Source organism: Taudactylus pleione, unplaced genomic scaffold (genome assembly GCF_031769625.1).
Source record: "Taudactylus pleione unplaced genomic scaffold, aTauple2 ptg000066l, whole genome shotgun sequence".
In the NCBI taxonomy this organism is placed as follows: Eukaryota; Metazoa; Chordata; class Amphibia; order Anura; family Myobatrachidae; genus Taudactylus; species Taudactylus pleione.
Genome location: NW_028284468.1, coordinates 25,434,501 through 25,722,858, shown reverse-complemented (window position 1 = coordinate 25,722,858; position 288,358 = coordinate 25,434,501).

The window sequence follows — 288,358 nt, the reverse complement described above, 5'->3', positions numbered from 1 at the left end:
AAATAATAGGACACCCAGGTGGTGCATGCAGGGATTTGTGAATTTTGGGAAGGTGATAATAAATGGGAGTGACCAGGTGCAGAGGATACAAAAAATTGAACTGATCTTTGGATATGATCTTATTGTCCAATGCAGACCCAAGAAGACTTTTGAGCTTAAGTTGATATGATATAGTAGGGTCAAATGAAAGTTTCTGATAGAAAGTCTGATCAAGTAACTGTCTATTAGCTTCTATAAGGTAGTCCGAAGTGTCTTGAACGACTACCCCACCCCCCTTGTGAGCCATTTTGATCGTGATGGAAGGTTCATTTTTCATGTGCTTTAGGGCTAGCCGTTCTTGTAAAGTAAGGTTAAAGGAGCATGGATGTGGTTTCTCATCACATAATACTTTAAATTGTTCCAATGTGGTATAATAGAAGATTTCAATCGCACTAGTCTTATGATGTATATACAATATACCACATTGGAACAATTTAAAGTATTATGACCCTTCCATCACGATCAAAATGACTGACAAGGGGGGTTGGGTAGTCATTCAAGACACTTCAGACTACCTTATAGAAGCTAATAGACAGTTACATGATCAGACTTTCTATCAGAAACTTTCATTTGACCCTACTATATCATATCAACTTAAGCTCAAAAGTCTTCTTGGGTCTGCATTGGACAATAAGATCATATCCAAAGATCAGTTCAATTTTTTGTATCCTCTGCACCCGGTCACTCCCATTTATTATCACCTTCCCAAAATTCACAAATCCCTGCATGCACCACCTGGGCGTCCTATTATTTCTTTGGATTGGGGGTCTCAAGTCTAATTTATCCTTTTATATTGATCATTTCTTGCAACCACACGCTACTGCCCTCAGGTCGCACATCCGTGACACTACACATTTTATTCAAATGGTTGAAGGTAAAATATGGAAACCTAACTACCTATTTGTCACCTGCGAAGCACAAGCTTTGTACACTCACATTCCACATATTAAGGGTGTAGAAGCCGTGGAATGGTATTTGAGTCAGGATGGTGCGATTCTGGAAGGGCAGCGCAATTTTATTCTCTCATCAATTCTTTTTATTTTCCAGCACAATTATTTTTTATTTTATCACTGTCACTTTTTACAAACACTCGGCACGGCGATGGGGACCAGGTTTGCACCGAGTTTTGCCAACCTCTACATGGGCCGTCTCGAAGATGAGCGCATTTGGGGTGGCAAATTCGCTGCGAATCTGGTCCTCTTCTGCCGATATATAGATGACCTATTTTTTATTTGGGAGGGTGATGAATCTTCTGTTTTAAGGTTTCTTAAATATTTGAACACTAACACTTATGGACTCACTTTTACTCACTCCTATCACCAGTATCACATTAATTTTTTGGACATCTCTTTGGATATTTTAGATGATCATGTCAATGTTTCTAATTATAGAAAGTCTGTCGATGTTTGTAGCTTTATACCATATTCTACCAATCACAAAAGAAAATGGCTGAATAATGTCCCTAAAAGCCAGTTATATCGTATTCGTAGAAACTGCACATCTATTAATAAGTTTAAGGAACAAGCCCTGGTGCTGATCAAAGACTTCTCTGAGAAAGATTATCCCTCACAAATTTTAGATGAGGCACTTCATACATCTACAACATTAGATAGGGCTACACTTTTTGATATCAATTCTTCATACAAAAATAGACACACTAAAAAATTAAAAGAACATAAAGAAGGGGAACCTATGTTCATCTCTAGATATAATCTATCTGCGAATAAAATCTCTGGAATTATGAGAAATAATTATAAACTGTTGTTGACTGATTCTGTCTTGAAAACACACTTAGGCCCTAGACCTCGGTTAGTTTTTAAGAAAGCCAAAAACCTTGGCAATATTTTGGCTCCTAGTCTCTTTAAATCTGATATGAAAGATTCTAATAGTTTCTCTCAGAGAACCTTGAGTGGCCTTAAGATTACAGGTTGCTATAAGTGTAACCATAATAAATGTATAACGTGTACACATATTTTGAACAAAACTAAATCTGTGTTCTCACATGTAGCTCAAAAACTATTTACTATAAATTCTATTATTAATTGTACTTCGCAAAATGTAATTTATATGTTATCATGTCCATGCGATTTGCTCTACATCGGCCGCACGATACGCTCATTAAAACAGCGTTTTCTGGAACATAGATGCAATATTGTGAATAAATGAATTAAGCATAGTGTCTCTAGGCACTTTTTGGAATATCACAATAGTGATATTAATGGTCTGACAGTGGTCGGTGTAGAGCAGATACCACATATGACCAGAGGAGGTAATAGATTCAGGATTTTATGTAAACAAGAAGCAGCCTGGATCTTGAAAATGCAGACACTTAGCCCCAAGGGCCTTAATGAAAATATTGATTTAAAATGTATCTGATTTTGGCTTAGGGATGGTTCTTTGTGCTTGGTTCATAGCCCGTCAGTCATATGGCCCTGCTTTATATAGTGCCTCCAGTAGTTTGTTGATGGACATTGGACACAGATTTCATATATTCCATTGCACTATTTATTCAATTTTCCTTCCCTTTCTCTTCTTGTTCTAATATTAGTGTATTTAGCCTTTTGGTGCAATTCCTTAGCTTTTGGTACTGATGATATTAAATATCTTATAGGATTAGCATGATTAATAACCTGATTATGTCGACTAATATTGTATTTGCAATTAACGGTTTATTATATATTATGTATATTTCTATGTGCCCCGTAGGAATAGCCTGCTCTGTACATATTTGTACATGCTGTATCAATACCATCAATGTTATGCTACAGCTATGAGTCTGTTGCTGTTTTTAGGTTTTATGATGATGTTTTCATGACAACACCCTGATGTGTTTTGATATAATATCTATAAATAATACAAAGCATATTTATTAACTGTAACACGCCAAATTATTTTATGCAAAAAACCCTTATTGTTTGTTTAATTATTAGCTTTTAATATTGACTATATATAGTGTTGTTGTAATACCAGTACATACTGCTATTCATCTAGTATCTCTGCATACATTTTTTGAATTGTGATTTACTAGGTAATGAAATTCTAACATACACCTATTAGTCATTTGATGCCTGACAGGTGTTGATCCACAGGTGGTCCATTAATGAAAATGGGTATATATTAGCCGCCCATGTTACAATCATTCATTCTTCCTTTTAGTTGAAGCTGCTACATGCAGTGAAACGCGTTAAGGATTACAGAGACCACTTTCCTCTATCCAACTGCTCCAGTACCACACCATTTCATAATTTTTTTAGCCAGCGGCTTGACACAGTCCAGATTTCTCTCCACCTTGAGTCCTGTTTGAGCCATCACAGGACTGGAATACCAGCTGTGGCCGAGCCCTGTGAGCAATCCACATGCTGTTTACATCTCTCTGGAGAGAGTCACAGACCACTGGGAGTCCGGTCGTCCACCATTGGAGAGAGTTGTCTCACTACTGAGCCTGGCTACATCCCGCCGGTGACCACACGCCGCTGTGCCTTGGACCATCTAGTCCACAGCTCCAGTGCTCCTGTGTGTGCATCTGCACTGCCATCTAGCCCCCAGCACTTCCAGCCGTGAACCAGCCTGTCTCCACTCCAGGCTGCTATCGCATCCAGCTCTGGACTTAACCTACATCACGTCCGAGGGTTGAGCATTAGCCACTAATGCTGCAGTCTATTTACCACTCTGACTTACTCACAGCTACACTTTTAGGGTACCCTATTTTTATTTTTGATTTTTATGGCTGTTTACCAGTATTAACACCCATTCACTTCTGGAAGCCTATCCCCTCCTTATATGGACCTTCACACAGCCATACCCATTTTTTGTTATCATTATTGCAGTTGCTACAGGTTATTTCTTTTTTATTTACACATTCATATATTATCGCAGAGACACTGTTTTACTTGTACATGTTTTAATATTATATTTTTCCTTGCTGTATCAGTATTATTGCCATTGAATTCTTGCATCTTATAAAATGATTTATGATTACATTGTTTCAATGTTGTAGTGTGTTTCTAGCGCCATTCCACCTACACAATTTTTGCAGTTCTTTGGCATTTTTTTGGTGCCAATTGGGAGTGCTGGCTTACTCCCAGGTAGAGGGCAGCTTTATACACATTTGTTATTCATTATCATAATTACTGATATACACCCCTTTGTGGTGCTTGTTTTTTTATGTATTCATGAGAGGAAGGCACCTGCTTTGTTGGATGAGGAGTGCTGCTAGAGTGGTTCGTTTATATATATATATATATATATATATATATATATATATTATGTCTATTATTATTGTTAGTTATTATGGTGAGTGTAGAGCCCCGTGATTTCTATTTAATGTGGTCACACACCATGTTGCACCCCAAAACTAGGAATGGTGAGTGCCGTGGATTAGTGCTTTTTGTTTATTATGATTAATTTTTATAATTAATCATTTTTGTGATCACATTTTCTCATGCACCCTTTTAGCTAGTTATCTAACTTGTGTCAGCTGTTTTCCTAGGTGCTTTTCAACAGGTGTGCTTGGTAACTGTCTCACATTTAAAAGCAAAGTTGCTGTGAGCTTTATACCTTCATAGCATACCCTGAGTTTAACACTAATGTGATGGCTATGCCCATGTTATAATTCCAAGCAATAGAGTAGGGACTTGCAGTAAAGTGGGGTCCCGTGATGGGAGCTGCAAGCTTAAATCCATTGATCAATTTATGAACCAAAACCCCACTGTTTATTATGTCTATTATTATTGTTAGTTATTATGGTGAGTGCAGAGCCCCTGTGATTTATATATATATATATATATATATATATATATATTATGAGCATACATTTATGTGAATGAGTAGCTCTACCATTTTGTGGGTGACAGCAATCTCATACTGAGAGAGTGCTGAATCTGCAGATAACCACATGGTGTCATGGCATACCATATCTCTATTGCATTTGAAACACGTCCATTAAGATGTAAGCCTTAATGATTGTAATTTCTTTGCTTTTTGAATCTTGAGTGGCAGAAATTCAATAGGTATTGTGAGATTTCAAATCATGTCTAAGAAGCTTTAATGGGACATGTGAAACCATAAGGTTCTTTGTCTATATAATTTCATTGCTTTTTTAAAATTTATTAACTATCAGGGTTTGGACGAGCAAACTGGGTCACCTGCAGGGGTGAAGGACAACAAAATGATGGTGGAAGAGGGGCAGAGTGAGAGATGGCTATGGGGGTGGGCTGTAGGTGTGTAGGATAGCGGCAACAGCTAGGCAGTGCACAGGGGCATCAGTGGGTGACAGAGGGATCACTGGTACAGGGCATGCACCTGAGAAAATAAAATCCATAAGTCACAGATGAACGGATGCATCAATGAGATCCATGTATGCACCTACAGTATGCTAAAAATTGAATGTGTAAAATCGAAAAAATGGTGCCCCACCAAAGCACAACCAGCCCCGGTCTTTTGACGGCCAATCCTGGTTGTGAAAATACAGGGGACAAAAAGGAAAGGTGTCCCCTGTATCACAACCAGCACCTATCCTCAGCAACCCTGGACAATGGGTGCTGGGTTGATTGTGAGAAGTAACCTCCCCATCCCCATAAAGCACAACCAGCCCCTGGCTTTTCATGGCCAGTCCTGGTTGTGCTTAAATACAGGGGACAATTGATATAGGGGTCCCCTGTAAAGCCCAACCAGCACTGGGGAAGTCAGAACCTGCCCTGGTTGCCAAAATATTGGGGACAAATGATGTAGGAGTCCCCATACATTGCGCAACCAGCACTGGGCTCTGATCTGATCCTGGTTCTGGGAATATAGTGGGAAATGAGTAGGATCCCCCAGTATTATCCAGAACCAGAACAATACTTTTTCTAGTGGGGGCTAATATCACAGCCAGGGGAGGCATTTCACCGGGCTCCCCAGCTGAAGCATTAACCCTGACCGCTAGCCAGCTTAAGCTGGGAATCCCTGGGGAGTTGGGGACCCCATCCCAATAAAGGGGTCCCTCTCTACAGAGCACCCCAACCCTATGCTGATAGCCCAGGGCTATACCTGGCTCCACTGGGCAGTGGTTGCTGGGTTGATTTATGTATAATGTAATGTTATTTTCCTTTGCAGTTGAACTACAGTTCTCAGCAAGCCTCACCTACATTTTGGTACTTGGAGAACCAGTATGAAGGGCATTAGGGCCCACTGGCACCTGTAGTCCACCTCTAAAATAAAATATAAAAAAGCCACAACACATTTTAATATTTTAATATTTCATTCTACAGGTCTTCATCTGGGGGATGGCAGCCTTAAAGCTCTTTCACATGGCCGCCGCCACCCCAGGTCTTCAGTGTTTTTGCCTGGCGGGTGCCAGCCCACAAGGGCTTCAGTGTCTTCGCCTGGCACTTGCCAATCCACCAGAGCTTCGGCGTCTTCACCAAGTGGGCAGCAGCCTGTGTCAGCTCTTTTTCATGTCTGCTGGCCACCAGGACTTCCGGCGTCTTCGTCTGGTAAGCACCAACTTGACAGGGCTTTGGCATCTTTGCCTGGTTGGCACCAACCCACCAGGGCTTTGCTATCTTCGTCTAGTGGGTGTCAGCTCTTTTTCATGTCCGCTGCCCATTAGGACTTCCGGCATCTTTGCCTGGTGGGAGCCAACCCGCCAGGGCTTCGGCATCTTCACCTAGTGGGCGGCAGCCTATGTCAGCTCTTTTTCATGACCACTGCCCACTAGGACTTCCAGCATCTTTGCCTGGCAGGTGCACCCCTTCCAGGGCTTCAGCATCTTGACCTAGTGGGTGCTGCCTGTGTCAGCTCTTTTTCTTGTCCACCACCAACTAGGATTTCTGGCATCTTCGCCTGGTGGGCACCAACCCGCACCAACCCACCAGGGCTGCAGCATCTTCACTTAGTGGGCATCAGCCTGTCAGCTCTTTTTCATGGCTGCCACCCACTAGGACTTCTGGTATCTTTGCCTCGTAGCTGCCAACCTGCCAGTGCTTTGGCATTTTCACCTAGTGGGCAGCAGCCTGTGTCAGCTCTTTTCATGGCTGCCGCTCACTAGGACTTCTGACATCTTTGTCTGGATGGCACCAAACCGCCAGTGCTTTGGCATCTTCACCTAGTGGGTGGGAGCCTGTGTCAGCTCTTTTTCAAGGCCACCGCCCACTAGGACTTCCAGCATCTTTGCCTGGTGTGTGCCAACCCACCAGGGCTTCAACATCTTTGCCTATAGGGCAGCAGCATGTGTCTGCTCTTTTTCATGGCCACTGCCAACTATCACTTCTGGCGTCTTCGCCTGGCAGGCGTCAACCTGCCAGGACTTCGGCATCTCCACCTAGTGGGTGGCAGCCTGTGTCAGCTCTGTTTCATGGCCGCTGCTCACTATGACTTCCAAAGTTTTCACCTGGCAGGCGCCAACCAGCCAGGACTTTCACATCTTCCACTAGTAGGCAGCAGCCTGTGTCAGCTTTTTTGTGGCTGCCACCTACTAGGACTTCCGGAATCTTCCTTCTTCAGGAGCTCTTGTTTGCTCTCTCCTGGCCGTCGGACTGCTATATCACCTCCTCGCACTGGATTGATGACATTGCAAGCCATGATTGGCTCTCGGTGGCCATCTTTGAATTTAAAAAATGGCGCTGAGTTGCTATTTTTGAAATGTGCTCTGCTGCCAAACTCTGCTGAATGGCAGGCAAGGACTGGATCCTCTCAAATTCAAGCCTGCAGCCAATGCATGCACTGCTGCTGGTTCCCCCACCACTGCTGGATTCCGCTGATGCCCACACCACTGCCGCTCACATCTGCACCACCGCTGACTCCCATGCTGCCACCGCTGATGTCTGCACCACCTCCGGGTCTACGCCATTGCAAATGCCCACTGCCATTTCCGGTTGCTCCATCACTGAGCCTGCTAAAGTCAGCCATCTTGGTGCACCCAGGTGAAGCCACAGTGAGTACAACTGCTGGAGGCTCCTACTGAGGCTGCGCAATGAACTGAAACTTCCTATCTCTATAATGGCGCATTCTTGAGGTAATAGTTTAAAAACTGTAACTTTCTCAATTACGTGAACCCCAAAAGGCCCTATCCTGGTATAATAGCTACATAATAAAACAAACCCCAAGTTGAGTTATGCCTTCCCAAAAATCCCCCATAGAGAACAGCAGAAAAGTTTTCCTAACTGAGTCAGTAAAAGCCAACAGTTGGAATTTTAGATTACTCCCAAATCCTAATTTTTTATAATTTTGCCCTGAAATTTAGCATGCCGCACCGAGTGACAGTTCTACCCTCCCGTACCAAATTTCAGCCAAGTATCTCCAATAGCTTTTGAGGTGTAGCCCCTTCAACACCATGCCCCCATCCCTCCGGAATTCTCTATGGAGATTTTTTTGTCTATTCAGCCTTAATATAAGGGCACGACTGTGCCCTTATAATATATATATATATATATATATATATTTATCAAAAGTCTGCCGGCACTCCAATAATAGCAATAATTTCCTCCTTTGCCCCATGCATAAATGAACATCGTAACCAAAGAAAAACTGGCACTCAGAGGTAATTAAACATGAATTATATTGCAGGTCGATGTTTCAAGGCCGCTGTCCCGTCATCAGGACCCCATCAGGTCATAAACACTGTGTATTCATGTACTGTGACTCTTCTGGCAATACCTCACTATGTGTCCATAAGACACAAGTACTGTGACTCCACAGTGATTGGTGATTAGTAAATACAATACTAGTAAATAGTTTTTATACAACTTGAGTGTTTTCATTAATATAGATCACGACAACCAACCTAGAGAAGATCAGAAGAAGCAAGCAAATGCTAGCACAGCAGCAGCTGCAACCTTTCATGATGAAGATACTAGTCCTTCACTATCATCTAAAGCTGATGCTCAAGGGTGTAGAGGCTTTAAAAAATCATGGTATCTGAAATAAAAAAATCAAGATTGTACAGGGGTAAAGACAAAATCACCTCTAAAGGTTAGTGCAGAAAAACTAAAAATTGGCAACATACCATTCACCACATGCAGTGGCAAGGAAAGGCTTAGGCCTTGGCCTTTATTTCTGAGTTGTGGTTCTGCAACTGTCAGTGAGGCATCTTTTGCCTCTCATGACAATGAAAGACCTTTTTCACTCAGACCTTAGAAGAAGTGTAAAAAAAATGAAAAACTCTAAGGCAGAAGATCAAACTGTACATTCAAAAATCCCTAAGAAGAGTCTAAGTGTGTCCACAAGTGCTATATGTGAGCCTGACCTTTCAGAGAACCCACCTTCCACAATTTCTGCTCCATCTGCATTTGTGGGGATGAGCAGCATAAGCATTGCTGATGAAATAGAAATTGAGGATGCCACCGTGTAATTGTAAGAGGATGAGGGGTATATTTGTGCAGCTGATGCTGGCACTAATGAAAATATTGAGGATGTGGATGTTGTTTGTGTAAATCAGGTACCAGTGGAAGCAGCTCTTGGCCATTATAATAAGAAGGCCATTGTCATGCCAGGACATAAGACTAGCAAATACACTTCTTATGTGTGGAATTATTTTTACCCAAATCCTGACAACATTTGTAAAGCCATCTGTAGCCATTGTGGAACCAAAGTAAGTAGAGGTAGGGACATTAAGCATCTAGGAACCTCCATGCTATTACTACATCTGCAGCAAGCCTATGAGAAGTATTTGATAACATCAGAAACTGGTTCTAAAAAATAACAACAAGCAGTCCATCATCAGCTAGCTCCCTTCTCTCTACTAGATCCCAGCACCTGCAAACTCAGCCACCAACACCTTCATCCTCAATATCCTCAGTAATGATCAGAGGTGTCCAGCATCCACTTTGTTATTTCTAGGTGACTCCTCCCCTTTCCAGGACTCCTCAGAAGAATTAGTCAGTGCTAAGCCTGCTGCTGGGGGTGGATCTTCATCCCAGAAGTGGACCAAGAAGACTACTAGTAGTAGTTTAACAAAATAATTGACTGTTAGACAATCCTTTGCAAGGGGAAACAAGTATGACAGCTCTCACCCAGTCACACAGCAGATCACTGACGCCATGGTGGCTATGCTAGTATTAGATCTGCATCCAATAGCCGCAATTAATGCAATGTGTTTTACACAGTTAATTGAGGTCCTGTGTCCCCGATACCAAATTCCATCTCAGTTTCATTTTACCCAAAAATCCATTCCTTGGCTATACCAAGATGTAAAAACCTTCTTAATTATTGACCTACCAATGCCATTTTACCCACTGTCCACTTAACCACAGATTTGTGAACAAGTAGTACTGGGCAAATGAAAGAATATATGACTGTGACAGCCCACCGGGTGGGTGAATCACCTTCAGCAGCATCAGAAGCAGTATCTAACAAACAATGGCCCGGATTCAGACCCACTCGCGAGCGGCTGTCCGCTCGCAAGTGGGTCAATGGTCTGCACTGAGCATGCGCACGACGGCGGGAGCTCCGTCGTGCGCATGCACCAGACGCGATGAGCGAAGGACTTTCCTTCGCTCATTGAGTCTGATCAAAGGGGGCGTGCTGTCGATGTTGATTGACAGCACGCCCCCTTTGGTGGGCTTGCCGGGGGCGTGCCTCCCTGATGGGGGCGTTCCCAAGGGAACGCCTACTGTCAGAAGCCGGCCCACTGACATCACTAGTGATGTCAGTGGGAGTGATTTTGGCTCTGATAGAGCCAAAATCACTCCGGGCCTTGCGGTTGAAAACCTCAGCCGCAGGCTCCAGCTCGCAGTGACGACCATCGTGGCCATCAAACTGCACGCTCGTATAGGCTGTGGGTGGTGACCCAAAGCTATACGAGCGTCCAGGAGGACACTCCATAATTATGGAGGGGGCCCTCATTCAGAGCGTGCGCTCTGCTCAGAGCATACGGCTCTGAATGAGGGCCAATGTCAGCTCTTTCAGAGACAGACTACTATGTGTGTCACCAGATTCAATAAGAGGCATACCGCTGACAACCTCTAAAAAACTAAGAGATGTCATAGAAACATGGCTTACACTACTTGGACTCTTCTCAGGATTTGTGATTTCTGATAACACCACAAATATTGTGAAAGCATTACAACTGGGTGAATTTCAACACATCCCCTATTTTGCTCATGCATAAACTTATTGGTGCATATTTTTTTAAATGACAGGGGCATGCAGGAGATGCTTTCTGTGGCTCAAAATATTTTGGGACATTTTTGACATTCAGCAACAGCATGCAGGAGATTGCAGTACCTGCAAGAACAGTTTAATTTGCCCTGCCATCAACTGAAGCAAGAGGTGGTAACAAGATGGAACTCAGTGGCAAACACAGGAATTTGAAAGAGGGGTTTCCGTACCAAAAAAGAATCTAGCCACAATAAATATTTAATAAATATTTTATATATATATATATATATATATATACACTTGGATGATGGACAGTCAGTTCGGCATTACACACACACTGACATGACACACTCTAACACAGACACCTGGACAGACACTCACAAACACTACACACAGACACACGCACCAACACAGACACACTGATATACACACACCTCTTTCACACAAAAACATAAGCGCAGGCAAACAAGTACAGTATCAGTTGTTAATGTACACCCCCACTGGCAGTAATCCCCCGCACTGGCAGTAATCCCCCGCACTGGCAGTAACCCCCTGCCGGCAGCCCCTCGCCCACTGGGCACTCCCCACATAAGTTCACCTGCGGATGAAGGTACAGGAGAAAGTGCTGGGAATACAGTCACCCGGTGGCAGCGCAGCCTGGCCCTCTTGCAATGCCCCATCAAAACTTCCTGGGAGGAGCTGCGTGCTGCTGCAGCAGCTCCCCCTACAGTCAGCCAGCTGAGCCAGCCCAGCTCCAGCCAGACTAAGAGCAAGCACAGTTGCCTAAAATCCGGCTGCTCCTTCTTTTAATAATAAAAAAAAAAGTTGTGTAGCTGCTCGGCGATGGAGCGGCGGCTAGGCGGGGCTTCCAGGTACTCAGAAACCCCCCCTGCGTGCGCGTATGGAACTCCACCCATTATATGATTCAGCGGATGGAGGAACAGCAAAAATCCATCCATAACTATACCACAAGCCATGACATTGGGAGAGTAGGGGGATTAAACCTTAGCCCAACACAGTGGAGTGTACTTTCTGTGCAAGGTGCTCAAACCATTTAAAGTAGCCACATGTGAAGTGAGTGCTGGCACTTCTATCTTGAGTAAGGTGTTTCCCCTAATTAGGCTTTTGGAAAATCAGCTGGAAAAATTGAAGGAGGAGATTAAACAAAGTGAATCCGCAAAGTACTCCAGACTTGTAGATAAAGTCTTTTATTTGCTTCGCCAGGATCCACGGGTGTCCAATATCTTGAAATCTGATCACTACATTTTAGCAACTATACTTGATCCTAGGTTTAAGTAATATGTTGTGTCTTTCTTTCCAACTGACCCAGATCTTAAAATATGCAAAGAGCTCTTGGTGAGCAGCAAATTGGCAGCTTAAGTGACACATGACACTAAAATGTCTCTCATTCAGTTTCTTCAGAAGCAGTCAGAAAAAAATTCAGCTTTACCAAATGACCCAGTGGTGATGCAGATAATTCAACCCAACATTTTGACATCTGGTTGTGTCTAAAAGAATTGCCCAACATTAGTGACACCTCTACCATAACTTCATCTGATACAATCACCATCCAAATAATGGTGGATAATTATTTTCATGACACCATACAAATAGACATGTCACAGAGGGCCTGATTCAGAGCCAGACGCTATTTGCGCTCACTCGTTCAGAAAAAGGGGCCGGGTATTTAAATAGAGCGCTCGCTCTTTGCGGTCAGTTGACGCCTCTATGTCTGAACGAGCGAACGAAACATGCGCTCGCTATTTTTTTAAAAACGCCCCCTGGCCGCTCGCATCCTATGTCATCTCCGCTATTTATTAGATTAATCGAGTACATCGAAAGGCATATGAACTGCTCGCAGTGCTTGTGGTTGGAATTTCCTACCACAATCATGCGAGCAGTTCAGGCTAAAAGACAACCAAGTGACATGGTCGATGACGCTGCTTTGTTGATTATGCACACCCTTAAAATGCCCGTTTTGACCATTTGGTACGCCTGCGTTCAGATCTCCACTCCCCGTTTTCAAGCACCTTCCCCTGTTACCACTCACAAATGCCTTATACTGTCACTCAAATTAGCAGGCATTTGCTATTTTGCGAGCACACAATTTCCGACCACAATGACTGGTTCGCGCATGCGTATTACAACCCATACGCATGCGCAGTTGTACGAACATCGCTCGGAGCGAACGAGCGGCCACTTAAGAGCGGCTCTGAATCAGGCCAGAGTCCCTTTGAGTACCGGAAGGACAAAAAGGCTATTTGTAAAAACTGGCTTTGCATCACTTAAGCTGCCCACCCTCCAGTGTATACTCGGAGAGGGTTTTAGGCACAACCAGGAACCTTGTAAGTGAACAGCATAGTAGGCTACTTCCTCAAAATGAGGAAAAAAAGATGTTCATCAAAATGAACTTGAAATTCCATGAGGAAGATCTTTCCCGGCAATTACATCACAGTACAGAGATTTCAGTAATGATGGATTCCAGCAGGGATGAATTAATACAGTGTGAGGATGATGTACATACAGTACTGCTGAGTTTGGGGATGGCAATGATGGTGACATCTTGCCACTTTAGAGTTGTTTCCTTAAGCCTGTTGTTTTGTGGGGGCCCAAACAAACCAAGCACTTTAGCAACAAAAGTGGCAGTCCCTGTTGCTGAAGTGCCTGGTTTATTAAAGTGTGCATGTCCATTATAATATCCAATATAAGGGTGGGTGGGAGGGTCCATGGGCAATTAGATCTTGCACTACCTTTCATTTCTGTCACTGCTGTCACAATGTGTCATAGATGTGTTTTAAACTGCAGTGTCTGAACCACTGCTATGTCGCTTAATAGCCAGCCAGCTCACCGCAGCCTTTGGCCAATAATGGTGAAAACAATATTGTGAACTGTGAGGTGATCTAAATTCACTGTAATTGACTGTAAATTAATGTTATTTAGGTTAATAATACCCTAGGAACCAAAAAATCCCAAAATATGTGATTTTAGCTTTTTTTCTAAATTTTTGTAAAAAATCCAAATCCAAACCCAGTCACGGTGGTTTGGAAAATCCAAATCCAAAACCGGATGATGAATCAGAGCCAAATCCAAATCCAGCAAAATGTTATGGTGCACATCTCTAGTCCTAACCCTAAATGCACAAATAGTAGTGTATAGTATGCACTTATAATGATCCTGTTCACACACTGACATGTGATAATTACACTGTGAATATTTTAGGAGTTATCTGTCAAGATAGCTTTCTAGCTTCTATATTAACTCTCAATACCAATAAAAAGAAATACTGTTCAGCACTGTAGCAAAGAAATAACATGACAAGATGTGCTAAAATATTGCAAGACAAGCATACAGTAGTATGTTATGTACAGTACATGCCTCTAGGCATAGGCTCCTGGGCTGTTGTCTCCTCTCCTCTGCTCTCCTGGTTATTGTGGTACCTGTGTTGTTCTGTGTAAAAAATACACAATATACTATTAGTGGGAATTAACACTATAGGATAAATGTAATAAGGTGTGGAGTTCTGACTTCAGCAAGTCCTGTGCGAGACTACCAGATGCTTTAAAGTAGCAGTAATTTAACAGGGAAAAACAACCTGGTTTTGCCTGTTAAATAACTGCTACTTTAAAACATCAGGTAGTAGTGAATGGGTTTTCTGAAGTCAGAACTGTGCATGCTCTGCACATACTCTATAGTTTGCAAAAACATGTGGTGCTGCTGATGCACTAAGTAACTAAAAAAATATTTGTTGAGCCCAGCAATTATTTAACCATCCCTGCGTAATTTAGCCTAGGCTGACAGTGAAAAAAAGGGGGTAAAATGGCATGGTGTCCCTGTATTTTTCACAACCTGCACTAGGCTAAAGAAGTCAGGGCTGGTGACACTATGGCAGGCAGAACTTAAGCATGTGTTCCTTCTTCTTGAATGTCAACTAGCCCTAGACTGCACAGCCTAGGGCTGAACTCACTTGGGAAGTGGGCCCCCCCAAAAAAAATTGGGTCCTCACCTATCACCTATCACCTCCTACCCATACACTTATCCTCCTGTTCCCATTATTTTTACCCAGAATTGTCACTGCTGATGATAAAAGGAAATTGACATCTCTACATTTTACAGCTGAGGACTCATTTATGAGACATTTTTTAATTTCCATTTTTCCTACATATATCTTGTATTTGATTGATAGCTACTCACGTGGTACACACCAATTGTGACTATCAATTTTTTACTGCATAATTACAGTATTGTGCTACATTGTGGACATGATTTATATTCATTCAATTAATACCCTGTATCCAATTAGCACAGTTTAGGTCTGAATCATGTCTGCATAATATAGCAACACAATTAAGGTTGAGCTCAATCTGCCAAATTTGCCTTGGATTGCTTTGATTACTGTTCATATACAGAGGGGGACAAACCTCTGAGATTTAGAGCTCACCACACATGACCTTGCTGCGCAAGTGTTATTATATATTATTTATAAATGTGTTACATATATACAGTAGAGAAGTGCATTAGGTTGCAACATTTTATCTGTGAGCAATAGATGCATACTGAACTTCATTAAATTGTCACAAAACAGTGTTAAATAAATTAAATGAATCAACAAGCATTAACTGACGGCCACAATCCTTGCATGCAGGACATTGTTCTGAATGTCCAAGTTACGGTCACATCAGTGCAATTTTCTACCTACTGTAATCCAGGATTGCCCTTCAACATACGCGCACGCAGGGGGGGTTTCGGAGTACCCAGAAACCCCCACGGCGGACCAAATTTTTTTTTAGAGACGGAGACAGCACTATCTCCATCTCTGCACTGATTGCGGCCGCGACAGAGCTGCCGCGGATCTGCAGACCAAGTATACAGCTGCAGCGTTGCAGGGCAGGTAGCGTGTCTCTGTCATCCCTGCTGTGCTGTGATTGGCTGGCTGTGAGGGGACGTGTTGGTGTAGCGGCAGTAGGAGGTGGGGCAGCCGCTTGTCTCCCGGTGTACACCGTCATGCTGTGAGGTGGTCAGGTTCCGTGAAGGCCGTTCTGGTGCAGCTGCTCTGGGTCTAGCTCAAGTCCCATGTATTCACGAGGAGATCGCCGGGAAGGAGCTGCTACGCATGCCGAGCAGCAGCAACTCCACTCACATGGGCCTCCAGCGGTGACGCACCTCTCTCCTCAGCCCTTGGTAACTATACTGATGTTTATGTGTGTGTATGTATGCTATGCATAAGTATGCATGTGTGTGTGTTTATATGCTGTGTGTATGTATGAATGTAGGTATCTTGTGTGTAACCATACTTGTGTGTGTATGTATGCATGTATGCTGTGTGTAAGAATGCTTATGTGAGCGTGGCTGTGTGTACGCTGTGCATGAGTATGCTAAGTTGCGTGTGTATTAATGCTGTGTATATATATATATATATATATATATATATATATGGAAACCCCCCCTTAAAAATCCTGCGTTTGCCACTGCCTTCAATGAGGGATCACTTCACAACAGTGGTCACTATAAATGCAAATTAGGTTTTAACACCCACAACTCTGCAGATGCGGTTTCAGGTTTTATCCTCCGAACAGCAAGATACCACAGCTTGCAGTTTGGGACTGAAGACAGCATGTGCTGTGAGGTGGTTTAATAAAGCACACATAACTGAACTTTGACAAATTTAAACCTTAGAGTTCACCTGATACAAATGCTAGTGATACATCTTGATATGCATGCAAATGAACACACATATGTGCCCTTATACTGTACATTGTGGTTTCAGTCTTGACAAATAGTGCAAATCTTGGTGCGCTGGGTCCCAGGCAACCTGGCTGCACAAAATGTCTTTCTCACTCAAAATAATGGTCTTATTCGCACAAATAAAAAAAACTGGGAGCAATAAAAAACTACATTGCTAGACTACTCTGATCAGTGTAACTGTGTCCGTATCTGTGTAAAAAGGGCTCCGATTCAAATGGTTTGGGCGTTTTCTAATGCCAAGTTCTGTTGTGCTTATTCTTCCACTTTGTATGTGTGTAAAACTAATTCCTGTGTGGTTAATAGCGCAGCATAGTGTCTCTAGTACACTGTGATTGGACTTTTGCTGTGTCTGCCATGTACATAAGATGTAAAATTTAAATAAAAGTATATTACGCTTCTCCCCTTGAAGCATCTTAATCACATGGAAAGTCTTGCACCATATGGCGTGTAGATGCTAGGTGTATGAGGACATGCAAATTGATCCAGCTCTGTATGACCCCTTTATGAATATATGATTTGTAGTGCAATCCATATTCCATATAGGTACAAAGAAACAGTGTTCATAGGTCCTTAATCTGCAATCAATGATGCAATTTTTCAAACTTTCTCTAATACAAGCTAAAGCATTTATTCAGCAATTTATATTAAAAGTTAACTAAATAAACATTTAAAATAAAGATATAATTAAATTAAGAAATAAAACATGTTTTAATTAACATGTGATGTAGTGTCTATAATTAAAAGAAACCAAATAACCATTACAATTGTTTTTATTTCTTGGTACTGCCATTAAAATAAATACACAACCATTTTGTGAACTTTATACTCGCTTTTATTTGAAAGTGGATTGTTTAATCTATCTTAAATATATTGTAGTTTCATTACTGCTTCCCTTATTTTAGTACTGCAAATAAATTCAAAGTGTGCATCTGCTTTTAAATAAAGATCAACATTCTGCAGAATAAAAATGGTTTATCATCATCAAAACAATTTGTGAATACTTTCATTTTGTCCCTAGTAAGGTCATTGCAACAAAAAAGTCAACAGCTGGCTAGAGCAGTAACAGCCAGGTCTACTTTTTATGGATTTAATTTGGTGTGTTACCAAATCTGCTTTGGCACAGATCATTGTAACTATACTGTTGATGAGACAGCCTTCTGTCACATTGCATTCACATGCCTTGGCATCATTTCTAAAGCATGTGGTGTGTGATTTCCCTAGTAGCACAACTAGAATCATGTCATTTTAAAACAAACAAACAAACTTTATAGTAGCTGTTATGGCACAATTCTGTCGACTAGCCATTCAACATTTCAATTCCACGAGAAACACTTACAATCATTTTAGTTCTGGTAATTCATTTTATGGTGGTTTATTAAAAATGTCACTACAGTATTTGCAAATATTTGCTCCATACTAAACAAAAAAGTGAGTAGCAACAAAATGTTAACAAATTTTAAAAAGTACTGTGGCATCAAAATAATTTTTTTATGATGATTATTATTATTATTATTATTATTGTTAATAATAATAATAATAATAATAATAATAATAATAATAATAATAATAATATTATTTAGTAGTAGTATGTGAATGATCCGTTACTTTATAATATAGTAGCACTGATAGAAAAAATTCAGTTTAGAAAAGAATGTATATACTGTATTGCTTGTATATAGATTTCTGATGTATATTTTTTATTTAGTATCTAGGAATTTAATAGGGTTTTATAATTAAATGATCACTTAAGTGGATGGACCAGTTATAACTGCAGCTTTCTTTCAGATGTATTGATTAAATGCACCCATACTTAATATAATATACAGTATGTACAAGAAATTGCCCATGAGCTTTAGTTCCTCAAATAGAATAACCAATGTAAGCTGGGCCAGTTGTTATTAAAATGCTACAATTACTACCCTTTAATTTCTAAAGGCAGGTATCCACTACCCAATTAAACAGAGGGATTGATCGTTCAATCGCTTGTTAATCGGGCACAACCGGGCAGCTTAATGTCAAAAATTACCAGTGATGGGCGCTCCCTCTGGTCGTTTATGACATCTGCCATTGCCCAAATATGCTGGTCAATCTGCCGATAAAGACAGATTGGCCATGTTCAGGGATGAGGGATTGAACGATTACGATATTGTAATCATGCAGTCATTTCACAGTCTGTGCTGTGTCTACACTGAACGATCATTGGTTCAGTGTAGGCATCCTGAACTGAATGACTGATCATTCAGTGTAATCACGGCACAGACTGTGAAACAACTGCATGATTACAATGTCATTATCGTTCAATAATGTCACAGCCTGCTACTGGATACATACCTTTTGTGTAATGCCTCCTTACCAAACAATTATATCACCTGCTCATATTTCAAGGGCATAGAAAACTGCTAGATATGCCCTATTCAAGCCACATCTGCCCCCTCTTTAAGTAAATATCCAACTTGCTGCATGCAACTCAACATTGCTCCAGCTCTGGGATGTTGGATAGATCCCTCTAGCACTCCAATCCTCCTTCCAAAAGGATTCAGCTGGGCTCCAAGAACTTTCATGTACTTCCCGCAACCAAACTCAGAAAGCATTCAGGCAGTCACATCAGGGCTGTAATGATGATTGGGCCTATTACATAAACCATGTGGAAACTACTAATTTTACAAATGATTTTGTGACTGTAGAACAAATATTGTGTCTAAACAGTGTCAAATGTTTAAGTAAAGGAACTCATGAACTGAATTGTTTCCACTCTTATTTATCATTTATATCCCAGTTTGTGACTGTATCTGGCTTCAACTCTAATGACCAAGTGTTTACCTTAGATTTAGGAGCATGTGAAGCCATAAAAGTAAATTTTACCTGTTTCAATGCAGGATGGGAATTCAAATGTGCAAATAGACTTGCGGTATATTTACTAAAGTATGGGGTTTTTGAAGTGGAGATGTTGCCCATAGCAAACAATCAGATTCAACTTAAAATTTATCTATAACCTTCTAGAAGATAATAGCTAGAATCTGATTGATTGCTTTGGGCAAATCTCCACTTCTAAAAAGCCACACTTTAGTAAATATGCTTCCTAGAGTGACAGGGGCACATTCTAGCTTGAGTGTAAGGGGGATTTATCAAACCTTCTAAAGTGAACAAGATCATATGTTGTAGCAACCAGTCAGATTATAGCTATCATTTATCTAGCACACTCTATAAAATGAAGCTATATATCCACTTGTCCTGTTAAGAAGATTTGATAAATCTACTCCTAAATCACAGTGTAGAAATAGAGCTGCTTAGTATTTTGTACTACAGTACAAGCAAAAATATACTTCCCTTTTCATACAGTATATGCCATTAATATAGATAAAGTCTATTTGACCTTGAAAGTATATTACAATCTGTACAATATCTCAAGTATTTCTATAACATTTTAGGTAGAAGCTGATTGGTTAAAATGGGTAACTTCTGCATTGGTCAACTTCTCAACTCTTTCCACTGTTTGATTCATCAACCGTTGAGTCTGGATCCGAGTGTATATATGAAAAGGTTTGTATGGAGGAGTCAATAATATCCAGGTTTGGGGCATTAGAAGAGTATTAGATGATGTATACTGTCTTACTTGAAGAAACATAAAGAACTGATGTTTAGAAAGACCATTCTTTTTCTTTAAATATTGGAAAGGGCAACAACTTTTATTTACAATACTTTTTGCCCATTTTGCAATCTAGAGAGATTGATACCTTATTAATAAATATGAAAACTACAAATTTTGCCACAAAATCGGACAGAACTTTTAAAGTGTAACATATTTCTAGGAGATTTGAGTGTCATAAACATGTTCAATACAAAAATTTCGGCAATGAAAAGGTCAATAATGATTTGGTTGACACCAGAAGGTGGACATGGAAGGTCGGCAGCACAGAAGGTCGACAGGTACAAAAGGTTGACAGGTTCAAAATGCCAACATGGAAATGGGCAACACATTTTTTTTATATTTAGGGTTAGGCACTTACCGGAAGGTTAGGATTAGGCACTTAGAGGAACATTAGTGTTAGACACCAGGAGGGAGGATTAAGGTTAGGCAGCAAGGGGAGAGTTAGGGTGAAGATTAGGGTTAAAAAACTAAAGACACATGCCAACTATTATTCTGTCATCATTATTTCAATCAAGCTTTTGACCCTCTAGAGTTTTTGTATTTGTTTATATTCATCCATGTCAATCTTTTTGGTGTCGGTTTTTTGTCCCTGATGACCTTTTGTCCCTGTGGACCAATTAACTGTCTATCATGTGAGGTCTATCTTTTTCATATAGATCTTTTATATCAAACCCAATGAAACATCAAGCATAATGTGAAATAATACAAAGCACACAGCTACAGATTCTTATTTTCCATACTCATAGGAAATGTTGCTGTAATTGTTGCTACTAAAGAGTGACAGTTGAACTCTGTGGGTCAATCAACATAACTTCAATAGTATTGCAGCAGAATTTCGTAATAACTATGTACTGTACTTGATGTTATGATATTCATCATTACTACCATGTAAATTCCAAGTGTCTGTACACATTTTTAACAATTTGTGAAGGCACTCTTTTTTTTAATGCTTTTAAGTGTGTTTTGAACAGTTTTTTAATGGTTAACAAATGCAATATTTTTTCTTTTATTATTGTTTTAAATGTCCTACACATAGGACTTTTTCAGCAAAGTAATATTTTATGTTATTTTAAATCTTCCCTTTACCATTTAACAACTGTATCATATACAAATGTATATATTTGAAGAACTGTAAAATCTTGTGTACTACCATGAGCCTAGTTTTGCAGGTTTGTATAGTACCTTTTTATATTTATAAACCAAGTGTGTAAATAGTTGTTGAAAATGTTATATTGTATCCTGTGATAAAATGTACACATGCACAGAATGTTATTGGATAAATGCAACCCTTTAATTTCATTAATTAATGTTTAGATGATGGAGGTGAAATTTCAATTGTCTGGGACTGTGCACTAAGTGAAGGACAAATCATCTTACCATATGCTTAGTAAAGTACTGTACAGTACTATTTACACAACTGTATGCTACAGTATGTTCTAAGTATGTTCTAAGTAAAATTCTGTATGTACTGAAACATTATTGTATCATCCTCTGTGGATTGCTCAATAGAGCATAATTGATGATACAATATGCTCTTTCCCTAAATTTAGATTTGCAGTATTGGATTTGGAGGTGATTGTGGGGTTGATGGTTTGGGGGATTGGGCCATCATTTGATACAAAGGTTTATACAAATATACAGAGAAATGGAGTTGCAATTTAACAGAAACTATGTATTATACAGTGCAAATCCCATTGTATACAATTATACTGTAACATAGAGACTTGAGTCTACTCTATAAAAAAATACAGTTTGGTGTAATATTTATTTGTGCAAACAAACATATCTGTTGCTGACATAAATACAAATAATCATTGGTCAAATGTTTACCACTTGAGAATTGTTCAATCAAATACAGATCATTTACTGATGAAGTGCATAATTGTGAACGGGAATGAAAGATTTCAGCAATTATCAAACCTTCATTTTCAGAAGTATTCAACAATCCCCAAAAGAGACTTATGCCTTGATGAGATATATATGAATTGAATGAACACATCTGCTTGGAAACTAATGAAAACTAGAGATGTAAAGGGTATTCACTAAGCATTAGCTATGTTATGCAAAAAAAAATATTTGTTTCAACCATAGAATATTAGATATGTTTTTGTGCCATTAACTGATACAGTAAAGAGGAATGGGTATGTAATGCTTGCTGTAGAGATGCCTCCTGTCAAAATATTGACAGCGGCATCCTGATGGTTGGTATTCCAACAGGGGCCCTTTCCTATCTAACCCTCTTTTCTTGTGGCCTAAACCTAACCCTCCCCACCCCGCACCCTGACCTTCCCCTTTAGTGTCTAACCCTAACCCCCCCTTCATGCCTAAACCTAACCCTACCCTTAACACCTAACTCTCCCAGTGGTGCCAAACCCTAACCATCCCCTCTAGGGGTGCCTAACCCTAACCAACCCTCCCCAAAACTTAACCCTAACCCTGCTATGCTCCCTAAACCTAACCCTTCCCCCCGCGGCTAATGGTAAGGGCCCATGTCTAACCTCGTTCGGGCTGGCGTCCTTTGGCATTCTGGCATCAGGACTAAGATAGGTGTCTGTATTTCAATGATATCTTAACTCGCTTGTTAGGATCTCACTGTCGGTATTGCGGCCGCCGGTCTCATAACTACTTCCCAGTAAAGAATATATGTAGATATCAAGTAAGCAAAAAATATGTTTCCCAGAAATGTTGTAAATATGTAAAGCTATGTTTGGAATTGTATTATTCTCTAAAGAAGTGGTCTCCAACCTGTAGCTCCTGAGCTACTGGTAGCTCGCAGTCTTAATTTTGGAAGCTCACCTAGCTGCAGTACTGCTGAGTCAATTAGGTGGAAGAGACCTCTGAAGTGTGCTCCCCCGTGGTGTCGACGCCATGGGTGGAGCAACAGCAAAGCACGTCAGGTGATTGCGGCAGCTACTACAGCAATCACCTGATGTGTTTTCCCTATGGTTCCACCCACAGCATCTACGCTATGGCGGAGTAGGTTTCTCCCGCCCGCCCTGCCTTCCTCTACTGCACGTACCTCCTTGGAACCAGTAATTAACAGTGAAATGTGCATGTGCTTAAATTTTATTTACAAACTGCAACAATATCACTGTAATTAAGTGCATTGTTATTTTCTATGACACATTTTTTTCATTTTCATTAAATGACCTTCAATTGTTCGGTTATTAGCCAGATTTTATTTTTCTATAATTTTAGTAGCTCTTCAGGAGGTTTCATTTTTCATTTTTGTTTTAAAATGCAAAGTCACTAAGGGCCTGAATCAGAGATGAACAGTAATGCTGCTGCTGCGAATTTGTATGCAGTGGCTGTGCATAGCAGTGGCCCAATGGTGGCTTTAGAATTACATACATAGATGTAACATAGGATACACCCTATAGTTAGTTATAGGATAAACCTGTAGTTACCCAGAATGGATGCTGGAGCCAGTTTTACTGTGTAAGCGATCGGAATCACGGTCTGTGACATGCCCCCAAGACAGTTATGAAGTGCCTGCATTTTCATCATAACTCCCCCATTATGTCCCCCAAATGTTCCCTGACTTTCAATCACTCTCCATCTAAATCCTCACTAGACACATGCACAGTGTGACTAACCTGGGTAAGCATTGCATCCATCTCTAAATCAGGCCCTTAGTACAACAGTAAGTGCTAGGTGTTTTCTTGGGTTGGGAGGATTTCTTAGTCGAAATTTAGACATTCAAAACATAGACACCATAATGTTGACAGGTACAGTACAATTGTAGTTAAACAGATGATAATTTGGCGCCAATTATAAAACCACTTATAGGTAGAAATAGGAGGTAAAAAGATAAAAAGGTACTTTAAAACAGAGGTTATTATTCAATAATAACCCTAATTTAACTCTCCTACTAACAAAAGGATTGTGCCAGTTGAGGTCTGGCACAGATAAAAAATGTGTTATTTAATAGATTTGGTATAAAGTGCCTTAAAGTGCAAAAATGCCTTACAAGAAATAAATTAATAAATAATGATAAAATATACAAATATATAAATCATATATTTTATCATTATTTATTAATTTTATTCTTGCAAACCACTTTTGCACTTTTAGGCACTCTATACCAGATCTATTGATTAGATACAGTACAATATTTAGGAGTCTACATTCTAATTTGCCATGGACACCGGAGCAATTCATCATTGTTCTGGCACGGAGACAGCTGATCCGAAAATCAGCTGTCCCTGCGAGCGACTTCACTGTTCCTTTCAGGGGCAGTGAATCTTTTCAGTGCTCCTTTTGGAGCAGTGCTGCTAGTGCGCATGCATGACCTACTGGTCACGTATGCATACAGGAGCCCTGACAGGAGGGATCCCTCTTCGCAACCTGGACTTTCTTCTAATAGGGAAGGAGTGAGTTGTGACACACAATTGGGAGCTCCCGCAATCAAGCTCCAAAAACATTGTATTTTCAGAGCTTGATGTATTCTGTCCCCATACTAGTGTATGGCCACAGTGAGCCATTCCACGAGAGGAAGGTAAGTAAGAGATATCTGTTATATCTCCTGCTTTACCCTCTTAATGGATGACCCGATTATTTAATTTTTACATTTTCAGCTGCAAATGTTAATTTTCACCTGCTTTTGTAAAAATGAAGTGATGATGAAGAGGCCCCTTAGACATCCAAAATGTTGACATGGACTATATGTCAACATTCAACAGTGAAAATGTCAAAAGGTGCATAATTTAGACAATGACATCATTTAGGCCTTCAATAAATAGAGGGTTAAAATGTTGACAGGGTCAAAATGTTGACAGTTGAAGTGTAGACACAGTTAAAATGTAGATATTTAAATGATATACATATAAAGTAATAAGGTTGGCAACCAAAATATAAACACAGTCATAATGTTGACAGTCTGATTTTAATAAGCATAATGCTATGATTCTAACTTAGAAAATGTGCCACTTAGGGTTGCTGCAACAAAACAAAATATAGTGACTTTCATTATTAACAGACATTCGTTAAAATACATAGAATGGCATTTATAGACATAGGGCCTGATTCAGAGACGGACGCAAGTGGACGTTAGCTTGTTCGGCGTACGAGCGAGAAACTGTAAATTCAAGCGCTCGCTCGTAAGTTCGCTCGTAGCTAATCTTCCGCCCCAAAGTCTGCCAACCCCTCCTCTAGCTAGCGAACGATCAAAATAGCGACCGTCCATCTCCAAATTTGGTTGCAGGGAACGCTCGCACAAGTCCAAACCTGAAGTGGGCCTGTCATTTATCGTTTGCTTGCTATTTCATTCTGCCCACATACTGGAATCGATTCCTAGCAATCAGTATATTAATTAGCTTAATTGTTAATAACATCTTTGCAATCCGTTTTTTTCTTTCAATGTCAATAAACTTTATTATTGTTCGTGTGTGTCATTCCTTTCGCTGAATACGTTCGTTTATACCAAGGGGATGGTTTTTCAAAATTCAAAGTTGTTTTGAATGCTACTATTGTTTTGCAGAAGTTTATATGCAGATTTTTCATCTTTATAAATAATATTTAAATTAGCTAACGCATGTCACTGCCTCAAGCCTATAATAAATCACATTATATTTGTGAGGGTGTAGGTCACATGTCTCCTAAAATAACCAATACAATGCGTTCTGTTATATTTCAAAGTACATTAGCCAATCAAATTTTTTCTGGGCCCTTTATTAAAAGTGTTTTTTTGCACACAAATCATTGCCATCATGAGAGCGCAACCTTTACAAGACGCGAACTCCTGGTCCTCACAGAAGTGATGGACCGGAGGATCACTATTCTGCAGCCCCCATCACAAACCAACGCAAGCGGCTCGCCTATGCGGAGGTGATGTGCCGCCTGCAATTGTTGGGCTACCGCCGCAATATTGGTCAGCTGGAAAGGCGGTGGTCGGATCTCCACCGCTGGTCCCCCTACCTTTTGGGCAATTTGCATGCGGAAATACGCGACAGTAAGTTTTTTTTTTCAATTTAAGCCTCCCTGCGTGTGCATGTTTTCCATCTATCCCTGTTTGTTTGTTTTGGACAACCCTGTTTGTTTTTTTAAGTCATTTAAAATTTTGGAGTGTGTAAATTGATAATGAAACCCTAATAAAAAAAAAAAACATTTTTTATCTATCATTTAGGGGCTGAGCGCAGAGTCTGACGTCGACGAATCCAACGTCGTCACTCTCGTCCCCTATCCCCCACTCCAACACAATCCTCCTCTCCCCAACCTTCACCAAATTCCCCCTCCACCTCAGACCGCCCAGTGCCTGAGGCCCATCCCTGTTCGATTATTCCCATCCCTCCCAATTCACCCACCCCTCCACCCCCTCTCTTCTCATCACCCCCCCTCCCCCCCTTTCTTTTCCTCCCCTTCCACCCAGAGTCAAATCACCCCTCCTACCTCGGACCATCACTGGCCCACCTCGGAGGAGGACGATGTGTTGCCTACAGGACCAGGCAGCAATCTGACTGGTATGTTTGCCTTTTTTTTTACCTTTTTTTCCCCTTTTTTGGGTGATGTTATACTTTTGCCTGTGCATTTCCTATTTGGAAAGTATTTGTAATGTTTTGGATATATATCTTGGCCAAACAATGTAGAGGATGTTTTTCCCTTACACATATCACACATGTCCAAACACTCATACTTGTGTCTATCTATTTTACGGGAGCAACAAATGTATTGTTTTTGCCTACTTCGCCTTTTTTTGAATTTTTTAAATGTTTAATTTTTCAAGTTAGTATTTATCTAATCTTTGTGTTTGCCATTTTTTTTGCTTAAATAAAAAATGTAGATATTTGGTTAAACTAGAGTCTGATTTGTAAGTTGTTTGGTAACATATAAATTAAGGAGTCAGTTTAGTTATCCTTTTTTTGTTTTTAAAACACAGAGGACCAGAGGCATTGGCAAGAAATGCTGGATGGTTTACAAAGCTTGAGGTCACATCTTGTCGGCATGCTTGTGGTCGTTGATCACTTGGTGGTGGTCCTGCGGCATAAAATTTTTTTTTTTTACACACTTAAAATGTTTGGAAAAATAAAATATGTTTGGATTTCTTAAAGTCTCATTCCTTGTCTGTAAATATTAGATTCTTTAACCTTACATATTGGAGCATGTTTTTTTAAGTCATGTAAATGTGTTTGTAGAAAGCTCAAGTAAGTATGTAAACTGGCACATTAAACACCTAAAAATACCAATAGGTTGTCGAATTACCAGAGATTATTTTTATTTTGTGGTGGGTAATGTAAATATTCTCTAAAATCTGTTTAGGCCTAGATTAGAAAACATACAGATTCACCATAATACCTTTGGTGTTTGTTTTTAGCCACAAAGCATGCTAAAATACTTTACAATTTAACACATTACAGGATTAGCAATTAAGCAAGTTTGCCTTTTTTGGACCAGGTTTCACTTGCTTGTAATTTACCAAGGAAAAGTCTTTAAAAGGTTATCCAAAAATTTAATCCACACAAACAAAATAAACATAGTGAATTTTGACAAGCAATTAACACCTGCCGCATACATGCAGAATGCTCTTCTGCATCACTTGTTCAATGTCGTTAATAAAAAACCTGCTGCGGCTATTTAAATACCCGACTTTCAATTAAAGGCTAAAACGGGGGTAAAACTGTAGGGGGGTCTTCCAATTAATTAAATGAAAACTTCGTAACTTTACGCAAATCCAACTTCGGAGTTTCCCGTTTTCGTGAATTTTATATTGAATACGGGGATAAGCAGGAGCGCGCACCAGACTTAACAGCAAAAAAACTCCACTATGAAACGTTAACTTCGACAGTGAAGTTAACGTTTCATATTGAATACCCCTCTTAGAGGGGTATTCAATATGAAAGGTTAACTTCCCTGGCGAAGTTAACGTTTCATAGCGGAGATTTTTACATCGTAAAGGTATGGTGCGCGCTCCCGCTTATCCCCGTATTCAATATAAAATTGACGTAAAAGGGAAACTCCGAAGTTGGATTTGCGTAAAGTTACGAAGTTTTCATTGAAATAATTGTAAGACCCCCCTAAAGTTGTAAAAACATGGGGGAAGACTGTGGGTACCCCCGTTTTAGCCTTTAATTGAAAGTCGGGTATTTAAATAGCCGCAGCAGGTTTTTTTTTAATGACATTGAACAAGTGATGCAGAAGAGCACTTAGGATAGTTGTTAAAATATTTTAAGTGGTGCCATCAAATTTGGGGTACATGAAAATGGGTACTAGCATATTTTGGTGTCCCTAAAGAAGGTTTTTTAAAATTCAGCATTTGTGCACCTGCCGCTATAATTCTTTCTTCTAAACACGTACCACATACATGCAGAATAGCCCTGAACATATTTGGCTATTGTTTAACAATTTGTTCCTTTTTTTTTTGTAACCCCAAATTTACAAATAATTTATCGGGGTGTCCATATTTTTCAAAAACACTTTTTTAAACACAGTTCTTTTTAAAATGACATTCTCTAGGGTGCAGGCTATTTTTTTTACGCCTGCACCCCTAAAACCCAAATCTGCCCTTTTTTGGAAAAACTATTCAATGGTGAAAACTTATCCACGTTTTTTAACTTCGACTATTCCAAAATGCGATACGTTTATGATATTGAATACGGGGGAAAAGTAAATTCAGTGATATTAACGCACAAATGTTAAAAAGTGCTATATTAACGCAAAAACATACTTATCGCACCCATATTGAATACCCCTGCTAGTGGTAAAACATGACTTTAAATTTGTTACACCAAAAAAACATTAGTACGCTAAATAGTTCACATTTTTGACTGGTTAAGAAGGAATCATTAGTATGCTGAATAGTTCGCATTTAAAATTCAAAACAACTCTAACTATATTTCCCTAAAGAGTACGCTATATTTCGTGATAAGACATGATTGTTTAAATTAAAATTAAAACATTACTTGGCAAAACATATGCGAAGACCAACACATCAAAATTGTAATTTCATGAACCAAAAAAAACTTACCGCAAAGTGACAAATAAGTCACAGTCCAAAAACTTCAATGGGGCAATGCCAAAATAACTATAAAAAATAAACAAACAAAAAATAAGTACTAACATTTGGTTAGTAGATCCATTGTTTTTAAAGGAGTTTTTAAAAACACTTACTCAAAAAATAAACAAAAAAGAAAATAACCAAAAAAAAAAGCGAACGGAAATTTCAAAACTTAGAAAAACAAAAACAATAACCAACTCCAACAAACCGCCTCAAACCACTAATCACGCCAACAATCCACTCCTCCAAACTAAACCTCCAACATTCATCACCCGCCACCTCGACTCGAGTAGCAACAAGCCATAAATAGTCTTTATTTTCCCGGTCAAATTAAGGACGGATCATAGGAGCGCACAATCAATGATGGACGAATAATGAGGACATATGTATAAATACGTCACTGAAATTCACATACGGTCTGCTGTAGTTCAAGTTGAGGAGATCATAATGGCTACAGAACAGCAAAACAATGGCCAAGAGGCGCCCGGTAAGTATTTGTCTCTTTTATATTAAAGGATTATTTATAACAAGAATTTTGCGAACGTTTGACATCAAAATTTAAACAATGTTTTTAACAAAAGGAGTGGAGGATGCCATGTCAGAGGCTGCTGGGCCTAGTCAGCCGAAAAAATAGACCAAAAAAAAAAGGCAGCCACAATTCACAAGAAAGGAGATGGAGGTTTTGGTCCAAATGTGTGTTGATAACTGGCCACAGGCAGAAAGGAATATGGGTGCAAGCCAGAAGTGGAAAATGTGTGTATGTATATATAGATAGATAGATAGATATATATGTGTGTTCGATATATATATATACATATATGATCTATATATATGTAATCGATAGATATCACAGAGCCTCTGTTTAGGGATATCAACCAACCATCGATGGTCTGCAAACATCGATGGTCTGACTGAAAACAAGTGTTTTGCCATTGCTGGAGGTCATCAATGTTGCACCACCGTTGGTAGCCATCAATCGATGTTTAGGAAACATCGACAATTGTGGTCTACACAGATCTTGCCAAATCGCTAAACAATTGATGGCTTCTAACGATGGTTGAACCATCAATGGTACAGCTGTCAATGGCCATCACTACAGTATAACATAAAAATTGCTATTTTTATGGTATACTGGGTTTTAAAAAAAAAATTTTTTTTCAAATAAAATAGTGATGGATAAGTTTAAAATTATGTTCTTGACCTAATTCAATCATAAAAGAATCCGACAATTTTGGAGCGGTTTTTGGAAAAAGGATTCGTCGTTTAAGTGGTTAAATTACTATCAAATAAGTATTGCACTTAGAAGGTGCCAGTAACAATATATTTAACTGCACATTAAGGCCCTGATTCAGAGCCGCTCGTAAGCGGCTGCTCGTTCGTTCTGACCGATGTTCGCACATCTGCGCATGCGTACGGATTTTAATACACATGCGCGAACCAGTCAGTGCGGCCGAAAATTGTTTGTTCGCTATATAGCGAATGCCTGCTATTTTGAGTGACAGAAGGAGGCGTATGTGGGCGGTAAAAGGGGAAGGTGCTTGAAAACGTGGGTGTGGAATTCGAACGCAGGCGTGCTTAAAGGTCAAAACGGGCGTTTTAAGGGAGTGCATAATTAATACAACATCGTCATTGACCACGTCACTTCGTTTTTTTTTATTCAGAACTGCTCGCAAAATAGCGGTTGAAAAAACCAGCCACAAGAATAGCAAGCAGTTCATACGCTGTTCGATGTACTCGATTAATCTAAAAAAGAGCGGACATGACGTGTGGTGCGAGCGGCAAGGGGGCGTATTTTTCAAAATTACAACCGCAAGTTCTGCTCGCTCATTCAGACTTAGAGGCGTGAACAGACCGCAATTAGCGAACGGTTCATTTGAATAGCCACCCCTTGTTTTAGAACGAACGACCGCAAATAGCGAGCGGCTCTGAATGAGGGCCTAAATACCCTGCATTCAAAATATAGGCATGTTGACATTTCGCATGTCAACATTTTGACTTTTTTTTTTGAAAAATAGACATTGACAATATAAGCATTTCTATTTTTGACCAAAGAAAAATACAGACAGTAAATATAGACAGGTATACATACTTTCCTTGTTATTTATTTAGCGCAACTACAGTAAGCAGTGTATTAGTGCTACCATTTGTTATGGAAGAATAATGGTATGCAATTAAGTCTTCTTAAGATTTATTATGCACAACGGTACAGAGCAAACAAAATCAGATATGCAAGCTAATTGTTATACAGGTCATCAGCCTCATACAGATGTGTCCTCATAAACTATTGCTGCAGTCACACGAAACACTGCATCTCTGCATGCCAGGTAACCTTTTTCCTAATTATTTGGGCCAAAAATGTGTCTTAATTACAATGAAATGCACCAGAAGACTGCACTGATTAATTTGATATGCAACACTTGTATATCTGTCAGGGCCGAAACTAGGATTTTTGTCACCAGGGGCAAGACAGTAATTTGGCGCCCCCCATGTAATTCCCCCTGCAGTAGTGCCCATATTGTAATGCCCCCATAGTAATGCCCATATGTTAATACCCCCATAGTAATGCCCCTGTAGTGCCCACCATACAGTAATGCCCCTGTAGTGCCCATGCTCCCATATTAATGCCCCTGTAGTGCCCATGCTTTCATAGTAATGCCCCTGTAGAGCCCATGCTCTCATAGTAATGCCCCTGTATTGCCCATGCCCCATAGTAATATCCCTGTAGTGCCCTTACAGTAATGCCCCTGTAGTGCTCATGCCCCCACAGTAATGCCCCTGTGGTAATGCCCCTGTAGTGCCCATGCCCCAATAGTAATGCCCCTGTAGTGCTCATGCCCCATTAGTAATGCCCCTTATTGCCTATGCCCCCATAGTAATGCCCCTGTGGTAATGCCCCTGCCCCCATAATAATGCCCCTGTAGTGCAGCTTATTAAAAAAAAAAATACTTACCTTGAACCCCGCTCCTGCATCCAGCGTCGCGTCCGGTCCGCCGGCTGCTCCTTGGAACTATGGGGGAGATGTCATGACATCTCCCCCATAGTGCCCGTGGGGAGAGCCGGAAGCTGGAGTCCGGGAGAGAACTCCAGCCTCCGGCTCCGGCTACACCGCGTCGCTGCAGAGAAGGAGCCGGGCGCCCGCTAGTAATAAATATTACCAGCGGACGTCCGGCTTGGAGCCTCTCTGCAGCGCCGGGCTGGAGGTCACTGGCACCAGGTACAGCGGCTCACCCGGTGCACGTGCACCTCCAGCCCCCCCCTAGTTGCGGCCCTGTATCTGTGTACGACTGAGTATGTATATGTACACTGTATATGAAGTGCTATAATGCAGCGGGTGTAGCATTTTCCAGACAAAATTCCATTGTGCTTTGTTTACAGATTCATGCGCACACAGATATAATACAAGTGTTGCAAATTAAATTAATCAGTGCAGTTTCTTGGTGCATCTCAGTTGCATCACATTGTGACTAAGGAAATTAATACTCCATTGACTAAAGATGGAAATACTTTTGAAACACATCAGCTATACACAGAAACTTACCAAAAATCATATTTGCAAAATTGTCAGATTTTGTGTAAAACTTGGGTCAAAAATAGACCACCTCTTGGACAGCATGTTTCTCATGTGTAACCACTTTAGATCATTCTGCACACTATTATGATGCCTATAAAATGGGACAAACTAGCTGATTACATCATGGCTGAATTCATGAGCATGGCTTTGATGCAGGATGCTGTGGGATTTTTAAGACTCTACCACCAGTCTGATAGGACCCATGAGCAAAAAACTGAGCAAGGTCAGCATGTTTTGCAGGTTCCATGGAAGCTGCTCAGGCCTCGTTTTTTTAGAAGGCATCTGAACCTGAATGCATTGGTCTATGCTGAGGTCATAGAAATGTCCCAGCTCAATTGTACCAACTTACTCCATCTGCATGACCTTGTCAAACTTGATCTAGACCCTGAGACAGCACACTCACACTCTCTATCAGGCCTGCATAAACTCCTGGCTGTGTTGCACTTTCTGGCTTAGGGGATTTTTAGTCTATTACTGGTAGTCATTGGGATCTCACAGTCCACCTTCTCAAGGAACCTAAAGCAGGTTTTGGCTGCATTCCAGCCTTTGATTGGTGCCTATATCTGCTTCCCCAGCCAGGAGTCACAGTGGCATTCAGGGTAGCCTCTTATTGTATTGCAGGCATTTGGCATGTCCTGGGTGCGATTTTACACAAATTGGGCAGAGACCACTTAGGGTGCGTGCACATATATATTTGATTAGGCATCACCAACACTCTACTACTGTGTATGTGGATTGTGATGCAAACATGAAAGCAATGAGTGTTGTGGTGGGTTACCCTGGTGCATGTCATGACTTATTTATCCCCAGTCAGCCCTTCATGATAAATTTGGGGCCGCACAAATGCCAGAGGTTTGGCTACTGGGTGAGTTATGATTTTACCTACCCTTTAATGTTAGCACACATTTATGTTTACTAATTACTAATGTATGTTTTTACTCTGTTTGTATTTATGGGACTCTGGGTACAGCTGTTTCACCTGGCTACTTAATCCATTGTTGCTTTCAAAATCCCCTGCTAAGCACCATTATAAAGATGCACATAAGGCCACTACACCAGGGACAGAAAGATTTTTGAGCTAATGAAAACTAGATTTCGCTGTCTGAACAGTTCTGGTGGTATTTTTTGTATTCTCCATCTAAAATTTTGGACATTGTGCTCAGCTGCTGTTTATTGCATAATCTGTGTTTGCAACAACCTCATGCACAGTCAGCAGGCAGAGGATTTTGATGTTTCTGGTGACAACATGACATCAGACAGTGGGAGGCAGGTAAGGCAGAACCTCCATAGAGCAACATTTCACCAGAACGTATATGGCTTACAGTAAACCCTTATTGAATTTGTTAACATTTAATCAGTTATTTGTTTAACCCTCTGTGGACATTTACAGACACTCACAATGTTATCATTTGCCTTAAAATGTTTGTCAATTTTATACATTAAAAATGTTCATATCATAACTTACAAAGATTTTCAAAGAAAATAAAAAAATGTCAAAGTATTTTACTGAAAGTGTTTGGTAAGGCACAAAGTACTCAATTTGAGCATTGCTCAAGCAAAAAAGAACATTTCTCACATTGCATATATCAGGGGTAGCCAACCCTGGTCCTCGAGCGCTACCAACAATGCATGTTGTCTAGGTCTCAATACACAGAATCATAGGTGAAATAATTGGCTGCACCTGTGGATCATTTCAAATGTGTTAGTGAGTAATGACTACACCTATGCACCAACTAGATGGTCTGGAAAACACGAACTTTTAGTAGCTCTCTAGGACTGAGGTTGGCTACCCTTGGCACATACTGTATGAAATGCAAAACATTTGGCTTTTCAGATTTTGTAATAAAAAATTTTTTTTTTGAGTTGTAAATTTATTCATTTTATTTATAGCCTACACCAAATGATTCGAGATGGCTGGCATTGTGATCCACGCACATTTCTGCTGCGCAGTGAGTGCCTTTCTGGACTACCCAGAGGTGTGGTTTGTGGGGTGTTGCCCCCAGAAGTGCAAGATCCTGGCTCAGGGAGTTGGGATATAATTTGGGTGCCTAATTGGGATATTGTTTGATTTAAATCCCTTGTAGCAGCATTTTTTTATTCTAGTAGGCAAATTAGGGTGTGCTGGTTAGTTGTGTTGTAACTTTTGATTGTCTTCCATTATCCTCAGCAATTAATCTTGGAACCTATTATGATCAGCCCTCATAAGGTCAAGTGTGTTAGCCATCTGGGTAACCTGACTTGTCAAGTTGCTGACATTGTGGTTAACCCGCTGGGAACTTTTTGTTTCTGTTGCAATCTGCTGCATCTATCTACTTAAACATTCCAGCTGTTGTGTCTGGTATTGGGATGATGTTACCCAAAACTGCTCCTCACGATTTGATGCTGGTTCTGAGCTATCACTAAATTGCGAGGCAGATGGGGTAGCCATCATTGGTGTCATCAGGTGTAGGTTCCAAATTTGAGGTGTATGTAACTTCCTCAATAGAAGACTCCACCATGACTGCAGGTTGCGTGTCATCTTGGGTGTCCTCTTGGGAAACTAAGGTAGAGAATTGGTTAAGTATAATGAAATTAATTATTCTATTCTATTTATTTATTTATAAATAATTATAAATAAACAAATTTAGGCAAGTACATTACTACTTTTAAGTCACTCATAGTTTTATTATTTTCACACCACTCTTAAGCTATAACTAAATAATAAATAAAGACGCGACAACTGTATAAATAGCAAAAAGAGGTCACAGCCAAATTTATTAATAACAGATTAGAATTAGAATCAGAATTAAGCATGGTGGCGAAAAAAGCAGTGCTCACTCGGTCTACAGCCCATATAAGTATTATTTACCAAAAAATGGGGTGGAGTATCCACCCCTTGCACAAACCATCCTGGGTAGTACCACCTCCCCTTAACTAGCACACTGCTGGTCACTCCTTAGGATGATGACCTAGTCCTCTCATAAAGTAATGACCAACTCGCCTTTCTTAAAGGGGAAATGCTAGCCAAGATCTGTTGCGCTAAATTGAGCCGCCGATGAGCACTGCTTTCCGCCACACGAACGTGGAATCTGATGACGTTACATCACCAAGACCCCGAAGACGCCTCTAAATTACGCCAAGCACGACAAAATGGCTGCGACAAATAACTCTAAACCCTCGTCTGTCAGGTGAACCCCATCTGGCCTATACAAATGCTCTTCCTCATAACGAATACGTGAATGCCTCACCACAATCCCATTCAAACCAACTATAAACCTGGACACTGCCGCATTCAACTTTCTCCTGATCCGATCTATAGCAGACCCAGTGTGCATACCACACCAAAACCTCCGCAGGATGACCTCAGACCAACATGGCTTAACTTGTGGCCAATGTTCAGCAATCACCTTCATATCCCTCTTAATGGCAATTATTAACTCCACTCCTTTACTGGTACCCAGATCATTACCACCTAAATGTACCACTAAACAATCCTGAACACCCCATTTATTCTCTGATTGCCACAGAAGTTCCAGTAGACCATTCCACTTAAAACCTCTAAACCCGATCCAGTGGATTCCGAAAGGACCTGACCTGACACAAGGGTGTCTACTCACCCAGAAAACAAGAGTGTCCTACAATCCACACCCGACAATCTCTTCCCAAAAAACTGTAAATGTGAAGTTTATAACAAAGCATTAGTAATGAAAATCAATTAATATGATTAACCAAGGCATGGAAAACTGAGTTATTTCGGTGACCCAGATGGGGGTGAATGATGCCAAACCTCTTTTTACTTTTGAGGGCAAAGGTGAAAAGAACTCCAAATCCCCCCTAGCGGCGGGTGACATAAGGCCCTGGGTTTCCCAAAGACAAAACAAGAAGGGAGCACCACTACTTTTGCAGCTTATCGCTTCTTAGATAACTTTTAAATGCAGAAGATTTCCACCTTCCTAAGCATTTTATCGACTCAGCAGAATATAGCCTGACTCTGCCAGACATGTTGCTGCTCCTATTCTGAATGAATGAGTGCCATACAGCTCAACTGGCAAGACCAGAGCCACAATCATTTAAAAACACTTGTGAACTGAAACTTAGATAGCGGGGAAAGATCTACATGCACTAACCATTGCACCCCTCCCTTGGGCCTGCGTTGGTTGCAACTACCAGCCAATGCCTCCGGGCATATGCACGGCTCCAGATACGATGGGACAGAGGTCCAACACCCCCTTCCTAACTGATCTGTCTTTGATCTCTGTATCTTAATAAGAAGCAAATCTGGTTTAACTATCACATTAACCAACATAATACCTGTGGTAATGGATTTCTTATCAATCACTGTTAACTCCCCAACCCTTAATGCCCCATAAAATGCTAATGTAAAAGCCAAACTAAACAAACTGGCCTCAAAATCGTCTTTTCCTATACCCGATACAGCCACTACTAAGTCTTTTAGCATCCCCGTGTCAATAGGCTTACGGGAATCACTCAGTTCAACTGTTCCTTTGTCCATCCCTTCAGTGCTTTAGAAATGACAAAAGACCTGGTAGGGTCCACCAAACCATTTTAACGAGCAAAATAGGAAATTCCTGCCAAAGCGCCCGACATGGATGACTTTGAACGGCCGCTCTCATGCCAACGCAAGACGAACTCTAACATCAAATCCTGAATTATTTTACCCTGTTCTTTGCCAGCAATGAAGGCCTTCCATTCGCTCCAAGCCGCTGAATAGGATCTCAAAGTATCAGGAGCCAGTGCCTTTAAAGCAAGTCCTATAATGCCGGCCTTATGATCTGCCAAACACAATCAGGACAAGAAAAACCATGAACAGCCGCAGAAGGTGCAAGCGCTCTATATCTCTCCCATTGAAAACGAGATAATGCGTCTGCAATCCCATTCTCAACTCCAGGAACATGCTTAGCTGTAAAATCAATATTCATAGACAAAGAAAAAACAAATACTTATGAAACCTTATCCCTTGCTGGCAAACTGACCTTTGATTATTGATGACCTGTACTACCCCCAGGTTATCGCACCAAAATATGAATCTTATGATTACTAAGCATTAGAGCCAAAATCTCAACCGCTACCACAATGGGAAAAAGTTCCAGCAGAAGTAAATTGCCAGTCAAACCTTCAACGCGCCACGATTCTGGCCAAGCTTCCGCGCACCATTCTCCCTCAAAGAACGCTCCAAAGCTCATAGATCCTGATGCATCTGTATACAGCTGCAAATCATTAGCCACTGGCGGTGGCACCCAAATTCATACCCCATTAAATTCACGTAAAAAAAATTTAACCATACCTTGAAGTCATCTTTCATTTCTTCAGACAGGCGAATCATGTAATGGGGCTTTTTAACACCTGCTGAAGCTCGCTCTAATCTCCTGCAAAAAAACCTTGCCCATTGGGATGACTCTACAAGCGAAGTTAAGTAAACCTAGCAAAGACTGCAGCTGCTTCAAAGAAACTTTTTTAGCTGAAACCAAACTGAACAATAAATCACTAAGTTTCTGCACTTTATCACATGGTAATCTGCAAAGGCCCAAATCAGTATCGACTTCAATACCTAGATAAGACAATCTGGTAATTGGCCCTTCCATCTTTTCTGAGTGATGGGGCTCCCAACACCAAGAAAAAAGCCTGTACCGAAAAAAGAAGTTCACTGCACACATCACTCTTACTTGGCCCTATTAATAAAAAAATTGTCTAAGTAATGTGCGACACCTGACTGACCTGTACCCACCTGAATACACCACTGTAAAAAGGAGCTAAAACACTCAAAAAAGGAGCATGAAATAGAACAGCCCATAGGTAGACATTTGTCTACATAGTAAGAACTGCCCACTTTAAAACCAATATAACAAAAAGAATCAGGATGCAGGGGAAGCAACCTAAAGGCAGACTCAATATCTATCTTGGCTAACAAAGCCCCCTTTCCCAAACCCCTGCACTATACTAAGGGCATCCTCGAATTATTGGTAAGTGACACTGCAATCCGCTGGATCTAAAGCGTCATTCACCGAACCACCCTCTGGGTAAGACAGGTGCTGAATTAACCTGAATTTCCAAGGCTCCTTTTTTGGTACCACACCCAAGAGGTGAAATACAAAGGTTATCTAATGGAGTTGAGGTAAAAGAACCACACATCCAACCCAAACTAACCTCTAAATTAATTTTCTCTGCTATCACCTCTTTTGGCCACTACTAAAACCGGTTTTACTAATGGCAGCCAAAATCCTTCCTTAAAACCTTAAAATAAAAATTCTGCCCCCTCCTTAAGAGGATAACGGTTTACCCAATGCTCTAAAACTTTGTCCTTAATCGGGGACGCAACTTTACTTAGAGTTAGGGCGCTGGTCTCCTTTTCCCCCTGCGTGACCCCCAAGATGACTGCATTCCTTTGATGGGTGATTCCCCCACAGAGAATGCAGATGTGTCTATAATGGCAGCTTGTCCCTCTAGTGCATTGCCAGTTGTTAAATGCATAACACTTCCCTCTATCTGCTGTGCTGAAACCTGGTCACACCACAAAGGGCTGTTTACGCCCCACAGGCACTTCGATACTAGGCCGAGTATGCTGCGTGACCTCCAACCACACTTCAATGTCCTTAAAACCAAAATTAAATTTTTTTTTGACCATCTTGCTTTTTTCTAAAAAGCTCATCATATTGCCTCCATACATTAACCCTAGCAGAAACATACATACCCTGCACCAGATGTAAATATTTTAATATATTTAAGCACTCAGCTGGCTGGGTTTCTATGTAACAGGCTGCAGAAACATAAATACCAGAAAGCCAATTCTGGTAACTCCTCCTAGCCTCCTCTGCTGCTGGACCACCAGACTTAGCTAAGTCCAATGCTTTTTTAGCGTCATGCATTATTGAAAACATGTCTACATAATGACCTTTTCTTATCCGCTTCCTAACCTTAAACCTAACCCCCTCTCAAAATCACTGTATTGGAGCAATGGACCGCATCCCCCAATGCATCCGGAGCAGAGCTGGCCACGCTACCTGCTCTTTTAGGGCCCTTGCCCTTTAACTGCTGCACGAAATACTTCATCAGCTTGCGTGGTTTTTCTGTGGAGCTAGAAGAATTAGAAGACTCCTCCGATCACGACAATGGAGCACTAACATTAGGCATAATGTTTTTCTCACCTGCTCCTGATGTGGAAGGAACCACCGACTCGATCGCAGATGAAGAGGCCTGTCCCTCATTGCACGGTGTGCCCACCGCACTTTGACATGTTGATGATTGATCCTCGGCGACCATAGAAGTGGATACAGAGGCAGCCGCCACCGACTGAAGAGAAGGAATCTGCAAACTCAAAATATCAGTATTAGGGCCAACAACATCTAGTATGCTGGCAGCAACTACTGGCACTGACACAATCTGCAGCGATGGGGTAGCAGGGGGCTGCGCTGGTGCCACCTGCCCGGGAATGGGGGGTAAAGCTGGTGGAGGAGCAAGCGGAAGGGGGCTTGCAACGTCTATTGCTGGCTTGCCTGCTGGTCATGCATATATTGCACCTGCTGTGCATACACATTAAGCAGCATAGGTGCCGTGACATATCGTAGCGGAAATTGCCCGGCTCCTTGGACAAAGGGAGGGGGGCAAAACTGCAGAAAAGGCCCTGAAAATTGTGATTGCATTGACTGATGCTATAAACCCTGGTTAAAATAAGGGGACCAATAGAAGCCCTGTGCAGGCATTCCACCCTGCACAAAATTTAATGCCTGCATCCCACCTTGAGTATTTGCTACAGTTGATGGAGAGGGGAACATAGGAGGGACAAAACTAGAAAATTGAGCCCCTCCAGATGGGGCAAGCAACCTGTGCAAAGAGTCCCCCTTGATGAAGCATTACGACTACCCATCTGCCTGACTAAATGGCCCCTGGGGGAGGAGTGCACACTGTTTAATGGAGATGGCATGCAGCCCCCGGCACTTAGACCCGTGGGGGGGAATCTGAAGAGGTTAAAACCCCTTCATTAACTAAAATGGTGCCCTTGACTTGGTGGGCGGGGCTTGCTGGCGGGGCTAATTTCCTGACCACTCTGGTGCTATCCTGGGAGGCCTGCGAGTGGGGGGCGCCTGTAACACCCACCGATCCCCCTTGCCAGCCATGCCTGCAGGCTGGAAGGAGAAGGGGACAGCGGGGGATGCCTGGAGCTCTGCGCAGCTGTTGCGGCAGTGACGGCTGACAGGGAGCGGGGTCCGGCACTTGCTGAATCTAGGTGCGCGCCGTGTGTGACAGGTGATGCAGCGGCGACCGTTAGAGGTCTCGCTGCTTCAACTAAGCGGCAGGGAGGGGGGAGCACTGCGGTGTGGCCGGGGCAAGGTGAGTGCAATGGAAATAAAACAAGGGACTGATAGCCAAAAATGGGAGGGGGGAGGGAGGTGAGGAAGGTGGGGGAGGTAATGAGAAAAGAGGGTTTAAAATTGAAAAGGCTGACAGGAAAAAAGAGGGAAATGTGAAGTAAATTAAGAAGGGCAAGTTATAAGTATCTTAGAAAAGAAATTAGAAAAGTATATCAGCAGACACAGGGTACTTATCAGACTGGAATCTGGGATCACAATCTGGAAAGAGGTATCTAAACCCCTCCTCCAGCCTTTAAATAGTAATGCTAAACCCAGCCTAAATGGAGCAGCTAATAGGATGGCTATTTTGATTGACAACCATAAACACCAAACATAACCTGTCAACATCAAACCAGCTCTAACTAGTTTTGTTCAAATAAAAAACAGTGTGCTTATATCCTCTCAAGCTTATACAAGCATTTGAGTATTTTTAAAGCTGTAGAAGGACTATACAAGTGTCATTGTAGGCCACAATAAATGGCATTTTTGCATTAATATTCAGTTATGGGTTAGGATACCTAATTTGTGTGCCTTATTGTTGCACAACATTGGCCTAATACAGCAAACCTTTCTTTAATATTTTCTGAGTCTAAGTAAAGTAACAAAATCAAATTTACATTTTAAGCCACTACTGTATGTTGCCCTAGTATGTCTGGCTATATGCTTTAAAATATATTTTAATATTATTTTTTGTTAGGTTTCCAGACATACTTTGTACCAAAGAAATTACTACAGTACAAACTTTGTCTATAAAGTGTACAGTATGTGCTGCAATTCCAACAGACTCACCCAGAAGAAGCAGAGAATGTAATGGCTGCTCCTCTGTTTCCGGCATCATGGGGCTTTGGGGCCTGGATGGTGCCAGTGTTTGTGGACATTGGGGTGCAGGACTGTAGATGGTGCAGAAGAAAGGCCTTTAACAAACATGTTTACACATATTTGTTTACACTAAAAATGTGTAGTTCCTCCATCAAAAAATTACATATGTCACTACTTACCTGGTCTCTCCCCATCAGCTACATGTTGTTGTTGATGTGTAGGCCTATGGCTGTCTTCTTTTGTACTGTAAACAGAATATTGATATGTCTAATAATGGCAAAAAATGCATGAGAACATGTTTGAATCTGGCTTTAAAACTGAAGTAAAGCAAATGAAATGAAAGACCATTGAGAATTGCATGCAAGATGTCCTCGATGGCCTGTCTTTCAAGGTTTAAATTTTAAACACAATGATGTGTATGCATTTATTTTGAATATGTGGAAAAATAATTTATGACCTGTATTGATACAGATATTGAGGGATTTAGACAATGATGTTACATATTTTATTATATTGAATGAAGTTTATGCAGATAGATGGTCATTTGTGTTAGGTACCAGTACCACATTACATTTTTTATGTAAAATAAGGAGTAGGGGAAAGACATTTTGCATCACAAAATTAGATTATGAAGTGCAGTCAGTTTGCATGATATGCAGACATTTTTAATGAATGTAAAGTCTAACATTCTTAAACAGTGCCTCTTCAGCTGTTGTGGAACAAGTACCAGCATGCTTTTCAACAATTATTTATGGTTATTAGGTATTATTCTTAATGATTACACTGTGTCTGGAACCATTTCACTATACTACACAATGCATATGAATAATTGTAAATTTGTGCTTAATGTTTGCTCCAAAAAAAATGGTATGCAACAGGACACTTGCCAAAATTTCTACATACACACATGCATGTTGCTAAAATGAAACAATGTAAAGTAATTAGTCCTAAAAAAAATTACTGGAACTTAACTGATGGTTTATCATGCAGGCCACAAAGAAAAGATAATTTTGAGCAAGTATACAATTTATCTTACATTTAGGATAGACCACTTATAATTTACAGTTTGGAACAATTCTTTAAACTGGCAACCCCTACTTGCAGAGATGCATGTTATTGGTACAATGCACATATCATTTCACAAATGTTAAATTTTTGAAAAAAACAATTGTGGTTGAAGTTTTAAAACAAAGGTCGTAAACAAAACACACAGTATCAGATTTAAAGCAGATTAAAATAAAAGGATACATTACCAGGCCACATAGGCTCATCAGTGTCCTGCACATGCCGATGCACAACCTCAGATGGGATTAATACTTTCATCGGCTCCACATAGTCAAGGAAAATGGCAATATAGGGGAGCCTTCACCTGTTCCAGCTGCTGACTTTGCATCCTTCCCCATCTTTGCCTTAACCCAGCATTTTATATTGGACAGCCGCTTCTTGCTTATATACACTGTCCAGTGCACAGGTCCATCAGCATTGATGGACTCCACTACCTTCTTCAATATGGTGTTTATGCACCTAGTGGTTACACATGCAGTCTCACGTCCGAACAGCTTCCGGTGGTAGTTCATGACCACAGTGACAAGGGACATATTTTCTGTAAAAGAAAACTTCACATTGCAGCCTATCCTGGTCCTGGTGCTGGGCCTGTCCTGCACTTCACTTTCTGCCACAGAGGAGTGCAGGTTCTGGGCTGCCACCTCCTCCACCTCACTGTCTTCTGCCCTTGACATTCTACACTAAACAAATAACACTTAAAAATAAAGACAGATAAACAGACTCCTACACTACCACCACACACACTACCCATACACCACAGACACACACAAATAATGACAACAGAGTGAAATAAAAACAAATACAAAAAAAATATAGACTTTTAACTAACAGCACAACAAGAGACAAGACACATTGTAGACACAATACCGCACTCAGAAATCACAATTACCACTACTCACCAGCACAAATCTAATAACCACTGACCTTTCCTGGGATGTAGTTTAAAAGCTGGTGGATGGGATCCCGGCTGCCAATATACCAGTGCTAGAATCCCTGCCACCAGCAAAATGCCATTGCCAGTTTTCTGAATGAGATCAGGATAGCGGCACCGGCATCCCTTCCACCGGAATCCCTACGTATGCCAGGTAAGTATCACTGTCCCTGGAGATAGGGGCTTAGGTTTAGGCACATCCAGGGGTAGTTTAGAATTAGGCACCCCCTGGGTAGGGTTATGGTTAGGCTACGTGGAGGGGGGTTAGGGTTAGGCACCCTCGGGGGGAAGTTAGGTTTAGGCACTTGGAGGAAGAGGTTAGGGTTAGACACCACTAAGGGAAGGTTAGGGAAGTAGGGGGGTGGGTTAGTGTACTTTCTGCCCCTGTCCGGATCTTCAGTCATCGGGATGCCACTGTCAGGATTTGAACTGGCAGCTATTGAGCTGCCAGTATTTCAAACCAAACCCCCTCTCCCTACTTCTCTCACTAAACCCATGAGGTTTGGATGGTTTGGGGCATTTTTATATGGCTCAGGCATTTCACTCCCACTCTGACACTTACTGTACTACCAATCAAAAACATGGCACAGAGTGGCATTACAGTAGTAGACAGGATGGCAGTTTAATAAACTATACGACCCCTAGGAAGTTTAAAAACCAAGAATGTTTTCCTTAACTAGGTCAGAGGCCGACGGAGTTGGAATAAGTTTATGGACTGAAGAAAGGGAAAGGATGGAAAGATTGATTTTGTTTTGAATTTATTTATTTTAATGTTTTTATTCTCAAAAAAATTATGAGGGAAGAACAATCTGAGATCAAGTTCTTCAGTTCCTAAAAGACATCTTTGATCTGGAGGAGGTTTTTTATTTTAAATACATCTAATAGAAATGAGGTGGCCTTGCTTGTGAAGGTGCTGCTAGAACATACTGTAAACAGACTATTGCTATGTACTCAGGGAGGTTGTTAGGGATAATGGGACCAAGACTTGCTGTTTATATCAGAGGAAAGCAGCTTGTAGTTCTCTGACTGAACTAGAACTCCCAGCATCTGTGATGTTTGCTCGGCCTATTGGAAGTTATTTGTCAACAATAGGTGGCATGCTTCAGGTTACCTCAGCCTGCTTTACGCTCTGTGTGTACCATGTAAATATGTATGTATGTGACCAATATACATAACTCATTTTTGTATTAAACATATTTGCACTTTATTGCACACATCCTGGCAGGAAGATATTCTGTTTTGGTGTTCATATTTACCCATTCAATCTAGTTGGTGGTTCAGAATTTTTTTTTAAATGAAAGGGGCATACAGGAGATGCTGTCTGTGGCCATTACAATTTCTGGACATTCATAAACTATAAAATTAAAAATGTCAGGCAGCAATGCCCCAAGCAGCACATAATGCAAAGAAAAGAGGTGCAAGATGGAATTGTCCTTGGGCCCTCCCACTCACTCTTATGTTGTATATCTGAAATAGGACATTCACAGTTTAACAAGCCAATCATTTCAGCGACAGGGACTGCCACTTGTGGCTGAAATGATTGGTTTGTTTGGGCCCCCACAAAACAAGCTGCCAATGTGCAGTGGACATTGGTGGCAATGATCCCATACACAAACTGGCTTTACAACATAGGTAAGATCAGATGTCATCATCGTGTACTGTACATCCTCTTCTTCACAAAATATTAATTCATCCCTGCTGGAATCCACCTTTACAGGCGCCTCTATTTTTTTTACCTAAATGCTTGTAACGGTCTTCCTTTTGGAATTTGTAATTCACTTTGATGAGCATCATCTTTTCCACATTTTGGGGAAGTAACTTCCTACACCGATCACTGGCAAGGTTCCCGGCTGCGCTGAAAACTCTTTTAGAGTACACACTGGAGGGTGGGCAACTTAAGTAAAGCAAAGCCAGTTTGTATAAGGGACGTCAAATTGCCTCTTTTTCCTGCAAGTAGTGAAATGGACTGTCTGACATGCCTATTTGGATGCTATCCATAAAATAATCATCCACCATTCTCTGAATGGTGACTGTATCAGACAAAGTCACGATAGACATGTCACTAATTGTAGGCAGTTCTTTCAGACCCAACCAGATGTCATTAGGTTTTGCTGATGGAAAATTTAGTTCTTTTCTGGCAGCCGCAGAAACTGAAGGAGGAGATGCTGCCGTGTCACGTGCCGCTTGAGTAGACAATTTTTTGTACAAACAGCTCTTTGCATCACTTCAGATTTGTGTCCATTGGAAAGAAAGACAAAACATATGACTTAAACATAGGATCAAGTAAGGTCGCCAAAATATAGTGATCAAGAGATTGATGACCCTTGAATCCTTGTGAAGCAAATTAAGGGCGTGATCTACAAGTCCGACATACTTAGCATAATTATTCTATTACAGCTCCCCCTTCAGTTTCTACAGCTGCTTTTGCAAAAGTCTGATTAGGGGAATGACCTGACTCAAGTTAGCAGTGTCTGAACTAACTTCACATGTGGCAAGTTAAAAGGGTTTGAGAACATTGCCCAACACAGAAATTATTCTCCACTGTGCTTGACTAAGGTGCATTCCCGCTCCTTTCCCTATGTTATAGGCCATTATGTAGCCTTGGATGGCCTTTTGCTGCTCCTCCATCTGCTGAAACATACAGAAGGTAGAATCCCACCTAGTTACTACCTCTTGCTGCAGCTGATGGTAGGGAAAATTCAAAAGTACTTGCTGGTGCAGCAATTTTTGACACGCAGTTGCTGAATGTCGAAAATATCCTGAAATCTTTCAGGCCACCAAGAGCATCTCCAGTATGCCCCTGTCATTTAAAAAAAAAATGTTGGACCACCAAATTAATTGTGTAAGCAAAACATGAGACATGTGCGAATTCTCCCAAATGTAATGCTCGCACAATATTGGTGGCATTGTCAGAAATCTCAAATCCCGAGGAGAGTCCAAGCATGGTAAGCCATTTTGCAATGATTTCCCTGAGTTTTTCTAAGATGTTCTCAGCAGTATGCCTCTTAGTGAAACCGGTGATACATAGAGTAGCCTGCCTCTGAATGAGCTGGCATTTGTTAGATGCTGCTGCTGCTGTTTGCACTGTTGGAGGCAATACACCAACCCAGTGCGCTGTCAGTCATGTAATCTTTAGTTTGCCCTTTTCCACTTGTCCACATATTTATGTTTAAGTGGACAGTGTGTACAACAGCATTTTGAAGGACACTAATAAGGTTTTTTTAATGTCCTTGTACAGACTGGGAATTGCTGTTCTAATTAAGTGGATTCTAGCATGGACATGGTAGTGGGGACACAGGTCCTCTATTAACTGTATGAAACCCACTGCACTAGTGGTATATGCTGGATGCACATCTACTACCAGCATAGATGTTATGGTATCAGTAATCCGCTGTGCAACTGGGTGACTGCTGTCATACTTGTTCCCCCTTGCAAAGGATTGTTTGACATTCAATTGTTTTGTTAAACTACTAAAAGTAGTCTTCTTCCTGGTCCCCTTTTGGGATGAAGATCCACTCATAGCAGCAGCAGCAGCAACAGGCATAGCACTCAAGGATCCTTCTAAGAAATCACGGATAGTGGAGGAGACAGTCATGCTTATGAAATTGGATGCAGCAGGACTACTTCCGATCATGACTGAGTATGTTGATGATGCATGTGTTGGTGGTGGAGATTGCAGGTGCTTGGATCTAACTGAGAGAAGGGAGCAGCTAGGTGACGCTGGACTGATTGTTAAATTTTTAGCCAAAATTTCAGAATTTTGCAAGAACTTTGGAATTTGATGAATGCGCTGCAAGTGATGTAACAGGAAGAATGTTGCTAGATGATTAAGGTCCTTACCTTTACTCACACTTGCTTGGCAAACATTACAGATGGCTTGACAACTGTTGCCGGATTTTGGTGGAAATAATTCCACACATGAGAAGTGGATTTTTTTTGTCTTTTGCCCCGGCATGACTATGGGCTTTTTCATACCATGGACAACAACTGTTGCCTGATTTACACAAACAACATCCTCTGTATCAACATTCTAATCATCCTTGTTTGTGCCAACTACAGAAATGTCCCCCTCATCCTACTGGTGCAATTCCACAGAAGCATCCTTGATTAGTACATCAGCTTATTGACTTGTGCTGCTCATCCCCACATTTGCAGAAGGCACACAAATGATGGAAGGAGTATCCTCTTCAAGTACAGTATTATAAAGGTCAGGATTGCACATGGCAACTGCGAACGCACTTGGACTCTCTTTGGGGATATGTGACTATTCTGAGCACACAGTTGGTTCATGTGCATTAGCAATTTCATTTTTTTGACACTTCTACAGGGAGAAGGGCTTACACCATCATAAGATGCAAAACCACCAGTCATAAATACAGACCAATACCTAATCCTTTCCTTGCCATTTCATGTAGTAAATGGCATATAGTCATTCTTTTGTTTCTCTGCAGCTAACTTAGCTTTTTTTCTTTAACACTGTCAAACATTGCTTGTTTGATTTTAAATGATCTGATTTAAGCCCTTGGGCATCAGCCTTCACAGATGACGTTGACAGCCTTACATCATCGTCATGACTGCTGGCATCAGCTGCAAGACTGGTATGTTGTTCCTGCTCTCCTCTCATTTGATCATCCTCCATATCAACAAACTTACACTGCAGTATGACCGGCAGTGTTACCAAACAATACTTTTTTTTACAATGGGGAAGAGCACCCGGAATGAGGAAGCAGCCACTTGATGAACAACACAGACAGCACCCCTTCTTTATGGACAACAAAGCACCCCTGCTGAGTGCAGACAGACCACCTGCAGATTCACAAATACATGGATAAGTAACGGTGGTCTGGCCTGCAGTGTCACCAAACTATAACAGCACAGCTAAGATGCTAACACACACAAAAAAAACAATGCACTTTTATTTTTTTTTACACTGGGGAAGAGTACTCTTGAATGAGGCATCAGCCCCTTGATGAACAACACAGACAGCACCCCTTCTTTATGGACAACAAAGCACCCCTGCCTAGTGCAGAAAACCACCTGCAGTGCAGAGTTACAAATATATGGACAATAAACTGTGGTCTGATTGGAAGTGACACTAAACTATAATAGCACAGCTAAATTGCTAACGCACAAAAAAATGCCTTTATTTTTTTTTTACATTGGGGAAGAGCACCCCTGATTGACAGAGCACCCCCCCTGGACAACACAGCACCTCATTATGGACTGCATCCCTAGCCCCTTTATTGATAGGACAAGTGACACTGCAGCTGCAGCACCCACTGAAGCCCCCCTTTATATACTGCAGCCCCAGTCCCTTTATGGACATTACAGTAGCAGTCTTCAGCCCTGGACCCTGATAGGACAAGTTGGACAACACACTGACACAGAAAGAGACAGCAACATGTCTGTTCAGTTCACCATCCACACCTAGAGTGAAATGGCAGTGATCACCGGGAACTTTATAGAATCCAAAACCTGTGAGAATCCGACAGTGGGAGGATGTTTTGCCTCATTTTGAGATCCGAGTCAGGCGGGAAAACCGGAGCCGGTCTTGGATTCGACTTGGAATTGCAATCTTCGGGTGGGTCCTGTTCTCTGAGAACAGTACCTGCTCATCTCTATAGAAAACACCTATGTTCAATTAATCCCATCCATGTTGAAACTGGGATAAACATGTGTCTAACACAATTCTTAGTAAATTTCCCCCTAAGACTTATTTTTGGGCCAAAAAAAATTCTTCACACAGGCAGAGTCACAATTAACCTTGCTGCTCACTCCCCACAGGCACTTCACGCCACATGGCATACTGAGGATAGGTGTATGAGGACACATCTTTACAGAAGATTTGTTTAACATTTTTGCTAATCAAAGTTTCTAATATACACCCCTAATGACAAATTCTCAATCTCATAAGTGTGACTAAAATATCAAAAATATAATTTAAGTGCTTCTAAAAGTTTCCAACCTCAAACTATCATATTTCTATGATTCTCCAACAGCTGATGTTTATTTCCAAATATATTTCTACAAGGCAATCAAAAACAAAACATTTCTGCAAACTTAAGATTCAGTTTAAAGCTATGCAAAAATACAAAGGAATTATATTCTGCATCATTCAGCTTCCATTTTGTTTTGAGATATCCATATTATTTCTACCTCTGCTGATTCTTATCATCTTATTACACAAATGTAAATGTTCTTATCTGAATTCCTAAGGAGGTTTAGGATAGCATACAACAAATAAAAGGTAGATGCATGGAGGACTAGAGTACAAGCTGATACTCACTGCATCAGATGGTGGTATCCCTAGTTTTTATTAGAGATGAGCGGGTTCATTTTAATAGGAAACTGAACCTGTCCGAACTTACCTTTAGCGAGCAGATCAGAGCTGCTGCTCAGATCTCGGTGCCATTTTCAGATTCTAAAAGGAAGCACATCAGCTTCCCAATATCAGATCTTGCGTGACTTGGATCTGATATAAGTCCCTCCAGTGGTTATTCAGCATCAATTGTCTCAGGACCACCATAGGGGAAGGAGGTTAAGCTAGTAATTTAGCAGGAGTAGACCTAGCAGTGTGGAGAGAGAAAGACAGACACAGAGACAGCTCAGGACAGGTTCAGTGACACTGTCTTTGATGGGCAGTGCCACACACATGTCTCTTATGTAATACTGGCTGAACTAGTTTTTTTGATTGGCAGACAGGAAATCCTTTTTTTTTTTTACAATGCAGGAACATCATTTATTAATATTATTAATAGTAATAATAATTTCATGTGTGTGGTTTAAAAAAGTATTTTTTTTGTTAAAAAAAACTTCAGGCTGTGATACTGTGCCTGTGATATATAACCATAATTGTCAGCTGGTCACTATCTATGCAGTGTGTTGCATTCGGTGGGTAGTTTATTTTTAATTATTTTTAAATAATTATAAAAACTCTTCAGACCATGATACTGTGCCTGTGATATATAATGGTCAGTATTTCAAGGGCCACCTCCTTATACTATCTGCGCCGTGTCATAGTTGGTGGGCAGTTTGTTGCAGTCAATGGGCAGTTTTTTGTTAAAAATATATATTTTTTGTTAAAAAACATCAGGATGTGATACTGTGGCTGTGATATATAACAGTTAGTAATGACTAGTAGGTCAAGTACCACTGCCTTATACTATCTGCGCAGGGTGTCGCAGATAGTGAGCAATTTTTTTTGTAAAAAAAATATTTTTTGTTATAAAACTCCAGGCCATGATACTGTGTCTGTGAAATATAACAGTAAATAATGGTTAGTAGGTCAGGAGCCACCTCCTTATACTATCTGTGCAGTGTCCTAGTCGGTGGGCAGTTTTGTTTTTTTTGTTAAAAAATACTTCAGGCTGTGACACTGTCTGTGATATATAACAGTCAGTAGATCAGGGGCCAATGCCTTATACTATCTGCACAGTGTGTCTCAGTCCATTTGTTTGTTTGTTGAAAAAAAAATATTGGCCTGTGATACTGTGTCTGTAATATATAACAGTAAGAAATGTTCAGTAGATCAAGGCAGTGGCGTAAGTTCATGCCAGGTGCCCAGAGGCAAAACTAATGGTGGAATCCCCCCTTCCCCTGTAGGCTCCAGCTTGCTTCAGACCTAGCCATGTGTCTCTAGCTCCAGCCAGCCCCCAGTGTCTCTCCAGCCAGCTCAGATCTTTGTTTCCTGCCAGCCCCCCTCTGTCTATTTAGCCAGCCCCCGCATCCCTCCAGTTCTACTTACCTTCTCCTGGGGTTTCTGGCTACATCTTCTTGATCCTCTACATGCTGCACCTCCTCTGACTGCTGTGATGCATATCTAAAGGAATCGCCCGCATTTGGTTCAATAAAGTTTTTTTGTTTATTACAACTCGCAATAAACAAAAAACTTTATTGCACTGCCATCAAATGCCGATGGTTGTGCCTGACCCCACAAATAGATACACCTATAACCACTGGCAGCAGTAATAGATTGATTTATCTGTATGCCCCTGATGCCTGGTGCCCTCCTGACAGCTGGATCCACTGCCTCCAGGAGTTCTGACACTAGTCATTGCTGTGAGGCATAATGCTAACCATTACAACAGCCATACTGCTACTGTATATTTTATTATGAATAAACTTAAATTAACAAAAAAAAATTAAACCCATGCATTAGACAATGGGGTTAATGCTATTAGCCACGATGATCTCGCTGGCGCAAGTCATTGTTTCAATGGCCGCACTTTACAGCAGCCTGGATTCGTTGAATTCGGGCTCAGAATGGGCAGTGAAGGGTGTGAGGTGTTGGTTCATTGCCAGCGTTTAACGCCGTTGCAACGGCAACTCGCACCCTTCACACATAATAGGATTGACCCCAATGAATAGTTTCTGTTAATCATAACCTACAATTAAATTAAAAAACGTACATCTTTGCCTCTGGGAAGTAGTGCTTAGGTGTCAACAGATTGCAGTGTTTATAAAAAAAAATATTTTGGTAGTACTGCAGGTGTATCTAATCTATATAAAGATAGTATTACACAACCATGCTCTTTAAATATATGACTCTGTCACGATAAATGTCAAGAGCATGATAGTGTAAAGATAGTATAATGTATTTATGATAGATCATATATATATATATATATATATATATATATATATATATATATATACTGGAGGTGTATCTACTCTATCTTTTAAACATTAATACACTATCTGGATCTTTACATTTATCATAACAGAGTGATATACTGTACTTTGCTCTTTAAATATATCACACTGTCTTCAAAGGTGACCAAGGAGATGGAATATGTAATGCCAACCCCAAGGCACCCCTCCCCCCAGAACCTACCCCCCTACTTCCCATCCTCCATGAGTCTTTCTTTACTAGAATATTTTGCTGTTCTTTTAGTCACTGCTTCCACTTATAGACTGCTCTTCCGATTCCCATCCACTTCAGTGTCCCTCTCCACATAGTGACAGCTGTCCTCCTCTCTGCATGCATGCCTGGCCACCACCACACTGTCTCCAGTCCTGTCTTCTCTTGTCAGGACTCAGGCTCAGTCAGAGTCATGGTCGGATGTCACATGACATCCGTGACTAGAGCCCAGAGGAGGAGCGCCGCTGCTGCTCAGCGCTCTGCTCAGCAGCTCGGCCTCCTTTGTTACAGGCAGCTGCAGCAGTAGGAAGGACAGTGATAGAAAGGGGGGCAATGGAGTAGGTTCGCCCTTCAGGATTGGAGCCCGGTGGCAACTGACTCCATTGTCTCTGGCAGTTCCGCCACTGGATTAAGGGACATTTTCTTCTGCACAGTTTGTTGCAGTCAGTGGGCAGTTTGTTTTTTTTTGTTAATTTTTTTTTTTTTTATTTCAAGAGAAACTTCAGGACATGATACTGTGTCTGTGATATATAACAGTCAGTAATAGTCAGTAGGTCAAGGGCAATACACTATCTGCGCAGTGTATTGCAGTTGGAGTACAGGTTTTTTTTGTTAAAAAAAAGTTATACTGTGTCTGTGATATGTAACAGTCAGTAGTAGGTCAAGGGCCACCTCCTTCCACTATCTGTGCAGTGTGTCGCAGTTGGTGGGCAGTTTGTTTTTTTTGTTAAATTTGTTTTTGTTAAAAAAACTTCAGGATATGATAATGTGTCTATGATACTATCTGCACAATGTGTCGCAGTCGATGGGCAGTTATTTTGCTAAAGGAAATAATTTTTTTTTGCTAAAAAACTTCAGGCCGTGATAGTGTCTGTGATATAGAACAGTCAGTAACATTATCTTACTACTTACACAGCCACTGTTGTGTCCCTCCAGTCCTGCCGACTGGCCCGCTGGCAATCCATATCACTGATGTACCTTAATACTTCGGCAGCTAAATCAATATTCCCCACTACAGGACCTTCTACCATACAGGTCTCACCACTTACATGTGTCTTCAGCAGCTTGTGCACTGGTAGACCAGGGATCCATCACTGTCTACTATTGGCTATCCATCTCATGTGCAGCTATGGTGAGAAAACGCTAAACTATTATACATTTGAGAATCACTTAAACCTAAATCTGCTGTTTCACTCTCCTCCTCATAATATTAAGAGATGATTATTATTAACATTCATATAAATGGGACTATAAGTGGATTGGCAATTATTCACCATTAGAAATGATTGTATAATTCATACAGTAGCTTTTTTATTGTTTATTTAGTGATCTCGATCAGCTATGTATGTGATACTAATGTATGCTATAGAACATTAGATTGAGTTTTATTGTTTCTATTTCATGCTTCTATTACCACAGATTGTTACATTGCATTCCAGGGAGCAACTATGTTTTATAAAGCATTAAACAAATACTTGATATATTTATTTTCTGACTATGGGCCTGATTCAGCATGGATTGCAACTGCAACAGTGTACGCAGACAGACTATATTAATTCATCCCAGCTGGAATCCACCATTACAGCCTCAGATGCCTCTATAATTTCTGGATGTAATTGTTGTTAAAGGCCATCCTCGTGCAATTTGTAGTTCATTTTGATGAACATCATCTTTTCCACATTTTGAGGAAGTAACCTCCTACACAGATCGCTGACAAGGTTCCCGGATGTTCTGAAAACCCTTTCTGAGTAAACACTGGAAGGTGGGCAGCTCAAGGAAAGCAAAGCCAGTTTTTGCAACGGCCTCCAAATTGCCTTTTATTCCTGCCAGTAGTGAAACGTACTGTCTGCATTCCTATTTTGAAGGTATTATTAAAGTTAGAGATGTGCGCTGACCCCCATGTTTTGGTTTTGGATCTGGATCTCCCCTGGTTTTGGATCTGGATTGGGTTTGCCAAAACCTCACCTACGTGTTTTTGTTTTCGGGTTTTGATTTTGGATCTGGATTTTTTCTTAAAAAATAAAAAAATAGCTAAAATCACATAAAATTTGCCTTTTTTGTTCCTAAGTATTAATAATCTCAATAACATTTATTTCCACTCATTTCCAGTCAATTTTAACTACCTCACAGCTCACGATATTGATTTTTCATATAGTTAAAGGGCAAAAAGGTTGCATGCAGCTTGCTGGTTTAAAACTGATTGATATAATTATTAATAGAGTTGAGGACTGTGCAAATATGATAATTGGGATACCCTTGAGTATTGAAGAATTGATAGTTGATAGTTGGTGCAGCCACTGGCTGTAAAATTGATAATAAATAAATTAAAATACAATTCATTGGTTCAGCCCCAGGCTAAATAATTAATAATAAAAATAAATTCAATGGTGCAGCCCCTGGCTGTAAAATTGATAATAAATGATTTAAAACAACTCATTGGTGCAGCCCTGGGCTGAATAATTATTAATAAAAAAATTCATTGCTACAGCCCCTGGCTGTAAAATTGATAATAAATTAATTAATTAAACAATTCATTGGGTACAGCCCCTGGCTGAATAATTAATAAAAATAAATTCATTGGTGCAGCCCCTGGCTGTAAAATTGATAATAAATTAATTTAAAAACAAATCATTGGTTCCAAAACCAACCATAACATTATTTTAAAATGTGAGGCAGCAATGCCTCAACCAGCACATAATGGAAAGGAAAAAGGTTTAAGATGGAATAGTCCTTTAGCCCTCCCACCTACCATTATGTTGTATATGAAACAGGACATTCACAGTTTAACAAACCAATCATTTCAGTGAAAGGACTGATAATTGTGGCTGAAATGATTGGTTTTTCAGGACCCCCATAAAACAAGTTGCCACTGTGCATTGGACATGGAAAATGGTCCCATACACAATCTGGAATCCATAATAGGCACCTCTGTAATTTTTTGATGTAATTGTTGGTAGAGGTCTTCCTCATGGAATTTGTAATTCGTTTTAATGAACATCGTATTTTCCACATTTTTAGGAAGTAACCTCCTACGCTGATCACTGACAAGGTTGCCAGCTGCACTGAAAACTCTTTCAGAGTACACACTGGAGGTTGGGCAACTTAAGTAATGCAAAGCCAGTTTGTGTATGGAACTCCAGATTGCCTCTTTTTCCTGCCAGTACTGAAAGGGACTGTCTGCCTATTAGGATGTTATCTCTGAAATAGTCCTCCACCATTCTGTGAATGGAGACCATATCACACATAGTCACGGTAGAAGACATGTCACTAGTAAGCAGTTCTCTCAGGCCTAACCAGATGTCATTTTTTGGTGAACGATCTGCATGACCAGCAGTTATTCTGTAAGGAAAATTGAGTTTCTTCCTGGCAGCTGCAGAAACTGAAGGAGGAGATGATGGCATTTCATGTGTGCCTGCAGCTTACAATTTTTTTACCAACAGCTCTTTGCATAGTTTCACATTTTGGTCTGTTGGAAAACAGCTCACAAGGTAGGACTTAAACCTAGGATCCAGAAAGGTCGGCAAAATATAATTTTCAGATTTCAATAGATTGCCAACTCTTGGATCCTGGTGAAGTGAATCAAGGGCTTGATCCACCAGTCTGACATACCTTTCGCAATCGCTCCATTTCAATTCCTACTTCAGTTTTTCCAGCTGTTTTTGCAAAAGTTTGAGGGGAATGACCTGATTCAAGCTGGTAGTGTCTGAACTAACTTCACATGTGGCAAGTTCAAAGGGTTTGAGAACCTTGCACACCATGGAAATTATTCTTCACTGCGCTTGAGTAAGGTGCATTCCCCCTCCACGGCCTATGTCATAGGCCATTGTATAGCCCTGGATGGCCTTTTGCTGTTCCTCCATCTGCTGAAGCATATAGAGGGTAGAATTCCACTGAGTTACTACCTCTTGCTTCAGCTGATGGCAGGGCAAATTTAATAGTACCTGCTGGTCATGCAATCTTTGACAAGCATTTGCTGAATGTCAAAAATGTCTGGATATTTTGTGGGCCACCGAGAGCATCTCCTGCATGCCCATGTCATTTTTCTAAAACTGTTGCACCACCAAATTAATTGTGTGAGAAAAACATGGGATGTGTTGGAATTCAGCCACATGTAATGCTCTCACAATATTGGTGGCATTGTCCAAAATCACAAATCCGGAAGAGAGTCCAAGTGGGTAAGCCATTTAGCAATGATTTCCCTGAGTATTTCTAAGAGGTTCTTTGTGGTATGCCTCTTAGTGAAACCAGTTATACAAAGCTGCCTCTGTATCAGCTGTCTTTTAGTAGATGATGCTGCTGCTGTTGTAGGCAATACACCTACCCAGTCAGTCATGTAATCCTTAGTTCCCTGTCCCACTTGTTCACATATCAGTGGTCAAGTGGACAGTGGGTACAATGGCATTTCTGAGGACATTAATAAGGTCTTTTTTTAATGTCGTTGTACAGACTTGGAATTGCTGTTCTAACGAAATGGAATCTAGAAGGGATCTGGTAGCGAGGACACAGGACCTCAATTAACTGTTGAAAACCCACTGCAGTAATGGCAAATACTGAACAGACATCTAATACTAGCATAGCTGTTATGGCATCAGTAATCCGCTGTGCAACTGGGTGATTGCTGTCATACTTGATTGCCCTTGCAAATGATTGTTTGACAGTTAATTGTTGTTTGGAGGATACACTACAAGTAGTCTCCCTCCTGGTCCCCTTCTGGGATGAAGATCCACTCACAGCAACAGCAGCAGCAACAGGAATAGTCATCAATGATCCTTCTGAGGAATCACAGATAAGAGAGGAGTCAATCATGCTTTGAATAACAACATTGGATGCAGCAGGACTACTCCCGATGACAATTGAGGATGTTGATGATGCAGGTGTTGGTGGAGATCGAAGGCACTTGGATCCCACAGAGAAGGAGCAGGTAGGTGACACTGGAGTTGTTACATTTTGAGTTTACACTTTAATATTTGATGAATGCGATCAAAGTGATGTAATAAGGAGGAGGTTCCTAGGTGGTTTAGGTCCCTCCCTCTACTCACTCTTGCTTGGCAATGGTTACATATGGCTTGACAACTGTTGTCCAGATTGAGGTAGAAATAATTTAACATGTGAGAAGTGGATTTTTTTTCTTTTGCCCCAGCATGACAACAATGGGCTTTGTCTTTTTCAATCCATGGGCAACAGCTGTTGACTTACTTACACAAAGGACATCCTTCGAATCAACATCCTCATCATCCATAGCGCCTTCAACTACAAAATATCCTCCTCCTCCATGTGCAACTCCACAGAAGCATCCTCTATGACTGTCTGCAAGATGTTGACTGCCCTTCCCCACATTTACAGAGGGCACACAAATGTTGGAACTTGGAGGATCCACCAGTACACTAGTATTTAGGTCTGGCTCACACATGGCAACCGCGGACACACTTGCACTCTCCTCGGGGATTTGTGATTTCGATCTCTCAGGGCACACAGTTGTTTTTTCTGGAGCTGTCTTACTCTTCATAACTTTCAATTTTTTAATGGTACCACCACCACTACTACTCTAAGAAGATGGGTTATCAGAACCTGCAGTCAACATAAATTAAAGCAAAGGCCTTATCCTTTTCTTGCCACTTCGTGTAGTGAATGGCATATTGCCAATTTTTTCTTTATCTAAAGGCAACTTACTTTTCGATTTTTTTTTCTTTTTTTTTTTCTTTACTACAGTTAAAGTAGCTTTACCATATCCCTGGTGTGACTTAAGTCCTAGGGCATGCGCCTTAATAGAGGACAAGGAAGTTGACAGCCTTGCATTATCCTGATGACTGCTGGTGGCAGCTACAACATGTGGTTCTTGGCCTTGCTCTCCTGTCATGTGACAGCCCCCATATTTTCTGTGGTCTTGAAGCAGTGTCACAAGCACCAATAGTGTAGCCAAGGTGCAGTTACAAAATTCACACACGTGCAGTCGTGCACACATAGAAAAAAAATAGACAAAATGCACTAATTTTTTTTTCAGGTCCAGAACTTGGGACCAGAGCACAGATTGATAATGACTGGAGTCATGCAGCACTAGATTGTGTTGCTGTATCTTGTGTGGCTAAGCCTAACATGCACACACACAGAAAAAAAATGAAAAAACAATATATTTTTTTTTCGGGTCCAGAACTTGGGCCCAGATGGATGCAGCAGACAGCACAGCACCAGCCCAGATGGATCAGCACCAGCCCAGATGGATGCAGCAGACAGCACAGCATTAGCCCAGATGGATCAGCACCAGCCCAGATGGACGCAGCAGACAGCACAGCATTAGCCCAGATGGATCAGCAACAGCACCAGCCCAGATCAGCACAGCAGTGACAGCACCAGATGGATCAGCAGTGCACCAGCCCTGGAGACAGCAGACAGCACAGCACCAGCACACGTAAGTAGTACAACCAGCACAGGTAAGTAGTAGTACCTCTCCCAGGCCTACACTACCCACCTTCCCTTTCAGTCTCCACAGCAAGAGTGAAATGGCAGTTGCCATGGGGTCCCATAATATCCATAGAGATGAAAGCTCGCAAACTGCGAGATTTAGTCTCTATGGTTTTGCCTCAGTTTGAGATCTGAGGCCAGCGGGGGAACCGAATGCACGTTCGGTTCTCGCCCCGGATATCAAAATTCGGGTGGGTTCAGATCTCTGAGATCTGAAACTGCTCATTTCTAATTAAAATAGTCCTCATCCATTCTTTGAATGGTGACTGTATCAAATTGAGTCACGGTAAAAGTCTCATTAATTGTAGGCAATTCTTTTAGACCCAACCAGATGTCAAAACTTGTTTGTGTTGACTCATCTGCATCACCAGTGGGTCTTTTTTGGGAAAGTTTAGCTCTTTTCCTGGCAGCTGCTCTTCAGATCTGTGTCTGCTGGGAAGAAAGACCCAACGTATGACTTAAACCTAGGATCCAGCATGGTCGTCAAAATGTATTGCCCCGATTGGAAGATCCTGACAACCCTTGGACCCTAGAAAAGTGAATAAAAGATTTGATCTAAAAGTCCAAAAAACTTAGAGGAATCACTTAGTTTCAGCTCCACCATCAGTTTCTCAAGCTGCTTTTTCAACAGTCTAATTAGGGGAATTACCTGAATCAAGCTGGTAGTGTCTGAATACACTTCATAGGTTTCAGCACTTTGCACAACACAGAAAGTATTTTCCACAGAGCTTGAGTAAGGTACATCCCCCCCTCCTCTTCCTATGTCATAGTTTGTTGTGTAGCTTTGAAAGGCTTTTTTGCTGTTACTCCATCTGCTGAAGCATATAAAAGGTGGAATTCCATCTTGTAACTAACTCTTGTTTCAGCTGGTGACAGGGCAAATTCAACATTTCTTGCAGGTGCTGCAATCTTCTACATGCACCTTCTGAATGGTGAAACTGTCCAGAAATTTTGCAGGACACAGAGAGCATCTCCTACATGGCCCTGTTAATTTTTTTTTTTAATTCACCACCAAGTTGATTGTGTGAGAACAACATGTGATGTGTTGGAATTGCCCTGCTGTTATGCTCTCACAATATTATGGCATTGCCAGAAATCAGAGAGTTCAATTGGGGTAAGCCATTTTGCAATGACTTCTCTTATTTTTTTCTAAGAGGTTATTAGTGAAACCGGTGATCAACAGAGTAGCCTGCCTTTGAATGAGCTGATGTTTATTAGATGCTGCTATTGGTGGCACTAAAGGCAATACACCCACCCAGTGGGCTGTTAAAGTCATGTAATCTTGCATTTGTTCTATTCTACTTGTCCACATATCTGTGGTTAAGTGGACAGTGGGTACAATAGCATTTTGGAGGACACTAATTAAGTTTCTTTTAAAGTCCCTGTACAGGCTAGGAATTGCTTTTCTAGTGAAGTGGAACCTAGATGGGATTTGGTAATGGGGACATAGGACCTCAATTAGCTGTCTAAATCAACTGCACTAATGGCGGATATCAGATGCACATCTAATACCAGCATTAATGTTATGGCATCAATGATCCTTTGTGCAACTGGGTGACTGCTGTCATAATTGCTCCCCCTTGCAAAGGATTGTTTAGCAGTCAATTGTTGTTTTGCACTATGACTACTTGTCTTCCTGGTCCCCTTCTTGGATGAAGATCAACTCCCAGGAGCAGCATTAGTAGCACTCAAGGATTTTTCTGAGGAATCCAGGTTAGGGGAGGACTGAGTTATCCTTATCAAATTGGATGCAGGACTATTTTCGATCATGATTGAGGATATTGTTGATGAAGGTGTTGGTGGTGAAAATGCCAGGTGCTTGGATCTAGCCGATAAAAGGGAGCTAGCTGATGCTGGAATGCTTGTTACTTTTTTTGCAAAGTTTCTGAATTTTGCAAACACTTGTGAAGGATGTGATGTAAATGACGTAACAGGGAGGCGTTTCCTAAATTTTTAGGGTCCCTAAATTTTCTTACTCTGGCATGACAACAGGTACAGTTGGCTTGACAGCTTGTTGACTTGTGCTGCTCATTCCCACATTTTCTGAGGACGCACAAGTGGTGGAAGCAGTCTTTTCTTTAAGTACAGTTTTGGAAAGGTCAGGCTCACTCATGGCACCTGCCAACACACTTAGACTATCCTCAGGGTTTTGTGACATTTCTGAGCGCACAGTTGGTTACTGTGCCTTAAAATATTTCATTTTTTTTAAACATCTACAGGGAGAAGGGCTTACATCATCATAAAAGGCAGAACCACAGTCATAAATAAAGCCTTTCCTAGCCACTTTGTACGGTGAAAGGCATTTTGCCAATTTAATATCTTTCTGCAGCTAACTTTCCATTTGCTGTTTTTTTCTTTACCTCTGGAAAAGATTGGTTTGTCTTTACTTAAGCCCTGTATTGCTTGGGCATCGGCTTTAGTAGATGATGCAGACAGACTAGTATCATCATGACTGGTGGCACTAACAGCAGCTACAGCACTAGTATGTAGTTCCTTCTCTCCTCTCAACTGATCGTTCTCCATATCAACAAACACGAATGAAGTTGGGTACAGCACACACATCAATTTGTACCAATTTTAAATATTACTCTACAGTATCAATGACCTAAAGTATCACATTATTTTTTATGAATAACACACTGTGCCACCACATACAGTGTCACAAGATTTATGAATAAGAAAACAATAACACAATGCCACTTACAGTGATGAAAGCTACATTACGCATGTTATTTAGCACTTTGTTGTGGTCTCTTAGTCATTGTGTAGACTAATCATTTATTCATGATTGAGGAAAGAAGTGAAAAGTTGAATATTACACTGCACTACCACTTACAGAGTCACAAAAAAAATTATGAGTAAAACACTGTGCTACTTCTTCAGTGTCACAATATTTTTTATGAATAAGAAAATAATAACATACTGCACTACCACTTACAGTGTCACAATATTTTTTATGAGTAAAACACTACACTACCACTTAGTATCACAATATTTTTTATGAGTAAAACACTACACTACCACTTAGTGTCACAATATTTTTTATGAATAAGAAAAGAATAACACACTGTGTTACCACTTAGTGACACAATATTTTTTATGAATAAGAATAACACACTGCACTATGACTTAGTGTCACAATATGTGGATGATGTTTGGTCGGTAGTGTCAATGAACAATATTTTTTTTTCCGCTGGGGAACAGCACTCCTGGATGAGGCAGTAGCCCATTGATTGACAGGACAACAGTGACACAGCAGTACACCTTTTTGTATTGATTACTGAAGCCCCCTTTATGTATTGCATTTTCAGCCCCATTATGGACAACACAGCAGCCTTATCCCCTGACAGGATAACAGTGACACAGAAGTACATGCTGTACACTCTCCACAGCCAGAATGAAAATGATGCTGATCACCGGGACCTTTATTGAATCCAAAACCCGCGAGAATCCGACAGCAGGTTAATGAATTTTTGCCTCATTATCGGATCTGAGTATGGCGGGAAAACCCGAGCTGGACTTGTATCTCGGGTCGTATTGTGAAGTTCGGGACGGTGCAGTTGTTGGAGAACTGGACCCGTTTCTCTCTAATAAAAATGCTTAATAAGAATTCATGATATACTAAACGACTTAACCGAGTATTATAAAAAACATTTAATTTCAAAATCTTTATTTACACCATGTAGGATGAGGGTGTTGAAGGAATATATAAAATTAATTTCTGTTTTAGCTAATAAGGGAATAACATTATTGAACCTGTTGTTATCTTTAACATGTTACAAATTGTAAAGATAATGCATGTGTTTCCATTCTCTTATAAATATTCCTTTAGTGTTCCCCTACACGTTTGGAGGTACCTACTTGTTTGTCCAATGTAGAATTTACCACATGTACATTCGATGACATATATAATATGTCATGTGATAAAATACACAATGTTATGTTTCTTCTCATCAGGGCTGCCACCAGAAATTGTAGTGCCCGGTACTAATAAAATTGGCAGGCTCCCCCTGAGTGGGAGCAAAGGGCAGGGAAGGTTGTCTGGACTCAGGGGGGTGGGTGGGCACACAGTGAAAGGATAGCAACATTAGAAGGACCTATGTACTTAGCAGATTTCAGCTGGTCCAGAGAGAGCAGGGGCCCAGGTGGCAGCGCTGCAGCCGTTCAGTTATGCACTGGCAGCCAGCACATCAAATATGGCACTGACCGCGAGCCAAGCACAACTCATGGACTGGCAGCCAATCAGTAGCGGCCACTCCTGATTGGCCGTCGGTCTGCAAGATGTGATGCGCTCGCAGCTGGTGCCATTTTTGAAGTATGGCACTGTGTATCCCTGGGTGCAAGTGCATATCTGGCTTTGCACCATTGCCAGGCCCCTGCTCTCTCTGAGCCCAGGACTATGGGCCCGGCATTCCCTCCCTGATGTCGGTCCAGATTCTCATTAATAGTCACATCCTCTATTTTATTACTTGAGCCCCCAATACTTCCACACCCTAAACACATACCGCAGTGAAAAAAAACCTATGGATTTATAGTGGTAATTTTAGGTAGTGGTGGTAGGGCCCTTTTCGCTAATTTATTAGATGGATTAGGTACCATTCTGTATGTACTTTTAGGTTTGTTATGGATAATGGCCCTGATCAGAGATGGACACTAATGTGATCGCAGCTGCATTTTCATACGCAATGCAGCTGTGAAAATATGCTAACTACTACAAAGATCACCTGAGCATATAGACGCCCAATGCTGCCTTCTTACCTGCGTGCGATGATGCATACCTGTGTAAATATCAGTACCATCGATGCACACTGATGGCCATCTTGCCCTTGCTGCATGACTGACCAGCCACAGACTCAGCAGTTTTCCTCTCATGCAGAGAAATCTCATGCTGCGTATGTACTCACAGTGGCTAAGTTATGCACACCCATGTAACAGAATATAAATAGACAGGCATGCCTGCATTATTCTGACCACATCCCTGTCACCAACCCCAAAGGCTGACTACCTGTTAATCATCATGTGATGTATTCCAATTACCGTCTGTAATCGCAATACGATCACTGCGCACTTGCAGTGTGGCTTATACACATGCGCAATAGTATACAATCACTCAATCAGTGTACATAATTGCCATTGCGTTCATCTCTGAATCAGGCCCATTATCTCCTATGATTGGATCCTGTTTGAGAATATACCAAATGTTTATTGAGACTTTTCTCCAGTAGTTTAGAATGATAAAAGTCCACTTAAAGTTATCAATTTTATTTTTCTCTTTTTTTGTTTTCTTCCTTATTACTTCTTTTCTATCACATTCTGACACTACTTTTATACCTATATTGTTTTAGTTACATCATAGTCATAAGACAAAAATGAATCTTTCAAGATATTGGTCTTCTCTTAAAAAAAAGGTGAGTTTCGTGCATTTTTTTAAACAGTTTGAATTGGCTGCTAATAGGAATGAGTGCTCACTGGTTAGTTTAGTGGTTCTCAAACTTTTTTGAATCACGCTGCCCTAGAGCAGGGGTCTTCAACCTTTTGCCCTCTAGCTGCTGTGGAACTACAGATCCCAGGATGCCCTGCCACAGTTTTAGCATGCTGTTATATCAAAACAGTGGCAAGGCATGCTGGGATGTGTAGTTCCACAGCAGCTGGAGGGCCAAAGGTTGAAGACCCCTGCTCTAGAGTTTGAGTAATTTTTTCATAGCACCCCAAGGCCAAAAAATTTACTGAAAATTTCACCAAAAAGATTATTAAATTAAGCAAATTGTTCTTATCCAGTTATGTGATGGTGACAGGGTGGCAATTCTGTTTGTCCACATATTGTATGATAGGCAAAACCAGTGCTGATGATTGCAACTCACATTGAACATAAATTTGATTTGTTTCTGGACAATCCAAGGTGCCCCTACAAGTGTCCCTTGACACCAAATTTGGGAACCAATGGGTTAGTGGACTGATTATTACTCTATATTTACCTCTTTCTTTTAGAGGATAATTTTGTTTGCTACCCCTACTGCATGTATGATACCATTTGTGGTAGGTAAAGTAATTTTGTCTGTAAAGAAGTAATCTTTCAGCCCCCATATCAATAAGCGATAAATGTATAGAATACCCATTTGTCAAATCAATAGTTGGTTCTTTAGGATCACAAAATCTTACTGCCATAGTGTTAATGGAGACTGCTTCATCCCATCATTGAAGCTCCTTAATTTCTTCAGTGTCATTTTTGGAAGTGAGCCATCTAGGTTTATTTGGGCATTTATATTCCCTAGCAAAGTGTCCCTTTCCCTGACAATTGAAACAAATAATTTATGATTTATCAAATCTTGGGCAGCAGATATCAGCATTTGTGTTTTTCTGTTGACCAGCCATATCACAAGTGAATTGAGTTGCTTTAAACTGTAGGTTCATGAGTTTAGTTTCTGATTGTAATTTGTTTGTTGCAAGAAGAAGGGTAATGATAAAATGATGAAATGATAAAATAAGGGTGCTCCCTAAAGTATATGGTTAGAAGCAAGAAGAAGGATAAAGAAGAAGACTCCTTAACGAGGCACAACCCAAATTACAAAGATATATATATATATATATATATATATATATATATATATATTGAATGGTAAAACATAACTTTTAATCCGTACTAAATAAAAGTAGAAGAATCCCTATGTACTGACTTATAATAAAAGTAATAAGTAATTAATTAAATAAGTGATCAAAAAGACGATCATAACCCAAAAAAACACAAATACAAAAATACAGACTTATACATGAGCTAATATACATTTAGTCTCAGACAGTGTTGTAGCATACACCAGTGCGCACTGGGGCCCTCCCATCTCACGAGCCGATGAACGTTTCGCCAAAGTAGGCTTTGTCAAGAAAGCTTGCTAAATATAATAAATGTAGTATGTCATAAATACAATATATGTAGTATGTCATATTCAAGTTATATATGTGTTAGTCTTATTTTTGCTTTTTCTTTTCACACATGAAGTGTTATCCTTCATGATCACATTTTTTGATGTATTATTCATGTGCTGTCAAACTTGTGATATTGTCTTTATTGTACAGCATTTTTGGTGTCTACTTGTCTCAGCTACATTGTGATTTATTAATTAAATTTTTTATGTGCTCAAACATAAATCATATATGTGTATGACACTTATAAACAGGATACCATATTTATGTACTAGTAATCTTGTGATATTGCCCCTACTGTACTAAGTTATCAATGTTTATCTATTTTAGATACACTGGCATCTCTTAGTTGTCTTGTGTTTAAAATGTATACTAACAGGGCGGTTCATACCGTTTTCTCTACTTGTAGAATCATTGGACTCTACATATATATGTGCAATTATTAGAGTGGGATATAACTTTAATTAGCAATATATACACCATATCTGTAGTGTCCTTGAGAATTATCTGCTTAGATCCATCAGATATTAAAAACGGTGGGCACTACATTAATATATTTGTGTATTTTGATGTTAGTACAAAGGTGTATACTACAACACTGTCTGAGACTAAACATATATTAGCTCATGTATAAGTTTGTATTTCTGTATTTGTGTACTGTTGTGCTATGATCGTCTTTCTGATCACTTAATTAATTAATTATTACTTTTTCATAAACCAGTACATAGCAGGGATTCTTCTACTTTTATTCAGTATGGATTAAAAGTTATGTTTTACCATTGATTATATATATATATATATATATATATATGTATATAAAATGTCTTTCTCTGTGAATTTCTAATTTGGGGTGTGCCTCGTTAAGGAGTCTTTTTTTTTCTTTACCCTTCTTCTTGCATCTAAAAATATACTTTAAGGAACACCCTCATTTTATAATTTCATCATTTCATTATTTTTTCTTCTAGTAACAATCTCTATTAACATATACTGTATAATACTTAATTCTGTCCTACACTCACTCCTGTGAAATTGTTTACCCATCCCACCTTTCCCCCTTCACCCTGTAATTTGTTTGTTACCAAATTATCATAATGATGTACTGCAAAAATTGCTAGATTCTCTGGGCCTTTTGTATGCCAGATGGGATAATTAATAATCAACCAGGATTTTATATTAGGTTTCAGACCTTTTAACAAAAGCACTGGACATCTTTCGAATGTGAATTTTTACTTCAAATATCTCCATAATTTATTACCTTCATACTAACTTAACACAGTTTTCCCTAACTGATTATGTGGGTCCCTGTAATCATCATAATTTTTCTACAGTTAGGCTAAATGTAAATGGTTTCACTACCTATTTCCTTTCTTCATCTGAAGCTGGTCTATCCATATCGTTTGGTGGGTAAAAACATTGAAATTCCCATTCTACCTCTACAATAAGTGTTTAATACTCTTCAGATGTTAGTAAACCTTAAACAATTGCACCATGTTAGTACAGTATATGTAGGTAATGCTCTATTCAGGCATTTTAGATCAGTTTTCCCTTCCTCTGAACTTTTCCGACATCTGTGCACTCAGGGCCTGATTCAGACCCACTCGCAAGTGCTATGCGCTCGCAAGCGAGTCAATGGATGGGCAGTGCACACATGCTATGTGTGCCCTGCGCATGTGCAAGACCCGGAGCAACCGAGAAATCACTCGCTCCAGGGCTCGCAACAAAATGGGGTGGCTTTCGATGTTGATCGACAGCTCGCCCCATTTTGTAGGCAGGGGGGTGGCTGGCCAAACAGAGGCGTTCCCAAAGGAACACCTGCCATTTGAGGGCTCTTTTCTTAAAACTGGCCTCCTGGTCGCTCGCATAGCTGTGGGTGACCAGCCACAGCTTTTGCGAGCGGCCAGGTGATGGTTGTGATGGTTGCAACCATTGGGCTTGTCATGAGACCCTTGTGGTAGGGTCTCATTCCCACAAGCCCCAGTGAGCTTCCTGCTCTAAAAGAGCAGGAAGCTCAACTACTGACATCACGAGTGATGTCAGTAGGGCCGCCCTCAAATGGCAGGTGTTCCTTCGGGATTGCCTCTGTTTGGCCAGCCACCCCCCCTCCCCACCTAAAAATGGGGAGAGCTATCGTTCAACATCGACAGCCACCCCATTTTGTTGTGTGCCCCAGAGCGAGCGATTTCTCGCTAGCTCCGGGGCTCATGCGTGCGCACTGCCCGACCATTGACCCGCTTACGAGCGCATAGTGCTTGTGAGTGGGTCTGAATCAGGCCCTCAGTACATATCTGGTTTAATTCTGGTCTGGTTCAAGGGACATGGATTGACCATAACTTGCCTTCATCAAAAATTAGCACCCTCAGGGAAGCTTGAAAAAATGATTGTTGCTGCACTTTTTTAATTCATGTACTGCCAGTTGTTGTGATTTTGTCTGTGTGTATCTTAGCAATTTGTTCCCATTTTAGTATTGCTCTTCTCTTTTTACTGTTATTTTTTCCCTAGGTTTTCTTTCATTAGCTAATGTCAGTATTGCTGGAAGAATAGTTTCCAATGACTCCAGACTCTCTGCGTCTATTGTCTTAACAGGCATTGCCTATGCTACAAATGCAGGAGGGGTAACACAACTAGATGCTACTAGCCATGAGGTATATGCCTTCCACTAATCCGACTTCTTCCCTATATTATTTCTTAATCCTTTCCATTTATTTTTCTGAAAAGTTCCTATCAATGGTATATCAGGATATTTTGATTGCCAACTCTGATACATCACACTTGCTTGACTGCCATGCAGGATCTCTTAATTTAGAAATTCTTTATTGCTAAGAATTTTACTTGTCCCATTTTAAAGGCTTATCTTTATTTTACAGTCCAGCTTTCAGTAATCAATACAATGATAATAAGATCTTTCTCCTGTTAAAGAAAAATTACTCCCCCCTTGTTGAAAACTTTATAACCCCATCAGCTTAAAAGGCCTTTCACAAACACTTGTGTTCCATGCTTTACTAAACTTCTCCTTACAGTGCATAAGGAGATTTGTCACAGTAGGAGGTTTTCCTGACACTATCTAGCATATGGGAGTTTAGCCATCAAGGCCCTCCCAAACAAACACACACAAACCTTCCATTTGTGTATTTGAGTGAGTGGGCCTTGATGGTGGCTAAATATCCCAAAAGATGTAAACTTTAACATTAAAAAAATTCACTTTTTTTCAAACTATCAATAATAATAGAAGTTAAGGTAAATTGGTTCCATACTCACAATATTTAAGAAGACTTCAAAAAGAACAAGCCAACAATGACACACAAAAGCAAATGACCAGTAACAGAGCACATGGGGCAGAGTAAGAAAAATAATCTCTTACCTTATGGCCACAGTTGTTCCAAGTACCCCAACTCTAAGTCTTTCTTCCTTCTTTGTGTGTTAATGGTGTGTAGATCTCGGTGGGACCTCCATAAAAATGTTTTGAAAAACTAACAGTACATATTGAAGCCTTATTAAGATTTATTATGCATATCCATATACATTAGAGCAAACAAAATCAGATAGGCAAGCTAACTGTCATACAGGTCATCAGCCTTATATAGCAGTTGTTTAAAATATATACTAATCAAAGTTTATAATATACACTCCTAATGGCAATTTCCTAATCTCATGATTATGACTAAAATATCAATATTCTCAAAGTGCTAAATTTCTCTTTTTCTTCTAAAAGTTCCCAACCACAAACTGTCATATGCCTATGATTCATAGCTGGTGTTTGTTTACAAAGATATTTATACAAGGCAATAAAAAATAAAACATTTGTGCAAACATAGGTTTTAGTGTTAAAGATTCATATCCAATTTTATTCTGGATTATTCATCTTCCATTTTGTATTCAATTATCCATATTATTAACTTGAAATTTATTTAGCATTACTGCGAAGGGGGTTAACAGCTGTGGCAATTAATGTATGCTGCTATGGATACATGCTAGCATTCCCTGAAACAGTTTTAGGCCACAGCTACTAATGTATGCTGTTGTGAAACTACACATGCCAGCATACCCTGTATAGTTTCAGCAGGCCTTAATGGCAAATCTGAGGCCAGACATGCTGACCTGTGTGGTTCCACAGCAGCTCTAAGTGGGACACTATTTGTTGGAATCATAACAATATGCTAATTGCAATCAGATTGATGCAATTATAACAGTTTTATTGCAATTAGAATATGAAGGTAGGCATCATCTGAGTTGCTTACTGCAATCAGTGTGACATGACTGGCTCATTGTTTACTGGTGTCCATTAGTTATTATTTTAACTATTTTGACATTATAACTGTCAATATTGTATCTGTTAACATTTTGGCTGTCAACGTTTATTTTTTTTCAATGTCTGCATTTTTACTGACATCCTTATAACTCTGTTGACCTTATGTCCATGTTGACCATGTCAACATTATGCCCATCAACACTTCGATGTCAAAATTTTCATTGACTAAGTTTTAATTGTCTAAATTTTGACTATATCCCCTTTTTCTCTATGTTCTTGTCTCTGTGCAAACCTCATGACTTTAAATAAAAATCTGGTTATAGACTTCTTGCTTGTCATTTGACTATTTCTCTTCCTCCTCATTTGCTGAACTGCCCTACACTTATCATTGCATGATAAGGGTAATTAAGATAATTTGCCCTTGCTATGTACAGTACAAGGTCTTTTGGTTGTCTGGCAATGACTGGTTGTGCTCTCAAAACTTCTAGACAGTTGAGCATCACTTCTATATCATTGTATATTTATGGGTGATACTGCCTGCTGCCATGTCCCTGCATAGGCAAATGCAGGGGGGTTTCCATCTGCCTGGAAACCCCCCTCCCCAGCCCACACTATGACCACAATAGAAATAGTAATATAATAGATTGTTACTAGTGCTGAATGTTCTTCTCAGTATCACAAATGAAATAATTAGCACCACCTGTGGATCTTTTAACATGTATCAGCCAGTAATAAATAACCTGTGCAACAAATAGAAGATATGGAAAACATGCACTGTTAGAGATGCACTGCTATAGAGCCCAATATGTACATATACAGTATGTCCAGGGCAGTGCTAGGTTATTCTGCTGCTCCCTCAGACTCCTGGAGTTGCTCCCATGCTCTGGAATGGTGCTCACATCTAAAATAAATATTTTCAGCTCAGGCAGGATGGCCTACTGGTGCATCTAATGCATTACTGTGACCACAAGTCCTGTATATGCTGGAATTAATATAGACAATACACTTTGTATGATGCTTATGAAAGCTGGTTAAGTACTAATTCTGCCCTCTTCATTGACAGGCCACACTCGCTCTAAAATTAAGCATTTGGAAACCCCCCTCTGGAAATCCAGCATTTGCCACTGCCCTGGGTTTCTCTGCCACTGAAGTTCTACCTTAGAAAACTCATTTATACTGTACTACAGATCTGTCCTCATACATCACTGTTGCAGTCACGCTTAGCAGCCCATCTAACATCACATTGTAAGATGCATATTTAGCAAAAAAGACACAAAAAGACGATGGCCCATATTCAATTTGAAGCGGCATCTTCACCTCTGACAGCGAAATCTCATTTTTGCCTACATCGCCAGTTTGGAGGCAAAAGCTTTTCGTGCACGTACCCGCTTTATCCCCAAATTCAATTTGAAAGTAAGCAAAATCAGGAACCGGCGAAACTTGGATTGGCAAAAAAAAATGGGAATTTTCGGGAAATAATTGTAGGACCCTCCTAAAGATGTCCAGACCACAGGGATCACTATGGGTACCCCCATTTTTGCCTGCAAAAGAAAGTCAAGTTTTAAATAGTCGCGGCAGGTGTTTTTTTTCCCGATATTAAAGTGATGCAGAAGAGCATTTAGCTTTTTTTTTTAAAAGTGGCCCCATCAAATTTGGGGTACATGAAAATGAGTACTAGCATATTTTTAAGTCCCAAAATGCATTTTTTTTTAATTCTGCAAAAATGCACCTGCCAGGGCTATTTGAAACCCCGACTTATTTCAGGAGATAAAAATGGGGGTACCCATAGTGATCCCATATGTCTGCACATCTTTAGGGGGATCCCTGTAATATTTCCTAAAAATTCCCATTGTGTTTTACCTGTAAAAAAACATGTTAAAAGTAAAAAAAAAAAAAAAAATTACATAGGATCTACCCAGTCCTGGTTTTAAATATAGGTGGAAAAAAAGATGTGGGGATACCCCTATATTTAAGACCAGCACCACATCCAACCGACTAGGGTGTAATACCACAGCCCGGAGACCTAATCACCAGGGCTCCAGGTCCAAAGCATTAGCACCCCAAGTCGGTCAGTGCAAGTCGCTGATCTTGGGGGTGTCGGGGACCCCCCAAAGAAAGGTCCCCCACCCTCCCAAGCACCACAGGCTTATGCTGAAGCCTGGGGCTCTTCCCCATACCCCTGGAGCAGTGGGTATGGGGGTAATGGGGGGGCCAAATAATGTAAAACTATTGTATTTTACAGTTGAACTACAAGTGCCAGCATGCCTGCCATTTTACACTTGTGGAACAACATGTGCCAGTAGACATGTGGCACCTATAACTTCACTGTAAAATAAATAGTTAAATAAAGACAAAACACACACACTGTGATTAGTATAACTTTATTACACACACCTACCCATTCACACATACTTACATATACCAGATGTTTCTGTCCCCTTGTCCAGTAGAATTTCCTTAATGACTGGCCCTGCAAACAAAAAAAACATACTCACCTATATCCTGGTGCTGGTCTCCGCAGTAATCCATGAACTTGGCAAAACAAAAAAAAAGTTCACGATCCATGTACCCAGGATCTGTATGTGTGTTGCCACACATACAGATCCCTCCTGAATGTGCTAAACTCACATTTTCTAAACTCTCACAATATTACATCTGACCCATAATGCTGGGTAGGCATGAGGATAATACACACCATAGTTCTGGATTATTAACAGTTGCAGTTTGATTAGTGTAATTTTAATGTTGGATGATTGCAACATGGTGGGTTATATTTTGAGAAAGGAGTGGATTAAATATATAGTTTTTATAGCATGGCTTAGAGGTAGGCAAAAGGATCCCTATGGGGAGGTGGTTAGCATAGTTTATATATGCAGTGTATGGATGATCTTGATTTTTTTTTCACATGCAGTAAGACGTTGCCCATCCATCCCTACCTTGTTGGCAGCTGATTGGTGTGTTGAGTTTGACTGGTCTAGTTTGTTCCTATATGGGTGGAAAATTATGTATGTCAGTGGATACATGTGGTGCAGGTGTCACAACCCAAGAGGGTGTCTTAGCGAGTGGTATTGGTACTGGTGCTAAATCTAGCTGTGGCATGTGTTAACTTATCAGTGCAGCTAAGGGATGTATGCTTTTGTTGCCATCTTTTACTCTTTAGCCCTTTTTCCAATTTAGTTTAGGGATGAGCGGGTTCAGATATCCAAAATCCAAACTCCCCTGCGCCCCCCCCCATGATCTGAGCCAGGATCCGAGTCAGGCTTTTGTTTTCCCTCATGACTATGATCTGAAATCGAGGCAAAATGTCATCATCTCACCATCGGATTCTCATAGGTTTTGGATTCTATAAAAGATCCCGCGATCACCACCATTTTTCATTCTGGCTGTGGAGTGTGCACAGGGAGGGAGCTGGGATTTGTGTCTTGGTTGCTGCTGACTGACGCTGACCATAGGGGCATGCTGACCATAGGGGCTGGCTGGCTACTGTTGTCCAGTGCTGTGCTGCTGTCTGTCAAGGGCTGCTGTGTAGTGTGCACAGGGAGGCAGCTGGGATTTTTTGGTTGCTGCTAATGCTGACCATAAGGGCTGGCTTCTGTAGTCCAGTGATGTGCTGCTGTCTGTTAAAGGCTGCTGCCCCAACAAAAAAAACTCACCTCTCAATGTCATTGGCATAGCTGTCATTGTCACTTTCATTAAACAAAGCACCTGTCGCTGTCATCGGTGTAGCTGTCGCTGTCATCGGTGTAGCTGTCGCTGTCACAAAAAAACATCTGTTGCTGTCATCAGTATAGCTGTCACTGTCACGATCATTGGTGTAGATGTCACTGCCATCAGCACTGCTGTCACCATCACTGTCATCAGCGTAGCTGTCGCTGTCACTGTCATAAATAAAACACCTGTCACTGTCATCGGTGTAGCTGTCGCTGTCACTTTTGTTGAAGCCGGATGATTGGCTGAGACCTAAATTGTAAAGATAATACATGCACAATGCCATTTTGCGAATGGCCACACAACGCTGTTTTGTGAATGGCTACACAGCGTTATTTTGCTTTCCCCACACAGTATTAGTAATACAGCGCTATGTTGTTATTTAGCGTCATGCGTTTCCTACACAATAGAACACTGTTAAAAGTCCTCATTATATAAATACATACCTGTACTTAAACATATAATATGAACAACCCTGCAAAGCGCGTACCATGGTGTACTTCACAAACACGTAGACGCACAACGCATACTAGCGTCTTTTCTTAATATCCCTACACTTATACATTGCACACTTACACAGAAAAGTTCCCTAGCATGAAGGTTAATACCCAAGGTTTTATTCATTATTAAATATGTTATGAAGTGACTGTATTTGAGATCTAAGGTTTAGTACATGATAAGCAGACAGTGTTTGGTGCTATTCTAAACCACTGTTTATTTGCAGATCTCCAGTTCCATCGGCAAAGAGATCGCAACATGCGTCTGCAAATTATGAATCACAGAAAGTTAGGCATTGAAATGTACTCTGTAATGTAATGTTTGCTAGCCAGTTTAGACTTGTTCTTCGGTGGGAAACACAAAGAGCCGTTGGAGGGCTGAACCCATACTGTACAAACTGGCCTATAGACTGCATCATTACAGAAGAACCAAGAGGAAGAACTAATGGGATTATGCCAACTCGTTCTATTGTATTGCTTATCTCTTTAAGGGTATATATGCAAGTGTTCTATATCTGGTAGTTAGTCATCCCTTTCTTTCTGTTGGCGGAGGTTTCATAGTTGATGCCAGGAAACCTGTATCTAGAGCACATGTGTATGTATCGACTGTACCTTATGATTGTATCATCTGTTTGCGCTAATTGTATTTAGATCAAGGTGTGTAACTATATGCTTTTATGTGAATAATATCTTTTTGTGCTTTGGAACCACAATCAAAGTCTGGAAAGCAATTATTTCTTGTGCGACTTACAATGCTAAATAGCGACAATTTGGGTATAGAGATCACTAGGTATTCATGCTGTCATAAAAAAAGCTGTCACTGTCATCGGTGTAGCTGTCTCTATCATCGGCATAGCTGTCACTGTCATAAATAAAACACCTGTCACTGTAATGATACTGGATCAGAACCTCTATATACCCCTGCCTATACCTTCTAATATCCTACCTATAAACCTCTAAGAATGATGCTAATTTGCATACGCAGTCATACAGTAAATAAAGACTTAAGACTTGGAATCTGTGGTTCCAAAGCACAAGTATTATTCAGGTAAACGTACAGTCGGTTACACGCTATTGATCCAGACACAATTCGGCGCAAAGGAATTATACAGACCCAAGTACAGTAGACATACACAGCGCGTCCGGACCAGATGTTAGGCATCAGCAAGAAACCCCTCGTCTATCAGCATGAAGACTAACAACCCAGCGTTTGAACACACATTTTTATACCCCCCAGGAATAGACAAAACAATAGAGACATTTGTTGCTGAAGTCATTGGTTCCCAAGGGGGATACATCTGTTACAGAGCATTTAACTGGCTGATTTAAATAGACACAACCCAGCCTCCAACAACTGAGGGTCCCTAGATTCCCGCCACATGCAACATCCTAACAGTTGTTCATATTATATACATTTTGTTGCTTGAAGTCTCTGCGGTCCATAAGTCGAGAATGCATGATGCGATCTCCCCACTGATAATACCGGAATACTGTGGAAAGAGTACGCATCAGTACAAAACCAAACATGGCTTACTTATGTATAAAACCTTAGTTACCAAACAATCTTTATTTCATAGCATTTATACTAACTGAGCAAACTTAAATCTTATACCTTAAAGCTTATTAAACCTTTTATGTGAATATGTAATGTGTAAGTATGCGGGGTGTGATGTAAAGATGCTAGTTAACTTGGGGCAGATGCGTGCGCATGAAGCTAATAAAAGTGTTTTCATACAAGGTCTTATGCATTCGCTAATATGCAATTAGTTACCAACGCAATTGTGCGTATTAATGTGTGTATGAGAAATGGTGCACTTAAATCTCACTTACTAAGTGAACACCTAGCAGTGTGGAATGCTGAGCCTTATTGTTCAACATGCCCCCCTCTCTCAGCAGCCCCCACCTTTCCCAGGCTCATAAGAAAAGTCCTTTGTTCTCCCAGACTCTTGTGTGAATGCAAATGTGATACCCCCAGCTGTGAAGCTGGGGCTATTCTGTCTGAGTGTGGGACTAAAACCTCTTTAGGATTCAGACAAATTCAATTGTGTAGATCAATGACCGGGTTATATTACATTTGCCACAACTATACTTGTCTGCATACAGGGATTCCCAATTTGTATGTAAAACACTCACAGTATTCTGGTGTATTGTCTATTCTTTTTACTTTTCTCAGGAGGCTGTTCTTCCAGTTGCCCTTGGTAGATGATCAAAAACATTGCCATCTGTACTTAGCTTGTGAGTTGTAACATAAAACGGCGCTGGTTGCAAAATGGCATCTTGTAGATTCTTGTTTCTAAAATGGAGTCTAGCTGCCATTCGCAAGATGGCGTCATGCATGCTTCAATTTTAAACTGATCTTGCCTCAGCCAATTATCCAGCTTCGACAACTGTCATAAAAATTACCTGTCACTGTCATAAAAAATTACCTGTCACTGTCATCGGTATAGCTGTCACTGTCATCATCATAGTTCCCGCTGTCATTGGCATAGCTGTCACTGTCATAAAAAAAAACCTGTCACTGTCATCGGTGTAGCTGTCACTGTCATAAAAAAACACCTGTCATGGTCACCAGTGTAGATGTTGCGGTCACTGTCATCGGTGTAGCTGTCACTGTCATAAAAAAAAACACCTGTCATTGGTGTAACTGTCACATTTATCAGTGTAGCTGTCACTGTCACTGTCATCAGCATAACTGTCACCATCACTGTTATCGGCGTAGCTGTTGCTGTCACTGTCATAAATAAAACACCTGTCACTGTCATCGGTGTAGCTGTCACTGACACTGTCATAAAAAAAAACAACTGTCACTGTCATTGGTGTACCTGTCACTGTCATCGGTGTAGCTGTCACTGTCATAAAAATACACCTGTCATTGTCACTGTCATCAGTGTAGCTGTCATGGTCATGTGTGTAGCTGTCATTGTCATCAGCGTGGCCGTTGCTGTCATTGGTGTAGCTGTCGCTGTCATAAAAAACACCTGTCACTGTCATCAGTGTAGCTGTTGATGTCACTGTCATAAAAAACACCAGTCACCGGTGTATCTGTCACTGTCAAGGTCATCAGTGTAGCTGTTGCTGTCACTGTCATCGGCATAGCTGTTGCTGTCATAAATAAAACACCTGTCACTGTCATTGGTGTAGCTGTCACTGTCATCTGTGTAGGTGTCACTGTCATCAGCGTAGCCATCTCTGTCACTGTCATCTGCATAGCTGTATCTGTCATAAATAAAACACCTGTCACTGTTATCAGTGTAGCTGTCACTGTCATCGGTGTAGCTGTCATAAAAAAACACCTGTCACTGTCATTAAAAAAGAAAACTGTCACTGTCATTGGTGTAGCTGTCACTGTCGTCAGCGTAGCCATCTCCATCACTGTCATCTGCATAGCTGTCACTGTAATAAATAAAACACCAGTCACTGTCATCGGCGTAGCTGTCACTGTCATCGGGGTAGCTGTCACTGTCATAAAAAAACACCTGTCACTGTCATCAGTGTAGCTGTCAAGGTCATGTGTGTAGCTGTCATTGTCATCAGCGTGGCCATTGCTGTCATTGGTGTAGCTGTCGCTGTCATAAAAATACACCTGTCACTGTCATCAGTGTATCTGTCACTGTCAAGGTCATCAGTGTAGCTGTTGCTGTCACTGTCATCAGCGTAGCTGTCGCTGTCAAGGTCATCAGTGTAGCTGTTGCTGTCACTGTCATCGGCATAGCTGTCGCTGTCATAAATAAAACACCTGTCTCTGTCATTGGTGTAGCTGTCACTGTCATCGGTTTAGCTGTCATAAAAAAACACCTGTCACTGTCATTAAAAAAAAAACTGTCACTGTCATTGGTATAGCTGTCACTGTCATCTGTGTAGCCATCTCCATCACTGTCATCTGCATAGCTGTCACTGTAATAAATAAAACACCTGTCACTGTCATCGGCGTAGCTGTCATTGTCATAAAAAAACACCTGTCACTGTCATTTAAAAAAAAATCTGTCACTGTCACCGGTGTCACCGTTATTGTCATGAAAAAAAACACCTGTCACTGTCATCAGTGAAGCTGTCACTGTCATAAAAAAACACCTGTCACTGTCATTGGTGTAGCTGTCACTGTCATCAGCATAGCTGTGTAGGGGTCCTGTGCTGCTATCTGTCGAGGAGGGCTGCTGCCCCAAAAAATAAAAATATTTTTACAGGGGTGATTAACTCCATTAAAATAATGGAGGACAAAAAATTGGGGGATAAAATAAGGAAAGATCAAGAACCATTTTCTGCTAGTGCTGGAGCTGCTGCCACTAGTCATGACATAGACAATGACATGCCATTAACGTTGTCGGCCAAGGCCAATGCCCAATGTCATAGTAGAGGCCATGTAAATTCCAAAAAGCCAAATTTCAGTAAAATTACCTTAAAAAAATGTATTTAAATCATCTGAGGAGAAACGTAAACTTGCCAATATGCCATATACGACACGGTGTGGCAAGGAATGCCTGAGGTCTTACCCTATGTTCATGACTAGTGGTTCAGCTTCACATGATGATGGGAGCCCTCCTCCTCCCAGAAAAATGAAAATAGTTAAGCTGGCAAAAGCACAGAATAGAACTGTGCGTTCTTCTAACAAGATATCACAAATCCCCAAGGAGAGTCCAAGTGTGGTGGCGGTTGTGATGCCTGACCTTCCCAACACTGGAAGGGAAGAGGTGGCTCCTTCCACCATTTGCATGCCCTCTGCAAGTGCTGGAAGGAGCACCCACAGTCCAGTTGCTGATATTCAAATTGAAGATGTCACTGTTGAAGTACAACAGGATATTGGTGTAGCTGGTGCTGAGGAGGAAGTTGACGAGGAGGTTTCTAATGGTGATGTGGTTTGTTTAAATCAGGCACTGGGGTAGACAGTCATTGTCTGTGGGATGAAAAACCCATCACGGTCATGTCTGGGCAGAAGACCAAACATTCCACCTCTTTGGTCTGGAAATATTTCAGTCCAAATCCGGACAACAACTGTCTTGCAATATGTACCATATGTAAAGATGGAATAAGTAAGGGTAGGGATGATAACCACCTAGGAACATCCTCCCTTATACGTCACCTGCAGCGTGTTCATAAAATGTTACTGTCAAGTTCAGAAACTGTGGCTCAGACCATAAGCAGTCCAAGGACACCTAAATCCCCTTGTCCTTTTGTATCCAAGCACCTGCAAACCACACTATCAGCTCCCTCCTTGTCAATTTCTTCCTCAGTCAGGATCAGAAGTAGTCCAACAGGCCATGTCACTGGTATGACTGACTCCTCTCCTATCTGGGATTCCTCATGAGGATCCTGCATTGCTATGCCTACTGCTGCCGCCGCTGTTGGGAGTTGTTCATCATCCAGAGAGGAAGTAGGAACACCACTACTTCTTTTACCAAGCAATTGACCCTCCAACAGTCCTTTAGTGAGGAGGATGAAGTATGACAGCAGTCATCCTGTTGCAAAGAGGATAACTGAGGCCTTGACAGCTATGTTGCTGTTAGACGTGAGTCCGTTATCTACCATTAGTGCTGTGGGATTTAGACAATTGATGTAGGTAGTGTGCCCCCAGTACCAAATCCCATCTAGATACCATTTCACTAGGCAGGCGATACCGAGACTGTTCAGAGACATCAGAAAGTGTCCTCAGTGTCCTGAAAAATGCAGTTGTACCAAATGTCATCTTAAACACGGACATGTGGACAAGTGGAACAGGGCAGACTGAGGACTATATGACTATGATAGCTCACTGGGTATATGTATCGCCTTATGCAGTAACAACAGCAGCATCACCAGTAGCAGCATCTCAGAATGCCAGCTCATTCCAATGCAGGATATGCTGTATATCACCGGTTTCAATAAGAGGCACACCGCTGACAACCTCTTAGAGAAACTGAGGGAAATCATTGCCCAATGGCTTACCCCACTTAGACTCTCCTGGGGATTTGTGATATCTAACAATGCCACCAATATTTTGTGGGCATTACATCTGGGCAAATTCCATGTTTTGCTCACACAATAAATCTGAAAAATGACAAGGGCATGCAGGAGACTCTTTGGGTGGCCGGAAAACTTTCTGCGACTGTGTGCTGAAGACTGAAGTGCCAGAAAACACTCTTGAACCTTCCCTGCCATCACCTGAAGCACAGTGGAACTCAACCCTCTATATGCTTCAGAGGATGGAGGAGCAGCCAAAGGCCATTCAAGCATATACATCCACCTATGACATAGGCAAAGCAAAAGGTATGCACCTGACTCAAGCGCAGTGGAGAATGAGCAAGGTTCTCCAGCCCTTCGAACTTGCCGCATGTGAAATCAGTTTAGACACTGCCAGCTTGAGTCAAGCCATTCCCCTCATCAGACTTTTGCAGAATCAGCATGAGAAAGTGAAGGAGGAGCTAAGATGGAGTGATTACGCTTGGTATGTGGAAATTGTGGATGAAGCCCTTCATTCGCTTTGCCACAATTTGAGGGTGGTCAATCTGTTGAAATCAGACCACTACATTTTTGCCATCATGCTCTATCCTAGGTTTAAAGCCTACATGGTGTCTCTCTTTCCGGCGGACACAAGCCTGCAGAGGCGCAAATACCTGTTGGTGAAAACACTGTCAGCTGAAGTGGAACGTGACACATCAACAGCTCCTTCTTCATTTTCTCCTGCAACTGGGGACAGTTTGGACATTTGGTCTGGAATGTAGGACCTGGCAACAATTTCTGACATGTCTACTGTCACTGCATATGATACTGTCTCCACTGACAGAATGGTGGAGGATTACATCGGTGACAGCATCCTAGCAGGAAAGTCAGACAGTCCAAACCTGTACTGGCAGGAAAAAGAGGCAATTTGGAGGCCCCTGTACAAACTGGCTCTAATTTACCTAATTTGCCCCCCCTCCAGTGTGTACTTCGAAAGAGTTTTTAGTGCATCTGGGAACCTTGTCAGCAAAAGGGGTAGGAGGTTGCTTCCACAAAATGTGGAGAAGATGATGTTCTTAAAAATTAATTGTCAATTCTTCCAGGAAGATTAACCTCCAGAAGTACAGAGGGACCTGTGGTGGTGGATTCCAGTGGGGACAAATTAATACTATGTGAGGATGAGTACAACACTGAAGAGGGTGAGGATTTGGTGGATGAGGAGGATGAGGATGACATCTTGCCTCTGTAGAGCCAGTTTGTGCAGGGACAGATTAATTGTCAGCTTGTTTTATGGGGGCCCAAATGAACCAATCATTTCAGCCACAGTCGTGTGCAGACCCTGGCGCTGAAATGATTGGTTTGTTAAAGTGTGCATGTCCTGTTTATTCAACATAAGGGTGGGTGGGAGGGCCCAAGGACAAGTCCATCTTGCACCTCTTTTTTTTCTTTGCAGTATGTACTCTTCTGGGCCTAGTTTTTCAAACTGCCATCCTGTCTGTCACTGCAGTGCCACTCCTAGATGGACCACGTGTTTGTGCCGCCCACTTGTGTCACTTAGCATAGTCATCCAGCTACCTCAGTGCAACCTTTTGGCCTAAAAACAATATCGTGAGGTGTTCAGAATAGACTGGAAATGAGTGGAAATTAATGTTATTGAGGTTAATAATAGCGTAGGAACAAAAAAACACAAATTCTGTGATTTTAGCTATTTTTATGCTTTTTTTTTAAAAAAAAATACAGATCCAAAACACAAAACCCAGAACCCAAAACTCAGAAGGGTGGGTTTGGAAAAACCACTCCATAGGCTACATTGGATAAAAAAGATGGTGTTAGCTACAAGGGCCAAGTGACTTTGTAAATTGCTTAAATTTAGCATTTAGTTAGCCCGCTATAGAAACCTATAAAGACTTTGCAATTAAAAATAGGGAGCAAAGCATATATCTCTTATATCATACATACATTCAGGCAGGAGATTCTTAATATATTTGTGTACCCCCCTGATAAATGGGTGTTTTGGGGGATTTCCCCATAAATATTCTTTGATAAATAGGCTCCATGGAGAGCATATTCATCTGGGTAACTAAGAGTTTTCACAATTACTTTAGTACCCTGGTGGACATTTGAATACCTCAAATAAGAATAATAGAACAAGAATTGGAGGCACAGTAAAGACACAAATGGACACAAAAAGAAGATGCTGTGTTTGAACACAGCTCTGTACAGGAGGTCATAAAGTATCTAGGGGAAAAAATATCTGCAGTGTAATAAAACATCCAGGTATTTTCATTGCACATAAATCTAGGAAGGTTTAGAATGATAATTAAATTCCTTATCGACTAGAGACTTTGGGCAAAGCTAGGTGCTTGTCCTGTATGAATTATATAGTGCTAATTAAAGATAGTAACAAACATTTACAAACAGGTACCCGAGATCCTATAGCTCTGTTTATGATTGTGTTATATTAGAATTTAGTAGTAAAGTTATACATGCCATACTAAATAAATCAAAGTATACAAGCTGAAAATGTAAATATTTTGCAACCTGATATCAAGGAACACATCAAAGCTTTTAATGTGCAATGTAATATATTCATACTTGTAATGAGAGTTTTTGACTATGTACAATGTGGCCATGCATAAAGTTTTCCTTTTCAGAGCTGCCTGCAGCACTAGCTAATAGGTAGAATTCCACCAAATTTAATAAGTATACCATACAAGGCATGGGGAAAAGGGTTCTGGTAAAAAATGTAGTTCTACATCTGCTTATAGGGGAAAATATGGATCCCCACAGGGTACAGTAAAATGCATTTAAAGGTTCCAACAAATTAATATTTAAGAGAAATCTAAAATTATATTTCAAATTTGGGGGTCTATGGGCCTGATTCAGGTTGGATCACAATGCTGCGTTCACACGCAGCTGGCCAATGTTTGCATTCTGTGCATGCATAAAAGACGCAGTGCGCAAACCAGGTGGTGCAATCAGGAATGCGATTGCAGCCAGTATGCAGTCCCATCACTTATTGATTGACGGAAGTGCAGTTTGTGGGGGGTGGTCATGCGTTCGTAGGTGTGTCATTGCGTTTGAACGCCATTGCAGAGACGTGCATAAATTATTCACAGCGAACCCATACGCAGCCTGAGTACTCACTGTGTGCAGGAATTTTAGCAACTTCTGCGGCAGGGTCATGTCAACCACAAGTGTGCATGCAGCTCCGATGTTACTCGATGTTACTGATCATTTTGCATACTTGCACAATAGTACGGGGTAACGGGGCGGCATTATGTCATGCTGGGTGTCTGCATCTTGTGCTGCGACGGCAGTGTGAATGCATTCATTAGCAGAATTGCGATCCAACCTGAATCAGGCCCTATATACTAAGCCTTGAAGAGAGATAAAATGGATGGAGATAAAGTATCAACCAGTCAGCTCCTGACCTTAACTTTACAGGCTGTTTAAAAAATGACAATTAGGAGCTGATTGGTTGGTACTAGGGGTGTGCACCGGCCACTTTTCGTGTTTTGTGTTTTGGTTTTGGATCTGGATCTTTCTTCGTGTTTTGGATCTGGATTGGTTTTGCCAAAACCACCCTTCCGTGTTTTGGGTTCTGGGTTTTGTGTTTTGGATCTGTATTTTTTTGAAAAAAAGCATAAAAACAGCTAAAATCACAGAATTTGTAGGTTTTTCTGCTCCTATGCTATTATTAACCTCAATAACCTTAATTTCCACTCATTTCCAGTCTATTCTGAACACCTCACACCTCACAATAGTGTTTTTATGTCCAAAAGGTTGCACCGAGGTAGCTGGATGACTATGCTAAGCGACACGAGTGGGCGGCACAAACACGTGACCCATCTAGGAGTGACACTGCAGTGGCAGACAGGATGGCAGTTAGAAAAACTAGGCCCCAAACTGTACATAATGCAAAGAAAAAAAGAGGTGCAAGATGGAATTGTCCTTGGGCCCTCCCACCCACCCTTATGTTGTATAAACAGGACATGCACACTTTAACAAATCAATCATTTCAGCGCCAGGGTCTGCCACACAACTGTGGCTGAAATGATTGGTTCGTTTGGGCCCCCACAAAACAAGCTGGCAATTAATGTGTCCCTGCACAAACTGGCTCTACGGAGGCAAGATGTCATCCTCATCCTCCTCATCCACCGATTCCTCACCCTCTTCAGTGTGTACATCCTCATCCTCACAAAGTATTAACTCGTCCCCACTTGAATCCACCACCACAGGTCCCTCTGTACGTTCTGGAGGCTGGTCTCCCTGGAAGAGCTGATAATTCATTTTGATGAACATCATCTTCTCCACATTCTGTGGAAGCAACCTCCTACGCCTTTCGCTGACAAGGTTCCCGGCTGCACTAAACACTCTTTCGGAGTACACACTGGAGGGGGGGCAACTCAGGTAAAATAGAGCCAGTTTGTACAGGGGCCTCCAAATTGCCTCTTTTTCCTGCCAGTACAGGTATGGACTGTCTGACATGCCTACTTGGATGCTGTCACCGATGTAATCCTCCACCATTCTGTCAATGGTGACAGTATCATATGCAGTGACAGTAGACATGTCAGAAATTGTTGCCAGGTCCTTCAGTCCGGACCAGATGTCCAAACTTGGTCCTGCCTGCCCTGCATCACCGCCAGCGGGTTGCTTAGGATACCTAAGTTTTTTCCTGGCAGCCCCAGTTGCGGGAGAAAATGAAGAAGGAGCCGTTGACGTGTCACGTTCCGCTTCAGCTGACAGTGTGTTCACCAGCAGGTCTTTGCACCTCTGCAGGCTTGTGTCGGCCGGAAAGAGAGACACCACATAGGCTTTAAACCTAGGATCGAGCACGGTGGCCAAAATGTAGTGGTCTGATTTCAACAGATTGACCACCCTGGAATCCTGGCAAAGCGAATGAAGGGCTTCATCCACAAGTCCCACATGCCGAGCGGAATCGCTCTGTCTTAGCTCCTCCTTCACTTTCTCCAGCTGCTTCTGCAAAAGCCTGATGAGGGGAATGACCTGACTCAAGCTGGCAGTGTCTGAACTGACTTCACGTGTGGCAAGTTCGAAGGGCTGAAGAACCTTGCACAACACGGAAATCATTCTCCACTGCGCTTGAGTCAGGTGCATACCCCCTCCTTTGCCTATGTCATAGGTGGATGTATAGGCTTGTATGGCCTTTTGCTGCTCCTCCATCCTCTGAAGCATATAGAGGGTTGAGTTCCACCGCGTCACAACCTCTTGCTTCAGGTGATGGCGGGGCAGGTTCAAGAGTGTTTGCTGGCGCTCCAGTCTTCGGCACGCAGTCGCTGAATGGCGAAAGTGGCCAGAAATTTTTCGGGCCACCCAAAGCGTCTCCTGCACGCCCCTGTCGCTTTTCAGAAAATTCTGCACCACCAAGTTTATTGTGTGAGCAAAACATGGGACGTGCTGGAATTTGCCCAGATGTAATGCCCGCACAATATTGGTGGCGTTGTCAGATATCACAAATCCCCAGGAGAGTCTAAGTGGGGTAAGCCACTGGGCGATGATTTCCCTCAGTTTCTCTAAGAGGTTGTCGGCGGTGTGCCTCTTACTGAAACCGGTGATACACAGCGTAGCCTGCCTTGTAACGAGCTGGCGTTTCTGAGATGCTGCTACTGGTGACGCTGCTGCTGTTGCTGCGTAAGGTGATACATCTACCCAGTGGGCTGTCACAGTCATATAGTCCTTAGTCTGCCCTGTTCCACTTGTCCACATGTCCGTGGTTAAGTGGACATTGTGTACAACGGCATTTTTCAGGACACTGAGGACACTTTTTCTGACGTTTCTGTACAGTCTCGGTATCGCCTGCCTAGTGAAGTGGAATCTAGACGGGATTTGGAACCGGGGACACACTACCTCCATCAATTGTCTAAATCCCACTGCACTAATGGCGGATACCGGACGCACGTCTAACACCAACAAAGCAGTCAAGGCCTCAGTTATACGTTTTGCTTCAGGATGACTGCTGTCGTACTTCATCCTCCTCGCTAAGGACTGTTGGAGGGTCAATTGTTTAGTAAAAGTAGTGGTGTTCCTACTTCCTCTCTGGGATGATGAACGACTCCCAGCAGCAGCAGCAACAGCAGCAGCGGCAGCAGTAGGCGTAGCAATGCAGGATCCTCCGGAGGAATCCCGGATAGGAGAGTCAGTCATGCCAGTGATATGGCCTGCAGGACTACTTCCGATCCTGACTAAGGAGGAAATTGACGAGGAGGGAGTTGACGGTGTGGTTTGCAGGCGCTTGGATACAACAGGACAACGGGATTTAGGTGTCCCTGGACTGCTTACGGTCTGAGCCAAAGTTTCTGAACTTGACAGTAACTTTTTATGAACGCGCTGCAGGTGCCGTATAAGGGAGGATGTTCCTAGGTGGTTGACGTCCCTACCCCTACTTATTTCACCTTTACATATGGTACATATGGCAAGACAGTTGTTGTCCGGATTTGGATAGAAATATTGCCAGACCAAAGAGGTGGAATGTTTGGTCTTCTGCCCAGGCATGACCGTGATGGGCTTTTTCATCCCACGGACAACAACTGTCTCCCCCGGAGCCTGATTTAAACAAACCACATCACCATCAGAATCCTCCTCGCCAACTTCCTCCTCAGCGCCAGCTACACCAGTATCCTCATCCTGTTGTACTTCAACAGTGACATCTTCAATTTGCATATCAGCAAGTGGACTGTGGGTGCTCCTTTCAGCACTTGCAGGGGGCGTGCAAATGGTGGAAAGAGCCACCTCTTCCCGTCCAGTGCTGGGAAGGTCAGGCATCGCAACCACCACCACACTTGGACTCTCCTTGGGGATTTGTGATATCTTCTTAGAAAGCACAGTTCTTCGCTGTGCTTTTGCCAGCTTAACTCTTTTGATTTTTTTAGTGGGAGGAGTGCTTCCATCGTCATGTGAAGCTGAACCACTAGTCATGAACATACTAGGGATCGACCTTAGCCGTTCCTTGCCACTCCGTGTCGTAAATGGCATATTGGCAAGTTTACGTTTCTCTTCAGCTGATTTAAATGTCTTTTTCAAGGTCATTTTCCTGAACTTTGCCATTTGGGATTGTATGTGCCCTCTACTATGACATTGGGCATCGGCCTTGGCAGACGACGTTGATGGCATGTTATCGTCTATGTCATGACTAGTGGCAGCAGCTTCAGCACTAGGAGGAAGTGGTTCTTGATCTTTCTCTATTTTATTTTTATCGGAGAAAGTTTGGTCCTCCATTTATGTTATATCGATTTGATATATACGTGCGGCTAAACACAGAAAATATTTTTTTTTTTGGTTTGGACTGGAGTGTACTTTGTGGGTTACAGCACCCTTTAACGGTCAAGCCAGCCGGCCCTTTACTTATGACACAGGCGCACTCTTGGCACTACTTTGTTGATGCACGTGCGGCTACTGCACACACAATTCACAAACACAGAAAATAATTTTTTTTTGGTTTGGACTGGAGTGTACTTTGGGGGTTACAGCACCCTTTAACGGTCAAGCCAGCCGGCCCTTTACTTATGACACAGGCGCACGCTTGGCACTACTTTGTTGATGCACGTGCGGCTACTGCGCACACAATTCACAAACACAGAAAATAATTTTTTTTTGGTTTGGACTGGAGTGTACTTTCGGGGGTTACAGCACCCTTTAACGGTCAAGCCAGCCGGCCCTTTACTTATGACACAGGCGCACGCTTGGCACTACTTTGTTGATGCACGTGCGGCTACTGCGCACACAATTCACAAACACAGAAAATATTTTTTTTTTGGTTTGGACTGGAGTGTACTTTCGGGGGTTACAGCACCCTTTAACAGTCAAGCCAGCCGGCCCTTTACTTATGACACAGGCGCACGCTTGGCACTACTTTGTTGATGCACATGCGGCTACTGCGCACACAATTCACAAACACAGAAAATAATTTTTTTTTAGGTTTGGACTGGAGTGTACTTTCGGGGGTTACAGCACCCTTAACGGTCAAGCCAGCCGGCCCTTTACTTATGACACAGGCGCACGCTTGGCACTACTTTGTTGATGCACGTGCGGCTACTGCGCACACAATTCACAAACACAGAAAATAATTTTTTTTTTGGTTTGGACTGGAGTGTACTTTCGGGGGTTACAGCACCCTTAACGGTCAAGCCAGCCGGCCCTTTACTTATGACACAGGCGCACGCTTGGCACTACTTTGTTGATGCACGTGCGGCTACTGCGCACACAATTCACAAACACAGAAAATAATTTTTTTTTGGTTTGGACTGGAGTGTACTTTCGGGGGTTACAGCACCCTTTAACGGTCAAGCCAGCCGGCCCTTTACTTATGACACAGGCGCACGCTTGGCACTACTTTGTTGATGCACGTGCGGCTACTGCGCACACAATTCACAAACACAGAAAATATATTATTTTTTTAGCACTTGGGGGGAGCACCCCTGATGGACAGAGCACCCCCTGGACAACACTACAGCACCCCTTTAGGACTGGGACACTGCACAGGACTTTGGAGTGGACACAGCCCCTATGGAGAACTGACTGCACAACACAGTCCAGCCAGCCCCTATGGACTTTGAAGTAGTGGACACAGCCCCTATTAACAACAGCAGCACAGCACAACACAGCCAGCCCCTATGGACTTTGAAGTAGTGGACAACAGCAGCACTACACTACACTACACTACACAGCACTAACTCCCACCCTCCCTCTTCACTGTCCACAGCCGAGTGAGAAAATGGCGCCGACGCGGGTACCTTATATAGGATCCAAAACCCGCGAGACTCGGAAGGCAGGATGATGACGTTTTGCCTCGATGTCAGATCCGAGTCAGGCGGGAAAAGTCGAGCCTGACTCGGATCGGACTCGGATCGGGGGGGCTCGGGGGGGTTCGGATTTCAGAAATCCGAACCCGCTCACCCCTAGTTGGTACATTATGTCCATCCACTTTATCTCTCTCCAAAGCTTAGTACATAAACACCATTAATTTTTATTTTTGTAAAAACCTGAAAATAAAACTGAAATAACATGAAAGTGAAACTTTTACGATTTATGCAAATGTTCTGCTCCCTAAAAAGGACCATTTGCACTTACTGTACGTCCCAGGAACGTTCATTGAAATCAACAGACACTGTGTAAATCTGCTTTACATACATGAAAAGACATTACTGTAATTGTCTGTGTAAATATCGGCATAGCGAGTGACTCTGAATCAGGCACTAAAATATATTTACTATTTGTGCTTTATCTCAAATGTTGGGATGTGGTCATAATACAGACAGTAAGGATGCCGGCACTAGGAATGCTAACGCTGGACACCTGTCACAATCCCGGTGCTGGCATCTTGACCGATGGCATCTCGATGGTAAGTACCTGGGTTAGGGGGAGGGTTAGGGTTAGGCACTAAGGGGGAGGGTTAGGTTGAGGGTGCAGGGGATGAGGTTAGGTTTAGGCAGCAGGGAGGGCAGCTTAGGGTTAGGGATAGGGAGTGGTGGAGGGTTAGGATAATGACCAACAGGTGTCAGTATCCTAACCTTTTCATGCCAGCATCGGGATCCTGCTGGTCAGACATCCCATACCCAATCCCTAATTTTACCAATAAATCTTTAGAATACAGTTTAGGAGATTTTTTTCTGCATACCAAATGTTACCTCTATTACAAGAGCGGTCATTTCAGAAATTAGAGAAACAACATTCCATACTCCCACTTTCATCGCATCAAACAAAACTGTAGTAGAGAAACAACATACAATGAACAACTTCAAATATATAAGCAACAATTCCGAGACACAGATTATAACGAAAAAATCATAAAACAAGCATCAAACAAAATTCAAAATTTCGAATGTGCAAATCTACTTCAATACAAAGAAAATGAAAAACAGGAGACCACTCTTACTCCCTTCTTCACAAAATACAGTGTACAAGAACCCTACATCAAAAAAGCATTGAATAAATACTGGCACAAACTGCAAATGGACCTGATCCTAAACGACTTTCTACCAACTAAACCACTGATAGTTTTCAAAAAAGCTAAAAACTTGAAAGATATACTAGCTCCCAGCATACTGCACAATGACAATATCCAGAAACATAGGGTCTTCTCCAAATATCCAGGATGCCACAAATGTTGAAAATGCAATATCTGTACATTTTTACATCCACAAAGAAAGATTTTTAAAAACAATAATGACTCTAAAGAATATAAAATACGGCAACATATGAACTGCAATTCTACTTCCATCATCTATTTAAATGAGTGTACATGTGGTATAAAATATATAGGGAAAACAAAGAGGCCCCTTAGGATTCAAGAGCACATCCGTACTATAAAAATAAAGTAGAAGGGCATTCAGTCTACAAACACTTTACCCAAATCCATGCATCTAATCCTGAAGATATGTTGTTTAAGGCTATTGAACACGTAACCCTGGGAGAATGAGGAGGAGATCTTTCCAACAAACTATCTAAGAAAGAAATTATTTGGATTTTTGAATTACTCCATTAGGAGTATCTCCATTAGGGTTCCATGACAGTTATGAGATAGCACCCTTCATATGAAATAATGGTACACACACCTAGCCAGAGATACAGGCCTAAAGTATGCACACCATGGTTTCCGTTTCTACAGCCATATTACACTGAATATGCCCAATCTCATCCGACCTTGGAAGCTATACAGTGTGAGCCTGACCAGTACCTGTGTGAGAGACCCACCGTGAATATCAGGTGCTGTAGGTCTTTTCCTTGAGGCATCAATTTTGAACCTGTTGACCCATGGCAATGGTGTAGTGCTCGAATTATTTTGATTGAATATGAACCTACATAATGCAACAAACTCTTGAAAACACATTCCGCTCCACCTATGTCATAGTAACATAGTAATGGAATTGGGATGCAATCTGTATACACTCTACGAACAAGATGAAGATGTTTATTATATATGAAATGTTGGACTTTACACACTCCATATGATATATATTGGAAGAAAATAAGCCCAATAAATATTTATCTGTTACCATCTATACTGTTTTCTATACCAGAGGTTTATCTGACACAAGATATATGCCTTATCACATTAAATGGAACACTATTATCTGTTCTCTAAATGACTAACCCGCCACATTTCTACCTATTTATCTCTTATGATCTACATCTATACTTTTGCTTTATATTCATTGTCATTATACATGTATATTTATCTTCATGCTTATCTGCTTTATAATATATATAGACATCTTAATGCAATTATATATTTTTCACACGTTTCATTTTTTACTCATCTCCCTTTTTTATCTATATTTCATAATGGAACCTGAATGATCTAGTTATGTAAGATTTAGGCATCTAATGGTCTTTTATGTTTATTTTTAATTTTTCTTCATATAATGGCTTTACTGGCTATGTGTGTTAACACACACCAAAATACCTGAGCAATATGCAACAAAATGTCACATATTTGCCATCCTTCTAATGCCATTGATTTTATAGCCAGTCATCAGGAAGAGAGCTATCCACTAATGACACCAAAAAGATGACCGAAAAGTTGAGTTCTACTACTATCTCCTTGTCCCATAAAGATGGCTGAAGAACTGCATTCCATATAGACCACTTCCACGTTCCAGCAGACAGGATGTGATACCTATTGTGGTCCACACCCACCACTTCCGTGTTCCAACAGATGGGACATGATGCCCAGGATGGACAAATAAAGGTGGAAGACGCGGGCATGCGCAGTTGTTTCAGCATACCACCTGATAGAGAATGAACACAACGCCGATACCGGAAGTGGGGCACAATATGTGGAATAAAGAAGACATCCAGACAGGAAGTGGGGCACAAAGAGTCAAAACAACGAACTGGGACTTTTTTATTCATATCATGGAAATCACCATCTCATTTGATCTACTCCCGATTTCTACTTATGTACATATGACACTATACAGATGATATCTGATAGAAATACTGCTAGATACTAATTGATATAATACTCTCCATTTACACCGGAAGTAACACAACAGGAAGTGAGGTCACAATTACATCCACATATAGGAAATTGCCTTAATTCTTTAGGGTATAAATACAGTTTAATCCCATTTGCAAACATTGTCCCCTTGAAGAAGTCCACTGGTGATGAAACATGTTGGGAGCCTGTACTCTACCTGATTATACTATCATCTACACATGAAATAAGCTAAGCCCTAAATCTATTTATGTATATACACTGTGTCAATTTCATCCATTAATTATTGATACTTATTGTTTTTATTTTTTTTTATCCATATTTTTATGTCCTATGTTACTATTAAATATGTATTTTTTATTCATAAACCTATGGTCTAGATGTATTGTTTGTTTATAGACCTTAGCTAGAGGTTTTTTGTATCTAGTCATAAATCACTTGAGCTTTTACTGTTCTTCTTGCACATAATTTATTTATACTATAAAGCCCTTTAAGGCGCCCTGACTTGATTTCACTGTCTACATATATATATATATATATATATATATATATATGTATATAGAAAATTTGTCTGTGTATGATTATGGTATTGCATCTCTTAATCTGCACAATTGTTGATAAATTGCCTGGGACGGTATTTTTATTATTAGGAATTTTCTCAACATTATAATCACTAATGTATTTCATTTAATTAAACTTGGCAAAGGCATTTGCAGTAAATCTTTATTCATTCACATCACCACACACACATAATCAGTGCCAAGTCATAATTTTATGGATTTGTCTTTAGTACACTTATTTGTCTAATAAGTTACTAGTTTTATTCATGTGTTTGTATTAAATAAAGGGTTATATTTATAGTTTTTATTGTCCTCACAAAATGGCACCATTTTATATTATCCATAAGGGTGTAACTATGTCTTATATAGGTTGACTGGGCAACATTTTTATGTAGCCTTATTTTAGTAAATTTATTATAAAATGGAGCTTGGATGCTATTTTGGATAGCTTTCTTTACCAACATTAAATCATGTACCATAAACACAATAATAAATGATTAAGATGTTAATATAAGTCACGTGTTTGTGATGTTTATAGTTTTTCGTATCATATATCATCCTCCACAAAATAGATGGCATATAAATTAAACAATATTCACTTAAGCTGTAACGATTTCCCATACATGATGATTGGGCACCAATTTTAAGTAGTCTTTTATGTAACTTTATTGCAATATAGAAACAAATGTAGCATGGGTGCCATATTGGGTAAGCATCATTTACCATCACTATAATATGCCCCATATATTGGAGAATCAGGCACCATTTTGGTGTAGCCTAAATTATTCCCAAGTCACCTAGCATCGCTATGTCACTTACTGCATGAATATGATGTGCCCCTTATGGTAGAAGCAAGCACATCCAATCAGATTGATGTTTTTTTCAGAGGCATTTAGTGATGATGTAGAATAAGTAAATTCACATTAATATGTCCCTAATTTCGATGCCATTTTGGGGTTATGCGATCATTTAAAATCTAATTAAATTAATTATATTTAAATTTTTAGTACATAAATTTGACTCCATTTAGTATTAAATCATTCAAACTAAATAAGATTATTTGTTTTTACTAATTAGAGATTATATTAGTATATTATCATATACACTAATGGCCATTTTGTCATAGTCACAAGGTATATACTGCATAATATACATGGAAAAAGGGAGAGAAGGGCAAGCACCTGATAGTATAGTATATTAAGTAACAGTTAATCTCAGTAAGGTATTCCAATATATATGTGTACCATGGATACACTTGTCTGTTAAGCATATAAAACAAGTCTTTAACAGTCAGCTTTAGGGCCACCCACCAAGGAACAACTTTGGACACACTCCTTCCACTTGGAAATTAATTCACCACCAAATTATATCACAGCAACCTTATTTAAGCAAAATAAATTGCCTCCATAATGTGGTATGATTAACAATTAATTGAATTTATTCACACAATACTTCACACAAATTAAAACAGAGTAAAAAAAGGTGCTTAAAGGACGCTTAATCTTGACTAAACCTCTGCCATTTGATCACCCTTTATGTTCCTGCTTGGACTTAACTGCATGTCTTACAACTCATCTCCATTGGAATCTGCCATAATTAAGATAAGCACCTTTTTTACTTTGTTTTAATTTGTGTGAAGTATTGTGTAAATAAATTCAATTAATTGTTAAACATACCACACTATGGAGGCATTTTTTTTGCTTAAATAATATAGATATAGATTTAATAAGACTTTGCTGTAAGAAATTGAGTTTTTTTCACTCTCAGACATGCCCACCCACAGACTTCACAGAGGCAGAGCGTATATATTCCCTGAACCAACATTGCAACCTTATACTCCCTGAGGAAGGCACGGAGGGGCTGATATGCATAGGAGCCAAACACTGTTACACTCGCCTTCCACACGAAGCAAATAGACCTCGCAGGTGAAGACAGAACCACATGACCTGAGTCACTAGACTCGGAAGCAGGATTACAGCTGCACGGAGAGTGAGCCGTACAAATAGGTCTTAGAAGAAAGTGACAGCTACATGGAGAGACAACCATGCGGGGTGAACTAAGAGCCGGCCACATGGAGTTAGAGACAGAAGGTAAGACTCTGTAAGAGGAGGGGGAGCCTGGCAGAGATTCCCCTATAGGGTATTTCTAGTAAGGTTCATCCTCTCCCAAGACTACAGCTGCAGCCTTTAGCAGATGGCAGCTGCAACCTAGAGATTGGTGGCCTGCTATCTGTCTGTTTTTGAGGTGGGCAGCACAGTCCAGAGTCCCTGGTTTTGCCTCATTCCTTTGGCCCACACTGCCCTCATCCACACCCGAAGGGGTACCCTACTCTCACTACCTTTCTTTTGGTATACCAATGGATGATCATTGTTTTGGAGCTTGTCTTTTACACTGTTTTAGCATCTGGACGCAGGACGTAACCATTGGATTTATTACTTAAAACCCAAATTTTTGTCTAGTTTATAGGTACACTGTAAACTTGTGCAGGACATCATTTAAATATCTTTTTACCTTGGTACAACAAGGAGTTAACATTTACATAATTATTTTAAAAATAATAGATTTGTTTTTTGACTAGCTTACCTTCTTTTTTTCTGGTCTCTTTTTATTTATTTTGTATTTTTGTTGCATTTTTTCTTTTTGTCTGTAGCCCTTCCCCCCTCTGCTTTACCTTTTTTTTCCTTAATAAGACATAATTTTCTTTTCTTCTCTGTATACACTAGATGTTCACTGTACGTTTTCATGTCACATTGTGTGTCACAAATTCTCATATAGTAAAAATTATATATTTATTTCAAAGAACCTTGTACTCATATCACTATAACTTAAACCAAGCACATCATTATACTTTTATTCTAACAAGCACAATTTACTTGTTAATATTTATGGTTTTAAATGAATTGGGTAATCCTTATTTGATAGATTTGCTGCCCAAACACAACCTTGATAAGAGAGCATGAGCTAACCTAAATACTAAATATATATATATATATATATATATATAATTATATATATATATAATTATATATATATAAAAGTAGAAAAAAAGGGGGGGGGTAGCACTCACCAGTCTTCTTAAAAACATTTCTTTATTACATCTCAGTACATTTTTTTTACAGCATTTCAAAATCCAACGTTTCGGTCCTGTGCAGGGACCTTTGTCCATGCACAGGACCGAAACGTCGGATTTTGAAATGCTGTAAAAATTTTTTACTGAGATGTAATAAAGAAATGTTTTTAAAAAGACTGGTGAGTGCTACCCCCCCCTTTTTTCTACTTTTGCATTAAGAGGATTATTGTGATCCCATATGGGTGTGTCACCCCAGCAATTTATTATTGAAGACGAGAGTGTGGACCTATTTGGACTATATATATATATATATATATATATATATATATATATATATATTGTTCTGAAAACCGAAAACCTCAGCTTCCCCCTTATTTACATATGGGTATACTTGAATTAAGAACAGAGATGGAAAATAGGGCCAAACTTGTATCTCACAACTGCTACCCACTGCTACACAAGTCAGTGTTAACAAATTTTGTGACCTTTTTCTAATGTTTTAGAAACATTGATAACTAGAGAATCTTAAGTCTGTTGGGACAACAAAACTCTTAATTGGTACTTAGAACACAAGCTAATCCCGAATGGTTTAAAAATCAAGAAACAACCAACATACAATAATGAGGATGCCAAATTTATGGAACAATGGAATAAAATATTACATGAGTGTTCCACACAACTGATCAGACTAATTCTCAGTACACATAAAGCAGAACTGATAGGTCTTGAAACAAAGATTACAAATGTGATTACCTCCCTAGATATACACAGACAAATAATTAGAAGAAATCTCACAAACAACATTAAAAAGACTAGAGGAGGAGATAATTGCTACAAAAAAAATCCAAAATACTATACTTAGGTACAAGATTGGAGAAAGAAAATCAGAAAAAAATATAGCAAAACCTACCAACATTCCAAAAAAACATTAAAGTACCTGCTAAGATGCATAAGAAAACCAAGATCAGCAACACCACCCCAGTGTATAAAAGGTTAAATTTAACATATCAGCAGTATATGATCAGATTACATGACAGAAAGAACCAAATGGGATACAGAGTTCATTAATCAGATATAAAAGGGAGAACAGTTGAGCTAGCCTCAATTCTAGACTTAAACACTTCACAGGAGACAGAGTTTTCCACTTACAGCATTGGAGAAGATTATGAATATGAAAACCTAGCACATCACTCATTAGAAAATGGTTTTCACACTTCAGCTATCTTAGAAGAAGCAACATCATTAGCGTGTGAGATTTACACAGACAATACGGAACAAACATCACAACAAGAATGTGCAGGACTTTTTTTTAGAAATGAACGCAGGACTATGGTCCTGCAAACAAAAATACAATACACCAAGCAAACTGAAGTTAGGAGATCTAGAAGAGTTTGTAGAGGAGCAGGGGTAGGATATAAAAAAAAGGAACAGCCACCACCTGTAGATACTGTAGTACAGGACTTTTTCAATTTGAGCAGTATCTTGCTAACAAAAGAATACATTACATTACTTAACAAAGGCCTTAAATTCACTCCGATGAAGAAATTGAACAAATTCCAAACATATCTCAATTTACATAAATTTCTACATAAAATGACATTAGCTAAATACTATAATAAAGACAAACATATACAGACCAAAGGAGAACAATAAAACGCATCTAAGAAAGATTCGAATTTAAAACCAGCTTCAAAGTTTTATCTACAACATATGAGAGGACATCTAGTAGATACCTTTGAGTTATTAGTGACAAGACATATAGATAAGGTAGAGTTAAAACAGAAGACCAACCTCAAAAAGGGAAAGATACAAGCATTTACAGAATTAAGAAAAAACAAAGATTTAGTGATCAAGGCAGCAGACAAGGGGGGGGGTCATAATGTTAAATAGAGATAATTATATTACATAGTCTTTAAGAATTCTAGAGATGGACACACTTATGAAATACTTTCACACGATCCATCAAATGAATATCAAAGAAAGGAATGTCTATGGTATGGCGCACGACAAAAAGTAATAAGAAAATAAAAAACAAATCTTTATTAATTATACATTAAAATGCCGTTACATGGGACATGACCAGCGAAATAGAGGTTAAAAAATAGAGAAAAATAATTATATGAAAAAGTGAATATTATAGAAATTAGTGATAATAAAAAGGAGAACCCTTGCTGTGTGACCGTACTTAAATTCTTGAAGTCCAAATATGGGTGATATTCTCAGTCTCTGTGTCACTTGCTTAAGTAGAAAATAGCAACTTGGGTTAGTGGTCTTAATGTCCTAAAGAACCACTCCCCTACAGTAGTTGTAATAATTCTAAAATTATCGGATCATGTACTGTGATTAATATGTGGACATATATTGGTCATAGGCTTTTCCACATGTGTCCTTATAACCAGTCAATCTGGAGAGCATCGCTGTTATAGGGAATTTATTATAGAAATCCCTCTATATTTCAGTGCCTTTAGCAGACAGTGGCTGCAAACTAGAGATAGGCGGCCTGCCACCTGTCTGTCTTTGAGGTGGGCAGCACAGTACAGAGTCCCTGGTATTGCCTCATTCCATGGGTCCCACTGCCTTCGTCCACACCCGAAGGGGTACCTTACTGTCACTACCTTTCTTTTGGTATACCATGGTCATTGTTTTGGAACTTGTTTTTTTCACTGTTTTAGCATCTGGATGCAGGACTTAACCATTGGATTTATTACTTAAATCCCCCATTTTTGTGTAATTTATAGGGATGGGACGCCACACTGTAAACTAGTACAGGACATCATTGAAATAATTTTTTACCTTGGAACAACAAGGAGTTAACATCTACATAATTATTTTCAAAATAATAGGTTTGTTTTTTGACTAGCATACCCTCTCATTTTTTATGGTCTCTTTTTATTTATTTTTTGTTTTTATTGCATTTTTCTATTTGTCTTTAGCTCTTCCCCCCTCTGATTTCCCTTTTCTTTTTCCTTAATAAGACATGCTGTAGTTTTCTTTTCTTCTCTGTATACACTAGATGTTCACTATACGTTTACAAGTCATATTATGTCACAAATTCTCATATAGTAAAAATCATATATTTATTTCAAAGAACCTTGTACTTATATCATTATAACTTAGACCAAGCATACCATGATACTTTTATTCTAACAGGCGTAATTTGTTACTTGTTAGTGTTATATGGTTTTAAAGGGATTGGGTAATCCTTGCTGCCCAAACACAACCTTGATAAGAGTGTGCAAGTTAACCTAAATGTTATATATATTGATCTATACACTCACCCTCAGAGACCATGGAAATGGTGGTTAGACAATGCCATGTTATTAGACCCAACAGCTTATCAGGACATTAATTCCGCTGTGTTAAAATATTTTGAGCTTAATTCCTGAGAATAATTATTTCCAGGGATGATCTTGGAGGCTCATAAGGCCTCAGTAAGGTGCAGGCTTGTTAGTAAAGCAGTATTAGTAAATTAGTTAAGCAGTATTTATTAAGAAAATAGTACAACATGAAATCTCCTCTATCTCTACATAAACAAATTCCCTTCTGCTCAGAAGGATTGACACTCTTAGGGGTATATTACTAAAGTGCGGGTTTTAAGAAGTGGAGTTATTGCCCATAGCAATCAATTAGATTTTATCTATCATTTATTTAACATCTTCTAGAATATAATAGCTGGAATCTGATTGGTAGCTATGGGCAACAACTCCACTTTTAAAACCCCACACTAGTAAATATACCCCTCAGAAGCCAATTCAATGCCATACTGCAAATGTTTTGAAAAAACTACAGCAACTGTATTATGAAAGAGAAGACAAAACAGACTGTCCTGGCAGACAAGCTAGACAAAAAAGAACATCAGGGTTGATCAATAGGCTTTAAACTTCACAAATCTGGGAAGATTAGCTACAGTATGATCCAGAAGACATAGTGAAGGAGTTTTATGATTATTATGAAGCTCTACAATCTGCCTCATCCCCACCCTCTTATGCAGCCCAGTCAGAAATTTTCCCTGATTTAAATTTGCCTAGTAACCTCATTCCCAAAAACATTGAACAGTTACTGGAGCTAAATGCAGATATTACTGAAGAAGATATTTTATTAGGGATGAGCACCTACCCCCGTGTTTTGGTTTTGGATCTGTATCTCCTTGTGTTTTGTATCTGTATTTGGTTTTTTAAAACCACTCCTTGCGTCTTATGGTTTTGGTTTTGAAACTGTATACAGGAAGGGTTGATTGGTCATAAATATAATTAAATTTTTTTAATCCGAAACAAATTTACGAGGAAGGAGTGCAGAGCATGGGTGAACAATATGTCCCATTTTCTGCCCACAAAATCAACTTGGTGTTTCAGAATATTTTTTTTTTAAATTAACCACTTAACTAACAAATTCTTTTTCCAAAAACTGCTCAGAATTTGTCATTTTTTTATGATTGAATTAGGTCAAGAACATCTTTTTAAAACTTTTCCAATACTATTTTGTAAAAAAAAATGTAAAACATCATATACCATAAAAATAGCAATTTATATGGTATACTGTAGTGATGGCATCACAGAACCTGGAAGTGGAGTTCCAGATGCCAGTGAATGTGCTGCACGCAGTGGGATGAGCGCACCTGGTTATGAGTAAGTGTATATATATATATATATATATTTATATATATATATATATATATACATATATACATTTGTAATATATCACTATGTTGCTGTGAGTCCTGATGATGGAGATGTGACTCCGAAACTTTGGCAGTAAAGTAACAGCTATATCACCGATTTTTCAGTCCTTGGGTGCTGCCTGCTTTTGTTATTTATATATATATATATATATATTTATATATACACATACAGTACATATATACTGTATATGTATATACATATAGTATCCAAATACAGCAGGCACTCTGGGTCGCCTAGATAATCAGCTGCCATGGTGCTTCACTCATGATAAAGTATACAAACAATCCAAGATAGCGGCACTCCCAACGGACTTGAAAAAATTTCAATAGGCATTAGGTGAATATGATGTTTCAGATTTTACTCATTCTTCAAGATAAACAAGAACAAGAATACATACAAAAGCACTCACCTAAAAAGTCCCCTAATAGACAGAAGAATCCATGGTTCAGATGCCGCTCCAGCTACTCCGGGACCCCATCACTTCCAGTACAGCATCACATCCCAGTATGTATCTCCAATGTCATCACATTAGTGTGTTTCCCAGGAAGCGTGAGTCTGGACTCCGGGGCCAGCAAATGAGGCGGTTGTCATGGCAACTAAAAGTAATAAACAAAAAAGAACAGAAATGTGTAATACAACAATAAAGTGCAGAAACTACTTAAATAACCACATACAGAGCCACTAATAAGTGATCCACATGCAGACCAGTAGAAAAAGCCAAATCTATAAAGACAAAACATTATACATCTACTACAAAATCATATGTAATAAGTAGCCTCTTGGTGTATATAGCACCAGGAGTAAATTTAGCATAATCTGTAAGGAAAACATATTATACACAAGAAAGAGATTGCAAAAATATAAAATAGGTTCATAGAACTTCAAAAAGTTCAAAGAATTATTCAAGCAATACTCATAAAAAATTAAAAATATTCAAAACATGAAAAATATTAAAAAAATATTCAAAAAATCAAAGGAAAACATTGTAAGACAGCTGATCATTCAGACCTCTGGGTCTCATGGTGTCCAGTTTATGTATCCATTGCGCCTCCAGTTGTAATAACATTCATCCTCTATCACCTCCACATATGTCTTCTTGTACCTGGTCTATAATCATATACTTCAGTGTAAACAAACTGTGTCTAGCCAGAGCAAAATGTTTTGCAACCGGTTGGTCTATTTCTTTATTATTCTAGGCACGTGGTATGGCCAAATGATGTTGACAAATTCGTAGGAAGGGGCCTTGGTTGATCAAGGAGAATCTAGTATTCAACCTTTCAAAGAGGAGTTTAAGTTACATTGAAACATTTGTCCTCTATAAGGGGTTGACATTTGTCCCTACGAACAAATTCAATGAACTTGAATGGAAAGTAGATATCACACACCTACAAAGACAGTTGAAGTTACGGGACTATTTCAGTGATAAACTAAAATTACCTCCTGTTGGCAATACTAGATATACATAATTTAAGAATAAATCTAGATTTGACCCCACATGTAACAACACTTCTATTTCGAGTTATATTAAAATGCTAGATGCACAAGTGTGTGCTGTGGTTTGTAAGCCACCTCAGTTACTGGCCCTTGAGTCTAGACTCATGCTTCCTGGGAAACACACTAACATGGTGACATTGGAGATACATACCTGGATGTGATGCGCTACCGGAAGTACCTGGATGTGATGCACTACCGGATCCATGGTTCAGAAGCCGGAGTGGCTTCTGATCCATGGATTCTTCTCTCTATAAGGGGACTATTTAGGTGAGTGCCTTTGCATGTATTCTTGTTCTTGTTTATCTTGAAGAAGGAGTAAAATTCAAAACATTATATTCACCCAGTGCCTATTGAAAGGCATTTGAAAGCTGATGTGGCTTGAGGAGGTCGGATGGAAAGAGTCTGTTCTTGATTGTTGTAAATAAATGTAAAAGCTGGTTTCAGATCATTCAAATATTTCATGCTTGATCTACAGCCTAATGTTTGTTAGTGGATATCTTCGGATACAGAACAAGCACATGTCATAAAATTTTGTGCATTTTTGGATATACTGTATATTCTCCCTTGGATTCCTGTTGCTTATATTCTACTGGAAACCAGAATGGCATGTGTGGGTAAATTGTGTACCATGTTCGTTACGAGAAGCCAATGTTGTGTTGCTCAGAACCACAGATGGTTTTAAAGAGCATACATGGAAGAAATTGCTCTTAATCCAGTTATCGGACTATGAGAACAAGTCATTAAATTCCAGTGTATAAGAAAGTGATTCGGACATTAAGAAATCCATGATAGAACCAGAACTTTGTGTTGCAACAGTCCGGTCGGTGATTTCCTGACTACTGTGGGGTGGAGAGACAAAAACTGCAGTCTACATCTGATGTGGGATCCTATGACTGCGATCTAAGGATTGTTTTCTTATATGCTTAATATACAAATATACTTATGGAACGTGCATATTATTATTAGTAATTCACAGTGTAACTAATTACTACACTATCAGGTGCTTGTCCTTGTCCCCCTTTTTCCCCAGATTTATCTGACTTACCAATGGGCTTTTTCAAGGATTAAGCAGGAGTATTGTGTGACTTAATATAAGAAGGAGGAAAGAGACTTCCTTAATAGTACCATCTTCCCATGCAATTGAACAATTTTAGGGGCAGCGCCACAGTTCTATTCTATTTATTGCATATATATATATATATATTATATATATATAATTATAAACAAAGACGCATATATATATATATATATATATTTATATATTAGGGGTGTGCACCGGCCACTTTTCGTGTTTTGTGTTTTGGTTTTGGATCTGGATCTTTCTTCGTGTTTTGGATCTGGATTGGTTTTGCCAAAACCACCCTTCCGTGTTTTGGGTTCTCGGTTTTGTGTTTTGGATCTGGATTTTTTCTTAAAAAATAAAAAAAAAACGCTAAAATCACATAAAATGGGCCTTTTTTTGTTCCTACGCTATTAACCCCAATAACATTAACTTCCACTCATTTCCACTCTATTCTGAACACCTCACAATATTGTTTTTAGGCCAAAAGGTTGCACCGAGGTAGCTGGATGACTATGCTAAGCGACACAAGTGGGCGGCACAAACACGTGGCCCATCTAGGAGTGGCACTGCAGTGGCAGACAGGAAGCCAATCAGCATTATGGTGCCCATTTGCATGTAGCACGAACCCGGGAGATCCGTGCTACATGCATCTGTGTGATTGGCACAGAGCAATGACAGGTCCGTGAGACCCGTCTGTGCTGCTGTGGTAAAAAAAAAAAAAAAAACCTGTGTAAAAAAAGAAAAAAATGGCGTGCACCCCCCCAAAAAAGAACAACCAGCCCCGTGCATTAGTAACCCAGTGCTGGGTGTGCTTAAATACAGGGGACAAACGACGTAGGGGTCCCCTGTACTTAAGCACAACCAGCACCGGGCTAGTCAGAACCAGTGCTGGTTGCCAAAATACGGGGGACAAACGACGTAGGGGTCCCCGGTATTCTGCGCAACCAGCTCTGGGCTCTGATCCGGTCCTGGTTCTGGAAATACAGGGGAAAAAAATTAGTAGGGTTCCCATGTATGTTCCAGAACCAGCACTGGACTTTTTCTAGCGGGGGGCTGATGCCACAGCCAGGGGAGCCCTTTCACCGGGCCCCCCAGCCGCAGCATCAGCCCTGACCGCTAGTCAGCCCAGGCCGGGGATCCCTGGAGAGCTGGGGACCCCCCAATAAAGGGGTCACCCTCTCCAGGGCACCCCAGGCCCAGGCTGATAGCCCGGGGCTATCCCCGCTACCCCTGGTGGCGGTGGGTGGCGGGTTGATTGTGTGGTGTAAATAAAGAATATCACACATTGTCTTTACAAGTAGAACTGCAAGTCCCAGCTAGCCTGCCCCGCATGCTGGTACTTGGAGAACCACAAGTACCAGCATGCAGGGCATTAAGGGCCCACTAGTACCTGTAGTTCACCTGTAAAAAAAATGTTTAAAAAAACACAGGACACACACACCGTGACAGTATAAGTTTATTAAACATACATACACACACACACACACATGTACACATACTCACCTATGTAACATCGTCCACTTGTCTATTAAAGTATCCATAGGGGACCTGTGAAAAAAAACATACTCACCATCTCCTATGCGAGGTTCTGTCCTCTTCGTTCCAAAGTAGGCATCCCCGGACTTGGCAAAAAAACAAAACGAAAACGCGATCCACGAATTTAGTACCGTTCTATAGAACGGTACTTCCCGAATGAGAGCTTAGCGGCGGGGTATCACCATGGAAACCCCGCTGCTAAGCGTTCATTGGCTGAGAGAGGTCATCACCCGTCTCTCAGCCAATGAACGGCTCCCTCCATTGTAGTCAATGGTGGGAACCGCAGGATAAACTTTAATAACCTTGCGGCTCCCACCATTGACTACAATGGAGGGAGCCGTTCATTGGCTGAGAGAAGGGGGATGACCTCTCTCAGCCAATGAACGCTTAGCAGCGGGGTTTCCATGGTGATACCCCACCGCTAAGCTCTCATTCGGGAAGTACCGTTCTATAGAACGGTACTAAGTTCGTGGATCGCGTTTTCGTTTTGTTTTTTTGCAAAGTCTGGGGATGCCTACTTTGGAACGAAGAGGACAGAACCTCGCATAGGAGATGGTGAGTATGTTTTTTTTCACAGGTCCCCTATGGATACTTTACCAGACAAGTGGACGATGTTACATAGGTGAGTATGTGTACATGTGTATGTGTGTGTATGTATGTTTAATAAACTTATACTGTCACGGTGTGTGCGTCCGGTGTTTTTTTAAACATTTTTTTTAAAGGTGAACTACAGGTACTAGTGGGCCCTTAATGCCCTGCATGCTGGTACTTGTGGTTCTCTAAGTACCAGCATGCGGGGCAGGCTAGCTGGGACTTGCAGTTCTACTTGTAAAGACAATGTTTGATATTCTTAACTTACACCACACCACACAATCAACCCCCCACCCACCGCCACCAGGGGAGGCGGGGATAGCCCCAGGCTATCAGCCTGGGCCTGGGGTGCCCTGGAGAGGGTGACCCCTTTATTGGGGGGGTCCCCAGCTCTCCAGGGATCCCCGGCCTGGGCTGACTAGCAGTCAGGGCTGATGCTGCGGCTGGGGGGGCCCGGTGAAAGGGCTCCCCTGGCTGTGGCATCAGCCCCCCGCTAGAAAAAGTCCAGTGCTGGTTCTGGAACATACAGGGGATCCCTACTAATTTTTTTCCCCTGTATTTCCAGAACCAGGACCGGATCAGAGCCCAGAGTTGGTTGCGCAGAATACGGGGGACCCCTACGTCGTTTGTCCCCCGTATTTTGGCAACCAGCGCTGGTTCTGACTAGCCCGGTGCTGGTTGTGCTTAAGTACAGGGGACCCCTACGTCATTTTTCCCCTGTATTTAAGCACACCCAGCACTGGCCCGGGGCTGGTTGCTCTTTTTTTGGGGGTGCACGCCATTTTTTTCTTTTTTTACACAGGTTTTTTTTTTTTTTTTTTAGCACAGCAGCACAGACGGGTCTCACGGACCCGTCAGTGCTCTGTGTCAATGACACAGATGCAGGTAGCATGGATCTCCTGGTCCATGCGTGCATCTGTGTCATTGAAATAGACAGCCGCACAGACGGGTCTCACTGACCCATCTGTGCTCTGTGTCACTGTCAGTCACACAGATGCATGTAGTACGGATCTCACGAGTCCGTGCTACATGCAAATGAGCACCATAATGCTGATTGGCTGAGAGCCGTGACAGACGACTCTGTCAGCCAATCAGCACTTTGCCCATTAAAGGCAAAGGCATTTTTTTTAAAAGGCCGCTCGAGGCAAAACCTCGAGATCCGACAGCAGATCTCGAGGTTTTGCCTCGGGAGAGGGATCCAGGGCAGACAGGGAGATCCGAGCTTGGGCTCGGATCGCCCCGGATCCCCGAAGTTCGGGTGGGTTCGGTTCTCAGGGAACCGAACCAGCTCATCCCTAATATATATATATATATATATATATATATATATATATTTACATCCACTAACTGCTAAAACTTAATAATAAATGAACAAACAGTCCTCTAGTGCACAGAAAACTGTAAATACCATATCCAAAGAAGGACTGGCACTCAGTTGTCCTATGTGATGATGCGGTCCTGATGATGGGGCTTCGGCCTTGAAATGTCGACCAAATACACACTGATACTACATAATACCTCTGAGTGCCAGTTTTTCTTTGGATACGGTATATATATATATGTATATATATATATATATATATATATATATACATACATACATACATACATACATATATATATATATATATATATGCTCCCGCTTACAACTACCTACAGAGTGATCAGACCACAGTGATCAGGATTTACTGGAGCCTGCAGCCGCGCTGGGAGGGGGGGTGCTGTGAGATGCCCAATCACTGTGGCCACTAGAGATTGGGAAATGCTGGAGGGGCAGCCACAGTTGCAGAGGAACCAGCAGGTCCCTCTGATGTAGTTGGCTGCTGGAAGATTAGCTTCCCACAGATGCCTAGTGATCTGACCGGTCGTATCAGATACAACCATGTCAGGGAAAGCCCAGCCTGGTGTTGTTGATTCTGATACAATTGTGCCAGGCAAGTGGTTAATGGGGCATGCAGCAGATGCTGTCTGTGGCCATAAACATTTCTGGACATTTTTGTAATTCTGAAACTGCGTGTCAAAGATTGCCGCAGCAGTGGGAGTTCAAATTCTAACATGGCACATTAGGAAACAGATGTTTTTATTATTCAAGAGGCGTGAAGTTGGAGTATGTATTAAGTTGAAGGCAGGGAAAGGAACATTTTTATTAGTAGTAAATTTAATTTAATCTTTTTGATTCTGAAGCAATATTATGAGGGAGGAGGGGAGGCACTTACAAAAAATATTTTAATTATTCACATCAGTCCTTGCCCCAGAAGAATACAAGTGCAAAATATCTGCTACTGCTGGGAGTGGATTTTCAACCCAGAAGGGGACCAGGAAGACTACTAATAGTACTTTAAAAAACAATTGACTACTAAGCAATCCTTTGCAAGGGGGAGCAAGTATGACAGCAGTCACCCAGTTGCATAATGGATCACTGTTGCCATAACATACATGCTGGTATTAGATGTGCACCCAATATCCAACAATAATTCATTGGGTTTTAGACAGTTAATTGAGGTCCTGTGTGCCCGATACCAAATCCTATCAAGATTCTACTTCACTAGAAAAGTAGTTCCCAACCTGTACAGGGACATTAAATAAAACTTAATTAGTGGCCTCCAAAATGCTGTTGTACCCACTGTCCACTTAACCACAGATATGTGGACAAGCTGAACAGATCAACAAAAGATTTAAGATATATGGTTTAAGTCATACTTTGTGTTCTTCTTCCCAATGGACACAGATCTGAAGAGATGCAAAGAGCTGTTAGTATGCAAATTGTCAGCTCAAGTGGCACGTGATGCAGTGATGGATTTTTCTTCAGTTTCTCCAGCAAGTGCATCTGCCAATTAAAAACTAAACTTCCCTAAACATCCACTGGTGATGCAGGTAAGTCAAAACAAAACACAAATTTTTTTTTGAATGTATGCGCTGCAGATGACTTAACAGGGAGGAGATTCCAAGATGTTTAAGGTTCCTACCTCTACTTTCTCTGACTTTACAAAGAGTACAGATGACTTGACAATTGTTGTATGGATTTGGGTTGAAATAATTCCACACATAAGATGTGGATTTTTTTGTCCTGTGCCCAGGCACGACAATGGTATTTTCATTTTAATGGGCAATAACCTTTTCTTCCACTGGTGCCTAATTTACACAAATAACATCCTTATCAACAATATCCTTATTAGCATCAGCTACACATATATCCTGCTCAGCCTGGTGCACTTCCACAGAACCATCCTCGATTTCTATGTCAGTAAGTTCAATTGTGCTTATGTCATCATAAGAGGCAGAACCACAAGTCACAAATAAAAGCCAAGGCCTTAGCTTTTCCTTGCAACTTCATGTGGTGAAAGGCATATTGACAATTTTATGTCTTTCTGCAGCTAACTTTCCCTTTGATGTTTTTATCTTTACCACTGTTAAAGATTGGTTCTTGATTCTAGATGCCCTGACTTAAGCCCTGTTTGCCTTTGGGCATCAGCTTTAGTAGATTATGTAGATGGATTAGTATAATCATGACTGATGGCCTTGCAGCAGCTTCAGCACTAGTATGTGGTTCTTGCTCTCCTCTCAACTGATTGTTCTCCATATCAACAAACACGAATGAAGTTGGGTACAGCACACACATCAATTTGTACCAATTTTAAATATTACACTGTGGTATCAATGACCTACAGTGTCACAAGACTTTTTATGTTAAAAAAAGAATAACACTGCATTACCACTTAGTGTCACAAGATTATTTATGAATAAGAATAACACATTGCGCTACCACTTTCAATATCACAAGATTATTTATGAATTAGTAAATAATAACATACTGCACTGCCACTTAGTGTCACAAATTTGTTTATGAATAAGAAAAGAATAACACACTGTGCTGCCACTTACTGTCACAAGATTATGTATGAATAAGAAAATAGTAACACACTGTGCTGCCACTTACAGTGATGTAATTATGTTTTATATGTAACACATGGTATTTAGCACTTTGTTGTGGTCTTGTAGTTGGTGTGCATACTAATCATTTATTCACGATTGAGGAAAGAAGTGAAAAGTTGAATAATAGACTGCGCTACCACTTACAGTGTCACATGATTTTTTATGAATAAGAAAAGAATAACACACTGTGCTGCCACTTAGTGTCACAAGATTATGTATGAATAAGAAAAGAATAGCACACCACTTACAGTGATGTCATTATGTTTTATATGTAATGCATGTTATTTAGCACTTTGTTGTGGTCTTGTAGTCAGTGTGCAGACTAATCATTTATTCATGATTGAGGAAAGAAGTGAAAAGTTGATTATTAGACTGCGCTACCACTTACAGTCTCACAAGATTTTTTATGAGTAAAACACTGTGCTACCACTTACAGTGTCAGAATATTTCTTATGAATAAAAATAACAAACTGTGCTATGACTTATAGTGTCACAATATGTGGACAATAAACTGCGGTCTGGCCGGCAGTGTCACCAAACAATAATAGCGGTGCTAAGTTGTTAACGCACACACACACAAAAAAGCATTTTTATTTTTTTGAACACTGGGGGAGAGAAACCCTGAATGAAGCAGCAGCCCCTGATGAACAACACAGACAGCAGCCTTTTTTATGGACAACATAGCACCCCTATTAAATGTGGTCAAATAACCTGCAGAGTCACAAATACGTGGACGATAAACTGCGGCAGTGTCACCAAACAATAATAGTGTAGCTAAGTTGCTAATGCACACACAAAAAAGAAAGAAAAAAGTACTCCCTGGACCACCTGGAACTCCCTCCCTGGACAACACAGCACCCCTTTATGGACTGCAGCCCTAGCCTGATGGACAAGACAACAACAAAGTAGCAGCCACAGTTAATTGACAAGACAAGTGACACAGCAGCTGCAGCACCCACTGAAGGAAGCACACTTTATATACTGAAGTCTAAGCCCCTTTATGGACAACACAGCAGCAGCCTTCAGGCCAAGACCCTGACTTCACACACACTGACTGACAGTGACTGACTACGTCTGCTAGCTTCTCTTTCCACAGCCGGAGTGAAAATGGCACCAATTGTGGGGACCTTTATATAATCCAATGTGAGGTCCATGGGCTTTGGAGGGAAATTGTAATTCATATGGTAAATAAGCACCCTAGAGTGGGACTTGAAATTTTACAGAGATCTACATATGTAGGTGGTCTGGGTGTTCCAAATTTTTAATTATATTAAATAGCAGCCAGACTCACTCTGTGTGTCTAATTGAACTAACCAAAATCACAGAGAGTGTGGGTCACAATTGAGACAGAAGCAATAGGAGTGGAATTGGTTTCCTCTCTGAGTGGCTCCCCCGACTAGCTCAGCCTAGATTCTTTCATCCAGTTGTATCACAAACTTTAAGGGTATATTTACTAAAGGTCAATTTGTGTTTGATTTCAAAATTGGTTAAAATCGACCGAGACATCAATGTCGTGTTTCAGTGTCTAAATTGCAGATTTACTAACACTCAGTTTTGAATTCTATTTGAAAATTGATTTTGATGTCAGTTTGATTTTACAAGTGTAAATGTAGTCAGTTCTGATCTTTCAAAACCGACTGCAATATAAACTAAAAAACATTGACAAACCCCTACAAAAAAGCACTGCAAAGATCACTATGATCTGTACAGATTTCTTAGGGTTAAAAGAACAGAGGGCCTGATTCAGCAAGCAACACAAAGGAGAGAACGCACGCACTTGGCCAATGTTTTGTAGTGCGCATGCGCGAACTAGCCAGTGTGGTCGAGTAAGTGTACACAGACTACATGCAATGTGCACGCAGACCCCTTCCGATATTGATTGACAGGAAGTGCCGTTTGTGGGTGGTGATGGGGGGTGGTTGGGAAAATGCAGGTGTGCCTGTGCATTGGGACGCCATTTTAGGGGCATCCAAAATTAAACTAGTGAGTTGATGCATGCAGTGATGAGACTCCGTGCACACAGGAAGTTGCCAAGATCCTGCGCGAGTTCTGGTCAACCACTATTATGCAAATGTGGTGGATGGTTCTCGATGTTACCGATGTTTACACTATCTTGCATACTCATCAGGCTTTGAGTAAAGGGAGTTGGGTGGTTTAATATAGGGCTGGGAATCTTCATGTTGTGCTGCTGTCTCCGTACGCATGCATTGATTAGCATATTGTTCCAGCGGACAAGTGTGTGCATTCTCTCCTTTGTGTTGCTTTCTGAATCAGGCCCAGAGACATTAAAAAAAAAATATGGTGTGGGATCCCCCCCAAAATCCATAACAAGCCCTGACCTTTCAGCCATGTCTGGTTTTGGAAAAATCATGGGAAAAACTATCACAGGGTTCCCCATATCTTCCATTAACCAGCAGCAGGCTTACCATCCCGGGATGTTATTGCCATAGCATGGGGACACACAGCATGGGGTCTCCCTGCCAAAGCATTATCCACCTCCACACTGGTCAGCCCAGGGATGGAAATACTTGGACAGTAGGGACCCCAAAAATATTTGATATTGTTCTTTACAGTGGGATAACAGTTCCCAACAAGCCTGCTCTGGCAAGTTGGCACTTGGAGAATCACAAATGCCAGCATGCCTGGTCTGTAAGGGCCCACTTTCACCTGTACTCCCACTGTAAAGAAATATTATTAAAAAGACAGGACTCACACCATTTTTTTAACACTGCTTTACATAAAATCGCACTTACACTCATACACTTCATAGTTACATTGTCCTTGGCAGAGATCGGTCCCCTTGTCCAAGTAGTAAACTTGGTAAATTTTAAAAAATGCCTTGGCCCATGCCCGCTGATTCCCTGTACTCTATGTCCAGTACAAAGATTCCAAAATGACAGTAACCACATGGTTCGCTGCACTATAGCACTGATTAGCTACGACTCTGACTGCTCTCGACCATTCAGTGGGTGGTTTCTATGAATGACAGCACCCATTGATTGGCTGTCTCTATGTTTCTCTACAAGTCTCTGATATTTGTTGTTTTAAAGTCCCTCCTGCTTTAATACATGCCTTTGATATATCTTACCATGTGTGATTCATGATGTTATTTTAATCTATTTCTGTTATTGTGGACAGATGTGTATATCCTTTATGTACTTTTTCTCCTCTAACATATCAAATTTTGCTTTTAAAGACTGCATGTTCATTTTATGATTGGGGATTTAACATGAATAATAACTTAAAATATACATAATTGAACATTTCTTACATCTCTGTGCAATATTGATGATCTAAATTTTTTATGACTAATATGTTCACTTTTTTTCTACTAAGTCACCGAGTTTTTTCCCCCGGAGTGTCAGTGCTTTTTTATTTCCATTTAAACTTATGAACTTTACAGTTTTTGCATTTCATAGCAGGCTTGGTCATTTATTGACTTGAACATGTCTAAATCACATAAGTATAGCTCTAAGAAATTGGAAGACATGGAAAGGATTATTTGGATAGTCTCTATGTCTAAAATAGAATCTGTACTATGTGATCAAATGCTCAATCTCTTTCAGTGCCAGAAAGTAATAGAATCTGCTGGAAAAAAATATTAAGCTCTTCTCGCAGGGTAGCTAGATAAGCCTCGGCTGGATTTATAAAATGCCAAACCTAACCATTCTACCAGATACTATGCCTGCATGTAATAATTATGAAAGACTTAATAACTTCTTTTTTTGTTAGAGTTTTTTTTAAGTCTTATCTGGATTCCAATTAAAATGAAGAAAAAAATTGCTAAAAATATATACATTAATATACTGTAGCTTAAATATAGAAAAGTTTAATACAATCTTATGTATCAGTATTAAATTAAAGTAATAGTTCCCAGTGCATATTGAGAACACACATTTCATTCCCCCTCTTTTTTAGCCAATTCTGTTTGTATGTAAAGCTTCTATATAATGCTTACATTAATCCTTTAGTATTCAAAATATCTGATACAGTACCTTCTACAAGCTGTTTTCAATCTGATAAAGTAAAGAATACAATGATTTGCCAGTGAATATTGCAGTCACCAAATGCCTTTTTTTCTTCAGTGTATGAAGGGTAAGATGGTGAAAACTTAAATGCACCTCCTCCTGCATCAGTGTAGGAACTAACTTGAGATACAGTGGCAAACACAGGATTTTGAAAGGGGGGTTTCCAAATCCTTGGTTACTGAAACAATGAAAAAACATCTAGCCGTAAATAAAAAGATAGATATACAGATAGATATATAGATAGATACAGCTTACACAGGCTTTTGGACCACTACAGTTAAATATAATACTCTATGATGGGGTACACACACACTGACTGACTCACATACACACCTCTATCACATAGAAACATGAATGCAGCAGGCAAATAAATACAGCCAGCATGATTTATTGAAGACCCCCCCTCCCCCAGTAGTGGTTCCCCCTATGCAATGCCCCCAGTAGTAGTCCCCCTTATGCAGTGGCCCCAGTAGTACCACTTATATAGTGCCCCCAGTAGTAGTCCCCCCTATGCAGTGGTGTGTTTGTTAGTGTGTAGTGTGGACTGCACTCACTGCGGTCTACACTACACTTAGTGTAGATGTGAGTTGACTCCAGTTTTTTTTTGTTTTGGATCTGGATTCATGTTTGTGTTTTGGTTTTGCAAAACCACCCTCAAGTGTGTTGGTTTTGGTTTAAGATCTGTTTTTTTTTTAAATAAATTGATAAAAAGTTTTTTAAAACAGCTAAAAATGTTTGCAATCCAAAACCCAAAATTTTAATTCAGAATATGAATTCTGAACCACAGAAAGATCAGTACCTCAAGTCGGATCTGTCCGGATTTCTTCAGATCATCAGAACCGCAACTCGGATCTGTCCAGATTCACAAAATTCAGGTGGATTCTGATTTTTGGAGAACTGAACCTCACATCTCTAGAACTAACTATAAAACATACTATTGCTTATATCTGGAATACAGGATAAAGATCTGGTCACATAAGCACAAAAAGGAAAAAACATTTTTGTTTTTTAAATGTTTACCCATCTACCATGTTCTGATGCTTTTTAAAAAAAAGATCTTTATAATAGAAATAGACTTAGACAATTTTTCAGACTCTTGTCACAATGGAAAGGTTTTATTACCTAATGTAGTAGTTCGACCATACTTGTCAGAATTCTTTATGACAAATATCATCAAATTATGGACTCATTGGGGCATATTCAATTGGGCATGAGGTTTAGTGAGGTAAAAAAAGAACTTGCACCCAATGATACCCTCCTATGCGGCCTCCTGATACCCGTGGTATCCAATAAAAAAGTGGTCACTTGGTTTTCAGTTCTGAAAACCCCATGGCACATAAGAAAAAAAAAGACACTTACCTGCCCGGTGGAATCTGGTGGCCTCCTCTCCATCTTGTCACTGGGAAGGGGGCTGCTGGGAGTCCCAATGGCAGCTGGGATGCTCCCGGGGCTGCAGGGAGGTGCAAGGGCTGCTGGGAGATGTAGCTCTCTCAACACGCATTACAGGGGCGTATAAACTCTCACTGGGGTGGCACACCCACTGGGGGTCACACACACTTATGTACACACACTCATACACACTTACAAACATTCACAAACACTCACACACTGTCATACTCACCGCTACTGCAGGACAAGTAAGTCCTGACACTAGATGCAAAAGACACCGCTTTGGAAGGTGGGTAAATAGGTCCTATTAAGCTAATTGCAAACTTCCAATTGCTTAATTAGTCCTAAGAAGGGGAGCCGTCAGGGTCCCAGAGCATGTCTCACTGATTTTTCCTAAAATTAATGATTTTAGGAAAAATCAGACTTGCTCTAGAGGTGTGAAAAAAAAAAAATCCCAGAGCTCAAAATAGAAAACACCCTGCACCTAACTGAATTGCAAAACTCCTGCACCAGCAGGTAAAACCTCACAAGTGCTGAATTTTTGCTATTCAGTCCAGATGGGTTTTGCATCTGCACATGTGTGGAAAGTCAGAGAAACCTATACTGTGCATGCATGAACCTAACTGTACGATAGCTGTCGCAGTTGCAGACCAGCAGGGGCATATCTTCCTATTGGCCTGGATGGCCCTTGCCAGGAGCGCTGGCGCTGTTTCAGCCCCACCTCACTAGCACATGATCTCCTGTCTCTTCTGCTCTTAACAGTGTCCCACAGTCAGCTGCAGCAAAGATCCCTGGTTTCTTTCTGTCTCCTCTGCTCCTACCAGTGTTTTTACATTGATTGTTACTATGTATTAGCCTTCTTATATGTCCCTTTATATCAGAAACATTTAAAATTAGGGAGAGTAAATTTTTTTTATTTTTATCCCTAATATATTTCATCCCCCACAATACCCAACACATACCAATCACAACTCTCTAATTCCAACATGTCAACTTTGCAGGAAAATAGTGCAAGCACCACATCAATCACAAGGCTCTATTCACAAGGTAATTTGCATATATGCAAATTATCTTGCCCACAATGCATCTTGTTTGTTATTGATGCCATCTTCCTGTGTTGTTGACATATAGAAATTAATAAACAGTGCTTTTCATGTAGTAAGTGTTATAACTGGAAGAAAAAAATATATATTTTATATATATATAAATATATATATATATATATATATATATATATATATATATATATATATATATATATATAAATATATATAGTCTCCCTATTTATACAGGCATGTAAATTGAACTACCCCCAGTGTAAGTGTAATAAAGTTATGTTTTTCTCAATTTGGGGGACTGGCTATGATCTTTTTAGGTGGTGGATAACTTCGTGTTGAGAATAAGATGTTATTCATATGGACTGTCTTCATTCTTATGTGGGAAAATATAAAAGATCTATCATCCCGGTAAATTAAAGGTGGAGTGTAGGTATCAGTTGTTAAAAAGCGTAATGCAGTATAGATATCCCAATTTGAATATATGTAAATTATGTTACTCATAATGTATTTTGTTTGTTTTTGATTCAATGTTTTTAAGCTTTTCCTGTGTTTTTTTTGCATAAATAAATTTATATATAGTGGTTTGCAATGGAGTAAGTTCTATAAAAGATATATATATATATATATATATATATATATTACAAATAAAAATAAAAATTATACTCTCCCTATTTCTTCACATGTGTGAAATAAACTACCCCCAGTGTGTATTTTTTAGTAGATGTAGTCATTGGAGGAGTGTGCCAGTCCCTTAGTTTGCCAGGGGTGCTGGACCCCTAGATACACCCCTGGGGACCAGTATAATTAGAAAAGTCCACTGTTAATCTTGGGCATTTCTAGGAGTTGAATGGGAGGTGACCTGAAGTGAACACAAAAAGAGACCATCTTATAGGTGTTATGGGAGTTTATATGTTTGTGGCTGTGTACTTTTCACAGCACTTCAGCCAGAGGCCATTTGTTGAGGGATTTGAGATGGATACATTATGTGACCCATAGGCTGTGCACAGGATCGATGGTGGAGTGTTCTTAACCAGCTGCAGACTTGCACTGTGCTCAGATAATACAAGTGTGCATCTCAGGGATTACTCAGTCTATGGCACACTATTACAGAATATGAATGCTGAAACTGGCATTTGCATATATTTTCACTATTGCTCATCCATATGAAATCACAGCCACGCATAAATTGCATCCTCATTTGTATCAGGCCCAATATTGGTGTTATTTTTATAGTAACAAAATAAGCACTAACTAGAAAACAGAATTATTGTGATTAAACAGATTTGCAGTACTATGAGAAATAGGCCTAATTGTTTCCAATACAGTATATGACAAGTAAATGCTGTCCCTTTGGATATACTATATGTGAATTGTTGAAGAGAAGAATCTAAGCTCATCACTGTTTCTAATACACTAAACGATTGATAGTGTATGAAGGTACTCAACATTTTAATCAATATATTTCTACGCTGTCATCTACATGTTTTCTATTTTGCTGATTTTAAACAATAAGTAATTAAGGCAAACACCAAGATTTAAATTGTGGGACTGCTTAACATATCATGGTGCACTCAGGGTGCCACTAAACAAAAAATAATTTTAAACTTGTGACATAGATATTCTATTATGTCATGTTTGTAGTTTTTTATATGTCACAATGATCACAAGAGTAATGTTATGTGACATTACAGTTAATTTACCAAAGGCCCACAGAACCTTGTTTAATGTTTGAAAACATTTTTTTTGTACTTAGCAGCCTTCCTCATAGCTCAAATACTGAATAAGAGCTGCTTGGCCACTCCTAGTCTTGCACCTCTCAGTGTACTCTTTGGATAATTTGGATTTCACATTCCTGTTAATGTCATTAAATAGTTTTTTTAATTACAGTCTTAATCACATGTGAGCAGGACCCCACGGCATTCACTGCATCAAGCATAGCCTGCCACATTGTCTTCTTCTGCTGTGCAGTGTGAATGTTCACCAAGGAATCTGGGAGAAGAGGAACCAAGGCATGAACAAGTGCACAATTTTCTGCAAAATAAAACTTTACATTCCTGCCAGTTTTTGTTTTCCCAGGTGCAGGTCCCTCCTCCTCCTCACTGTCCTTCTCCTTAGTCTCCTCCAGCTTCAGCTGCTCAGTGCTGCCCTCCTCCTCACTCTCTGGCTGCTGAACCATAACCTCCTCCTCCTCCTCCTCAAACCTATACTGTCTCCTAGAAGCCATTGCTGCAACAAAAACCACAATATCTCTGTCTCTAACCAAATACACCTCTCCTATCCTTCCAAAAATGCCTCACTACCTATCAGAGGACAATGTGGTGGATCAGGGTTTATATACGGTGTGTGAGGTAGACATGAGGAGACTTTTGGGATAACTTTGTGTAAAACCTTCAAATTCACAAAATGAAACTTGCATTTTAGTTGGTCAAAAAACCTGCATGCTTCCGGGTGTGAATTCTTGCGAGAACTCGCATTCCAGTTTGTTTTTTGCTTGAAAATTCATGCAAGTTGTTGAAAAATATGCCAAAAAAAAGGTACGAGAATGAGTAAGTTTAAAAATGTGCAAAATCTCTCACTCTATTACATCTCGCCCATAGCATCAATTGAAGAACCTTCCCTACTGCACAAGAAGAGCCACATAGTAAAAGTTCATATTTATTTTCAAAGAACCAATATTATTTGTCTAGTGTACTATACTGACTTTTTTTCCACTGCAAAGTGTGCACTATTTTAATTTTTTTTACCTTGTCTTGATTTGAGATGAGGATGGACACAACTAGAAAGATAAAATGTTGACCTTATCCACAAGTGTACTTTGAGTTGTCTTAATTACTCCACATTCAGGTTATAACTTTATATTCTTCATTACTTTTGTTTGTGTTATTACAATCTACACTATTTCTCTTTTTCTTTTTCAGTTTCTTTGTCTTAGGCAATCTTTAACTAAACCATTAGGCACATTTGTGAGCTTCTTTTCCTGGCTAGCTGCAAAGCATGGGACTCCATTGCACTAGCTATCAACCTTACTTATTCTGATTAAATTGGTGCTGATTACATTGTTTGTTCAAAAACACAAGAATTACCTAATTGGAGAAAAGATTTATGCTCCTATTCTAGCTTGACCCTTCTACAAGGTACCCATCTCAGAGAAAGCTTAGACTGCATGGAAAGAACTCACTGACACCTTCACTTCAAGACACAGATATTACCAGATTCTCCAATTACATATAAGACCTGAAGTCAGAATATGCTACAGCCTATAGTCTATATGCACCTTATAGAAATATATTTAAGCTTTCAATCTTCTCACTTGTTTTTCTACCATGCAGGATAATCCTATTTCCCTAACCTAGGCCTGCTCACTGGCTAAGGAAAAACACTGGAAACATTTGCACAGGTTCCATACATGCTTTTGTAGTCCTTCATTTTCATTCATTATGAAAGCCATATACAGTAACAGTTTCCCAACATCTATAACTTCAAAAGTAAGTGGCAATTCTGAAATGCCATAACCAAGGGAAACATAATAGTTAACCAAATGGTCAAACATGCTGTCCTTGCACCACTCCTTTTTGTGACCAACTATTTATATTTTGATATTCCTCACTGCTCTATAATTATGTTTTATTTTGGGAATCAGCATCAAATATCAGGAGCAGAAGAAAGAGGATGGCTCCAATGGGACTGGAGGTTACCACTTTGTATATATTCATTATTTTCCCAGTTAAGGGTAGGATTAGAAAAGCTTCAATAACCGCCTGACCTCTTAGACAAAGTAATACACTACACATGCAATTTACTTACTGAATACAATTAAGAGAAGCTCTGATCAGAATGTTGTACCTATGTTTCATTTAATCATTATAGTGTACTAGGATATAAGGATTAATTTAGTAAACAACAATAATAAAGAAACATGCCTGGAAGGTTGGGAGCCATTTTGGTGGTTATGTAAATGATTATAAAATATGATTATGATTTTATTCAATGAACTGACATAATTGAACTTTTTGTGGTCATGAACCTTTTGCTTAATATGTATCACTTTCATCTAATAAAACATATAATATCTACTGCATTAGTGATTCAGCAGCTCCGTATGGATGTAACACAAAATAATATTAATAGACAGAGTGCTATATATATATATATATATATATATATATATAAATATATATAGCACTAATCCACGGCACTCATCATTTCCAGTTTTGGGGTGCAACATGGTATGTGACCACATTGTTTAAATAGAAATCACAGGGGCTCTGCACTCACCATAATAACTAATAATAATAATAATAAACATAATAAACAGTGGGGTTTTGGTTCATGAATTGATCAATGCATTTAAGCTTGCAGCCCATCGTCACGGGACCCCACTTTACTGCAAGTCCCTACTCTATTGCTCAGAATTATAACATGGACATAGCCATCACATTAGTGTTAAACTCAGGGTATGCTATCAAGGTTTAAAGCTCACAGCAACTTTGCTTTTAAATGTGAGACAGTTACCAAGCACACCTGTTGCAAAGCACCTAGGAAAACAGCTGACACAAGTTAGATAACTAGTTAAGAGGGGTGCATGAGAAAATGTGATCACAAAAATGATTAATTATAAAAATTAATCATAATAAACAAAAAACACAAATCCACGGCACTCACCATTCCTAGTTTTGGGGTGCAACATGGTATGTGACCACATTCTTTAAATAGAAATCACAGGGGCTCTGCACTCACCATAAAACTAAAAATAATAATACTAACAATAATAATAATAAAAATAATAATAATAATAATAATAATAATAATAAACATAATAAACAGTGGGGTTTTGGTTCATGAATTGATCAATGCATTTAAGCTTGCAGCCCATCGTCACGGGACCCCACTTTACTGCAAGTTCCTACTCTATTTCTCAGAATTATAACATGGACATAGCCATCACATTAGTGTAAAGGAGGGTATCCACTACCCGACAGTGAAAAGACTGAACGATATCGTTATCATTCAGTCGTTCACTACACTGCAGGGTGCCCACACTGAACGATATGTCATTCAGTGCATGTACAATCAATCATCTGCAAACATGCTGAACCTGACGATATCGTCAGTTTGACCAGCATGTTTGAACGATGATAGATGTCTAAAAGACCAAATTTTCAAACGATTATCGAACGTTTATCAAACAATTTTATTGTTATCGTTCAATCGTTCAACTTTATCGTGTAGTGGATACCCCGCTTTAAACTCAGGGTATGCTATCAAGGTTTAACGCTCACAGCAACTTTGCTTTTAAATGTGAGACAGTTACCAAGCACACCTGTTGCAAAGCACCTAGGAAAACAGCTGACACAAGTTAGATAACTAGTTAAGAGGGCTGCATGAGAATATGTGATCACAAAAATTATTAATTATAAAAATTAATCATAATAAACAAAAAGCACTAATCCATGGCACTCACCATTCCTAGTTTTGTGGTGCAACATGGTATGTGACCACATTCTTTAAATAGAAATCACAGGGGCTCTGCACTCACCATAATAACTAATAATAATAATAATAATAATAATAATTAATAAATATAATAAACAGTGGGGTTTTGGTTCATGAATTAATCAATGCATTTAAGCATGCAGCCCATCATCACGGGACCCCACTTTACTGCAAGTCCCTACTCTATTGCTCAGAATTATAACATGGACATAGCCATCACATTAGTGTTTATTATGTTTATTATTATTATTATTAGTTCTTATGGTGAGTGCAGAGCCCCTGTGATTTCTATTTAAACAATGTGGTCACATACCATGTTGCACCCCAAAACTAGGAATGGTGAGTGCCATGGATTAGTGCTTTTTGTTTATTATGATTAATTTTTATAAAGAATCACTTTTGTGATCACATTTTCTCATGCACCCCTCTTAACTAGTTATCTAACTTGTGTCAGCTGTTTTCCTAGGTGCTTTGCAACAGGAGTGCTTGGTAACTGTCTCACATTTAAAAGCAAAGTTGCTGTGAGCTTTAAACCTTGATAGCATACCCTGAGTTTAACACTAATGTGATGGCTATGTCCATGTTATAATTCTGAGCACTGTTTATTATTATTATTATTATTATTATTATTATTATTATTATTATTAGTTATTATGGTGAGTGCAGAGCCCCTGTGATTTATATACATATACAGTATATATAGAAATGTAAATGCAATAGCATAAGAAAAACATTTAAACAAAGGGTAAATGTTTGTAGCCTTTTTTGAGATTATGCAGTTCTGGTTTTATAAGGTGCAGGATTCCAATCAATATGCCTTTCTGGAGAATGGTATAATTTGAAGAGGTCTTTGAAGGCTACTGTTAGTGTGTTTTTGCCCAAAATTAAGTTTCCATACAAACCCCTTACATTATTTTCTACCTCTTCTTGTTTCAGTAAAACCGTGAACCTAGTATAAGCATGGATTTTATTACTTATAATTCATTACATAAGAAATATACAGTCATCTGGGTCAATGTTTCACTTCAACTGTCTCAAGGATTTACCACCTGTAAAGCTCTTTATCAAACAACTGTTCCATCTTCACAATTTGCTCCTTCATAAATTATCTAATCAGGAAGTAGGAAGTTTGTAATGTTTTCTATATGCAATTACATATTAAACAGCATATTGTCCCTAGTCTAATAATAAGACAGTTGGGCAATCAAATGTTATACCTATCACTGAACTTATATTTACACACACCATGAAAACTTGGATGACATTGTCATGGGGAGTATTTGCACATCATAATCACATCCACTTCCAACTTCAAAACCTTCAGTGATTTGTGCTGTGGATACCACCATATTAGATCTTCAAGACTTCTTGAACAAACCTGAAGATGGTTTCTTTAAAGCCTGGTAACAAGACATACATGAATATACATTATCCAGCACCTCCCTTACACTCTAGGATAAGGTTGACTCTCCTCCAAAAATTCACAGATCAAAGTAGCCTCTCTCAAACTTGAAAATTGTTTAATTGATGATTATAGCCATATGGAATGCTCAATCCTGTCTTACTTTGAATGGTTAATCTTTTGTCTATTCTTTATTGATGTCTTAGGGGGAGATGTACTAAGCCTTGTAGAGAGATAAAGTCCAAACCAATCAACTCCTGTCACTTTACAAGCTGTATGTCTACCCCAGGATTTTTTTTTTAATTCCTCTAATCTCCTGGTAGATTGCTAACATGAGTTGGAGGTTAACACATTTTAGATTATAAAATTTATCATGTTTTTATTTGGTTGATTGGGTGGCCTTGAGGAAAGATTCTGGGACAGACCTTTTAATGAACACACTCTATATTGTCTACAGTACTCTACTGGATAGGAGATTCAGAGGTGCTTTCTGTAATAGGAGAGATGTAATATAATGCTTGTGGCAATGTTATCTTTTCAAATGCTTGAAGTTGTATTCCTAAAATATTGTTGTTCCAGCCTTCTACTAAGTGCATGGCGGTATCACTTACCCTTTATATTTCTGTGGCTGAGCACCTGAGTATTCTGACCTCTTCACATATTGGAAGGTTGTATATTTAAAAAATATTTACTGTTGTTAGACTGTTATCTCTTAGACAGTTTGCATTATCTACTTTCTGTAAGAAGAAGGGCATGCTCTATTTCAATTTATATGTCTACATTCTGTGGGCCTCATACTGGGTTGCACATTAAGCGGATGCAAATCTGGCTTGTAGCAAACAGAAAACCATAGAAATATCTTCCTGTATATTGAGTTGACGGCATTACTGCAACCCCAGTCCTCAGCTCTGTGCTTATGAGAGCAGATATCTTCACCATTATCTGCACTTGTGTCAGCCTTATCCTTGATACAGGAGAAATTACCTAAATAGGATGGATCTCTGCATACACTCATCAATTAATATCCTGCAACTCTTTCAACACATAAATAATATACTCATGTGATGCTTCTTTTATGTGAAAATGCCTCATTGCTGTCAAGCAATGGCCTTTGAACCATATACAAGTTGCAATGCTTGTGCAAGTTTCTCAAAATTTCATGATCTGACCACATTCAGGAAAGCGTTCAACTATGAATCAGACCATTTAATAGGTCTATTTCATGTCTCCTCCTCGTTTTATACATGACTTTATTGTTCAAGGATGTGTTGTTCACTTCTTTATACCTTTCTTGATCACAGTTGTTTTGCTGTTCTCTAGACAGCCCTTTTAAGCTCTTGTTTTAACTGTGGGTGAGTGGTTCCTCTGCTGGTCTAACTCCACACTACTCCCTCCCCCAATGTCTGATTGCCAGGAGTGGAGTTCCAAAGTCTCCATTTTAATGTTGTTATTATTATCATCTTCACATCTAAACTCCCTACTACTAACTCCTGCTGTTTTGATTCTTTGAGCAAACAGTTCAGACATACTACTCATTGAGATCACCCATTGGGGCTACTCCTCTTATTTTTCGAAGATGTTGACCACTTTCCATCCACCATACTCTCTTCACCTTTAATCAAAAGTCTCCCCTGCTTTGTTTTTCCTGTAATGATTGTCATTTAGAGAGTGATATCCAAAGACAGCTTTTAAGATTTTTCCCACTAATGCCCCAGAAAATGTTTTATGTTGTATGATTCTTCTCAGTATATGTGGTGTTAGTACTACTATAACCTGTATGTTCTCCCGCTTAAGTGGTATGGGTCCTCACATCGATGATGGTAGTCAATAAGAGACAAATTTGACAAAATCTAGTGTAACCTGTCATCTATCAAAGTGAGTATTGTGGCATCTAAGTATTTAATCATCCTTTGTTGGAAGCTAATCAGAATTGAAGAATTTATTCCATTGTCCTGCGAGAGTTGAATACAAGTATACTTGTTTGTGTGCATACTCCAATTCTAGCACTCAAATAGATTAATATAAAAGCAAACATGGTATGTATATATTTAATAATGTGTTGTATCCAAGTTAGGTTGCAAGGGTACTCAATGTCTTACAAATGTCAGATCAAATTGGACATTCACCAATGCCCTTTGTGTTTGGGGAATTCAATGTGTTTCAATTTTCACTATTGTGTGTGAATGTGAGGAAGAAACTTATTTATTGTTGCAAGTGCTTGTAATACGTAAAATAATGTCCATGCAAAAAAAAAGTGAATATTAAAAAACACTTTACACAAAATTTCAAATATTTATAAAAAATGCTAAATATTCCGAAAAGGTCTATGAAAAGTAATTAATACATCTTTACTAGACAAAGGGGCTGATTTTTAATTGGATGGATTTCTATGCACACATCCAGGTTTTGCATACAGCGCATGTGCAGATGCAAATTTACATATTTTTGCATATGTCCATCAGATGGAACTTGGTCAATTCTGTCTTTTTGTAAAATTGGGCATTTCAGGGTGGGACTGGTGGCGACAATGGGATCACTCAGAACTGCCTTGTCTTGTAGGAGTGTCATAGGTGAGTATGTAAGGTTCTTTGCAATTCTGAGCCATGCATATGGGGAAGGCAAGCTGTGTCTTATACATATCTGGAACCTAAAGATGTGTCCATGTACACCTACCTGTATCCCCAAATCATGCCAAATAGCCCCTTTTATCGCTCCATGGACTTAGTAGTGTTAAAATACTGATCTTAAGTACCTAGTACCATACATGCCTACCAACCCTGTTTTTGCGGGAGGCTCCCAATTTTTCGGGTAACCCCCCGCACCCCTGGAAGGGTAGGCACTTCTCCCACATTCTGCCCATTTCCTAGTGAAGTGGGAAGAATGGGGAGAATGTTAGCAGGCATCGGCATGGTTCTGAGCATTGTGAGAATTGCTTCATTTAGCTCTGCCCCCTATCTTAATTATACGTAATCACGTTGAATTCCCAAGAGTGGGTGGGCCTTAATGATGCAATTTGGATGGCCCCATCCCCAACTCCACCTACCTGCTTCACCTCCCCAGCTTTCTCCCGATGAGGAAGATTCAATAGTAGGCAAGTATGCCTAGTAAACTATTTGCTCTAATGGCCCTCTACTGTCACGAGTATTGCAATACATAATTGAGGCCATAACACACAAAAACACCCACAAGATGTTTAATTCATATAGTAATAATTGTTTGAAACTTTACTTTTTAATTATGTGAGTCAGGGTTGCCTCATCTGAACAAAATAAAGTACATTTCAATCAAATTAAAAAAGAATGACCAAATACTGAACAATATTAATCATAATTATGCAACACTATATGACTTCAAATGGTATCTTGCTCTAACTATATTGGTAGGACATGTTGGGTCTTGTCATGTGCAGGATTAAACATGTCTGATTTTGCTCTCATGTCTGACATTTCAATCAAGTGGCATCAGCTTGGCCTTTCTAGTGACAAGATCTTGCGTATTCTAGAGAATTTAGATGTTGAATCAGAAAGTGATGTATCCAATTCAGATAGTGATTTAGTGCCTGAGATAAGTGAAGATGATCATAATATGAGTGAGGAGTAATCAATGGGGAATGATGCAAGCTCAACCATCTCAGCAAGCACAGTCAAATGCCTCAAAAGTTAAGATGGTAACCATAGACAGAATCGAGTGGGAGATCGCCAACTTGTCATCATCTGAAAAAAGGGCTGATGTGAATGTTATGAAGGAACAAGGAGGTCTCTGTCATAATTTCTTTAAATCTGCTTTTTGATAAATTGATGCTTTATCTCATGAAGAGAAGCACATAATCTTATTGTCATGGAGAACTAAAGTATAATGATTTAACAGTGACCCTTTTCTGCTGTTCTAGATTTACATGAAATGTCAATAAACACAAACATTTTGTAGATTGCAATAAGTCATCGTAAAATAAAAAAATAAATAAATAAATCACAATATTTGGAGGAAAAAAACTCAAAAATGTATAAATTATTGAAGAAACAATAAGAGAAGGGTTAAATATGACCTTTTTTACCATTCTAGTGTTAAGGTGAATGACTTGCTGCACCCTTTCCCAGTGTTACACTCCACCACATTTACCCCACACCCACAGACACACTCCTCCCTGACACTTGTACAGTACCAGCAGAACAGCTTGTGCCTGGCTACCCAGTGCCACCAAGTCCACTGCATTATCCATTACTGCCCTGAATTACCCGTAAACAGTGTCTCTACTGTATATCCATTGCCTGCCCTACTCTGCCTTAGCTAGATTCTTTAAAATTAGGAGGAGTTGCATGAGTAGGTTCAGACACATGAAGGAGCATAATGGAGTCCAACGCCATATATCTATTTTTCTGTTCTTATTAAATTGGTAAACGATGACCTGGAATCTGGAAAATATGTTGGAAATTATGTGTGTGAACAGATGTTGATGTTGCAGATGAGTTAGGCACACACCAGTGGATGACTAAAGCTATGAACATCTCAGTTACTTAACCAGTGACGGTGGTTTATTGAACAGAAACAGCCATACTCACTGTTATACACACTGTTGGATGAAGCAGAGATTGTGCAGAGTGGGGCTTTTTACAGCTCACCATCAAGTGAGTGTGTGTTGCTAGTGGGTACTGGTGCAGGATTCTGGAATAGCATTACTATCACAAGTATGAGTGGGTCTCCATATGGAGCTTATTAGGAGACATCCATCTCCCACTGTGACACACAACACAATAGGCGCCACAAATGGACAGTAATGTCCTTGGCAGCTATCTTGGCACATGAAGCCTCCCTGGAGGGACATTAAGATGGAGTCTGCACAGTAGTGCACTCCACATTTGCACAAACCCACTCCACTACAAGCCTTTTCATGTTACACACACATTTAATGTCAGCTTCTCTGCAGCAACCTGTAAGGAAATTTGGGTTAAAAACATGAAAAACCATCAACATAGCACGTGATTTTAGTTTGGCCTTCTTGGAAGATACATTTACTAAAGTTCATTCATTTATATCAGGGCCATAACTACAGTCTCTCCCCTCATGAATTTAGGACTGCTGTCACTATCTCGATTCTTGATACTTTTCACACTTGTGTCTTCTTGATGTTACAGAGACTTTTTACCTATCTTGGACTTCCACTCACAACAATCGGATCTTCAGTTTTTCTTCTGGATTTCTAGAGGCTAACTGAATGCAAAGTTTACAAATTCTTCATCATACCTCTTTGATGGCTTGCTGATATTTCATCTAGCAGAAGACCTTTTCTGTGGCTGAACTTCCAAACTGATAGTTTCTGGCTCAGATACATCTCTAGCTGCTGGTACAGTATGTCAGGGGTGGCCAACCAGTCAGAGGCAAAGAGTCCAAAAATATCTGTAAGTATGTCAAAGAGCCGAGATCATTGGCATGCTGAAGGCACACATTCAAAAAGGGGCATGGTCAGCTAGGATATGTCCCTACTATGATGTTTGTAGGAGCATGTAAACATTCACACATTCACTGTGGAGGTAACTATTAAAAGAAAAGAAAAAGCCAGAACAATATAAAAATACATTGAAAAATCATATCCACATAAATACAGTGAAGCAAGCCAGATCCACAAAAATACAATGAAAAAGCAATATGCACAAATAATACACTGAAAAAGTCACATCCACATAAAATACACTGAAAAAGCCATATCCACATCATACATTGAAAAAAAAAAAAAAAATTCACATAATACAATCCAAACCCCCATGGTCACTCCAGCCCCTCCATGTGTCACTCCAGTCCCCCTCATGTGTTATTTCAGCCCCCCATTTGTCACTCTAGCAGCCCCTCATGTGTCACTTCAGAAAACCCCTCATGTGTCACTCCAGCCCAATAAATGTCACTTCAGGAGAAGCTCATGTGTCACAACAGCAGACCTTCATGTGCCACTCCAGCTCCCCATCCTCTCTCCCTGGGCCACTCCAGTCCAGTCACCTTTGCCTACATTTCCTCCCACTCCACAGGCCAATCCAGCCCCCCTACATGTCACAAATAAAATGAAAAAAAAAACATCTTGAGCTCTTACCCTGTTTTGACTGTTTGTGTCATATAGGTAGGCTCCAGAGTCTATGACCGTGTCCTCCTCATGGGTGAAGGTTCAGTCACAAGTTGAGCTCCGTGTACTGTTTGCAGTGTGACATAACCACATTGTCCATACATGCCTCTTGAGTGGAGCAAACTGCTGCAATAAAGGACGAGCCTCCTCTGAACAGCTGTGCACTTATCAGAGGAGGCAGGGAAGCCACATCAGAAAAATGGAAGAGCCGCATGTGGCTCAAGAGCCACAGGTTGGCCACCACTGAAGTATGTCAAGTGACACATACTTGTTCTGCATCTCAACAACCAGCTTTTATTCAATTTGTGTTATTTCTTTAAAGATAACATCTCTGGACTTAACAATCTTTCTGGTATTTGGATTCCACAATCTGTAACCTTTGCTCTCATAGCAATAGCCAAGCATGATATATACACTTAGGCCATTCTTCCAAAGATTTTTAGATTCATCATACTTGGATTCCTCTTTGACCATGCTTAAATAGGTGTTGTGTCTTCTACAGGAACTAAAGGAGAATTGTTTATGAGATAAACTGTTGTGGACATGGCTTCTACCCAAAACTGTTTATCTAGGCATGCAGCTTTAGTATACATCTTACTCTCTCCACGAGTGTACAATTTGCCCATTCACTGACACCATATTGCTCAGGATTATAGGCAATGATCAATTGATTCTTTATCCCATAAATTCTTAAGAATGGCACCACCTCTTTGATGAGATATTCTCTACCATTATCCAATCTCAGGGTCTTGAGTTTGTGACCTTTCTGATTTTTTTAAAGCCTCTTATTGTCTGCAATATTTTTTGCCATTTCAGACTTTTCTCTGATGAAGTACACATGTGTCATTCTTGTGATGTCATCTATAAACATCACAAAGTATCTGTGTCCACTCACAGACTTTACTTCCATTGGAACAAACACATCTAAACGTTGATTTTGGAAGTGGTTGACAACTTTATTTCCCTGCAATACAGCTCTCACATAAGGGTTTCTCTGCATTAGTCACTAACATCCCCTTGACCATGCCACTCTGTAGTTTCTGAACACTGTCATATCAAAGGTGACAAAATATTCTATGCCAGAGTTCTAATGACTATGACTCAGTTGTCATTATCACTTAGCAGTGTTGTGTTTCAAGGATGTACAATTGATATATTGTGCTCTTTAGCTATCATGGTCCCAATTCTATTTCACACCATGCACTTTCCTTTAACAAAGTGAACTCTGGGCTCTCTGGGCCTGATTCAGACCCGGTCACAAGTGCTGAGTGGTCGCAACTGGGTCAATGGTGGCCCAGAGCGCATGCGCATGACGGAGCCAGCTCCGTCGTACACATGCACGAGACTCGGATAGCGACGGTCAATCCATCGCTCTGGGTCTCACACCAAAGGGGGCGTGCTGTCAATGTTGAGTGACAGCACGCCCCCCTTTGGTGTGTGTGGGTCAGGGGGGTGGCTGCCCAGATGGAGGCATTCCCATGAGAATACCTATCATCTTGGGCAGCCCCACTGACATCACAAGTGATGTCAGTGGGAGAGCTTTTGGCTCTTTTTGAGCCAAAAGCTCTCTGGGGCTTGCGGCCACGAGACCCTACCACAAGGGTCTTGTCGCAAGCCCAATGGTCATGAAGGTCTTGACCATCGCGACCATCATCCTGGTCGCTCGCATTATCTGTTGGTGGCAACCCACAGCAATGCGAGTGGCCAGGAGTCTGCTCCATAAAAAAAAGACACCCTGATTCAGAGCGGGCGCTCTGTGAGAGCGTCTGGCTCTGAATCAGGGCCTCTGTTCTAGAACACTGATACAATAATATGTGTTTCCATTATTGGCACATATAGCACTTCTTTGACCTTTATGACTTTTGTTCTTCTTTTCTGCAGTTATCTGTAACAATTATGGCTGGCTCATCTTTTCCATTGCATTTCTTGCTTTGAGTTGGATTCACATCCTTTTGTTTGCACGAATTTGCTTTGTGACCTATTTTCTGACAACTGTAACACTTTAACTTTACAGAATGTTTTACTTTTTGTATGTAATACTGTAGTCTCAGCACTTAAATCACAGGGCAAACATTCTTGAAACTGTTTATCTTTGCTCTGACTGTGTCTGCTGTTAAATTTGCTGTTTGCTTCCAATGCCACAACTAAGAAGTCAAACCAGGCATCAGGTTCTGCAGCATTACTGTAGCAATCTCTTCATCATCCACTTGCACTCCAAAAGATATTAGCTGCAGAAAGACAGGCATCATACTCATACTACTGCATCCACTCAATTCAGGGTTAGACAATACACATCTTAATAGTATCCTCCTTATGAGATATCCATCTTGCCATCTTGGTATGCTGCTTGCAGTACTATCCACATGTCTTTTGCTGACTCCTTCCTATGTATTATAGAGTACATGTGTTGTTCTACACTTAAGCCAATGGTACACATGGCTCTCTCTACATCATCTAGGTTTGAATCTGCACATGGGTCTACAGTGACCTTCACAACCTTTCTTTCTTTAATTGCAATTCCTTAGCACTAATATTTAATTCATCTTTCTTCATCTTTTATTTTGAAAAACCCCATTATGGGTCTATAGTAGCTCCTGTATTCATACTTCTCACAGAGATAACTGTGCAGCTTCTGTCCCCAAATAGCTTTACTGCTGCCATACTGTGCTAGAAAATCTATGTGCTGTCTTCACTCATGATGTAGTAAGGATCCAGGTGGTGACCATCCTGATGGTCACAATATCAGTAGCAGAATCCAGATGATCAAAATACTGACAATTTCCAACTGTGAGTGTTGGGGTTAGGTTTAGGGTTAGGCACTAGGGGTAGAGTTAGGGTTAGGCTGCCAAAGTGGATAGTTAGGTTTAGTGTGGAGCTAAAGATTCAAGCACCTGCCTTGGCCAGAGGAGCCATCCATGTGACCACTGGGCATTGCTGCCAGCCTCCTCTGTCTTGACTCCCCCTGGCTCTGTTCCTCTGTGCATCACCATGGAAATTACTGTGAGAGTGTAGCCAGGAGTATACAGGTGCACCTGGCTTCAAGCAACTGTTCTTGGTGATTCAGAGTTAGCTCAATGGCAAGAGGCTGGTTGTATTTTGTCCACCACTAGGCAATATGGACTGAGACAGGGTAAGGCAGAACAGAAGGAAGGGAGGAGTGACAGGGCCAGGGGAAGGCTGGACTGAGGAGAGAAGGCTGGTGGCCAGTGAATTCCGGACACCAGTGAATTTCCACCAATTGGGAAACAATACCTTGTGATCACTGCCACTGGTTAGTGACTTGCATGTGAGGGTGTAATAAAAGGTGGAGTACAAAACTTTGGAGAAACATAATTTGCAGTTGTTAGAGTACTATGAACTATGGTTACACATGATCAATATGGCAGAAATGTGGCTCATTTTTCAAGAATTTTATGCTTGGAGGACGAGGGAGCCAGTGCAAGAATTTTCAGAGTAGTGCAGTTGAGTTCAAGCAGTAGTTGAAACCAAAATTACTATCAGCAGTGTTCATTAGGAACTGATTTTTGAGCCACAAATGAGTGAACTGGATTTAATGTTAGATGGAAGTGTTATATCTTGTAAACAATAAAATCAGGGACAGATTTGCATTTTTATTAGCAGTGTTGAACAGAATGGCAATGCCTCTAGAGGATCCAAGTATAGTTACAGTGCCATGGTTGGGCTACATGCTTTGATGGAATGAAGCAAGATTTTGTTTTACTAGTATTTTGGAACCATCATTCTGGGCTGCTAGCTATTGTGCAGGAGTTATTTTATTGCCATGGCATTCTACCACATTTTTCTTTACTTCTAACATTCTGGGTTTTGGGTTACCCTGTATAATTTGCCCCAGGCAGCTTTTTTGTGTACTCCATAGTTTTGCTTCCATAGTTTATAACAGTGGGTCTCAAACTCGGTCCTCAGGACCCCCACACAGTTCACGTTTTGCAGGTCACCCAGCAGGTGCACAGGTGTACTCATTACTCACTGACACATTTTAAAAGATCCAAAGGTGGAGCTAATTATTTAACTTGTGATTCTGTGAGGACACCTGGAAAACATGCACTGTTTGGGATTCTGAGGACCGAGTTTGATAACCTGTGGTTTATTGTATTCAAATTTAATAGTGCTGTCGTAGTAAGTGTTTAACTGTGGTTTCCAATAATGGAGATAAATAAAGCTCCAAAAGCTTATTTTGGTTAAATGTGATTGTATCTATAAACTCTGCTCAGCTGTAATAGTAAATTGAGCTTTTGGACTTCATTTTATCTTTGCTTTTGTACACAACACTAATTATTATGTGTATGAGAGTGTGCATATACCATCTCTCTTTTCTGTGTCAGACACAGGGCCTGATTCAGATTTGGGAATAGAGTAAGATAGAGCAAGTAACTGTGCATCTTGGTAAAACCATGTTGCACTGCAGGTGGGGCAGATGTAAAATGTGCAGGGAGATTTAGATTTGGGAGGAATGTGTCCAAACTGACATCTAAATTGCAGTGTAAGAATAAACCTGTCCAGTATTTGTGGGCTACATGCAAAAGCAGCCAGTATTTTCCCTGTATGCAAAAAAAAGTTATGTTTTTACCCTGCATAGGCAAACGCAGAGGGTGGGGGTTCCATCTGCCTAGAAACCCCCCTCCCCAGCCCACACCATGACCACAATAGAAACAGTAATATAATAGAATTTTACTAGTGCTACATTTATTCTCAGTATAAGAAATGAAATAATTAGCACCACCTGTGGATCTTTTAACATGTATCAGCCAGTGATAAATAACCTGTGCACCAACTAGGAGATCTGGAAAACATGTACTGTTAGGGATGCACTACTATAGAGCCCATTATGTACATATATGTCCAGGGCAGTGCTAGGTCCTTCTCCTGCTCCTCCAGGCTCCTGAACTTGCTCCAATACTCTGGAATGATGCACACATCTAAAATAAATATATTCAGCTCAGGTAGGATGGCTCTACAGCTGCATATAATGGCTTTCTGTCAGGAGTGTATCTAGGAGTCCAGCGCCCCTGGCAAACTAAGGGACTGGCGCCCCCTCCAATGACTGCTTCTACTAAAAAAAAAATAAAAAAAACACACACTGGGAGTAGTTTAATTCACACATGTGAAGAAATAGGGAGAGTACAATTTTTATTTCTCTTTGTAATATATATATATATATATATATATATATATATATCTTTTATAGAACTTACTCCATTGCAAACCACTATATATAAATTTATTTATGCAAAAAAAACACAGGAAAAGCTTAAAAACATTGAATCAAAAACAAACAAAATACATTATGAGTAACATAATTTACATATATTCAAATTGGGATATCTATACTGCATTACGCTTTTTAACAACTGATACCTACACTCCACCTTTAATTTACTGGGATGATAGATCTTTTATATTTTCCCACGTAAGAATGAAGACAGTCCATATGAATCATGTCTTATTCCCAACACGGAGTTAGCCACAACCTAAAAAGATCATAGCCAGTCTCCCAAATCGATAAAAACATAACTTTATTACACTTACACTGGGGGTAGTTCAATTTACATGCCTGTAGAAATAGGGAGACTATATATATTTATATATATATATATATATATATATATATATATATATATATATTAGGGGTGTGCACCGGCCACTTTTCGTGTTTTGTTTTTGGATCTGGATCTTTCTTCGTGTTTTGGATCTGGATTGGTTTTGCCAAAAACACCCTTCCGTGTTTTGGGTTTTGTGTTTTGGATCTGTATTTTTTTGAAAAAAAGCATAAAAACAGCTAAAATCACAGAATTTGTAGGTTTTTCTGCTCCTATGCTATTATTAACCTCAATAACCTTAATTTCCACTCATTTCCAGTTTATTCTGAACACCTCACACCTCACAATAGTGTTTTTATGTACAAAAGGTTGCACCGAGGTAGCTGGATGACTATGCTAAGCGACACGAGTGGGCGGCACAAACACGTGACCCATCTAGGCGTGATACTGCAGTGGCAGACAGGATGGCAGTTTGAAAAACTAGGCCCCAAACTGTACATAATGCAAAGAAAAAAAAGAGGTGCAAGATGGAATTGTCCTTGGGCTCTCCCACCCACCCTTATGTTGTATAAACAGGACATGCACACTTTAACAAACCAATCATTTCAGCGCCAGGGTCTGCCACACAACTGTGGCTGAAATGATTGGTTCGTTTGGGCCCCCACAAAACAAGCTGGCAATTAATCTGTCCCTGCACAAACTGGCTCTACGGAGGCAAGATGTCATCCTCATCCTCCTCATCCACCGATTCCTCACCCTCTTCAGTGTGTACATCCTCATCCTCACAAAGTATTAACTCGTCCCCACTTGAATCCACCACCACAGGTCCCTCTGTACGTTCTGGAGGCTGGTCTCCCTGGAAGAGCTGATAATTCATTTTGATGAACATCATCTTCTCCACATTCTGTGGAAGCAACCTCCTACGCCTTTCGCTGACAAGGTTCCGGGCTGCACTAAACACTCTTTCGGAGTACACACTGGAGGGGGGGCAACTCAGGTAAAATAGAGCCAGTTTGTACAGGGGCCTCCAAATTGCCTCTTTTTCAAGCCAGTACAGGTATGGACTGTCTGACATGCCTACTTGGATGCTGTCACCGATTTAATCCTCCACCATTCTGTCAATGGTGACAGTATCATATGCAGTGACAGTAGACATGTCAGAAATTGTTGCCAGGTCCTTCAGTCCGGACCAGATGTCCAAACTTGGTCCTGCCTGCCCTGCATCACCGCCAGCGGGTTGCTTAGGATACCTAAGTTTTTTCCTGGCAACCCCAGTTGCGGGAGAAAATGAAGAAGGAGCTGTTGACGTGTCACGTTCCGCTTCAGCTGACAGTGTGTTCACCAGCAGGTCTTTGCAACTCTGCAGGCTTGTGTCGGCCGGAAAGAGAGACACCACATAGGCTTTAAACCTAGGATCGAGCACGGTGGCCAAATGTAGTGGTCTGATTTCAACAGATTGACCACCCTGGAATCCTGGCAAAGCGAATGAAGGGCTTCATCCACAAGTCCCACATGCTGAGCGGAATCGCTCCGTCTTAGCTCCTCCTTCACTTTCTCCAGCTGCTTCTGCAAAAGCCTGATGAGGGGAATGACCTGACTCAAGCTGGCAGTGTCTGAACTGACTTCACGTGTGGCAAGTTCGAAGGGCTGGAGAACCTTGCACAACACGGAAATCATTCTCCACTGCGCTTGAGTCAGGTGCATACCCCCTCCTTTGCCTATGTCATAGGTGGATGTATAGGCTTGAATGGCCTTTTGCTGCTCCTCCATCCTCTGAAGCATATAGAGGGTTGAGTTCCACCGCATCACAACCTCTTGCTTCAGGTGATGGCGGGGAAGGTTCAAGAGTGTTTGCTGGCGCTCCAGTCTTCGGCACGCAGTCGCTGAATGGCGAAAGTGGCCTGAAATTCTTTGGGCCACCCAAAGCGTCTCCTGCACGCCCCTGTCGCTTTTCAGAAAATTCTGCACCACCAAGTTTATTGTGTGAGCAAAACATGGGACGTGCTGGAATTTGCCCAGATGTAATGCCCGCACAATATTGGTGGCATTGTCAGATATCACAAATCCCCAGGAGAGTCTAAGTGGGGTAAGCCACTGGGTGATGATTTCCCTCAGTTTCTCTAAGAGGTTGTCGGCGGTGTGCCTCTTACTGAAACCGGTGATACACAGCGTAGCCTGCCTTGGAACGAGCTGGCGTTTCTGAGATGCTGCGACTGGTGACGCTGCTGCTGTTGCTGCGTAAGGTGATACATCTACCCAGTGGGCTGTCACAGTCATATAGTCCTTAGTCTGCCCTGTTCCACTTGTCCACATGTCCGTGGTTAAGTGGACATTGGGTACAACGGCATTTTTCAGGACACTGAGGACACTTTTTCTGACGTTTCTGTACAGTCTCGGTATCGCCTGCCTAGTGAAGTGGAATCTAGACGGGATTTGGAACTGGGGACACACTACCTCCAGCAATTGTCGAAATCCCACTGCACTAATGGCGGATACCGGATGCACGTCTAACACCAACATAGCAGTCAAGGCCTCAGTTATACGTTTTGCTTCAGGATGACTGCTGTCGTACTTCATCCTCCTCGCTAAGGACTATTGGAGGGTCAATTGTTTAGTAAAAGTAGTGGTGTTCCTACTTCCTCTCTGGGATGATGAACGACTCCCAGCAGCAGCAACAGCAGCAGCGGCAGCAGGAGGCGTAGCAATGCAGGATCCTCCGGAGGAATCCCGGATAGGAGAGTCAGTCATGCCAGTGACATGGCCTGCAGGACTACTTCCGATCCTGACTAAGGAGGAAATAGACGAGGAGGGAGTTGACGGTGTGGTTTGAAGGCACTTGGATACAACAGGACAACGGGATTTAGGTGTCCCTGGACTGCTTACGGTCTTAGCCAAAGTTTCTGAACTTGACAGTAACTTATTATGAACGCGCTGCAGGTGCCGTATAAGGGAGGATGTTCCTAGGTGGTTAACGTCCCTACCCCTACTTATTCCACCTTTACATACGGTACAAATGGCAAGACAGTTGTTGTCCGGATTTGGATAGAAATATTGCCAGACCAAAGAGGTGGAATGTTTGGTCTTCAGCCCAGGCATGACCGTGATGGGCTTTTTCATCCCACGGACAACAACTGTCTCCCCCGGAGCCTGATTTAAACAAACCACATCACCATCAGAATCCTCCTCGCCGACTTCCTCCTCAGCGCCAGCTACACCAGTATCCTCATCCTGTTGTACTTCAACAGTGACATCTTCAATTTGCATATCAGCAAGTGGACTGTGGGTGCTCCTTTCAGCACTTGCAGGGGGCGTGCAAATGGTGGAAAGAGCCACCTCTTCCCGTCCAGTGCTGGGAAGGTCAGGCATCGCAACCACCACCACACTTGGACTCTAGTTGGGGATTTGTGATATCTTCTTAGAAAGCACAGTTCTTCGCTGTGCTTTTGCCAGCTTAACTCTTTTGATTTTTTTAGTGGGAGGAGGGCTTCCATCGTCATGTGAAGCTGAACCACTAGTCATGAACATACTAGGGATGGACCTTAGCCGTTCCTTGCCACTCCGTGTCGTAAATGGCATATTGGCAAGTTTAAGTTTCTCTTCAGCTGATTTACTTATGACACATTCGCACGCTTGGCACTACTTTGTTGATGCACATGCGGCTACTGCGCACACAATTCACAAACACAGAAAATATATATTTTTTTGGTTTGGACTGGAGTGTACTTTGGGGGTTACAGCACCCTTTAACGGTCAAGCCAGCCGGCCCTTTACTTATGACACAGGCGCACGCTTGGCACTACTTTGTTGATGCACGTGCGGCTACTGCGCACACAATTCACAAACACAGAAAATATATATTTTTTTGGTTTGGACTGGAGTGTACTTTGGGGGTTACAGCACCCTTTAATGGTCAAGCCAGCCGGCCCTTTTCTTATGACACAGGCGCACGCTTGGCACTACTTTGTTGATGCACGTGCGGCTACTGCGCACACAATTCACAAACACAGAAAATATATATTTTTTTGGTTTGGACTGGAGTGTACTTTGGGGGTTACAGCACCCTTTAACGGTCAAGCAAGCCGGCCCTTTACTTATGACACAGGCACACAATTGGCACTACTTTGTTGATGCACGTGCGGCTACTGCACACACAATTCACAAACACAGAAAATTATTTTTTTTTTGGTTTGGACTGGAGTGTACTTTGGGGGTTACAGCACCCTTTAATGGTCAAGCCAGCCGGCCCTTTACTTATGACACAGGTGCACGCTTGGCACTACTTTGTTGATGCACGTGCGGCTACTGCGCACACAGGGCCTGATTCAGAGCCGTTCGCTATTTGCGGTCGTTCGTTCAAAAACAAGGGGTGGCTATTCAAATGATCCCTTTGCAAATTGCAGTCTGTTCCCACCTCTAAGTCTGAACAAGTGCGCAAAACATACGCTCGTTTATTTGATAAAAACGCCCCCTGGCCGCTCGCACCATACGTCATGTCCGCTATTTATTAGATTAATCGAGTACATCGTACAGCGTATGAACTGCTCGCTATTCTTGTGGTTGGTTTTTTCAACCGCTATTTTGCGAGCAGTTCTGAGTTAAAAAAAACCAAGTGACGTGGTCAATGACGTTGCTGAATTAATTATGCACACCCTTAAAACGCCCATTTTGACCTTTAAGCATGCCTGCATTCGAATTCCACTCCCCGGTTTTCAAGCACCTTCCCCTGTTACCACCCACATACGCCTCATTCTGTCACTAAAAATAGCAGGCACTCGCTATATAGCGTACAAACGATTTTTGGCCGCACTGACTGGTTCGCGCATGCGTACTAAAAACCGTACGCATGCGCAGATGTGCGAACATCGCTCGGAACGAGCGTACTGCTGCTAGCGAGCGGCTCTGAATCAGGCCCACAATTCACAAACACAGAAAATAATTTTTTTTTGGTTTGGACTGGAGTGTACTTTGGGGGATACAGCACCCTTTAATGGTCAAGCCAGCCGGCCCTTTACTTATGACACAGGTGCACGCTTGGCACTACTTTGTTGATGCACGTGCGGCTACTGCGCACACAGGGCCTGATTCAGACCCACTCGCGAGCGGCTGTCCACCTGCAAGTGGGTCGATGTTATGCACTGAGCATGCGCACGACGGAGGGAGCTCCGTCGTGCGCATGCGCCAGACGCGACGAGCGAAGGAAAGTCCTTCGCTCGTTGTGTCCGATCAAAGGGGGCATGCTGTCAATGTTGATTGACAGCACACCCCCTTTGGTGGGCGTGCCGGGGGCGTGCCTCCCTGACGGGGGCGTTCCCACAGGAACGCCTCCCGTCAGAAGCCGGCCCACTGACATCACTAGTGATGTCAGTGGGAGTGATTTTGGCTCTGATAGAGCCAAAATCACTCCGGAGCTTGCGGTTGAAAACCTCAACCGCAGGCACCGGCTCGCAATTTCGATGGTCGCGATGGTCTCGACCATCGCGGCCATCACAAAGCACGCTCGTATAGCCTGTGGGTGGTGACCCACAGCTATACGAGCGTCCAGGAGGACGCTCCATGAAAATGGAGCCCGGCCCTCATTCAGAGCGTGCGCTCTGCTCAGAGCATACGGCTCTGAATGAGGGCCACAATTCACAAACACAAAAATTATTTTTTTTTTGGTTTTGACTGAAGTGTACTTTGGGGGTTACAGCACCCTTTAATGGTCAAGCCAGCCAGCCCTTTACTTATGACACAGGCGCACGCTTGGCACTACTTTGTTGATGCACGTGCGGCTACTGCGCACACAATTCACAAACACAGAAAATAATTTTTTTTTGGTTTGGACTGGAGTGTACTTTGGGGGTTACAGCACCCTTTAATGGTCAAGCCAGCCGGCCCTTTACTTATGACACAGGCACACGCTTGGCACTACATTGTTGATGCACGAGCGGCTACTGCGCACACAATTCACAAACACAGAAAATATATAATTTTTTTAGCACTTGGGGGGAGCACCCCTGATGGACAGAGCCCCCCCTGGACAACACTACAGCACCCCTTTAGGACTGGGACACTGCACAGGACTTTGGAGTGGACACAGCCCCTATGGAGAACTGACTGCACAACACAGTCCAGCCAGCCCCTATGGACTTTGAAGTAGTGGACACAGCCCCTATTAACAACAGCAGCACAGCACAACCCAGCCAGCCCCTATGGACTTTGAAGTAGTGGACAACAGCAGCACTACACTACACTACACAGCCCAGCCCTGCCAGCCCTAACTCCCACCCTCCCTCTTCACTGTCCACAGCCGAGTGAGAAAATGGTGCCGATGCGGGTTCCTTATATAGGATCCAAAACCCGCGAGACTCGGAAGGCGGGATGATGATGTTTTGCCTCGATTTCAGATCCGAGTCAGGCGGGAAAAGTCGAACCTGACTCGGATCGGACTTGGATCGGGGGGGCTCGGGGGGGTTTGGATTTCAGAAATCCGAACCCGCTCACCCCTAATATATATATATATATATATATATATATATATATATATATATCTATATATATATTATTTTTTTTTTCATTTATAAAACTTATTACTTGAAAAGCACTGTTTATTAATTTCTAAATGTCAACAACACAGGAAAAGAGGGCATCAATAACAAACAAGATGCATTGTGGGTAAGATAATTTGCATATATGCAAATTACCTTGCAAATAGAGCCTTGTGATTGATGTGGTGCTTGCACTCTTTTCCTGCACAGTTGACATATTGGAATTAGTGAATGGTGATTGGTATGTGTTGGGTATTGTGAGGGATGAAATATATTAGGGATGAAAATAAAAAAAAAAATTACTCTCCCTAATTTTTAATGTTTCTGATATAAAGGGACATATAAGAAGGCTAATACATAGTAGGAGATCATGTGCTTGTGACGTCGGGCTGAAACAGCACCCCCCAGCTGCCGGTGCCCTTGGAAAGGGCCATCCAGGCCAATAGGAAGAAACATCCCTGCTTTTTGTGATCACTGGTCCTGTATATGCTGGAATTATCACACACAAAACAGTATGTATGACGCATGGTAAAGCTGTTTAAGTACTAGTTATGTCCTCTTTGTTCTAAAATTAAGCCTCTGGAAATCCTGTGTTTGCCACTTCCCTGCATGTTAAAAAAGTTATTCATTTGTACACCTTGCATTGCAACATTGTTTGTCCAGGTACACAGTTACTTGATCTATCTTCCCAAATCTGAATCAGGCCCACAGTCCTAAAATTTGCATACAATCCATATTTAGTACCACACCTCCTAAATACTGTATCCTGATTTAGGAACTACAGCCCTGAATTTAGTCCTCTATCCCTTTTCAAGATCAGGACTTCATTGTCCTGATAGGTCCAGTATTTGTAGAAGTAAACCCTATTCACCGCTTCTCTCCATGGGGAAGATGTATTAGTCCTTCGAGAGAGATAATGTGGAATAGTTGCCCAGAGCAATGACTCTACTTTTAACTGACATTTTGTAGACCTTGCCAGAAGCTGATTGTTGCTATGGGCAACATCTCCACTTTATCTCTCTCAAAGATATAATACATCTTCCCTCCTAACAAAGCAGCAGTGAATGGTTTCCCTGGTGTTTATGTGAGAATCAAAGAGAAGAAAGCAGGATGGGGGCAATCCAATATGTTGGAAGGGCTTATCATGCCCCAATGACTTGAGCCACCTCATCCTCATGATGCATGACCTTGCCCCATATCAGACGCTCAAGCTGTTCAGATTTGCCATGATACAGTATACTGTAATATTGGGAGGTATGATATACTCACATCAAACATGAAAACATGAAATTGAGACATGTACTGTTAAATGCTCTGTGTTCACAACAAACAAAAATTATTTACATTTAAAAAATAGCCCCCAGTGAGTATATCTAATTTCAGAATCCACTGTTCTAAAAAATGTTGTCTCTTTGCATAAATACAATTACATCCACATACAGGAATAATATTTGTAACAGCAGACCTAACACTAAGAATGAGCAGAACTAAATAAAACCTTTGCCAAACTACTTAAGTAAGTTGCAGGAAGCTATGCTGAATAATTTATCATTTGAGTCATATAATGATCACCAAACAGGTTTAGTTAGAAAGGTAGTTTATCAGACTACCTTAGTGTACTAGGGCAGAAACAAAGTAGAGAACCTGTACTTGATTGATTGCAAAATATATTAACATGGAAAAGGATTGAGAATTACATTCGGGAGTACATTAAGATAGTTTCTCCACTCTATGTAACATTAACAGTTTTAAAATAAAAGAGTTTTGTTAGATAAGAAATTAATATTATACGAAAACAAAATTGCTTCTGAAGCCAAGGAAAAGTTAAAGCACAATAAATCTGACAGAAAACATAGTTTTAAAAGCTCTACATGATATACAGTACATCCAAAAACTGATATAGTAACAACATGTTTCCAGCTTCTCATATGTGATAAAATCATTCACTTTTTTATGCAACCTAGTGACAAGGACAGAAATAGATGGAGTTTGAAACTCTGCAGGAAATACTCTGTCTCCTTTCTTGAAGTGTAATCAACGCCGTATATCACTTTCCACTGTGAATGCACAGGATATTATAACTTGATTTATGTAACGTGAAGTGCAACTAAATCTGGTATTTCTTTTGTTTCGCTTTATGAATGACGGCCATACCGCACAGCAATTAAACACCAATATTTATTAAATACAAGATTAGAACAAAAAGGAATATAAGAAAAATGTACATCAATGTTGCAGAAACCTGTAAATATGAAATCACAATCACTTAAACATTGTAAAATATGGTTACCTACAGTATGTTTATATTTAGTACTTCTACTGAAAAGTTTATAGGGTAGATGTACTAATCCTTGGAGAGAGAGAAAGTGGATAGAGATAAAGTACCAACCAATCAGCTTCTAAATGTAATTTCTCAAACACAACATATAAAGTGACAGTTAGGAGCTGATTGGTTTGTTACCATATCTGTCTCCACGTTAACTCTCTTGAAGGCTTAGTACATCTCCCCATATAAATGTTAACCACATGCACCCATTATGGGGCCTGTCACAGACGAGAGCTCGGAGATGCTGTACTTTCTAATAGTAAAGCCCCCATTAAGTCAATTCAGCATAATTAGTTTTGCATAGTCCACATCCTCCATTCTTTCTATAGATGTTATATTGAACGAGAGATAGCCAGAGACAGGCATGATGCTCACTGCCAAAAGTGTTCAAACCAGCAGTAACTTACATGGTTGCAATGGTCCAGACCTCATTCCTTGATTCTCTCTTGACCTTCAACACCCATCCTTCCTCACACGGCATAATTATACATTCAGGTTTGGTTGGTAAAAGACAGCAAGCAAAGACAAATATAAACAAGGCAATGCTACAGATAGAAAACTCCAGCAGCAGGGGTCAATACACATGTTTAATTTACAAGTAGTCTCATTCTGTTACCATAGATAATTACTGTTTACTATTAGGTATTATATTATCTATGGTCATAGAGGGACTTCCTATTATTTGACCATTAGCTTTTTCACTGAAGTTTACTATGGCTCTTGCATGGAAATGTTAGTAACATCAAAAGGTATCTATTTAACCTATAATAGTAATAATCCTTTTGCAAAGTCAATCTTTGGGGTACCCTTAATTTTTTTTTTTGACACAGATTACCTTTGGGGGACTGTCTGAAGGCTGCACGGGGGTTCCCGAAATGTTGCACCCCAAAACCCCAATTCTGCACTTTTTAACGCCTGCCATTCATAGGCGATACTTTACCACCTATTACATTGCATTGACTTAACGCCTAGGCAGAAAGTCTTTCAAATTGAATATGGAGGAAAACTAAAACAGGCGATAATGACTTCATCGGCGGTAAATTACCGCGAATCCGGACTTATTGCATCAAATTGAATACGGCCCTATAATTGATAAATTTAAATTAAAAATTCCATTATGCTGCAATTAAATAAAATAATTATTTTAGCTATTTAAAGAAAATGATGTGGTAACCATTTCAAATATATATTCAAAGACTTATATCTAGAATTATAAAATAATTCTACTCCTAGAATTGGCAAAAGTACAGAAAGGGTCTGACACTGATTTGGCTCCTAATTTAAAAAGGCTCCCATTTAAATAGCATATTTATACAATATGCTGAATATGCTGAATCATACATATACACATTATGCTAAGTCATTAACATCTCAAGCTACCCCACCACTAAACCCCATAGCCTCCTGTTTCTGTCTGTCACCTTCAGGGCTGAAAAGAGAAATTCTGGGCCCAGGTACAGCAACATCCTGTGGGACCACAGCATGTTGGGCATGGCTGCACCCATTTAAGGGTGGGTCTAGCATATGAGATGCACTCACTCACAGGAGCATGGCATAGTACCCAGCATCTGGGACTAAAGTATTCACTACTGTATTAGGATGGTGGGGCAGTCCCATAATAGCTGCATTTTTAGCAGGATCTATTTAGATGGTAATATGTAACAGACAAACATTTAAGTGCTACAACTTTATTTTGTACATCTCTCATGAAAATAACACATAAACAAAATCTATTTTTTGCCATAGAGACAGATGAATGAAGGACCTAATTTTGACATAACATCAGGTCATCTTAAACACACATATTCCGCAGCACATATCCTAACTAGAGATGTGTGCCAACCCCCATGTTTTGGTTTTGGTTTTGGATCTTGATCTCCCCTGGTTTTGGATATGGATTGGTTTTGCCAAATCCAGAGGAGAGTCCAAGTGGGGTAAGCCATTAGCAATGATTTCCCTGAGTTTTTCTAAGAGGTTCTCAGCGGTATGCCTCTTAGTGAAACCAGTTATACAAAGCTGCCTCTGTATCAGCTGTCTTTTGGAAGATGTTGCTGCTGCTGTTTTAGGCAATACACCTACCCAGTGGGCTGTCACAGTCATGTAATCCTTAGTTTGCCCTGTCCCACTTGTCCACATATCAGTGGTCAAGTGGACAGTGGGTACAACGGCATTTCTGAGGACATTAATAAGGTTTTTTTTTAATGTCCTTGTACAGACTTGGAATTGCTGTACTAGCGAAGTGGAATCTAGAAGGGATCTGGTAGGGAGGACACAGGACCTTAATTAACTGTTGAAAACCCACTGCAGTAATGGCGGATGCTGGATGCACATCTAATACCAGCATAGCTGTTATGGCACCAGTAATCTGCTGTGCAAATGTGTGATTGTTGTCAAACTTGTTTGCCTTTGCAAACGATTGTTTGACAGTTAATTGTTTTTTGGAGGATACACTACAAGTAGTCTTCCTCCTGGTCCCCTTCTGGCATGAAGATCCACTTACAGCAGCAGCAACAGGCATAGTCATCAAGTATCCTTCTAAGGAATCACGGATAGGAGAGGAGTCAATCATGCTTCGAATACCAACATTAGATGCAGCAAGACTACTCTCGATGATGAATGAGGATGTTGATGATGCAGGTGTTAGTGTTGGAGATCGAAGGCACTTGGATCTCACAGAGAAGGAGCAGGTAGGTGACACTGGACTTGTTATGTTTTGAGTTTTGGAATTTGGCGACGTCCACTTTGATATTTGATGAATGCGCAACAAGTGACGTAACAAGGAGGAGATTCCTAGGTGGTTAGGTCCCTCCCTCTACTCATTCTTGCATGACAACAGTCACATATGGCTTGACAACTGTTGTCCGGATCAGGGTGGAAATAATTCCACATGTGAGAAGCAGATTTTTTTGTCTTTTGTCCCGGCAAGACAACAATGGGCTTTGGCGTTTTCAATCCATGGGCAACAGCTGTTGCCTTACTTACACATAGGGCATCCACGGCATCAACATCTTCATCATCAACAACCTCATCATCTTAAGTGCCTTCAACTACAAAAATTTCCTCCTCCTCCATGTGCAATTCCACCGAAGCATCCTCAATGACTATGTATACAAGATGTTGACTGCCCTTCCCAACATTTACAGATGGCACACAAATGTTGGAACTTGGATGATCCTCCAGTACACTAGCATTTAGGTCTGGCTCACACATAGCAAATGCGGACACACTTGCACTCTCCTTGGGGATTTGTGATTTTGATTTCTCAGGGCACACAGTTGTTTTTTCTGAAGGGCTATCCGAATCAGCAGTCTTCCTAAAGAAAGGCCAAGGCCTTATGCTTTCCTTGCCACTTTCTTGTAGTGAAGGGCATACTGCCAATTTTTTATTTATCTAAAGGCCAATTTCATTTAATTTTTTTTTAATTAACTTCAGTACAAGTAGCTTTACCATATTGATGGTGTGACTTAAGCCCTGGGGCATGGGCCTTCATAGAGGATGAGGAAATTGACGGCCTTGCACTGCTGGAGGCAGCTACAACAGGTGGTTCTTGACCTTGCTCACCAACCCAGATGTATCTGCAGTTCTGCACCAGCCCAGATGGACACAGCAGACAGCAAAGCACCAGCCCAGAATGGATTAGCAGCACCAGCCCAGGACACAGCAGACAGCACAGACAGCCCAGATGGATCAGCAACAGCCCAGATGGACACAGCAGACAGCACAGTGACAGTACCAGCCCAGAATGGATCAGCACCAGCCCAGGACACAGCATACAGCACCAGCACCTCTCCCAGCCCTACAATACCAACCCTCCTTGTTGAGTCTCCACAGCAAGAGTGAAATGGCATCCATCGCGTGGTCCCTTAAATACTACATTGATCATAGAGATGAAAGCTCGCAAACCATGAGATTTCAGACTCTAAAATCTTGCCTTGGTTTGAGATCGGGTCAGTTCAGATCTCTGAAATCTCTAAGCCTAACCCACTGCTCAATGCTCCTTCTTCACTATCTACTCCATCTGTGTCACCCCTGTCTGTCTGCCCCTCCCCTTTAGAATGTAAGCTCTCATGAGCAGGGCCCTCATCCCTCACGTGCTTCTCCTCCCCCTAATTATATTACCATTTACTCCTAACTCACCAATTGGCACCTAACACTTGTTTGCTGATGCCCTGCTACTTGTATTATGCAGATATGTTTATAAACCATGTCCTTGTTCTGCATTGTTTTGTATTACTATTAACTGTTTTTCTTGTGTGCTCATTTATGTACAATGTAAGGCGTTGGTGAACCTTTGTGGCACCATATAAATAAAGGATAATAATAATAATAATAATAATAATAATAATAATAATAATACATGCAGCTTGGTAGAAGTAGCATACAGTATGTACTATGTACCAGGTTTATGTCAGGTGCACATCAGATACAATATGAGTACACACAAATCAACAAAAATAATAAGTGGATATGGTGTGAAGTATAAATGTTTGAGCATGCATATGCTTTTGCTCTTAATTAATACTTTCACAATTTTAAAAGCACAGTAACGCCTGCATCATATTCTACTAGTATACAGTAATGCTACAATATTATGCATACGTATGTAATGTGTACTATCGCTGTTTCACTAACAGCTCACATTGTCAAAACGTTTTATTTTTTTACACTTCTGTAGACTAAACTATAAGTCACCTAGTGGTTGAAGGCCGAACATAGGCAATAACCCTTCATATTAAATTATCTTAACTAAAATAAACATTCAAATGCAAATGATTGGTATAAAAGTCACAGCTTTTAAGGATAATAATATAAATGGATGGCTGAGAAAGTATTGTAACCAATCGCTCTAGACAAACAAACACAAACCGACGACAGTGACTGAATTGTTCCCAACACAACCTGATCTACCTCCACTTACTTTTGCATAGTACTGATCCCTCCAGCAAAAAAATTATCAATTTCTCCCCATACAGGCAGGACAAACTCATCACACTTAAAAGTTCAGGTGCTCCACACCTTCCCCTTGCACCACCCATGACTTCTAGAGAGCAATATTTACTTGCCACAGGTACAGTAGGTTCCAACAAAACTGTAGCCCATCACCACTCAGTACACTCAATAAATGAAGGACAGAAGTCCTTTCACAAAGAGACAAAGACACACATTAATGCAATGCACTCCACCAACAACAGTTTTTACAACATGTATCTACCACCTTGCCACCAGACTGCAAAATGTAAGCATATTATATCACTACATTAATCTTCCACCTTGCCCTATCCAAATCATTCCTATCCTGTGAGCCCCTACAAACCTGCCTGGGCTACTATATCGTGACAATTTGCAGTCATGCTGTGGCTTCTGGAAATGACCTCTGTAAAAATCAGCCTTAAGATGAGGTCCATGTTTCTTAAATGGTCCAAGTCATTCCCTCTCAAGTGAAGCACTTGGTAGTCCGTGGATGCAAAAACAAGATCCAATTATGCTTTCCAAAGCATTCCTCAAACATACAAGCATTGAACCACCTGACTACCTAAAGAGGGACTCATCCATCTAGCCTTAAAATGACACATTGCCAACAATATGAGTGATCAATAAACCGCACTTGCTTAACAGATTCAACTTCATTGTAAGATTATAAGTAAAAATTACACTGCCTAGCCAAGGAAATGGAAAAATGGTAATCCATATGAAAATAAAGGTATAAAACATTTCAGGCCAACCATCAGCCAATCAAGGACATTTGGGTGCATCTGTTCTTGCCCCCCACAACAATGGCAACAAGCAACTTAGGGCCTGATTCAGAGCCGGACGCAAATGGCCGATCATACGTTCGGCGTACGTGCCGAAATATTTAAATTTAAGCGCTCGCACATAATTTCGAACGCACCTAAAATTCCACCCCAAAGACTACTGACCCCTCCTCTACCTAACGAGGGAGCCAAATAGCGAGCGTACATCCACAATGTGGCTTGCAGGGAACGCAAGCACAAGTACAAACCGGAAGTGGGCCTGTCAGATTCCGATTACCTGCTCGTTTATTCTGCCTACCTCCCTCAATCGTATCATGACAATCAATATATCAATTAGCTTAATTGCTCTTCACGTTTTTTTTTTTTGAACTGCAATAAACTTTACTCTTGTCCGTGTTTGTGTTTACCCGCAGAATACGTACGGTTTAAACATTAGCTTTCATTTCTCAAAATACTCGTTTGACCCAATTATCCATTTGTTTTCTGTGTTTTTCCCCACGCATATTTTACTGGGTTCATTTAAGTTAGCTTACGCATGTCACTGCATCAAGCCTATCATAACTCTCAATATATGTTTGGCCCTGTCGAACACATGTCTCATACACTAACCAATAGAATGGTTCCTGTTAATTTCCCAAATACATTAGCCAATCAAAATTATTTTCTGGTCTTTATTAAAACCGTTTTTTTTTAAATACACCATTGCCATCATGAGAGCCTCTGCATTCACCAGGCGTGAGCTCCTGGTTTTAACAGAGGTGATGGACAGGCGGATCACCAGCCAGCCTCCCCCCATCACCAATCGTGAAAAGCGTTCCGCATATGCAGAGGTTCGTGGACGCCTGCGTTCCTTCGGCTCACGCCACCAGATCGGCCAGCTGGAGCGCAGGTGGTACGACTTTCATCGGAGGACGCCCCACTTGCTGGCATGCTTTCGCATGCGGATAGCGGAAAGTAAGTTTTTTTTACTTTGGTTTTCATGTTTATCTTTGTGGCCCTACCTGCGTGTGCATGTTTTCTTGTATGGCCTGTTTATTCTTTGTACTCATATCTGCATGTGCATGTTTTCTTGTATGGCCTGTTTATTCTTTGTACTCATATCTGCATGTGCATGTTTTCTTGTATGGCCTGTTTATTCTTTGTACTCATATCTGCATGTGCATGTTTTCTTGTATGGCCTGTTTATTCTTTGTACTCATATCTGAATGTGCATGTTTTCTTGTATGGCCTGTTTATTCTTTGTACTCATATCTGCATGTGCATGTTTTCTTGTATGGCCTGTTTATTCTTTGTACTCATATCTGCATGTGCATGTTTTCATTTTTTTGGGTTAAACAATTAGCGTTTAACAAGGTGATGTTCTAAACTAACCTCAATTTGTTTTCCATCATTTAGGGGCAGAGCGAAGACTACGGCGTCATCGCCATCAAAGACGGCGCTCTCATCCCCTCTCCCCAACCCCCAGCCAAACCACCTCTACCCAAAATACCCCAAATTCCCCCTCCTCCCCAGCCTGCCCAGACCCTGTCGCCCATCCCTCTGTGCTAGGTCCCCTCCATCCCAATTCCCCCTCCCCTCAACCTACCCCTCTCTTGACCACCCCATCTCCGGAATCGGTGATCACCCCTCCCACCTCCTTGGGAAATTTGTCCACCTCCGAGGAGGACGAGGGAGTTGTTTCGGGGCCAGCCGTCATTCATAACGGTATGTTTACCTTTTATCATTTTTTGTTGTTGAAAATGTGTTGATCTAATCCTTTGTCTGTGCCTTTTCCTTTTTTTGGTTTGCCCAAAGTTTTGTTATATATCTGTTTGTATTTACATTTCACTGCTGATTTCCCCATACACATATCCCACATGGCAATACAGTCAAACTTGTCTGTCTTGCTTCCGTTTTGTTTTTTTTATGGTTTTTTGTTTGTCCATTTTTTGGGGCTTCTGGGTTTTTGTTAAAATGTGCTTTTTGCCACACTATTGTCACTTTTTGATGACTCTCTTTTGCTTGTGTTTTTTTGGGGATTCTTAAATTATGGATTCATTGTAGTAAGCACCACAATTTTCTAACCCACAGAGGACCAGAGGCATTTGGCGGACCTAGCCGGGTGCGTCCAAGTTATGCGGGGGCACGTGATCGGCCTTCTGGTGGTCCTGGATCATATGGCAGGGATCCTGCATCCCTAATTTTTTTTTTTTTCCTCAAATTATTTTTCATAATTAAAAAGTTAAATTTTGAGTTCAGTCTCATTCCATATCTCTAAATCTTAGATTGTTTAAACTTACATAAGTAGACTCTTGCAGCAAGTATTTGCAACTAATGTCACTAAGATTGTGTTAGGTTGATTTTTTTAAAGCAGGCACATGAAACAGCTAACACTAACAATCGGTTTTGCGAGTTTTAATTTTTTTCTTTTTTCACTTTTCAAATTTTACATGTTACAATTTTGGGGGAAACCTGCTTAGGCCGAGATTCCAAAGCATACTGATTGTACATAATACCTTTTGGTGTTGGTTTGGACCCACAAAGCATAGTTAAATAATGTGCAAATTGCGACATTACAGGATTAACCCTTAAACAAATTTAAAGTGGGTGAACCTGCTTACACTTGCTTGTAATGTACAAGAAATTTTTTGGGATTACAAAAGCAAAAAATGTATTCACCACATAAACAAAAAACAAAAGTGTTGGTTCACAAACAATACACACAGTGATAACAAAATTTAAAAACCAGCAAACACCATAACAAAAACTAAAAGAAAAATCAAGAACTGGTTGTCGAATGAGCATGCCAACATGATTCAACAAATGTTGCGTTTCAAAATTGGGTCCAGAATATATATCCAATGTGTTCCCATGAAGTCATTTTTTGGTAGCAGGGAGTAGTCATCGTTTCAGTCCAAAAGATTATGAAATAAAACACAAGATGGGAAACAATAAACCAATTAATTTGATGGTCTCAAAAAATCCTTACGACATTGTGTCAAAGAACTTCTTTTGTGCCAATAATTACCTAAAATATCTGGCCACCACATCATCGCGTATGGCCCCCCCACATACTGACCTCCGACCAACCTCGGGGGGGCTATCCTCAGGCAAGGCATCCTCTGGCTGCATTGGGACACCACTCCTTATGGCAATGTTGTGAAATATCCCACACAGGACCACAATTTTTGAAATCATATCAGGCAAATACATGAGCTCGCCACCAGAGCGGTGGAGGCATCTGAATCGGCCTTTTAAAAGGCCGATACAGCGCTCCACCACTTGCCTGGTGGCTGTAAGTGTGGAATTAAAATCACTTTGTGGCCCTGGTGTGGGAGCCAAATAAGGAGTGAGCAGCAAGGGCGTGCAAGGGTAGCCACTGTCTCCTGTGAAAAAGAAGTGACAACATCAGGATCACTGTGTATCAAGCTTAACATTGTTATGTACTAAAGGTCTCCACTAACCCAGGAGCCACACATCACCAGCTTGTAGGTTGTTTAATTTTTGCGATATCCCTGATTGCCGGATGACAAATGAGTCATGTGCACTCCCGGGTAATTTTGCATTCAGGGACAGGATCTGGAGTGAGGCATCACATACCACCATTACATTCAGTGAGTGATAGTGTTTGCGGTTCCTGAAAATGGCCTCCAGCCGTGCTGGAGGCAGAAGTTATATGTGAGTACCATCCACAACCCCTATGATGTGTGGGAAGCCAGCTATTTGGTAAAAATTGGCCTTGGCCACACTAAGGGCACCCATATCCAAAGGCATTTTAATAAAATGATGGAGGTGCTTGAAAAGGGCCTCCATCACTGCCCTCAGGATCCTGGAAAAGGAGGATTGGGATATTCCCGCAACTATTCCCACCGTGGTTTGAAAGGATCCTGAGGCACAGAAATGTAACACCGCCATAAATTGCGTAAGTGGTGGTATTGCTGTAGGACAGTCAATTTGCCGCTCAAGATCACTCTCTATTAATGAGAGAGTGTCTATATTGATTTGGGGCGGAAGATGGTAGCGTCTTAACACCTCATCATCGGGCATTCCAAAAAGGGTGACACATGTTCGATATATCTGGGGCCTTGCACGCCTATGATGCCTACGCCTGGGATGAGATTGAGGTTGGTCGGCTTCCGGGAGCATGGCCACAACAATCCGACCAAGATCAACCTGAAATGGCAAGAATTGAATGTAAGGTCTGTTTGCCCCCCAAAAAAATGAAAAATATTTATCTTTACGATACAATCCAATGATGCTTACATGCCGGGGTATTGTCATGATTTACAAAGCCTAAAAAACAAAATACCCGAACAAGGTAAAAATGTTTGGTGGCCATTTAGGATTCTTAATTTGGTAAAAGACAAAACATAAAAGGGGATAAACACACATTTCTCCAAAGAGCAAACCGACAGTGCCCAGACTTCCACAATTTGGGGCCCAAAAAACAACCAAGATTGCTAACAGTAAATATCACCCAATTTAACTACAGAAAATAAGCAAACAAAAATGCGCTAATTAGTTTGCAATTTAACTACAGAAAATAAGCAGACAAAAATGAGCTAATTAGTTCGCAATTTAACTACAGAAAATAAGCAGTCAAAAATGTGCTAATTAGTTCGCAATTTAACTACAGAAAATAAGCAGACAAAAATGCGCTAATTAGTTCGCAATTTAACTACAGAAAATAAGCTGACAAAAATGCGCTAATTAGTTCGCAATTTAACACAGAAAATAAGCAGACAAAAATGCGCTAATTAGTTCGCAATTTAACTACAGAAAATAAGCAGACAAAAATGCGCTAATTAGTTCAGACATTTAGGAAACACAAAACCAAAGGAAAAAATTGTAAGGTGCACAAAAGTTGCATAATAAAAGACATGAACATTTAACAAACAAGTGAAAATACAAACTTACCAATACAGGATATATAAGTCACCGGACAAAAAGGTCGTTGGGGCAGAGCCAAATGAAACCTACAAAAGGAGAACTAACAATATTAGAAATGAACCTCTATATACCCCTGCCTATACCTTCTGAAAACCTTCCTATAAACCTCTAAACACAACGCTAATTGCGTACGCAGTATGACCGCAAATAAAGACAGGAGTGGAATCTGTGGTTCCAACGCACAAGTATTATTCAAGTAAAAGTACAGTCAGTTACACGCAATCTATACATACATAATTTAGGCGTAAAAAGGAAATAATACAGACCCAAGTACAGTATACATACGCTTGCGCCTCTGGACACAGAGATAGACCTCAGACTAGAGACCCCTAGTACATACAACCTTCAGCATGGACTCCTCAACCAGTATATGGGCACATGTATTTATTCCCCCCCAGACTAAAGCAGGACAAAGGGGAAATTTCCTGCTGATATCATTGGTTCCCAGAGGAGAAGCATATGTTACGGCACATTTAACAGGTTGTTTCAAATAGACTTTCCCTGCTTCTAACAGCCGGAGTCTTTCTGGTAACGCCTCCTGTAACATTTTATCAGCTAAACATTTTGTTGCTTGTAAGTTCTGCGATCCGTAACTTGAGTTTGCATGATGCGATCTCTCCACCGATAACATCGGGATGCTGTAAAAAGCGTATGCATCAGAACGAAACCAAACACACCTTGCTTATCATGTATAATACCTTAGTTATCAAAAACCTCTATTTCTTAGCATTTAAACTAACTTAACCAACTTGAATCATACAATTTGATGCTAATGGAACCTTGTGTGCGAATATGTAGTGTGTGGGTATTCGGGGTTTGGTATAAGGACGCTAGTTATTAATGGGTGAGATTTAAGTGCATAATCTCTCATACACGAAGTGAACATCCAGCAGTGTGGATGGCTGAGGGTTGTAGTTCTACATGCCCTCTGTCAGCAGGCCCCCACCTGTTGTGTGTTCAAAGGAAAACAAAACCTCTTTTGTTCTCACAGACTCTTGTGTGAAATGCAAATGTATTACCACCTCAAGCTGTGGACTTTGGGGCCATCCTGTCTAGGATTCAGACAAATCCAATAGTGTAGATCAATGCCTGGATTATATTACAATTGCCACAACTATACTTTATCTGCATCCAGGGATTCCCAATTTGTATGTAAAAATACCCATTGTCTATTCTTATTTACTTTTACTCAGGAAGCTTGTTTTTCCAGTTGCCCTTGGTAGGTTAACAAAAACATTGCCATCTGTTCTTAGCTCCTGAGTTATAACTTGAATTGATGCTGGCCACAAAATGGTGTCTTGCGATCTAATTTCCAAAATGGAGTCTTGCGGCCATTTGCAAGATGGCGTCGCCGCAATTAAATTTTAAACTGAACTTGTCTCAGCCAATTATTCAGCTTCGACAGTCCACCCTTTGATAGCAAACAACATGCTATCACAATCTGCTATTAGAATTTAATTTAGGCTTACATTTACATATTATTTGGTGTTATTATGGGATGGCACAAGGTGGTTCTTAATCCATCAATAATGTGTCTCTAGGTGGGGGCATAAAACTACTATTATACGCACACTGCAGATCTTGGGAGATCATGTGACAGATGTGGGAATGCACCAGTCTTATAACAGCAGTTTTGAAGGGGAATTTGAGACTTTACATTGTCTGGGTGTTCTATAAATAACATTTCAATAATATCTTCTATGCATGTCTAAATATTATACATTTAAATGATGGTACTTCCTAGCTCAGGGTTGTAGTGCAGCTCTGTATCTACCTCGGTATACATATTATCATTTCTGACCACCATCATAGTTTCATTCCTTCGTTTTACTCTGTTTTCACATTTTCCATACTTCAACACAATAGGAACACACCGGATGCATATGCCAATTACTATGATGACAATCAGTATAAGGATCAAGAATTTGCCTACGCTGGCGACCACTTCCTGGACCCACTCTCCTAGACCCGAGAACCATTTCACTGGGTTCAGCCATGACACCCATCCTTCTATCTTTTCCCCTGCTTCAGCCACTGATGCGTTATGGTTCTTACGAAATTCCCACTTTAGCTGCAGAATCTCATCCATCTTCTGGTCTATCACCTCCTTATGGTCGCTGGTATCATTGGTGACATAAGTGCAACACTTTACTCCAAATTGGGTGGCTAATGTTACGCAATACCCTCCAGTAACAGCAGTTAAATAATTCAACACTAGCCTGTGTTGCACTAGTTCTTTCTTGTATGCTTGCAATTCTCTCCCTGTGTACCTGAATGTGTCATTGTACATCTCGGTGATATTATCTATTAATTTTAGCAAGTTCCTGGATATATCTAAAATTTAATGTACCCTTAGCAATCCTGGTGGGATCCGGGGCGACTAAAACTTGGAAGCCAGTTGTCTCACTGATTAACTGAGCGGCTTTATGCATATCACCAGGTATCATATTTCTCTTGCCTCTGTGTTCATATTGTGTGTGAAGATATGGTGACGGTGTGTTTTTATTTATACCCAGCATTTCAACATGTGTGAGGGTCATAACTTTTGGAAGTATTTTTCCCAAATAACATAACAATTACAATACTAAATTTGGTCAGAAACTCCCCTGATTGGCATTGCACTCCTCCTGACTCCACTCCATCAGCTCCGCCATCAGCTCACATCTCCTTTATCGGTCCCCCATCACAGACACTGAGTATCCCCAAACAGATCATCATGACAAAAACTCTGGAAAGAAAAAGAACTAGGATGACCACAGCAGACCACTCCATTGCTGGAAGCACTGATCTACACATTTCTTTAGCTCAGATATCTCACCGTCACCTTTATAATCCTTCTGGCACAAGCTCGCAATCGACAGGTCCACGTTATCGGCCTTGTCTCTGCCTTGTATCTCCACCGGTTGGTTAACCTCCCTATAGTGAGTGGAATGGACCCACGTATCTTCCCCGGCCACCCTTTGAGGATGCTGTATCGTCAGATACGGACCTTTCCACCATTCAGTCAAACAACCGTAGCTAAAAAATTTTTGTATCATAACAAATTCTTCCAGATTTTGACATCATGACAGTTTGCATTAGACATGTTAGTTAATAACACTTTCAATTTCGGTTATTCTCATTCATCTTCGTGAGACCCTGCACAGTAACCTCATTATCATATTTTCACATGAGGCTGCCTGTTTGGACAGTATCTCAAAGGGGGGCAAATAAAGGAAAAGACAATCTGGGATAATCTCAGTGTTGTTACCCATCATCTTACACATGTTCTTGGAAACGTCACCTATAAAATAAGTCCCCCTATAATTTTTAATAATTCTTGGGATATAGTATCTGCATACAGGTTCCTGCAATTGAATCTTGTTATCAATAGCTACTGCTCTAAATAATGCCTGTGCCACTTGGTTGGATAGTATTCCGAGTAGTCGACCTCAGCCTGGCATGGCTGCCGTTTATCCTTAGCAACCTTGTGTCCTGTTAGTGGAAGATAAAGCAAAACAGTTTAATATCATTTAAACATGACCCAAAGTACAACAATAAATCGTCCACATTATTCATTAGAACAGATCCATTGATAGGTTGAAAAGATTGTAAACAGTCATATAAGGCCTGGGAGAAGATACTGGGGTTACCTATGAACCCATGGGAAACTCGTGTTCCTGTGTGGTGTTCTTCACTTTGCAGTACTTACTTATGTGTCCCACTTGGTGACAGTTAAAACATAATTTTGAACGGGGTGGATGAAAAGATTGTTGTGGGATTTGAGCAAGAGGGAATGGTGGTGGGTATGGGTAAGGATAGGGAGGGTAAGGATATTGTGGGGGATATGAGTATGGGACCTGTGGTTGTGTATGATATGTGGGGTAAGGATGTGTTTGCTGTTGTGTGGGATTGGTGAGGATGTGTAATTGTTCAGGTGCAGGTGTGTGTGTGTGGGTGCAGGTGTGTCAGTTGGCTGTGATGTTAACGTCATTCTCTCCAGAGCTTGTATACTGACAGCCATTAATTTTTGGCTCTGGGTCTCCCTCTTTTTTTTGATGTTTTTGTCATGTTCTATGGCAGACTCTATGAGGTTATCTATTGTAAGTCCCCACCAGCCAGGCTGTGAGGTCTGAACCTGAGTCTTTAAATCGTCTTTCAGACCATCCATGAGTACCGTGACTATCATTCCCCTGTGGTGAGTGCTATCTTTAATATCTTCTATCCCAGTGTACTGGGTGATAGCCTGCAGAGCCTGGTCGTAATATTCTTCTGCAGTTTCACTCTCTTTTTGTTTGATTGTGAAGATTTTGTTCCAGTTAACTACTACTGGAAAATATACACCCAATTGAGTCACAATGCGGGAAATGTTACCTTGGTTTACTTGGTCTGTTAAGGGAATGTCGCCATCCAATACACAGTCCGTGATAAATTTTGTCACATCGGTATTGCGTGGTAGACATGCCCTTAACACCACACGCCAATCTTTATTAGTGGGCTCATGAGAACTACCCAAATTTCTCAAAAATCTTTGACATTTGGCTAGTTCCTTTATGGGATTGGGGAAATCATTTATGATGGAATTTAGTTCTGCTCTTGTCCATGGACAATGCATTACTACTTCCCTAGTGGGCACTACACCGTTTGCATCCGCATTTCCATTCGGAACAGTTATTGTCCGAATGGGATGCAGACCGGCATCGTTGCTACCTCTGACCTGGTTACCTGGCTGGGGGTTTAATCTGCTGCTGCTACGTATGGTATTAACAACTTCCTCAATGGTTGCAGAGTATATTAACACTTCCCTTGCTGTTACCGATGGAGATGGCGGCACCACCAACCGTGATTGTGGTGATGCAGCATCTATCATTTGCACAGCATGGGAAATGGCAGACATTACAATAGGCTCATCTTCTACATCATAAACATTTTCTTTATGGTTACTTTAGAGGGGGTACAAATTACTTGTTAAATTTTTATTGGTATTTTTGGTAACTGAACTTGCACCTCCATCCACATAAGGTGGGGGAGGTGAGCATGAACTGCTGGCAATACTCTCCACGACGCTACTTTGCCGCATGTGCGCGCCAATTTGCGGCTCGCCCATATTGCAACTCAGCGTCGTGGATGTATTTTCTGGCAATGCGTTCCCAACGCTAGTTTGCGTCATTTGCACATTTTTAAGCCAAGCATCTCCTTCATGCTGCCATATTTTTAAACATTCAAAATACTTAATATTTTTCTCTCGGGATCGCACCATACTGATGTGATCCTGGACATTATCTAACACATTTTTGTCAAAACTACCAATTCTGGGAAACGGTCTAACACTCTTCCTCGTCATATTAAACCATATATCACAATACCTTATTGCATAAGTACCATACTTAGGCCCTCATTCAGAGCCGCTCATTAGCGGCAGTACGCTCGTTCCGAGCGATGTTTGCACATCTGCGCATGCGTACGGTTTTTAGTACGCATGCGCGAACCAGTCAGTGCGGCCGAAAATCGTTGGTACGCAATATAGCGAGTGCCTGCTATTTTGAATGACAGAATGAGGCGTATGTGGGTGGTAACAGGGGAAGGTGCTTGAAAATGGGGAGTGGAGATCCGAACGCAGGCGTGCTTAAAGGTCAAAACGGGCGTTTTATGGGTGTGTATATTTAAAACAGCAGCGTCATTGTTCACGTCACTGGGTTATTTTATAGCCAGAACTGCTCGCAAATTTGTGGTAGCAAACACCAACCACAAGAATAGCGAGCAGTTCATACGCTAGTCGATGTACTCGATTAATCTAATAAATAGCGGACATGACGTAGGATGCGAGCGGCCAGGGGGCGTTTTTAACAAATAAACGAGCGTATGTTTTGCTCGCTCGTTCAGACTTAGAGGTGTGAACAGACTGCAATGTGCGTACGGATCATTTGAATAGCCACCCCTTGTTTTAAAACGAACGACCGCAAATAGCGAACGGCTCTGAATGAGGGCCTTAGTGTGCATGATACGACGGGCCGATCTGATCGGCGCCTCCATTAGCAGCACATCATTGCCTAACATTTCTACTGTTTGCATGGCTCCCATTCTGAGACAACTCCTATGCTTTTCAATAAAAATTTAAACTGGTGAAAGACAATCAAGATACTTTCACTTACTTGTGAACGATTTAAGTCGGCGGTGCCCACACACCTGGATAAGATTTCGTAAGGCAACTTCCACACCTAGATAAGTTTTGAAACAGGCAACTTCCAGACCCGGATAAGCTTTAGTAAGGTAACTTCCAGACCTATGAGAGTTTATATGTCGGCCACTCTCACGCACCTCTATACCACAAAGACAACATGTACACCTGCTACTGTGTTTAGAATGGTAAAGCTGCTTACCGAGCGACTAGGCTAACCCTTGCACCTAGCCCTTAAGGATCATACAGTACCCTTAACTTTAGGGAATAAATTACCCCTACCAACAATACACTCACTGTTACACACTTTTTCTCTGTGCAGAAAATAAACGTTAACCCAGATATTGGTAGATAGAAAAAAAATTTAAACCTCAATGGCTTTGTTCAAACACGTGGCAGCAGAACCGGAAGTGCGTATACGCTATTGTGCACCCAGCCGCAGACACAGTAATGCGACTACCACACAACCATATAATGAATTAACTGCATACGCAAAAATGCATTTTAGCTGCGTACGCAATACTGCGGCACCCCTCTAAACACAAGGTTCTATCAACAGAGGAAAACAAACTTTTTCCTCTCTTGTCCCTGGATTCTAGTCAGCTTCCTTAATTCACACGGAGATGGATAGCGATCTTTCAGCACAAAGCGGTTGCAGGCAAACCCTGCATGTGGCCACTCTACCCTTTGCTGAAATATTGATGACCGTATGTACCATGTGAGCAGGTAAGTGACTTCTTCATGAGCCCCCAACTAACAATATTAGAAATGAACCTCTATATACCCCTGCCTATACCTTCTGAAAACCTTCCTATAAACCTCTAAACACAACGCTAATTGCGTACGCAGTATGACCGCAAATAAAGACAGGAGTGGAATCTGTGGTTTCAACGCACAAGTATTATTCAGGTAAAAGTACAGTCAGTTACACGCAATCTATACATACATAATTTAGGCATAAAAAGGAAATAATACAGTATACATACGCTTGCGCCTCCGGACCCAGAGATAGACCTCAGACTAGAGACCCCTAGTACATACAACCTTCAGCATGGACTCCTCAACCAGTATATGGGCACATGTATTTATTCCCCCCCAGACTAAAGCAGGACAAAGGGGAAATTTCCTGCTGATATCATTGGTTCCCAGAGGAGAAGCATATGTTACGGAACATTTAACAGGTTGTTTCAAATAGACTTTCCCTGCCTCTAACAGCCGGAGTCTTTCTGGTAACGCCTCCTGTAACATTTTATCAGCTAAACATTTTGTTGCTTGTAAGTTCTGCGATCCGTAACTTGAGTTTGCATGATGCGATCTCTCCACCGATAACACCGGGATGCTGTAAAAAGCGTATGCATCAGAACGAAACCAAACACACCTTGCTTATCATGTATAATACCTTAGTTATCAAAAACCTCTATTTCTTAGCATTTAAACTAACTTAACCAACTTGAATCATACAATTTGATGCTAATGGAACCTTGTGTGCGAATATGTAGTGTGTGGGTATTCGGGGTTTGGTATAAGGACGCTAGTTATTAATGGGTGAGATTTAAGTGCATAATCTCTCATACACGAAGTGAACATCCAGCAGTGTGGATGGCTGAGGGTTGTAGTTCTACATGCCCTCTGTCAGCAGGCCCCCACCTTTGTGTGTTCAAAGGAAAACAAAACCTCTTTTGTTCTCACAGACTCTTGTGTGAAATGCAAATGTATTACCACCTCAAGCTGTGGACTTTGGGGCCATCCTGTCTAGGATTCAGACAAATCCAATTGTGTAGATCAATGCCTGGATTATATTACAATTGCCACAACTATACTTTATCTGCATCCAGGGATTTCCAATTTGTATGTAAAAATACCCATTGTCTATTCTTATTTACTTTTACTCAGGAAGCTTGTTTTTCCAGTTGCCCTTGGTAGGTTAACAAAAACATTGCCATCTGTTCTTAGCTCCTGAGTTATAACTTGAATTGACGCTGGCCACAAAATGGTGTCTTGCGATCTCATTTCCAAAATGGAGTCTTGCGGCCATTTGCAAGATGGCGTCGCCGCAATTAAATTTTAAACTGAACTTGTCTCAGCCAATTATTCAGCTTCGACAGGAGAATTTTGAAAAATTTAGAGAGCAAAAAAAAAAAAAGGATAGCCAAATTGAACAAAAGGAAGACGTCAAAAAACTTACCAAAAAAATACACCACAACTAAAAGAACCACACCAAAAAAAGCGAACAGAAAGATAACCTAAAAAAAACGCACAAAAAAAATCGCCAAACACCACCAAATACAATTCCCGCCAACAATACACTCCGACCAACGTAATCTCCAACAACCAACACCCGCCACCTAGACTCGAGATGGCCAAAGCCATAAATAGTGTTTCTTTTCCCGCTCAAATTAAGGAGGGATCATAGGAATGCACAATCAATGATGCGGCCGAATAATAAGGACGCATGTATAAATACGTCACGGCCACAAAAAAACATATGGTGTATTTCTTGTTTTGGTAAAAGAAATGGCTACAGACCAGCCAAACAATGGCCAAGAGGCAGCCGGTAAGTTTTTCAGGCATTTCCAAACAAGGATTATTTTGAACAAACAAAAATGGCAGCTGCTCAATCAATCTAGCAGTACTAATCAGGTGCATGAAAGGGAGGGGTCATACTAAGTAGAAAAAGGAGGGGGATTTAACCCATTATTGTACCTCAGCACACTGAATAATACCTGCAACAATATATGAAAACTATATGGTCATAGAAATTCAGAGATAATAGTTGCATGCATTTGCAAATACATGAGAGGCTGCTGGGCCACATCACAGCTTCTCTGTTACCAGCAGTCACTAACACTAAGGGGTTCACGTCCGGGGCACAGTGCACCCCAAAAAACGTCCAGCCCAGGACCCCCCCCAGGGCATCACACGAAAATGGAAAAAGAGTGACAGTGCAGTGTAAAGTATAGCTGTGTGTGAGTAATCATTAAGTGTGGAATGAGAGGTTAAAATATATGTGAAAAAATACATGAATGGGGTGAGCATTTGGGCATAGGGCATTTGGGCGTAGGGCCCCCGGGACTGGTCTGGCTGGGCCTCCTCAGGGTATCAACACTTAATACACATAGTTGCTTTTCACATCACCTTTTATGTTTGTTTATTATTCATGTATTTTTCGTGTGATGCCCTGGGGGGTCCTGGGCTGGACGTTTTTTGGGGTGCACTGCGCCCCGGACGTGAACCCTTTAGTGTTAGGGACTGCTGGTAACAGAGAAGCCGTGACATGGCCCAGCAGCCTCCCATGTATTTGCAAATGCATGCAACTAATATCTCTGAATTTCTATGACCATATAGTCTTCATATATTGTTGCAGGTATTATTCAGTGTGCTGAGGTACAATAGGGAGTTAAATCCCCCTCCTTTTTCTACTAAGGATTATTTTGAGACAGAATATAGTGAAAGTTTGCAAGCAAAAATTTCACAGTTTTAATGAAAATAGGTGTGGAGGATGACATGGAAGAGGCTGCTGGGCCCAGTATTCCGGGCAAAGCAGGGAAAAAGAAAAGGCAGCCACAATTCACAAGAAAGGAGATGGAGGTTTTGGTTCAGAAGTGTGTGGACATCCTGCCACAGGCAGACAGGAATATGGGTGCAAGCCAGAAGTGGAGAATGTGGGAGGAGATAGCCAGTGCTGTCAATAGGGTGGGTGATTATGTCCGTCTAGCCCAGGATGTCAAAGGTGGTAAGTAAAAACTTGAACCCCCCAAAAAAACAGATTGAAATAATGCAGGAATAATGCCTACTTTTTCACCCACAGATGGCAAAACTTCAAATATCGCCTGAAACAAAAAATGGCTGACAGGGCTGTGTCATTGGAGTTTAATGATTTGGAAGAGCTGGCACAGGGGTGTGTGCAGGATGTGGAGGTGTTTGGCGTGTCCAACATGGATACGGACATGCCAGACTTTGCGGCTCCTCATGTTATCCAAGGTAAATGTTGTGATGTAACCAACTCTGAAATGTTAATGTGACAATATGTAGATTGTAATGTTCCTCTTTTCTCTTTTTTCTCAAGGAGACACAGGCGGATGAGTCTGCTCCAGAGGGGAGCCTTGGCCGCAGAATTTCGTCAGGCTCTGCAGGGGAGGAACCAGTACATCCGGCTGAGGACCCTGCAGAAGCCAGTCCTGGGCAATCCCCCTCACAGGCAGTGGCACTCCTCATAGAACTCAATTTTAAATTGGATTCCCATACGGAGATTCTGCAGAGGATGGACGCCAGTCTGCTACGGGTGGCTGAGGCCCTGGAGCAAAATGCGGTGGCCAACGTGACCATTGGTCAGGCCCTGGCTGAAAATACCAGGGCCAACATCAGAATCGCCAATGCCCTGGAGCAGCTCGTTCGCCAGCACATGGTGGAGCCGACCTCCCTTCCTGCCTGAACATCAGGATCCTCCACCTCTGGCACAACAACAGCCATTCCTCCAAATGTGCCTAGCCCTTTGCCTAGTCCAGAGGCCACAACATCTGCCTCTGGACAGGCCAACCAGAGGACATCCCGGAGCCGGTCTGGCGCCCACCCTACCCCAGCCAAACGGGGAAAGAAACGATGACAGCACTGGCTACTTTGCCCACACTCCTTCTGTGCTTGCCCCATATTCCTTTCTGGCCAAAACTTCCCTCTCCTTTCTTGTGAATTGTTTTTATTAATTTTGTCATTTTTGTGCCAAAAATATCAGTTAAACAAAAAATATGTGTCAAATATTAGTAGGTAACAAGGACCCCAAAAATGTACGTGACAATGCACATGATTTGTGTAAAAATGTTGTTTTGCAAATAAAACCTACAAATTGTTCTCAACTGTATTGTGACATTAATTGACAATTGTTTTATAGTTAATTCTGTCCCACAAGGGAAAAACGAAATCTGAGTTTGGGACATTCCCTAAATCAAGGGTTAAAACAAAATGTTATGTTAAGGAACACTTTGGAATAAATGTAAAAAAAAAAGCAGACCAATGCAAAAGGTTACAATACACACCAAGATGATTACAATTTGTTACAAAATGCAAAAATACTAAGCAAATTGTAAAATACATTCCTACCAAAAAACACTAATTGATTGTGTAATCCTGAAATTAGCAGCCGAGTTTTCCAGCTGCGTACGGTTTTGTGCTATTGCAAAGGGGAAAAAAAAACAAAACATTACAAGCTGGTTTTCAATCCAAAGTTGATTGTTTATCTGACAAGCCGTGATAAATCGATGAAACATCGCGGAGGCCCGGGCAAAATCACAAGGCCATCGCCATTGTGGTCGAGTAATCCAGACCCTAAGCTGTGCGAGCAGTTTGAACGGAAAGAGGATCAGCAGAGGATCAGCCAGTGACGTATGAGTTGGTACGAACACATTGGACGTTCGCATGAGCTAATTTATGTATGCCCCAAAAACGCCTCGCCACGCCTGCGTTTTCCCATCTCCACCCCCGTCACCGCCCAAAAACGGCCTGTTCTGTCAATCACATTTGACATGTCACTTCCTGTTCGCAATTTTCCGAACGAGTGAAAAAAAAACACGCAATCTGCCGTACGCACATGCGCAGTGTTACACCGGCGCATGCGCGGTGTCACAACATCGGAACGCAACAAGCGTACTGCTGTTAATGAGCAGCTCTGAATGAGGGCCTTAGTCCTGGGAGTGCAAAATCCTACCATTTTTCAATGAATGTACATTTTATGCATAGATAAGCTAAATCTACCAAGAGCTGATATCACAGCTCCAGTGAGAAAAGAGTACATTCTAAATGACTCACTATTCAATTCCAAAGCATTCAAGCAATTCTGAAAAGTCACATACAACTGATAGTTGGTAAGTGGCAAAGAATGAGCATGCAATAAACACTGTATCATATTATTAAGTCTCAAACCAATATAGGTGCACCACCCAATGTCTTTGGCACACCTGGGTCAATTTTGGATCATTCAGTTTTACATAAATATAAATCAGGCTGAACTAAAGCATTGCAGCAAGCAGAAATTACACCTCCAACCCCTTACTAGATACAACCAATTTAATTACCAAAATGCTGAAAAGAAGAATCAAAATCTAATGCAAAGAAGCAGCCACAAATTCTCTAAGGTCATCTTCCTGATAGCTCCAAATAAAGTCTTCAACAAAGGCAAAGAAATGCCGCTCTGTCACAATCCTGGCTAGTTTTTACCTTTTGTGACTTACCTCTGCCAGCTGCTCCATGGATCTGCGTTTGTAATTCTCCTTGGACATCTGCTCTCGCTGAATCATGCTGGCTGTTACATCTCTGTGTGTGCAGAGCTCTCACCTCCCCACACTGATTAAACACCAGGACCCTGCTCTGTCTGTGAGCATTGCTAGTCTTAATTGGAATCACAGGTGTGGTCCAGATTCTCAAGGGCTGCAGATATGAATACTCCCTCTGCATGCTGTGCCTTGCTCCACTCTGAATGCCACTGCCAGACCAACTGTCTGTATCCACCAATCGCTGCCAGACTCTAGGTATATAGATCCTCCTCTAATAGCACTCAGTGCTTGAACATCTCGTTACATTCCGTGGTGTACTACTTGTGCTATAGCTGTACCTCTGTGTACCAGTATGTCCCAGGCTCCTGCTGATACCTAGACCACTGCTATCCATAAGCCTGCTGCACTCAGCTATCCATGCTACCAGCTTTTCCACACGGCTCCCCGGCTGCACCAAGTAGCTTCCACGCTACCATCTCTCTACCCACGGCTATCCAGCCGCTCCACGTAGCCACCCAGCTACCAGCACCTACCAATGGCTATCCGGCTGCTCCACGTAGCCACCCAGCTACCAGCACCTACCCACGGCTATCTGGCCACTCCACGTAGCCACCCAGCTACCAGCGTCTACCCACGACTATCCAGCCGCTCCAAGTAGCTACCCAGCTACCAGCGTCTACCCACGCCTATCCAGCCACTCCACGTAGCCACCCAGCTACCAGCATCTACCCACGGCTATCCAGCCGCTCCACGTAACCACCCAGCTACCAGCTTCTGCCCACAGCTATCCAGCCACTCCACGTAGCCACTTAGCTACCAGTGTCTACCCACGGCTATCCAGCATCTCCACGTAGCCACCCAGCTACCAACGTCTACCCACAGCTATCCAGCCACTCCACGTAGCTACCCAGCTACCAGCATCTACCCACGGCTATCCAGCCACTCCACGTAGCCACCCAGCTACCAACGTCTACCCATGGCTATCCAGCCACTCCACGTAGCTACCCAGCTACCAGCATCTACCCACGGCTATCCAGCCGCTCCGTGTAGCCACCCAGCAACCAGCGTCTACCTACGGCTAACCAGCCGCTCCACGAAGCCACCCGGCTACCAGCGTCTACCCACGGCTTTCAAGCCACTCCAAGTAGCTACCCAGCTACCAGCATCTACCCACGGCTAACTGGCCGCTCCACATAGCCACCCAGATACCAGCCTTCCTGCCATCCCAGTCCGGTTCCTCCAAGTCCACTCACCTCACGGCTCATTAGCTGCACCAAGTAGCTTCAGTGCTTCCATCCATCTGCAAGCTCATCTACTGGTACCCCGACCAGCTCAGTCAGCCTACCTGCCGGTCCCAGTCCGGTCCCTCCAAGTTCCTTCTGGTCTCATTCCAACGTCTCCAGTTTCCAGTTCCAGTCACTCATCACCAAAGGCCGTTCTAACTGCTACCCACTTCTTATAATAAAGAGCTATTCATGTTAACCATGGTTCCAGTCCAGCCAGCCTCCAGTGATTCCAGTTAATCACCTGATACAGGTAACTCGCTAGCACCAATAGCAACTATAAAACTCTCTTACTCTAATCTTTATCGGCATTGTAAAGCAAAAAAGATTTGGTCAGATCAAACTGACCTTTGAAAAAAAGAGATTCTATCCAAAGTGTACACCATAGCAGTTTTGAGCATCCTTGCCTTGCTGATAATGCTCTCCTATTAAAGCCAGGAAACATTGGCCCTCATTCAGAGCCGCTCGTTAACAGCAGTACGCTTGTTGCGTTCCAATGTTGACTAACCGTGCATGCGTCGGTGTTACACTGCGCATGTGCGTACGGCAGATTGCGAGCTTTTTTTGACTCGTTCCTAAAATAGCGTACAGGAAGTGACATGTCAAATGTGATTGACAGAACAGGGCATTTTAGGGTGTTGACGGGGGTGGAGATGGAAAAATGCAGGCGTGGCGAGGCGTTTTTGGGGCGTACATACATTAGCAGATGCGAGCGTAAAATGTGTTCGGACCGACTCATACGTCACTGGATGATCCTCTTTCACTTCAAAATGCTCGCACAGCGTAGGGTCTGGATTACTCGACCACATTGGCGATGGCCTTCTCCTCCGTCCCGGGACTCCTCGATGTTGTTGCGATTAATCGCGGGAGGGCTGAAAAGCAATTAGTGTTGTATTGAAAACCGGCTTGGTATGTGTTTGGAAAGCAGTTTTTTGGGATAGCACAAAACCGTACGCAGGTGGAACTCAGAGCTGCTAATGTCAAGATGACACAATCAATTTGCGTACATTTGTGGGGGTTTATTTTGGCCTCAATTTGGTGGTTAGGGCCTATTGTAACAATAATGTCATCATGTTTTAATTTTCTCACCATTTTATTTGTGCCTCTTGAATTTGCCTCGTTATATGAATTTTTAAACGTTCCTTAAAGAGCCCTTTTTTTTTTTTTTGGCCAGTTTTTGCCTTTTGGGCCAGGATTAAATGTACCCCATTTGTACAATAATTTCACAATCCAATGTCAGATTTTTTGTTTCAATTTATTGCTCAAACAAATAAAAAAACAAATAAAATATTGGGGGCATATTTTTTGGCCAAAGATATGTTCCCAAATCAAACAAATTGGCCCAACATAACTGTTGACATAAACATACAACAAAAACAAAAAAACATTTCACAAGAAAGGAGAGGGAAGTTTTGACCAGAAAGGAATATGAGCCAAGCACAGAAGGATTGTGGGAAAAGTCACCATTGCTGTCACCGTTTTTTCACCCGTTTGGATGGGGGAGGGAGGGCGCCAGACCGGGTCCGGGATGTCATCGGGCTGGCCTGTCCAGAGGCAGATGTTGTGGCCTCTGGACTAGGCACAGGGCTAGGCACATTTGGAGGATTGGCTGATGTTGTGCCAGAGGTGGAGGATCCTGATGTTCCGGCAGGAAGGGAGGTCGGCTCCACCATGTGCTTGCGAACGAGCTGCTCCAGGGCATTGGCGATGCGGATGTTGGCCCTGGTATTTTCTGCCAGGGCCTGACCAATGGTCACGTTGGCCGCAGCATTTTGATCCAGGGCCTCAGCCACCCGTAGCAGACTGGCGTCCATCCTCTGCAGAATCTCCGTATGGAAATCCGATTTGAAATTGAGTTCTGTGAGGAGGGCCACTGCCTGCGATGGGGATTGCCCTGGACTGGCTTCTGCAGGGTCCTCAGCCAGATGTACTGGTTCCTCCCCTGCCGAGCCAGCAGAAATTCGGCGGCCAAGGCTCCCCTCTGGAGCAGACTCATCCGCCTGTGTCTCTGTTAGGAAAAAAGAGAAAAGCCTCACATTAGAATCTACATATTGGCACAATAACATTTCTGAGTTGATGACATCAAAAGATTTACCTGGGACAACATGAGGAGCCGCAAAGTCTGGCATGTCCGTATCCATGTTGGACACGCCAAACACCTTCACAGGCTGCACACACCCCTGTGCCAGCTCTTCTAAATCCGTCAACTCCAATGACACAGGGGTGGGAACCCCACCTGTCCCCCTTGCATGCCTAGCCCTGTCCGCGAGTTTTTGCTTTAGGTGATATTTGAAGTCGCCCCATCTGTGGGAAAAAATGGAAGCCATTACCCTTTGGTTTAAAATGGTGTTTGTTTTTAGGGGGGGCAAGGGTTTACTTACCGCCATTTGACATCCCGGGCTAGACGGACATAATCACCCACCCTATTGACAGCAACGGCTACCTCTTCCCACATTCTCCACTTCAGGCTTAGACTCATATTCCTGTCTGCCTGTGGCAGGATGTCCACACACTTCTGTATCAAAACCTCCATCTCCTTTCTTGTGAAATGTGGCTGCCTTTTTTTTTTGGCCGCTATGGCCAGAATACTCGGCCCAGCAGCCTCTTCCATGTCATCCTCCTCACCTATTTGTGTAAATTTTCAGAATTCACAAAATCACAACTTGCCCAATCTTATGTTTCAAATTAATCATTGATACAAAATGCATGAAAGACTTACCGCCTGACTCTTGGGCATTGTTTCCCTTGTCTGTCGCCATGTCTGAGGTCCAATCAAGAAATACACCAGAAATTTAATGTGTTTTCGTGACGTATTTATACATGCGTCCTTATTTTGCGGCCGCATCATTGATTGTGCGTCTCTATGATCCCTCCTTAATTTGTGCGGGAAACGAAACACTATTTATGGCTTGGTGTGTCTCGAGTCGAGGTGGCGTTTTTGGATTGTTGGAGGTTACCTTGGCTGGAGTTTATTGATTGCGTATAAAGGAGTTGGCGGTTGGAGATTCTTTTGTTGGTTAGATTTGCGTTTTTATTTTCCGTTCTCTTTGTTGGTTTATATTTTTTGGACCTCGTTTCTTGATTTGGTAAGTTTTGTGAAGTCTAACTTTTGATCAATTGTTGTTTCATTGTGTTTCTTCTTTTTTTTTAATTTTGGATCCATAATTTCTTCTATTTTAGTTTTTGATTATTTTCGAACCAAAAGACATTTTGATTTGGACTCATATATTTGCTCTTGGTAAGTCCATTTTTTATCTTGTATTTGCGAACTAATTAGCACATTTTTACTACTTACTCTTGTGACTTGTATTTGCGAACTAATTAGCGCATTTTAAAATGCTTAATAATCATTTTAACTTTTTTGAGGTTTCCCTTTCGCTTTTTGTGCAAACATTTCAACCCATTTTGATGTACTGTGTGAAATGTCATTTTGCTGTTTTGCCAAATGTGTGTTTCGCATATTTTAAGTTTGGTCTAGCACAAAATTTAGAAACAAAAATGCACAGAGTGAAATGTGTCAAATAATTTTTGTGTTTAATTTCAGTTTGGACGTATCATGACAATACCCCGGCATGTAAGCAGCAATGGATGGTATCATCAAGCTAAGTTGTTTTAATTTACTTTTGGGGTGGGTCAAAAGCCTTACATTGAAATCTTTGAATTTCAGGTAGATCTGGGGCGGATTGTTCTGGCCATGCTCCCGGAAGCCGACCAACCTCAATCTCGTCCCAGGCGTAGGCATCGTAGGCATGCAAGGCCCCAGATATTTCGAACACGTGTCACCCTTTTTGGAATGCCTGATGATGAGGTTTTAAGACGCTACCGTCTACCTCCCAAAATCATCATAGACACTCTCTCATTAATAGAAAGTGATCTTGAGCGGCAAATTGACAGTCCAACAGCAATACCACCACTTACGCAATTTATGGCGGTGTTACATTTCTGTGCCTCAGGATCATTTCAAACAACGGTGGGAATAGTGGCGGGCATCTCCCAATCCTCCTTTTCCCGAATCCTGAGGGCAGTGATGGAGGCACTTTTCAAGCACCTCCATCATTTTATTCAAATGCCTTTGGATATGGGTGCCCTTAGTGTGGCCAAGGCCAATTTTTACCAAATAGCTGGCTTCCCACACATAATAGGGGTTGTGGATGGTACTCACATACCACTTCAGCCTCCAGCACGGCTGGAGGCCATATTTCGAAACAGGAAACACTATCACTCCCTGAATGTCATGGTGGTATGTGATGCCTCCCTCCAGATCCTGTCCCTGAATGCTAAATTACCCGGAAGTGCACATGACTCCTTCGTCACCCGGCAATCAGGGATATGGCACAAATTAAACAACCTACAAGCTGGTGATGCGTGGCTTCTGGGTAAGTGGAGACCTTTAGTACATAACAATGTTAAGCTTGATACACAGTGTCCCTGTTGTTGTCTATTCTTTTTCACAGGAGACAGTGGATATCCTTGCATGTCCTGGCTGCTCACTCCTTATTTGCTCCCACACCAGGCCCACAAAGTGCATATAATTCCGCACTTACAGCCACCAGGCAAGTGGTGGAGCGCTGTATCGGCCTTTTAAAAGGCCGATTCCGATGCCTCCACCGCTCTGGTGGCGAGCTCATGTATTTGCCTGATATGGTGTCGAAATTTGTGGTCCTGTGTGGGATATTTCACAACATCGCCATAAGGAGTGGTGTCCCAATGCAGCCAGAGAATGCCTTACCTGAGGATGGCCCCCCCGAGGTTGGTCGGAGGTCAGTATGTGGGGGGGCCATACGCAATAATGTGGTGGCCAGATTTTTTAGGTAAGTTTTTACAAAACAACAGTGTTTATACCTAATGTGTTTGGGTTTGTTTGCGAACCTCTAATTTTTTGTTGTTTTTTTCACCATCTTCTGTTTGTTCACATAATCTATGGCACTCCAACGCTCACTACTTCCTGCTACCCTTACCAAACCTGGATCTGGACATTTTGGGAATATATTATGGAACCCATATCGCAACGCCATGTTTGTGGAATCATGTTGGCATGGTCCTTCGTCAACCAGTTCTTGATTTGTTGTTTTTGGTTTGTTTTTGTTTGGTATGTGTTGTATTTGAGATTATCACTGTGTGTTTTTTTTGTGAGTGACCACTTTGATTTATCAGTTATGTTGTGAATAAATGTTTGTAGAGTGAAATGTTCTTCCTTTTTTTGGACGTTACCAGCAAGTGTAACCAGGTTCACACATGGTACATTTGACTAAGGGGTAATCCAGTACTGTCGCCAGTTGAGATAAAATGAAATATGTTTTCAGGTTCAAAACCCACACCAAAAGGAAGCCTGTACAATCATTTGGCTTTGTAAGATTGGCCTAAGCAGCTTGCACACCAACTAGGAACCTGTAAAATGTAGAAATATCTAATTGACACTACACCCAAAAAGGGAAATGACATTGTGACTGTTATGTGTTTCTTGTGGCTGTTTTACATACAAATACAAAACACAATCTTACTTTAAAAAAATGGAAATCCTTGCAGGAACAGTCTACTTAAGTCAGGGTAAACAATCTTTGGGTTTGAAAAAACGAATTAGCCGGAACGTATGTTTGAAAAATACAATTTATTTTGAAAAAGAAAAACCAAAAATAAAACTATTGGCGAAGGATGCCAGACAGACGGTCAAGGGCCACGAGCACCCCAATTATATGTTGGCGCATCTGGGCCACACAGTCTTGTACTTCTTGACGATGCCTCTGTTCCTCTGTGGGTGATAAAAGTGTGTGGATTAATACCCTCCATTCCCCAAAAGATCGGGTCGGGGTTATTATGGACTCCGGGGAGGGGGTAATTGGAAGAGGGGTGGTTGGAGGAGAGGGGGAAGTGGGACGGAGGGGAAGGAGGCCCGACATTTCCGGGAGAGGGTCTTGGAAGGCTGGGGAGGAGTGGGGAATAGGGGAATTATTGGGGGTGGAGTGTTGGCTGGGGGTTGGGGAGAGTGGGCGTGGCCACCGTCTGGCCGGACGGTGACGGCGTAGTCTTGGCTGTCCCCCTAAAAGATGTCAAACAAATTGTGGTTAGTTTCAGCACAAATCCTGGCCAAAAAACAATTTAAAATCACCCCCCACCAGCAAAAAACATGCAAATATGAGGAGAATGAATAATTATGAAATAGAGGGAAAACATGGCCATGCAAATATGAGGAGAAGGAATAATTATGAAATAGAGGGAAAACATGGCCAGGCAAATATGAGGAGAATGAATAAATAGGACAGACATGAAAACATGCACACGCAGATTGGGCCACAAAGACAAACATGAAAAACAAAATACATAAAACTTACTTTCTGAAATCTGCATGCGAAAGCATGCCAGCAAGCGGGGCGTTCGCCGTTGCAGGTCCGACCACCTGCGCTCCAGCTGGCCGATGTTGCGGCGTGAGCCGAAGGAGCGCAGGCGGGCCCGTGCCTCCGCATATGCGGAATGCTTCTGCCGGTTGGTGATGGGTGGAGGCTGGCTGGTGATACGCCTATCTATCACCTCCGTTAGCACCAGCAGCTCGCGCTTGGTGAATGCGGAGGCTCTCATGATGGCAATGGTGTATTTCCTAAAAATCATTTTTGATAAAGTGGCCAAAAAATTTCTGATTGGCTAATGTATTTGGGAAATTAACAGGAGCAATTCTATTGGTTAGTGTATGAGTCATGTGTTCGACAGGGCCAGAAATCTCTTGAGAGTTATGATAGGCTTGATGCAGTGACATGCGTAAGCAAATTTAAATAAAGAAATGAACCCCGGGAAATATGCGGGGATCCAAAGCAATAGAACAATTGTTTAATTGTGGGTAACATGTTTTTTGAGTAATAAAAGCGAATGTTTAAGCCGTACGTATTCTGCGGGAAAACACAAACACGGACAAGAGTAAAGTTTCTTGCATTGTGTTGAAAAACAAAAAAAAACAACGAATTGATACATTGATTGGCATGATACGATTGATGGAGGTAGGCAGAATAAAGGAGCAGGTAATCGACATCTGACAAGGCCACTTCCGGTTTATACTTGTGCGTGCGTTCCCTTCAAGCCATTTCGGGGATGTACGCTCGCTATTTCGCACGCTCGTTAGTTAGAGGAGGGGTCGTCAGAGTTTGGGGAGGATTTTTAGATGCGTTCGAAAATACGAGCGAGCCCTTGAATTTAAATATTTTTGTACGTACGCCTAACGTACGTTCGCCCGCTTGCGAGTGGGTCTGAATCAGGCCCATTGTTCCAGGTATGTCTGAGCCATTTCCATGCATTCTTACATAGGTTTTTCCTTATGTGCAATATCTGTGGTAGAGAGAAGACAACATTTAAGTCTAGAATTTTACAATTGTGAATATATCAAACATGTCTAAATTACCACAAGGTGAGTGCATAGCCTTTCCACCCCCTTTTTTTAGTAAGTCCCAATTACAGAGTTCATCCATCATAGATGATAATTGGTGTTTGCACATAAAGTATGTTTACTATTTTTTATGTTTTCTTATGTTTTCACTATATAAAATGTTTCTTTTGAATTATGTACATTTTTCAATTATACATATGAACACTTTATAGGGCAGAATGTATAATGTCTGACCACCCAGCCATAATATCATCACAAATGTATGGTTTAAACTCCTTTGACACATTTGGTATACATAGTTCTGATAGAATGCCAACATCTTGCCCTTGAAAAAGAAAAGTACAACTTTTTTACATGAGAAAAAACTGTTTTTCTCCTAAGTCTTAAAATAAAACACTTCAAATAATTCAAGCAACTACACTCATTTTTACTGACCAATATTGAGTTGTCAAAGGCCTACAGTGTTATGGCTATAACAATAAACATGTTTTTAGATAGTCTTTAGTACAGTACTTCAGCAGAGTTCAATATAGCCCAGCCCATGTCTCCACAGGGCTGACCTCTGAACATTCCCCTCCTGGATCTCCTCAAACTCCTGGAATTCACATGTGGCCACTGTGTTGCTGCACTGTGAAACAGGTAATCTGTTACTTGTAATTTGCTTTGCTTAAATAGGTTATTGTACCAACAGCCAACGTGCATGTGCTGATAAGGTATCAAAACACACTTTGGACACTTTACAGATATCTAAGAAAAAGTTTACCTGTACAACGGTCATTTGCTTTAACATTTGTCCAAGAGTGCACATGAACATCCTGTTTTTTTTTTGAAGATATCAAAATTTCTTACAGTAATATGTATAAATCAGTGGTATAAATGGGAAGATGTACTAAGCTTTGGATAGAGATAAAGTGGAGAGAGATAAAGTACCAAGCAATCAGCTCATGTCATTTTATGGCTTTTTTTGTAGCCATCTCATGGAGGACCTGATACAGCATAGCAAACAAAGAGGCTACATTAGCAGCCAAATTATGTGCTTGGATATGAATGCTTATCTCCAAATGTTGGCTACATCTGTGCTTCAACACCACCCTTATATATCCACTTGTGATAGTACCTATCAGCACACATTTATTTACACCAGCTCTGATGCATCCAAAAATTAGCCAAATCTCTGTATATATTGTATTCACCAGAGGCACCAAAATGTGATTTATGTTCAAATTACCCTGGTATAGGGTACTGTATGGGCCCAGGAGTGCAGGTTATGTATACCCATGCCCCCATGCAATCCTGCATTTATGACCGCAGGTACAGTGGCTTGAACTATATTAATGTATACAATGAGGGCCCATTGTCATGCCCCCTTACTAAAGTCTTTGTTGCCCTGATGCTCACCACTGAATAGTCCATAATTTATAAATTTTCAAAAGCACAAATATCTGGAAAAATGAAGGCTTAAAAATAAAATCCACACTCTCTGGGTAATGATGGAGTGCTTTCTGGCACCAGCTGTCTGCCCATGAAAGAGTGGTAACCCAACTTTGTCTATGTTGAAGTTAAGGTACTAGTCTAGAATGTGGTGGAGAATGTGTGTCATGCCATTAGGCAACTGCTGTAACTGATTTGGTCAAGTTGTGCATCTGAGAGGATATCTTGAAATAAGTCAATGCTTACTAGTTTGCAACATAACGACTGGGATCAAGGAGGGTTGTGTGAATTCAAATTGAAATATAATAAACATTTTTTTTTCAATGTCTGTATTAAACAGAGTGATTTTTATTCTATAAAAGCAGTTACAAATTTTAATTAATTAAAATATTTTCTTTTAGATCTGTATAATAGCATATACATTTTGATAAATAATTATTTGACCAATAAGAAGTGTACTTTATTTATTTTTTGTTCATGTTGTATTATTTTTATGTAGGTGAAAGATTAAAGTAGAGTATACTTTTTTATTTTAAAGATAGGCAATTAATTTATGGAAATAAAATAATATAAACTGTGCGCTGAAATCTGTGAGTATCTTAAAAATAATTAATATGTTGAATGTAAATTACATGTTACAAAATGTTTGAAAAAGACACAAACATATTTTTCAGGCAACATGTATTATATGTGTATGTGTACAAAAATGAGAGCATTCTACAGGTTAATGTTAAATATTTTAGTTGCAACTGACAGTATCATTAATAATTTGTCATTGAGTTTGTTAATATGTAATTTTAGATTGCATTCACAATGAAATATTGGGCCTAATTCAGAGATATGCACAAACTGAATGGTTTACATACATCTGAAATGCTTTTTGAGTTTTGCATGCACAGAATCTGTAATGCATATGTTGGCGTGCCGAAGCTAATGTCTGTTACCCCGGCAGTGTGAAAATAACGGCATTCATGAGTAACCTGAGGGTTAGATGACCGATGTTCATGCAGACATTCCAATGCTACATATTCGGATGCAGCAGCAGATCACAAAAGCATGCAGTAGGCATCTTTCTACTACAGATGCCTCCTGCTGTTTTTACATATTTTTCCCAAGATGCACCTGCTGTGAATTTAGTTTCCATCTTTGAATCAGGATAACAGCTCCACAAAACTGCTGGCTCCAGAACTATATATCCTGGTTCCTCAAACACAATGCCAACCTCCTACTCAATCCATACCTCATTGGTATTGTAGCAGGTAGGATTCAGGTGACCACCAGGGACTGAAATGCTTCAAAATAAATAAGCTTTTATTCCAGCAAAAAAAAATGGCTTCAGTTCTTACTCATGAGTAATGGGTGTGGTGATATGTTGACAGTCATAATATCGACAATCATCACACTATATTGTCATTCTTCATGAAGACAGTGATGAAGTGTCGACATGTTAGAATGTCCGACATATTGTCCCTGCTGGCCCAGCAGTCACTTACCTGCTCATGACAGTTGCAATGGCTCCAGCGTGACTTCTGGGTCCTGGCAATCATGTGATTGTGACTTCCTAGTCAGAGATGGTGCCCCTAACTGTCACCAGAGATGGTGCCCCTAACTGTCACATTGTACAGGCTGTGTTTGAAAAATGACAGGAGCTGATTGGTTGCTACTTTATCTCTCTCCACTTTTTCACTCTCCAAGTCTTAGTGCTTCTGGGATACATGTGTACAATCTACTACCCAAATGAGATGTAATAACTGATCTGTAGTATAAAACCCCACATCCAACAGCAAAAAAAAATAAAAATAATAATAATAATAATAATAATAATAATAATAATAATAAAAAAAAAAAAAACACTGTCTGATGCATTACAGGAATTATGGGATATTTCAGCCACCACACTTACTGTATCAATAATTTAGTCACAAGTGGAGGCTCAAGATCAATGTGGACAATAGGCAGAGTTTCCAAGATGTCATGAGGTGGGAGCTTGAATCAGTATCTCATCTCAGTGTAGATGGCTTGCATGTGACCTGGCAATTCATTTTTGCTGTTGCCACCAAGATCTGAGAGCAAGCAGCAAAGCTAATGCCTTTATACATCCTATAATAAAAATATAGAGTAGGCATTTAAAATACTGAAACATTTATTTGCATTTTTTTATGTTTACAAAAAAATGGATGAAAGCTAAAAAGAAATTGTAAAAAAAACACTTGTATAAAACAAAGGATTACTTTGTAATTTATCAAATATTATAATACTTGAAATATATTTGCTGTAAGTTTCTGTTTTATTTTATTTTGTTAGCAAAAATTGAAGTATAGTACACAAAAACAATTCAATTTTACTACACATATTAACATTTTTGTATAAATCTCAAACAATAGTTTGTTGCCATTTCTATTGAAAATGAAAAACATAATTGCTACTACAGTAGGTTTGCTTTGAAAGTAGTAATAATTAAAAATATTTGTATGGTCCAGCTGGAGTATAATAATTTGAGCACTTATACAATGCAAAATAAACATACTCCAATATGCATGCCAAAGCATATAATATAGGGGCAATCAATGAAGAAAATCCTGTTAGCTGGAAAGGGGAATCCACAAAGATAAAATCAGAAGAGGCCTCTCACATGAGATCAGCCATCTGAGTGGCATACTGTAGCTATACGTCCATGAAGGGCACATCAATCATGAACATGTAAAGATACCCTTTGTCACGGTTTTGGTATTCTGTAGATCTAGCACGGGTCCTAGGGTATTAACTGAGAATTGCAGGAAATGGGGAGGCTTCAAGATACCATGACTCATAGGTAATACAGTTACTGGAAGACTAAAGACACTAGGAATCACAGACCAGAGCAATGCAAGTTTACTAAAATTGGAACAGGAACTCAACCCACTGGGCAGCCTCTCACCTAATGGTCCAAGGACCAATCAGGCCAAAGAACTACTCCATTGACATAAAGAACGTGAACACAAAACAGTATAGTAATGACAGGCTGAACCTAGGAACCAGGCCAGGAATCGGAGTCTTATGAAACTAGGGAAGAACTAATAAAGCTATATCCCTGGTTCAGCTCTGATGCAAGAAATGAACCATAATCCAGAAGGGGAACTCAGGATAGAGAGACACTTCAGGCACACACAGGGCCTGATTGAGACCCTCTCGCGAGTGCTGAATGCTCGCAAGCAGGTCGATGGTGCCCTAGGGCGCATGCGCACGATGGAGGGAGCTCCATCGTGTGCATGCACGAGACCCGAATAGCGATGGCCAAGCCGTCGCTATGGGTCTCGCACAAAGGGGGTGTGCCGTCGATGGTGATTGACAGCACGCCCCTTTTGGTGGGCATGCTTGGGGCGTTGCTGCCCAGACGGAGGCTTTCCCATGGGAATGCCTACCATCTGGGGCCGGCCCCACTGACATCACTAGTGATGTCAGTGGGAGTGCTTTTGGCTCTGATAGATCCAAAAGCACTCCTGGGCTTGCAGCAGCGAGACCCTACCGCAGGGTCTCATCGCAAGTCCGATGGTGATGATGGTCTTGACCATCCCGACCATCTTTTTGGCCGCTCGCATAAGCTGTGGGTGGTCACCCACAGCTATGCGAGTGGCCAGGAGGCTGCTCCAATAAGAGGTAGGAGGGCCCTGATTCAGAGCAAGCGCTCTTGTCAGAGCGTCCGGCTCTGAATCAGGCCCACAGTACTGAACACCTCGATGCTAAAAGACTGTGTCCCAATCATGCCCTAGAGACCTGGAACTCCAATGCTGACTGTAATCCCAAGACAAGAGCATACAGTACAGGATAACAAAAACAGTCAACCTAGATTAAGCAGTAACCCACTATAGCCATAGAGTGTAGTATTACTTGCAACACAGTCCAGATGATGCCTGCACAATGCAGAGTGGAATACAGGAACGTGAGAAGATGAGTGGCAACAGCAGATGGTATGTACCACAGGTATACTGGTAGAGCTGGAGTTGGAAGCGGTGTCTGTGCAGCATGGGAGCCACAGCGCTGAGAGATGATACACAGCAGTAGATTTAATGCAGACAACAGCAAGCAGTCTGTGTGCAGCATGGAAGCTGTGATGCTGAGATGGTATACAGGGGCAATGGTAAAGAGACCTAGTGGTTTCTGTATGCAGCATGGAAGCCGCAGTGATGAGAGACAAACAGCAATGATACAAGCAAGTAATGGTAAAGTAGGTAAAGTTTCAGCAAGGAGAGTATCCACAGGAGACAGCTCTGGAAACACTGGAATGACCCTCAGGAAGAAACACAGTTGTTCAGGCCATGAGTCTTTCCTGGGCCTGGAAATATATAGGAAGTGGTAACAGGTATTTGGTAAGGCTGACCAGGTGAGCAGCCAGTTGAGTGGTAATCACTGGGATAGTCTGTTGGAGGTTTTAGGCATAGAAATGAATGAATGTTTAACCCTGTATGGGTGACTAAGACCACGATTCGTGACACCCTTAATGTACATGACAAACATTAGACCACAACTTCCCATCTCTCTAGTTGCAAGTGGAAACAAGTGTCATATTCACAAAAAGCTGCATCATTAACTAAAAAACTCACCCATCCTGTGTAGGCGCATAATTTACACATGGGTGGGATTATCAAAATATCACATTCATTTGTCTTCACAACTTTGGTGCACAAGTGTCCAATATGTGCAGCTCACAATTTTGGCAAAAGTTATGCACACATACAGAGTGACAGAGATGCATATTTATACAGTACAAATATACATGAGGCCAAATTTAGATAACCAATAGAGAGGAGACATTGTGCCTCACTCATTTACAACAGTCTCTCCATATACTCATAATATGTTTATGCTTAGATTATCTTCCACATTCCATATACTGTAAACTTTTGTTGTTGTCTCTCCTCATTCATTTATTTGTATACTAATATTGCCATTGAGGAAAATTCTACAATTTATTGAAATAAATTTTAGAATTATTGCAAAGCTTGGAGTCCTCCATGTTCATTGGTGAAGACACCATTCATCCTTTTCACTGAGGACCTGAGTCAGGACCTGATGGTTAGCGTACATCTCCGATGTTGAATGGTCTGCGCATGTGCAGAACCCACTCTGTGCATGTGCAGAACAGATCCTGCAATCTCACCAACAGACCCTCCCAAGCAACATCATGATTGACATTCTGTAGCATTTGGGGGGCGGAGGCATGGCTGGTCACTGCTCCTGTAAATGGGGATGTGTAGCCCCTATTGTTGGGGAGCGATGAGGCCATGGTTTTTGTCAGTGGACACAGATTTCCTGGCCTAACAGTTGCCAGGACCCAGTTAGGCTGCAGTGAGCTTCAGCTACCACAGTCTGACCAATGGTTGTGATGGACAGAATTGCAAAGCTGCATATATGCAGCTCTGCAATTCTGTCCATCTCTGAATCAGGCCCTTAGTCTACACTGATGCAGCACAGAGCTGAGTTTCTCCTGAACAACATAGTTAATTGATCATGAGAAATGCATAGTTCTACTAGTTGGGGGCAAGGTTCTGTTGGTAAAATAAACTTTCCTTGTAATATGTAGAGTATGTGCTTTAAAGATTACCAGAGGGAAAAAAAACAGAAGTGGAAAATAAGCATACATGGATGGCCATATTGATGTCATACATCTTATTTTTTCCAGTACAGATTCAATTCAGCAACACAGTTTTACATATTGTAGGTAATATAGTGTAAAGTTTTCAACAATTCAATTTTCCATATTGGTCTGTATATCTAGGCTCAGAGAAAATTAATAAAACCATTAGCCACCACACACCAGCCAGTCATTGAGTTTTATTTCGTTATAGCTACATTTAGCATTCTGCACTACATAAAATAAGTCATTGCAGTCAATAAAAGATAACATTTTGTTAGTATGATGAAACAAATGATATTGCATAAAATATTTCACTGAACAAATTTGGAAGAAAAGTTCAGTGATGGTTATGAATAAAAACGTCACTGTACAATTTACTGTATTTTAAAACATTGACACATTTCCACTCTATAATTCACTGAAGATAAAATATTATTTTGCTACACTTTTGATTGTAAAATTGTATATGGGGTCACTGATCAGTCAGCTATTAAATAAAATACAGATTCCTCAAAACAACAGCAGCAGCATCATGTCTATGTGCAAAACTATCAATACAAGTGAAATTATATTTGCCTTCACTGTTATTCAACCATATAAATTATCCTGACTGATTAATCCTAAAGTCATTTGAAACCATTAAACATGTTTTATGAAAGCAGAACCTAGGTAGTAAAATGTATCTGTCATTTAGGTAAATAAAATAGTCAAATAACTTTGCCTCTAGGTCTGCATACCTTCCAGTTAAATCTTCAGTAAAACATTAAATTTGCAAAATGCTTACTGCATAAGATGATAAATCTTTAATAGGTTCCAAATTAAAGTAAGGGAAAGTAAAGTTATTTACTTTTATGTTATATACATATCACCAATGTTGTGTGCACAATACTGTTTCTTTTATTACATGTTTCATCAGTCTTCCACTTAGGGACGAACTATATAAAAATATTTAAATAATAAGTGAGAAATAAATGATATAATATTTTAATTATTCAATGGCACTGATTGGTCCAGTTGAAAGAGTTAATTTGACTATTACATCAAGGCCAATAAATAATTGAGTAAAGTTGAAGTAACATGCCTTTATTTAAAAGCGAGCCCAATGTCTTTGTTTTATTTTAAAGTTGTTGGACCTCATTCAGAGTCAGTTGTTGCGGCCGCATGGTCGTAAGGTAAAAGGGTCTGGATATGCAAATGAAGCGCTCGCAAGTTGCGTCGTTAAGATGGGATCGTTAGCTGGATGAGCGAGGGGAGGATGCGGCCGTAAGAATAAAAATATGCCCCATTTTCATTCACATTACACGTCATCTCCGGGCATATAAGGATTAATTGAGACCATCGGGAACCATCGTAGCTGGTCGTAGAGCTTAAGGTTGACCATACCCTCTCTTAAGCACTACGATCAAGTCAGTGTAAAAACCTCCCATGTCACATGTGCCATGACACTACTTAGTTAATTATGCACTCCCAAAAAAACGCCGTTTGCATAGTCAGGCACGCCTGCGTTCGGATCTCCACTCCCCCGTTCACATGCACATTCCCCTGTTACCACCCACAAACGCCTCATCCTGTCATTCAAACTAACGACCTGGCCAAGTTGAAGGAGAGAGAAATTTCTGATCGTAATAGCTAGTTTGCGCATGCGCATTGCGAATTTTACGCATGCGCAGTTTAGCGAACATCGGTGGCGTACGACCGTGCGGCTGCAACGACCGACTCTGAATGAGGCCCTTTGTCCCATGGCATGTGTAATTTGGAAAGTGAAGTTGCAGAAAAAACATATAAATCTAAGTGCTTTATAACTACAGCTAAGGATGTACATTTATTGTTGAGCTTAGAGAATGTTTTTTGGCAGGTAACTAACAGACAGATTTATTAAAGACAAAAAAGTTACATATTAACAAAATTCATAATTGCTAATAAGCAATTTTCTCAAATCAAATAAAATAAAATAAAGCAAAATAAATTGCATAAACTTACAATACTGTGAATCACATAACACCTGCATAAAGATCTAGGATTAAAGAGTCACTTTGTAGAACACAATAAAGATTCAAATATTCGAATGCTTGAATAAGCTTGAGAAGATATATAAGCACCCTGTTTTGTATTTCATACAGTACTATTTAGAGCTGTTTTTTGTTGATAATTTGTAATTGGTAAAAGTCAGTTGTCAGTCATTTAACTTTAGCCTATTAGCTGCCCCATTGAGGCGGGGTTTAGCAGCTGTATATTAAGGCTGGAGGAGGAGTCAACTTCCTCTTTGCAGTTTGTGAAAAGGCACATTGAGTAATTGGTTTGTACCAATAATTATTTAGTTGGAATGTTTTATGTTTTTTCTCCCAGCAGGAGTGGCTCAGCGGGTGGAAAGCAGCGCTCCTTGGCAGTTCAATTTAGCGCAGCAGAGCTTGGCTAGCATTCCCCCTTTGAGAGAGGTGAGTTGGTTACTACTTTAGGGGAGGACCAGGTCTCCATCCTAGGGAGGGACCAGCACTGTGCTAGGGGAGGTGGTACTACCCAGGATGGTTTGTGCATGGGGGGGAAAGTCCACCCCACTTTTAGTAAAGGAACAATTATTATGAGCTGTAGACCAAGGTAGCACTGCTTTTTCTCCACTAGGATTAATTCAGATTCTAATTTGATCTTAATGAATTTGGCTGTGACCTCTTTTTTCCAGTTCTATACAGTTGTCTGTGTCTTATTTATTATTTAAGTTACGCTTCAGAGTGGTGTTTAAAATAATAAAGCTATGGGTGACTTATCTATTCATATGAGTGGATGAATGGAAAGATGTGTATTAACTTACTTTATAGAGGTCATTTCAAAGACTCTTCAATACAGTTGTGTCCATATACAGTACACCTATGGATGTAAATTTACTAGGAATCGTGCCTTTTTGAGATTGCACTCCTGACTGTGCTTCCCCTGATTTTCAAACATGTATATTTTCTAAAGTCAAACACTGGTGTAAAAACAAGATTTGATCTGCAAAACATGGTAACTAAATACACAATTGAAACAACTCTCAAGTACTTTCCATAGACAGGAATACAACATAGGGATTTACCATGAATCGCATTTGCAAACACAATCATAAATGGAGCTACAGTAACACGGGACAAAAAAAGAAGTTTCAAATACACTTCCTCAGCAGCGTGTTCAGCAGAATCACTGCACTGATCAGTGTGATCAGTGAAGTGCCTCTCTGCTATAGTGTAACAAGGCCGTGGAGAGCTGGTCTGGGTCCCATTATACTTGGGGATGTGGCCTAATTGTGGGAGGTGTGGCGACACCTCATTAGGAAAAAATAATTGCAGTGCTGCGAAACCCTGCATGCTGATGAGAAGAGGTGCTGTGAGCCCCTCAGCCAGGGACAATACCAGGTGGGGGCATGATCAGTGTGATCACTTTCCCAACCTCCACACAGGAAAAGGAGAGGAGACTGCTGCTGCCTCTGTTGCTCAGAAGGAGAAAGGGGGGGCAGCAGACCCAGGCCCCCCATCCCTCTCACAGGACTCCTTCAACAAGCCCGGACTTTGGTAGATAGTACCCATTACCCCCCTTTTCGGTACCCCTGATTGTAAAGAAAGAGTTTATTTAGTAAAAAAAACTGTGTGGGGTCCCCTCCAAAAGCATAACCAGCCCCAATGTTTGAGCCAGTTCTAGAAAAATGGGTGGCCGGTTCCTATGTCAACAGCCACTTATTGGCTAAGGGCAGCTGGACTCAGTTGGTATTTTAAGAAGACCAGAATCTACAGGGAGAAGAGGATTTACCAGCACCAAGGAGTATGTAGTGGGAGTGTGGGTCAGTGAACATGTAACAAAATGTTAAAATATGCGGTTTTGGTGTACTGGCTCTTTTAATATTTTCTTCACAGTGGGGTACAGGTGCCAGCAGCCTGCTGGCAATGGTGGTTCTACAAGTGCCACAAAGCAGGTTTTCTTGGACCTGTATTCCCACTTTAAAGAATAATACAGTATTATTAACAGTGGTGGCTCTAGAGGTGGGGCTGCAGCGCAGTCCAAAATTCAAATAGGGGAGCCAAACCAAATGCTCCCAAACTTTGCCGGCCGGGATTCACTGGCAGTTGATGTGGCTTCCTTATTTGAATTTTGGACTGTGCTGCAGCCCCATCCCTGGAGCCACCACTGATTATTACTAAACTTAACCCATTACCCTGGCACACATGGCCACAATGCTGTGAGTCCCCTCTGCTGGGACATTACCCCCCACGGTTGAACCTGGTGCTAGTTACTGGAAAAGCAGGGGAACCATATACCATTTTTCCCCCATTTTTCCAGGACCAGAACTGGCTCAAAAATCTGGTAATGGTTATGGTTTTTGGGGTCCATTTTAGAAAATATAACTATTTATTTACATTATAGCACACATCACTGCACAAATCACACTGATCTGTGCATTGCTTCTTCTGAACACACAGCTCAAGGAAGTTCTGTCATTTCAGTCCAAATATGACTGAACTCACACACTTGCAAACATAGGCCCTGATTCAGAACCGGACGCTCTGACAGAGTTCTCTCTCTGAATCAGGGCCGGCCCTCTTACTTTTTTGAGCGGCCTCCTGGCCGCTCGCATAGCTGTGGGTGACCACCCACAGCTATAGCGAGCGGGCAAAATTATGGTTGCAATGGTCAAGACCATCACGACCATCGGGCTTACGACGAGACCCTTGTGGTAGGGTCTCGCTGCCGCAAGCCCTGGAGTGCTTTTGGCTCTATCAGAGCCAAAAGCACTCCCACTGACATCACTAGTGATGTCAGTGGGGCCGGGACCAGACGGTAGGTGTTCCCATGGGAACGCCTCCTTCTGGGCAGCCACGCCCCCGGCACGCCCACCAAAGGGGGCGTGCTGTCAATCACCATCGACAGCATGCCCCCTTTGGCGCGAGACCCATAGCGACGGCTTGGCCATTGTTATTCTGGTCTCGAGCATGCGCACGACGGAGCCACCTCCGTCGTGTGCATGCGCACTTGGGCAACATCGACCCACTTGTGAGCGCTCAACGCTCTCGAGCGTGTCTGAATCAGGCCCATAATTCCATACTCAATCGGAAAACACAATTCAGTCAAACACGATTCCTAGTAAGTTTGGGAGTTTGTTTGAGGAAAACCCACTTGTGTCCCTGCAATGCTCAGGACTCACTGGCAGTTGATGTGTTTCCCCTATTTGAATTTAGGTCTGTGCATTGCTTCTGCTGAACACACAGCTCATAGGCAGTTCTATTCATTTTAGTCCAAATACGATTGAACTCACTCACTTGCAAACATGATTCCATACACAATCGGAAAACGCAATTCAGTCAAACACGATTCCTAGTAAATTTGGGAGTTTGAGAAAAAACCACTTGTGTCCCTGCATTGCACAGTGTGTTTAAAACTTGGCTGGAGAAGCAGGTGCACACTATAAGCACTAAGAGGGGTATTCAATATGAAACGTTAACTTCACTGTCGAAGTTAACGTTTCATATCGGAGTTTTACCTGCGTTAAAGTATCGGGCGCGCTCCCGTTTATACACGTATTCAATATAAAATTAACGAAAACGGGAAACTCCGAAGTTGGATTTGCGTAAAGTTACGAATTTTTCCTTAAAAAAATTGTAAGACCCCCCTAAAGTAGTAAAAACATGGGGGATCACTATGGGTACCCCCGGTTTAGCCTTTAATTGAAAGTCGGGGATTTAAATAGCCGCAGCAGGTGTTTTTTTTCCGACATTGAAGAAGTGATGCAGAAGAGCACTTAGGTTATTTTTTTCGTTTTTTTAAGTGGTCCCATCAAATTTGGGGTACATGAAAATGGGTACTAGCATATTTTTATGTCCCTAAAGTAAGTTTTTAAAAATTCTGCATTTGTGCACCTGCCGCTATAATTCTATTCTAGAAAACATCTGCCGCATACTTGCAGAATAGCCCTGAACCTATTTCCCTATTGTTAAACAATTTTTTCCCATTATTTTTTTTTACCCCAATTTTTAAATAAATTTTTTGGGGTGTCCCTATTTTTTTTAAAAACTTTTTTTGACACTGTTCTTTTTTAAATGTCATTCCCAGGGATGCAGGCTATTTTTTTTAAGCCTGCACCCTAAACCCCAATTCTGCACTTTTTTTCGACACCTATTCAATGGTGAAAACTTATCCACATTTTTTATCAAAGACTTTTCAAAACTGCGATAAGTCTTTGAAATTGAATACGGTGTAAAAGTCAAACCTGCGATAATGAAGTCATACCTCCGATATTAATGCAAAAACGATGTTATCGCACCCATATTGAATACCCCTGTACGAATTCCAATGATCAAAATATTTAATGCAAAGGATCCATACCATTTAAAATCACCTGGGGCAAGTAGGAGGAGTGCTAGCCCAAGAGAAGGGGTCTCATCTTCAAATGTACCTTAAATACACGCTTACACATAGGAAAAAAGGTGGGTCTGGGCTGCATATCCTAATCTTAAACATAATAATAGGTGCTATCATGCTGAGACCTGTAGTTCTACAGCAGAAAAGAAGGGGGGAGAAGCAGCTGCACACTATGGGGCCTATTCATTAACACACAATTATCACATGTGATAAATATGGTTTGAACTCGCTGCGAGTTCAAACACAGTTTAGGAGGCATTCATCATGTCTCCAGCACTAAACTATCACTTCCTAAAAACTGCTGTTTCTACGAAGCAGTTTTTCGTAAGTGAGAAAGACAGGCTGCGGACTTCTCTGATCCCCCCTGCGGGTGTACAACCTGCCACCCCCCCATGTGCACGATCCTCCCTGCATCACCCCCCCGCATTTGTGTACAATCCTCCCCCTGCGGGCATACAATCTGGCCCCCTCCCCCCTGCGGGTGTACAATCTGCCCCCCCCAGGTGTACAATCCACCACACCCCCACGGGTGTACAATACGGTTCCCCCTCACCCCCCTGCGGGTGTCCAAACCCTCCTCCTTCCTGCCACCGCATCTCAGACCGACTCACCTGTCTTCTTTCATTGAGTCCGGGCCACATGTCTGCAGTGTGGCAGTGCAGACACATCGGAAGGCTCTGAATTAGATCCCTCTGCTGTGGCTGCCATGTAAATTCTCACAGGCTGCCGTGTAAACAGCAGCCTGTGCAGGTTATCGGGGGCTGAACGCCATCTCAGAGTGGCGTTCAGTAACACCATCAAGTTCTGCAAAAAATGCTTTTTCGGAACTTGATGAATGGCCATGACACTTATTTTTTACACGAGTATGTGTAAATTTAAATTTTCACATACTTTTGTGAAAAATAAGTGATGATGAATAGGCCCCTAAAAGCACTAAGAATTCTAATAATCAAAATATTTATAATAAACTCAAACAATTAACATGGTTTTTAAAGTAAGGTTTCTTAGTACATGTTTGGCCAAAGATGTTTGCCCACCTACCACAGAGAACCTTATAAGGTGGGTCCCTAACATCCCTAATACTGACACATTCAATAATTTATCAAATGCTTATCTTTCATAGAGCCCATTAAATGTGTGTACTGCAATGCAAAGGACCCATACCAATTAAAATCACCTGGGGCAGGTAGGAGAATTGTTAGCCTAAAAGAAGAGCTATCACCTTCCAATGTACCTTACATACACACATGCACATAGGAAAAAGGGAGGGTCTGGGCTGCACATCCACATGTTTAAAACTTGGACAGACACAATTCTTAGTAAATATACCATCTAGACTCTATTTGCTATATGGTGTGAGACACACAACGCAACTGAGACACTCTGAAAGGCGTAGCATACTGTATTTTTCTATAATTTTGCATCTTTTTCACATTGCATATTCAGTAAAACACCACACAGAGGAGCTCATTGAGACCCGGACGCTAAAAAAAGGGGCCAGGTATGCAATTGCCACGATCACACTGTCTGCTGAATGGACGCCCTCTATGTCTTAGAGAGCGATGGCAGAGCGAATGCATGCCAGGGTATAAAGCTGCCCAACTTTCTTACTTAGCACACGTCATCTCCAGGAAGTGTCTGATTAATCGGTAACATTGAGACCCATCGGAGATGCATGCAGCGCTTGAGGTAGACCCTACCCCACTGCAAGTACTGCAATCAGTGCTGGCTAAAAAAACAACCAAGTAACGTGTACAATGACGCTTTTTAGCTAATTATGCACACCCCTAAAATGCTGTTTAGATGCCCAGACACTTCTGCGTCCGCACATCCACTCCCCCGTTCACAAGTACCTTCCCGTTACCACCCACAAATGGTGCTGTCACTCAAATTAGCATCCAGTCTGTGTACTACCAGGAGCACTGACTGGTTCTCGCATGAGTACTTTGGTGCATACGCACGCACAAATGTGCAAAAATCACCCCTAGCATGCGTCCGCAGCTTAGCGAATGGGTCTGAATCAGGCCCAGAGTGTACTGGGCTGCAACTTTAATCACACAGAAATGAGTTTTAAACACATACAAAGTAGCAGATGAAGCATAATAGAACTTGGCATTAGAAAAAGTCGTGGCTGTTTGTATTGGAGCCCTTCTTACATAAATATACAGTATAAATGTTGCACATCAAATTGAACAGTTAAAGCTATCAATGTAGTTTTGCCGCTCCCAGATGTTTTCTTTATGCGGATAAGGTGCACATTTCGAGTGAGAAAGAAGTTTGGTGCGGCCGAATTACCTGGGCAGGGGCGGCAAGAGAGGTTGGAGCAGTTACTAATTACCCAGGCCCAGGCTGCTGGAGAAGCCTGGCGGGGGTCTTGCGTCCAGTGCAACCCCACTACCCCTCTTAAATTACAGCAGCCCAGCACAGTGGAAGACTGCTTACAGCAGACTCCCATGCATGTGGGGGGGAGCGATCATGCAGATTGCGCCACTCTGTGGCTATGCACCAGGCTGAGGGGCTCACAGCGCCCCCTCCCTAGCACTATGTGCCACTTAAAAAGTTTTTTTTTTTTAAATCCTAAGGGGGTGTGATCACGCCTCCCGTGATTAGGCCATGCCCCATTCATCAAGGCCCAGCCGGCCTCTCTATGCACCTTCAACTGGGACCTGACATGCACAGAGGAGACATTTTGGCATTACTACAGCAATACTGATGAGGACACATCTGTATGTTTATTCTCAAACTGTTTTTCTCTATTGCATTCTAATTTGTTTATATAGATATTAGATACCAATCTTTAATTTCAAACCATTTTCTGATGTTATTATGAACTTCATTGTCCAAAGTTTCTCAATGATAGACTTATTTACCAAGGTATTTAGATACTATATCGTCAATGTTCAGAAGTGCGGTCTTTCTATCAAAATAGAGAGTTTCGCTAGTTTAATCAGGCTTAGAAAGGGGGGTGAGCAAGATGTCCATTTTAGCTTGCTGAGTTTCTTTTCTATCATTAAGATTATTATTGGCTTTATGTCTCTAGGTTGTACAGTTGTCTTCAAGTTGTCAAAATTACAAATACGTATTAGGATGGGATCTTTTTTCAGCTGAAGCTTAAAAGGTCGTGTTTATAAACATCAATACTTTATACCAGAATTTGCTGACTTTACTGCATTTCCAAAAATGATGATAAACAGTAGCAAGTACTGCTGTGCATTTTGGACAAGAGCCTGGTCCACCACTCAGAAAATGTTAGCATTTTAGGCACATTTATACTGTTTATTATTGTTCATTATTTAATAAATATCTGTTTGCTAATTGTTGTATGCATTTAAGATACCCCCTGATCAAAGACATACTTAATTTAAGCATTATCTTTGCATTTTGTCCAGCCCTAGTTCAAAAGCCCCAATTTATATTAAATTAGAATTTAACTTTCTTTGAAAATAACAACAACAAATTGTGTTAATGATCCATAACTTAATACTCCTTATCATGGGTTGTTGCTGTAATTTGGAATGTTGCTTTTGGGAAATATATCAAGGGGCATGTCCTCGCAAACACCCCTTGATAAATCTTTCTAAAATAACATTCCAATTTGCACCACTACGGGGGAGGTTTAGTGTTAGATGTAGGGAGAGGGTGAGGTTTAGGATACTGAATGACAAGTGTCGGTATCCTAACCCTGTCGGGAAGCTGTTGTTGGTATTCTGTCCCCCAGGATCCCAAGCTCTGGCATCACTCATTCCCACAGAAAATGTTAGGAAGTCCAGATATATGGGTTGGGGTCTAATTCCCCAATATGAGCAACAATAAATGCATGGGTGCCCTTGTTTCATGTGGTAGATGATTACTTTTCAGAATGGTATGCCTTGCTGTGATACTGTATTATTCCTACACATTTTATGCCTAATTGCAGATTTTGTTATGAAACATGTGTAGTTTTGCAATTTTAGAAAGTTTAAATAATGGAGAAGAATACATAGAAAATCAAAATTTTCTACAGTATGTGTACACAAAGCATAAGGTCCTTCAATTACATTACTCAACAAAATGTAAATTCTGCATCTGTCATGTGAATATGTATTTTTGCTTATATTAGGGATGCTGAATTCAGTGGAAAAATCTAATTTTCTCTATAACGTCACATTTACTAGATACACACAATTAACAAAAACAGTAATAGCTATATTTGAAAACAGTATGATAAGTGAAAATTTCAATTAATCTCCATAGAATTAAATTATTCTAATCATATTCATTTATAAAATACTAGCTGGAGTACCCATCGTTGCCCGGGATTTTAAGAATGTTTGTTTACACATCATCCTCCAACAAACCTATCCTTAGGCAGGCCTCACGAAAAGTGTGACAAACTTGCCCATCCACAGTCCTAAGGTCTTCAAAGGAATTAGGACCTGTAACGGTGTAAAGAAAACTTCGGAAATAGAAGCATTCAAAATTTGTTGGATGTACAGTGTAAACACAGCCAAGAGCTTCTGTTGCTCTGATACCAGGATGACTGTGTACTTCCTTGTTGCTGTATCGCACTATGAAATGCACAGCAACTACTTCCAGTTTCATTGTGCAGCTGTTTCCAGCATTCAGGGTCTCCATGGTGTATAAAATTCTTCAAATCAGTTTTACCCATCAGGGGCTTACAAAGGAATGAACCGGAAGTAGCCTCTGTGCATTCCATAGTGCGGTCCAGCAACCAAGTAGGTAGACAAAAAAGTTTGGTCGCCACTGTTGACACCATCTAGTTGTGTAAGCTCATGTATAAGCAAGTATAAATAAAAAATTGTGCTGCAGAGCTGTGTTTTGGCATCCCAGTATAGTTGCCCTCTTTATGGACCTGATTCTAAATCAGATGGATCTCTCCTCATGGATGCAGATAGCAAAGTTTAATATATTCAGACTCATAATAAGCCTGGCTTAATATCAATAGTAGAAATGTGCGCCAATCCTCGTGTTTTGGTTTTGGATCTGGATCTCCCCTGGTTTTGGATCTGAATCTGGTTTGGGATTTTTTCCTTTGTGTTTTGTTTTTCGGTTTTGGTTTGGGAGCTGGATTGCTTTCTTAAAATATCATAAAAACAGCTAAAATCACATAAAATGGGCCTGTTTTTGTTCCTACAGTATTATTAACCTCAATAACATGTATTTCCAGTCATTTCCAATAAATTTTGACCACCTCACAATATTATTTTTTTCATCTAGTGAAGGCCAAAAGGTTGCATCCAGTTAGCTGCCTGACTAAGCTAAGTGACACAGTGGACGTCACTAAAATGTGGCTGTTCAGTTTCCAAGTTCCAACACAGATACAGTGTGTTATACAGTGTGGGTTGGATACACCAATAGTGCACTTAGTGTGACAGCAGTGTCGGCAGTGTGGGGTGCTGGTGGTGTCCTCAATGTGAGAGTGCCAGTGGTGTCCTCAATGTGGAAGTGCCATCAGTGTGGTGGTGTTGGCAGAGTGGGGGCCCTGGCAGTGTCCTGAGTGCATAGTGCCGGCAGTGTCGGCAGAGCGGGGGAGCCAGCAGTGTCCTCAGTGCAGGAGTGCAGACAGTGTTGGCTGTGCAGGGATGCCCTCAGTGTGGGAGTAGCGGTAGTGTGGGGTCGCTGACGGAGTCCTAAAACCGTGGGGCAGTAGTGCAGGGGTGCTGCCAGTGTCCTTAGTGCAGGGTGCCAGTGGTGTCGGCAAAGCAGGGGTGCCAGTGGTGTCCTCATTGCATGTGTGCTGACAGTGTCAGCCATGCAGAGGTGCTGGTGGTGTCCTCAGTGTGGAAGTGTTGGTAGTGTCGGCAGTGCAGGGGTTGCTGACGGTGTCCTCAGTACATGGGATGGCAGTGCTGTGGTGCTGGCAGTGTTCTCAGTGAAGGGTACCAGCAATATTGGCAGTGCGGGGGTGCCAGTGGTGTCTTCAGTGCAGGTTTCTGGCTGTGTTGGCAGTGCAGGGGTTGCTGATGGTGTCCTCAGTATGTGCAATGGCAGTGCTGTGGTGCTGGCAGTGTCCTAAGTGAAAGGTACCGGCAATGTCGGCAGTACGGGGGTGCCAGCGGTGTCTTCAGACCAGGTTTGCTGGCTGTGTTGGCAGTGTGGGGGTTGCTGGTGGTTTCCTCAGTACATGGAATGGCAGTTCTGTGGTGCTGGCAGTGTCCTCAGTGAAGGGTACCAGTGATGTCATTAGGGCGGGGGTGCCAGCGGTGACTTTAATGCAGGATTGCTGGCTGTGTCAGCAGGGCAGGGGTTGCTGACAGTGTCTGCAGTATGTGTAATGGCAATGCTGTGGTGCTGGCAGTGTCCTCAGTGAAGAATACTGGTGATGTCGGTCGGCAGTGTGGGGGTGTCAGCGGTGTCCTCAGTGTAGGTTTGCTGACTGTGTTGGCAGTGCCAGGGTGTTCTCAATGCAGGGTGCCAGTGGTGTCGGCAGAGCTGGGGTGCCAGCGGTGTCCTCAGTGCATGTGTGCTGATAATGTCAGCAGTGCAGGGGTGCTGGTGGTGTCTTCAGTGAGGGAGTGCCAGCAGTGTCGGCAGTGTGGGGGTCACTGACAGTGTCCTCAGTATGTGGGGCAGCAGTGAAAGGGGTGCCGGTAGTGTCAGCAGTGGTGGTGTCAGCAGCGGGGGATGCTGCCAGTGGGGGTGCCGGCAGTGTCAGCAGCAGGGGGTTCCGGCGGTGTCTGGCAGCGTGGGATGGGGGCGCCATCTTCTTTTGCTTCCTGTGTGTATATTAAATGCCCTTAATGTTGATTGGCTGAGAGCCGTGATAGATGGCTCTCTCAACCAATCAGCGTTAAGCCCACTCAATACAAAAACTCGCGACCTGTCAGTGGGATCACAAGGTTTTGCCTCAGGTGAGGGATCCGGGGCAGGCAGAGATATCCGAGCTTGGCTCGCATCACCCTGGATCCTCAAAATTCTGGTGGGTTCGGTTCTCTGAAAACCGAACCCAATCATCCCTAATTAATAGTGGTTATAAATTCATACAACATTTAAAAGGTACTGTAAACTCCACGCGAGAGCCATAGTAAATGATGTTCAGTGACTTAAATTATATGCTACAGAATAAAATTCCATAATTCCTTAGTATGTAGCAAACTGCATGTTATAAAATCAAATTATTGATCTTGCAGATGGCCTAAGAAGAATGGTGTCCAAATCTGCATTTAACAATAAACCAAACAGGACAATGCCTTTATTCTTCTTTGGTGTTTTAGGTGTAGAACCATGAGAGATCTTGGCTTGTAAACTGTGGATTTGTATAGAAAGACAGAAGGAAAAATTTTCACTTTTATATAGTAGATAGTAGAGATAGAAAAGAAAAAATATTGGTTAAGCTAAATCCTTTTCTAATTCTGTACCTGACCTGTAGAGGGCTAATGCTATGCAAAAATTGTGTTTTTTAATTAATTAAAAATTAACAGTAATTCATTTTGATTTCAAATTTTTTTAGTTGCCTCCGCCATGTTTTTTTACGCTGGGTATGTAAAATTTCAAGATCTTGGCTTGTAAACTGTGGATTTGTATAGAAAGACAGAAGGACAGAATGACAGTAGGACAAATTTTTGATTTTATATAGTAGACTAATAAAACTACAGAAATGGTTAAAAACTGCAGAAACTTCAGACACACTTAACAACGCAAATGAGCCATGATGCAGATGTGAATAAAATATACAATGTACAGTCTCTTTGCTTTAGGAAAATAGGATATTGATGCTATTGTACAGTGTCTCATTGGTGTCTCTAAAAAGGAACCAGCAGTTGTCCCCATCATTTCAGGGTCCCAGTGTCCTTGGTAGCAATGCTCCATTGTTAGAATTAGTGATGAGTGGGTCCTGTTCCATGAGAACTGAACCCATCCAAACTTTGGGAATCTGGAGCAGATCCAAGTCAGCTCAAGTTTTCCTGCCTGGCTCGGATCTGAAAACGAGGAAAAACATCATCATCCCATTTCTCGCGGGTTTTGGATTCTGTAAAGGTTCCGTGATCACCACCATTTTTCATCCTGGCTGTGGAGAGTGAAGAGGGAGGGAGCTGCCTCTTTCAGGGGTTCACCCCAGTGTTAAAAAAATAAAATAACCAATTTTTGTGTCTGCCTGTTAGCAACACCTGTCATAGGCGTAGATGCGCAGGGTGCTGTGCTGCTGTCTGTCAAGGGGCTGCTGTCTCTTTCAGGGTTTCACCCCCAGTGTTAAAAAAAAATAATAATTTTTTTGTGTGTTAGCTACTGTACACCTGTCATTGGCGTAGCTGCAAAGGGTGGCTGTGCTCCTGTCTGTCAAAGGGCTGCTGCCCCAAAAATACATAAACAATATTTTTTGTGTGCATGTTAGCCACACCTGTCATCGGCGTAGGTTTGCAGGGGGTCTGTGCTCCTGTCTGTCAAGGGGCTGCTGCCCAAAAAATAAAGAAACAATATTTTTTGTGTGCATGTTAGCCACACCTGCCATTGGCATAGCTGTGCAGGGGTACTGTGCTCCTGTCTGTCAATGGGCTGCTGCCCAAAAAATTAATAAACAATATTTGTGTGTGTGTGTTAGCCACACCACCAGTGGAAAAAAATGTGTATGTACATTAACCACATTTATCAGCAATGTAGGTGTGCAGGGGTGCTATGCTGCCTATGTCGTTTATTAAGAGGCTGCTGCCTCTTTGGGTGCTCTCCCTCCCAAGTGCCCCCTAAAAATAATTAATGAATCAATTAATCAATCAATTTGGGTTTTTTTCTGTGTGTGTGTGTGCATTAGCCATGGCATCACAAATGCCTCTGCTGAGATTTGCATAAACATTTTTAAAGGTGAAAATAGAGGATATGGTTTAAAAAATGGAATAAAGAAGCTAAAAACCCATCACCCCTCTACCTGAATTTCAGTGAGTCAGAGGGGCAACTCCATGCAACCGTATTCCAGAGTGTAGCTGCTCCTCCTGTAGCCCAGGTCAGATGTGTAGGGGGTTTGGTGATGATATGGTCTAAAATGGAGCTCACATCCACTAAAGTGGACAATGAATGCCCAATCTAACTTGAAGCACAGCTGTATATTATACACAACACAGGATGGGATGACAATATAGGCTTGGGTGATGGTATAATCTGGGGTGATGTATACATCATCTTTTGCACACAATATTAATTTGTCACCATTGGATCCACCATTACAGGTGCCTCTGTAATTTTTGTATGTAATTGATAGTAAAGGTCTTTCTCATAGAATTTGTAGTTCATTTTGATGGACATCATCTTTTCCACATCTTGGGGAAGTAGTCTCAGGCCTATCACTAACAAGGCTCCTGGCTGTACTGAAATCTCTTTCTGAGAGAGTACACACTGGAAGGTGGGTGGGCAGCTCAGGTAAAGAAAATACAGTTAATGTTCTTCATGTTGCCCATAGCAAGTGGCAACATGAACACTTTTAATTTTTAGTTAGACACTTTAATATATCCCCAAATTGCCTCTTTTTCCTGCAAGTAGTTATTTACATGTATCTCTTTCTCTTCAGATCTGTGTCCGTTGGGAAGAAAAAACAATCTCTTCATCCTTCTGGTATGAAAGCCACTTCCAGCAAACAGGCATGGTGCTCAAGAATTCCCAAGAAAGACACAATGTAAGACTTAAACCTTTAATCTGAAATGTTGCATTTAATGTTCTGTTCTGCTTGTTCACATATCTGATCTGGTTAATTGGGCAGTAGGAACAATGGCAGTTTGAAGCCCATTACCTAAAGATGCATAAACATGGTACGATCTGTACCACCAACGACTTGAAAGATATCTTTCAGTGAGTCATCCTGCCACATCTCTGAACAGGGAAAATTTACAATATTGTCCAAGTTGGCCTGCATGCATGGACGATGAAAGATATCTTTATTGCGGGAACATGCATTGCTGGTTATTGATCGATCGTTCACTGCCTAAAAATGAAGATATGAATGATGTATCATTCAACGATACCACTATTGTTCATATCATTCAGGAAAATCATCCTGTGTGTATGCAGCATTCTCTGTTTTTTTAAATGGCCCTGTACAGGTTTGGAAATGCCTTTACAGAAGGTTTGCAAATAATTATTTAAGTCAATTGTTTATTTGTTTTTGGAAAGCACTCTTCCTGGTCCCCTTCTGGGATGAAAAACCACTTCTAGCCACAGAAGCAGGCACAGAATTCTCAAGAAAGACACAATGTAAGGCCATAAATCAGGGGTAGCCAACCTCAATCCTCGAGAGCTATTAACAGTTCACATTTTCCAGACCACCTAGCAGGTGCACAGGTGTATTCATTACTCAGCACCACATTTGAAAAGATCCACAGGTGGATTTAATTATTTATTACAGTTGTAATTCAGTGAGGATACCTGGAAAACATGCACTGTTGGTATCTCTCGATGACCAGGGTTGGCTCCCCCTGCCTTAAATCATAGCTCTTACGCTTGTCCACATATCTGTGCTGGTTAAGTGGCACTTTGAGGCCACTAAGTATGTTTTTTTATGTCCCCATACAGGTTGGAAAAAACCTTTACAGAAGGGTTTGCAAATAATGATTTAAGTCAATTGTTTATTTGTTTTTGGAAAGCACTCTTCCTGGCCCCCTTCTGGGATGAAAATCCACTCATAGCCACAGAAGCTGGCATAGTATTCTCATGAAAGACACAATGTAAGGCCTTAAATCAGGGGTAGCCAATCTTGGTCCTCGAGAGCTCATGTTTTCCAGATGAACTAGCTGATGCGCAGGTGTATTTATTGCTCATCAACAGATTTAGAAAGATCCACAGGTGGCATTAATTATTACACTTGTGATTCTGTGAGGAGACCTGGAAAACTTGCACTGTTGGTAGCTCTCGAGGACCAGAGTTGAGTACCCTTGCCTTAAATCACAGATCTTACACTTGAGGCTACTAACTAACTATGTTTTTTAATGTCCCTCTACAGGTTGGGAAATGCTTTTTCATGTGGAAAGTACTACTAGAAGTCTTCCTGGTCCCCTCCTGGGATGAGAAAAACAACTCCCAGCAGCAGCCATGCTCAAGGATTCATCTGTGGCAAGGACTGATGTGAATGTATCAAATTTTTTGATAAAAGCCTATTAACAGTTCACATTTTCCAGACCACCTAGCAGGTGCACAGGTGTATTCATTACTCAGCACCACATTTGAAAAGATCCACAGGTGGATTTAATTATTTATTACAGCTGTAATTCAGTGAGGATACCTGGAAAACAAGCACTGTTGGTAGCTCTCGATGACCAGGGTTGGCTCCCCCTGCCTTAAATCATAGATTTTACGCTTGTCCACATATCTGTGCTGGTTAAGTGGCACTTTGAGGCCACTAAGTATGTTTTTTTATGTCCCCATACAGGTTGGAAAAAAACTTTACAGAAGGGTTTGCAAAGGATTATTTAAGTCAATTGTTTATTTGTTTTTGGAAAGCACTCTTCCTAGCCCCCTTCTGGGATGAAAATCCACTCATAGCCACAGAAGCTGGCATAGTATTCTCATGAAAGACACAATGTAAGGCCTTAAATCAGGGGTAGCCAATCTTGGTCCTCGAGAGCTCATGTTTTCCAGATGAACTAGCTGATGCGCAGGTGTATTTATTGCTCATCAAAGAAAGATCCACAGGTGGCATTAATTATTACACTTGTGATTCTGTGAGGAGACCTGGAAAACTTGCACTGTTGGTAGCTCTCGAGGACCAGTGTTGAGTACCCTTGCCTTAAATCACAGATCTTACACTTGAGGCTACTAACTAACTATGTTTTTTTAATGTCCCTCTACAGGTTGGGAAATGCTTTTTCATGTGGAAAGTACTACTAGAAGTATTCCTGGTCCCCTCCTGGGATGAGAAAAACAACTCCCAGCAGCAGCCATGCTCAAGGATTCATCTGTGGCAAGGACTGATGTGAATGTATCAAATTTTTTTGTAAAAGCCTCTTCCTCTGCCCTTTCTCCTCAGTTTCCTCAGTTTCTCAGTTGAATTTTCTTCAGTTTCAAAAAACAAAATGAAAATTACTACCAATCAACCCTTCTTGTCCCTGCCCTGCCTTCAACTACATACATACTCCAACTCCCTTAGGCCTCTCTTGAATAACAAAAGTGTGTCCTGATGTTCCATGTTTGAAGTTGTGTCTGTGTTTGTGACACCCACTGTTGCCACTTAGCTTTGCCAGCTAGCTTGGTGCAAATGTTGTGCTTAAACTGGATCAAAATAATATAGTGAGATTTTATCCTGGTTACCAAGAGCACATTTAAAGAACATTTTATAAGCCTTCTGTGTCAAAGTGCTAATAGGCTTCCTTTGATAATTTGATGTGAAATTACTACGTACAAAACAAAAGCTATCAGGATGGTTTAAAATGCCACAAAATTTAATGGCTTCCATTACTTTATATGTACTTAAAAACAGTGGAAAACAAATTACTCACAAAGATACAAAACAACAAACACAAGAAACAAACACAAGAAAAGAATACGGTACCACTGATTTAAAATGGAGACATGAAAACAAAAGAAAAATCACCACTTACAATGGTCACTATCGCATACAGTATATCCTCATTGTGATTAGCCATCAGCTATAGTGCTGGGACACAAAGATAGAGGCTCCATCATAAAGCAGCACACTGTGAGAACACCTCCTTGTTACTGATGGTCATGGTACAGTCCAGGGAGAGTCCTGCTTAGTTCCCCCTTGTCATGCTAGCTGGCAGTTGGCAAAGGAGTCAACAAGTAAAGGGCTAAGAGGAGAGTACTGTCCCAGGACCATCTCATGGAGGAGAGAGAAAAATTAGGAGGGGGATTCAGATGACATTCTGTAGAGGATGAGGAATCTGGGTAGGATTCATACCCCATATTGTTGGCAGAAAGATGTCTTGCTGAGCACATGCTGTGATTAAATACTTTATACTGTATTTAAAATTTTCAAAATATCTTAAAAACCATGCATGATGTCACATTTCTGCTGGTATATTTGGAATCTACACATTGTATGGAAATTGATACATATGTCAGATGCAAAATGGCTATTGAGTAGTGTTATTAGCCATATCAAAACATTGTCCAATAGGTAATTTGTTTCTATGTCTGTGTATATCACCCCTTTGGTACTATACATGCCTCTTTTTTTAAATAGAATTATCTCAGCAATAGATAGAACCTAGACAGTTGACAGGACATGAAAGGATTGATAAGATCGATGTATGGCAATAAAAAGAAATCACTATTAATTGAGTAAAATTGGTCAAGAAAGCATACTATTAAATTCTGGCATATAAAATAACAAATAAATATCAATATCTAGCATATAACTTAAAGCAATGATGATAATATACAATGTCAAAGGTAGCATTAAAGAGAATGTAGATAAGGCAAAAATTTAAGAAATAGCCATCAGTGATCGAAAGAATTTTTGCTTCAATCAATACACAATTCACTCCAATTGATCTCTTGACTCTAGATAACACAATACAATCCTTCTAGAAACAAATTACTAACAGTATAGTAGTTATCCCACTTCTAGGCCTGTGCACTTTCCACGTAAACCCCCTTAAGCACCAATAACATGCCCAGGTAGGTCTGACATGATTAGCTCCATTAGCCCACTGGCACTGATTCCATTCATGTACTGCAGGAGCCCCATTTGGTGCCAGACACCAGTTTCCTGCCAGACACCCCCTATTCCTCCTCATGTCTCTGGATGCTAAGTCACTCCAAGATGGAGCAACAGGCCCTCAAGAAACCAGGCAACAGCCATCTTGGGGAAGCTCACACTGGAAACCACAATTTTGTATGAGTCAATTCACATTTAGCCCCTGAAGTCCTGTGGATAATACCTACCAGGGTAACCAGGGGACTACATGTACAGTACAATTTGTCCAATTGTATTTAAGAGAAAATATAGAGACAAATATAAAGTTGTTGGGGTTCTGACTCTCCAGATATCTATCAACTGTAAAAGATTAATGAAACTTTTAATTCCATCTTAAGTAGTCTTCCTCCATGTGCAAAAACATTAAGATCACTTATGCTATAATGCTTACATTTTTCTAATAATAATAATAATAATAATAATAATAATAATAATAATAATAATAATTTACTGTAGAAGTTTTCTCAAAGAAGGCTCATGGAGTTTTAAATCTGCAGGAAAAACACATTACATACTGTAGATGGTTGCATTGAGTGAACAAAAATAAAATGGAATATGAAGAGCAAGACTCACACAGAGTATTCAGTTATGTGGCGTGTTCATCCCAGCCACAAAAGTACCAGAAGAGGCCACCATCTTGGTTGCACCAGATAGGCTACAATAGGTGGAAGAAACAGTGAGGGTGATTCAGAGGTGGATGCTAGTAAAGCATCAGAAACAAGCACCCAATTTTTTACTTCTGTATATGTATCCCGATGGTTACTGCTGGGTATGTATATTAAAATTGCATCGAGGCATTTCTTGGTGATAACTTGGAGGTCAGCAGTTGGGGAGGGGGTGTCACAGGTGTGTCAGTGTCTGCATTCAAAGATGAAGTTCCACTGACACCAGCTGGCATGGTCCCTTAAACATTCTGTGCCAGCCATAGGGAGGCTCAATGTCTGATGGCATCTTTGTACACACATTGCCCTAATTCACAGTTGTATGCTATGCTGATGTTTTCGCAAAAGGAGTGATTTTTTTGCCACTGTGCATGTATCTGAGTCACGCTGCTCATGTAAAAAAATTGCAAAAAAATATAGTAGTTGCTCAAATCAGCTTAATTGCATAACACAGGTGCTTGTAAATGGCGGGGTTTACACTGAACACAGAAAAAAGATATTTGCCCCCCAGCACACTGCAGCACAAACAATACTTAAATCCTACATGATAATAGAGATTCAGAGGTATTATTTACATACATTTGCATATATATGAATAAGCGCCACTTAATTCACATAGAATACTTTTATCACTTCTCTATTTGTTTGTATATTATTTATGTCATTTTAATTCTTTCTCATTTCATTAACACTTATTGATTTATCCTTACACATATTTTCTTTACACTTCACTGTCACATTTTTCCCTTTTTCATGTGATGCCCTGGGGATGGCCCTTGGCTGGAAATTCTTTTGGGGTGCCTTACTTCTCGGATGTGAACGCCTTAATGTTATGGATGGCAGTATAGTGGAGCCTTGATGATTGGCCTGGTGCTTATTCATATATTTGCAAATGTATGTAACTAATACCTCTGACTCTCTATTATCATGTAGGATTTAAGTATTGTTTTTGCTGCTGTGTGCTGGGGGGCAAATCTTTTTTCTGTGGTCACACTTCTCATGTGTCAAAGTACATTACTGTAGTCACACACTGCAAATCTTTATTTACAGTATGATTGACTGGCAGGTTGGGGGAGACAACAGGGAATGCAGACTAAAATCACAGGTGTGTCTCATCCATATCAGGGTGTCACATTCTGGTTGTGTGATCCTGTATGCAGGAAACATGGCTCCGGCATCTCAGTAATGGTGGCCATTCTAAAGCTGGCCACACACTAGAACAACTTACATCCAACCAGCCAACTTGTTGGTTGGTTGGAATGAAAATCTGGTAAGGAATGGGAGTAAATGATGATCAGAAATTTACTCCTAAATGCCTGAAAACAGATGAAAATGGTCGTCAGACAAGTTTGTTAAATGTTTGATTTAAACTATTTGCTTATACAACAGTTTTGGTCCATTTTTCAGCATCTGGGAGCAAGTTGCTGATTGTATTCCTTACCAGATTTTCATTCCAACCAATCTACTAGTTGGCTGGTTGGACAGATAATCTTTAGATGTGTGGCCAGCTTTAGTGAGCATAGACTAACTCAAGCAGTTAATGCGCATGATCTGCATTTGATGCTGCATATGTGTAGGCAGTTACAGACAGCTGCAAAATCTCAGGTAAGTGTCTCAGTACCAGTCCTGGCTGCTGTTGCACTAGAACATTCTCACACATCTACAGTTGACAAAATCTGTATCAGGCCCATGGGCAGATTTGCAATGCAGCTGGTGGGCATCTCAATAGGATGTCCATTGACCACGGCATTAACATAAAAGGAAGTAGAGGCTACACTAAAAGACACAGCTGCTGCTGCAAATGCATCTACCTCTGAATCACCCCAGGTGTGAGATGCATAGATTACATAAAGGGAGAGAATACCTGCTAAGTTAGAGCAGAGGAGCAGCTATGACAGCTGTAGTCTGCAGGAGCTGGTGAAAGCTGCCTGAGAGAGTTTTGTTTTCTGCTTAAGTAAAGTAGAGTGTTATTGAGTAAGAGCATGAGAAAGAAACCTGCAGGGAAAGTCTTATATAGGGAATGAGTATGTAATGCTGGCTGTCGGGATGTCTCCTCTCATAATACCGACAGCAGCACCCTGATGGTTGGTATCCTGACAGGGGTCAGGTAAGTATACTTACCTGACCCCCCTTCCCCCAACCCCCCCTTCTTGTAGCCTAACCCTCCCCACTCAGCACCCTAACTCTCACCTAAACCTAACCCTCCCCCCTTAAAGCTTAACCCTAACCCTCCCCCCCAGTGGTGCTTAACCCTACTGCTGCCCCCTAGGGGTGCCTAACCCTAACATCCCCCCATAAAACTAACCCTAACCCTGATACACTCCCTAAACCTAACCCTCCTCCCCCCACGGTTAATGCTAAGGGTGCCCCGGACTAACCTCATTCAGGCTGGCATCCTCCAGCATTCCAGCATTGGGATTAAGATAGGCGTTGGTATTTTGAAGCCTCTCTTAAGTCCCTTGTCGGGATTTCCCTGTCGGTATTGAGACCGGAGGCATCTCGGCCACCGATGTCATAACTGCATTACCTTATAGAGACATAGAGATAAACTGCATGTGAGAGAGCCAAGCTACAGTAGTATCCAGAAATAAAAGACTGGCTTAGACTTGTGGTGCTACACAGAGAGTCCAGCTCAAGTGTATACTGTACCTACCTTCTGGAGGGAAGCTGCATCTTGCTACAGACTACTGATTTGGTGAGATAAGTCCATTCATATAGTACACACAAGCATCCCTTTTTGTGGGACATACATTTTTTCTAATATATAGAATTGAACTGAAATTTGACAGGTCTACAGAGAACTCTCCGTGGGCATTGCATGCAACATTTCAGAGCCAACAAATTAAACATTTTTTAAATGTATGTGATATCCCTGGCTCTATAGGAACCAATGGAGGTTGTAGATTAGGTTTAGTGTGCTGCCACTAGGTATAGCCACAATGCACCAAATGAGACAAAACCAGCAACATAACAAGGATTTACTGGTTGGACAGATACATTACAGTTGGAGAGACACTGAGCAGTGGAGTAGCAGAGTGGTGTGAGTGTCTCAGGTCTAAAGAGAGAAACTGGGCAAGTGATGATACTGAAGTGGTACAGAGTGAGAAGTGCCACTGAATATCCACTGATGGAGAGCTTGGAATCTCTGCATAGTGCCAGTAGTGAGGCTGAGATTTGGAGACAGCATGTCAGCACTGGGAGGTGCAGGTAGAATCTGTGTGTGAGTAAAAGCTGTACAAGGGAGATTTCCCTACTGATATACTGATAAACTGAGAAATGTTAAGCATTATTGAGATATAATAAGCCCTATTGAAAGATCCTGAGAACCACTGAGATATACTGAAAACCACTCAAACCTAATGAGAGCTATTGGGAATATATTGAAAGAGATTGAAAGTACATTAAGAAGCATATTGAAATTTCTGTGTAACCCTAACTTACAAGATACTGAGCTGTGCTAAAAGCATGATACAGTATAAACCTTGTTAGAGCTGCTAGTGAATCTGTATATCAGTGACTGAGTTTAACAGTGTAAAGACAGTAAGCCATTTTGTGAGAGATTCTAAAGATGATTAAAGATAAGTTTGGGAATGAACTGTGAAGTGCTGAAGACATTGAATGTGGAACTGTGTTTATTGCACTTTATGATTGGAAACCCAAAGCTGTTATTTCCCTGTAATCAGGAAAACTTACATTAGTTGCAAATCCTACTATTATTGCCTATTGTGGATTACAAGAATATATTTATTAGAAACTCCCCCTTAAAAATCCTGCATTTGCGCCTGGCCTTGCTTTCTTGGAGCCAAGTACGGATGGAACAATCCTGCAGCCAGCAGCAGTGATAGGACTCCGAGACATACCCTTTGAGATTCATATCCCCGCAAGCCTGGTTCACGTAAGTGCTCCATCTCAGGCTCTTGTGGTCTAGGGGGATGCCCCAGAACACTATATATATTCATCTAATTATACTGGGTTATTTGGCATAAAATCAATGCCGGTAACAAAGACATCATCTAAAGATGTACAACTATGCTCAGTCTTTTAAAGAACTATTTCTCCAGGTCTCCAATGAATCTATTTGTTATGGTGTAATTGGAAGCTCATTTAATTCATATATCTGATGTGACTTGTAATATATATTGTATTTCACTGATGCAATAATCCTTTTATTTTTATGTTTTTATTTGGTATGGAATATGTATATGTTATTTGTTATTTATTAAATTGATATATATATCTTTATCACTTATCAAGTAGTGCGTCCAGCGCTGCAATGTGTTAGAAGTGTCTTCACTTTGTGGATACACTGTCTTACAATCTGGTTATGATAGATGTGGGGTTGCAAATCACCCCTTTGAATTGCATGCTGCAGGCACACTCATACTACTTATTTCCAGCAAAAATCCATTTCCCTAACATTATCAAAAATCTTGGATCTCGCATTTTTGATTGTATATAAGTCTTTAAACCATTATTTCAGGCACCATTTCACAAGGAGAGGGCTTGGAAAGGGTCGTGGGCTGTAGCCGTGCTACAAAAGTCACCATTAGAGAGAGTTGTTGGTTGGAAAGGGTGTAATCTTAATCTGTAAGTCTGTAAGGGTTCAGACACTAGCAAGCAATCTGCAATATACTGTACAGTAGACTTCTGTGTATCTTTGTTTTAACTTGAAGTGAGCTGCATTTTTTTTTCACATGGGTATCTATCTACAAAGTACTGCAGTATTTATTATGCAGGAGGTCCAGCTAAGCTGACCAAAAAATAGTGTTCGCTATCTGGGTGAGCTGCACCCGAAAGAAGACATTTTTCTGGTTTAAAAAAAGTCTTTTATAATTCAATTTAGATATTTCAAGGGAAGATTGTGTGTTTTTGAGAGACAACATATTCTACTGTACTCACTGGGTGTTATATCCACATCAGCTGCACCCCAATTTTTTTTTTTAAATGTTTTAAAAAAATCTCAAGTCTTAGCATATATTACTGTACTTGCTAGGTGTTATGCATGGCAGCACCTCTGATAATGTTGTAATTAGGTTGTGAAGCCATCCCTCCATTTTTTCCCATGTATGTGTATTTAAGGTACACTTGAAGGTGCAAGACCCCTTCTCTTGGGCTAGCACGCCTCCTACCTGCCCCAGGTGATTTTAATTAGTATTGGTCCTTGAATTGCAGTACACACATGTAATTGGCACTATTGCAGGTAAGTCCTAGATAAATGTATACAATGTTTCAGTATTAGGGATGTTAGGGACCCACCTGATTAGGTTCACTGTGAAGTGGTAGGTGGGCAAACATTTTTGGCCAAACATGTACTAATAACCTCTATATAACACCATGTTAATTGATAGTTTATTATATATTTTTTATATTTATTATTCTTAGTACTTAGAGTGTGCATAAGCTTCCCCCCTTTTTTTGCAATTGGTGTTATTACCCTGTCAGCTGCACCACAAAATAATAAAAATTGAAAAAATATTTTTCTTCTGTTTAAAAAAAATCATCTCTTTTATATTTCAAATTAGACATTTCAAGAGAAGATTGAGCATTTTTGAGAGACAGCATATAATACTGTACTTGCTGGGTGTTGTTGCCCTGTCAAAAACAATAAGTTTTTTTTTAAAAAAACTTTGTGGTAAAGATAATTGTCCCTCATTTTTTATTTCATTGTACATTCACTTGGCGTGGTGGTACAGTAGTTACAAGTCAATTATAGTAGGCAGACTATAGCTTGCTGGCTATTAAACAGTTTCTACAGTACTCTTCCTTTTTTAATCTTAGCTTTATTTACATTTTCTGTATCTACTCCACCATCTTGAATTTTCTCAACTAGTCTCCTGATTATCGCCATTTGGCAATATTTGCCTCCCAAACAACAGTGTGTACAAGCTAGAGAACAATTCATGAAGTATGTTGTACATCAGCCGTAATTTTTATTATTATTATTATTATTATTATTATTATTATTATTATTATTATTATTATTATTATTATTATTATTATTATTATTATTATTATTAATTTGTAAAGCATCACATTGCTCTGGAGCACTGGACAGAAAATAAATGGTAGTATAGAAGATGATCAGGAGAGCTTAAGATATATTATACTTGGAAGAGATCACAGATAAGAAAGAGGAGTGAGTGTGATTCAAAGTCAAGTGTAGGACAGTTGTGAAGCTGCATGAGAGTGGTTGGTATTGATGAGAATATAGATCTTTAAAAAAAAGATTGTTATTTTGAGGATAACTTAAAAATTTGAAGGCTATGAGAGACCAAAATTAACAATTGTCTCAATAAATGTTTAGCAGCACAGTAGAAGTCTTGTACGTGACAGTGAGAGGTGGTTACCAAAGTCAAGAGGTATATCTAAGAAGGTGTGTAAGATTGTATTTTAGATAAGATTTTAGATATATGTAGGAGTGTGTTGTTGAAGGCATTGTAGTAAAGTATGAGCAAATTGATTCTAAAACACATGCGTAGTTAGTGTAGGCATTTGAAGAGTAGTGTATCAGATACAGAGGGGCAAAAGAGGAAGATCTGTCTTGATGTGATATTGGAAATGAATTGAAGTAAAGATAAATGGCAGAAGGGAATGCCAGATAGGAAGAGATTTCATTAGTCAATGCAGATGATAAGGAGAGGTCCAGGAGGATGAGTATGGAGAAGTGACTCTTAGACTTTGCTGAAAGCAGATCATTGATCATATTTTGAATTTAGCCTCTAAATTTAAAGTGGCAATTATTTAAAAGGAAAAACAGGTTGGTTTTACCTTTTAAAAATGTAGCACTTTAAAAATAAGAAGGAAATACTTTAGGCTGACTGTACATTAGTAGAATGTTGGGTAAGGAAACCCAACTGCACATAGACTGGATTGAAGGGAAAGAATGTGAAATATGTGATTGTATAGTACACACATTACCTGAGTAGTTTGGAGCCAAAAGGGAGTGGAGAAATCCAGCAGTATTTGGAGAGAGTATCAATATATGATTTATTTAGGAATAGTGAAATAAGCACATGTTTATAGGCACATAAAAATGTGCCAGTGGAGAGAGACAGAATAGAGGTGAGCTATAGGTGGGCATACAATGAGGGAGAGGTTAAAGAGAAATAATAACCTGATGCTGGATTAGGAAATACACAAAAAGTTCAGTTGTATACTGCATGTGAGATTTGCATGAGGAGTTAAGGAATAATAATAATTTTCTTCCCATAATATTTTCATTGCATGTAGTATTACATTTAGCTCTGCAAATTACATTTATTGATACTATTTTTGTATCATTGGTGTTGAAATTCAAATAAAATGTCAAGACTTTCTCTTGAATATACTTTCATCTCAGCATTGAAAACCAAGGACAACAATTCTGTGAAAATAAAATAGTGGCTTCTTTAACTGTGCATTATAACAAATATACTGATACCCATAGCATTCTCATTTAATGAACTGAATTCACAGGTCCTTTGTTACATTTTATCTGGAACTGGAAGACATTTTTAATAGCATTATTGCATTTCAACCAATCTGGTGACAGACACAAGTGAGTAATATAAATTATCTAGCCATTCTCTGGCATTTATTTCTGTATAAGTGTATTTATTTCAAGTAAAAAGACCAATAGCCATTTATCAAGAGACAAATCATCTTTTCCTGGCAGTAAAGTCTGCAAAATTTCTACTTTTAAGCATTAAATCTCATCCTCTTGACAGGAGTTAGAGAGCATTAAAAGCTTTGATTTAGCTTGATCTTACAGAATAGTTTCTCATAATTATTGGTTTGGAAGATATATGCTGGCCCATTCCCGCCACTCCTTATTAAACCTGAGGTCTCCATTTTTCAGTCAGTGGTATTACTAAATTACCTCTCCTTCCCTTGTTGTGTGACACATTCTGTTGAAAACTCTTCTCAGCTGAGAACTATAATATACACTGCTTGTGTTTCTGCTGTACTGCTTTTTTTTGTTACGTAAGTATACACCGATCAATTCTCTGTTATTGCTTGTTTTGGAAAAAACAAAATTGTATTGTATTACTTTACTGAAAGTAAAAAATGTGATATGTAAGCAGTTAAAACTAAAACTACAGTAATTAAAATCCAAGGACAAACAAAAAAAGATATCAATAAATAAAGCATAACTTTAAATAATAAAGGTGAAAAAACAATATTTTATATATAATGAATTAGAAAATGTGTTAAATATGTGATATACTGTACAAAGTGGTTATGATTTGATCTCACAGCATAATATATGAAGTCATATTTTCTGCATTAGTAATGGGCTAAGAGTGAAATGTATCAAACCTTGAAGAGAGAGATAAAGTAGAGAGAGATAAAGTACCAACCAATCAGCTCCTAACTTCCTTTTTACAAGCTGTGTTTGAAAAATGATAGGAGCTGAATGGTTGGCACTTTAGATCTCTCTCCAAGGTTTGATACATCTCCCCTTTAAACAACAATGATTGATCAAAGAATAGATCAGAGTTCCCAACAATTTTTAAAGTTTGAAGCCAGTTGATGCAAAATTGAATATTTGACAGAATGTATTGTTTCTTGCATGATATGCACTATATACTGTATGTGCCAGAATTAGGCATATGCAAGTATGGGTGATGCATACAATGTGTGACTGGCAGTGGCTTCCTATTGGAAGTGCTACCTGCCAGTCACATATACTGTACAAGTAGTCTGAGGGGGAGGTGTCTCCCTGGGACTGCCATTTCGGTCTGCTCTCTCAGGAGGGTGCAAGCAAAAATGTGTAAGAAAATCATGGTGAGGGCACCCTAATTAGAGTTAGGGCACCCTCACCAGGACTTTAGGTGGATTAAGCAGTTTTACATTGATAAATCCGTTCTAATAGGGTGTGAAGAGGGTGATAATTAATGAGTGCCCAGAACAATTGAATTGCAAAACTGGGTGCTCATTAATTATCGCTGCCCATGCAACAGTTGAATTGCCCAAACTGATTCCAGCAGTCAGAGCAACACTGCAATGCTCTGTAGCCACATGCATTGCTTATGTACTGCAGTTGTGTGTCTGTCTGCTTCCTGCTGGCCACACGTGCTGCTTTTCAAATGCCTGGGGCTGCCTCATGTCAGTCTCCTCAGAGTGCAGATTACCAATTAGAGACTCCTTGCCATTAGCCCCAGCTGATTTTAACATCCCGGGCTGGCTGAAAGTAAACATTACCTACAGTGGCAGCTCCTTCATGTTGCCTTCAGGAGGACTGCTACTGAGCTGTCCATCCGAGCAGCACAGTTTGTGTAGGAGAAGGGAAGAAAAATAAACCCCAGAGACATGCGCATGCACACAAGCCACTGTGCTGACAGTGAGGTGTATGGGAAAAAACAAGAACTGCGCATGCATACAAGACCCCAGCTTCTAGGGATTGCATCAGCTGCAGCCCCTATCAGCTCATTATGGCTGGAAGGAGAACTTGAGCATGTGCGTCTCTCCCCCTTTCTCCTCTCCGGCTTCTAAGAACTGCAGTTTTTGCAAACCCCTAGGAGCATATTAAAACTGGTTTAAAGACAGGAGAGTGGCATCCATTTGGAAGCATTATCTGCCAATTGCATTCCATGCTGCCTGTCCAGCATTTGATAAGCAAATAGTGCTTCCAATGGGAAGCCACTGCAATTACTAGAGGCTGACTGGTGGTAGCAGCTTTTTAATGGGAGCCCATAGCTAATATCTGCCACTGACGACCTCTCCTCAAGGGTGGTGGGGCACAGAGAAAGCAAAAGCAGAGGTAAAAGTGCATTAATGGTCAATAAATGTATATTCATCCATACAAAAATGACAACAGGAAACCTATACAAATAAATGCATATATGTAATGTATATATAAATGTATATTACACACACAAACATATATATATATATATATATATATATATATATAAAATTGCATGTAGATGGGCACTCCAGATACGCGATCAAATGCCAAGGTGCCTTCCTAGGTATAATTCACAAAAAACACATCTTCCATATAGAAGGAGGCAGCACTCGTCTGGGCTTATTTTAGAAAATAAAGTACATATTTTATTTGAGCTGACATTTCTAAGCCAGAGCGGATTTGTCATCAGGGTGCAGAAGTGAAAACATAAAACATTGAGAAGTGCTTACCTTATATAGAGTACTACAAAGAATGAAGTGCAGAGGTTATCGTGCTCACACAAGCAGCACGGCGTGGGACTCCGACGTCATCAACCTGAGACCTGGCGCAGGGCACTCTAGGGTGGTAACCAGGGAAACTGTTGGGTCCCGATACTGACACTGTTGCAAAGCAACCGTGATCAGCGCCACGGCTGTGGAGTGAGAAACATATACATATCAATAACAAAGCATCCGATTCCATCAGATCAATATATTTACAATCAAACTTGCTATATAGTCAGACGCAATAACTATATATATTCACAAAAATAATATTAATCCCATCTAGTAAGTAATATGGAATGAACATACATAAGGATATCAATGCTACTGTGGCAACTTCCACTCAAACACAATGTACTGTGTAATTATATAGAATATTTCCCTCGCTCTCTAGACCCCCAAATTAATAGGAGAAAATTAAAGTCAATAACGTCCTAGGAACCCAAGCCACATAATTATTATCACGAAGATTACATATCCAAAACGACGTTACAGGAGAGCAGACCACATGATTTTATCGTTAAGGCCTTTCGGGTGAATAGTTTCCAAAATAGAAATCCATTTTGACTCCATGCGTAAAAGTTTGTTAGCTCGATCTCCTCCCAACTTCAACGGGGGAACGTGATCAACTATTTTGTATTTGAGGGTAGCAAGTTGATGGTTTGCCTCTTTAAAGTGCCTCGCCACATGCTGGTCGGATTCACTTCCCTGAAGTGCTAATTTTATAGAGGAGCGATGGACAGCCATTCGCTCCTTGAACATTCGCATGGTCTGACCAACGTAACTTAAACTGCACGGGCACGTCAACAGATATATTACATATCTTGAAATGCAAGTTAATACATGCTTAATAATGAATTTTTTGCCAGTGTGAGGATGGAAAAAATGTGGCCCTGGGTCAAGGTATCCACATGTCACACACGATATGCATCTGTAACATCCAGGTTTTTTATATGTGGTTCCTGTATGTTGTTGTAGCATAGAGGTAATATCTGTTTTCATTAGTAGGTTTTTTAAATTTCTACCTCTTTTATAACTTTTAAGGGGAGATTTATCATGAAGTATTGACAAGTCCTTATCAGTATGTATAATGGGCCACAAAGCTTTGACAGCTTGAGATATGACCAGGCTCACCAATGTATACTCTGTAACAAAAGGAATCCTAAGGTCCATTTTCACCTTAGGTTTTGTGGCAAGTAGCTGGTCCCTTGATATTTGTAGTACCTCTTGTTTTTGATGTAGCAATGCCTGCTTATTATATGCACGTTGTGCAAATTTCATGATGATAGAATCAAGAGCTTTATCTACATCCTCAGGTGTACTTGTGATGCGAGCAGCTCTCATCTGTGATTTCGCTAAGCTCCTTTTTAATGCTGGAGGGTGAAAACTATTAGAAGTCAAAAGAGTATTGCGATCTGTTTCCTAGATGTATTTATTTTACCTCCTATAAGCGTGACTCTGACATCCAAAAAATGTATTTCTTTAGAGCTATAGTTAGAAGTTAACTCGATCGGGGAGTCCCTCTGATTGATGTTAGCAATTGTTGAAGTAAAGAGGTTTTCATCCCCTATCCATATAAAAAAAAGTCATCTATATACCGGGTATATGTGAGGATATTTCGTTTGATGTTTGGATCTAAAAAGAAAAAAGACTCCTCCTGTTCAAACATATAAATGTTTGCGAGGCCCGGGATACATTTGAGCCCATCGCACATCCTGTCCGTTGTCTGTAGAATGACCCATTATAATAAAAATAGTTGCGAGTAAGTGTCAGATGTAATAACTGCACAAAAGTGTCAATATCACATTCCTGGAAAGAGCTGGCTATAAGGAAACGTTCCACTGCTTAGAGACCTTCTTGTTGGGGGATCACAGTGGTAGGTTTTTGACATCTAAAGTGCAAAGAAGTACTTGTGATGGGATATCAGTAAGGTTCTTAAGTTTTAATAGAAACGATGTAGTGTCATTTACATATATATATATATATATATATATATATATAGGCAATGCAAAGCTAAGTGGCGATGGTGAGCCATGAATTTGCCCACACAGGGTAGACATAGGAAATGTATCCACATCTAGAGGCTTCCTTGTGGCCAGAGCTCAGGTGAGGCTAATGAGGCTGCCAGAAGAGTGTCCAAGGTAACTGTGGTAGCTATAGGGCCCAGTGTGCCTGGAGGCCAGTGTCCAGACCTGCAATCAGGCAGAGAGGACCACAAATCTCTAAGACTGTATGTGTGCAGCAGAAACAACCAATCTGCAGGCCAGGAGGCCAGTGTTCATACAGCACTTGCATGTGGTGCTGGAAGGACCACAAGTGAGACTTTGTATGAAAGCTAGGAGAGACTGGATTGAGACTTTTGAGAGACTGTGTTATGTTTGCAGAGTAGCTGCCCATTATAGTCAGAGTTCAAGAAGTGAGGTAGTGACTTGAATGCAGGGCTACCTGGTTTGTTATTTTTGTTCCTGAATGTTGACAGTAAAGCTCCATTTATTTTCATTTAAACCTAAAAGGCTGTGTGTGGACCCTTATTATGCACCTAGGCACTGCACCACTGACCACTCTACTCAGCAAATTACCCCAAGTTATATATAAAACACCCCCTTTGACATTGGAGGAAGTTTTTTCTTAAAAACTGATACTCCAACAGTTCATTGAAGCTTGAAATGATAAAAGATAACGCGCATTCAGTGTTAGAAGTTTCACAGACAGTTTAAAATGTTTGAAAAATTCTTTATATATAAAACAATACATTACCTCTGTATATATATATATATAAGAAATTCCAAAGTGCACTATGTGCAATCAAATTAAGACAGTTTGATTTAGCAGGTTGCTTGAATGTGAAAGTCCATCCTCTATGCATTTAACTAAAGTTTTCTCCTTTTGAACTGTTTGACATTAGACCATGAGGAACCTGTGGTTATACCCTCCACCAGAAAATCACCCAACAGAAGGCCAAAAGGGCCAAAAAGGCCAATTAAGAAAGATACCAACTGTTTATTTTTGTTAAAAACGTAGGTTCAACCCTTAAAAGTTCTGGTTCACATAAACAAAGTAAGAAACAAAACATAGATACAATAAATCAGTGAACAAAGGCTAGTGTAGAGGCGATGTTTTTTGAGATCCGCCCTCACCTTTAAACAGGTGTAAGCTCAATAGGGAGGGAATCTTCACACAACTGGTCAATGGAACTGTAACTGGTAAACCCTACACGTTTCATCTTTCGACTTCATCAGTGGTAGGTATCTTTTAATGGGTGAAAGAAATTTGCTTTTTTGAGTAACTTGTTAAAGAATTAAAATTAGTATATACACATAGTTATTGGCCAAATTTATAGTAAATACCCCAAAAGATGTATTGATAACCCATAGGGGTATGATTTACAGGTAATAATCAAAAGTTGTTGGTATCAATGTACTTCAGCTGATTAATCATGATCCAATCTGGCCTAAAAACAAAAATAAAATTTATATTTAAATTAACTAAATGAATTACAAGACCTTCCGGACTAGTAGAGCCATGGTATAAAGAATAAATGGTACATACCCCCAAATATGATACAAGTCTGATAATCAAATGTCTACTCCTAATGGGTTCATAGTAAGGATCAGGGTTAAGATCTGGAAAACAAACTAAAATTATTTTTGTCAAATAAAACAAAAAAGAGATCATGGAATTTATCAGAGAAAGTACTAAAACTATACATACCAAATAGATTTACAACATTTAGTGAGTCAGCGTTAACTGTCAAAGGCTCATCAAAAATATTCAAAATCCAGAAAGGACCCTTAATAGAGAACATAAACTTATTTTATAGTCATATAACATTATTTGGCCATAGTTTGTAGCAGTATTCAGCCATAGTAAATGGTAGAATTTAAACAATCATGTATTGTAGCAGTTAAACCATCTGAAATAGTATACTAGTTAATGGCACTATTATGCCATATTAAATAGCAATAGTTAGGCAATCATGTATTGTAACATTTAAACATTCAGAAATGGCAAAACATAATCATTACAAGAATAACTAGAGCCAAAAATGGACAAAGTGTGAAAAACACAGTAACCAGTCTCAAGCTTCCAGGATAATGAACATGTCTCACTTGGAATGGCTAATAGCTATTATAAAGCCCTACAAATGCACATACTTATACTGTATTTTTATGACTTTTTTTAAATTTTTCACTTAATCAGTTAGAGCAGAAAGTGATGTAGCACACTGAGGGGGATAAAAGCAAGTCCAAGTGAGACAGGTTCATTATATATATGGAGCTCATTCAGAGTCGGTCGTGAGCACTGAGCGCTCACAACTGGCTCGATGTTGCCCCACAGCGCATGCGCGAGACCTGGCTAACGATGGGTGCTCTGTCGTTAGGGGTCTCTTAGCAGATGGGGCGAGCTGCCGATGTTGAGTGACAGCTCACCCCGTTTGCTGGGTGAGCTGGGGGGGCCCAGCCAAATGGAGGCTTTCCAGTTGGAACTCTTGCCATTTGGGGGCGGCCCCACTGACATCATTGCTGATGTCAGTGGTGAACTTCCTGCTCGAACAGAGCAGGAAGCTCCCTGGTGCTTATGAGTGCCAGACCCTACCCTAGGGTCTGGTCGTAAGCCCCGATGGTCACGATGGTCTTGACCATCATGACCATTACCCATGTCAGTCGTTAGAGCTGTGGGTGTTAACCCACAGCTTAATGATCAACAAGGAGGCTGCCGTTCAGGATGCAAGCGGCCGCCCTGATTCAGAGTGACCTCTTGCATCTAACGACCACCTCTGAATGATGCCCAATATCCCTGGGAAAGTTAAGTCCTAAGCAATTTAAAGGCATGTTGGTTGTGTGGACTCATGACTCTTAACTACCTCTAATACAGATAAGCCTCATTTTATTTTTTAAATTATATAATTTATTGTTCTATATGTAAGGTAATATAAATAAAGTAACTGGCAGACTCCTCCCCCACACTCTGTGCCAGAATATTAACACTCACCGCAGTATTGTATGGATCTCTCCATTTGCAAACATCCACCTGACGATTTCACGAGTTGATGATAAATCTGGACATTGTAAGCCCACTCTCCTGCTACATTGCTGTACAAGGTGTGGACATCTGTATCCATAATCGCCAACACCAGCGGATCCCGTGGGAGATCCCAGCCAACACAACATGGAGGTATGAGGATCCAGCCCTTCTGTTCATCAACGGGTGATACTAGCAGGAAAATTTGGGACTTTTGGTGGTCTGACTGTGAGTATATTACTGCCAGCTCATGGGCTACTTAAGAGCCTTTAATTTCTAGTCCAACTGGAAGTTTTTATCTACAACAGTTGGTGCAATATCTATCATTGGCACCATAGCCTTGCCAGCTATAAGGATTTTTCTGAACTTACAGTGTTATTTATGAGACGGCTCCCTTTTTTGGGCTAGTATAGTCGATTAACCCTCCTTGACAGTGTGTGTCAAAAGACATACATCCGCAGACAGCTACACACACTCCAATTATCTAGGAGTTATAATGTGTCTATTTTAAACATACAATGCAACGGTGTTGCTAACAGTACATTTAAACTTGTTTGTATTAGAAAAATTGGAGTATGGTATTGGAGTGATTTATTTGAAGTTTGCCAACTGTAATTTTATGCATTATAGGTTTATATATTTTATTGTAAATATATTGTGAATGAATTGTTTGCTCTCATTTCTTTCTTGTATTTCTGATAATTTTTAGTGGATAGCAGAACCCACTTTGAGAGCGGCAGATCAATACAGAGTAATTGCAGGGTTAATTTGTAACACACTATTTCTGTGTTTGCAGTTCAAAAGGAGAACACCTTATTTAAACGATTAGAGGATGGACTTCCACATTCAAGCAACCTGCTAAATTAAACTTTCTCTATTTGATTGCACATAGCGCACTTAGGAATTTTTTATGTGTTTATGTTGTATTGGTTTCCTTTTTGTATAAACCTATGTTGTATAGGTTTTGTTTGGTTGTATATATATATATATATATATATATATAGTGGCATTATCACCAGAGGTGGCACTGATTCTGTGTGGGACAGGGGAGATCCACCCACACAGACTAGAAAAGCATTGTGGGATGATATCTCATTGCTGCCTTGTGGATAGAGCTAAAGTGTGGGTAGATGAGAAAGCAGACCAGTCAGAGAGCCCAGTCAAGCTGAGCAAACCATTGGGGGCCAGGAGGCCTGTTCCTGTACCTTGCAGGAGGCAAGGGGGGACCACAAACTCACAGACTGTGTGACAAGAAAGAAGTGAAGCTGCAGGCTGAGGAAGCCTGGGCCTAAATCTGTAGGTTACAGGGAAGGCTATCCAGACTGTATTTGTGTAGCTGTGGCAGCCAAGCCAGGCTGGAGCCGGCGATAGACCTGCAAGAAGCAGGCAGAGACTTTGTTGGCAGACTAGCTGCACGATGATAGAGAGGGCTCAAGAAGTGGGTTAGATGCCCTAAACAGGGTCTAGGTTGTTGATTGTTTTATGTTCCTTTGTGTTGTACCTGTTTTTCCGTGCTGAAAGTAAAGCACCATCTCATTTATTTTTATTAAAATCTGTGTGTGGACCCTCATTAAGCACCTAATCACTGCACCAACCAATGCCGAGCTAATAACCCCCAAGATATCACATTTGGTGGAGAATGTGGGGGAGAAGATTCTACGCATAAAGGTCTATGCAAGACAGCTCTGTGGAAAAAGTGGATTACAGCAAGTAAATCGACATAAGGAGGCTCACTGCACCTGCATGGTGGAATGCTTGTCAAGGTGGTGAGTGAAGATAAATCTGCTGTGAATTGATGTTTAAATAAAAAAATTGTCTGCAAGTGTGCACTATTGCTGCAGTGTACATCTTTTCCTTGGAAAGGAAGAGAAATGTGCACTTCCTTGGATGGGTTATAAATTGTGTGGTTTATTCTGGTGAATGGTTCATGCTCATTAAGTCAAGGTGTGGTACTGAGGGAGCAGAGGTTCCTATTGAAAGGCTATTGAGACTGTTTGATACATGCTGGTAATTGTAGTGCCACATGAAGTAAAATGTTTTGCTGTGTTGAAAATACTTTTGAAGACAAAGAGTGATACAGTGAAAACAAAAACAAGTTGTTCATGTGTATTTTGTGTCAAGAATCATGGGAAATAAAAAGAAGAATTCTTAATGCAGAATTCTTGCTACAAAGGTTCATTCTCAGTCTAGAGAGATGGAAAACCCATGCTGGAGTTTACAGTCTGAATGTAAAGATGTCAGTGTGTGTGGTCACTGTATGGTGCAAGGTCCATCCAGAAAGGACTATATCAGCCTGGAAGAATTTGACAGTATGCGTAAAGTTTTGAATGAAAGTAATACGTATTATGCTGGGAAGGCAGTTGAGCAGGAAGAAATAATAAAAATGTGAAGTTCTAAAATTGGCAGCTATGTCTGAATGCCTTGAAGAAGCTAAACTTTTCAAATGTGTTACAAGGCATGATAATGATGAGCTCCTAGCAAAGAATGACGTGTTAGAGCAAGATATTATTGAAGTGCAGCAAAAGTGTGTGGTACTTCAGCAGGAAGTAGAAGAGTTGAAAGAATGTGTCCAGAGACATCAGAGTGATGCAGAGCGCACATGAGTGAAACTGGTGGATCTGGCTCTGCTGTTAAAGGAAAAAGACTCTTCAATTGTGTCCACACAAGTAAAACTTAACGACTGTGAATTGGAGAAAAGTTCTCTGGCTGAAAAGTTTTGTGAGGTAAAAGAGCAGTGTCTCCAGATGCTGCAGACTCGCACTCAGTGGGAGACAGATCATGAAGGAAAAGAGATGGAGATGGTCCATCTTAGAGTCAGCTGTAAGGAGCAAGTACAAACTCTTCACTCCAATTTAGTTGCAGCTAAAGCAGTTTCAGAATGTCTGATGGAAAGAAATGTATTCCTGGAGGAAAGTCTGCATAAAGCTGCCAAGCAAAGTGAATCTTTGGAGAGAGAGCTTAACCTTGAGCATGGCAGGACTTGTATGTTGCAAGAACAGAGTGCGAACCTTGAGAAGTGTTTGCTATGTGCAATGGACCAGTTGCAAAGATTCCAAGTGGAGAGGAATACCAAACAAAATGGAGTTGCAATGTGAATTAAACATGGCAGAGTCTGAAATAATTGTACAAAAGCTGAGAGTTGCTGAATTTGAAGTCATGGAGCGCAATCTACTGCAATCTGAGAGCAAGTTGAAAAGCGCAATTGTGGAAATTGCCCATCTGGAACAGCAACTGTCTATGGCTCAGGAAAAGTTCCACGTGGTAGTGGGAAAATCAGAAGAGGAAAATAAGTTAAATAACATTCTGAAGTTGGATTCTGGAACCAAAATGGTGTCCGATGTCTTTGCTGAACCTAGTGTGGCAGAAGAACATAACCACAAGCAGCAATTTTTTTTAAGTTGATCCTGAAAGGGCTGGTGTGCAGAGTGATATACTTCCGATACAGAGTGTCTTGTGTGATGAGCAGTGGAGAAACAGTGAATTGCGGGAACTAAGGCCCTGATTCAGACCCACTCGCAAGCGGCTGTCCGTTCGCTAGTGGGTCGATGGTCTGCACTGAGCATGCGCACTACGGAGGGAGCTCCGTCGTGCGCATGCGCCAGACGCGACGAGCGAAGGAAAGTCCTTCGCTCGTTGTGTCTGATCAAAGGGTGTGTGCTGTCGATGTTGATTGACAGCACGCCCCCTTTGGTGGGCGTGCCGGGGGCGTGCCTCACTGACGGGGGCGTTCCCAAGGGAACGCCTACCGTCAGAAGCCGGCCCACTGACATCACTAGTGATGTCAGTGGGAGTGATTTTGGCTCTGATAGAGCCAAAATCACTCCGGGTGTTGCTGTTGAAAACCTCAACCGCAGGCTCCGGCTCCCAGTTTCGATTGTCACGATGGTCACGACCATCGCGGCCATCAAACTGCACGCTCGTATAGGCTGTGGGTGGTGACCCACAGCTATACGAGCGTCCAGGAGGACGCTCTATTTTTATGGTGGGCGGCCCTCATTCAGAGCATGCGCTCTGCTCAGAGCGTATGGCTCTGAATGAGGGCCTAAGTAAGATGTTCCAGAATGATGTCTTTCAGCAGCAATGTGATCATAAAAATGTTCTCATTAACGATACCAGTGTACAAGAAGGGACAGAAGTATCCAAGTTAGGAAATTCCCTAAAGGTCCATCTTGGAAAAGTGAATGAGATTTCTTGCAGTGAATTTCAGCTTACAGTGATAGCTGAGGGTATGAAATACTCCAAAAGGGGCACAGGTCCAGATTGCAAAACTGTGTCTGAAGTTGATAATAAAGAACTGAGGTATACAGATGGTGATCACATGACCTGTGAAGCAAAGGTACAGGATGTATAGAAGTCTACAGATATGTTGATGGCTTCCAAAGATGAGACTCTGATGTCACTATATGAGCACAGTGATGTGAATGTGCCCATGTCATGCATTTTTGCAGAGCAAAACAGAACCTTACAGGCAGTTAATGGTAACAGTCTTGTGTAGAGTAATTATCATGTATATGAAGTAATGCCATCATGCAACCAGGATAAAACTTGCAATACAGCTGAATTTATCTGTGAGGAATTGAAGTGGTCTCAAATTACAAAGCTTGAAGCAAAATGTCCAGCTAAAGTGTTTTGGAAAATAAAGGCCTCTGTGGAAAGTGAACTTCAACCTGTGCTGGTGGAACATGTGGAAGTTCATTATATTTTCAAGGCTCAAAAATCAGGAGCAAAAGAAAATCCAAGAGATCTATGTCTTAATGAAGTGGCAGGTAAATTATGTGGATCAATTGAGTAAATATTCAAGTATCCTATGTGGACAAGGGAGTCCGGAATCTGAGGGTGACAGTGCCAGTACATTGTCTGTTGACATAGAGCCAAGATCCAGAATTTTTTATGCTGATGACTCTAGAGATACTGATAGCTCCCCTTCTTTCAAAGTGCCAACAGTGAAGTATGCCAGTAGCCAATACAGGGCTTTAAGGCTGAAGATTAAAGATGTGACAAGTAGAAATTGGCCAAAAGATGTGTATTTAATATGTTTAACTGACAAGAGTAAAGATGAAGTATGTCACTTTGGGAAAAGTAACTTCAAGTTCTTGATGCCTGACGTGGTACCCCGGGATGACCCTCAAGTACTGCATAAAGAAAGTAAGAAGTACCATTGCTATCATAAAGTGAGGAAAAAAGTTCAGAGGAAAATAAATTCTGGAATCTGGAGGATGAGACCCGAAAAAATCACAAGAGTCTGTATGACCATGGATACAGTTGATTTCCTCATGAGGAGAATGAAAAGGGACATCGTCAGGAGAATGCCTCATCCAAGGTCACTGAACCAAGGGGTTTCAAGCTGGGGAGGGGGATATGTGGCAATATCACCAGAGGTGGCACTGGTGAGCAGCAGATTCTGTGTGGGGCAGGGGAGATCTGCCCATACAGACTAGAAAAGCATTGTGGGAAGATGTCTCGTTGCTGCCTTGTGGATAGAGCTCAGGTGTGGGTTGATGAGAAGGCAGACCAGTCAGAGAGCCATTGGGGCCAGGAGTCCTGTGTCTGGACCTTGCAGGAGGCAAGGGGGTACCACAAACTCTCAGTCTGTGTGATAAAAAAGAAGTGAAGCTGCAGGCTGAGGAAGCCAGGGCCTAAATCTGTAGGATACAGGGAAGGCCATCCAGACTGTATTTGTGTAGCTGTGGCAGCCAAGCCAAGCCAGGCTGGAGCCGGCGATAGACCTGCAAGAAGCAGGCAGAGACTTTGTTGGCAGACTAGCTGCACCATGATAGAGAGGGCTCAAGAAGTGGGTTAGATGCCCTGAACAGGGTCTAGGTTGTTAATTGTTTTCTGTTCCTTTGTGTTGTACCTGTTTTTCCCTGCTGGAAGTAAAGCACCATCTCAGTTATTTTTCTTGAAAGCTGTGTGTGGACCCTCATTAAGCACCTAAACACTGCACCAATCCACCCTCTGCTGAGCTAATTACCCTCAAGATATCACTCTACATATATACACATATACATAAGAACAAATAGTGGTGCACTCCGGGACCTAAAGTAGTGCAAATTTTGGCAAACTGATGTTTCAGAGCTCTGGAGGCTCTTTTTTCAAGGTACTTTAATAATATGTTGTTTTATATTGTTTTAGTGTAAGAACCCAATTATTTGTATATATGCAGTTGAGGTTATCATCTCAATGAATGTACTGTATGTCAGATGGGAAGATGCAATGTATGATATTGTGCATGAATACAGTAGTAATGTGTATGCATGACTGAGCAACAAAATTATGCTAAAATGCCATGTGCTCCTAACCTTATGTTGAAAATCCTATGGAATATAAAACTGACACACAGAACCCTTCAATTTCTCAGTCTATAAAAATAAATGTTAATTATTGGAACAAAAATAAATAGTGCAGTTGATACAGTCATCATAATCCTTAATGTTTATTTATATAGGGCCACAAATTCCACAGCACAGAGCAGAGAATATGTAATAAATATCATATCTAAATCCCTTCACCATTGGAGTTTACAGCTAAAAAGTCACAATATACACACTCAAATAGAGTGATACACAAAGCCAGATACACACATACATTGATGTTAAGAGTCAAAAGAGTTATAGTTACCAAAAATATATATTTACCAAAATAGCTATCATTTACCAGGACTAGAATAAATAAATCACAAGAACATAAGTTTTTGATACCACTTTAGCACTGATTTGAAAGACTTCTGAAGAAACTGATGACATGGGGCCTGATTCAGCAAGGATGCAACTGCTACTACGCATGGGACTGTGATCGCAGTGACTGCGCAGATCCATCACAGAGTGATTGACAGGAAGTGCCATTTGTGGATGGTGATGGGGGGGTGGCAGGCATGCCAGTGCTTTTGAACGCCATTGCATGGGCGTGCATAAATTGTCCACTATGATGCAATATGCAGCCTGAGTACTCATAGCATGTGATTCAGTTAGCAATTCCTGAGTAAGGTCTGACCTGTTGCAAGTGTGCATGAGGCTGTGATGGTACTTGATGTTAAAGATGGTTTTGCAGTCTTGCTAAGGATTACGGATGTGTGTAAGGTAACGTGGGCATTCTTGTGTTGTGCTGCAAGAGTATAGCGATTGCAATGAATTACCATACTATCGCAGTGAGACTGCGTGTGTAATCGCTATTGCAATCGCAGTCTCGATCCATAATGTATCAGGACCGTGGACATAGTTTTGACACAGACTATGTTATGATGGTTGTGTTGTTTTTTAATTTAATGTACACCTTTATTTCTGTTGACAGTTATTATGTCAATTTAAAAAAAGCTAATTTGTCAAGGACTTTGGTGACATCTACCAACAGAACGATTGTCTTTGGTGAATCCATTTGAAAGATTTTTCAAATAAAGCCCAAAGTGCTACATTGCCATAGAGGTCATGGTAGGCAACAGCAGACCTTGCCATGGGATATAGTTAGCATCCCAGCATGCGGGATGCCGAAAGTCTAAATACTGGCACCAGAATACCAACAGCATCAGGATCCCGGCACCAGTATTACAACCACTGGCATCTCGAAGGTAAGTATCGGAGTTTAGAGGAGGGTTAGGTTTAGGGTTAAGGGTTAGGGTTAGGCACTAGGGTGAGGGTTATGGATAGGCTATAAGGGGAGGATTAGATTTAGTGTGCAGGGAGGGGGAGATTAGGTTTAGGCACTAGGGGGAGGTTATGTTTATGCACTGGGGAAGGAGAGTTAGGGTGCAGGGATGGGAAGTTTAGGTTTAGGCACTAGGGGGCAAGTTTAGGTTTAGGCACTAGGGGGAGGTTCGGTTTAGGCACTGGGGAAGGAGAGTTAGGGTGCAGGGAGGGGGACTTTAGGTTTAGGCACTAGGGGGCAAAGTTAGGTTTAGATAGGGTAGGAAATAGGGTTAGTGGTAATATACTTACCTACCACTATCGGGATCTTTACTGTCAGGATGCCGCTGTTGTTATTCTGAACATTGGCATCCCAACCAACTGCATCTCATACCCAACCCCCTGCCACAGTGCTGAAAATGCAGATTGTGTCAAGAGGAAGATCCAAAATTTCCAGACTATCTTCCTCAAGGAAGCATAAGAAAGTGATGGCATCCAGGAAATCTAGTGTGGGAGATAATGAGGTCTATATACCAACCTTCTGGTACTATAACTTGATGACCTTCATGCAAGGGCAGTAGATACATAAGTGATCAGCCTGATGAGGGGGAAGATCCTAACCTCAATGAGTTGGTAAACGTAACCTTGCATGATAATATAAATAGCAATTTATTTGTACACAAAAAAGTTCAACACAGCCTATGCATAACCAAAAACAGCAGTTTTTTTATTATCATACAAATCATAGATTTACAAAAAAATTACTTAATAAAGTGTACCTGCCATTACACTGCCCCCACACCATTAACATTTTCCAGGTACTGTAGAAAACATAAATGCCCTGGTAAAGTACTGTATAGTAATATACACTGCCTGTTAAACACACAATCTTGGCAAAACCCATCATGAAAAGTGGTGCTCAATGGAATTTCCCTTTGGTCCTCCCAACCTTATGTTGTATATTAAAAAGGACATGCACAGTTTAACAATCCAAGCACTTCAGCAACAGAGACTGCAACTTTTCTGGCTGAAGTGCTTGATTGTTTGGACCAATAAAAACCAAGCTACCAATGGGCTTAAGGCAGTTAACAGAGTTATTAATCATCTCTACAGTTGAAAGTTGTCATTTTCACCCTTTCACTCACCAGTGTTAATATCATTAAAGATGCATGCTGACCCCCATGTTTTGGTTTTGGTTCTGTTTAATCATCGTGTTTTGGCAAAACCACCCTTAAGAGTTTTGTGTTGGATTCTGGTTTTGGATGCATATTGATTAAAAAATTGATAAAGCAGCTAAAATCAGGTAATTTGTACCTGTTTGCATGCAATACAAAACTTAAGTTCAGTTTTAAAATCTGAGTTCAAAACTAACTGCAGAACCAGGACTTGATTGAAAATCAGAACCCCCAAAGTGATTCCAAACTTTGACTCTATTTGACTCTGAAGCCCTAAGTTTGATTGTTTTCATTTTTCAGGAAAACTGAACTGCACATCTCTAATCATCATCACACAATATTAGCTCATCCCCACTGGAATTCACCTTTATGAAATTCACCTGTATTTTGTTATAATTGGCAGCAAAGGTCATCCTCATGGAATTACTAGTTCATTTATATGAACATCAGTTATATTCCAAATTTTTTGGAAGTAGCCTCCATTGGTAATTGCTCACAAGGTTTAGAACTGTACTAAGCACTATTTATGAGTACACACTAAAGGGCAGATAGCTTATGTAAAGCAGAGCTAGTTTGTACCAGTTGCTCCAATTTGCCCTTTATTCCTTCCAGTATTTAGAGGGCCTTTGTGACCTGCTAATTTGTACATGGTCATTAAAATAATTATCCACCACTCTATTGATGTTTACTGCATGAGATTGATCATGGTAGAGGTGTCAATTATTGTGGGCAATTTATTTAAGCCTGACCAGATGTCGTAATGTTGTTTTACTCTGGTGCATTGAGTTGACTCTTTATCACCAGTTGGTCTCTAGGAAAAGGTATTTTGTTTCCGTAAAGCGGCATTTGCAGGAAAAACTGAAGCAGGAGACTTTGTTGCGTCATGTGCCTTTTGAGTTGGCAATTTGTTTGCATGGAGCTCTTTGCATCTCTTAAGATCTGTTTTAGTTGGAAAGAAAGACAATATGTAGGTTTAAAACCTCGGTTCAATCATGGTTGCCAAAAAGGAGTTATCCAATTTCAAGATGTTGCAAACTATTTGGTCCTGGTGATGCAAATAAAGAACTTGATCTACAAGTCCAACATATTTAGCAGTTTGTTCTTCTCCTTCAGCTTTTATAGCTGTTTCTACAGTAGTTTAATTAAGGAAATCACATGATTCAGACTGGAAGTGCCCGATCTCACTTCTTTGGTAACAATTTAACATTTTGTTTTGTAGCATGCATAAAATCAAGAGTATTCTCCATTGTGCTGGACTATTTGTATGTTTGGATGGCTTGTTGCAGGTCTTCCAGTCACTGAAGCATACTGTATAAAGGGTAGAATTCTACCTGGTTACTGCTAAATACCAAAAATGTCTATACAGTTTACAGACCAAAGTCTGCAAGTCCTACATGCACCTGTCATTTTTATATCAGTTTATTGCATGAGCAAACATGGTATTGCTCAAACAATGTTACTTGCATTATCAGAAATGCTAAATCCTGAGGAGAGTTTTAGCAGGGTAAGCCATCTTGGTATCACATTCCTGAGTTTTTACAATGGAATGGTAGGGGTATGCCTTTAGTGAAGCTGGTGATATAGTGTAGTCTGCCTATGATGGAGTTTACATTGTGTGTTAGATGCTGCTGCTGCTGCTGAATGTGATACACCACACTGTGGGCTGTCACAGTCATGTAATCTTTAGTTTGACCAGTACAGTTTGTCCACATAACTGCAGTTAAGTGGATAATGGGTACAATGGCATTTTCTAGGCCAAGAAAAAGTTATTTTTTAATGTCCCAGTATAGGTGTGTAATTGCTGTCCTGGAAAAATTGAATTAAGATGGAACTTAGTAGCAGGGACACAGGACCTCAACTAATTTTTTAAAATCAGATACATTGATGGTGGATATTGGTTGTAGATCTAATGCTAACATAACAATTAAGGCTTCAGTGATTCACTGTGCTACAGTATAGTGGCTATCATGCTTGGTTCCTCTTGCAAATGATTGTTTCACAGCCATTTGTTGTTTTAAACAACAGTTCTAGTCTTCTCGGTCCTCTTCTATGACGAAGATTCAGTGCCAGCAGCAGAATCACTAGTGTGCAAGAATTATACTTGGAATTACTGGATAGGCAAGGAGTCAGTCTTTGCAAATTGAATGCAGGAGGACTACCTCTGATCATTAATGATGAGGTTGATAAAGAAGTTGTTGGCAGTGGAGATTGCATGTGCTGGGATCAATTATTTACACAATTTTTGTGATTATGATAGATAATTAGCATGATCTCACTGCAAATGACGGAACAGGGAGGAGGTGTCTAGATAGTTAATGTCTCTACCTCTATTTACTTTGGCCACACAAATTGAAAAGATGGCTTGACAAATGTCAGTATTTGGGAAAACATTATTCCACATGAGAGAGGTGTCTTTTTTGGTCATATCCCCAGTCATGACAATGTTGTTCTTCTTTTTATCACTGGCAAGAACTGCTGCCTCTGTTGGGTGAATTACTTTGACCTCTAGAATGTTATCAGCTTCTTCTTGTCGAACACATTCATCATCAACATCCTCATTACTTTCAGATGCACAAATATCCTCCTCTATCTGTTGCACTTCCACAGTTTCATCCTCAATTTCTATGTCATCATCATTACTTTAACTATTACTCATCCTTACATTTAAAGAGAGTGCAGACATGATGAAAGGAGGCTTCTCTATGATTATATAGTCAGAAATGTTAAACTTACACACTTGTGCACTTGTGGACACCCTTAGACTCTTCTCATGGATTTATAAAGTTTGTGAATACATAGTTTGTTCTTTTAGAAGTGGAGATTTTGGCCATAGCAACCAATCAGATACTACATACCATTTATATAACACCTTCTAGAAGATAATATCTAGAATCTGATTGGTTGCTATTTGCAAATTCTCCATTTCTAAAAACCTGCACTTTATTAAATATATCCCTTAGTGTTTTTTTGTGTACTGAATTGCTTGTCTTAAAGATGACACTGCTAGACTTAAAGTGAGAAAGTGTTGTATTTGAGGTTATAGAAGTTGCCTGGCTGTGTTTTTACCTGGCTTCTGCAATAGGCATTCTAAGGTATAAAACAACAATAGCAGAACCACCAATTGCAAAAAAAAAAAAAATGGTCTCAAGCTTTCCTTGTCACTGTGTTTGTTGTTTGGCATGTTGGCAATTTACAGGTGATGTTTTCTTTAAGATTGTTAAAAATTGTTTAGTTTTCAGGTGCCCTTTCCTAAGCCTTCTTTCCCCTTGACCACCTTTAGTAGATGTTGAAAAAGTACTATGACTGTTAGCAGCCGCAGCACTAGTATTTGGTTGCTTCTGCTCTTCTATTGACTCACACATTATTGGTTTTTTTTTTCACACCAGTATAGGTGTAAAGCTATTGTTGTTGAACTTAACTGCCAAGTGAATGTTCAAAAATGAGAAAGGAAGGACTGTCACCTTAATCATTCAGTTTTAATAAAAGACTGGATAATTTTTTGTCACCAGCACACTATGATTTTTTTGGGGTGCAGATGATGGGGAGATTCCACTGCCCACACTACATGCCACTGGAAAACACACTATGCAATTTTTTTAGAACTCCTTTACAAAACACTGCCAATTGTTTTCACACACATGGGGTGATAGGGTGATACCACTGCACACTGTAGCAGACACTGGAAAACACACTATGGAAATTTTTTAAAATTCCTTTACAAAACAATGACAGTTGTTGTCACACACTAGGAACAGAACAGATCTACTTTGTGTGAATTGGGGTACAAATGATGATGGAATACCACTGGACACATACCAATAATATACATATATGCTGCACTTCAAGAACACATGCTTATTGAAATATACAATATTTTTAAATTGAATTACAAAAGATTGCATGTATTTTTAGACAACAGGAACATTCTTTTTTGGAATTATTTTTTTTATAATGGGAAATCATGCAAATGTGTCTTATAGGGGTGCAGCTTAGACAGCACAGAGTGTTTTTTGACAGATAATCTTGAAATCACCACTGTCTCTGCCATCATACATAAATGTCAGCAAAATATTGTAATGCAGATTTCCTTGAGAAAAAAAGTGCAGGTTCACTTTACCAAACAAGTAAGAGCCTTTGTATCATTTTTGCAGCACCATACACAATACAGAAGCCTTCTTGTTTGCAGTGTGTGAGTGTGCAGTGTTTGTGACAAACAAAACAAACACACTGACAATGATGCCTGCAGTCACCCTTTCCAGGCACATACTCCATCTACCTATTACTACTACTATACCATTATAATAACTTTGTCCTACTAAACTCCGTATGGCGCTCAGATGGTGTGCTAATTGTGTTTATTTCTAGAGCTACAGCCCACAATTCCACACCCTCTCCATCTGCTCTCCTGTGTAAACTGGCACCTGATCATGAGGGATAAACTTTTATATGCAATCCAAAACAGGTGATACACTCATATCTCCTAAGTTTGGGTATGTTCAGTTTTTGTAAAAACTGAACCACTCATCTCTAAATCTGAGAGATGTGGGGAAATATCTTAGCATCTAACAATGGTGTGGTATGTTTGGAATGATGAGATTCTGTAGAAGATAGAGACCATCACATGCTGTAAATCATGACTGTTCTTCACCATTAAGACCCCAACAATTATTTGGTCAATTAATGTAAGAGTTATTACAGCGAGAAGAAAGATAAAATCCCACAGCAAACTGCTATCATGTAAAATTGACCACATAAATGTGCCTAGTGATCACATGCATGCCACACAGTGACATACTGTACTGCAGGCTTTTTATGTTTCTTGAAATTCAACATTCACTTATCTCTACTTCCATATATTCTTAAATTTTTTTGAGACAGAAAGAAGTAAACATTCAAAGACTATTGCCATGGTCAAGGTGTGTAATATAATGACATACCACATAGTGGGGGAGATGTATCAAGCAGTTATTTGGATTTGTAGATTTCCTTTAATGACTAGAACATCCATCATCAGACTGATAAATAAGGCCACTTCTTCCTGAACATTCTTCCCATAATACAAAAGGGAATCATCTATCATTTCTTTTTCATAAATTGGTCATATTTTTATTTTTTAAGATTGTCTTTATTTATATGCAGTGTCATGTGCAATCTCAACCAAAATATATTGTAAGGAAGGAAACTGGGAGCATAGCAGTATATTCAATCAATACAAACAGTAAAATATAAGGACAATAAAAGATAAATCAAATGGTCCAGTCACATTGTACAAGACACAAGCATTTTAGAATAAAGCAACACTAATACACTTAGCTGTAACGTCAATTAGATATACGGTACATAACAAATGACAGCCAGACAAGAAGGCACAATTCAAGCCCAAGCCACATTAGTGCAAGCAAAGTTTGGATCATGTTGTATCCACTACAAAGGAAACTCAAGGTGGGTATCAGCTACCTGATTAAAATGAGCGATTGAACGATAACAATATCATTATTGTTCAATCATTCATTAATCGCTCACAAATCGGCCATGAAAATGTCAAAAACAATCAGCGATGCATGCTCCCGCTGGACATTTTTAACATCTATCCTCATCTGAATATGGTGGTCAATCTGCCGATAACGACAGATTGCCCATGTTCAGGGATAAGGGAGGGTGCCTACACTGAGCGACTGATCATTCAGTGTAGGCACAGCACAGACTGTGAAATTATTCCATGATTACAATGTCGTAATCATGCAGTCTTTTCAGTCTGCTAGTGGATGTGCCCCTTCAGACTGCATATCCACTGTCCCCATAGGTGACATATCAATGTTGACAGCGTTCCTACAAAGATAATCCTCAGTATCAGACAACAGCTGTGGCACAACATTCATTTGAGTTTTCAAAGTGCCGCATTGAAATGTGGTAGTATGATTCCTGATTATCGGGAATCAGCATTTGCACAGGACCCATTCTGCAAATAGTGCAGAATGGGTCCTGGGTGATCACACGCAGACCCTTCTATGCCTCTACCTGATTGACAAGCACAGGCATTTAAGGGGTGGTGTGGGGCATGGATGGCTGGCGTTCCCGGAAATAGTGGCATGTTGGCCTAGTTTTACGGGAGTGGCAAGGCCAGGAACTACAAGTATGTATGCAGTTTCCTGGCCTTGAAAACTGGCCAGCCTGAGTAAGACTCAGCCTACTCAGCTGGCTGGTGGCCTGGCACCATCCATTACAGAGACCGATGGTGATCCCAGCCTGCGACATCTGTCATAGTGCTGAGATTGCAAATGCAGTATGGGGTGTCATACACCTCCTGCTGTATTTGCATATTAGCAAGGACAGAATTGCAAAGCTGCCTGCGTGCAGCTTTGCAATTCCGTCTGAAGCTAAATCGCCCCCACTGGCAATCAGCACTACTAGATAGCTACAACTGCATTACAGCTTAACACATGCATGGTAATACCATAGCAAAAACAGGCATTCTCATGCTTGCAGGCAGCATACCTGCATAGCACTTCAGAGTTATTGAAGCACACACATGGAAAGTCAGAATACTAACAATGAGCCTGATTCAGTGTTGTATGCCGTAGCACTTCCACTGAATTTTTGTACGCAGCAGCTGTGCTACAATATAAAATGCTACAGTAGGCATCTTATATATATATATATATATATATATATAGACACCTCCTGCCAGCTTCTGTGATCCGCTGCTGCATCCAGAGACACAGCATCGGATCATTTGTGCAACCATCAAACATCTGAGCAACCCTCAGGTTATTCAGGATGTCTGGTGTAATAATCACGCTGCAGAGACCAGATACAGGAAGTTTAGACCCTGGCCCCAACATGCCTTTAAAACTGGGGTGACAACCCCCATTTTTCAAGAATGCAGCTTATTGCTATCCCCAAATGACTGCAGCATGTCAATTATGCTGTGGTGTTGAGGGCACTGCGACCATCATCGCAGACAAAGATCTGCACATGCATAGTATAGATCCTGCACATGCACAGATTGCAAAATATTGAAGTTGTACATCGGGTTTGCATGCAACTCTGAATCAGGCCCAATGTGCATTGACAGACCATACGAATATTGTCACATGATTGAATGTCAATTACAATTCCCATTCATTACTCACCTCATTTACACTCGCTCCCTGCAGTTTATCTTAGACAGCAAAGTAAATGGTCAGGCAACCATGAACATGTCATTTGGCAGCTGAGGATACTGACATTCACAGATGGTTTTCTCATCAGCTCCTTTCTATTTCATGGAATTTGATTGGATTTTCTGACAGCATTTATTCTAGTTCCTCAAGTACAGTAAATGACAGAGTCTTATTTATACATTTTAAAAAATGGCTATGGCCCAAAGCAAAATCCTATCTGGGAGTGCCATGGAACTCAATATATGAGAATACTGCTAGATTTCTGTCATGAGCATAACTTTTGTTGACCAAGGTGGCAGCATCTGTAGAGAAACAGAAGTTTGCACTCATCAATGGATGAATTTGGCAGCATGAAGAAGTTATTTGCAAAGTAAGGAAGACTAGATAAATTAAATTAAGGAGGTGTAGAGAATATATTTTTAGGGAATTTTTGCATGTGCCAATGGACATTCTACAATTCACATTCTACAATAGAACTTGATTTTTGCACCAACTCTGAAATGGTGATGAACTTATATTAACTTACTTTATTTTTTTTATAATCCACTCAGGTGGCAGGGTCTCATTCTTAGCCTTGCTGGTTATCAGCTGCCTGACTCTCCGATTCAATGATGCTGTTGGTATTTGTGTCTGACTTGTTACTTCAGATTGGGGTCAGCTTTGATTTGCCATGAATATATATATATATTCACTTTGTGCATCACTGGTGCCAGTGTTTCAGGTCTCATCTGTGCTGCAGTGTTCCAGTTGCTATTTTCATCCAGACTTATTCCCATGTCTCAAACCCAGCTTCTTATGTTTTGTTACCTTGCCTGTAATACAGAACTCAGCTTGTTTCATCTTTTTGCACCTTTGCTTCTGACCCAGACCTTGGATTGTTAACTATTCTTCTGCCTGCTGATTCTGTACAACACCAGATACTGTAACTCCCACTTGTCTCCTCCAGGTGGCAGTAAGAGGGTCACAACATGTGGGATCCTGGCAGCAAAGCCCATCCCACCTTGCAGCAGTTCTTGGTGAATATCAAGGGGTCTGTTACACTGCATGCCTCAAATTTGCCTGTCCAAACCCTGGTTTTACAGCATCCTATCATCCTCCTAACAGTTTGACAGCACTGTATACTCTGGCCAGAATGGATACTGATGGGAGTCCCACTCCAAAAGATTTACTCCAACATTTGATCACACAAAAGCAGGAGGAGGCTCAGCTTTGTAGCCCACTGCCAGAGCAGGAGGCCACATATTTCTCCAGCAGATACACCACTGGTTTCATCAGGAGGTTCACTTCTCTGCATTCCTAACCCTACATACTATAACAAGAAATGCAGAGGATTCCTCAATGTGCAGTCCATTTTGTGCTTCTCCCTGAGAATTTCCTCTACAAGAAGGCTAAAGTGACGTTCATAATATTGCTACTTTTAGACCAAGCTTTGACATCTCCCTCATGGGAGAAAACACATTTTACAAAATCTTTGATTAACTTGGTCAGGTTTCACCTTCAGCCTCTGGACTTTTCTGTTTATGTCAATGCTTTCTAATACTAGATCAATATGCTGTTCAATTCTTACCATGGCTTCTAAGCTGAAATGGAACAATTAAATCCTAGTGGTCATTTGTTTGCAAGGCCTTACTGAAAAATTTAAGTTTGTATTAGCCTCCCGAGATCTGCCCATGACTCAGGATGAGTTAATCTCTCTTTGTAACAAAGTGGGATTTTGCTTTAGGTAATATAACCAAGAGTGGAATTCCATATGCCAGTTCAAACTTATTTCCCTGGTATCAAACTCTTATGATGATAATTTTCTCCTATGATCTCTAGCAAAGAACCCATGCTGTTGAATCATTCTAAGCTATCTCTCCTGTACAGGAGCTAAATCTAAAAACTGGCCAGATGAAGCAATTTAAGCCTTCAATAAACTGGAAAAAAGCTTTTGTGTCTGCTATCAGTAAACCAGATATATTTACAGTATTTGTTCTTGAAGCTGACTCATCCTCTTTTGGTGTAGGGGAAATAATATCCCAAGTCAGCTTGATGGTAAACTACATCCAAGTAGATATTTTTCTAAAACATTCTCTCCATAGCAGAGATGAATTATGCATTTGGTGACAAGGAGTTATTGGCAATAAAATTAGCATTGGAAAAGTGGCTTCATTTGCTTAAAAAAGAGTAGTATTTTTCATAGCTATTTACTTGGATCATAATAATCTTCTATATTTACTGTACACACCATTTAGCAGTTAAATCCATGACAAGCAAGATGGGCAGTGTTCTTTTCTTACTTTAATCTGGTTAATACTTTTCACCCAGGTATGTAAATGATAAGGCGGGTGCTCTCTCCTATTCCATCAGCAGTAATATAAACAATGAGTGCTATCTGGGTAACCACAATAAGAATACAGTACTTAGAATGAGACCACTTTGATGAGTTGATATTACCAATCATCCTTCACTTTTCTCTAATCACCATATAGACACCAAATAGGTGGAAGGGCATATGTTTTCTTTATTCAAATTAGGATAGAGAAGGAGCAAAACATGAATATGAACAAAATGGGTCAGATAGAACTTTTAAAATAGCAATCCCCTCTTGCTATTTTGCTTACTCTCAATAAAGTTATTTTAAGGCTCATCTGTTATGGTAATCTCTGCTTATTCCTCCAGATAAAAACTCCCACAGGACAATGATGTATGTGAAGAAAAAAGCATGAAAATGCATGTAGTGTATTTCCCTTTAAAATGTCAATGTGTTTATTAGTTTAACATACTGTAACACTTACAATAAAAAATGATAAAGAAATTTTGCTTTGTACTAAATGGGTGATGTAATGGGAGCAAATTAAGTATAAAGTCCCCTCAAAATCAGTCACTGGCAACCATTTGGGCAGCACTTACAGTGTAATGGTTATTATTACTGCCTCACAGCACTGAGGTTGTGGGTTTGATTCCCACTATGTTTCAAACTGTGTGGAGTTTGTATATTCTCCCTGTGCTTGTGTGGGTCTCCTACGGTCACTCAGGTTTCCTCCCACACTCCAAAATATACTGGTAGGTCTACTGGCTTCCAACAAAATATTAACTCTATTGTGTATATGTGTTAGCATGTGATAGGGAATATACAGTAGATTTTAAGGTCCTATGGGGCAGGGACTATTGTGAATGGACAAATATTATCTGTAAAGCGCTGCAAAATATGTGTGCACTATATAAATAACTGACATTAAAAAATAACCATTTCCAAACCCAACTTAGATATATCAGAACTGAACTCACTTGGTATTAAATATCAGGTCCCCTCCAGCCACCAAAGCTTTTCAACAGACAATCTGCTGCCTTTTTCAAGGTTTTCAGGTTCTTCAAAGTTCAAGTCTTTATATATGCAAAAATCCAGCTAATTTCAATTCCCTTCTGAGGCTTCATTCAAACGGGAACTGAAATTGACCTGTTGGTCTTCCATGCATACAACCATGAAACAGAGGTCACTATATGCCGTCCATGAAGGCTGCATTTCCTTCCAATTTGTATTTTATTAGAGAAGACCTGCTGAAAATATGCCATCAAAGGTTTGGAAACAGTTCCATAAATATACAAAAATATTGAATTAATATAGATTGAGGATAGCCTGTGGATGCTATGTTCCAAAGACATCTAAATTCAAACTCTAGATTTAAACCATGTGGAGATAAAGTTTGTAAATTGTAAATCCACTGCCTATTGGACTTAGCCAGCCTTATACCTGCATCCCTATCCATCCTAATTATTCTGAACATGCTGAAAATACAAAAAAAAATATTTGTTTCTCAGGACAATTATGTTTTTTTCTTAAACTATGATCATACTGAATGATTAGCTACATACTTTTTAATATAAATAAGACTTTGACTGTTTGTTGACTATTCCTTTGCCTGCTGATTCTGTACATACCACACCATATTTAATTTTACTTGTCACCTCAATGTGGCAGTTAGATGACTGTGACCTGTGGTCTCCCAGTAATAAAGGTCATTCCTCCTTGTTGCAGTTCTTGGTGAATATCAGGGGTCCACAAGACATCCTGCCTCAAAACTGCCAGTGCTGCCCCGGGTCTTACAGCATCCTATCCTCCTTGCAGTGAGACACCTTTCAGTGCAGAAGCGCTTTTCAAGGTGCACTTTTCCAATGTAATAATAAGGTTCAAACCCACAATACTGTAGTTTTATGATCAACTTTAGTCATAGCTAAATTTCAAGAGGAAATCTCAAAATGGTTTATTTACTTTGTAAAAACCACCACTTCCCAACATATTTAAGCCATAAACTATATTAAAAGTATTGCTCTTTTAAATTTTGGGCTTAAGCAGCTGCTTAGTAAATAAACCCCACAAGGCTTAATTTAATAAAATGAGTGGTTCTACAATGATAGTACAAATGTGTCCTCATACACAAAGCACCAATATGCAATACAGTGCAAGACCTCCTGCACGATGCCAAGCAGTGTAGCATACAGGGCCGGTACAAGGTTTCTCTGCACCCTAGGCATATCTTCTGCCTACTCGCCCCCCTCCACCCACACACACACATTTTAGCCCCTCAGGTGAAAGTGTGGAGGTGGCATATTAAATGTTTCAAGCCACTATATTAAATAGAGAAACACCCCCTCCAAAAAAAATCTGTAAAAAAATATTAGGCGCAGCATTTGCAGGTACATCCAGGCAGTCTCTTGTGTAGTCAGGGGACACAGGCAGGATAGATAAATAGATGGAGACAGATAGATAGATAAAGATGGATAAGATAGATAGGGCCCGATTCAGTGGTGGACACATTTTAAACACTTGGCGTCTGCACTGCACATATGTTCTAATGGTTACCACCATGGAACACAGGTTAGTTTAGCATAGCTATCCATGCAACTTCCATAGGTGTTCCTGGGTGGTGACCGTGGGAGTGACTGTCATCGGCGGGCGTGTTGGTGTCAGGGACAGCATCAAAAGAGGCTGTTCCACTGACACAGGTGGCCATATACCATCAGACAATCTGAGCTACCATAGGGTCGCTTTAATGTCCAATGGTGCGGCCGATATCCACTCTAAAGTGTGAACTGCATGGCATCATGGCGGCAGGGCCAGATTAAGCCTTTGGGGGCCTGGGGCTCTTAAAACAGGGGGGCCTTCTGAACCACATCCTCTGGCTGTGCCCAGTGCTTGGACACCTCCTCCCCCCACAGGACCATGAGGCAGAACTGCAGGCACATATTATATATATATATATATATATATATACACACTCCCATTTGCCCACACACACAAACCATTCAATTATGTGTAATATATGTCCCCCCCATTTTTCTCTCATATATATTGTATAATTTTGTCTCTTTCCACCTCCCAACAATATGTCACTCCCACCTTTATATAATTTATTTAAGGATCCCCCCTCATCCTTTATATAACATAATTAATGGCCCACTCCTTATACAATATATTTAATGATCTTCTCACTGCAATCAACTATGTATTAAATGATCCCCCCTATCCCCCAGCTCTTATATATTTAATGATCCAGCTCACACCCGGCCATTATATATTTAATGAACCCCCCTCACCCCCAGCCAAAATACATTTAATGATCCCCCTCACCCCAGCCATTTACATTTAATAATCCCTCCTCACCCCCATCCCTTATATATTTAATGATCCCCCTCACCCCCAGCCATTATATAATTAATGAACCCCCCAGCCAAAATACATTTAGTGATCCCCCTCACTCCCAGCCATTTATAATTTTAATGAACCCCCTTCACATTTTAAAATTTATTTAATTATTTCCCCTCCCATATCCTACCCATTTTTTGTCACTTACCTCAGTACTCTCGGAGTAAAGGTCTCCCAGCTGTCCAACTGCCCCAGGGACCAGAGTCCAGAGTCAAGCATCCCACACTGCAGCTCCTCATTGCCTCCTTGGGACATGAGGTTTCATGATCTCTCATCCCCTGTAACCCAGGCACAGCTCCGAGTCATCATCACCACCGGGGGAGGAAGCAAGGGAAGACAGCAGTGCCAGCAGGCCCTTAATGTCCCGCATGCTGGTACTTGTGGTTCTCCAAGTACCAGCATGCATGGGAGGCTTGCTGGGACCTGCAGTTTTACTGTAAATACAATTTTGATACTTATATTTTTTACACACCACATACACTATCAACCCGCCACCCACTGCCCAGGGGTGCTGGGGATAGCCCTGGGTTATTATCCTAGGCATGGGGTGCCCTGGAGAGGGGGACCCCTTTATTGGGGGGGTCCCCAACTCCCAAGGGATCCCAGGCCTTGGCTGAATAGCGGTCAGGACTGGTGCTGCAGCTGGGGGGCCCAGTGAAAGGGCTCCACTGGCTGTTGCATGAGCACCCCAATAGAAAGTTTCTGGTGCTGGTTTTAATTACAGGGGGACCCCTACAAATTTTTCCCCCTATATTTAAAACCAGGACCAGCCCTGCTGACTTGTGCTGGTACCTAAATTACGGTGGAACCCTACTCATTTTGTTCTCCATAATTTTAGGTACCAGGACTTAATAACATTTAACCTGTTTTTTACAGGTCTTAACACACAAGCAGCCAGCACATATCTCACTGATATGTGCAGGCTGCTAGCTTAGGAGAGATTTGCAGAGAGAAAACACTGCAATCTCGGGTGAGTAATCTCATCTTCACTTGCAACTCAGGGGATATATCTCGATCTGCTTCACCATTGGTCAACTCACTTTCAGCTAAACTCACTTCTTAGTAAGTTTGTGAGATGAAAATCTGGAAAATCCACCGAGATTCGGCGCTGCAAATCGAAACTAAAAAAATTAAACTTGACCATTCTCGATTCTTAGCAAATTTACCTCTCAGACTCATTTGCACACAGATATACAAATGTTACTTATCAATTAATCAGTGCAGTCTAGCAAATTAGTTTTGTTGAATCTGATTGTTTAATTTGTGCATTTGTGCATATAAGATGCAAATTCAAGCAAAAATATGCTTTGTGCGAGCCGACTAGCTCGGGACCTAATGTACCGAGAAAGGTGTTTGGCGAGACTACGGCAATAGTGTATGAGGACACATTTGTACAGTAGATTGGACTTCATGGTAATCTTTAGATTTTTAGCTGCCTATCCACACATGTAGACAGACTTTTAGTTTGCAGCCCGTGAGAGCACCATCATTAATATCAATGGTACTTGCTGCTATCCCATGCTAGGTTCAAGATATGTGACTAAATTGGTGTGTACTGTGCCAAAGCACTACTGACAAATAGGTAGTAACTCTGACTAAACCCATGATATGCCCAAGCAACGTTTCGCTTACATGAATACCATCCAGTTGTCACTCAGTAATGCCCATTTAGCCATGACAGAGAAACAACCAAGATGCACACTGTATAAGTCAAAATAATCATAAGTACATTATGATGTGTATGTATGTAAGATGTGTATGCAAGATGTGTATGCATGTAAGATTTAAGTGTATGTATGTAGGTAAGATGTGTATGTATGCGCAGTTTGTCCAAAATCATTAGTTGTGGCCAAATTCTGACTTGTGTGTGACTCAAATTAGGCCCTCATTGTGTTTTTAGTAGGGGTGAGCGGGTTCGGATTTCTGAAATCCGAACCCCCCCGAGCCCCCCCGATCCGAGTCCGATCCGAGTCAGGCTCGACTTTTCCCGCCTGACTCGGATCTGAAATCGAGGCAAAACGTCATCATCCCGCCTTCCGAGTCTCGCGGGTTTTGGATCCTATATAAGGTACCCGCGTCGGCGCCATTTTCTCACTCGGCTGTGGACAGTGAAGAGGGAGGGTGGGAGTTAGGGCTGTGTAGTGTAGTGTAGTGTAGTGTAGTGCTGCTGTTGTCCACTACTTCAAAGTCCATAGGGGCTGGCTGTGTTGTGCTGTGCTGCTGTTGTTAATAGGGGCTGTGTCCACTACTTCAAAGTCCATAGGGGCTGGCTGGACTGTGTTGTGCAGTCAGTTCTCCATAGGGGCTGTGTCCACTCCAAAGTCCTGTGCAGTGTCCCAGACCTAAAGGGGTGCTGTAGTGTTGTCCAGGGGGTGCTCTGTCCATCAGGGGTGCTCCCCCCAAGTGCTAAAAAAATAATATATTTTCTGTGTTTGTGAATTGTGTGCGCAGTAGCCGCATGTGCATCAACAAAGTAGTGCCAAGCGTGCGCCTGTGTCATAAGTAAAGGGCCAGCTGGCTTGACCGTTAAGGGTGCTGTAACCCCCGAAAGTACACTCCAGTCCAAACCAAAAAAAAAATTATTTTCTGTGTTTGTGAATTGTGTGCGCAGTAGCCGCACGTGCATCAACAAAGTAGTGCCAAGCGTGCGCCTATGTCATAAGTAAAGGGCCGGCTGGCTTGACCGTTAAAGGGTGCTGTAACCCCCGAAAGTACACTCCAGTCCAAACCCAAAAAAAATTATTTTCTGTGTTTGTGAATTGTGTGCGCAGTAGCCGCACGTGCATCAACAAAGTAGTGACAAGCGTGCGCCTGTGTCATAAGTAAAGGGCCGGCTGGCTTGACCGTTAAAGGGTGCTGTAACCCCCAAAGTACACTCCAGTCCAAACCAAAAAAAAAATTATTTTCTGTGTTTGTGAATTGTGTGCGCAGTAGCCGCACGTGCATCAACAAAGTAGTGCCAAGCGTGCGCCTGTGTCATAAGTAAAGGGCCGGCTGGCTTGACCGTTAAAGGGTGCTGTAACCCCCGAAAGTACACTCCAGTCCAAACCAAAAAAAAATTATTTTCTGTGTTTGTGAATTGTGTGCGCAGTAGCCGCACGTGCATCAACAAAGTAGTGCCAAGCGTGCACCTGTGTCATAAGTAAAGGGCCGGCTGGCTTGACCGTTAAGGGTGCTGTAACCCCCGAAAGTACACTCCAGTCCAAACCAAAAAAAAAATTATTTTCTGTGTTTGTGAATTGTGTGCGCAGTAGCCGCACGTGCATCAACAAAGTAGTGCCAAGCGTGCGCCTGTGTCATAAGTAAAGGGCCGGCTGGCTTGACCGTTAAGGGTGCTGTAACCCCCGAAAGTACACTCCAGTCCAAACCAAAAAAAAAATTATTTTCTGTGTTTGTGAATTGTGTGCGCAGTAGCCGCACGTGCATCAACAAAGTAGTGCCAAGCGTGCGCCTGTGTCATAAGTAAAGGGCTGGCTGGCTTGACCGTTAAAGGGTGCTGTAACCCCCAAAGTACACTCCAGTCCAAACCAAAAAAAAAATTATTTTCTGTGTTTGTGAATTGTGTGCGCAGTAGCCGCACGTGCATCAACAAAGTAGTGCCAAGCGTGCGCCTGTGTCATAAGTAAAGGGCCGGCTGGCTTGACCGTTAAAGGGTGATGTAACCCCCGAAAGTACACTCCAGTCCAAACCAAAAAAAAATTATTTTCTGTGTTTGTGAATTGTGTGCGCAGTAGCCGCACGTGCATCAACAAAGTAGTGCCAAGCGTGCACCTGTGTCATAAGTAAAGGGCCGGCTGGCTTGACCGTTAAAGGGTGCTGTAACCCCCGAAAGAACACTCCAGTCCAAACCAAAAAAAAATTATTTTCTGTGTTTGTGAATTGTGTGCGCAGTAGCCGCACGTGCATCAACAAAGTAGTGCCAAGCGTGTGCCTGTGTCATAAGTAAAGGGCCGGCTGGCTTGACCGTTAAAGGGTGCTGTAACCCACAAAGTACACTCCAGTCCAAACCAAAAAAAAAATTATTTTCTGTGTTTAGCCGCACGTATATATCAAATCGATATAACATAAATGGAGGACCAAACTTTCTCCGATAAAAATTTAAATCAGCTGAAGAGAAACGTAAACTTGCCAATATGCCATTTACGACACGGAGTGGCAAGGAACGGCTAAGGTCGATCCCTAGTATGTTCATGACTAGTGGTTCAGCTTCACATGACGATGGAAGCCCTCCTCCCACTAAAAAAATCAAAAGAGTTAAGCTGGCAAAAGCACAGCGAAGAACTGTGCTTTCTAAGAAGATATCACAAATCCCCAAGGAGAGTCCAAGTGTGGTGGTGGTTGCGATGCCTGACCTTCCCAGCACTGGACGGGAAGAGGTGGCTCTTTCCACCATTTGCACGCCCCCTGCAAGTGCTGAAAGGAGCACCCACAGTCCACTTGCTGATATGCAAATTGAAGATGTCACTGTTGAAGTACAACAGGATGAGGATACTGGTGTAGCTGGCGCTGAGGAGGAAGTTGGCGAGGAGGATTCTGATGGTGATGTGGTTTGTTTAAATCAGGCTCCGGGGGAGACAGTTGTTGTCCGTGGGATGAAAAAGCCCATCACGGTCATGCCTGGGCAGAAGACCAAACATTCCACCTCTTTGGTCTGGCAATATTTCTATCCAAATCCGGACAACAACTGTCCTGCCATATGTACCATATGTAAAGGTGAAATAAGTAGGGGTAGGGACGTCAACCACCTAGGAACATCCTCCCTTATACGGCACCTGCAGCGCGTTCATAAAAAGTTACTGTCAAGTTCAGAAACTTTGGCTAAGACCGTAAGCAGTCCAGGGACACCTAAATCCCGTTGTCCTGTTGTATCCAAGCGCCTGCAAACCACACCGTCAACTCCCTCCTCGTCAATTTCCTCCTTAGTCAGGATCGGAAGTAGTCCTGCAGGCCATGTCACTGGCATGACTGACTCTCCTATCTGGGATTCCTCTGGAGGATCCTGCATTGCTACGCCTACTGCTGCCGCTGCTGCTGTTGCTGCTGCTGGGAGTCGTTCATCATCCCAGAGAGGAAGTAGGAACACCACTACTTTTACTAAACAATTGACCCTCCAACAGTCCTTAGCGAGGAGGATGAAGTACGACAGCAGTCATCCTGAAGCAAAACGTATAACTGAGGCCTTGACTGCTATGTTGGTGTTAGACGTGCGTCCGGTATCCGCCATTAGTGCAGTGGGATTTAGACAATTGATGGAGGTAGTGTGTCCCCGGTTCCAAATCCCGTCTAGATTCCACTTCACTAGGCAGGCGATACCGAGACTGTACAGAAACGTCAGAAAAAGTGTCCTCAGTGTCCTGAAAAATGCCGTTGTACACAATGTCCACTTAACCACGGACATGTGGACAAGTGGAACAGGGCAGACTAAGGACTATATGACTGTGACAGCCCACTGGGTAGATGTATCACCTTACGCAGCAACAGCAGCAGCGTCACCAGTAGCAGCATCTCAGAAATGCCAGCTCGTTACAAGGCAGGCTACGCTGTGTATCACCGCTTTCAGTAAGAGGCACACCGCCGACAACCTCTTAGAGAAACTGAGGGAAATCATCGCCCAGTGGCTTACCCCACTTAGACTCTCCTGGGGATTTGTGATATCTGACAACACCACCAATATTGTGCGGGCATTACATCTGGGCAAATTCCAGCACGTCCCATGTTTTGCTCACACAATAAACTTGGTGGTGCAGAATTTTCTGAAAAGCGACAGGGGCGTGCAGGAGACGCTTTGGGTGGCCCGAAAAATTTCTGGCCATTTTCGCCATTCAGCGACTGCGTGCCGAAGACTGGAGCGCCAGCAAACACTCTTGAACCTGCCCCGCCATCACCTGAAGCAAGAGGTTGTGACGCGGTGGAACTCAACCCTCTATATGCTTCAGAGGATGGAGGAGCAGCAAAAGGCCATACAAGCCTATACATCCACCTATGACATAGGCAAAGGAGGGGGTATGCACCTGACTCAAGCACAGTGGAGAATGATTTCCGTGTTGTGCAAGGTTCTCCAGCCCTTCGAACTTGCCACACGTGAAGTCAGTTCAGACACTGCCAGCTTGAGTCAGGTCATTCCCCTCATCAGGCTTTTGCAGAAGCAGCTGGAGAAAGTGAAGGAGGAGCTAAGACGGAGCGATTCCGCTTGGCATGTGGGACTTGTGGATGAAGCCCTTCATTCGCTTTGCCAGGATTCCAGGGTGGTCAATCTGTTGAAATCAGACCACTACGTTTTGGCCACTGTGCTCGATCCTAGGTTTAAAGCCTATGTGGTGTCTCTCTTTCCGGCCGACACAAGCCTGCAGAGGTGCAAAGACCTGCTGGTGAACACACTGTCAGCTGAAGCGGAACGTGACACGTCAACGGCTCCTTCTTCATTTTCTCCTGCAACTGGGGCTGCCAGGAAAAAACTTAGGTATCCTAAGCAACCCGCTGGCAGTGATGCAGGGCAGGCAGGACCAAGTTTGGACATCTGGTCCGGACTGAAGGACCTGGCAACAATTTCTGACATGTCTACTGTCACTGCATATGATACTGTCACCATTGACAGAATGGTGGAGGATTACATCGGTGACAGCATCCAAGTAGGCATGGCAGACAGTCCATACCTGTACTGGCAGGAAAAAGAGGCAATTTGGAGGCCCCTGTACAAACTGGCTCTATTTTACCTGAGTTGCCCCCCCTCCAGTGTGTACTCCGAAAGAGTGTTTAGTGCAGCCGGGAACCTTGTCAGCGAAAGGCGTAGGAGGTTGCTTCCACAGAATGTGGAGAAGATGATGTTCATCAAAATGAATTATCAGCTCTTCCAGGGAGACCAGCCTCCAGAAGGTACAGAGGGACCTGTGGTGGTGGATTCAAGTGGGGACGAGTTAATACTTTGTGAGGATGAGGATGTACACACTGAAGAGGGTGAGGAATCGGTGGATGAGGAGGATGAGGATGACATCTTGCCTCCATAGAGCCAGTTTGTGCAGGGACACATTAATTGCCAGCTTGTTTTGTGGGGGCCCAAACGAACCAATCATTTCAGCCACAGTTGTGTGGCAGACCCTGGCGCTGAAATGATTGGTTTGTTAAAGTGTGCATGTCCTGTTTATACAACATAAGGGTGGGTGGGAGGGCCCAAGGACAATTCCATCTTGCACCTCTTTTTTTTCTTTGCATTATGTACAGTTTGGGGCCTAGTTTTTCAAACTGCCATCCTGTCTGCCACTGCAGTTTCACGCCTAGATGGGTCACATGTTTGTGCCGCCCACTCGTGTCGCTTAGCATAGTCATCCAGCTACCTCGGTGCAACGTTTTGGACATAAAAACACTATTGTGAGGTGTGAGGTGTTCAGAATAGACTGGAAATGAGTGGAAATTAAGGTTATTGAGGTTAATAATAGCATAGGAGCAGAAAAACCTACAAATTCTGTGATTTTAGCTGTTTTTATGCTTTTTTAAAAACAAATACAGATCCAAAACACAAAACCCAGAACCCAAAACACGGAAGGGTGGTTTTGGCAAAACCAATCCAGATCCAAAACACGAAGAAAGATCCAGATCCAAAACCAAAACACAAAACACGAAAAGTGGCCGGTGCACACCCCTAGTTTTTAGAATCCTCCACTGTTTTAATTTGTCACATTGTAGAGACTCAGGGCCTAATTCGGCAAGGAACGCATGGATGCAGATGCACACATCCGACCGCTGTGAGTATATGCTAATAAATGCATATGCAGGCAGAATAAGCAGACGCCCAGCAATACACAATACCTCCTACTTCCCTTAATGTGCGTTCTGTTAACCAACGCAAGACAGCGGAAACATCGGTAACATCGAGAACTATCAAACACATTAACATGATAATGGTTGGCCCAACACTTCCACTTACTGCATGCAACTAGACCTCAGGCTTCGTCCGTCGCCACAAGGGCTTAAATATGCATGCCCCTAAAATGACGTCCAAATGCACAGGCACACCTGCGTTTGCCCGACCACCCCCCACAAACAGCACTTCTTGTCAATCATTGTGCTCTGGGTCTGCGTAGGCTCAGCAAACGCAGTTCCCATTGCAGTAACTACTGTAGTTTGCGAACGTGCAATGCAATGCATTCGCATGTGCAGTAAACAACAATCAGCTGATTGTGTACGTCTGCATCCACGCGTTCCTTGCTGAATCAGGCCCTCAGTTCCAAGCAATCTAATTACTTCAAATAATCAGAAATTTATGTTGAATAGTTTTTTACCCTATACATTATTTGGGGTAAATAAAAGCTAGAAATATTGATATGAAATTTTAATTTGTGGTAATTTCTACTTAAAATGAGTATCTAACAAAGTTAATCTTTAGCTATGTTATAATATGTTTATCATTAGCTATAGTTATAATACATAATATATAATATATATGTTAAACTTTAGCTATAGTTATAATACATAATATTACAGGTCTATAAATTGTGTATGTAGGAGTTAAAAGCCTGCTGGCCAAATGTTTTAATTATATAGATTATAACTATATCTTTAAATTAAAATGTCATAAAATCAGGATTCACTTTGCAGTTCAACCTCACTACTATTGCATACAGTAGAACATTATAGTTTTAGTCTCCAAACAGAAGATGGCAGGGTTTGCAAACATATCATATTGAAACAGTTTTCTTACATGGGTGTAAATTAACTGATTCCATTTGTTGGTATATAATTTAAACATTAATATCTAAAAAATGTATGAGGTAATGAACATATAATGTAAATATCTGAAATAAATACATTAAAATCATATCTAAAATTATCATTAATAACTGACGAAAAGGTGTACTTTTTCAGTTCTTACATTTTAGCTATCACCATGGCTCGCATTTCTGTTGTAAGTAGAACATTTAATTATTTTAAAAGGCCATTTAGGAATCACATACGGTTAGTGTAAAACCACAAAGGGAATGCACTGTTGTGATGCTAAATGATTACTCTTGCATTATTACAACCAGGTCAAGTGTATGGATTTGAGCATAAATTGGTGGCATCTGTGGGGTGTACAAAAGGTTGCAGCAGCCATTGAGAGGAGTTGAGCTGATCTGGGTCATTACCTGCTGTCTTCTGATTAGTCCACATATGTACTTAGTTATCTAAACAAACAAGATTTAATTTGTTTGAGATTATTTTGATATAAAATAATGTTGGGGAATGGACATACTTAGTTAAAAGTAGAGATGAGTGGGTCCGGTTCTCTGAGAACTGGACCCACCTGAACATTGCAATTCCAAGTCGGATCTGAGTCCGGCTTGGGTTTTCCCGCCTAACTAGGAATCCAAAACGAAGGCAAAACATCATCATCCCGCTGTCAGATTCTCCTGGGTTTTGGATTCTTTAAAGGTCCAGGTGATCTGCGCCATTTTCACTCTGGCTGTGGATAGTGTTCAGAGAACAGATGTGCTCTATGCTGCTCTGTCTGTTCAAGGGTGCAGTGTTGTCAGGCTTGGGCTGTAGTACATAAAGGGGAGATGCTTCTGTGTCACTGTTGTCCTGTCAATCAAGGAGTTTGGGTGGCTGCAATAAATAAAGGGCTGCTGTTGTGTTGTCCATAAAGGGGCTGGGGCTGCTTAAATTGGGGGGTGCTGCAGTGTCACTGTTGTTCTTTCAATCAAGGGGCTGCACTACATAAAGGGCTGCTGCTGTGTTGTACATAAAGGGCCTGGGGCTGCAGTACATAAAGGGAGTCTGCATTACATAAAGTGGTGCTGTTGTGTTATCCTGTCCATCAAGGGGCTAGGGCTGCATTACATAATGGGGTGCTGTGTTGTCCAGGGGTGCAGTCTCAATCCAAGGTGCTTTTCCCCAGTGTAAAAAAATAAAAAGTTAATTAAAATGGATAATTATCATTCCATAAAAAATAAAAAAAGGTTTTTTTTCTTGCTTGTATGTGCTAGCTACGCTATTATTGTTCGGTGACACTGACAACCAGAACTCAGTTTATCATCCACATATTTGTGACTCTGCAGGTGGTCTGTCCGCAGGTGGTCTCTACTTTTTTGTACATTAAGGGGTGCTGTGTTGGTCATCAAGGGGCTGCTGCCTTGTCCAGGGGTGCTCTTCCCCAGTGTAAAAAAATATTGTTCGGTGACACTGCTGGGCAGACCGCAGTTTATCATCCACATATTGTGACACTATAAGTCATAGCGCAGTGTGTTATTCTTATTCATAAAAAAATACCGTGACACTGTAAGTGGTAGTAAAGTGTTTTATTCTTTTCTTATTCATAAAAAATCTTGTGACACTAAGTGGTAGAATAGTGTTTTACTCATAAAAACCATGTGACACTCTAAGTGGTAGCACAGTGTGTAAATCTTTTCTTATTCATAAAACATCTTGTGACACTGTAAGTGATAGCAAAGTGTTATTCTTTTCTTATTCATAAAAAATATTGTGACATCGTAGGTCATTGAAACTGCAGTGTAATATTTAAAAATGTTACAAATTGATGTGTGTGCTATAACCCACTTCATTCATGTTTGCTGATATGGAGAATGATCAGATGAGAGTAGAGCAGGAACCACATAGTAGGGCTGGAGCTGCTGCCAATGCCACCAGTCATGATAATACTAGTCTGTCTATGTAATCTACTAAAGCCGATGCTCAAGGGCATACAGGGTTTAAGTCAGGGCATCTAAAATCAAAGTACTGATCTTTTACACTGGTAAAGAAAAAACCATCAAAAGGGAAATTAGCTGCAGAAAGACATAAAATTGGCAATATGCCTTTCACCACACAAAGTGGCAAGGAAAGGCTAAGGCCTTGGCCTTTATTTGTGACTGGTGGTTCTGCTTCTTATGATGATGTAAGCTTTTCTCCCTGTAGACATTTAAAAAAATGAAAATCTTTAAGGCATAGGAACCAACTGTGAACTAAAAAAATTCACAAATTCCTGAGGAGTCTAAGTTTGTCAGCAGGTGCCATGTGTGAGACTGACCTTACCAAAACCGTACTTGAAGAGGAGCCTCCTTCCACCACTTGTGCTTATTCTGAAAATTTGGGGATGACCAGCATAAGTCAACATACTGACATAAATATTGATGATGCTTCTGTGGATGTGCACCAGGATGAGGAGGATATTTGTGTAGCTGACACTAATAAGGATGTTAATGATGAGGATGCTGATGCTGAGGATCTTGTTGATGAGGATGTTGTTTGTGTAAATCAGGCCCCAGTGGAAACAGTTGTTGCCCATGATAAGGAAAAGCTCATTGTTATGCCTGTGCATAAAACAAAAAAAATCCACTTCATATGTGTGGAATCATTTCTTCCCAAATCCAAACAACAATTGTCAAGCAATCTATAACCATTGTCAGAATAAGTAGATTTAGGGACCCTAACCATCTATGAACCTCCTCCCTGTTATGTTATCTACAGCGAATCCATCAAAAGTGTTTGCAAAATTCTGAAACTCTTGCAAAAAAAGTAACAATGAGCAGTCCATTGTTTGCTAGCTCTCTTTTCTCTGCTAGATCCAAGCACCTGGCATCTTCACAACCAACACCTTCATCAATAATTTACTCAATCATGATTGGAAGTGGTCCTGCATCCAATTTGATAAGGATAACAGTCCTCCCCTATCCTGGATTCCTCAGAAGAATCCTTGAGCGCTACACCTGCTGCTGGGAGTGGATCTTCAACCCAGAAGGGGACCAGGAAGACTACTAGTAGTAGTTCTAAAAAACAATTGACTGTTAAACCATCTTTTGCAAGAGGGAGCAAACATGACAGCAGTCACCCAGTTGCACAGTGGATCACTGATGCCATAACATCTATGCTGGTAATAGATGTGTATCCAATATCCTTTATTAGTACAGTGAGCTTTAGACAGTTAATTGAAGTCATCTGTTCCCGCTACCAAATCCTATCTAGGTTCAACTGCACTAGAAATGCAATTCCCAGCCTGTACAGGGACATTAAAAAACTTAATTAGTGTCCACCAAAATGCCATTTTACCCACTGTCCACTTAAACACATATATCTGGACAAGTGGAACAGGGCATATGCAAGATTACATGACTGTAACAGCCCACTGGGTGGGTGTATTTCCATCAGCGGCACCAACAGCAGCAGTATCTAAGAAAAAAAAGCTTATTCAGAGGCAGGCTACGCTGTTAGTAACCGGTTTCACTAAGAGGCAGACTGCTGACACCCTCTTAGAAAAACTCATGGAAGTCATTGAAAAATGTCTTACCCGCTTGGACTCTCCTCGGGATTTGTTATTTTTGACAACACCTCCAATATTGTGATAGCATTACAGCTGGGTAAATTCCAACATGTCCCATGTTTTGCTCACACTATTAACTTGGGGGTGCAATTTTTTTTAAATGACAGGGCCATTCAGGAGATGCTTTCTGTGGCCCACAAAATTTCTGAGGATTTTCACCCTTAAGCAGGTACATGTAGAAGATTGCAGCACCTGCAAGAAAAGTTGAATTTGCCCTGTCACCAGCTGCAGCAAGAGGTAGTTACAAAGGTGGAACTCCACCCTTTATATGCATCAGCGGATGGATGAACAGCAAAAAGACATCCAAAGCTACACAATGAACTATGACATAGGATGAGGAGTAGGAATGTTCCTTACTCAAGCTCAGTGAAAAATACTTTCAGTGTTGTGCACAGTGCTGAACCGTTTGGAAGTAATCCCTGGTGAAGTGAGTTCAGATACTGCCCGCTTGAGACAAATAATTCCCCTCATTAGTCTGTTTGAAAAGCAGCTTCAGAAACTGAAGGAGGAACTGAAATGAAGCAATTTCCTAAGCATGTATTTCTTGTAGATCATGTCCTTTATTTGCATTGCCAGGATCCAAGGGTTGTCAGTATCTTCCAATCAGAGCAATACATTTTGGCAACAGTGCTTGAACCTAGGTTTAAGTCATGTGTTGTGTCTTGCCAATGGACACAGATCTGAAGAGGTGCAAAGAGCTATTGGTAATAAATTGTCAGCTCAAGCGGCACTTGATGCAACAATGGCTCCTCCTTCAGTTTCACCAAGTGTGGCTGCCAGGAAAAATCTAAACTTTCCCAAAAAAATACCCACTGGTGATGCAGATGAGTCAACAGAACCAAGTTTTGACATCTGGTCAGGTCTAAAAGAATTGCCTACAGTTAGTTATACCTCTACCATGACTCCATCTGATATGGTCAACATTCATTGAATGGTTGAGGACTATTTTAATTATAGCATCCAAATAGGCATGTCAGACAGTCCGTTTCACTACTGGCAGGAAAAATAGGCAATTTGGAGGCCCTTGCACAAACTGGCTTTGCTTTACTTGAGCTGCCCACCCTCTAGTCGGGAACCTTGTCAGCGATCAGCATAGGAGGCTACTTTCTCAAAATGTGGAGAAGATGATCATCAAAATGAAATACAAATTTCATGAGGGAGACCTTTACTGCCAATCACATTCAAAAATTCCAGAGGCACATGAAGCTTTAATGGTGGATTCCGGCAGGGGGAAATTAATATTATGTGAAGATAATGTACACACTGATGAGGGTGAGAAATCATATGATGATGGCAACAACATCTTGCCTCTGTAAAGCCAATTTGTGCACCGAGAAATCATTGCCAGAAATGTCAGCTGCCCGTTAGTAGCTTGTTTTGTGGAGGACCAAACAAACCATATTCTTCAGCCACAATTTACTATCCCTGTCGGTGAAGTGATTGGTTTGGTAAACTTTGAATGTCCTATATACAACATAAGGATGGGTGGAAGGGCCCAAGGGCAATTCCATATTGCACATCTTTTCTTTGCATTATGTGCTGTTTGGGTAATTGCTGCCTGACATTTTGCATTTTATAGTTTATGAAAATGCCATCCTGTCTGCCACTGCTGTGTTGCAAAAGTTTAATAGATGTACTATATTTTTTTTAAACTGCCGTGTTTTTGTGCCGCTTCTCTGACACTTACTTTTTATAGTTTTATACTGTATTTATTTCAACCAAAATCACAAATAGGTATACTTGCAAAATAATCTTATGCCATTTTTAAATCTTGATTTGTAGATACCAACCTGGTGGGCTTGGTTTTCCTTGATCATAACAGCCATGTTTGGTTAGAAATAACTCAAACACCAAATGGAAAGACTATTTTCTTATGGTATCTGGATATGTTCTCTCTCCTCCCCTCCCAGCCTTCCCATCCATAATCCCAGAAGCACAATGATGACAGATGTTTAGTTCCAGACTTTAAAAATCCCTCTGCCCCTTCCTGTTCAGAGTTTCCATTATGTGTGCTGCCACAGACAGCATATCCTGCATGCCCCTTTCATTTTAAAAATTAATACTTGACCACCACAAGAGCTCAACTGGGGCAAGGACTGATGTGAATGAGTCAAATATTCATTGAAAATGGCTCCCTACCTCATAAATTTGCTTTGTAATCCAAAAATAGTAAATTAAATTTACTATGAGTAAACTCTTCCTTTCCCTGCCTTCAACTACATAAATGCTACATCTCCTCAGGGCTCTTGATTAATGAAAACATGTGTCCTTATATGCCATGTTTGAAATTGAACTGCCACATGTTTTTGCCACCCACTGTTGCTACTAACCTTAGTCAGCGTGTTAGCTTGGTGCAAATTATGGGACTAAAATCAATTAAAACAATATTGTGAGCTGTGAGGTTGTCAAAATCGACTGGAAACTAATGTTATTGATGTTAATAATATCGTAGAAACAAAAACAGGCACAATTTATGTCATTTTAGCTGTTTTTATGATTTTTTTGAAAAAGTACAGATCCAAAACAAAAACAATCAAGGGTGGTTTTGCCAAAAACCAAATTCAGATCCAAAACATGAAGGAGATACAGATCCAAAACCAAAACCATACCTAAAAGGTGTTCCTGCTGTGAGGGAGGCAGCTTTCTTAATGCAAAATTGAGATAGAGTGTCAGACCTATACTTTCCAATTACATTATTTCACCATAAGGGCCCTTATTATAGGAGGAATGGATGGTGCAGTCTCTCAGGTGCCCCCACACCTTGGGGCCCCCCACACTGCTGCAAATATTGACTGGAACCTAGCCACTCACCCTGTCTGACTCCTGGCAGCATCACACAGACACAGCACACTCACTGACACTGATTGATGGACCTGACCATGGCTGCCTATGGAAGCCATGCCCCCTTGTTGACATAATGTACAAAAGTAGGGTGTGGGGCCTAATGCTGTGAGGGGCCTGTCTTAATCAGAAGGCTGATGGCTGCTGCAGCTGCAACTGGTTTGTGTTTGTGCTTTCTCATTCCCTTCCTTCATCTCTCTTACCCCCTCCTTCCTTATCTCTTCCCTTCTCTCATTCTCCCCCTCTGTCCCCTCCTCCCTCTCTTTCCCTTCTTCTCTCTCTGTTGCTCTCTCTATCTCACTCTCTGTCACCCTCCATTCCCCTCTCTCCATTTCCCCTCCCCTCTCTACCTCCCTGTCCCTTCCTCCCTCTCTCTCTCCCTCCCTCTCTCCCTCTCCATCTCTTCCTGTCTCTCCCTACCTCTCTCTCTTCTCCCTCCATCTCTCCATTTCCCCCTCCCTCTCCTCTCCCTCCCTCTTTCTCCCTCCCTTTCCCTTTCTCCCTTTCCCCTCTCCCCCACTCTCTCTGTCTATAATATATATATATATATATATATACCTCTATATCTATAAATATATATGTATAACTATCTTGATATATATATATATATATATATATATATACTTACTCTAAATTTAGCATTTTACCCTGGCAGTGGTCATTTTTTATAGTGCCCCCACAACTTAGTTGCCTCTGGGCCTCCACAAGACTTAATCCCACCCTGTTCACCAGTATTATAAAAGTTTCAAATGAGAGATGTGTACAGACCACTGTGTTTTGGTTTGGGTTCTAATTTATCATCATGTTTTGGAATTGCTTATATGACCTTTACATGTTTTGGTTTTAGATCTGTATTTTTTATATGATGAAAACAGTTAAAACCACATAATTTGGAACTAATTTTGTTCCTACAATATTATTAACGTAAAAAAAATTAATTTCCAATCATTTCCATCAATTTTGACAACCTCATAGCTCACAATATTGTTTTCCCCAATATAGGCCAAAGGCTGCAGCAAGATGGCTGGCTAAACTAAATCTTAGATAAGCTGCACAAATGCACAGCAGTTTAAGAGACTATATGACATCTATGAAACATTGCCACACAGCAGTGGCAGACAGGATGGCAGTTTATTAAGCTATAAATCAGTTGCATCACAAGTGGGGTGCGAGCCGAATGGTCCCTGGAGGCAGTCCGCACCTCCAGGACCACACTGGAGTTATTACAACAGATGTTCTGGCCATGATGCCATTCCCCCTACCTGCAAGGTCTTGCCCCTTTTTTGTCAGTGTGCAGCAAGGGATGCTACTGCTATAGATGTTTGTCATCTATGCAAAAAGACAGTCACCAATGCCCCAAGCAGTGCATAATGCAAAGAAAAGGGGTGTAGGATGGAATTTTCCTTGGGCCTTTCCTCCCTCCAACCCTTATGTTGTATGTTAAAAAAGGTTATGCACAGTTTAGAAAACCATGCACATTAGTGACATAGACTGCCATTTTTGTGGATAAAGTGCTCGGTGTATTTGGGCCCCCACAAAACAATGTACCAATGGGCTTAAGGCATCAAACAGTGTTGTTAATGATCTCTACAGTGACAAGATGTCATCATTGTCTACCTCCTCTTCATCCTCATCAGTGTTAATATCATCTTCACACAATTTTAACTCATCCCCACTGGAATCTACTGTTACAGAAATCTTTGTACTTTGATGCACTTGGCTGTAATTGTCTTCCTAGTGGAATTTGTAGTTCATTTTGATGAACATCATATTTTTCACATTTTGAGGAAGTAGCCTCTTATGCTGATCACTGACAAGGTTCCCGGCTGTGCTGAAAACTCTTTCTCAGTACACAGTGTAGGATGATCAGCTTAAGTAAAGCACAGCCCGTTTGTACGAGGGCCTCTGAATTGCAATTTTTCCTCCCAATAGCCAAAGGGATGGTTTAACATGCCTACTTGTACAATGTATTTAAAATAATTAAGCAACATTTTATGGTTGTGACCACATCGTATTGACTTATGGTAGAGGTGTCACTACTTTGGGGCAATTCCTTTAGACCTTCCTAGACTTCAAAAGAGTGTTTTGATTCATTTCCATCACCATTTTGTCTTTTGGGAAAGCTACTTTTTTCCTGGCAGCAGCAGTTGCCATAGAAACTGAAGGAGGAGATGTCATTGTGTCATGTACCACTTTAACTGACAAATTGCTCACTAGGAGCTCTTTGCATCTCATAAGATCTGGGTCAGTTGGAAAGAAAGACATGACATATGACTTACACCTAGTATCAAGCAAGGTCAACAAATTGTAGTGATCCAATTTCAAGATGTTGACAACCATAGGATCTTGGCAAAGAGAATAAAGGACTTGGGGTCTGATTCACTAAGGAATGCAACTGTGAATGCAATATCAATTATGCATGCAGTTCAAAGTGATAGAATGCTAAATTATTGCAATTGCAATGACATAATGACACCCACTTTACCTTACACACATCTATAATGTTTAGCAAGACTGCAAAAAGATTGGTAGAATCGAGTACCATCACAGCCTCATGCACACTTGCACAAGCTCTGACCATAATCAGAAATTAACAATTACGATTTAAATGTGTAGGGTTTCAAACTGGATGCACAAAAGCTGCCTGGCGGACCTCATAGTTCTTAAATGGAAATCACCTTAAATATACATATGAACACAAAGAGAATGAAAGTGAAAAAATAGGTACACAGATAGGCACTTAGTACAGGTATATACTTATTGAATCAGATCCTCAAACATCCCTTGTGTTTGGAATTTGTCTTCACACTTCTTTCTTTCCTTCTTTTTACTTCACAGTTGTTTCCCTCCAATACGTATTTGCATGAAAACAAAGGAAATATATGTTGTGTCACTAATCTGTAGTACAGTTGTAAATTTAGTGAGAAGGAAATTCACATTCTAAGTAAGTGGGTAGAAAATGGAGCATACCCTACTCACAAAGGAAACACCGTGTGAACTCCCATAAAGGTATATTTAACAGGAACAAACGTCACCCAATATGTGTCAGAAGATACAAGGTACAGCGTACCATTAGCTCACTCTAAAGTTGATGGTAAAAATATAGTAAAGGTTTCATTAAAATAGCATACCCCAATCGCAGTATCTTAGATGTTGAACTTGCACATCAAGGTTTCTTTGAATACAGTGCATCCTGAAAGTATTCACTTCGATTCACTTTTTCCACATTTTGTTATTTTACAGCCTAATTCCAAAATGGAATAAATACATTTTTGTCCTCAAAATTCTACACACAATACCCCATAATGACAACGTGTAAAAAGTTTTTATGAGATTTTTGCAAATGTAATAAAAAATAAATAAGAAATCACATGTACATAAGTATTCACAACCTTTGCTCAATACTTTGTTGATGCACCTTTGGCAGCAATTACAGCCTCAAGTATATTTGTATATGATGCCACAAGCTTGGCACACCTATCTTTGTGCAGTTTTGCCCATTCCTCTTTGCAGCACCTCTCAAGCTCCATCAGGTTGCATGGGAAGCATCAGTGCACATCCATTTTCAGATCTCTCCAGAGATGTTCAATCAGATTCAAGTCTGGGCTCTGGCTGGGCCACTCAAGGACATTCCCAGAGTTGTCCTGAAGCCACTACTTTGATATCTTAGCTGTGTGCTTAGGGTCATTGACCTGCTAAAAGATGAACTGTCACCCCAGTCTGAGTTCAAGAGCAGATTTTCTCTTCAGGATGTCTCTGTACATTGCTGCATTCATCTTTCCTTCTATACTGACTAGTATCCCAGTTGTTGCTGCTGAAACACATCCCCACAGCATGATGCTTCCACCACCATGCTTCACTGCAGGGATGGTATTGGCCTGGTGGTGAGTGGTGCCTGGTTTCCTCCAAACATAATGCCTGGCATTCATGCCAAAGAATTCAATATTTGTCTCATCATGGTCTGAGAGTCCTTCAGGTGCATTTTAGCAAACTCCAGGTGGGTTGCCATGTGCTTTTTTACTAAGGAGTGGCTTCCATCTGGCCACTCTACCATACAGGCCTAATTGGTGGATTGCTGCAGAGATGGTTGTCCTTCTGGAAGGTTCTCCTCTCTCCACAGAAGAATGCTGTAGCACTCACAGAGTGACTATTGGGTTCTTGGTCCCCTCCCTGTCTAGGGCCATTCTACCTGATTGATCAGTTTAGATGGCCGGCCAACTCTAGGAAGAGTCCTGGTGGTTCTGAACTTCTTCCATTTACAGATGATGTAGGCCACTGTGCTCATTGGATCCTTCAAAGCACCAGATTTTTTTCTGTACCCTTCCCCAGATTTGTGCCTCAATACAATCCTTTATTAGAAGTCTACAGACAATTCCTTGGACTTTATGCTTGGTGTGTGCTCTGACATGCACTGTCAAGTGTGGGACCTTATATAGATAGGTGTATGCCTTTGAAAATCATGTCCAATCAACTGAATTTACCACAGGATGACTCCAAATAAACTGTAGGAACATCTCAAGGATGATCAGTGGAAAAGGATGCACCTGAGCTCAATTTTGAGCTTCATGGCAAAGGCCATGAATACTTATGTACATGTGATTTCTTAGTGTTTATTTTTTTATTAAATTTGCAAAAATCTCAAAAAAACGTTTTATATGTTGTCATTATAGGGTATAGTGTGTCGACTTTTTAGGACAAAAATGAATTTGTTCCATTTTGGAATAAGGCTGTAACATAACAAAATGTGAAAAAAGTGAAACATAGTGAATACTTTCCAGATGCACTGTAGATTCTCATAAGTGTGGGCCCACTTATTGTGTGCACACATGCCACAACTACAATGAATGCAGTTGCCATTTGATTTATGTAGGGAGGACCAGCAGAACACTAAAAATAAGCTTCGGTGAGCACCTGAGAAATATCAGGAAAGGAATAACCACTCATTATCTGTCTAATCACTTCAAAGAGAAGCATAATTGCTCCACTAGGGTAATCAAACAATTTATGGCTATAGAAAATGTGAAAGGGACATTGAGGGACAGAAATGAGGAGGCTATGCTGGCTAGGAAGGAAATGAATTTGATCTTTAGATTAAAAACATTATCTCCAAATGGTTTAAATTTGGATTTCGAATTGAAATTTTTTCTATGAGTTTTAGAGTGACAGTTACACTAATTTTACTTTATTTTTAATTGAGTTTTAATTGTTATTTGAATACCCATGAGAACCCTCTAGTCTTTTATTTTCTATTTTTCTAAGCTTATTTTTTAAGATGAAGATTGGAAGTTATGGAACTCATCAAAATTTTGGAAATGAAAAATGCTGGATTAATTTGCTGTACAATATAAGACTTTTGTCTTGCTGTAATATAGTCTGCAGAATGGAAAACAAAGTATATATGAAATGAAACTGTTCAACAGAATCAGGTGAGGGGACTACTAGAAAGTGGACGCCGTCATTGAAAACTAAAGACTGTATCCCTAGTAAAATGGTTACTATATGGGAAGATGACCACAAGAAAATGGCCACTGCTTATAAGACTTTATTGCTCAATACAAGGATATGGTCTGACAAACCAAAATTGACGGATGCGCGTCATGTACCAGAAGTACTGGAAACTATTAAAAGAGTACCCTGATTATAGTTGTGGCTAATAAAGTAGGAGACTCTTGATGAGACTAGATTTCTAAAGGAGTATATCATAATATTGTGATTTTCCGGGGAAGTCATATAAGAAGTATCGCAAACCGGAAGTCAATATTATGAACTTCTGGTAAAGCGATTTTTGTAAGGAAACAGATAATAGTTTAATAATTACATAAAACCCCAATGAAAAGGATCTTTAATACATATTTCAACATGCTATTATCTTTTAATAATGTGAACAATCCTGTTTTTGTGGTACTCATTGTAATAGTACCTTTGACCCACTACTTTGAAGTAGTTAAAGTATAGGGTATTTAAGGAAGAGTTTGTGCACTGCCTGTCACACTGCCTTGAAGAAGATTATATCACCTAGTTTAGGGTTTCCTAAATTGAAGCTGTAGTCTTTAGGTCACCATTTTCTCCTCCAGGGAAGAAAGATTTTCCACATTGGAAAAAATCTTCAGTGAGAACACTGATCAAGTCAAACTCATTGACGATGATTAGAAGGTATTATGAAGAAACTAGAAACCATCCTCATAAAGGAGAACAAGATTTGGGGGGAGGTGGTTACTTTAGAGAAATATTTAGCCCAACACCTTATCCCAAGAGGTCTCAAAATTCATAAAAAAAACCTTGATTTAGCATAGTGAGTTAAGATTTCATAAAAGAATGGGTGAGGATCACTAATGAATGTTCTTTCTCTCTGATAGATATAATTATTAAAGAGCAGAGAAAAGAACTTAAACATCTAGAGATAGAAATAGATGTTTATAAATAACTTATTACTCCATTCATGGATCTAGAGGACTATAAAGAGTTTGAAGGGACAATAGAATACAGGATTAAAAGAGCTGAAAAAAACCTTATATCTATGAAGGTTAACACATTTAACAAAGACAAAAAAGAGAATCAACAAGCAAAGATGTCTAATTCTAATTCCTCTGAAAAGAGATCAAAATCAAACAGCTAGATCCACAAAAAAATTTGAAATTACACATATATCCCAACAGATTAATTAATAGAGGGGATTACCCAAGGGGATGTAGGAGTTGAACACCTGCAATAAAATGGGAGAGAGGATGGAGAACACGCCAACAGGTTTTTGATAAAATACCTAGGGGATATGGAAGGAATAATCCACAACATAAAAATAATTACCAATGCAAACAATACAGCTCTACAAGAGAATGAAAGGAATATATTCCTCTAAAAAATAGATACCTACCTCTCTATAGTGAGGAGAATCCTCGTTTTTAGCAGAAAGCCCCCAAACTCATTACCACAGATAGCCACCACATACAAATATAGAGGAAAGAGGGGGGAGGCTAAATCAGACACTAATAGAAGAAAGTCTGTAAGAAAGAGGAAATATAAAAAGAAGTCAGGACAGAGTGATACTGAAGAATAACCAAAAAGTAAGGATAATTTGTCTAAAGTGAAAATCTTTACCCTCAGTACTCACATTCTACAGAAGTTTGTCCCATGCAACTACATTAACTTTTTTAATGTCTTTGTAGATATTCAAAAATTTATGACAAAATTAGCCATAAAAATTTTTTTTCTAAGTAAGGGTAATCAAGATTTGGATGTAGAGGAAGAGATGTCAGTCACTGCTTTCCACCCCAAATTTTATCCCCAATATATGAAAGCATCTTTCCTGGAAACTTTTAGCTCTTTGGTACTCAAAGACATAGAAAGATTCAATTCTAATACAAATAATAATAAAAAAGAACCGTGAACTTAACGTTAAAGGAACGGAAATCTTTAAAAAACCTGAGGGAAAATTAAAAAAAATTTCTAAAACCCTCATATAAAGGGGGGCATAGTTATTTTAGATAAAAAAGCCTATGAGCAAGAGGTATATCGACAGCTGAATGATATGAACACATATCAAAAACTGAGAGGTGACCCCACGAACAAGACACTTGTCGATTTCAGAAATATAATAGACAAGTTTGTCAAAAAGGGAACTATTACACAAAAAGAAGCTCAGTTTCTGTTCAATGAACATCCAACAACCCTGGTAATATACATACTGCCAAAGGTATATAAAAATCTAACAAATCCACCGGGGAGACCTATCATCTCCGGTGTAGATTCAATTACCTTGATTTTATCTGAGTTTATCAATTTTTTATTTACAGCCCCTCATGGGATATAACAAATTACATTTAATAGACACTAGATATCTTTTACTATGACTGGAAGAGAGATGTTGGAAAGAGGGAGATTTGATGATAATATCTGATGTTAGCTCATTATATACAATCATTGAGCATGTCACAGGTTTAGAAGCCACTAAGTATTTTTTTTAGATAAATCAGATCTTTCTAAGGATTTAAAAAGTTTTATTTTGGAGGATATTGAATTTATCCTTCATAACAATTTTTTCTTGTTCAATGATCATTGTTTTCTACACAAAATGGGTACTGTGATGGGCACCAGGTTCGCTATGAGCTACACCAACCTCTTCATGGGCTTATGGGAGTTTGAGGTGGTCTGGGGGTGTAGGCGTCTTGGGGCATACCTGGTGACCTATCGCAAATATATAGATGACATTTACTTAGTTTTGAGAGGGGGCAGATCAAGTTTAGACAATTTTTGTGAATCCCTCAATAATAACAATAAGAATATTAATCTCACATTTGACATCAGTGACATAAGTATCAATTTCCTTGATATTACTGTATATATCAAGGATAATGGGATTTGCATGAAAAATTACACAAAACTGACAGATTCAGGAATGTACATTGGTGCCAGTAGTTGCCATCATGACAACTGGCAAAATTATATACCTATTTGTCAGTTAAAATGACTCAAGAGAAATTGTACTGAGGAACAAGACATTATTACTCAGGTTAGATTCATGGAAGAAAAATTTATTGCTTGTGGCTATGATAAAAAGAAAGTAGGGGAATCATCCATTGAGATTAGAGATACAGAATGCAAGGAACTATTATCAAAAATATTTCAGAAACTAGCACAAAATAAAGACAAATTCCAATGGGCATTTAATACTGAATACACCATCAATATAAGGACATAGAAAAAATCTTGAAAACACATTGGGGATTATTAAAAAAAGACCCGATTTTAGGAACAAAAATCCCAGATAGACCTACCCACATATACAGAAAGGCACCAAACCTTAGATCCAAGTTAGTATCCAGCAAGTTAAACCCTACACAATTTTATCTAAAGGTTTTTATAGATGTGGTGGTTGTCAAGGCTATAGAGCCATAAAAAGTGAACGAAAAAATAAAATAGAGAACGTAGACATTAATGGGAAGGTTGTGCAGATTAGCGATTTCATAACTTGTAATAGCAAAAATCTATAATCTATCTGTAATCTATGCTATTAAATGTACTTGTAACAAAGTGTATGTTGGGCGGACATCCAAACCTCTTAAGACGCGGTTTGGAGAAAACTTGCGCAACATCAAAAAAAGCCTTGAGATCCATTCCTTGGCCCAGCATTCTAGAGATGTGCACAGTTGTTCTCCCACTGAGATATCGGGGTTCTATGGTCTGAAGATTCTGAAACCCAGTACAAGATCCCCAGATGTCTATTCAGCACTGGCTAAAGCTGAAATGAATTTCATTTATTCATATAAAACCTTGATGCCTAATGGTCTAAACAAGGACTTTGAGATAAAGTGGTTCTTATAAGAATACTAACTGTTGTTTCATTTTCAATTAATTCATCTATTCATGACATAAAGACTTAAGGTTGGACTTTTATAGAAATGAATAAGAACTGGAAAGACAAAATTCTTTATGACCCATCTCAAGAAATCTGGAATAAAGAAGATTCCATATCAACTTTTACATTTGATATAATGGCCGTTATTTTTACATGTAATTTTTTTAATTGCCATATGTTTATATTTTGTATATGTTTTTATATTTACTGTTTGCATATTGTTTCCAGTTTCAATACAAACCTAGGTTCCACTCATATTAAGCCTGTTCTCCATTTCTGGTCATGCATGTGGCTAAAACAGAACTCAGGAGGGAGACTATTATTGCCCCATAGAGGTCTCAGTCTGCAGTGGCCACTTCCAACGCCAGTGTGTGGCACGTGTGCATGACTTATGGCCATAGTCGGGACTCTGATGGTGAGATAGGAACTTTTGTTCCAGAGTGTATGTTACTCCGCAGAGGTCCTCGATCGCAGCGGCCATTTCCAGTAAGCAACACATGTGCGTCGCTTCCGGTCCCGATAATGGTCTCAATGGGGGTATGTTCTATACAGATTCCTGGCTTCCATTAAGAAGTGTTGGAGTCCAGGAACCATACTATATCATCCACAGTTAAGCTAATTGATTTTGGGTGTTAACTTCACTTCTCAGTCACAGGGATTGGACCTTAGTGGTATAAATAGCTCAGCTAGCACACCATCCTTTATGTCTTGACAAAGGCTACCAAGAGAGCACAAATGCGTCGACCATAAGGAGGTGTGCTATTTTTATTTGAACAAGAGGTATGTCATCTTTAGGAACTTGCATTTTTATTCTTTAACTTGGAAAAACTGGATTTCCATAAATTGTTTTGTTTTTATGCTGGTTTTCTTTTCTTGGCTGCTATATGGATTTTTTATCATTCTTTAATGATAATTTTTAGAGGATTTTTATCTCTTTTTAAATTGGATTGTGTATGAATAAATTATTTGATTGACTGGATCTGGAGTATTGAGCTTCTTCCCTTTTGGATACACACAATAAGTGGGCTAACACTTATGAGAATCTATACAAAGAAACCTTGATTTGCAACTACAACATCTAAGATTCTGTGAGTTGGGTACGCTATTTTAAAGAAACCTTTATGAGATTTTTACCATCAACTTTAGAGTGAGTTAATGGTACGCTGTACCTCTTATCTTCTGAAACATATTGGGTGATGGTTGTTCCAGTTAAAGATACATTTATGGGAGTCCACATGGTGTTTCCTTTGTGAGTAGGATATGCTCCTTTCTCTACCCACATACTTAGAATGTGATTTTCCTTCTTACTAAATTTACAACTGTACTACAAATTAGTGACACAACATATATTTCCTGTGCTTTCATGCATATACGTATTGGAGGGAAACAACTGTGAAGTAAAAAGAAGGTAAGAAAGAAGTGTGAAGACAAATTCCTAACACAAGGGACATTTTAGGATCTGATTCAATAAGTATATACCTGTACGAAGTGCCTATCTGTGTACCTCTTTTTTCGCTTTTATTCTCTTACTCAGAAATTGTGCTAAAGGAGAGAAAGAAGGCTCTTTTTCTAGGGCACTCTTTTATGTAATATTATACAAATTAAAATATAACTTTTATTAAAGTCAGTTAAAATGATGTTTCTCTAGAAAATATGACAAAATGAATACAACAATTTGTATATGTATTACCAACAGTCAAAACTGAAGACATCACATCTAGTGTATATAATTACTCAGAAAAATCTAAGAAAAGGCAATCACAAAAGCAAACAGCAAAAGCGAAAATTTCATATAGCAATAGTAAAGAACAGTTGTTCTAATATATATATATAAATATATATACTGTATATATTGTATGAATATATATATATATATATATGAAATTAGAACATTTTTTATTTATACATACTGTATTTATACAACTGTTCTGATATTTATTGGGTGTGACATCCATGTATATAGGAATCATACTATAGGCTGGTCTAAGGAGACATATAAAAATAGTTGCATTCTTTTTTTTCATAATTTCTAGAGAACCATAATTTGAACTGATTTTAATAAAAGTTATATTTTAATTTGTATAATATTACATATAAGAGTGCCCCAGAAAAAGAGCCTTCTTTCTCTCCTTTTGTACATGTAAAACTTTTGGCTTTAGGGAGCACCACCAACCTGAGGGATTCTCAACCCAGAATTGGGTTCATACACGCTATATATGTTGGTAAATTATATATGATTACACTATATACAATTTTGCCGTGCAAATTCATTTCCTTTTCAACACTTACTCAGAAATTGCTAAGTTCCACGCATGCTATCAGGCCTTAGGCTGCATAAAGCATCGCAGTGGATAATTTATGCATGCCCATGCAATGGCATTCAAACGCACTGGCATGTCTGCATTTGGATGACCACCCACTCATTATCACCCACAGATGGAACTTCCTTTCAATCACTCTACAATGGGTCTGCGTAGTCATTGTGATCACAGTCCCAATCACAATGGCCAATGCTATGCATACAGATGCACAGTATGCATCAATCACCCAATTGCATGCACATTAGCAACTATGTTCCTTGCTGAATCAGTCCCTTGATCTACAAGTCTAACATTCTTAAAGGAATCACTTTGCATAATCTCCTCCTTCATTTTCTTGAGCTGTTTATCCAAAAGTCTAATCACCCAACTCAAGGTGGAAGTGTCTGAACTCACTTCATAAGTGACTACTTCAAATGGTTTCAGCACCTTGCTCAACATGGAAAGTATTCTACACTGCGCTCGACTAAGGTATATTCCCCCCTCATCTCCTTATGTCATTGCTTGTTGTTTAGGTTTGGATGGCTTGTTGTTGTTCCTCCATTCGCTTTCTTGTTACTACCTCTTGCTTCAGTTGTTGGCAGGGCAAATTAAACTGTTCTTGCAGGTGCTGCAATCTTCTACATGCAGTTGATGAATGGCAATAATGTCCCAATTTTTTTGGACCACAGCCAGAATCTCCTGCATGCACCTGTAATTTCTTTAAAAAAATTGCACCACCAAGTTGATTGTGTGAGCAAAACATGGGACATGTTTAACTTCCCCCAACTGTAATGCTCTCACTTTATTTGTGGCATTATCAGAAATGACAAATCTTGACGAAAGTCCAAGTGAGATAAACCATTTTGCTATGACATCCCTTAATTTTTCTAACAGATTGACAATGGTATGCCTCTTAGTGAATCAGGTGATACAGAGATTAGCCTGTCTGTGAATGAGTTGGCATTTTGTGTTACCTACTGCTGCTGCTAAAGGTGATACCCCACCCAGCGGTCTGTTAGAGTCCTGTAATCTTTTATTTGCCCAGTACCACTTGTCCACATATATGTGGTTAAGTTGACAGTTGGTTCAATGGCATTTTGTAGGACAAAAAATATTTTTTTTAATGTCCTGGTACAGGTGAGGAATTTATTTTTTGGTAAAATGGACCGAGATGGAATTTGATATTAGGGACACAAATGCATTAATGGATGATATTGGAAGCAGATCTAATATTAGCATAGCCATCATCGCTTCAGTAATCCACTTACAAAAGGATGGTCACCTTCGGTGATGAAGATTCACCCCCAGCAGCAGGCTTAGTGCTCAATAATTTTTCTGAGGAATCTAGGTTACGGAACGAGTTAGTTAGCCTTTGCACATAGGATGCTGGACTTTCTCTGATCATCAATGAGGAGATTGATGATGAAGGTGTTGGCTATGGAGATTGCAGGTGCTGGGATATAGCTAAGTTAAATGGAAATAGCTGATGCTGGACTGCGTATTGTTATTGCTTTAGCATCATTTTCCGATTTTGCCATAAACTTTCCAAGTATTTGCTGCAAATGATGTAACAGGGAGGATGTTCCTAGATGTCCCTACCTCAACTTGCTTTGGCATTAAAAACACTATAGTAGGCTTGATTATGGGTAAAAATAATTCCAGACAAAAGAGGTGGAGTTTTTGGTCTTATGCCCAGGCATGACAATGGCCTTCTTATCATGGGCAAGAAATGCTTCCACTGTTACCTGACACAGATAACATCCTCATCATCAAAATTCTCATCCAGTGTCAGTTACACAAATATCCCACTTGTCCTGTTTTACTGTCCAGGCTGCATCCTCAATTTCTATGTCAACATCTTTACATGTGCTGCTCATCCCCACATTGGCAGACAGTGCAGAAATGGTGATAGAAGGCTTCTCTAGGAGTACAGTATCTAAAATGTCAGACTCACACATTGCACTTCTAGACACCCTTAGACTCCTCAGTGACTTGTGACATTTCTGAACACACAGTTTGTTCTTCAGCCTTAGTGGGAGATTTTCTGTACTAATTTGCCTGTTTTAAATTTGACACCTCTTTTAGACTCTGAGTAAGAAGGTGTTGCCTCATCATGTGAGGTTACAGAAGATGCCTGACTGACAACAGTTGCAGAACCACAACTCACAAATAAAGGCCAAGTCCTATGCCTTTCCTTGCCACTGCATGTGGTTCTAAGGCATGTTGACAATTTTGTATTTTATTGGCAGGAAACTTTCCCTTAATAGAGTTGGTGTTTTCTTATTTAACAATGTAAAATGTTGTTTTGATTTTAGATGCACTGACTTAAACCCTTTATTCCCTTGATCACTGGCATTAGGAAATGTTAAACGACTAGTATTGTCATGACTGGTGGGAGCAGCTGCAGGGCTAGAACTCAATTGCTGCTCCTGCTCTTCTATTGACTGATCATGATTCATACTGACTCACAGTGCTGATATTAATTAATAGTGAACTGCACCCACTATCTGTTATTTACATTTTATAACCTTTACAATGCACTGCTTAGTGAACACACATGTTTTAGTAAAATAAGATTTTTAATGGTTTCTTTAAAACTTTGGCGAGAAATGACAACTAAAACATAAACATATAAAATGCTTGAACCAGCGAGTGCTCAATCATGTGTAATAGGGTGTTCTATCGCTGTGTATAAAAGCAACTTTATCTCTGTTACAATTCACTTTAATAATAACAACAAATAACAAATTCTAGGGTTAGTATGATGTACAGACTAAACATGTAATGATCAATCAGGAATACTTAAGAAAGCAAAAAGTATCCATTTATTCCCTCATGAAATAGTAGTGGGTTGGTTTGAATGTAATACACTGTACAGTATAAATGTCAATAAAATAAAATAATGACACATTGGGAAGGAGGAGGTGGACAAGTGAGGGTAATGATAGGAGGAGTAAAATAAATGGTTGATTCACTCAATAAAAGTTAAACTAATAAAATATAAAATTCCAGAAGTGTATGGAAGGAGGAAAGAAGAGGCAATTGTAATGAAATCGTCAGTCTGAGAGTTCCAATGGTTAATATAAATCTATCAAATCCTCCTTTATTTATGGTTACATAAATCTTCAAATGTCCTTAATTATTCAAACTGATGCAGTGTCTGTGCAACCTTACAATGTCCATATAGTCAGTCCTGAGTGACACTCTGATCTGGTATGTCCGTTCTGTGTGGTGATAAATTAGAATGACCCCGGCTCTGCAGTAGCCGTGACTTGCACAATGTCAGCTTCACTGCTTGTCAGATGTGTGCTAGGGGTCTCATTGGGCCAAAGAATACCTTACCAGTTTGTAGCCAGTTTCAGGTAGGAGCAGCCCACCGGTACCGGCAGTCGCGGTGATGCACCCAATGCCTATGCGGTGCACGTCCCCAAAAAACTGATCTCCCATGCTGGTATGATCTGACTGATGGTGAACACGAAAGCTGCTGGGGCTGAGGGAAAACCTCAGCAATGGCAGGGCAGATGAAGACCACGAGACGGTTGTAGGTGTCACAGGGGATAGTGCTTACCGGCTGTTGTGGTAGTTCAGACTGCCGGCGACTGGGGTCCCATCGAGTTGTGTCCAGCAGCAGGTGGTGGTGAGTGTGCAGCATAATTTTCTTCTTCTATTCAGGATCCCACAGAGGCTGGAGTAGCAGTAGTTTGTCGGTCATCTGTGTAGAAATCTTCAGTGCATTTCGGTCAGCACTGGTAGCCATTTTCAAGGATAATAGAATAGTTACAATGTGTCTGCTTATAAGGTGTTTAGAAGACACTCCTCCTGTCTTCTGATTGGAAGAGAGTCATATGCCGTGCCTTCTGATGTTCAATCATTGTGGAAGCACGGTGGATTTGCATAGATCAGATATGGTGTGCAGTGAAATACAGTGAGGGGAAACAAGAGGTTGGGGGGGAATAGAAAACATCGGGGAGGTGGGAGAGAAAACAGAACAATGTTGTAGAGATTGTGGAAGTAAAGAATGGCATGCTTGTTGTCCTAAGTTATTTTAACATAGTAATCTAAATCGTTTCTAATTGTGTGTAGATCATATGCCGGTTTGGTAGTGGCTCGCTGTAGGGATCATATTGTGCAGGGAGATGGACCGAATTTACCTCAATAGCACAAGTTCCCACTGCAGATGACATAGAACTTACATTTGATGTTTAGATTAATGAATATTTAGGTTTGAACCCGTATCTGGATAATATTCAATCTTATCATCATAATTCCCTTATAGGCAGTATCAAAAATGGGTCTAACAGGGTAAGGCATAATTGAAGTATGCAGCAGCAAGTTTGAAATCAAAACAGAATAAAATAACATATAATGGAAGAGAATAAAATAAATTAAATATTGAAATAGAAAAAAAGTCTAAAGGTGTGAGGTAGAAGATTGTGGAATTGATAGATAACACGACTTTTAAAGAGTCTGCATAAATTAATTTTAGGGTTATAGGATTGTTTGGATCTACAGGTCCACATTGAGTCCTAAAGGGGCTAGGATTTTAAGGTCAATGATCCATTAGATCTCCTCTCTACTCAGTTTTTTGTTGTAATCTCCTCCTCTCAAATTGGGTTTGACCAATTTTATACCCACAAATTTCAATTTGGAGGCATCCTTGTGGTGCTTGATTTTAAAGTGTAGAGACATACTGTGATATTCAAACCCTTTCTGGATGTTTCTTCTATGCTCCCCTAATCTCTGTATTAAGCATCTAGTAGTCTTCCCAATGTACTGTTTGCCACATGGGCAGGTGAGGAGGTAAATCACACCTCTGGTGTCACAAGTGATCATATCTTGAACTTTATGGGTAGTGCCCATGCGGTTTGATTTAAAGGGCAAATTCGGTGTCATGGTCCGATTGTTGGATGTTCTGCTATTTAAGCATGTGCTACAATGAAAAAACCTATGTTCTTCCCCATCAAAATTGAGGTCTGAATGGGATTAAATGGAGGTAGAAGATTGCAAACAAGTTTCTGCCTGAAATCTGGTGCTTTTTTAAATATTACTCTTGATTGTTTTTGTAAAACCCTTGCCAGTGGTTGGCCTTTTGTAAGAATATTCAAGTGTTTGCATAGAATATGTTTAGATGAGGAATTACACTCAGTAATGAAGCATAAGTTGAACTTGTCTTTGAGGTTGATCCTATTTGTTTTGTAATTTAAAAGTTGTTCTCTAACTCCGTCTGTAACTCTCTGTAATGCCTCCTTCACTAGAGTCTCATTATAGTTATTTTGAAGGACTTGTTCTTTAAGTTCATTCCCTTGGGAAATGTAGTCTCTTGTGACACTGCAGTTTCTTCACAGCCTAGTAAATTGGCCATTTGATATGTTGGTAAGTCATGGTGGGTAGTGTTCACTGCAGTATAGGATGAAACTGTTAACGCCAACCTTCTTCCTATATGTCTTGGTCTCTAGCTTCTGGTCTTTGATAAATATTTCCAGGTCCAGAAAAAATACTTTTTCTTTGCTGTAATCAGCCGTAAATATGAAGTTATAGGTATTGGTGTTTATGTGTTTCAAAAACCTGGTCAGCGATTCTTCAGACCCTTCCCAGATGAAAATGACGTCATCTATATAATGTTTCCATAGCACCAAATTTGTACCTGCTGCTTCATTGTTCCAGATGAACTCCTCCTCCAAGACACTCATAAAGAGGTTAGCATAACTGGGAGTGAACTTTCTACCCATCGCAGTCCCTTGTTGTTGTAATATGAAGCAGCCCCCGAACCAGAAGTAGTTGTGATGTAGAATATATTTGATATCTTCTAATATGAAGGCGACCTGTTCTGCTTTTAAGGTGCTTCCTTTCTTAGAATGTGTTCCACATTCTTCAATCCATCAAGATGGCTGATAGATGTATATAGTGCGGTAATGTCACAGGTGACTAGCCATCAGTCTTTGTTCCAGTTGATTTTACTTAACTTGTTCAAGGTGTGTGCAGTATCCTTCAAATGTGATGGTTGTTCTTTATCGAATGGCTGTAGAAAGTAATCTATGTAGTGTGACAAGTTTGAACTGATGGGATAGATTCCAGAAACAATAGGCCTTCCCGGTGGTTTTGTGGGGTGTTTGTGTATTTTTGCTAGTATGTAGAGCACTGGAATAACAGGATGGGTATTGTAGATAAAATCCTTCTCATTCTTAGTTATGATTTCCTTCTCATGGCCGTCCTTCAGAAGTGTGAGTAATTTGGCTTTATAATTCATGGTGGGGTCTGAGGGGATTTCTTGGTAAGTGGAGTGGTCTTTTAATAATCTTTTGACTTCTTCATTATAGTCTGCCTTGTTTTGGATGACAATGCATCCCCCTTGTCTGCCGGTTTGATGATGATGTCCTTATTGTCTTTTAATTCCTGTAGAGCCTTTTTCTCTTGTTTAGTAATGTTCATGTGTTTTTCTTTATGTATGGAAAACCCCTGTTCGAGGTCATCCAGTACTAGTCTCTCAAATGTACCAATAAATTCTCCTCTCATATGCGTTAGATAGAAGGTAGATGGTGTATGTAAAGTGGTATGTTTATAACCATCTTGATTTTGTTGTAGGGCATCTCTCTCCACTGGCTGGTGTGTGAAATACTTCTTGAGGGTCAGTTTTCTTGTGAACTTATGCACATCCATTTATATATTACATTTGTTTGGTGGATTCATTGGTGCAAATTTCAGTCCTTTGCTAAGCAATTTGATATGCTTGGGGGTGATTGGGAAATTGCTTAGGTTAAAGATGCCTTCTTTTTGTGCGGGGAGGAGAATTTATTGGTACATTTGAGAGACTAGTACTGGATGACCTCAATGTAACACATAACAAAAGAAAACATATGAACATTACTAAACAAGAGGAAGAGGCTCTACAGGAATTAAAAGACAATAAGAACATCATCATCAAATGGGCAGACAAGGGGGAGGCATTGTCATCAAAAACAAGGCGGACTATAATGAAGAAGTCAAAAGATTGTTAGGAGACCATTCCACTTACCGAGAACTCTAACTAATTACTCTTACTAATGAGATTCTAGGTAAGGAGGCATTCCAGACAGTTCTAAACAGAGATAGAGAACAACTTTTAAATTACAAAACAAATAGGATCAATCTCAAAGACAAGTTCAACTAATGCTTCATTACTGTGTATAATTCCCCATCTAAATGTATCAAACATATTCTATGTAAACACTGGAATATTCTTACAAAACCACTGGCACGGGTTCTACCAAAACAACCGAAAGTAATTTTTTAAAAAGCACCAGATTTCAGGCAGAAACTTGTTCACAATCATCAACTTCCATTGAATCTCATTCAGTCCTCAATTACAATGGGGAAGAACAAATGTTTTTTTCATTGTGGCAGATGCTTAAATTGCGGAACATCCAACCATTGGACCACAACACCGACTTTGACCTTTAAATCAAACATCATGGGCACTACCCATAAAATTCAAGATATGATCACTTGTGACACCAGAGGTGTGAATTACCTCCTCACCTGCCTGTGTGGCAAACAGTACATTTGGAAGTCTACTAGATGCTTAAAACAGAGAATAGGGGAGCATAGAAGAAACATCCAGAAAGGGTTTGAAGATCACAGTGTGTCACTACACTTTAAAATCAAGAACCACAAGGATGCCTCCCAATTGAAATTTGTGGGTATAAAATTGGTCAAACCCAATTGGAGAGGAGGAGATTACAACAAAAAACTGAGTAGAGAGGAGATCAAATGGATCATTGACCTTAAAACTCTAGCCACTTTAGGACTCAATGTGGAACTAGATATCCAAACCATCCAATAACCCTAGAATTAATTAATGCAGACTCTTTAAGAGTCATGTTATCTATCAATTCAACCATCTCCTACCTCACACCATTAGACTGTTTTTCTATTTTAATATTAAATGTATTTTATTATCTTCCATTTTGTCTTATTTTTTTATGTTTTGATTTCAAACTTGCTGCTGCACACTTCAATTACACCTTACCCTGTTAGACCCATTTTTGATACTGCCTATAAGGGAATTATGATGATAAGATTGAATATTATCCAGATACGGTTTCAAACCGAAATACTCATTAATCTAAACATCAACTATAAGTTCTATGTCAACTGCAGTGGAAACTTGTCCTAGTGAGGTAGATTTGGTCCATCTCCCCGCTCAATATGATCCCTACAGCGAGCCACTACCATTACCAGCATATTATCTACACACAGTTAGAAGCCGTTTTAGATTACTATATTAAAATGGGAACCTAGGGAAACAAGCATGCCATTCTTTACTTCCACAATCACTACAACATTGTTCTGCTTTCTCTCCCCCCTCCCCAATCTTTTCTATTCCCCCATCCTCTTGTTTCCCCTCACTGTATTTCACTGCACGCCATATCCGATCTATACGAATCCACTGTGCTTCCACAATGATTGAACATCAGGAGGCGTGGCATATGAACCTCTTTCAATAAAAAGACTGGAGGAATGTCTTCTAACCACTTTATAAACAGACACATTGTAACCACTCTATTATCCTTGAAAAAGGCCACCAGTGCCGGCCGAAATGCATTGGAAACATCTCCACAGACGACCAACCAACTACTGCTACTCCAGTCTCTGTGAGATCCTGAAAAGGAGAAGAAAATCATGCTGCATGTTCCCAGCCACCAGCTGCCGGACACAGCTTGATGGGACCCCAGTCGCTGGCAGTCTGAACTACCACACCATCCGGTAAGCACTCTCCCCTGTGTCACCTACAACTAGCTCGCTGTCTCCATCTACCCTGCTATTGCTGAGGTTTTCCCTCATCCCTGGCAGCATTGGTGTTCACTATCAGTCAGATCATGTGAGCACGGGAGATCAGTTTTTTGGGGATGGCCACCGCACAGGCAGCGGGTGTGTGGGCTGCTCCTACCTGAAACTGGCTACAGGCTGGTAAGGTACTCTTCTGCCCAAGGAGACCCCTAGCACACATCCGACAAGCAGTGAAGCTGACCTTGTGTGGGCCACAGCTACTGCAGAACTGGTGTCAATCTGATTTATCACCACACAGAATGGACATACCAGATCAGAAAGTCACTCAGGACTGACTATATGGACATCATAAGGTTGCACAGACACTGCATCAGTTTCAATAATTAAGGATATTGGAAGATTTATGTAACCATAAATAAAGGAGTATTTGACAGATAAACTGTATATTAACCATTCGAACACTCAGACTGATGATTTCATTACAATTCTTCCTTCCATACACTTCTGGAATTTTAATTTTTATTAGTTTACTTTTCATTGAGTGATTTAACCATATCTTTTCCCCCTCCTATCATTGCCCTCACTTGTCCCCCCCTCCTTCCCAGTGTGTCGTTATTTTATTTCATTTATTTTATTGGCATTTATACTGTACAGTGTATTACATTCGAACCAACCCACTACTATTTCATGTGGGAATAAACGTATAATATTTGCCTTCTTAAGTATTCCTGATTGATCATTACATGTTTAGTCTGTACATCATACTAACCCTAGTATTTGTTATTTGCTGTTATTATTAAGGTTAATTGTAACAGAGATACAGTTGGTTTTATACATTGCGATAGAACACCCTATTACACATGATTGAGCGCTCGCTGGTTCAAGCATTTTATATGTTTATGTTTTACATGTATATCTCTCAGGTTAGGTGGTGACCTCACCAGTAAGCTGCTCCCATTAATAAAACCAGTACTGTTAATCAGTGCGCACGTACTATTCTATACAGTGCTGATATTAATTAATGGTTGACTGCACCTCCTATGTTATTTTATAATGTTTACAGTGCACTGCCAAGTGAACACACACATTTTACAGAAAAAAAGTTTTTATTTTTCTTAACAACTTTGACTGTGACTCAGCTCTTTTATTATTAATGCTGTGGCACAGCCTGTCCCTGTACACACACAATTTTTGGGGATTCTTTGTATATTTATTGTTTATACATTGCTGCAAATCACTGCTTTTATATAAATTTCAATGGTAGCCCACATCAAAAACATTTGTGGGCACTAATGTAATAATAAGACAAGCGATCAGCACTCGCAGGGTAGGGAAATACTATTAATACCACTAGCAGCTGCCTCAGAGTGTGTCCAAACTTCCTCAAAACAATTGAAAGAAAGTGAATTAAACTTGGAGGGAGCGCTTTGTGGTATCTGTATGTGTGAGAGTAGCTAGTGTGTAATTTGTACAGAATGCTCTTAGATGGATGTAGTAGAGTCGATAATGTCACTTATATTGTCAAGAGTTAATATTTATCAATAACTAAAAATATATGTCCTAGTATGCTGTACATAACGCAAAAAATTCAGGTATGCAAAAACTTGAGGATGCGTGTTGTGGGTCATTGTTCAGAAACACACATCCAAATGAATGGTTAATAAATATTAGTCAATAGTAGTAGTTCGCTAGATACCAATAAGGAATCCCATGTGATGTTTGAAAAGCTAGGCAAAAAACTTTACTGTACTGCAGTCCTTTCTCAAATGAAGAATGAGATAACCACCTCTGTCTAGGCTTCCATCTCCTCAGGGAAAAGGAATGCAGTATCAGGATGATATGGACACTATGTGGCAGTGTTAAATAAGATACACTTACTTACCAAACAATAGTGTCTGCTGGTCCATCTCCTTACTGTGTCTTTCTCCACCATGTGCATGTGAATGTGGGGCCCAATATGTGAGGAATATCACTGAGACTTATGGACTAAATTTGAAAACAAGCTATTTAATGTGCAACAGGGTACTCAAAGTTTTACCAGTTAAAATACAATACAGGACATAACATATATATCAAGTATGTACAAAGACTGTATACAGTTCCAATGTGTTTCATCCCTAAGTGGGAATTTTTCAAGGGAAAATGGTAGTTTGTAACATCTTATCATCTTATATACTGTGTATCTTGTTAAACTTACAATTTACGCGATAACAAGCCACACTTCCGGGTTGCGTCTGCCACGTATGTGTAGTGGTTATCTATAGTTATAAAGTCACAGGGTCTGAGTCCTCTCTCTGTGGATATGTGTGAGATCAGGAATTTCGGTGTGCATTACCTCATCTGCCTGTGAAGTCCTCTGTCCAGTGGCTATATTCGTCATTAAAAAGCGTAAATTCTTGGTGGTGACCATCTTTGGTAGGGCATTCTACATGGGATGTGACTTAGCTTCAATTGCTATATGCGATTGTGCAACTTGTCTCCCTCTATCTTGTTAGTGGTGGCCATCTTTGGTTAGCCCAAAATCTAAAGATAGGTCCTGGTTGAAGTTGAAACATCTGATCTGTTTCTAATGTCATTGTGATTGTAATACCAGGATGTAATACCAGAACTTGATGTATCTTAGTAGAGAAGTATAGTTCTGATGTGTTGTGGGATATAGCCTGTTCCCATAATAATGTGATGTGGGATAAATTCTGTTCTAAAAATAACTGAGTCACATATATGTTTAATTACACAGGACATGAATGTTAATCAGTTAATACTTACTGTTATCTTATGTAGAAAACTCTGATCATGATTGTGGGATGAGGGTCGGGGCATATAATCCTAATCTGAGACAATTGAACAGCTGTGATAACACAGTCCTACTGTGAAAATATGCTAATGTTTGCAACTGCCCAGCCAGCATAGAGATGCCCACTACTACTTTCTCACATCCATAAGACCTTGCAGTCCTGCGGATTCATCAGTAATATGGATAACATTGAACCCTCACGCAGAATTACAGCAAGTCTGACCTATCTCAGAAATTGCAAGTCTCGTCGCATGCAGTGCGTACTCAAGCTGTAAATGCTGTTGCAGTGGCTAAATTATGCATGCCCATTAAATGGTTTTCAAATGGACAGGCATGCCTGCTTTTCTCTGACCACTCCCCAGTCTCCACCCTCAAACGCTGATGTCCCATCTCTCACTCTGCAATGGCTTTGTATCTGTGTATGTGATTGCAGTGCAATTGCAATTCTCGCCTGTGCACATGCACTGAGGTATATACTCATGTGAAGAAAGCACCATTGGCTGGTCTGTGTATGCTATTGCAATTGTGATACATAATGAATCAGGCCCATAGTACAAGTACATACTTTAGCATAGAACAGGGGCAAGTTGCAAATAGACAAGTCCAGAATACAGACAGATGGCTATAGTGCAATTTTATGCAGAACTCTGGGTGAACTGGTGTTGCAATTTCAAATAACACAAATATATTCCACAGTGGATAATTGATGAAAAGTAACAGGTTTTCTGAATGTACAGGTAAATGCCTTGTAGAAAAATATTTGCCACAGTAGAGAACTGCTAACAGATAATGTATTTTCTGAACAGCACATGTAATTTACTGTACACAGCAGCAAGCTATTAAGTAGATCTTCAGACTACTCCAGATGAATTGTGCTGTAATTGTGCACTAAAGCAAGATACTTAGCAGATCTTTTAGAAGACTCTAGTTTAGCTTCACCATAGAGAAAAAATAGCAGGTAACAAAAAAAAAAATGATACAGTCAGAAAAAGACCCAGAAACATCAATGACCAGCACCAACACTGTGTCAGTAGGACTTTTATAACAGGTGAAACACAGGTGAAAACATTAGCAATCAACTCCTCACAGGAGAGATCCACAATAGTACATAGAGTATAGTTCAAACAGCAGCTCCTACAGGTGAACCCAAGTACTGCAAAATCACAATACACAGTGTCATAACACCGCATCACAGTATCAGTCTCTTTGCCTCTCAGGACTACTGTAGCCAATCTTAGAACTGAAGTCTCTTCTCATTCATCTGGCAATGGGACACTCTCAACTTTCCAACTGTACTCTTTGTGGCAATTCACTACAGGTTACTAAACCTTTCTATTGCTGTTGGATCCAACAACATCAACCAAAAAAACGCTATCCAGTCCCATCCATAAAGATTATTTTGGGGAGCAACACCATCTAGAAGTGACTGCACAGGCTGCAGGAAGATTATCATCATCACCTAGTGCTCCTCCATTGCTTAAACAGGACTGCAAGTATAAATACAGTAATTAATCCTTATATCAGCAACAAGAACATTTTACATTTGATTAAGATTAAGATTTTGTTCTTATCTACAATGGTTTTCTTATATGTATATGTGAATTGTCATATTTTGATTATTTTATCATATGTGTTTTTTATGTGATGTCACATGGTTGTTTTAAAATTTAATATTTAAATATACATCTGCACTCACACAATTGATTGTGCCATTAATGTTGCCTTTTACATTAGTAATAAACTCTGCCTCTCCAAAACACACACTCATAAAAAAAGTTAAATACAATTGTAATAAAAAAAAATTAAAGTCATAATAAAATATGTTTTAACACCAGTAAAAATTTAGTGATGTTTGCACTTATTTTTTGGAGGGCTGCAGCTGATGGAGAAACAATTACACCTGTAAGTTCAAAAATTTACTCTGCCTCTCAGAAACACACACTCTATTACAGTGATTCCCAACCTAAGTCTTCAAGGCACACTAATACCTCTTTTCCACCAAAAACCTGGGTCCGACCTGGGTTTTCAGACATGGTTCCAACCCAGGTCAGACACCGTTTACGCAGCACCACCGATCTGGGTTATTCTCAGGTCAGCTCCATTCACACTGAACCTGGGTCTGTCCTGCTAAACTTGTGAGGTCATAAAAAGTGGGAGGTGACTGCTCCACAACCACCAATCAGCTCATTTTAGGCATGAGCCAGGTTGGATAACCCAGGTTGCACCATTTACACTGCACCATTACCCAGGTCCATCCTGGGTTCGACCATGGTAGCTACCTGGGTTGGATTGCCAGGTCACTTGACCCGGGTTATTTTTCAGGGACCCTTTTACACTGAGCTGCGACCCGGGTAGACCCAGCAAAAACCCAGGTTTTTGCTCTGGTGTAAAAGGGGTATAACAGTCCTGGTTTTAATGGTATCCATGCTTAAGCACAGATGGTTAAATCAAAATAACTGAGGTAATAATTAAGTCACATGTGCTCAAGTATGGCTATCCTTAAAACCTGGACTGTTAGTGTGCCTTGAGGACCATGGTTGGGAAACCCTGCTCTATTAGAAACAATAGGATTTAAATTAAATTATAAAACACTGCAGATTTTTTACACCTGTCAGCTGCACTTATTTTTTGGGGTGCAGCTGAAAGGGAGACAACCACACCCATAAGTACAGGAATATACCTTGCCTCTCCAAAACACACACTCTAATAGAATTAATATGATTTAAATTGAATTATAAATGACTGCAGATTTTCTTTTTACACCAGAAAAAAATGCCTTTTTGCGCTCATTATTATTTGGAAGTGCATGGGGAGAGGATCAGATGCTTAACTATGGTAATAGATTCTGCCTCTCAGAAAGACACTCTAATTGAAAGAAAATTATTTAAATGTAATAATACACTGCAGATTTTCTTGGTCATCAGAAAATAATGCCCTTTTTGCATTTATTATTTTTTTTGGGGTGCAGCAGATGGAGAGATGACCACACCGATAATACACCATCCATATTAAACATAGCAGGGATCCCTGGCACTTGAACATTTTCTGTGCTCGATAGAATGTAAATTGACCTCTGCAAGATCTCAGGTTGTTTGAGCTAATACTACTGTAGTAATGCATTAAAAGAGTCCCATTTAAAGTAATTAGTAGTGATTGTACACTCCTCTGCATAGATAGCACTATTGTTCCAACAATATTATAGTCAGTTCTACAATCTGATGCCCCTCCTCCACTGGGTCCCACCTCTCCATCCACATCAGAGCCTACCTTACAGAAGTTGACTTTCCCAAGCTCTGAGGAGGTGAATGCCTCCATAGAGAATCCATTTACAGAACAAGAGGTAACCAATGTCATCAAGTATACCCCAATGGGTTAAAATCACGGACCGGAGGGTTTTACTATTTCATAATATACTGTAAATGTTTATTGGAAAAGTTGGTCCCCATGCTAAACCAAGCCTTTAGCAACATTTCTGATTCCCATTGCTTCACCCGCAGGTCCTAGAGGGTAATATCACTGTGTTACCTAAAGTACGCAAGGATAAGTCTAGTGTTCCAGTTACAGGTAAATCTCTCTTCTTAATATCGATATAATATTTTTTGCAAAGCTGATAGAGTATTGTCTCTTGAAAGCACAGCATAGAGTCAGCAGGGTATTTGAGGAAGTGGAGAGAGTCCCTAAATTTTCAGTGACAGTTGACTTGCAGACAGTGCTGGGCAGGACAGATCCAGAGAATAATAAGGTATATAGCACTTGGTAATGGAAGCTTGTGATGTCATTTCACCTCATATTGTGTAACAAACATTGCTATTGAATGATATCCCTGCAAAAAGGAATAGCTAATTAACCTTGTATGTAGGGAGTTAATGCCTGTTTTGGCCTTCATAACCCACTATACTACTATTCAAGAAAATTGTGCCCCCTTAGGTAAGATATGCAGAGCTCAACAGACATAAACAGTTTCAGATTGAAAAAGGACAGTATTCAGCCTGCCCAGCAGTATACTGCAGCTTCAAGGCTGAAATCTTTGGAAGAAGAGTGTTGACACTCATTGACACCAAGCCAGCTGCAGATAACAAACTATTAATATTGATCCCCATTAGAATGGTGACTATTCCCCACAGGGCTTTGTAACCTATTTTAATAAGGTGTATGTGATGAACAAATCTATGTACACAGACCATTTTCCTGCAGTTGGTCTAAGCAGACTTTGTTAGCAAAGATTTTGTTCTCTAATTAATTACCTTAGATGGGTGCCAGAGAAAAGGATAGTAACAACACCGGGCATTCATTTCAAATGGGAACTATTTTGTACAGCAGTAATAAAACTGTCCCCACCCAAATTTCAATGTACAAAATTGCTGATTATAAGGCTGTCGCAACTCACGAGTACATAGTGGATGCTAGCCTGATCACAATCTTGCTTTTCAACTCTAGTGAGGACATTTTCCAGCAACTCCCGTGGTGAGGGATTACCAGCAGCATCCATGCTTTTGGCCAGAGTATTCTATAGCAACTCAAGGATAGATAGTGGATGCTTCAGTAGCCTGTACTTTGGGATCGGTAAGACCCAGTACTGAGGTGTGGAGTCTAACATGCAGGCAGTATTCTCCAGGGACCCCTGCAAGAAGGTTGGACTTGGCTGTGTCCAACACACAGGTAGTGGCCCTCAGACTAGGTTGACAAGTACAGGTGCTGGTGTACTCTGGATTACTGTGGTGTATGATGAAGCTGTACAAACATATTTGACAGACAAGTCAGAACCAAACAGACGAGATGCTATCAGGAATCAGACAATATCAGGGTCAAGAAAAAAGCTAAGGTCAGAACTAGAATACCAAGCGCAGTGCCAAGTACGAGACGGAATCAGGTCATGGACAAGCAAATGGTCAGGAATGAGCAGGAATTCACTGGATTACAGAATGCTAAAGTAAGGTTGGGAGCCTATACTCTGGCAATTGTCTAATGCCAGAGACTATTATAGGGAGGAGTTCAAATTCCTCACCAAATGTGACTTCACATCTGGTGTGCCTGTCACTTTCCCTGCAGGTCAGTGTGTGCACCACTAGGGAAGCAACAGCTACCTGCACTTTCAGCTACATCCAGAGCCAGAGAGACAGCATTGGGTGCTGGGGACTCCCAACACACTGCTTGCCACCAGCCAGGATACCAGTGCTGGCAGATTCAGTAAGTAACATCCAGTGTCCAGCATACTGTGACATTACCCTTTTCTCTAGGGGTGGGAACCAAACACTCCACACATGGTTTGTTAGGAAACCTTCTGTGGAATTGCTGGAGTAGCAGAGGTGCATGAATATTTGAGGCCATGACCCAACTGTGGTGCTCGGGACCATGCCCCCTACAACCCACCAATAACTGAACAGATCCTCCAGAAACCCTGGAGTCCAAGATCTGTTTTACCTTATATTACTCCTGATGGTCTACTAGAATTGCAGGGGCAGGGTTTCAAGGTGTTGAGATTTGATTAAGCATCAAAATGCCACTGGATTGATCACCTGGAGAATATGAAATGGACCAATGAATCTAGGAGCAAATTTCAAGGTAGGAATTTTTAATTGCAAGTGTTTAGTTGACAACCACACTTTGTCATCAGAACTCAGCAAAGGACCCCTCCTCCTCTTTTTGTAGTCAGACAGTTTATACCTTGAGGAGGCTTTACATTATTATTATTGATTATTTTTCACCTGCTTCCAGATCTTGAAGATACAGTTTACTATACCATGGATGGCTGGAAGTGATACTGACCCAAGGACTGATAATTCCAATAGAATGGGATGTAAGCCATACTGAATAAAAAATAGAGAATGACCAAATGCATCTAAAACAGAGTATTGTGTGCAAATTCATCCCATGGCATGATAGGATGGTAGATCAGTGACAAAGTCCATAGATATATGAGACCATGGATAGGCACAGATAGTGGGCATAAAGTAGCCAAGGGTGAATGAGGTGGAATTTCATGTTGAGCGCAGATAGTACAGGGCTGCCACAAAGTCTTTGACATTACCATGTGCAGTTGGCCACCAATGTTTCCTAAGATTTAGTTCCAGAGTTCTTCTCACACCTGCATGACTGGTGAAGCATGATGAATGTGCCACTGAAGTTTAGGACAGAGTTTGGGTGCTATAAATGTTTTCCATGACAGAATCTCGACCTTGCTGGTGGTTGCCAAAAAACAAGCAGGGTTCATAATGGGCTTGACATCCCGTACCTCTTCCACCTCAGGAGAATTGAATGTTCGGGACAAAGCTTTGGCTTTAATTTTTTGCTACCTGGATGGTAGGTAATCACCATATTTAACTGATCAAAGAATAATAACCATCTAGACTAATGGTAATTCAGGCAGTGAGCTGTTTTGAGTTATGATAGGTTTTTGTGATCTGTATTAACTTACTGGAAATTTTGCACCCTCCAACAAATAGCCATTCCTGAAGGGTCAACTTGATAGCTAATAGTTCTTTATCCCCAACTGCATAATTCTTCCCCAGAGCAGTGAACTTATTGGAAAAGAACCCACAGGAATACCACTTGTCCTTGACATCTTTCTGAAAGCACCTCCCCAACTCCAACCATGGAGTCCATCTCCAGGAAAAAAGGCTGGTCAAAATTAAGTTGTCATAGAATGGGTGCTGAAATAAAACACTGTTTAGAAAGATGAAAGCTTCATCTGCCTTGGGAGGCCACATTCGAGTGTCTTGACCCTTCTTGGTAAGGGCAGTGATAGAAGCTGCAATAGAAAAGTAATTCCTGATGAACTGACCATAAATGTTGCAGAAACACAAGTGTTACATTGATTTTAAACCAATCAGACAAGGCCAGTTGACAATGGTAGCATGGTATCATGTTTATCTGGATCCACCCAAGGCAAGAGCCAAAATTATGTAACCCAGGAATGTCAGCTCATTTTGCTCAAATGAGTATTTATCTAACTTACAGAAGAGCTGGTGAGTCATGACAGTGTTTCAAATATGTGTTGACAATGGCTTACTATATGTTCAGGCAATATCAGGTCATCCAGATATACCACCACATACTTATATAACAGGTTCCAGAAGATATGAATCATGTGTTTTTGGAAAACAGCTTGAGCATTGCTTAATCTAAAGGGCATGACTATCCTATTATAAATGCCACCGTGAGTGTTAAAGGCCATCTTCCACTCGTCCCCAGATCGGATTCAGATTAGATTGTAGACCCAGCAAAGGTCTAGTTTGGTGAAAATCTTTGCCCCATTTATCTGATCCCATTTATCCAATCAAAGAGCTCTGAGATCAGGGGTAGGGGAAACTGATCCTTAGTGATAATGGCGTTAAGGCCACGGTAATCAATGCACAGTCTCAGACCTTAATTTTTTTCTTAACAAAGAATAGACCAGCTCCTGTGGGTGATTTGGACTCTCAGATGAGCCCAAGCTCAAGATTCTCCTTGATATATTCTAACACCATCTGGGTCTCAGGTAGCAAGAGAGGAAGCACTCTTTCACGATCAGGAATTTCCCAGGCAACAAGTCAATAGAGCAGTCCCACTCCTGATGAGCTGGAAGTGACTCAGCTGCCTTTTTACTGAAAACATCCCTGAAGGACTGATATGGAGCTGGAAGAGGATCTGTTGAGTAGATTACTGAACTCCTGATGACACAATGTTGAGGTTTGATAGATGGCAAGCAGGTCTGATGGCACTGGGATTCCCATGCCAGGATTTGAGGTTCACTACAATCTAAAGTGGGAGCATGCTTACAGAGCCAAGGAAGACCCAATATAATAGGAAACTAAGCTGAGGGGAGTATATAGAACAAAGTTAACTCCTTCTGAAGAGCACCAGCTGACTTCTGAATTCCTTGAGTGGATGGTAGCCATAGGGAGTTTATTTCCATCCACTCTGATAATCTAGAGTGGAAACTGCAAAGGCACACTAGGAATCCTAACTCCTCAATGTTCTGGTCTGTAATGAAGTTGTCATCAGTACCAAAGTCCAAAAAGGCCATGAACATTTCTGAGGACTTCTCAGATTGCAGCATCACTTCAATCAAGAACTGATTAGAACAATTTTCTTTTGGGGTGTGTTAAAATGCACCTAATATGACCAACCCTCAATCAGTTAGGCCCTATCATTTCCAGGATGTTTTGGTCAGCTAGTAGGGTGGTGAACTGACTTGCCACAGTACAGATACAGTTTATTCTTGAACTACCTTTCCCTTTTCTGTGGCAGGAAGTTGTGATTTCCCAAGCTGCATAGACTCATCAGGAGTATCAGTTGGTGCCATTAATCGAGGAGTGAGTTTGAAACTGAAGTGATGAGACTGTTCTTTCTTTCATGCTCTCTCCCTATGGCAAATATTTATCAACATGCACAAGGAGAATAGGTCATCTAAGGATGTTTGCAGTTTTCTGAATGCCAGGACATTCTTAATTTACTTGGAAAGTCCTTGCAGAAATGCATCCACCAGAGCTTTTGTTTTTCCATCCCAGTTCTGAGGCAAGAGTTCTGAACTGCACTGTGTACTCTCCTATGAACTGGTTGTCTTGTCTTAGTTGCAGAAGACACTAAATTGGGTTCATCAAAAACCTTCCTGAAGACTTCCAAAATTTGGCAGTGTCATTAATCAGTGGATGATTTCTCTCCCATAGTGAGGAAGCCCAAGCTAGGGTCTGTCCAGGCAGCAAGGTGATGATGTAAGCCACATTAGTTCTCTCTGAAGAAAAATTTGCAGCTTGGACCTCGAACTGGATAGAACACTGATTAAGGAAACCCCGGATTTGGGATCCCTGTCAAATTTCGAAGGATTCTGAATTGTAGTGACACAGAATCTATGGTAGCTGAAACTGACACCATAGGAGAAGGTGTACTGGAGATGACTGGATGGTACCATCTTGCTGCTTCAGTGTCTGCAAGCACTGCATGATCTGAGCCTGATGAAGTTCTTGCTTCTCAACTCAAGGAGATTATCCAGGAATTCCCATGGTGAGGGATTATCAACAGCATCCATGCTTTTTGGCCAGAGTATTCTGTAGCAACTCATGGATAGATAGTGGATGCTAGCCCATACTTCAGTATTGGTGAGACCCAGTACTGAGGTGCAGAGTCTAATGTGCAGGTGGTATTCACCAGGTATCCCCGCAAGAAGTTTTGGACTTGGCTGCTTCCAACAAACATGTTGCGGCCCTCAGACTCAGGTCCATAGTATAGGTGCTGGTGTACTCTGGATTACTGTGGTGTATGATGAAGGTGTACAAATGTCATTGAGAGGCTGGGTCAGAACCAAACAGACAAGATGATACCAGGAATCAGACAATATCAGGGTCAAGAACCAAGCCAAGGTCAGAATCAGGTCACGAAAAAGCCAAAGGTCAGAAATAATCAGGAGTTTACTTGATTATGGAATGCTGCAGTAAGGTTGGGAGCCTATAATCTGGCACCTAATTAGTGCAAGAAACTCCCTCCTGTAGGTGTGTCCAGGTTATAATGAAAGCTGGTGGCTGAGTTTCATCATAGCCAGAAGCTCAGAAGATCTTTACAATTGTTTCCAAGTTGCAAATAGTTTTTTTTAAATGTTGACCTCATGTGTTTCTTCTGTTTATCTCCTGTCTAACTATTTAAATTATGCTGTGCATATAATACCACTTAGAAAATAAAACCTATGCAGCCTTGTAACAGGCCTGCAGCCTGTTCCCTACTATATATGTAGTGAAGCATACATGTGTAGCAACTGGTTGCACTCCACCCCCCAATAACCTCTCCCACACCAAATGCAAGTCATACAATTCTAATACAAACACACAGACCCTAAACAGCATCCCATGTATCTAGGAGTTAATATATAATTATATAGCCAGACCTTAAGTCCCTCTGGATTTTACAGATATTAATTAATGACAATATACCTAGCAAATCAGTATATTCAAATAGCACTGGTATTTCTATATTATATGATTGGTGCCAGTGGGTTTTATACCTAGAAAATCAGTATATTCAAACAGCACTGGTATTTCTATAACAGATGACTGGTGCTAATAGATTTTTTCCTAGAAAATAAAGAGCACTGGTATTTCTATATCAGATGATTGGTGCCAATAGATTTTTTTACATGCAAGGTGAGAAGAGGAA